This window comes from Rhinopithecus roxellana, chromosome 9, assembly GCF_007565055.1.
Source record: "Rhinopithecus roxellana isolate Shanxi Qingling chromosome 9, ASM756505v1, whole genome shotgun sequence".
In the NCBI taxonomy this organism is placed as follows: Eukaryota; Metazoa; Chordata; class Mammalia; order Primates; family Cercopithecidae; genus Rhinopithecus; species Rhinopithecus roxellana.
Genome location: NC_044557.1, coordinates 126,920,031 through 127,208,388, shown reverse-complemented (window position 1 = coordinate 127,208,388; position 288,358 = coordinate 126,920,031). Strand labels below are relative to the sequence as shown.

Below are 288,358 nucleotides of genomic sequence, written 5' to 3'. Positions count from 1 at the left end.
TGCTGAAATTCCTAGTTAATGTAACAAGAAAAGAAAAAGAAGAAAAAGGTATACGAATTAGGAAGGACGAACTAAAACTGTCTTTGTTCACAGATGACGTGATTGTCCATGGAGAAAATTCAAAAGAGTTGACAACAACAACAAACTTCCTGGAACTAATTAAAAAGTGACCACAGCGAGTTTTCAGGATGCAAGGTCAATATGCAAAAGTCCATTTCTTTTCTGTATACCAATAATAAAGTGGAATTTAAATGAAAACAATACCGCTTATGTTAGCGCTCCCCAAAATGAAATACTTTGGTATAAATCTAACAAAATATGTACAAGATCTATAGGAAGAAAGCTAGACAATTCTTTTGAAAATAAATGAAAGAAAAACTAAATAAATGAAGAGATATTCCATGCCCAGAGATAGGAAGAATCAATATTGTCAAAATGTCAGTTCTTCCAAACTTGATATATAGATTTAATACAATCCCAATAAAAACCCCAGCAAATTATTTTGCATGTATCCACAAACTAATTCTAATGTTTATATGGAAAGAGAAAGGACTCAGAATAACCAGTACAATATTTGAGGAAGAAAATAAAGTTGGAGGAGTGACACTACCCAAATACTGGCAAAAGTATAGACAAATATATCAATGGAACAGGGTAAAGAGCTCAGAAACAGACATACGTAAATAGAGTCAACTGATTTTTGACAAGCAACAAAAGGTGTTCAAACAACTATACAGCCACATGCATAAAAAAGAAAATAAAATTAATCTAGACACACTAGACACAGACCTTACGCCTTCAACAAAAACACTCCAAATGGATCACAGATATAAATGTAAAACACAGAACTATAAGATTCCTAAAAGATGACATGGAAGAAAATCTATATGACCTTAGGCTGATGATTTTAGATACAACACCAAAGGCGTGATTCATAAAAGAAAGAATTGCTAAGTTGAACTTCATTAAAATTGAAAATTTCTACTCTGAGAAAGACACTGTCAAGAAAATGAAAAGACATTGCTTCTCACCCTTTTGGCTAAGATCAAGCGAAAATGAAAAGATAAGCCACACACTGGGAGAAAATATTTGCCAAAGACATTCTGATAAAGGACTGTTATGCAAAATATGCAAAGAGGTCATAAAACTCAACAATAATAAAACAAACAACCCAATTTAAAAATAGGACAAAGGCCTTAACAATACTTCACCAAAAAAGATATACAGATGGGAAATAAACGTGAAAGGATATCATATTTCATCGGGGAAATGCAAATTAAAACAACAGTGTGATATACTTTACACCTATTAGAGTGACCAAAATCCAGAACACTGACAGCACAAAATACTAGCAAGGATACGGAGCAACAAGAACTCTCATTCTTTGATGGTGGAAATGCAAAATGGTTACAGCCACTTTGGAAGACTGTTTAGCGGTTTCTTACAAAACTAAACATGCCCTTACCATACAATCCATCAAACACACTCCTTGATATTTACTCAAAGAAGTTGAAAACTATGTCCACAAAAAAACTGCACATGGATGTTTATAGCAGCTTTATTCATTATTGCAAAACTTAGAAGGGATCAAGATATCCTTCAGTACGTAAACAGATAAACTGTGTTATGTCCAGGCAATTTAGCACTAAATAGAAACGAGCTATCAAGTCATCAAAAGACATGGAAGAAACTGAACTGTATGTTACTAAATGAGGGAAGCCAGTCTGAAATGGCTACATGCTGTATGATTTCCACAATAGGACATTCTGGAAAAGGAAAAACTACAGAGACAGTGAAAATACCAGTGGCTGCCAGGTTTAGGGGAGATAGAGGTGTGAATAAGCAGAACACAGAGGAAATACTCTGAATGATACTATCATTGGGGCTACATGTCACTACATATTTGTCCAAACCCATAGAATGTTCACCACTAAAAGTAAACCTTAATATTAACCATGAACTTGAGCGATGATGTTTTGATGTGGTTCATTGTAACAAATGTACCACTCTGAGGGGTTTCTTTTTTTAATGGCAAAGTCTGCAATTCTCAAATGTAAAATGAGGGATTTGGATTTGATCAGAGATTTCCCAACCTGTTTCATTCAATTGTAAGTCAAATATAAATTACATAAAACTTAGCATTTTAACCATTTTTAGGTGTTTAACTCAAGTACAGCACACTTAAAAGTCCTTGGACATTATTTGGCATTAAGTATATTCACATTGCTGTACTGTCGTCATCACTATCATCCATCTCTAGAACTTTTTTGTTATTTTCATTTTTTAAACTTTTTTTTAAGGATTTAGGGGTACAAGTGCAGTTGTGTTACATGGTTATATTGTGTAGTGGTAAAGTCTGGGCTTTCAGTGCAACCATCACCCAAATAATGTCCATTGTACCCAATAGGTATTATTTCATCCCTCATACCCCTCTCACCCTCCCACCTTTTGGAGTCTTCATTCTCTACGTTCACATGTGCCCATTGTTTATCTTTCACTTATAAGTGAGAACATGTGATTTTTTCTTTTTATTTCCCAGTCATTCCGCTAATGATAATGACCTCCAGAACTTTCTTCATCTTCCGAAACTGAAACTGTACTCCCTGAGCACTTACTCCCCATTCCCCCTTCCTCTCTAGCTTCTGGCAACCACCATTCTACTTTCTGTCTCTATGAATTTCACTGTTTTAGGGACCTCACATAAGTATTTGTTCTTTTATGTCTGGCTTATTTCACTTAGCATAAGGTCTTTAAGCTTCATTTATCTTGTTGCATGTATCAGTATTTCCTTTCTTAAGGCTGAATAATATTCCATTCTATGGATATACATTTTGTTTGTTCATTCGTCCATCATGGACATTTGGCTTGCTTCTACCACTTGACTATTGTGAATAATGCTGCTATGAACATAAGTGTATAAATATCTCAAGTCCTTACTTCCAGTTCTTATCCAGAAGGAGAAGTGCTGGATAATATGATAATTCTAGTTTTAATTTTTTTAAGAACGGCCATATTATTTTCCTTAGCACTGTTTTACATTCCCACTAACAGTACACAGGGTTCCAATTTTTCCACACTTTTACCAATATCTGTTACTTTCTGCTTTTTTAGTAGTAGCCATCCTAGTTGGTATGAGGTGGTATCTCACTGTGCTTTTGATTAGCACTTTCCTAATGATTAATCATGTTGAACATCTTTTCATGTGTTTATTGGTCATCTGTATGTCTTCTTTGGAAAAATGTCTATTCAGGTACTTTGCCCATATTTTAATTGGGTTGTTTCTTTTTTATTGTTGAGTTCCAACCTTTTAAAAAGCTGTGTAAACACTAACTTTCAGTGAAATTGTATATCAAAGCCCAATAAGCAAAATAGGAAAAGGCAGCCCTAGCCTGGTTGAATTGGATTCATGTAGAGGACTCAGAGCTCTGACCTACTTTCCCAAGAATTTCTCATCCCAGATCATTCCCCCTCTTCTCCTCCAACATCTCCCCCCAGCTAAGGGGGTCTCTGGGACGCCTCCACGAAAACTTTAGTGCGCACAGAAGTGAGCAGACTTGAAAAATCACTAGACTAAATAACCTCTAGGCTACTTCCCAGGTAACAAACAGTGTTTATGTGAAGAACAACCAGAGTTTAATTGTTCAAAGGAGAAACTACTTAAACGAAAGGGGTTCTCACCAATACTTATTTGCAGAAGGCATATCCTCAATGTTCTCTTACTTCTGTGAAGACTCTGGTTTAACACGTAAGTCAGATTTATGCCATATTCTTCTGAAACACTGAAGATGTTTATTTTCCACATATTAGTTACCGGATTCTTGTAGTGAATCTGAATGCTCAGTCATATCTTTTGGGGCACAGTGCTTGGATAAGTCTGTTTGCAAAGTTTCCAAAAATGCTTTAACTATTAGAGATATCCCTGTAGCATATCGACTGCAAAATTTTTCTTCATTTCTTCTCCTCTCCCTGTGTCCACGCCACCCTTTGCAATGTGACTTTGTGGCTCCTCCCATCAAGAAGTGGACTCTGATTTCCCATTCCCTGAGTCTGGGCTGGCCTTGTGGTTTGCTTTTTACAATGGAATAAAGTGGAAACGGTGTTGAGCCAGTTCTGAGCTGTCCAGCCTCACTTCTGCTCTCATTCTTGGAATCCTGTCCAGCCACAGTGAAAACAAGCCTGGGCTAGCCTGTCTGATAATGAGGAACAAAGGGTTTCTATCATCTTGTTGCCCCAACTGGCAGTCAGCCAACAGCCGTATATATCATAGTAGCTTTCCTAACCAATCCAGCACACAGCCACCTTACTCACTGACCACAGACATGTGTGCCAGTTCAATGCAAATCAGAAGAACTGTAGGTTGGCCTACAGACTCATAAGTAGTAATGAATTATTACTTTAGGTTGCTGAGATTTGGGGTGGTGTGCTAGATGGTGATACTTAAGTAATATTGTCACCAACTACTTCTTACAGCAGAACCAAAAGGTAATAAATGACAGTTAGCAATTCTGAGGACCTATTGCATCCTGCGCAATTGGTATCCTTCCCTCACTATCCTATTCTTCAACAGGTACTTGGACTCACTATCAAAAGGTAAACACTACACTTCGAATTTAAGGAAATTTTCACAAATCACAAAAGGTTCTGGAGATAATGTTTTATCTCAAACTACTCTGAGATGAATAGAAACATGTATTTGGGTATATGTTCTTTTGTGTTTCTGTTCCTTCTGGGTCTTTCCTTTGGGGGTTTTGTCCTCCCTACCCCATGTGCTTGCACTTGGTAAGCCACACTTCTGTAGGGTAGCCACATACTTCACCAGCAGTGTTTCAAGAAAACATCTTCTTAAGTTATTTCAGGGAGCAAATGCACCTGTTTCTATTTGGCTATAAAATATGGTTAAAAACAAAAAGAAAAAGCAATCAGAAATAGCATTATATCTAGTGCCTTTTCCAAATCAGAGAGCAGAGGTCTTTAGTTGGTTAAGCTTTCAGCATCCCCAGATATATGGTATCCCTGCAAAAGGAAGAGAAAATATCCCTCCTCTGTGGAGCAAGCAAGGGTTTAGCCTTCCCTGTGTCAAGAGTGCAGTACTCTCCCTGCAGTCATTACCATGGTTCATTGCAAGCCAGCACTCCACAATGTCAGATGGCCACCACAACTCAGCCTTCTGACTTCAATATTCTCAAAGGCCGGGCAGTCTTCCTTTTAAGAAAGTTAAGCAGGAAGAAGAAACGTGAGACTAATTTATGGAAATGTATGCAACATCCATCAGATGGTCTCTGCCAGATATAACCAAACACTGGGTGATTTAGTGCTTTCCTACTATGCACAAAAAGAGTTCCAGACACCAGCTCTTTAGTATGGTGGCAGTGTACCTGGGCCACCAGCTAGGCTTTGCCATGGTAATTCATTTCTTTATCTTTAAAAATAAACAGCACAATTCAATCCAACATCTCAGTTGAATAAGTAAAACCCAAAAGGCGAGCTTCTGTGTCTGGAATAAATTACCCAAGCCTACTGAAAGTTAGAATCAAGCCGACTTTAATCTAAGAGAAAGGAGAATAAGAAAAAAAAATTTTAAAGGAAGAGTTTCAAGGAGAATGAGAGCTCAATTGACACTGACAAATATCACAGAGAGACGGGAAAGGAGGGACTCTGAAAAGTTGATTGATTGATTGATTGAATTATTGATTGATTTTTTTCTGCATGTGAACTTTAAAAGCTCAATTCCAGTAGGATAGCGGTGACCAACACCAAATAATAGTGACTCTAGGAATGAAGAGGAATTGAATAGTTAAAGATATAAGTGTGTTCACAGGAAATTCAGGTGGGAGAGATAAGAAATGCAGTGGTAGTTTAAGGGGATCAAGGGGTCATGGAAAGGAATTTTTGGTGAGCATGGTAATGAATCACAGGAGCATGACTAGTCTGCAGCAGCCAGTGGACCGAAATTGAAGGCACCAGGGAGAAAGGGGACAAAACAGGTGTCGTGAGACAGGATTAAGAATGCGTTTAAGATGCAGCAGGTTTAAAACTTGCAACTCAGGTGTTTATACATGTAACTTGATCTTCTTGTCTGTGATAGAACCTAATTTCCCTCCTAAATCCCCATTTCAACTCAACATCTCTGTTGCTTTTGGTTTTAAGTCAGGTCAGTTTGGATTTAAACGCCGGCAAAATTGAATATTAAAGATTGTCCTCCTCCATCTTCTCCATCTCTCATCCCCAGAAGGGAGCTGAGTTTCCTGGGGGTTTGTTTGCTGTCCTGACTCTTGGCTCTCACAGCAAGGCATCTGGATCTTGGGCATCATGCTATGGTATATCCACCGATGTCCATGGTCCTATTACAGTTTCTGATCCCTCATTCTATGTGCTCTGCATTCTCCTCTACTGAACCCCACTGGGACTTCCACGCTCAACCGTATCCTGAATGACAGGGCACCCTCATTTGCCTATGTCATCCTGAGGGACTGCTTTCAGGTCCACCTGCCTACTCGCCACATCTCCAGCCATTGCCCAGCCATTGCCTACATGCATATGAAACTTTTTGGTGAGGTTTTTTGAGTCCCCAGTTAAATCCTGGTAAGCCAAGCAATGGTCTCTTCTGTCTGGAATCCCATAAACTTTTCTGGGCTTTCTGATGGTCCCTCATAAGCCAGCACATTATAGGAAACCCTTTCTCATGCAATCTCTACCTACCAAACTCTAGCCATTTTCCTTCTGCCCTCCCTGGTGAGTCAGTGGCAGGAAATTCCATGGCCATTCCCAGTGGGGGAGATGCTGCTTTCTGGATCTGAGGGATGGTTTACTCATAGGCTTAATGCCTTTATTATTTAAAAAATATTGAAAGTAACTATGATTCCACTAAAAAATCTGGAACAGACACAACTAAAGAAACTAAAAGCAGCCTAGAATTAGGCATTAGTAAAAATAATGGTCAATATCTTTTTTGGTCAAATCACTACTGATTTCCATGGACTTCTCTCAAATCCTATTCATTGGCTCACAGGAGTCTTCCTTTTCCAGAAAGCCGGGTCTCTGTTGGCATCCCATCCATGTCAGCAAAATTATCAAGCGTTATAAAGGGTCTAATTGCAAATTAACAGGTTAACCTACCAGTTTCAAGGATGTTGACAGAAGACATGAGGCTCTTGGGTCAGAGACAAAGAACTTTATTACAGCCATAGCAGTAGCTAGAGCATTTGCTTTATCTTATACTGATTCTCTGAGTCTCACATCTCACAGAGTGAGTGGAAGACACCCAGGTGTCTCCTTCACATACAGTGGGTTGAGTTACAGGAGAGGAACCCTGAGCTTAGGGTATCTGAGTCGTTTATAATGCCTGCCATTTGTTATGTACGGAGGCACCATCTCTGTCTTCCAAGAATGTTAGCTATACAAACATCCTTGAAAAAATAGTCCAGAACAAGCGTGGCCATTGCCTCTGCTTGTGAAATATACAGAAATATAAGAAACCCATAGAGACTTGCCTCCAAACAGAGTCAGTCCCTTCTCTAATCTTCAGTAATCTACAGAATTTTTTAATTACATTATTTTGTCATTTTTTTTGAAACTGAGAGAGAAAAAGAGCCGTGTGTGTGTTTAGAATGTCATCCTTGTCCCTGAAATCCTGAAATTTGCCTGAACAGAACAAACTAATTTATTTTCAAAAATTACTTTTCCTTGTATCTATGATAGAGTTTAACACGTAACACAGGTTTTACCATTTATTTTAATCTGTGTACTTACAGTTGCTTCTTACCTACGTGGCCCTAGTGAATATCGCCCATCATGTTATTACTGTTAATTGGGGGAGAGGTTGAAGGGAGCTGCTGAATTTAAGAATGTCTTATGGAAATATAATAGCCTTGTCTTGGCCATGCTACAGGGAGCTAATGTGTCAGATGTTCACATTTCAGCTGGAACTCAACAGGAGGAGAAAAGTATCTCTAATACGGCAGAAGAGAAACACTGATCTCTAGAAACAAAGTCCCCAGGGAAAGTCCAATCTCTGATCTGGTCAAGCTGCGCTTACAAAGTAGGAACTCTGCTTTTCATTTCTAGTATGCCAAAACCTTGGTTTGACTTGAAGAGAAAAAGTGGTTGCCTTTCTGTCATTCCTTCTAAATTGTCTTCAATGGCTTCTCCTCCAATGTCCCGGAATGTTGGGCTCTGTAAGTTCTCATATCCAATCCTCTTCCCTCTTCATTCTATCTGATTTTAGTTGGCTTTATCTGTTCCCAGGGAAGCAATTACCTGATACAGATCGATAATATAAGCCTGGAGCAGTGGCTCACGCCTGTAATCCCAGCAGTCTGGGAGGCCGAGGCGGGCAGATCACTTGAGGTCAGAAGTTTGAAACCAGCCTGGGCAACACAGTGAAACCCCATCCCACCAAAAAATATAAAAGTTTGCCAGGCATGGTGGTACGCATCTGTAGTTCCCAGCTACTTGGGAGGCTGAGGCAGGAGAATCACTTGAACCTGGGAGGCAGAGGTTGGAGCGATCCAAGAACATGCCACTGCACTCAAAACCTGGGCGAGAGTGAGACTCCTTCTCAAAAAAAAAAAAAAAAAAAAAAAAAATCTGGAGTTCGAGATTGCTAATATATCAATGTAGTTACTCCCAAGCAAGAGACCCAAGTCATTCTCAGTGTCAATGATCTACCAAGATTTTGGTTGGTTCTGTGGTGTGACTCTATCCTCCAAAATTCATGTTGAAAGCTCATCTTCAAGGTCATGGTATTAAGGTGTGCATCCTTTGGGGGTGAATGGGACTAGTGCTCTTATAAAAAAGCTCCAGGGAAGCTTGTTTAGCCCTTCCACAAGGCATACAGTAAAAAGATGACATTCACCAGATATCAAATCTGCCAGTGCCTTAATCTTGGACTTCCCAGCCTCTAGAACTGTGAGAATAAATTTCTGTTGATTATATACCACCCAGTTTATGATATTTTGCTATAGAAGCCCATATGGACTAAGAAAATTGGTTTTGTTGTTTGCTAAAGATTGTGTCACATAACACTCTCTAGATAAAGGGAATTAACCTTTCCTGCATAAACTTTGGCGCATGATAGGCCCTTCATAAATACTTATTGAATAAATGAGTGAATGCACTAGATAAGAAATACAGGGGTTGGACCGGGCACGGTGGCTCATACCTGTAATCCTAGCACTTTGGGAGGCCGAGGCAGGGAGATTACTTGAGGTCAGGAGTTAAAGACCAGTCTGGCCAACATGGTGAAACCCCGTCTACACTAAAAGTACAAAAATTAACCAGGTGTGGTGGTGCACACCTATAGTGCCAGCTACACGGGAGGCTGAGGCATGAGAATCGCTTGAGCCTGGGAAGCAGAGGTTGTAGTGAACCAAGACCTCGCCACTGTACTCCAGCCCAGGTGACAGAGCGGGAACCCATCTCAGAAAAAGAAAGAAATGCAGAGGTTAATGATGATATTATTTTATTTGTATGTACTATAATTTGAAATGAACTGTCCTTCATACACATAAACTCTCCTTCCACACTGGTGATGAATTTACAGTGAATAATTGATAATTCCTCTTTTACCTGGTCTTTCTTCTAAAAGTAATGGCATATACTAGGGGATCGATCAAAGGAGCTTCTATCCCCATGTTTCTTCCTTCCCAGGGCCTACCTCATGCTATCTCCTTACAAACAGCAATTCAGTGTAGGACAAGGTAACCTGGCTATGAAATAAAGTACTATTAACCGTGTTACGTGGGAATTGAAATCATGACCTCATGTGCGTAACACTTGCAATCAGCCAGTGAAGGCCTGATAAATCTTTGCATTTGTAAGAGTTAGCTAAACACTCAGCCTTTAGGAACATGCCTTGGGAAGGGTTCCAAGAGTTGGACAGGTAAATATTCTACCTCTTTACTCACTGCCAAATTTCTCAGCTTTATACTCAGTTGTCAGTTGTAAGGAAAATCTTGAAATCTCACCAAAGTCACCTAAATTTCTAAAATGTGTACTGTATGTCATTGATCAGTCAGAAGAGAGAGAGAATGTAATTTAACGGAAACATGCCTGCAATGTCTGTCTCTTCTACCTCAAAAGTCTGTGTTTCTTTCTTTTCTTTTTTTTAGGCAGAGTCTCCCTCTGTGCCCAGGTCAGAGTGCAGTGGCGGGATCTCAGCTCACTGTAAGCTCCGCCTCCCGGGTTCACGCCATTGTCCTGGCTCAGCCTCCCAAGTAGCTGTGACTATAGGCGCCCGCCACCTCGCCCGGCTAGTTTTTTGTATTTTTAGTAGAGACGGGGTTTCACCGTGGTCTCAATCTCCTGACCTCGTGATCCGCCCGCCCTGGCCTCCCAAAGTGCTGGAATTAGAGGCTTGAGCCACCGCACCCGCCCAAAAGTCTGTGTTTCTTTTGGACAAAATTACTTTCAGAAAGTATTAGCACCCTATAGTCAGCTTAAAGGATTCCTGGAATGACATGGCTAAACATGAATCAATTCCCTGGCTAATTTCCTTCAAGACAATACAAGATGATGTCACACTGCTTGCTTCAGCCTGGAGTTTTTCCTATCTAAAGATAAGAGTGTATATTTAACATGAAAGAAACCCTAAGCTTTGAAAGAAACCCTGGTTTCACTTGTTACGTGAAACTCCTGTGTGTGTACGATCTACTATATTTGTCCCAACTGTGTCATGGTTTTAGGTGCCTCTAAGCATACCAGAAAGACATCCCGCTTAAATTACCAAGGCTCTGTGCTTTTAGGAGACACTGGATTAGGAGCAAGGCGCCTCAAACAGACACTTCCTTCTCTCTCTGGGCACCATCAGAACCTCCAGATAAACTGGCAACTGCAAGTGAATTTCAAGCATTTGGCAAAGTGGGGTTGAACATCACCTCACGCTGGTTTGCCGCTGAAGCCTTAATATTAAGGTATACTTTTTTAAAATTGTATTTTTCTGTATTCTGTATATAGAAACATTTTCTGTCTGTTTCTACGTATGTTTCTTATATTTCTGTTTTTTCTAGATAAAGAATTTATTTCAACATTTCCAAAATACTGTATTACAATTATTTACCTTTCTTTGTTTTCTGTATTTCTATTTTCCCATTCAGTTAATTTGTACCCCATTTTGGAAAGCAAGTTGGTAAATCAAAAGTCTTAAAATGTTCATAGCTTTCCTTACAGTAAATCTATATCTGGGAATCTTTCCTAAACAAAGCGTCCTAACCATCTAAAACAATGCTGCAGTATTATAATACTGAAAAGCACCAAAATGATCAAGCATAGGATTAGTTTTTAAAAAGCATGATTATATTTACAAAGAGTTTTGAATAACATTGGCAAATGTCTGTTATTATATTTACTAAAAAATGGAATACAAAATTATATTATCTATGTAAACACAGTGTACACACTATAAGCACAGCCCTGACACATAAAAAACATAATGCAAATATTTGTTAAATTCACTCATTTGAATGAATCACAACTATGTTGAAAAAAAAGAATCCTGCCTAGAAAACAAAATGTACATATTCATACAGTTATCTCTGGATGACAAAACTAAGCATGATTTTGTTTATTTTAAGATTAGTATAATTACATTAACATTTTCATAACATGAAAATTAAAATCATCTTGAAAAAGAAATATGTTCATGAGCATATTCTAGGGATTTCAACATACAAGAGAAATTCTTCTGCATAATGAGGATTTCATTGTTTGATTAACTTTTTAAAAACATGGTCTAGAAGCCTAAACTTTTTCACCTAAAGCTGCATTTCAAATACTAGTTGAGATATGGAAATAATATGCCTCACAACTTAGTTATGAAATTATGTATCCTCATAATCATAGCTACCCTTTATTGAGTACCTGATTTATATCAGGTGCCAAGATAAATGATGTACCATTGAATTTAATTTTATCTTTATCTCATTCATTCATTTAATACATTTTAAAAGCACCTGCTAAGTACAAGACACTTAGTATAAAGGTAGCAAAAAGTTTTTGCCATGAAGGAAGTTATTAGATTGATGCAAAAGTAATTGTGGCCTTTGCCATTAAAGTAATTGCAAAAACTGCAATGACTTTTGTGCCAACCCAATATAAGGACACCTGACCTTAATTAAATGAGGACACTAGTGTTTTGGATGTTGACCCACCCAAAACACTACTGTTACTGGAGCATAAGAGAGGGACGATTACATCCAGGTGAGGGTCACAGGAAGGGCTAATGATTGAGCAGGAACTCTAGGATTAAAGCAAAGGCCCCTGGCCCTGGCCCACCAGGCTGGAGGCAGAACGTGCAAGACTGGGACCCGGCCAAGGTCACACACAAGGCCTGGCTCCTCTTCCAGAGACCACGGATGAGAAAATAATTTTCCTCAGGTTCCTGAAGTCTCCTAATGCAGACACTCTAGACATTTTCCATTTTCTGATTATATACACACACACACACACACACACACACAAATATTTAAAATGGGCATGTGAAAATATATGTTTGTGTATCTTCGCATACCCATTTCATATATAGATATACATATATGAAATATAGTTCATGTACACATATGTCTACATGAATATATATCATATATCATATGCCATATATACACATATATATGAAATGGGCATGTGAGGATACACAAACATATTTTCACATGCCCATTTTACTAAAAATATGGGGGGTTTTTTTTACAATGTTTGATTCTATTCTAGTAATCCTTAAATTTTGACATGTATTCTTGAATGGTTAAAAACATGACCTTTTAAAAATAAAAATCATCTGTAGAAACCTGTTTCCATAATGATGGAAACCTTGACTTTCCATCTTGCTGACAGATCCCAGTTAGATATTTAAACCAAATTGTTTCCTTCAATTAGTAGGCTAGGAGAGAAAGTGTGGAGGCAGGAGTTTCTACAAATTTATCAAAATTTTAGAGGAAAATGAACAGTTGTACCTTCCTGAGATGTGAGTTTATATTGACCACCAGATTTCTCTAGCACTGATCATAGATTCGAGCTTATTTATTTATTAACGATGATGATAAAACTACCTAACATTTTTGAGAACCATCTGTATGCCAGGCACTCCTCAAATTTCTTTGCACAGATTACCCCCATTAACCATGATGCCAACCTCATGGCTGGCAAGGCAGAAAAATCTCATCCTCACTTTACCAGTGGCTAATTGTGAAAACCCCATTCATGTTGGCCATTTTCACTAGTCATTTGATAATCCAGCAAACGAAATCAGACATTTTGTGGTGGATGAAGAAACTTTTTTTGTTTGTTTTATTTTTTTGAGACAGAGTCTCACTCTGTCACCCAGACTAGACTGCAGTGGCACGATCTCGGCTCACTGCAACCTCTGGCTCCTGGGTTCAGGTGATTTTCCCGCCTCAGCCTTCTGAGTAGCTGGGATTACAGGTGTCCACCACCATGCCCAGTTAATTTTTGTATTTTTAGTAGAAATGGGGTTTCACCATGTTGGCCAGGCTGGTCTCTGGACTCCTGACCTTGGGTGATTCGCCCACCTTGGCTTCCCAAAGTGCTGGGATTATAGGCGTGAGCCACCATGCCAGGCCTGAAATAATTTTAAGAAGTGATTTAGTTGCAAGTTGGCTCAGATCCTCTGTTTAAACATCATGAACTCTCCTCAAGTTATCAGAATTGACTAACTTTTAGTTAAGCCCCATTCCATGGCAAATAGAACATATCTTAGGCTAGGGACAAATTGATTGCATTTTTATGTATTTGTGATATTTAGCATTCTGCCTCTAAATTTCCTGTAATAAAAATACTCTTACAATGATCCTTCTTGAAAGGACTTGATTCTAAGGAAGTCACTGAACATAAATAACTAAGAAAAGAAGGTGGGGGTGCATTCCAGAGAGGTTTCTCATCACTGTTATTTGCATGGATTTTACCTGGGGGCAGCCAGTTACTAACTCTGAGATGTTTTCAGGAACTTCCAAGTACACGGAGTTCAGGGATCTCCTTTTTCCTATTAACTTGGTTATAATGGTTTCCAGGATTAATAAACAAACTCAAAGTTTGGCCCAGGAAGTAGCTCTCATCTTATAAATCATAGTACCCATAACTTTACCATCTAAATAGATAACGATATCCAAGTCAAGTATTTCCATGGGAGGGTTTTTCATTGTCCTAGCAGAATGAAAGTTTTAAGGAACTTTGTCTTTTGGGTATTATAAACTTTGGGGGCCTCTTCCAGTTTTTTCCTACAAGCAGGTGAAAAAATATTACAGCTCTAGGGATGCTTAAGTCTCACTCAATGACCTGCAAGTTCTTCAACAGACAGACGGGAAATTGAGAAGCAGGATTGTGGCGCTCAAACCCCTGTGGACTGAAAAACTGGCTAGTTTGACTCCTTCTGAGTTCTTTTCACAAAATAGTAAATGACAAATAAAAATCAGAATCTGTTACTCTAAGAGGAGTGTCTCTCTGTGATGTCGTATAATAAATGGTAGATACGGAGAAGATGGGAAGGAGTGCGGAGGCTTCTACCTTAGGTCTGAGAAAAGTTTCAAAACAATTACACCTCAGGAGCAGGAGTCATTGTTGATTGGCAAGTGGCAAAAAAAAAAAAAAAAAGATAGAAGATAGTTAGATAGATAGATAGATAGATAGATAGATAGATAGATAGATAGACAGATTTGTTTTCATTGGCTCTTACAGGGTATGAGTTCTTGAATAAGGGGTGGAAATTAATAAAACCTGTACGTATCCATAAGGGCTTTTCCTCTTTTACTTTCATAGGCTGGAGATTCTCTAGAAATGTGTCCACCATGGCTCTAATTAATGAGAACCAAAGATGTCCAGTGTAATCTGTTTGAGTAATCATAATAGAACTTTTAAAATATCTTTCCTTTTATGATTCCATCAGCAGCCCTTGCTTGAATACCAGACTGATGCGTTTGCTAGTCAGTAACTCATTAATAATGATAATGACCACAAAGACTTAAGCTGTCCCTTAAAGTAGGAGCTGGATGCCTGTGCGGAATCCTGAGGGCTTTGTTGATTGGTTAGGTAGGTAGGGGAAGAATTAGTGAAGAAAATTGTGATCAAATCCTTCCTCACACTTTTTACCAAGACCATAAAATGGAAGAAAAGTAAATTGAGATTAAAATAAGGCAGTTATTTTCTCATCTGCTCTCATTGAAAAGGAATGTTTGTCATCTGCATGCTCCTAATAACAAACATACATTGAGCACCTATGGGCAAGACACAGAGGGCCTTAGGATGGGTATGAGTCCACTGGTGGCTCCATGCAGGAGAGAGATGGCCATCCAAACCATGCTGAAAGAACAGAACGAAGACACCATCACGGAGGCAAATGGTAGAGACCAGTCTTGTACCACTGAACAATGGGCTACAGGGAGTCCAAACATGAGGATGCTACACTTCTTACCCTCAGAGAGCTTATGGGACTATGTGACCTAAGATAATTTAGGTCAGCTTTTTAGCATCACAGGAACAGAAAACTAGATTAAACTCACTGTCCCTACGATGGCTGTAACTTTTGTGGCATCTACAAGAGGTCAACTTGAAAAAGGAAATTGCCTCATCAAGAAGGGAAAAGGGCTGCTTGCTGATACAGGAGGTAGAAAGAAATTATTTAAACAGATAGTAGGGGCAACAGAGTCCCCAGTGAAATGTCCCTTTTAACAAAGAGCAGCCCCCAAATCATTTCCTTTCTAACAAATAGCAGCCTGAAAAATTAAGCTGCAGACAAATAGGCAAGCTGAAACCTTGCATGGGTGAATGCCAGCAGCTGTGCCAATAGAAAAGGGCTACCTGGGAGCCAGGTATGTCTAACATGGAGGCTCCATCTTCCGTTTTCTTTGTCACCACGTGTACAGTAAAGGAGCAGGCAATATGGCGCCAGCCAGGTAGAGAACCATCTGCAATGGCACACAGAGTCCTAATCAGTTTTTCGCGCCTTATGCAAATGGAACACCTAGTCTGACCAATCTTTCGTGCTCTATGTAAATCAGACACCACCTCCTAAAGTTCATCTATAAAAACCCTTGCATTCCACTGTGGAACCGGCAACCCACTTCTCCAGGATGCCTCTCTGCTACAGAGATCTCTCTTTCTTTTGCCTATTAAACTTCCACTCTGAACCTCACTGTGTGTGTGCCTGCGTTCTAGTTTTCCATGGCTGTGAGACAATGAATCCCGGGTATTTACCCCACATTATCACCCCAACAACACCACTTCATTGTTAGTATATATATATAAATATAGAGAGAGAGAAATAAAATAGCACTGACTGAGTACTTACCTTAAGCTGTATATCATACTACACTCTTTATTACATATTACATTTTATTAATGAAATAACTCATTATTACATTTAACCCCTATAGTAATCCTATGAGGTAGATATTATTGTCATTTCCAGTATATAAATGACACAACTGAGCCTCAGATATCGTACTTTATGTACCGAACGTGGCACAACTTCCTTCAAAATCTGCTCTCTTGACCCTTCTGCTGTTCTGAATATTATTAAGAATCACAAATATGTCATACAACTAATATAAAACCATCATAAAGCGGCTTATATAACCAAAGGCTTCTCAGCCTCCACGTACTAGCTGCTTTGTTTAAGCAATATAAATGAAAGAATGTTCTAATAAAATCAGAAATGTCATATAATCTTCTGATGCTCCTAAAAATGGAATTTGAATTATGGTCGAACTATTAATAATATATTAAACTATCCAGGGAAAGAAGGCAAAGATAGAGGCGTGACTTGCTTTTTCTCTGAATAGATAAGATTGTCAGACCAAATGAAACCATACAAACCACACATCAAGATGTTTGACAAGCTCTTCCTGGCTCCTCCAAAATGTAATTTTGGCAGCAACTTTGGACAGAATATCAATTCAAATACATAAATAAAAGGACATGGATTATCACAAAGAGGACAGCCCAGAACTCCAATATTTTCTATTGACATTGAAAATAACTTAAAAAGTGGTGATTACTCTGAGAATGTTTGCATTGTGGACCTTAATTTCTCTGTGTAATTCCCTCCATGAGGAAGCAACTAGCAAGGGACCTAACTGGGTGTAGAAATCAGGAAGCTGTGCTGAGGAGGTGACATTCAAGTTTCTCATTTTGAAGGAGGATTAGGAGTTGGTGAGTGAGGGTCTGGGAGAAGGAACAGTGTACACAAAAGGCTGAAGGTAGGAGAGTGCACACGAGATGAAACCTATAATCGTTTGGTGTAACTGGAGGTTAGTGTCTGAGAAAGGGTGAGCTGTGGAGGAATTTATCCCTAGGGTATTGAAGAGTTTTGGTAAATGTTAAGTGTATCTACTGTTTCCCAGGCTTTATTTAAGGATTCATGAAATCATGTTTGCAAAAATCCATTTGCAGCCCTTAAAAACGAGTACTAAAGAAATACCAGGGTGTTTACATGTCTTCTTGCAGATCACAAATGCAAAACACCATCTATAAAGTTTTTAGGAAAAAAACTCAAGGATCTCATTCTAATTGTGAAGAGACTCCCAGACATGTCCTCATGGCTAATCCCATGAAGCCCAAGTCATAGATCAAAAAACTACTACTTTAAAGGGCAAATATGCACTTATTTATAAACAGCTTTGATAGAGTCGCACTTCCAAACATGTATTTGCTCATTATTCCCCGTAAAATGACAAAACTGTCACCTGATTGTAAATTAATTCTTCTGGAACATTCCAAACCTACCCAGGTAACAACTACTAAGGATTCAAAGACATTTTCAGCTACTGATTTCCCAGGCACGCCACAAGCAATGAACAACAGCCATGATCTATGAAGCCCCTGCAATGAAGCAAAGCTATAGCAATTACTAAGTGCTTTAGTGAAGTATGGAAAAATTCACTGTTGGATAAAAAAATTAAATCCAGTTTCCGAACCCAGTGGGTCATGCTAAGTTACGTGTTACATGACTAAGTAACCATGACTTTGCCAAAAAGGTACACAATAGGCACAAATGACTCTCATCCCTCCTTATCCTCTTCTAGTCTGAGGACTATAATGAATGGTTCTGACCACCTCTCTCTGGAACTTATCACTGCTATGCTTTGTGAAAGCAAACTAAATATGACCCGAGAAGGACTCCATACTTCTGTGTTTGAAACCTTGTGGACGAACGGCAACCTACCTTAGTGGGCAGACAAGATTGAAACCCTAACTTAGGATGATGGCCTGTAATAATAGCTGAGTCTTGGCCAATCTCAGCAGCCAGACTTCAACCATTCATACACTGCTGAGTGTTCAAACTGTGTTCAAATAAGGCAAATGCCAAGCTGTAACCAATCCAGTTGTTTCTGCACCTCACCTCTGATTTCTGTATGTCACTTCCCTTTTTTGTTCTGACCATAAGGTATCCCTGGAGCCTCTCTGAATCTGCTGTATTTCTGGGGGCTGCCTGATTTGTGAATCATTCATTGCTCAATTTAACTCCTTTAAATTTAATTTGGCTAAAGTTTTTCTTTTAACAGCCCATTTATCTATTCAACACATTTTATTGAGCTCTATTCTGGTCACTATGCTGGGCAACAGAAGAGGGAAATTAATAAGACTTAATTCCTGCCTTTGAATTGGTCACAGTGAGATAGGACAGGCATGTAGATTAAAAAAAAAAAAAAAAAATTGCTGTATAGAGTCAGGACTAACAGAGTCATTGGAATATACAAGGCCTTATTTGTAACTTTGAGATATATGTTGTCCCCAGAACCAGGGTCATAATAAAAAATAAACAGGAATTCCCAGCTGCAAGGTCTCACTAAACAGTCTCTTACCCAGGACAACAGTTAATCTTTAATAGGAAAAACAGGAAGCATCCTATTGAAAATCCTGGTTGAAGGATGCAGGCTGAATATTCATTAGGGTGGGGTTGAAGGCTGAGGGGAGCAGGAGTGAGAAAATAGCAGGAAGCCAGGAACACCCATGGTATGAGAATTTCTTGAGTTGTTGAGATGTGTTTCCTAGACAGCTTCCACGGGTTAGGAGGGCTGTTGAAGATTTTTCTCTTGTTAGACGCACTGTAACAATGACAACTAGTTTAGATCATAAAATATTCTTTAGTTCTTGACAATTTTCAGTTGACAAACTCTATACACATTTTGCCATTAAGACAGATGAGAGTAAAAGCATCACTGGCCTTCTGTGCTGTCACCTAAAGTCAGATTTGTAAAAATACGGAGCCTGTAGGAAACCATAATTATGACGTAGTGCAGCCAGGAGAGCTAACAAAGAAGAATATGCTTTCTTCTTGCTCTTTTTGTGGCTGTTGTTATTAATCCAGTGCTTTTCTGCTGCTGATAAATCCTATCATTGGGCCTGGCTAAATCGTTGGTGGACAGGTGAACCTAGAGGCAAGCTTTCAGAGAGGGGATCATATTTATACAGTAGTGCTAAAACACAGGATAAGAAATAGTTCTAGAAAATGAGGGCTTGTCTTTTCCTCTCTATTTCGCTAAAAGAGGAAGGAAGAGCCGGATGTGGTGGCTTATGCCTGCAATCCCAACACTTTGGGAGGCCGAGGCGGGTGGATCACGAGGTCAGGAGATCGAGACCATCCTGGCTAACACGGTGAAACCCCGTCTCTACTAAAAACACAAAAAATTAACCAGGCGTGGTGGCGGGTGCCTGTAGTCCCAGCTAATCAGGAGGCTGAGGGAGGAGAATGGCATGAACCCGGGAGGCGGAGCTTGTAGTGAGCCGAGATCACGCCACTGTACTCCAGCCTGGGTGACAGAGCGAGACTCCATCTCAAAAAAAAAAAAGAAAAAGAAGGAAGAAATGCATACTAGCATTGTAATTAACAGTCAGATGTCTTGCTGAATTAAGACGTTATCCCTGAATGCAGCCCCTCTAAGGGACGGCCAGGAAATTTGAAAGGTGACCTAAAAAGAGGATTTCATTATAAGAACTGAAAAATACTTGCTGGCAATATTTTAAGTAGAAGTTAAATGCATTTGGCTGAGCTGCATAAAGGAAATCAATGTTCTCTATTAGTAAAATTTGAGGACATTCACGTCTGCTTTCCCAGCCCTTGAGAATGGATGAGGTCCAACAACCCAATTCTTTCAAAGTGAGTCACAGTTTCTCACTTTCCTTCTTCTCCTCCCTCCTCCTGCCCACTCCGCCTCCAGCCTTCATCCTCCTAACTCCCAGACAAATGCACAACCATCTGTGTTCAGGTTCCTTCCCTCACATCTTCCTGGGAGAATGGGAGCAGCAGTCTGACTGCCTCACAGTACCACTCTGACATCGGTCACTCCTTCAGAGTCTCTTATGGGTGTACAGAAGACATCCAACTCCCAGTAAGGGGGCCAGGGGGTACACACGAGGCCGATGACACTTCTTATTCTAGTATCACCTCCTCCTCCTCCACAGACAACACAGGTGAAGACTTGAGGGTGAAAATTAGTCATAGAAAGTGGGCAGGAGAGACATTGTAGGTGCTGAGCAAGGTGGAAAAAGTGAGAAGAGGGGGCTCGGCACGGTGGCTCATGCCTGTAATCTCAGCACTTTGGGAGGCTGAGGCAGGCTGATCACTTGAGGTCAGGAGTTCAAAACCAGCCTGGCCAACATGGCAAAACCCGGTCTCTACTAAAAATACAAAAATTAGGGCTGGGTGTGGTGGCTCATACCTGTAATCCCAGAGGTCGAGGCAGGTGGATCACCTGAGGTCAGGAGTTTGAGACCAGCCTGGCCATCACGGTGAAACCTTGTTGCTACTAAAAATACAAAAATTAGCCAGGCATGGTGGCGGGTGCCTATAATCCCAGCTATTTGGAGGCTGAGGCAGGAGAATTGCTTGAAACCAGGAGGCACAGGTTGTGGTGAGCTGAGATAGTGTCACTGCACTCCAGCCTGGGTGACAGAGTGAGACTCTATCTAAAAAAAAAAAAAATTAGCTGGATGTGGTGTAACACACCTGTAATCCCAGCTACTGGGGAGGCTGAGGCAGGAGAATCGCTTGAACCTGGGAGGCGGAGGTTGCAGTGAGCTGAGATCACACCACTGCACTGCACTCCAGCTTGAGTAACAGAGCAAGACTCGGTCTCAAACATAATAATAATAATAATAATCCGGGCATGGTGGCATGCCCCTGTAATTCCAGCTACTGAGGAGGCTGAGGCAGGAGAATTGCTTGAGCCTGGGAGGCGGAGGTTGCTGTGAGTCAAGATGGCAACACTGCACTCCAGACTGGGTGACAGAGCGAGACTCTATCTCGACAAACAAGAAAGTGGGAAGAGGGGATTATTGATTAGATTTGATGAATGCAGATCTCAATGTGTGTCGTGTGCACCTCTTTCAAGGTACCCCAGCTCATTGCCCCCTTACCATTCTATGTGAGCCCCCTCTGCACCTTTTCTAAAGAAGGGGCACCTAACTCTTTGGAGGGAGAATGGATTGATCAGAGACCCCTATGGCCATTAAAATAAACATCCATGACACATTTTGCAAAAAAAAAAAAAAAAAAAAATTCAGTGTAGGTCCCCATAAATGCTTTCCATTTTCATTATCCTCTCTGCCAAGGCAGAAATCCATCTCAGAGCTTCTGACCAAGCTACCGTCCAGCCCCTCTTCCACTGGAACTCAAGGGCTGACACTGGGGTGCTCCCTGTTGCCACAGGGAGCTTGAAATTCTGAACTATCCTCTTTTCACCCTTTAACCCAAACTCCTGTGCTGCTTAGTGACTTTGCCCTTTATACAGTACTTCCATAGACATTATTCCATTGGAACCCTCTGGAACTCGGTGTGATTGGTCATCCCATTTTGAGATAAGACCTAGAGACATTAATGCACCTTGCCCAGGGCCGTGCCCTTAGGGAGAGCAGAGCTGGAACCCCAAAGGCATCTCTTGACTCCAAAGCCCTGCTCTGTGCTCTGTTTTTTGCAACTTATTTTTTTGGAGTCTTGAACGTTTAACCTCTCGTGACTGGGCTCTAAAACTGTGATTCTGATCCAGGTATTTATATATGAATTTAAGAGCCCAGAGAGTTCCTTCTTCAGGGTGAAAACTATGTAAGAAAAAAAAAAAAATCAAAGCATTCTTTGGCATTTTGTGACATAAAAATAAACACTTTAGGTGTACACACCCTTCCCTTTCAGCAGGTTTTACATAAAAGGATTCTTCATGGATTCCTCAGCATTCTAGTGAGTCCTGGCTTGGTGCACAGTTCAACACTCCATGATGGGCTGCTCATCTGTGGCCACTCCATCTCTAAAAGCAGGGATCCCAAAGGCCTAATCTTAAAGTGGTCAGGAGCGTTGACTATGAGCTTAACAGTCGGCAGACAATTTGTATGTTGCCCTTGTTAACATTTATCTGTTTTTTTCTTTTAAAGAATTTTGTAAGAAAGTAATTTCAAATAAATCATTTCATTTATCTGGGATGCAGTTTCCCCATCTATAAAATGGGTATGACTCTGGCCTGCCTTTCTGTGTAAAACAGAGGTATTCAAAGATCTACCAAGTTTCTGAGCTATTGGTGTTATCAGGGTCTTAGGGCTGCCATCACAAGATACTGCAAACAGGAATGTATTCTCTCACAGTCTTGGAGGTCTGCTAGACATTTGAGATCAAGGTACAGGCAGAACCATGCTCCCTGTGAAGGCACTAGGGAAAGATCTCTTCCCCACCGCTCTCCTCACCTCTGGTCATTCCTTGACTTGAGGCACCCTAATTCCGGTCTTCACGTAGAGTCGTCCCTGGATACTATGCCCCTTCACCTGCCATTCCTTTTATAAGGACACCAGTCATAGTGAATTAGGGGCCCACCCTACTTCAGTGTGAACTCATCTTAACTAATTGTATCTGTGGTGACCCTATTTCCAAATAAGGTCACATTCTGACATACTGGGGATTAGGACTTTTTTTGAGACTGAGTCTCTTTGTCACCCAGGCTAGAGTACAGTGGTACAATCTCAGCTCACTGCAACCTCTTCCTCCAGGACTCAAGCGATTCTTGTGCCTCAGCCTCCCAAGTAACTGGGGCTACCAGCACGTGCCACCACACCCAGCTAATTTTTGTATTTTTAGTAGAGACAGGGTTTCGCCATGTTGGCAAGTCTGGTCTTGAACTCCTGACCTTGGGTGATCCACGTGCCTCAGCCTCCCAAAGTGTTGGGGTTAGAGGCATGAGCCACAATAACTGGCCGAGACTTTAATATGTAAATTTTAAAGGGGATAGAATTCTACAGTTCAGTATTTACATATACAGATGCTCCTGGACTTACTCTGGGGTTATGTCCGGATAAACCCACTATAAATGGAAAGTATTAAAAATTGAAAGCATGGACCGAGCATCTGACACCTGCAATTCCAGCACTTTGGAAACAAGAGGCAAGAGGATAGCTTGAGGCCAAGAGTTCAAGACCAGCCTGGGCAATATTGTAAGACCCCCCCCCCCGTCACCTCTACAAAATTAAAAATTAAAAAAAATACCCAGGTGTAGTGGCACACATCTGTAGTTCCAGCTACCTGAGAGGCTAAGGTGGGAGGATTGCTTGGGCCCAGGAGTGGAGGTTACAGTGAGCTATAATTGTGCCACCGCACTCCAGCCTGGGCAACAGAAAAAAAGAAAGAAAGAAACAGAAAATGTGTGTTCAACTCACAGTATTTTCAACTTTTGATAGGTTTATCCAGACATAACCCAATCATAAGTTGAGGGGTGAACTAAATGCATGTCATTTTCACACCATTGTAAATCAAAAAATTTTAAGTCAAAACTATTATAAGCCAGGGACTGTTTGTACCTATCTGAGGACAGAAGCAACTCTACAGCTGTCAGTAATTCAGGTTCATAGCAGGAGGAATAATGACAGCTTTCGTGTACATATAGCTGATGCGTATATGTGGACCAGCCAGTGTTAGAGCTGGAGTCAGAGGACTGTGACGTCAGTTCCAAATCACCAAAAAGAGGTGAGCCAATGCCTGTGTGGCCTGAAAAACACATGTCTCTGTGGGCCGGTAGCCAGCACGAGAGAAGCACAAGTTGTAACACCAAGAGGTTTAGAGAGTCCCCATGAGAGAGTGGAAGAGGCTCCTCAGGGCTCTCACAGGGGTCCCAGTGCCTCTACCACAATCAAAGCTGCCCCTAGCCCTGCAGTGTCCTCGGTGGACACAGACGCAGGGAGGCTGACTCACTCACACTCCAGTATACACATCCAAGTGCCAATGTATTCATTTCTACCAAGGAATGTTTCTTTCCAGCAATGAAAATGCCCCATTCCCTACCAAGGGCCAAAAGTCATTGCCTCCTGACATTAATCAGAAGGATGCCTCATGAGCATGGAGTAAAGCCAGATGCAGCATGACACAGTGGCCTGACCTACCCCACTGTGGTCAAGGCTTCTCACTGGGTCCCAACATGAGGGTGTTGCTCTCCCTTGGACATTGGTGAGGCACTGCCACCCTCTGCCTCCACCTTCTCTCACCCGGCACCCAAGCTGGACGCCCATTTATGCTCATAGAGCCTTTCCCACAGTGGCCATAGTGAGATCTAATGAGGTGTCATTCAAATGTGCCAAGGGAGCCAGGGGAGAAAGGGGTATAGTGGTCTCTGATAGTCCTCAGGGAACTAAGGAGAGGCCTCCCATCTGCCTGAGAAAATTAAGAAACCCTGGGCCTCCCCCTCTTCTGTATCCCACAGCAATCCCAGGCCATAACCCAAATCCATCCCTTGGGTCACATCTTGGGCATTCACACCACAGAGGTTCACACCTCAGGGGATCACACCTCAGGGGATCACACTGCAGGGGTTCACACCTCAGGGGTTCAGATCCCAGGGGAATCACACCACAGGGGTTGGCACCCCAGGAGATCACACTTCAAGGTTCACACCTCAGGTGATAACACTGCAGGAATTCACAACTGAGGAATTCACACCTCAAGGGATCACACCTCAGGGGATCACACCACAGGGGTTCAACCTCAGGGGATCAAACTTTAGGGGATCACACCACAGAGGTTCACACCTCATAGGATCACACCACAGGGGTTCAACCTCAGGGGATCAAAGTTTAGGGGATCACACCACAGGGGTTCACACCTCAGGGGATCACACCACAGGGGTTTGCACCTCAGGAGATCACACCTCAAGGATTTGCCCCTCAGGGGATCACACCACAGGGGTTCACACCTAAGGGTTCACACCTCAGGGGATCACACTTCAAAGGATTACACTGCAGGGGTTCGCACCTCAGGAGGTCACACCTCAGAGGATCACGCTGCAGGAGTTCACACCTCAAGGGATCACACTGCAGGGGTTCACATTTCAGGGAGGGTCACATCTCAGGGGTGGGGGTTACACCTCAGGGGAATCATCCACTCACTCTGAGGAGGAGCACAGCTGTAGGAGATTTGTTCCAGAATCCAGGCAAGCCAAAGGTCACAGAAATTCAAGGCACCACCTGATGCAAGGTTACAGCACCTTCTTCTGTCCTACCCAAACACACACAAGCACACACACAATAAACATACATATGCACCACATACACACACCAAACACACATATCACATGTACCACACGCAAACCACACACACCACACAAACCACACATAAATACACATATACCACACACACCACATAGCAACACAAATGCACACATACCACACACACCACACACCACACACACCATATACACACCACACACACATACGCACCACACACAGTACACACACACCACATACCACACATACCATGTACACACATTGCATACACACATCACACACACATAAACACACATACCACATACACTACATGCTACACACACTATATACACACACTACAAAAACACACCTTGCACACCACACAGACACACCAAATACACACACCACACACACACACAAACCACACACACCACACACACCACGCACACACATACACCACACATCACACACATCATATGCACATACCACAAACACACAGCACACACAAACACACAGCACACACACACACCTGCACTCAAGTGAGTCTGAGAAGCACGTGAGATGCCCTCTGTTCCAAAGCTGAGCTGTTAGAGCCCCTCTGGGTAACGCTAAGGCTGTTCTCCAAAACACTTCTGCGTGCTAGGATTTGGAAGAGCATCAAGAATTAGCTTAATAATTCTTCTAAGAACACACTTTCAAACAATAATTATGTATTTGCACACACACAGTATGTGTACAAAGGTGTACATTGGGGCTTTTCTTGTATAACGGGAAATAAAGCAGCCTTAGTGCCCAGCAATTGGAAATGCTTAAATAACTTATATTTTATCCATCAGTGAAGTACTAATCCACTCTTTTTAAAAAACATGATTTTGCAATGTCCTTGGAAGATTCCCACAAAATACTTATTAGGAGAAAAAAGAGCAGCATATAAAACTGTAATAAAATGATGAGATTCTCCAAAACGTTAAAAGTGTTTTTATTAGGCCATTATTGCATTGCTATAAAGAAATACCAGAGAATACTGGGTAATTTATAAAGCAAAGAGGTTCAATCAGCTCACGGTTCTGCAGACTGTACAAGCATGGTGCCAGCATCTCGTTGGCTTCTGGGGAGGCCTCAGGGAGGTTTTACTCATGGTGGAATGTGAAGTGGGAATGGGTACATCACACGGTTAGAGCAAGAGCAAGAGAGAGAGCAAGAGGAGGTGCCTCACACTCTTAAACAAACAGCTCTCGCGATAACTCACTCACTATCTCAAAGACAACAACCAGATCTCGTGAGAATTCACTCACAATCTCAAAGACAGCACCAAGCCATGAGAAATTTGCCTTCACAACCCAAACACCTGCTACTAGGCCCTCCTTCCAGAATTGGGGATTTCAGTTCAACACAAGATTTGGGCAGGGACAAACATCCAAACTATATCAGTGTTTAGGCTTTAACGTTGCTATTATGAGTGTCTTAAATTCCTTCCTTGGACTCTTGTATATTTTATAACTTCTCTATAATATTCTCTACATCTATAATCAGGAAAAAAATAACAATAATCGAAGCATAAGGAAGGATCCACTGCTTCCTCTTTTCTTTTCTTTTTTTTTTGAGACGGAGTCTCTCTCTGTCACCCAGGCTGGAGTGCAGTGGCCGGATCTCCGCTCACTGCAAGCTCTGCCTCCCGGGTTTATGCCATTCTCCTGCCTCAGCCTCCCAAGTAGCTGGGACCACAGGCGCCGCCACCTCGCCAGGCTAGTTTTTTGTATTTTTTTTTAGTAGAGACGGGGTTTCACCGTATTAGCCAGGATGGTCTCGATCTCCTGACCTCGTGATCCGCCCGTCTCGGCCTCCCAAAGTGCTGGGATTACAGGCTTGAGCCACCGCGCCCGGCCGCTTCCTCTTTTCTTTATCCTCCCCATCCCTACCCTAGTCCTCCAGTGGCAGAATTTTCCGACTTCTTTTTCCCATGCTTAAACAAAAAGTAAGGAATCCTGGATCTGAAATCAAGGCCAGGTCAAATGTATTTTTCTTCAGTAAAAGAAGATGCTCTGGCTAAATTTCTCTCTTTTCTTGTCCCACAATACTACTCATTCTTAACTCCAACACAGAGAATCTTGAGAGAAGCTGCAAACAGCAACCTGGTCTTTGCACAATAATCCTCTAAGGTTCAGATCGTCTCATCCAGAGTTAAATTCTAACAGAGACAGAGAGAGAGAGAGAACGAGAGAGAGAGAGAGAGAGAGAGAGAGAGAGAGAGAGAGATTGATCTGGATTCAGGCTTCCTAGATGGAGTCTATCCAACTCAGGCAGCAATGAACGAGGAATACAGGCTCCTTCCCACATGTTTGGAACCCTGGCCCTGAGCCCTGAGCTGTGCATTCCATTATTCTCTTTGTGGGCTGAAGAGATGAAATTGCTTTAGCTGAAGGAAGTGGCACGAATTTACTTATTTATTAGATATGCAGGATACATCTATCACACTGACCTCTGGATCAACTCAAATCAAGCACACACTGGAGCAGACAAAACAGCACAGACGTGTTCATGCACCCAGACCAACAGGATGGCAGGGTCACGCCCTGTAAGTGCACGTGGCAGAGGGGAATTCTGGCCAGTGCCGGGCAGCTCCCCATTCCTAGAGGTGTGATTGATTGTTTCACAACTTACAAGGGATCACACAACCAGAAAGAGGAAATGCTGGTTAGTAGGACTTCAGTTTCCGTCTTCCCAGTCCTTTCTTCCTACCACTCCAAGAATGTAACTGAGGCTACTGCTGAGAATTTAGCAGCCTCCTGGATCTAGCCAAGTACACAGTGTGAAATTCATCCAATACATCCTTCCTAGGACAGTTCTCTTTATTCTTCTTTCCCTTGGCCTCTCCCTGAAACCCTGCACTGCTCCCTGCCCCTCTTCTCACAGACAATAAACCATTTAACAAATAATGTGGCTTTGTTCCATCTCACCTTTTCTGATAAGTCTCAGGCTGCAATGCCAAGGGGCTCATCTCTGATGAATATTAACATTAAGCTTCTCTCTCTCCCAGCATCAATCTCTTCTTTCAGATCTCAGAAGTCAGCCTCCCCTCCCTGCCTCGCTGCTCCCCTCTTCCCCTTTCTCACACCCCCACAATAGTCTCTTTCCTCCCTTGCTCTCCTCCTTTCCCAGACAGAGGCAATGTGCTAACATGTCCCCACCTGAGACAAAGAAAGGAGGCTTTGTTATACCAGCAAGAGCCTAAATATTAGCATCATTTAATAACTGCCATTCTCCCAAGCCAACTTCTTGGCAGCAGCCTCCTCTTATTAAATAGGCTTTTAAGTTTTCCCAGGGAGGCTACATCGGAGATAATTTGTGAATGGAGATTGGGGTGCGGCTGCTGGTATAAAGAGGTGACTTGAAGGTAACTGGGTCTTCAAAGACAAACAGGGAGAAAAGTTATGCATTTCCGTCAGGCACAGATCATCTTTTGGAAATGGCCACTACTCTCAGATTCAACGTCTTGGGCACAGACCAGTGGACTGCATCAGTAACTGGCCCAGGTTCAATTCTTTTTTTTTTTTTTTTTTTTTTCCAGACACAAGGAGAGCCGTGTCACATTCATGATGCCAGGACTTGTTCTCTTGGTTGTGTGCTCAGGCGAAAGACAACTTGACTTTAGTCTACTGGAATGTGCCTCAGCCAGGGGTGCCTGGTTGACCCTAAAAAGCATCAGAACCTTTCAAGTCCTGAAAGATCACTTGATCTGTAGAAAAGAGCAAAGTGATGGCCGGGTGCGGTGGCTCACACCTGTAATCCCAGCACTTCGGGAGGCCAAGGCGGGTGGATCACCTGAGGTCAGGAGTTCGAGACCAGCCTGGCCCACATGGTGAAACCCTGTCTCTATTAAAAGTACAAAAATTAGCCAGCGTGGTGGTGGGTGTCTGTAATCCCAGCTGCTCGGGAGGCTGAGACAGGAGAATCATTTGAACCCAGGAAGCAGAGGTTGCAATGAGCAGAGATCACGCCACTGCACTCCAGCCTGGGTAACAGAGCGAGACTCTGTCTCAAAAAAAAAAAAAAAAAAAAAAAAGAGCACAATGTTCCCCACCTGATGTGACAGCATTTCTGGCAAAAGTGGTTAGTTCTCAGTCACTGCAGCAATTCTGTTGCTGCATTTGTTACTGCATCTCACACTGCATTTGAGGCATCTCATGATAACTCTACCTGGCCAGATCACAACCCTCTCATTTCCTTATGATGTTCTCATGAAAAGTGTCTGACTATGGATTTGTTTTTGTTTTTATTTCATTTATTTATTATACTATTCTTAATACAGTCAATTTATGACTGATAGCTGTATTATTTACACATGGTACAGAAATGCATCAAGAAGCTCAAATACAATAGCTGGTCCTGAAGCAAGAAATCCTGTCCTATATTAACAGTATATTTTCCCTGTCTTTAAAGTTGGCTTGCTGGCTTTAACACAGTGGCTCACACCTGTAATCCCAGCACTTTGGGAAGCTGAGGTGGGTGGAGCACTTGAGGCCAGGAGTTCAAGACCAGCCTAGCCAACATGGTGAAAGCCAACCCCTGCTGAAAATACAAAAATTAGCTTGGCATGGTGGTGTGTGCCTCTAATCCCAGCTACGCAGAAGGCTGAGGCAGGAGAATCACTTGAACTCAGGAGGCAGAGGTTTACGTGAACTGAGATTGTGCCACTGCACTCCAGCCTGGCCAGAGAACGAGACTACGTCTCAAAAACCAAACCAAAACAAAACAAAAAAATTACTAAGTTTATTTCACATTGTCAAAACTGTAAAGATCATACTATGAACATTAATTGCTTGCCTTGATTATGCAATTCTACCGTACTCCCAGCTCATTTTTGAGTTCTTCTGTCGTGCTCAATTTTTGGCCACTGGGATCGGGGGAAAAAAATCAACTCATTCCATTTGATTCCCAATATTATAGGACAGGAAAGAGTTAACACCTGCATGTCTGCCTTCTCTATATATATTCTAATTTTTATATGAAGTTAAGGGTAGTTGTATCTTACAAGTTCCAGCATCAGAAATCACTTTTAGAGCATCAGCTGGTTCTAAATTCTACAATAGCTAATGAAATCACAGCAACAACCAAAAAAACATATGGCAGGATCAGAGAGATGTGTTCAAATTTGCATTTAAGGTGAACTCTACAGGAAGAAATTAATGATCATGTGGCCAAAAGAGAGAGAGAGAGACAGAGTACATTTCACCACAATGACAAAACATTATCTTTTAAAAACATAAAACAGCTATTTGTTATCCTCCTTTTTTTTTTTTTTGAGATGGAGTTTCGCTCTTGTTTCCCAGGCTGGAGAGCAGTGGCGCGATCTCGGTTCACTGCAACCTCCGCCTCCCTGGTTCAAGCGATGCTCCTGCCTCAGTCTCCTGAGTAGCTGGGATTACAGGTGTGAGCCCAGCCTAAACTGTAAACTAAGTTTCTCCCAGAGTTAGTTCAGCCTACACCCAGGAATGAACAAGGACAGCTTGGAGGTTAGAAGCAAGATGGGGTCACTGAAGTTAAATCTCTTTCACTGTCTCAGTCATCATTTTGCAAAGGTGGTTTCAGTACCAAAGTTGAGTTTCTCCAGTCTTCTTCTCCCAGTTGGCTCTCAAACTGTTGGTAGTCAAGATTACGCCTTGGCTTAAAAGTTTTTTGTCCGAGTAGTATAATTAGCTCAAGAGGGGAGAAAAAATTAAAGAGACCAACACTAAGGATGTCTTCCAAGAAAATGATGTAGTCAGATCACCCTACAAATGAAGGCCACAGTTAGAAACCCACTCGTGAGCACAGAGCTCTAGCAATCAAATTTTAGAGCCTCAAGCATAAATAAAAGCAGAAAGCCGAGGATTACCAGACATTTGAGGAAAGCACAGAGTAGAATAGAAAGACTTAAACCAGTTTTTAGAAGTAACTTAGGAAACAAAGACTACACAGGGGATAAGAAAAAAATCATGTAATTTTTTTTTTTTCTTTTTTATGAGACAGGGTCTCATTCTGTCACCCAGGCTGGAAAGCAGTGGTGTTATCATAGCTTACTGTGGGCTCGAACCCCTTGGCTCAAGTGATCCTCCCACCTCAGGCCCTCTGAGTAGCTGGGACTACATTTATGTCCCACTATGCCTGGCTAATTTATTTTCATTTTTGTAGAGATGGAGTCTTGCTTTGTTGCCCAGGCTAGTCTTGAACTCCTGGCTCCAAACTATCCTGCTGCCTCGGCCTCCCAAAGTGTTGGGATTATAGGCATGAGCTATCATGCCTGGCTTAATTAATACTAATATTCTCAGAGAGACAAGCCAATATGTTGAATCCATAAAACAAAAATATGATACACACAATGGCCATTGGGAATGCAGACATTGTACTTTATTCTACAATTGCTTTTTTTTTTTTTTTTTTTTTTTTTTTTGAGATGGAGTCTTGCTCTGTCTGTCGCCCAGGCTGGAGTACAATGGCGTGATCTTGGTTCACTGCAAACTCTGCCTCCTGGGCTCAAGCAATTTTCCTGCCTCACCATCCTGAGTAGCTGGGATTACAGGCACCTGCCACCATGCCTGGCTAATTTTTGTATTTGGTAAAGATGGGGTTTCACCATGTTAGCCAGGCTGGTCTCAAACTCCTGACCTTGTGGTCCACCCACCTCAGCCTCCCAAAGTGCTGGGATTACAGGCGTGAGCCACCATGCCCAGCCTACAATAGATTTTCATACCACAATGAGACTGAGTAGTCACTGCTGTACATTGTGATGCATCTCACAGACAGGGTGATAAGTGAAGGAAGCCAGGCACAAAAGGGCACATACCCTGTGATTCCACCATAAAACATTCACCAAGGCCACAGAAACTGAGAGAGAAGGTCACATGCTGGTAGATGCCAGCCTCCACTGTAATAAGTCCTGCTAGACACCCCAAGGTGAGTCCTGGGAAGCTCAGGTCAGCGTCAAGTCCTGGAGCCTGGAGTTGGTGATCAGAAAATTATCAACTCCTGGAAAAAGCAAAGGCCCTCAAGACCATCTCAGTTACAGTTCTCCTTTAACCAATGAGAAAAAATTACACTTTAGAATCTTGCCTATTTCTTTATCCATTTAGCCTATCTGCTTTTGATGGACTCCCAGATAAATGTATGAAACGTAAATATAAAGAGACTATGTGTGTGTTTACTTTCCTGTCCTAATTGTCTTCCACTGCCTACACAGGCTGCCAAGTCTCTTATTTGCTGCCATTTGGGATGTTAGGTTTCTCCTCATCAATTCCTCTACAGTTCCTGTGAGAGCTCTGAGCCAGAGCTGGGCAGTTTCTTCGGAAAACATTCCCTGAAATATTTTTAAAGAACTTCACAGAGCCCTTGTTATCTAATAGATAGGCCGGAACATTGACTCCAGGCATATTTTCCTTTCTGTTTCATCAAAGGAAAATAAAGATGAAAAGCCTTTTTATAAGTACTTATGCCCTATTAGGAAATTGTTTAAGTAAATCACTTTAGTCAAAAATGTTAGAGGCAGTCTGCCTAAAACAGTAGCTTTCAGTGGCTAACTTTAATAAATGCTAACTTACAAATTGAGCTCATTGGTCATAATTGCTTGCAACAGTAGGCCCTAAACGCAGAGATTAGCATAATTGTGATTATAACTCCCATTAGCATTTGTAATGTAATTATCGCCAAGTAACGTGCCAGGATGGAAAGATTCTACTAAAACTTCTCTCGCAAAAACATAAAAAGTGCATGCCCTTCCTCCAGGAGGTAGCATCATGGGGAGAGGATGGGCTGGCTCTGTGGTAAGGCCTTTAACCTCCCGGCATCTCACTTTTGCACCAGCAAAATACTTTGTGATTATTCGATATACGTGGCAAGGATACACTAGTGGAAGAATGCTGTTTCTGCTTAAGATGGAGTCAGCTTTTGACTTAAGGTGGATACATTTTGCCATCTGCCTGAAGCCAGTATGAACGTACACAAGCAAAAACAGCAAACTATTAAATGACAGTTTGCAAGACATTGGTTATCAGGCAATGAAGGGCAGTGATCTCCAAGAGATGGGAAACAAAATAGGGGAGCCCTGTTCTTGCCCCAGTTCACTGTCTTGAGAGACTTTCCAGACTGTGGCACAGGAAGGGGGAACCCAGGTAGAAGCTGGTGGACTCCTTTAGGTAAGAAGATGGAAATGAGAGTCCAGGGATAGCAAGGCAGCTGGAGTTTACAGGACAGAGAACCAGCAGAGACAGCTGTACAGAGAGAGAACCTGGGATCTGGACGGGGTTCTGTCAAATATTCAGCACAGTATTGATCATGACAGCATGCAAAGATACTACTCAATGCCAGAGGGGCGAAAACATCTGAAAGGATTAGAGAATAGCGCCCAGCGTTCACCAACTGTCAAGACTTGTTCCCTCCCACCAGCCAGCCAGGGAGAAAAAAAAATTTTGAACACTGAGCAGAATACTCATGAACATTGTGTCTTAGTGGTGGGAAATAATTAGCCCCAGACCAAACAGTGCTCCAGATTCACCTCAAAAATTGTGAAATCTAAACCTGAAGGGCTCAAACTATACCCAAGCAACTTAATTGCATCCCAGAGAAAAGCTTAAGAAAAGCTAGAGGAAAGCAAAGTATCACGTATCCAAAAAGGGTAGCAACCACAACGGGTGGTATCTGATAAGGATTATGAAACATTGAAAGTATAAGGAAAATATAACCCACGATGGGGGAAATAATTCAAAACTGACTCGGAACTGACACAGATGTTTTCACTAGTAGACAAGGACATTGAGCAGTTATTATCACCATATTCCAGATGTTCAAAAAGTTAAGTAGAGAAAAATAATTTAACAAAAACACTCAAATTGAACTTCCGTGAATGAAAAACTACAATATCTAAAATAAAAAAATTAATTGATGGGATTAATAGTAGATTAGACATAGCAAAAAAATAGATCTGTAAATTTGAAAACATGGCAATGGAAACTATCCAAAATAAAACACTGAGAGGAAAAACAATTTTATTTTTTGAGATGGAATCTCACTCTGTTGCCAAGGCTGGAGTACAGTGGTGCAATCTCAGCTCACTGCAGCCTCCGGCTCCCAGGTTCAAGCAATTATCCTGCCTCAGCCTCCTGAGTAGCTGGGATTACAGGTGTGTGCCGTCACGCCTGGCTAATTTTTTTTTTTTTTTTTTTTTTTTTGTATTTTTTTAGTAGAGACAGGGTTTCACCATGTTGACCAGGCTGGTCTTGAACTCCTGAGCTCATGTGATCCACCTGCCTCGGCCTCCCAAAGTCTGGATTTACACATGTGAGCCACCATGCCCATCTGGAAAAAAAAAAATTTAATTAAAAGAGTATCAGTGAATTGTGAGACAACTTCAAGTGGCCTAATATACGTGCAGTAGAGTTGCCAAAGGAGAGGAGAGGCAACAGAACAAATATTTGAAGAAATAACACTTGAAAACATTGCAAACTTAATTGAAACTAAAAACCCACAGATCCAAGAAGTTCAACAAACCCCCAAGCAAAAGAAGCATGAAAAAAAAGACACCAAGACATATCATAATCAAATTGTTAAAGAAATCAATAATAAACACAAAACATTACAGCAGCCAGAGGAAAATAATAAGATGTTACATAAAGAGGAAACAAAAATTAAGATGAGAATAGATTTTTTTACAGGGAACAATGTAAGCAAAAAGACATCTTTAAAACATTGAAGGATAAAAACTATCAAGCTAGAATTTTACACCAAGCAAGAATATCTCTCAGAAACAAAGATGAAAAAAAGATGTTTCCAAACAGAAAAACTGAAAGATTTCACTAGCAAATCCACACTGCAAGACATTTTAGAGTCTTTTAGGCAAAAGGAAGTAAGAGGTTTCACAAATAAGGAACACCAGAAATTGTAACTATATGTGATTTTTCTTATTAAATCTATTTACAAGATAACTGAATATTTAAACAAAAATAAGAACAATGTAGTTAAACTTTATATGTATAAGTAAAATATATTACAGTGTTAGCAGAGCAACGGAGGGGGGCAGAAATAGAAATATTCTATTGTATGATTATTTTTATTTATTTTTATTTTATTTTTTTTTGAGATGGAGTCTCGCTCTATCGCCCAGGCTGGAGTGCAGTGGCGCCATCTTGGCTCACAGCAAGCTCCACCTCCCGGGTTCACACCATTCTCCTGCCTCAGCCTCCTGAGTATCTGGGACTATAGGCGCCCGCCACCACGCCCGGCTAATTTTTTGTATTTTTAGTGGAGACGGGGTTTCACCATGTTAGCCAGGATGGTCTCCTTCTCCTGACCTCAGCTCTGTCACTCAGGACGGAGTGCAATGGCACAATCTCGGCTCTGCAACCTCCACCTCCCGGGTTCAAGTGATTCTCCTGCCTCAGCCTCCCAAGTAGCAGGGATTACAGGTGCCCACCACCATGCCCAGCTAATTTTTTTTTTAGTATTTTTAGTAGAGATGGGGTTTCACTGTGTTGCCCAGGCTGGTCTCAAACTCCTGACTTCGTGATCCACCCACCTTGACCTCCTAAAGTGCTAGAATTACAAATGTGAGCCACCAAACCCAGCCTCTATTGTATGATTCTTACACATAAAGTGGTAGATCACATAAGACAGTGAAAAATTAGAATTATATGCTCTACACTATAAACTATGTACACTATATTTTACTACTAAAATGACAAAAAGATGTATAGCTAGTAAGCCAATAATAAAAATAAAATTATTTTAAAAATCAGTTAATTCAAAAGATGGCAAAAATAGAAAAAAGTGAATAAAGAACAGATAGGACAGCTAGAAAACAAACAGCAAGATGACAGATTTAAACCTAGTCATATCAATAATCACATTAAATGTAAATGAGCTAAACATTCTTGATTAACTGCAGAAGTGGTCAGATTGGATTAAAAATCTAGACCCAAATAAATACTGTCTATAAGACATGCTCTTCTTGCTCTCCTGGCCCCCACCCACACTGGCACTAGGGAAAGGCCATGTAAGCACATAATGAGAAGGTGGCTGTTGGCAAGCCAGGAAGAGAGCCCTCACCAGAACCCAAACATGCTGGCACCCTGATCTCAGACTTCTAACCTCCAGAACTGTGAAAAAATAAATTTCCGTTGTTAAGTCAAAAGAAGAATAAAAAGAAAAAGAAGAGGACATGTTCTTTATATATTAAAACATGGGTAAAGTAAAATAATTTAAAAATTATTTTTAATGATACTCCATCCTAATACTAATCAAAAGAAAATTGGAGTGGCAAATTAGTAACAGTGGCACATAATAACAGAGCTTCAAACTACATAAAGCAAAAATTGTTAGAACCACAAAGAGAACAAAATAAATCCAAAATTATACTTGGCGATTTCAATAATTAGCTCTCTGATTGACAGAAGTAAAAAGAAAGTCATCAAGCTTATCAAAGATTTGAAAGTCACTATTAAGCAACTTGACATAATTGACATTTATAAAACACTCCACCTAGCAACAGCAAAACACACATTATTTTCAAGGGCACACAGAGCATTTGCCAAGATAGACAATATTCTGGGCTATAAAACAAGTTACAATAAATTTGAAAGTGTTCATGTCATACAAAGTATGTTCTCTGACCACAATGGAAGTAAATTCAAAATCGATTATGAAAAGATCTCTGGAAAATCCCAATTATTTGGATGATGGAAACTAAATAATAGTAAATTATATACTTGTAAATACTAAACGGATTAAAGAAGAAATCAAAAGAGAAATTAGAAAGTATTTTCAGTTAAATGAAAATGAACATATCGACATTTTCAGAAGGCTGTTAAAGCAGTTCTTACGGTAAATATGTAACTCTATATGCCTACACTAGAAAGAAGAATGTCCTGAAATCAATTACCTCATCTTCAATCTTAAGAAACTAGGAAAAGGAAGACCAAATTAAATCCAAAGTTACAAGTGTTTCGACGTGCTCTTTAATAATAGCTTCTTTAACGTCCTTCTAGAATATTCTGTTATCTGTGTCATCTAATCGTTGGTGTCTGTTGATTTTCTTTTCCCATGCAAATGATACAGGAGCTAGAAATAAATTATTTAGGCAAATAGTGAGGGCAAAGGGTCTTCAGCAAGGCTTCCCTTCTAACAAAAAGTAGCCCAAGAAATTATTTTTTCTATCAAGGAGCAGCCTGAAAAATTAAGCTGCAAAGATAGATAAGCAAGCTGGAAGCTTGCATGCATGAATGCCAGCAGCGTACCAACAGAAAAGGGCTACCCGGGGGCCAGGCACATCCAACATGCAGGCTCCATCTTCATTTCTCTTTATTACCACGCGTACAGTAAAAAAACAGGCAACATGGCTGCGGCCCAGGTAGAGAACCCATCCATAATACAAGATTAGGGTGGGAGAAGCCAGCTAGCACCCTAATCAGTTTTTTGTGCCTTATGCAAATGGCACACCTGGTCCGACCAATCTTTCGTGCCCTGTGTAAATCAGACACCACCGCCTCAAGCTCTGCACTTCCCCGTGGACTGGCCACCCGTTCAGGACCCCTCTCTCTGCAGGGAGAGCTCTTCTCTTTCTCACTTGTTAAACTTCTGCTCTTAAGCTCACTCTTTATGTCTTCATGTCCTAGTTTTCTGTGGCTGTGAGACAATGAACCTCGGGTATTTACCCCAGACAACGATGCTGCTTCAGTTAGAGGTTTTTTATATCACAAGTAATTCTGGTTTTTATCCTGAACATTTTCAGTATTATGCTGGGTCTTTTTTCTATCTGCCGATTCTATGGCTGTTAGAATTCTGGTGTTGTTCCCTGATTTCCTACTGCTATTTATTTTGCAGAGTTTTCAAATAGCTGTCCTTGTACCCTGTCCAGGTTTCAGAGTTGGGCTTAGTGGGAGGTAAACGGAGGTGTATATTCATTTCACATGGCAGGCAGAATTCTAAGCCGGGTCCCAGGAGTCCTACCCCCTCGTTACATGCTCATTATGAGCCCCTTCCCTTGACTGTGAGAAGGATTTGTGGGTACAGTGGAATGCCACTCCCATCATTATTTTGCTTTATATGCAGAAGAGATCTTGCAGATGTAATTAAGATCCCTAATCAGTTAACTTTGAATTAATTTTTAAAAAAGAGATTATTCTAGATGAACCTGATCTAATCGGATGAGCCCTTAAAAGAAGTCAGAGAAATTCAAAGCCAGATAGATTTTCCAGTCAGCCTTGACGGTGCAGCCTCTGCGAGTTCTCCAGTTGCAAGGAAATGGCTTCTGCCAATAGCCACATGAGCTTGGAAGAGAACCCGGAGCCTCAAATGTGACCCCAATTGACACCTGATTGCAGACTTGTAAGAACTGGGGCAGAAAACCAAGCCATGTGCGGTGGCTCACGCCTCTAATCCCAGCACTTTGGGAGGCCGAGGCGGGTGGATCACTTGAGCTCAGGAGTTCTAGACCAGCCTGACCAGCATGGTGAAACCCCATCTCTACTAAAAACAAAAATTAGCCAGGCATGGTGGTGCATGCCTGTAATCCCAGCTACTTGGGAGGCTGAGGCCGGAGAATTGCTCAAACCTGGGAGGTGGAGGTTGCAGTGAGCCGGAATCGTGCCACTGCACTCCAGCCTGGGTGACAGAGCAAGACTCTGTATCAACAACAACAACAAAAAAGCAATACAAGAGAACTGAGGCATAAAAGCCCCCGAAGCCTGCCGGGACTTCTGACTTAAAGAAACTGTGGCTCAAGCAATGATGTTGCATTAAACTTCTTTTTTTTTTTTCTTTTTTAAAGACAAAGTCTCACTCTGTTTCACCCAGCCTGGAGTGCAGTGGTACAATCTCAGCTCACTGCAACCTTCCAGGTTCAAGCGATTCTCCCACCTTAGCCTCTGGAGTAGCTGGGACTACAGGTGCACCCCACCCCAACCAGCCATTTTTTGTATTTTTTTGATAGACACAGGGCTTCACTGTGTTGGCCAGGCTGGTCTCGAACTCCTGACCTCAAGTGATCCACCTGACTTGGCCTCCCAAAGTGCCGGGATTACAGGTGTGAGCCACCCTGCCCAGCCAATATTCTATTTTTATAGCAGTTTATTACACTGCAAAATTTAATAGACTTTATCCTACGTGAAACTGTCTTTAAAAAGAAATTCTATGTACTTTACGTCTGAGCAAACGTTACCCTCGAAGCGTTGATTAATACTCAACATGCTTTCTAACAAAGATCTTTCTTGATTTTCCTTCCTCTGTATTCCCAGTATAGAATTAGGGAAGTAACTCAGATTCAGATCTCCTCGGCGTCAGCTTTCCAGCAGTGTTGAATCTAGCCGCTCATCTCTGCAATTATAAGCTGCTTCATTACTTCTTTTCCTTTGCCCTCTTGGTTCATCAAGCTCACTGAGTTTTATGAAAGAAAAGCTAATCTTGCTATATAATTGCATTAATTATTGCCACATGAGCCACTCAGCAGGGACAAATAGCAAGCCTGGTGTAATTAGTCAACTACAAGAAGTAACCATTTATAGCCACTCATCAGATAGGCCAAGTCAAAGTCACCATGAACTGATAGGTTGTTTTCTCCGAAACATGACAGTTATCAAAAGAAAGTGTAACTTTCATTTAAGATATGCAAGGTGGCCAGGCGTGATGGCTTATGCCTATAATCCCAGCACTCTGGCAGGTCAAGGCAGGAGGATCACTTGAGCGCATCAGTTCAAGGCCAGCCTGGGCAACATAGTGAGACCCTTGTCTCTACAAAAAATACAAAAATCAGCCAGGCATGTTGGCAAATGCCTGTAGTCCCAGCTACTCGGGAGGCTGAGGTTGGAGAATTACCCGAGCCCAGGAAGCCGAAACTGTAGTCAGCTGTGATCACACCCCTGTACTCCAGCCTGGGCAACAGAGTGAGATTCTGTCTTAAAAACAATAACAAAAAATATGCAAAGTGTCATATCCATTAAATCTGCACGTGAGGACATACACAACATTGAAACAATGATGTAGCTTTTTTTTTTTTTTTTTTTTTTTTTTAGATGGAGTCTTGCTTTGTCGCCCAGGCTGGAATGCAGGGGCACGATCTCGGCTCGCTGCAATCCCTGCCTCCCAGGTTCGAGTGATTCTTCTGCCTCAGCCTCCCGAGTAGCAGGGATGACAGGCACCTGCTATCATGCCTGGCTAAGTTTTGTATTTTTGTAGAGATGGGGTTTCACCATGTTGGCCAGACTGGTCTTGAACTCCTGACCTAAGGTGTTCCATCAGCCTTGGCCTCCCAAAGTGCTGGGATTACAGGTGTGAGCCACCGTGCCTGGCCACGGTGCAGCATATCTCTTGTGATGCTTCTTGAGGGAAAAACAATCTGTAATGAAATTGTTTGAGAAATGTTAATTACAAATAAACCCCTTCTTAGAGATGCACACTTAATAAAGGTGACCCAGCTGTGTGCAGGAAAGAAAACTGTTTCACTTGCATTTCAATTTCATTCCAGAATTTCCCAACCTTATTTGATACATATTCTGTGCAGGTTTTAGAGTTGAGTTCATTGGAAGACAAGTGGAGATGTGTGCTTACTTCACACAGCAGGCAGAGTCATTTTGGAAGCACACCTATTGAAATCCCTGGAGACTCAAATGCTTCTTCCTGAAAAATATTTTGGGAAATGTGGAGCTAGAGATTTAAATTCCTTCCATGTTTGTTTATCCTGTCCCCTCTTTCGGGTGATATTTCACTCTAGGTCAAGGGTTGATAATATGGCAAGTGGTGAGAAAAATTCCAAGCATAACTAATGGCAATTGCCACCCCAACCTCACCCCCAGCTGATGTGAAGCACTCACGCAGTCTGTGGTCTCTGCAGATAAAAATGCATCCTCAGTGACTCAAGAATTCCAGGCATTCTGATCAGTTGAGTCCTATCTCTCCAAAGCATTCAACAGACATTCTCTAAGCACCTATCTTGCACTAGGCTCAGTGCATTACTAGCAAGCATCCCAGGCAGAGCACTCATTTTGCAAGCTCACAGAAATCGCGCTCATGCCAAGTAAGAGTCCAGGAGGGATTATCACTCATGGACTTCTGGGGAAGAGGATGTGCAGCCTGGCTGGAAGGTGACAGAGGGTCCCAGCACAAAAACCCTTCAACAAGGTCATGGGGTAAGAGCTGCCATCTCCCAGGCAGGGCTCTGGATGGGCCCGGATGGATGGGGTAGCAAACTCACTCCCTAAAAGCAAAGGAAATTTGTGACAGGCATCAGCCCCTGAAAAAAAAGTGCCTTCAAGTTGACAGCAGAGCAGGAAGTAGGAAAGGGAGAAATGGAAGAAACTGAAAGAATAAATTACTTTCCACTTTCCATTGATTCTAAGATGTGGATATTTTTCACCTTTTAACAGCTCTGAATTCTCTGACATTGGAATAGATCGAAAGCGTCTTACAATCGCAGCCCTCCAGGTGCCCACGTGACCTCGTTGTCATTGCCGCACGTGCAAACTTGTTCACAGCTGTGGCTGTTGTCATCACTTCAGCGGGATTATGTGCACTGTTGGCACTTCATGTGCCAGGTTTAATTGCCATGTAAAATGCCTTCGGAAAGATTACACTATGATTCAGCATTGAAAGGAAAACTTACAGTGTATTTAGAAAGGTGGGGAGACAGAATGGAGGGGAGGCATAGATTTGTTATTTGTGAAGTGAAGATTCGTGACGGGAGGAATGCTTGCAATTCCATATTCTCTTGAGGAACAAACCAAGTGCTTTACCACCTTGCTACTCAAAGTGTGGTCCACAGACCGGCAGCATCGCCTGGGAGATTGATGGAAATGCCGAATTTCAGGCTCTGCCCCAAACCTACTGAATCAGGATCTGCATTTCAACAAAGTCCCCTTGATTTGTACGCGCATTAAAGTCTGAGTGCACTGCTTTAGTGAACATAAAGTGAGGCGAAGTCACACCAAATTATCGAGCTATAAAAAGGGAATGCTCAGCAGAAGCCAAGCAGTGCAGCTGAAGGCAGGGAAAATTGTCAAGCCCTTTAGAAGCCAGGAAAGAGATTCCAGTGCAACAAGAGGTTGGTGTGGCCAATTCACTCATCAGGCAGGCCTGTCATTAAGACACCATGTCGTAGTCTCATTGACAACGATGTGTCCTCTCTTTGTGGTACACCAGCTAATGGTAAAGCTTAAAATGAAGGACATTTTAGATTCAATTAAATATGGCAAGTGGTATTTCTCCAGGGCACTATAAGAGATTAAAATAAAGCCATCTCCATCAGTGAGGTGGAGCTGGGGGGCAGCAGAAGAGGGACAATGGCACTGCAGTCTTGGTAGGCGCTTCTACGAAGCGGGAGAAGCAAGGACACTGGGAAAGTTCATGAGTCACCCAAGACCTGGCCAGGGCAAGGGAGGGACACATGGGGGCTGAAGTCCCTGTGACATTGCTGGTCATGAACCATCCTGCCTTCATACTGCAGGTTCTAGGGCTACCTAAGACCCCCAACTAAAAACAATAATGATAATACTCAATTCCTTATTCTTTTCAAATAATCGTTAAAATTATTATTATTATTTTGAGACACAGTCTCACTCTGTCGCCCAGGCTGGAGTGCAGTGGCACTATCTCGACTCACTGCAACCTCCACCTCCCACTCAGTGATTCTCAATTCTTGTGCCTCAGCCTCCCGAGGAGCTGGAACTACAGGTCTGCACCACCACGCTCGACTAATTTTTGCATTGTTAGTAGAGACGGGGTTTTACCATGCTGGCCAGGCTGCTCTCGAACTCCTGACCTCAAGTGATCTGCCCGCCTCAGCCTCCCAAAGTGCTGGGATTACTAGCCTGAGCCACTGCACCCACCCTCAAATAATTTTTATAGTCATTATCTTGTACTTCTTCCTTCAATAACTCTTCTTGTGTTTTAAGCCCTCATCATCTCACGGAGCCCACGACAACCCTAGGGAGAAGCAGCGTGGACTGAAGTCTGAAGTGTGGGCGATGCTGTCATTTTCCCTGTAGAGATGGGGAAATAAGTCTGGGATTATCCTGTTAGTAAATGGTGGAATTGGGATTAGAATCCCAGAATTCTGACAACACTTTCATTTTTTAATTAATTAATTAATTTTTTGAGATGGAGTCTCCCTCAGTCACCCAGGCTGGCATGCAGTGGCACAATCTCAGCTCCCTGCCTCCCGGTTTCAAGTAGTTCTCCTGCCTCACCCTCCCGAGTAGCTGGGACCACAGGAGTGAGCCACCACGCCCAGCCAATTTTTATATTTTTAGTAGAGATGGGGTTTCGCCATGTTGGCCAGGCTGGTCTTGAACTCCTGATCTCAGGTGATCCGCCCGCCTTAGTCTCTCAAAGTCCTAGGATTCAGGCATGAGCCACCACGCCCAGGCTCTGACTGTACTTTCGAAGTTCTAACTAGGAAGACATCTGGGGCAACTTCATCAGCACCAGGTAATGGCAGAAGCCCTGACTCTTCCCTGGACCTCCTCTGATACCATCCTAGCGAGGAAGTAGAGGGACATGTCATTTCTTCCCGTGGAGGCAGGAATCTGGGTTCCCCATGTGGCCTCTGCTGACACTGCAGGGATGGAGCTCATTACAGGAGGGAAGACAATGTCCTTGTTCCCTACTTAAACTTCTGTGACCCCACCTTGGCTGGGAAGTCAGGATGCCTCATTCCAGTGTCATGAGGATGGAAGCCCAGCCTCCCCATTCAGCCATGCAAGGAGGGAGTTTTTGGTGGGGTTTGTCTGGAAAAGAGCAATGATTTTCTAAAAGTTTTCCATCTTACTAGCTTGTCTCTTTCCTCGTCCTTTAGCTAGACAGAGCAGGTTTTTTTGATGCTTTCTTGCCTGTACAACTTGGGACTTCTGGGTTACCGGCCTCATCAGCTCCAAATCTGAGATATATGAGGTAGAGAGAGAGAGAGAGAAAGAAAGAGAAGAGAGAAACCAGGGCATCCTAATTAAGAGGGTGAAACCCCGTCTCTACTAAAAAATACAAAAAATTAGCTGGGTGTGCTGGCGGGTGCCTGTAGTCCCAGCTACTCGGGAGGCTGAGGCAGGAGAATGGCATGAATCCACTCGGAGCTTGCAGTGAACCGAGATCACGCCACTGCACTCCAGCCTGGGAGACAGCGAGACTCCGTCTCAAAAAAAAAAAAGAGAGAGAGAGAGAGAAACCAGGGCATTCACCACTGTGTTGTTCCTCGGATCCTGAGGTTTCAAGCTGGTCTGCCTTCTTCTCTTCACCTCTCAGAGTTTTACTATGTTTGGCATGCAATGCCCATGACAGCCAGTTGTATTTAGTGGGAGGTATAGGAAAGTGTGTCTACTCCGTCTGCCCAGAACAGAAATCCTGTTTTCGCAAAAGCTTAACTGGAGTGGAACCTTGGCCCTTTCTTTACGTGTCGTCTGCAGCCGTTTCCTTGCTACAACACAGAGGTGGGCAACTGAAGGAAATCTGTGTGGAGTCCTCCTCCACAGCCTACTTCTTTGCGAACTGCAGATTTTGGTTGCCTCCATGTAAAGCTATTCCATTACAGCAATTCTCCATACTTCTAACACTTCTGCTAATTTCTCATCTGCTGAACCAGAAAGTTTCTTGCAGCTCCTTGAGCATATCCTGTCTTGCAGCACAGGAGAGATTACAGCAGAATCTCTGCTTAAGTAACCTCATTTCCTGCCCCCTGGGTTCCATCCTTAGCAGCAAATGGCAGACTCTCTAAGCCCCTCTGCAGTGGGTAGAAAATGGTTGCCCAAAGACGTCAGGTCTGTGAAACCTGTAAATGATGCCTTACAAAGAAAAGTCTTTGCAGACACGAGTGAGTGAAGGATCTTAAAATGTGGAGATTGTCTTGGATTATCTGAGTGTGTTCTAAATGCCATCATTGTGGTGGTGGTGGTTGTTTTTGAGACGGAGTCTCGCTCTGTCGCCCAGGCTGGAGTGCAGTGGTGCCGTCTCAGCTCACGGCAACCTCCGCCTCCAGGGTTTAAGCAATTCTCCTACTTCAGCCTCAAGAGTACCTGGGTTTACAGGTGCCTGCCACCACGCCCAGCTAATTTTTGTATTTTTTGGTAGAGATGGGGGTTTGCCATGTTGGCCAGGCTGGTCTCGAACTCCTGACCTCAGGTAATCTGCCCACCTCGGCTTCCCAAAGTACAGGGCTACAGGCGTGAGCCACTGTGCTCTGCCGAGTTGTGTGGGTTTTTTAGTTTTTGTTTTTGTTTTGTTTGTTTGTTTTTTAGAGAGAGATACAACACACAGAAGAGGGAGAACAGCTCTACCAGATTTCGGACTTCCTCCCTCTAGAACTGTGAAATGTTTCTGTTGTTTTTAAGCCTCTGAATTTGTGTAAAATTACTAAGAAATTCACCACCAACCCTCTGTTCATTTCGACACCAATAGAGCAGACACCTTCCTAGAATTCCCTCATCCCACACAAGACGCAAGTCAGAAAAAACAAATCTCTACTCAGTTGTCCTGCTTCTGTCACCTGGAACAAGAGACTCTCTGAGGGATGAGCTGGGTCTCATGTAACTGCAACAAAGTGAATGTCCCGGATTCTCTAAAAGACCCATCTCAGAGGCCCCAGGAACCTTCCTGCAAACCAAGTCTTCCCTCTAGGCACCTTCTTTACCCCAATATGACCAATTCTATCTGTGCAGAAGCTGCCTATCCAGTTTTTAGTATAAGTTGGGCTGATGTCAGCTCAAGAAGAAGCAACGAGGGGAGGCACTCAAAGGCGACTCTCACCAAAAAGGATTTCTTAGTGTTCTGACTTCCAGAATACAGTCGCTACCTATAAAGAATAAGTTTGCATGTTTTATCATGCTTCACTCTAGGAGGTGGGTGCAGTATTGTTCTCAGTTTTGCAGATGAGGACACTGTGGCTTGGAGAGCTTAGGGTATTTAAGTAGCAAAAATGGCAGAGGCCCTGAAAGATGTGCCCTGATATTTAGATCACATCTTAAGGGATTTCTCAAAGCTGACACTGCCTTTCTAAAGGAAGCCTAGGCAAACTCTGTTGGAGGCATTGCTTGTGAATCACTGTCAATTTTCTTTATTCCCCTCTCCTGCCCATCTCTGCCACAATGCAGTGACAAAAGACCATGTCTTGGTACACTGCATTTCACTCCCTGAGATTTGCTGACACCTGCAGACAAATAAGAGGATTGCACTGAGTTTGCATTAAAAGGTATTAGAGTCCAAGCGCAGTGGCTCACACCTGTAATCCTAACACTTTGGGAGGCCAAGGTGAATGGGGATCACTTGAGCTCAGGAGTTTGAGACCAGCCTGGCCAACATGGTGAAACCTCGTCTCTACTAACAATACAAAAATTAGCCAGGCGTGGTGGTGCGTGCCTGTAGTCCCAGCTACTTGGGAGGCTGAGGCTGGAGAATTGCTTGAACCTGGGAGGTGGAGGTTGCAGTGAACCGCGATTGCGCCACTGCACTCCAGCTTGAGCGAGACTCTGTCTGAGAAAAAAAAAAAAGTATCAGAGTTGCTTGCAGGAACCCCCAGACCCAGGAAAGGCCACATCACCTCTGGAGAAGATGATGAAGACCAGGACAGAGAGCACTAGGAGTAGGTCTACCATAGATCCGAGCAGCTCCTCGGGCCAGGCCATGCGGTCAGGTGCACGGACTCCCACTGCATCTTATTACCCCGAGGATGGGCTGATGAGTGGCCTCAGGTGTTCTTTGTTCTGGGCAACGTGTAATCAGTGATTATTTCTAACAACCGGTCCAGGCCATGCGGTCAGGTGCACGGACTCCCACTGCATCTTATTACCCCGAGGATGGGCTGATGAGTGGCCTCAGGTGTTCTTTGTTCTGGGCAACGTGTAATCAGTGACTATTTCTAACAACTGGTCCAGGCCATGCGGTCAGGTGCACGGACTCCCACTGCATCTTATTACCCCGAGGATGGGCTGATGAGTGGCCTCAGGTGTTCTTTGTTCTGGGCAACGTGTAATCAGTGACTATTTCTAACAACTGGTCCAGGCCATGCGGTCAGGTGCACGGACTCCCACTGCATCTTATTACCCCGAGGATGGGCTGATGAGTGGCCTCAGGTGTTCTTTGTTCTGGGCAACGTGTAATCAGTGACTATTTCTAACAACTGGTCCAGGCCATGCGGTCAGGTGCACGGACTCCCACTGCATCTTATTACCCCGAGGATGGGCTGATGAGTGGCCTCAGGTGTTCTTTGTTCTGGGCAACGTGTAATCAGTGATTATTTCTAACAATGCAAATAGTAAAACTACCTTAGCCACTCACTGGGTTACCCTGAGCAACTCTTTTAGTTAGGAGTCAGTCTAACTAAATTCTTATTGATATAATGTACATTTATATTAATTTTTTTAAAACCATAAACCCACACACAAAACCAAAATCTCTTTGATAACAATTGGGACTGAAGCTGACTATGAGGTCTGGGCTTTTAAGAGAATGAAGTACCAACTCTTTCCGGCAGGTGGAGCCAAAAGATCAGACCTGAGGCGTATTTCAGCTAGGCCTTCCCAGGCTGGGGGTACCGGCATTTTCTAGCTCTTAATAAGCTTTACGTTGTGGGGGGATCAGTGAAGAAGGTTATAAAGAGCTTGTATTCATCCACCCTATTCATATGTCCCCCACATTAACAGTCCTTTTATTCATAACGTACAGCGCCTCGCCTTTCTTCCTGTAGCCATCACTGCTCCAATCTTTCTCCAATCTCAGGCCTATAATGGTCAAATCAGGGTATCCAAATGCCAAAATGTTCCCCCTCACAGATGCTACGTCTCTCTCAACCTTGTTTATGAAAAAGGGAAGAAACTAATGTCCATTGAGAATCGACTGTATTTCAGGCATTTCCACATGTCACTTGATCCCAATAATAGTGGTAATCATCGTAATAGTTGCTGTTTTGGGACATTTACTATGAACCAAGTGTCATGCTAAGTGCTTTTATATATTATCTCATTTAATTCTCTTAGGATGCCTGTAAAATGGCATTATCATACCCATTTCACAGTCCTGGAAACTGAAATTCAGAGAGCTTTGTAAGCACAGGATAGCATATGTTGGAAGGCACATCCGGATTAATTTACATTTTATGAGCATCACGCCCCTGCTGCTGTTGTGTTATAGTCTCTCACTTACACCAGGGCTTTCTCTCTGGGAACATAGGGGCAAGAGGGGGAGGACAGTTGTTGGGGAAGAGGAGAAAGGGAAGAGTACTGGCACTCCTTCCACTATGAAGGGGAGATATGATCGGGGTACCTTGTTCTAGACACTATCTAGATGAGACCACTGATCTGCAACACCTTATCTCCCTCCTCCTTACCAAAACAACCTAAAACTTTTCCCATAGAAACAATAGTTTTGTTTTTTTGCTATAAGCATATTAATATCATTATTCAACTACTTTATAGGTTAAATAGGATTTTTCAACTACACTGGGAATTGATCTTCACTAATAAAACTATTTTTACAGGAATGCCATTTAGGCTCCAAGTAAATGTCTTGCAATATTTTCGATTATTAAATTGCATGTACTTTGAATATTTGCATCCCAGAGTCAACAGACTTTGCAATTATTTTCTGTTAGAACTTAAATGGATGGTTATGTGAATGGATAGGTGGATGGATGGATAGATGGGTGGATGAATGGATGCATGGATGGATGAATAGATGGGTGGATGGGTAGATAGACGGGTGGGTGGATGGATGGATAGATGGGTGGATAGATGGATGAATGATGGATAGATGGGTGGATGAATGGATGGGTGGGAATCTGGGCAATAAATAGAGTGAGTTAAGATGTGGTGCTTATGAGACTAAGGATTTGTTCCCATGTAGACCAATCAATTTCATTCATTCCTGGAGCAATTTACATGTATTCCTATTCTACTAACCCATCTCAGAAATGTATACTATCAGTTGCAAAGGGAATTATGTGAGAGTACACAGATAGAGTAAAACAACTCATCTCTACTACTATAAAATGATATACTAGCTGAAAATGTACACCTTATTATGATGGATCAGTAGCATCCCTTTACATTCTAGTTTTCAGAACTTCCATAGCATCCAAGTCACTCCTCTGTTAGTTCATCTACAGCACAAAATGAATTGTAAACATCTACTTATCCACTGTACACCAACCTGAATGGCTATTATTTTTAAAAATGGGAAACAAGTGCTGGTGAGGAAGTGGAAGAATTGGAACCTTTGAACAGGGCTGGTAGAAATGTAAAATGGTGTTACTGCTCTGGAAAATAGTTTGGTTCTTCAAAAAGTTAAACATAGAATTGCCATATGACCTAGCAATTCCAATCCCTGATACATATCCAAAAGCATCAGAAGCGGGGTCTAAACAGACACCTGTATAACAATATTCACAGCAGCTTATTTACAGTAGCCAAAAGATAGAGGCAACTCAAGTGCCCATCGACACATAAATGGATAAACAAAATGTGGTATACACATACAATGAAATATTATACAGCCACAAAAATGGATGAAATTTCATATATGCCACAGGGATGACTCTTGAGAACATTATACTTAGTGAAATAAGTCAGACACAGAAGGATAGAAGGAACTGTATGATTCCACTTATATGAGGTACCAATAAAGAGTATACTTACAAATGGCTGAAATGATAAATTTTATAGTATGTACATTTCATAATACTACAATTTTAAAAAATCTATTTGTGTGCCTCACTTACTCATTGGATTGTAATTTCCCAAAGTATTGGATCTCATTCATTTTTGTATCCTCAATTTCAAACACAGAACCTAACACATAGGAACTAAAATAAATGACATCGGCCGGGCACGGTGGCTCAGGTCTGTAATCCCAGCACTTTGGGAGGCAGACGCAGGAAGATCACTTGAGGTCAGGAGTTCAAGACCAGCCTGGCCAACATAGTGAAACCCCATCTCTACTAAAAATACAAAAATTAGCCAGGCGTGGTGGCAGTTGCCTGTAATCCCAGCTACTCAGGAGGCTGAGACAGAGAATCGCTTGAACCCGGGAGGCAGAGGTTGCAGTGAGCAAGATCATGCCATTGCACTCCAGCCTAAGCAACAAGAGTGAAATTCCGTCTCAAATAAATAAATGACATCAAATTAAAAATACAAACATACACAGAGAAATCGTCGATTTTAAATTCCTTATAAACACATGCATATGTAAACGCAAACAAGACCAGGAGAAACGCAATCTATTGGATGTCTAACTGTCTGCATGTTTAAAATTTCATTCACTCCACACATACATAATGAGCATGCTTGCTCTGCCAGGCTCTGGGATATGTCATTGAAGAAAACAAAGCTTCTATCCTTACAGAGTACACACACATCGTACAGGTGGGAAACATGCTAAATGGCATAAATCATAAATATAGGCCAGGCACGGTGGCTCACGCTTACAATCCCTGTGAAACCGCCTTTGCAAAAATTATAACTGAGGAAGTTATGACAGTGAAAGTGATCAGACCTAACCGACTCCATCTCGCTTCTAACCTTTAAGCTGTGCTTGTTCATTCCTGGACGTAGGCTGAACTAACTTTGGGAAGGAATTCAGTTCGTGGGTTGACTCTGAAACAACATTAGTAACAGCCCTTTCCCGAAAAGACCCCCTTCTTGCCTGGGAACCAGTCTGCCTTTGCAGCGCTAACAAATTAGCTGCGAGATTAGAAATTATGGTTTATGGATCACGCAGCATCTGGCTTCAAGAGTCTGAACCTCCCCACATTGCTCCGGGGGTTAACATCACTACGGGGAAACCTAAGATCAGTGCTGGAGAGATTTGGCAGACCCCGCACTCCATCAAGACCGGTAATCTGGCTCCACCAGTCCTGCCATCCCACCCAGGAACAGAAGACAGCAAGAAACACTCACTTCGACCCCCTATGATTCTATCTCCCACCTGCCCAATCAGCACTCCCCACTTACCAAGCTCCTATCCACCAAATCATCTTTAAAAACTCTGACCTTTCAGTAATAATAAAACTGCTATCTCCCGCACAGCCTGCTCTGTGTGAATTACTCTTTCCTCATTGCAATTCCTATGTCTTTCTTTTTTTTCTTTGAGACGGAGTTTCACTCCTGTTGCCCAGGCTGGAGTGCAGTGGTGCGGTCTCAACTCACTGCAACCTCCATCTCCCGGGTTCAAGTGATTTTCCTGCCTCAATCTTCCAGGTAGCTGGGATTACAGGCACATGCCCCCGACCCGGCTAATTTTGTATTTTTAGTAGAGACAGGGTTTCACTATGTTGGCCAGGATGGTCTCAAACTCCTGACCTCAAGTGAACCACCTGCCTCAGCCACCCAAAGCGCTGGGGTTACAGGCATGAACCACCATGCCCAGCACCCTGGTCTTGACAAATTGGCTCTGTCTAGGCAGCAAGCAAGGTAAACCCATTGGGCTGCTACACCAGCACTTTGGAAGCCTGAGGCAGGCAGATGGCTTGAGCTCAGGCATTCAAGAGCAGCCTGGACAACATGGCAAAACCCCGTCTCTGTTAAAAATACAACAAAAAAGTAGCCAGGCTTGGTAGTGTGTGCCTGTGGTCCCAGCTACCCAGGAGGCTGTGGTGGGAGGATCACTTGAACTTGGGAGGTGGAAGTTGCAGTGAACTGCACTCCAGCCTGGGTGACAGAGCAAGACCCTGTCTCAAATGAAAAAAAGAGAAAAAAACAGTAAATATAACCCCAGGTTCTAGAGGGCCATAGGGAAGTGCTGGAATGGTGTGAGAGACTCCTTTTGCAAAGAACAATAGGGAAAGTCTCTGAGAAGATAATATCTGAGCTCTAAATGATGAGACAGGACCACAGTGTGACAACCTCAGGGAGCAAATTCTAGAAGAGGGATGAGCGTTTGCAAAGGCTCTAAGGGAGGAAGAAGAAGAAGCATAGCATGTGAAAGAGACAGAAAAACTGTCACTGAGGCCAGACCATGGTGGGTGAGGAGGAAAATGAGAAAGACGTATGTGCAGAACCAGTCGGGGGGCCAGGTCATGTTGGACCGCAGGCCAGACCAAAGAGTTGGTATTCTATTCTAAGAGTAATAAGAGCTTTCAGGCTTTTCAAGCCTGATCTGACTTATGCTTTCAGGAGATAACTATAGCTTCTGTATGGCTACTGGGCCATCAAGGTACAAGACACTGGCAGGAACCCAGATGAACAGTGATGGTGGCTTGGATTACAGCTTTAGTCATGGAGATGATAAAGAGTAGTTGGGTTCAAGATAGATTTTGGAAGCTGCCCAGATAGAACCTGTTGATGCATTGGACTTGAAAAGAAAAAGAAAGAAGTCAACGGTGACTTCTAGGCCTGGTGTGGTGGCTCACGCCTGTAATCCCAGCACTTTGGGAGGCCAAGGAGGGTGGATTACCTGAGGTCAGGAGTTCAAGACCAGCCTGGTCAACATGATGAAACTCCATCTCTACTAAAAATACAAAAATTAGCCAGGCGTGGTGGTGGGCGCCTGTAATCCCAGCTACTTGGGAAACTAAGCCAGGAGAATCACTTGAACCCAAGAGATGAAGGTTGCGGTGAGCCAAGATCACACCATTGCACTCCAGCCTGGGCAACAAGCGTGAAACTCCATCTCAAAAAAAAAAAAAAAAAAAAGGATGACTTCTAGTTTTTTTGCCTGAGCAGCTAAATAAAAGAGAGGTTCATGGCGTAAGAAAAGGAAGACTAGGCAAGAAGTGGGTGGGATGAAGACAGGGAAGAAGTTCAGATGGATAGTTTGCTTTGGATCATGTTAAGCTTGAGATGCCTCTTCGAAATCCAAGTGGACAATTCCATATGTAATTCTGGAGCTTAGATGAGAGGCTAAGGGTCTTCAACATATACATAAGACGACTTGATGGTCTTAGCAGCAGGGAGAGACAGAGGAGATGTCCCAGATCAAAATCCTGGAGCACCCCCAGATTTAGAAATCCACCAAGGAGAAGTGCGCTAGGGAGTAAGTAAAAGAGTTGCATCAGTGGAGGAATTCCAGGCAATGGTGCAGTCCTGGAAGCCTGGAGAAAACTGCATTTCCAGAAAAGCAGGGTGTTCAGCTGTGTCAAATACTGCTCTGAGGACAGGAAATTGACAGGAATTGACCAAGAGATTTAACAGTTATGGAGGTCATTGTGGAACTTGATGGGCTAGAGCCAAAGAACTAATTGTAGCAGGATGATGACAAGAGTCTGTGAGAATGGAGGCCTAATATCAAGTCTTTTGAGAGGACATGCTTTGTTCAGAAGCAGAGCCCTAGAGCAGTAGCAGAAAGGGGATGTGAGATCCACAGAAGAACTTTTAAAGATGGCACCATGCACAATACTGTATTATCTCAATTTTTACAATCTCACCATGCTACAGGTATTATTGTCCTCATTTTATGCATGAGAAACCTGAAACAGAAAAGTGAATTCCCCATGCATCAAAATTTTTAAAACCTAAAGAACAGCAAATGTTATTATTACGCGAGACCTGAATTGTTTCCACCTCATGTCTCCCAATAAAATACAAAAGCAAAGGTTAAGTAGTTTTGTTTTCATGTTTAACAGAATGATGCAGTCGTATGCCAAGCAGCATGAGTGGCCTTGTTTTTATCTTTGTTACTTGTTGACTTCGAATCTTTAATTAAACACAGGAAGCTTTCTGTCACTTTTGAGTCACTGGTCAGTGTCTGCGTTGATCGAGCCTGAATTTGGTTTCCAAGCTGGCAGTCTTTCCTCTAGCTCTACCTCTCAAATCTTTCATATGAAATGACGCAAGAAGTTTTTAGGTCATCAAAAGTTATTTTGCTGTTATTGTTGCTTTAACTCTTAAAATTGGTACCCTTAGTGGTACTGAAGATTTCAAGACTTATCAAGGCTGGCAGTCTCTAGAAAGTTCAATTTTGTCTTAAACCATGACAGATTACCCTTAAAAGGAATAAACTCAATCATTTATTTTACTGAGGTTAAAAGACATATATGTACTAAGTGTCTGCTCTATGCCAGGAATGGTGTTAGAGGGAGGATGGTAGAAAACACAAAATAGTCTGGGCACGGTGGCTCATGCCTGTAATCCCAGCACTTTGGGAGGCTGAGGCAGGTGGATCACCTGAGGTCAGGAGTTTGAGACCAGCCTGGCCAACATGGCAAAACCCCGTCTCTACTAAAAATTCAAAGATTAGCCAGGCGTGGTGGTGCACACCTGTAGTCCCAGCTACTCAGGAGGCTGAAGCAGGAGAATCACTCGAACCCGGGAGGCGGAAGTTGCAGTGACCTGAGATCACGCCACTACACTCCAGCCTGGATGACAGCCCAAGACTCTGTCAAAAAAAAAAAAAAGAAAAAGAAAAAACACAAAGTTGCTAGTGCCCTTTCAGTGGTGTGACAGAGTAACCACGGGAGACCCTGGGAAAATGAGCCCAGAGAAATCTGCCAAGGGGCGAATAGTAACCTATTTGGTATGAGCTGAGAAAACTCTATTCTTGAATTTATATGCAAAACAATCGATTCATTAAATGCACTGAAGGCAATAGCATTTTTATTCATTTGCAATTGTCCTAGAATTACAGGTTTTAAAAAGCGTGTTGAAAGTTCTTATATTTATAACTATTTTATATTAAATAATATATAGCTATTTAGAATAAAATATACACATATGCTGTGAATAGAACTAGTTATAGTACATCGTTTTAATTTTAGATAAAATTATTATGTAAATGATGTAACACAATAGCATACATAATCATACTACATGTAATATTCTATTTATATTCAAGTTTTAATTTTAGATAATAAACCTAATCTGTTATTCTTAGAAAAATACACTATGCCAAAAACTGTTCATGCTAGAATTGCAGCTGACCACGACTGCCAAATTCAGGTCCCTCTCAGTTGGTCGCTGGCTGAGGAGGGCAGTTCCTTTTTTGGGATGGAGTCTCGCTCTGTTTGCCCAGGCTAGAGTGCAATGGCACAAACTTGGCTCGCTTCAGCCTCCACCTCCCAGGCTCAAGCAATTCTCCTGCCTCAGCCTCTTGAGTAGCTGGGATTACAGGTGCCCACGACCACGCCTGACTAATTTTTGCATTTTTTTTTTAATAGAGACAGGGTTTCACCATGTTGGCCAGGCTGGTCTCAAACTCCTGACCTCAAGTGATCCACCTGCCTCCGTCTCTCAAAGTGCTGGGATTACAGATGCCCAGCTGAGAAGGGCAGTCCTTAATTGCTCTGCACAACTTACTGGTGTGCACTCAGAAATAGTCAACAGAGGTAGAGTATGACAGCCAGGAGGCGTTTCACACTCCTTGTGCTGCAGAGTGATTGCTGGTTCTGTAAGAAGCAGTGTACAGAAAGCTGAAGTCATTGGCTCCACGTTTCTGATTTGTTCTTATGGCATATTCATATCCAAGGAAGCTTCCTCAAGGTCAGCTTCTTTCTCCCTTTCTCTGTCTCTGCTTTAACCAGAATTTCTTTTCCTTCAGCTCAAATTACCAACATTTAAAAGGGAAAGATTCTAGGAGGAATAACCATAAAATAATTTAGGGCTAGCAATGTATGTATGTATTAGTCTGCTTTCATGCTGCTGATAAAGACATACCCGAGACTGAGTAATTTACAAAGAAAAAGAGGTTTAATGGACTCAGAGTTTCACGCAGCTGGGGAGGTCTCACAATCATGGTGCAAAGGGAAAGGCTCATCTTACATGGAAGCAAACAAGAGAGAAAGAGGACCAAGTGAAAGGGTTTCCCCTCATAAAACCAAAAGCTCTTGAGAGACTCACTACCACGAGAACAGTATGGGAGAAACTGCCTCCGTGATTCAATTCTCTCCCACCGGGTCCCTCCACAACACATGGGAATTATGGGAGCTACAATTCCAGATGAGATCTGAGTGGGGACACAGTCACACCAATGTACCTTGGATGCATGAATGTATAAAAGTCCTCGTGTCCCAAATGGAGGGCTTTGAGAATGCTAAGATGCTGAGTTGAGTGATGGAAGTTTTCCTCTCCCCTTGGAAGAGGAGGCAGGCTTCAAAGACAACCTTAGCTTTTTCACAAAAATGCCCTTTGTAGCTCCTGTTTCCATGGGGATGGAAATATATAACTGAGAGATGTGACGGGTAGCATTGTGTCCCCCTAGAAAGGTATGCTGAAGTTCTAACTCCCAGTACTGCTGCATGTGACCTTACTTGGAAATAGTGTCCTTGCAGATGTAATTAGCTAAATGAAGATGAAGTCAGACTGGAGTAGAGTGGGTCCTTAGTCAAATATCACTGGTGTTCTTCTAAGAGCAGGGAAATTTGGACCCAGACACAGAAGGCAAAGGCCACGTAATGAAGGAGGCAGAGATTGGAGTTATGCCACTGCAAACCAAAAATTGCCTGAGGCCAAAAGAAGCTGGAAGACACAAGGAAGGATCCTCTCTTTAGAGGCTCAGAGGAAGCGCAGCCCTGCTGACACCTTGATTTCAGACGTTAGCCTCCAGAACTGCAGGAGAATTCATTTCTGTTGTTCTAAGCCACTCTGTGTTACTCTGAGACAGCAGCCCTAGGAAACAAACACAGTGTTAACCAAAAAACAAACAAACTTTGAATGCCAACATTACACAAAAGCAATGTGAGAAGTAAAAGGGAAGCAAAAGTCCTAAGCTATTATACAATATCCTCGTGTGTCTTATTCTGGAGAGATGTTAAAAATGTTCTTATTTTCCACCACCTAAATGGACCCTACTTATCGGTTCAGATGGAAAAATGGACTTTGGAGATTGTGGGGTCAGTCTCCTGACTGTTTGTTCTAAACTCTGGGAACCAAAAAGGATTCACCTACAGTCAACATAGGCTCGGTTTTTATAAGAAACAAAATTTTAGCTAAACTCGGAACCACACGACAGATCGGTTGCAGTTGTTAAGCTGTCTTTTAGAGTATGGTTTTCCACTACATGAATAGCAGTAAAACTGCTGAGTAAGAAACTCAAGCCATGCTCTCCTAACCCCTATCCCGGGTTTTGTAAACACTCACTGGATTCTGGGAAATCACGAGACTGCAGTAAGCAGAATTCCATTTTACCATTTCTTAGTCATGTAAACTTGGGCAACTTATTTAACCTTTCTGAGTCTTAGTTTCAACATTTGTAAACTCCTAATCCACAGATTAAGTGTCAGCAGAGTTTGGACCAAGGACCCAAAACTGAAAACAAGAAGCGTCAAGCAGCCCCACGTTTTCAGGCAGGCTTTTGGCCATTTCCACAAGACTTGCAGAGTTATCCCCAATTGCTAACATTGCAGAATAAGCCAATTACTCCTCTCAAGATAGAAAAGAGAATATTAAAGATGTGCTAGAGAGGCTGCCAGGGACAGTGTCCTTGTGGAGGATTGCTGGGGTGCCATGCAGTTCACCCAAATGGGAGGAGGGAGGTAGAAAAGGGGTGCCCCTTCTGCAACTCACCTGCTTCAGATCAGAGAGAAACCAGAAAATATTAGAAAATGTTGGAAAACTTGAAGTGTGGAGAGTATGCATGGACTGGTGTCTCATTTGTGGTTTTTTGTTTTGCTTTGTTTTTTAGAGACAGGATCTCACTCTGTCGCCCAGGCTGGAGTACAGTGGCATGATCATAGCTCACTGCAGCCTTGAACTTCTGGGCTCAAGCTATATTGCTGCCTCAGTTTCCTGAGGAGCTAGGACCACAGGTGTGCACCACCGTGCCTGGCTAATTGAAAAAAAAAAAAAAATTTAGAGAGGGGGTCTTGCCATGTTGCCCAGGCTGGTCTCAAACTCCTGGCCTAAGTGATCCTCCCACCTCAGCCTTCCAAAGTGCTGGGATTACAGGTAAGCCACCATGCCCAGTTTCACTTGCATTTTATAAAAAGGCTGAAAGCCAGAGGCTGTGGCTGAGCTTCCCTGGAGGCAGGGGGAGGAGTGGGCTCTAGGGGGAGCTGGAAGCACCACACCAGGGGCATCACAGGGGCGATGACGTCCATGGGCCAGAGTCACCTTGATCTGGGCCAAAGAAAGAAAGAAGGAGACTCCATCTGAGAAGACCGTCTGGGGAGGAGGGGAGGTGGCAGCAGTAATCCCCACCTACAGGGAGTCAGAGTGGATAGAAGATGAAGGGGCCAACCCAGGAATGATCGTTGGTTGTGCCCAATGGGACTGTCCGAGATCCGCACAAGAGGGACCCAGGAGACACACAGTCCATATGTGGCCATGCGCCACACTTTCGTGGGCAGATTAGCACTGCCCCAGTCACAGACAGCCTTTTCAGCCCCTCAGCCCTTCTCCCCTCTTCCCTTGAATCCCAAAGGAGCACAGTAAGTTCGGGGAAAGGACTAGTGGAAGACAGATGAAGAGATAGGAAGGAAGTTAACTGTGGCCTGGCCACACTGCAGACCTCCTAGCTGGAGGCAGGATGCATCTAAGGAGAGGAAACACTGTGGTGAATTGGATGTGGGTTGAGGTTGGGCGCGGTGGCACACGCCCAGAATCCCAACAATTCGGGAGGCCAGAGCAAGAGGATCGCTCAGGGCTGAGAATTTGAGACCAGCCTGGCCAACATAGCAAGATCCTGTCTTTATGTATCTACTTTTAAAATATTTTTTTAAATAAAAATAAAAAATAAGTGTGTGTTGGCCTTTCAACTATGTTTTAGATTTTTTAGTATCTGAAAGTGATAGGTAAATCAATGAACTCAGAAATTCATCCAAGGACAGAGAAGAACAATTCTTGGAAAAATACATGACATGGTGGACATGGTGTTGAGGAAGAATCAGGTTGGTTTTTACCGTCTCTCTGCAGAGCCCACCTTGTACACAGGGCCCTGGGAGATAGTGGGAAAACGGGGAGGCCACACCATGGCAGAAGACTCTCTAGAGGGATATCTCTGCCCTGCTCTTCCTAGGGAATTTTTGCACTTTTTCTTATGGAGCCTGGAGGGGGCTGATGAGTGATGGTGGCCGAACTGGTTCTGCAGAGATAGTCTGGCACCTGCTGTTGTTGAGCTTTGAAGCCTCTGCCAAGTGCAAGGAGGGCACAGGAAAAGTCACATTTCATGCCCCATTGCAAAAGAATGGGATGAGTTGATGTGAGCTGAGTACTATGCACAATGCCTGGCACCCAAGAAATGGTGTATGGAAGGTACAGCATCGTCATTTTACTAGAGACAGAATGGATGCTAAAATTCATCCAAATCTTTAATTGTCTCTATAATCCGAAATTCCACTCTCTGATTAATAAGGTTGTCTTTAAGAAAGTGGTTTTTCATTATGGAAATGAAAATTGTGAATAACACACTCAAGTCCAGCCTCAGTCTCGGGAGGATCCATTATGCAAAGGGACCCTACCTTTTGCAACATACAACACACAAACCCACAGCGGGTTCCAGTCCCAGTGGTGCACTTGTCTGACAGGATCTTCGCTCAGAAAGAAACAGTTGTCAGGTTCATGTTGTGGCCTAGCAGGAGTTTGGAAAGTTCCGTAAGGGAAAATAATGTAGACAAACTTTGAACCTGCCCCAGGTGTGCTGACTTGATGCCAAACCATGGATAGGTAACTTAATTCAACTGAACCTCGTTAAAATAATGCTGGAAAACATTACGTTACTGCAACATTCTTTTTTTTTGTTTGTTTGTTTGTTTGTTTGTTTGTTTTTGAGAAGGAGTCTTGCCCTGTTGCCCAGGCTACAGTGCAGTGGTGTGGCACGATCTTGGTTCACTACAACTTCCGCCTCCTGGGTTCAAGCGATTCTCCCACTTCAGCCTCCTGAGTAGCTGAGATTACAGGTGTGCACCACTACGCCTGGCTAATTTTTGTATTTTTAGTAGAGATGGGGTTTCACCATGTTGGTCAGGCTGGTCTCAAACTCCTGACATCAAGTGATCCACCAGCCACGGCCTCCCAAAGTGCTGGGATTACAGGCGTGAGCCACCACGCTCGGCCCATTACTGCAACACTCTAAGAAATCACTAATAACCATGTCATTATGGAGAAGCCCAAATCTTCCTATTCTATTTAACATGTACTAATTAGAAAAAGGCACTTTGATTGCTGTAACATAAGCCTATCACCCACTGAATGTAGAGTCCATCGTTACTGGAATCTGTTTTGATGAGCACCTGCTTTGGGGGATGGAATCCTCTATGTGAGGCCTCTTTCTATCTAATACAGGGCTCTTTACCTTTTTATATGGTGATTTGGTGGCAGATGACAGTCAACATGTCTCTGAATCATCATGAATTTTTAGCATTATACAGAACTGGTTTGGAGATCAAAACTAACATCCTTTTGTTACGACAGTGGTGCTGTGTAATAAAAAGGAGGAGTCATTTGTAGAGCTGAGAAATCTTTTTTTAATAAGTTAGATTTTAGTCCAGGCATGGTGGCTCACTCCTGTAATCCCAGCACTTTGGGAGGCCAAGGCGGGCAGATCACCTGAGGTCAGGAGTTCGAGACCACCCTGTCCAACATGGTGAAACCCAGTCTCTACTAAAAATAAAGAATTAGCTGGGCGTGGTGGCCCGCTCCTGTAGCCCCAGCTGCTCGGGAGGCTGAAGCAGGAGAATTGCTTGAACCCAGGAGACGGAGGTTGCAATGAGATGATATCACAACCACCGCACTCCAATCTAGGAGGTTGCAATAAGCTGAGATTGTGCCACTGCACTCCAGCCTGGGCAACAGAGTGAGACTCCATCTCAAAAGCAGTAATAATAAAATAGTGAATAATTTAGATTTAAATTCATTCAACAAATATTCATCAAGGGCTATTACATGCCCATAGATAAGTGTTACAATCAAAAGCAGAAATTTTTACATTTCTATTTTTTAAGGAAGGCATTTTCTGACATTTACAGGTAAGGATATTCCAAGAATATTTTCATGTATCTTGTTGTTTCACAGCTCAAGCTATGGGAATGAAAATCTGAGTTTCTAAGTACTTCCCCAAGACAGCTTGAGAGAGGGGCATCTCCTAGGTAGGCAGTAGGTAACTAACCCTGCAGTGCAGAACCAATGCTCTGAAAATGATCAGGAAAAATACCCCAATATCTACTGCTTCCTTCTAAGTAGGAAGATGGGAAAAGAATATTAGAAGAAAAAATCAAAGTGGATAATTATGAGAAAATTATAACGGTAAAAATAAAACTTGAAAGATAGGAAAAGCAGCAGTTCTATATTATTAAGTCTTGTTACGGCAGTTGGTTCCTTTTATTTTCAAGTGGGTTGACCTGACATTCTATTAATTTTGACTTTAAATGCTAGAAGAGTACATTTCAGTCAAAAAAAAAAAAAAAAGCAATGTGAAATTTTCATTGTTATAATTGAAAAGTTGGCCAGGCGTGGTGGCTCATGCCTGTAATTCCAGAACTTTGGGAGGCCGAGGCAGGAGAATCACCTGAGTTCAGGAGTTCGAGACCAGCCTGGCCAACATGGTGAAACTCCGTCTCTACTAAAAATACAAAAATTAGCTGGCTGTGGTGGCGCGTGCCTATAATCCCAGCTACTCAGGAGGCTGAGGCAGAAGAATCATTTGAACCTGGGAGGTAGAGGTTGCAGTGAACCGAGATCATGCCACTGCACTCCAGCCTGGCCAACAAAGCAAGACTCTGTCTCTCTCTCTCTCCTCTCTCTCTCTATATATATATATATGAAATATGTGTATGAAATATACATATTTCATATACGTATATATTTCATATACATATATGTGTATATATATTCATATACTTATATATTTCATATATAAATATATATTTCATGTACATATATGTATGTGTGTGTATATATGTGAAAAGTAACCATAAACATCTAGGGAGGTGCAGGTGGAAAGATAGAACACCTAAACAGATAAACAAGTATCTAAAAATGTTGGCAATTGAGCAACCAAACAAAAGGCATCAAACCTCACCCTGATCCACATCAGATCTCAGAGTCATCTATGGAATCTTCCTCCCTGAACTTTTTAAACATCCAATGTCAAATTCCTCCCCTCCCACATCCCCGTCCCTGCCCTCCCCATTCACGCACACCCTCTTTTCCCTGTCTTGCTGTGAAACTTGGCTTTCACCATGCACCCAGTCGCCAGGCTAACCACCACCCCCAACACCGCATTACTTTTGCTCTTCTCTTCTGGAACACTGACGTCCAAGTCTGACATCTGTCACGTGAAACACTGCAATTAAATAGCCTCCTAACCAGTCCCCCTTTCTCTCTATTCTGCTACAGAGTGATGGCTCAAAACCAAATCAGGGCATGGCATTACCTGGCTTTAAAACCACTCACAGTTCTCTCACCTGCAGAATAAAGACCACACCCTCCTGCATGACATTCAAGTTTTTCTGAACCTGCCTCAGCAGCGTCACAGTGATGGCGATGGTGAGATCACACACACACATTTATACATTTATAATGGGACACACTTCATGATCCTCCGGAGTTACTCTTTCATGTTGTAGCTCCTACTGTTGCCTCTGCCTGGATCGCTTTTCTCCTTTATCGGCCTGGTGAAGTCTCATCCTTCAAGTACCAGCTCTCCAGCTCCATTACTTCCTGGAAGAGAGCTCACATTGAGCTAGAGTTAAGAGTGGTTCCTCCTGATGGCCCAACACAACAAGGCTGAGTAAGTGTGTGTGTCTATGGGCAGGAATGGCTTGTGCTACTCAAGAAAATCAAAGAAACAAGAGGAATATTCTTTAAATAACAGAAATGGAAACAAACTGAATGAAGTTTTTAAAAGTCGCTGGGATAAAAAGAATGAAATGTATCACAAAATAAAGAGACAAGATGATTTCAGGTCCTTTTTTATTTTCAAATGGCTTCACATGACATTCAATTTCACTTTAAGCACTGAAACAGCACAAGCCAACCTTTTATTAAAAAGAGAGAGAGAAAGCCACTTATTTCCATATTAACTAGAAACAAGTAATGAGTCAGGTGTTTAAAAAAGAACCTGATTGCCTTCATATCATCAACAGTGCAACCTCTGAATGAGGGTGCCGGCTAGTAAAAATAAAAACAATGATTGATACTTTTTTTCTATTTTCTTATCTACAGGGATTAAAAGGATTAGCTAGCTGATGGATCGGAATGTTAAAACTCTCAGAAAACGTATTTCCCTAGTTACAGATACAAACAATGAAGAACACTTGTCTTTGTGTCAAATTCTAGTAAATGATATTCAGGTATATTACAAGGAAGTTAAAAGTTTTATTTCAATGCCAAAGGGGGAGCTGGTGAAGGAAACTGGTTGTAAATTATTAGAATTCTCCTTTCCCATCTTCTGCAGGGAAGAAAACATATCAGTTCATTTTTCAAGTGCAGATCATCTCCAAATGTCATGTGCAAAATTATGCTTACCTGTCTATTAAGATAAAATGAATCAGCAGTGAAACTTACATTATGTTAAAGAGAGAACAGCAAAGATGAGACAAGGTATAAATTCTGAACCCTCTAGCTAAATATTACAGGAGGGTGTCCTTTTCACTTTGTAGGTCCTAGCTGAAACCTGTTGCAACAAGGGTGGTGGAGAGTTAGCTGAAATCAAGATTCCTTGGAAGTCAATCCAAAATGGATTTGCAGAATGAGGTCTGCAAGGACAAAAGTCAAATTGAATCATGTCCTTTTATTACCTGGCTGGAGACTGGTCCATACCCCTCACCATTCCCTTGATTCTGTTTACGCTAAGACATTTCTGGACCTTTGCTACTCCTGTCTCTGCCTGAAATGTCCTTCCCCAACCTTCTCTGACTCATAAAATCTTATAGATCCTTTATGACCCAGTCCAAATGTCACTTCAGTGACCCTCCCACCTTGGCCCCATGTCCCTGGAAACAGCCCTCTGCATATACTTTTATTACACTGTTTATCTCTTGATATCATGGCTATTTCTTCCTATGCCTGTCTCTCCCTCTGAACTCAGCCTGTTCCATCTTTCTGAGCACCAAGCTCAGCAAGCACTCAAAGAATGCTTGATGAAAGAATGAGTAAATTAATGCATAAATGGAGATGAAATTGCTGGCCTCAGACGTGCCCATGTCACCCCCGTCTTAAACTCTCTAGTCCCAGTTTCCAGTATCCCTTTGTTATAAGGCAAGGCCATTAGATGATTTCTAAAATAACTACAACTCCAGGATTCTAAAGCAGTTTTCTTCTGTATCAGTTAATTATTGCTGCATGACAGTCCCTCCCCGAAGTTAATGATTGACTATTTATTATTGTGCTATCATTTGATGTTCTGGGCTCATTCATGAGACTACATTCAGCTGGCTGCAAATCAGGGACCAAGATGGACTTGTCAGGAGCCTTGGATCGAGTTGGCAGCTGGGTGCCTTGGTCCTCTTCCAAGCATCCTTTCATCCTCCACACACTAGACCAGTTTTTTCACTTGGACAAGCTCCCATGCACAAGCGACTCTCAAGTCTCTGCTATGTCATGCTTACTGGTGTTCCATTGGCCAAGACAAGTCACACGGTCAAGCCTAGGCATTGAGGGGTGAATTAGATTCCACCTCTTTCTAAGCAAAGTGGCAAAGAATTTGTAGTCATTTTTAGTCTACCAGAACTTCATAGAAATCCTATTAATTTTCTTGTCACCACCATTGTAAATGGGATTTTTTTTTTTTTTTTTTTTTTTTTTTTTGCCTCTTCCTGTCAATATTTTTACCCTTACATTTAGGCCCTTATCTAATTTTATTGGTGAGCCCTTCCAGCTCAATGCTTAAAAAATAGTTCTGAACTTGCCGGGAATGCTTATGCTATTAAACTACTTACAATGTTGGCCACTGATTTAAGTAGATATTCTTTACCACTGAGGGAAATACCCCTCTATTTTATTTCACCATGGGTTTTTGTGGTGGTTGTTTAAATTAGTCATTCATGTTGAATGTTAACAAAATAGAATCTCAGAGGATCAAAAAACTGTCTGTTGGGTACTATGCCTACTACCTGGGCGATTAAATAACCTGTACACCAAACCCCCATGACATGCGATTTACACATATAATAACCTCCATATGTATCCCTGAACCTAAATAAAAGTTTAAAAATTGATTTTGGCCGGGCGCGGTGGCTCACGCCTGTAATCCAGCACTTTGGGAGACCAAGGCGGGCGGATCACGAGGTCAGGAGATCGAGACATCCTGGCTAACATGGTGAAAACTTGTCTCTTCTAAAAAATACAAAATATTAGCCAGGCGTGGTGGCGGCGCCTGCAGTCCCAGCTACTCGGCAGGCTGAGGCAGGAGAATGACGAGAACCCGGGAAGTGGAGCTTACAGTGAGCTGAGATCACGCCACTGCACTCCAGCCTGGTCAACAGAGCGAGACTCCATCTCAAAAAAAAAAAAATTTTAAATTTTACAGAAAGAATCTGTTAGTATTTTTAAATTTATTAATATAACAGGTATTATGAATAGATTTCTTACTACCTAGCATTCATCCTGTTTTTTATATAGATCCTTCCTCTCCTGCCTCCTACCCTTAGCTGTCAAGAAATGACTATTCTGCATACAGACTGTCAATGGATTTTAGCCTTCCAGTTCCACTTCTTCCTTTTCCCCTTAGCATCTAGTTCTGTGCTGTCCAGTCCAATGACAACATACCACCTGACGCTACTAACACTCCGAATATGGTGAGCCTGAATTGAGGTGTGACACAGTGTAAAAGACATAGACTTTGAAGGCTTAGCACCAAAAACAGAATATAGATCTCTCAGTAATAATTTTAATATGAGTATATGTTGAAATGAAATCATTTTAGATATACTGGATTAAATAAAATATAGTATGAAAATTAATTTTACATTTTTTACCTTTTTAATGTCACTACTAGAAAATTTTAAATTATATTACCTACATAACTATATATATCTCTATTGGACATCACTGATCTAGAGGAATTCTACTCTTTGGTTGTAGATATTCCTAAGATATTTTGATATTCCTATTTAAAGATAGTTGACCAGGGACGTTGGCTCAAACCTGTAATCCCAACACTTTGGGAGGCCAAGACGGGTAGATCGCTTGAGGCCAGGAGTTCAAGACCAGCCTGGCCAACATGATGAGACCCCGTCTCTACTAAAAATGCAAAAAAATGAGCTGAGCATGGTGGCGTGGTGGCATATGCCTGTAGTCCCAGCTACACGGGAGGCTGAGGCACAGAATTGCTTGAACTTCAGAGGCAGAGGTTGCAGTGAGCTGAGCCCCTGTACCCAGTCTGGGCAACAGAGCAAGACTCTGTCTCAAAAAAATAAAATAAAATAGAGATAGTTGAACACACTTGTGACCCATAGTCAGAGTTGCATCCTGGCTTTGTTCTCACCTCTTTCTATACATGCCCCAGATAATCCCCTCTCCTCTGGGTTTGACCACGTGACTTAGCAAATGCAAGCAGAGGGTTAAAAAGTGTTTGTGTATTAGAGTTGCCTTCTCTTGCTGTTGGAACCCTGAACCGCCAAGCGAAGAAGCCAGGCCAGCCTTTTAGAGGATGAAAGGCCATAAAGAAAGAGAGGCCATGCTGTCTCACACATCTATTCCAGCCAAGCCCAGATCCCAGCCCATAGCTGACATCAGCCCCATGACTAAGCCCAGGCAAGACCAGCAGAAGTGTTACCCAGCCCAGCCAGAGAATCGAAAGAAAAAACAAACCGTTGTTGCTTTGTCACAAAATTTGGATATAAGTTTTATGCAGCACAGGCCAACTGACTCAACGTTCTATGTCTTTGAGATGGAAATCAAGCTACATGTATGGTGAGCACTGGCCATCCTCAATTTAATTAGTGAAACTGATTGCCAACTTCTCTAGTCTCTTGCAATTTTATTTTAAACTAGTCAAACCTGTCACTGGTATGTCATTTCTTACCCATGTCCTCTCCCTTACTTTCTGTCTTCCTTATCATGCAGTTCAAAATTCACATATTTGTAGGTTTCTTTCAAGCAACTTCCTTCTCTGCCAATCAGTGATAGATAGGCACTCTTGCCTCCATGAGGTAACTTTTATTGCCTGCACAATAAATAACTTTTCACAGGTAATGTGACTAACAGGTGACACAGGTCATTATCTCTCCCATGTATCTTCCAGCTGATGAATCCTCCAAATACAGTCCACCTCCTCCCAATGGGATCAGCAAGTATTCCCCAGGCAAGAGAGGGAGCACATATCTTCCAATTAATTAAATCTGGTATTTAGAGCAGAGTCAGCAACCAAGCAACATCATCACTAGAATTTACTGTTCATGAATTACTCTCTAATAGAATCAATCGTCTAAGAGATTTAAAACCTATTTAAACCAAAACACAAATAACATGTGGCTGGGGGTGGATAACAGAATAGGGCGTTGACTGTCCACTCTAGGTTTCTTAAAGAAGGCTGCCAATTCCTAATGTGTTTGCTTTCTTTTGATTTTCTATCTTCCCCATTCTACCCACTGTAATTTGTATCCTTTTCACAGCTTCATTTTCTCATTCCAGTTTGAAATTTCACACTCAAATCGTCCAGTTACATATAAATATTCTGCTGGGTGCAGTAGCATGCACCTGCAGTCCTAGCTACTCGGGAAGTGGAGGTGGAAAAATCCTTTGAGCCCAGGAGTTTGAGGCTAGCCAGGGCAACATAGCAAGATCCCATCTCTAAAATAAATAAGTAAAATTAAAATTAAAAAATTAAAAAATATTCAGAAATATTCAATTACAATCTCAATGACTGAGAAAAATATTTTTGGCCTGGCGCAGTGTCTTATGCCTGTAATCCCAGCACTTTGGGAGGCTGAGGTGGGCAGGTCACTTGAGGCCGGGAGTTCAAGACCAGCCTGGCCAACATGGTAATACCCCATCTCTACTAAAAATGCAATAATTAGCCAGGTGTGGTCGTGTGAACCTGTCTTCCCAGCTACTCGGGAGGCTGAGTGACGAGAATCACTTGAACTTGGGAGGAGAAGGTTGCAGTGAGCTGAGATGGTGCCACTGCATTCCAGCCTAGGCAATAGAGAGAGACTCTGCCTCAAATAAAAATGTTGCATTGTATGTTGACTCTTTAGCTTATATTCCATAGGTACAGAAAACTAGATATACCTAAATATTGCCTTCTCAAGTCACTATAAACGTCATCAATACAAACGTACTGCTCTCTGCTATACTCTTGTAGTATATATACTCTCGTTCCCATTTTTATTATAAATTTTGGAAACACTAGATGGTGAGTATAAGGAGGTTGAAACTCAATATTACTCAAATATAGATTAATCCAGTTTTGCTAATATTAATAAAAAATATTATTTTTGGCTGGGTGTCGTGGCTCACACCTGTAATCCCAGCATTTTGGGAGGCCAAGGCAAGTGGATCACAAGGTCAGGAGATCGAGACCAACCTGGCCAACATGGTGAAACCCTGTCTCTAGTAAAATACAAAAAATTAGCCAGGCACAGTGGCACGATACCATAGTCCCAGCTACTTGGGAGGCTGAAGCAGGAGAATCGCTTGAACCCAGGAGGTGGAGGTTGCAGTGAGCCGAGATCACGCCACTGCACCCCCAGCCTGAGTGACAGAGCAAGACTCCATCCAAAAAAAAAAAATGATTTTTATGTGCTACGTATTTTATAAAGGTTTTCTCATTTATCCTTATAGAAATCTTACTGAATAGAAACTAATCATTTCACTTTACCTTTTTTTTTTTTTTTTTTTTTTGAGACAGGGTCTTGCTCTGTCACCCAGGCTGGCACGCAGCAGTGCCACCTTGGCTCACTGTAGCCTTGACCTTCTGGGCTGAAGCAATCCTCCTTTTTCAGCCTCACAAGTAGCTGAGACCACAGGCACCCAACATTAGACCCAGCTATTTTTTTTTTTTTATTTTTGGTAGAGACAGATTCTCACTTTGTTGCCCAGGCTGGTCTTGAACTCTTAGCCTGAAGGGATCCTCCTAATCTTGGCTTCCCAAAGTGCTGGGATGATAGGTGTGAGCTACCGCACCTGGCTTTCATTTTACTGTCGAAGAATAAAGGCTGCCAGAGTTGACGCTAATGACCTTCACGTCATCAGTTCGAAAGTCACTTCTGTCTGCACCAAGGTACTTACATTAGGAAAGTAAGATGTTAGAATACCTGCTCTCTAATGTCCTTCTGGCCTCAACATTGGTTTATTTGCACATACCATAGTAGGTGTGCCCAGTTCCCTATTGCTGGGCATTTTTCCCAGGTCTTTCTGACACGTAACAAGGTCAGGAACGAAAGGAGAACTGTCCAGTTGTTAACATTATATGTTGTTATTGATCCAAATGAACTGAAAACCTGATAAAATGCCTAACCCATGGCATCAAGTTTCGCAAACAAATGACAAGTTTGGCAAGTTTAACAGGTTCCGTTTTGAATGGCATCTATAAGGTGGAGGTGGCAGAGAAGGCTGAGCTGATGACAAAATGGTCTTTCTCAAAAGCTTATGCTTAGAAACGTCTCTATTTTACAACATTCACTTTATATTTACTAGACTAAACAACTCTTATGTCAACCATAAAGCAAGCAATATGCACATCTGCGTGTGTCTATATGATGTACTTTTGAACTCAGTATGTATTAATCAATCTTAATAATGAGTAACTCCTCTATTTCTCATATCGTAGCTGTTTCGGTGGAATTTGTCCTTTTCTGTCTGGGTAAAACATAACTGAGAGCAGCAGTGAGACAGGATAAAGAACTTTCCAGTGCAGGTTTACAGTGTGTTCCAGTCTTAGCAATGACTGGTGAAAAATCAGCTTGTCTGTCCTGCTACTCAGAGTATGACAATGTATTACTGTTCAGGGAAGGGGGGACTATTATGCCCTGAAAATATGGAAGGAGCCACTTACTTTTATACTCCTTTTTCTTTCCCAAGTCCAGGGGATTCATCAGTCAAAACAGCTTGTTAAATTAATTACTTTTTACTTCATCCAAAATAATAAGTCCTATGGGATGGGGCAATATTTCTTTTACAAACCACCAGTTTTATTTGACATCTTTTGGCTAAAATTTTCCCTTTTATATAAATTAAACTTTCTTTTATTTATTATTATTATTATTATTATTATTATTATTATTATTATTGTTTTGGAGACAGAATTTCGCTCTTGCCAGGCTGGAATGCAGTGGTGCGATCTCAGCTCACTGCAACCTCTGCCTCTTGGGTTCAAGTGATTCTCATGCCTCAGCCTCCCATGTAGCTGGGACTACAGGGATGCACCACCATGCCTGGCTAATTTTTTGTATTTTTAGTAGAGACAGGGTTTTGCCATGTTGGCCAGGCTAGTCTCGAACTCCTGACCTCAGGTGATCCACCCACCTTGGGACCCCAAAGTGCTGGGATTACAGGCGTGAGCCACCGTGCCCGGTCTAAACTTTGTCACTGAAGTTTATGAACTAGAAATATACAATGCTTCCCTGTGTTACTGGGTTCAACATATTTCTGCCGTAAGTTCAGAATTCCAATAGCATAATATTGTAAACATAAAATTAGACCATTCATAGAACTACCTTATTTGCTTAGTGACCACAGGAAACAAAGGGTATTCAGAGTTCCAGGGAAAAAATAAGAAAATATGTTTGTTAATACTTCTAAGTATGCTATGCTCACCAGTATTAATATGATACTATTTTAAATGACCTTTGGAAAGAAGAAATAATATAAAGATGAGAAATCAGGCTGTAAGGTTTTTCTCTTTACCAGTATACAACATATTTGCTGAATGTATTCTCGAATTTCAAAGTCAATGCCATATGTGAATTTTGTTACCACTGATTTTATGTTGAATTTCATCATTGCTATTTGCTTCCATGTAAAGACTGTTTCTATATTGTGTTTAAACATAAAAAATACTTACAAATATGGAAATCTACCTCTCCATTTTTTCCTGGAATATGTGCACATCATTCATTTTGTATGTATTTCTGTGAATGACTTGACTGTCATTGTATCAAAATAGAATTTAGCTCTGTTCACGTAAGTCTAGAGCTAGTTATGGCCATAAAAGACTAGAGCTAGTTATGGCACATTCACAGTTATGGGAGAAAAAATGCATGTCATAGGAATGTGAGATTTTACTTCAAAATTAGAAAAACGGAGACAGTTAACTGACTACGATTTTTTAAAATAATCTTTTTCATATGTTTAAAATTCTAGAGAAATAAAATGCATAAAATCTCAAACAAAATAAAAATCAATTGTACATCCCATTGTTCCTTCTAGTATTTTTGTATACACAGATATTCTTTTTAAGATTTGATTGGTTTCATACTGCCCTACTCCTTTATAATCAGCTGATTATAAAGGGTACTCTAGGCGGGGTGTGGTGGCTCACACCTGTGATCCCTGCACTTTGGGAGGCCAAGGTGGGTGGATCACAAGGTCAAGAGATCAAGACCATCCTGGTCAACATGGTGAAATCCTGTATCTACTAAAAATACAAAAGAATAGCTGGGTGTGGTGGCACACACCTGTAGTCCCAGCTACTGGGGAGGCTGAGACAGGAGAATTGCTTGAACCCTGGAGATGGAGGTTGCAGTGAGCCGAGATCACGCCACTGTACTCCAGCCTGGCAATAGAGCAAGACTACGTCTCAACAATGACAACAAATGTACTCTAGTGGATATCTTTATACTAAATATTTCTACATACTCTGTTTATTTCCTTGAAGCAAACACCTAGAAAGTTAATTGAGAAACCAAAGTGAAGGTTCATATTTAAGATTTTTAGAAACAAATTGCAACATCATGTCTGAAATAAATGTTTATTTACTTGACCTCTAGTAGTGATTTTTTTCCCCAACTCTGGCCAAAATTGGGTAGTATTTTTCCCCCTACACGATTCCAATTTAAGAAGAAAAAAATGGTTTCTCTTTGTTCTATTTGGCAGTTTTGTGAATAAAAGGGTCATTTAATTGATCATCTTGGAACTTGATTAGTTGATATCTATTTTGCTTTTCTCTGTGCATATTCTTTACCCAATTTTCACTGCAATACTAAGATTTCCTATTGATTTGCCAGACAGATGAAACATCAACTTCTTTTCCACCACATAAACTAATAAAGATTTGTCTTAATTTTGTGTGAGGTATGTTGAAATCAAAATATTTTAAACTCTCATGTAGCTAAATCTATCAACCTTTTTCTCTATCATTGCCATCTTGGATGTTTTGCTTAGGAAACCTTTTCATTCCTATAGCTGTATCTCCACCTCCACTTCCTTCTAATTCTTTTATTATTAGTTTTTGTTTTGTTGTGTTTTGTTTTGTTTGTGGGTTTTTTTTGTTTTGTTTTTGTTTTTTGAGATGGAGTTTCGCTCTTTTGCCCAGGCTGGAGTGAAGTGGCACTATCTCGGCTCACTGCAACCTCCACCCTCCAGGTTCAAGCAATTCTCCTGCCTCATCCTCCTGAGTAGCTGGGATTATAGGCACCCACCATCAAGCCCGGTTAATTTTTGTATTTTTAGTACAGATGGGGTTTCACCATGTTGGCCAGGCTAGTCTCGAACTCCTGACAGCAAGTGATCCACCCGCCTCGGCCTCCCAGAGCGCTGGATTACAGGCATGAGCCACCGCGCCCCGCCAGTACCAGTTTTTACATATAACGATGTAGTCCACCTAGACTTTGTTTTTATATATTTTGTGATGTATATGTATGAACTTAGGTTTTTTTTCTTCTTCCAAAGCTAACCAGTTGCCACAACACTATTGAGTTTTCGTGCCTTTCTCTATGATTTGAAATCCCACTTTTCTCGTATTGTAAATCTATAACTAGGGTCTACTTTTCAGCTTCAACTGATGATATTTTTATTGATCTACCTTCATATTCTAGTGCTAACATAGAATTTAAGTTATTATAACTTTAAATTACATTTAACAGCTGGAGTGTGCAGACCCTTTCATAACTGCTCTATTCAAAAATTTCTTGATGTGTTTCATTCATTTTTTTTTTTTCAAATGAAGTTTGAAATCACCTATCCAATTCCTGTCTGACATTTTATTGGGATTGCATTGGATCTTCACACTAATGTGGAAAGCGTTACCATCACTGTATACTTGTTTTTTACATTTAGGACTTTGCCCAGTGGCTGTGTGGTTTTCTCAAAAGATAAATTTTGCCAAAAACAAAACAAACCCCTTGGGAATAGAAATAAATACATAAATAATAACAGCACAAACTGAAAATTATCTGAAAGACCTCAATGAATTTAGTCCATTATGGTAAATGTGTTTGCCCTGAAGCAGACAGGAAGGGCCAGGGTTGAAGAGAAGCAAGTACGGCGAGACAGAGGCAGCTGCTGACTCCTAGAACAGCCCACTCCCACTCCCACTCCCACTCCCACTCCCACTCCCACCCCACCCCCACCCCCACACCCACCCCCACCCCCACCCCCCACATCCACCCCAACCCCCACCCCCACTCCCACCCCCACCCCCACCCCCACCCCCCATCCCCCACCCCCCACATCCACCCCAACCCCCACCCCCACTCCCACCCCCACCCCCACACCCACCCCCACCCCCACCCCCCACATCCACCCCAACCCCCACCCCCACTCCCACCCCCACCCCACCCCCACCCCCACCACCACCCCCACCACCACCCCCACCCCCCACCCCCCCACACCCACTCCCACCCCCACTCCCATCCCACCCCCCCACTCCCACTCCCACTCCACTCCCCACCCCACCCCCACCCCCACCCCCACCCCCCACGCCACCCCAACCCCCACCCCCACTCCCACCCCCCCCCACCCCCACCCCCACTCCCACCCCCACCCCACCCCTACCCCCACTCCCACCCCCACCCCACCCCCACCCCCCACCCCCCCACATCCACCCCCACCCCCACCCCACCCCCACTCCCACTCCCACCCCCCCCCACCCCCCCCCCCCCACCCCCACTCCCACCCCCCCTCCCACTCCCACCCCCACCCCCCACCCCCACCCCCCCACCCCCCACCCCCACATCCACCCCAACCCCACCCCCACTCCCACCCCCACCCCACCCCCACCCCCACTCCCCCCCCACCCACCCCCCCCCCCACCCCCACCCCCACCCCCCCCCCCCCCCCCACCCCACCCCACTCCCACCCCCACCCCCACCCCACCCCACCCCCACCCCCCACCCCCCCCCACCCCCACTCCCACCGAGCATTTCCCGCTTGTCAAGGGAGGCCACCGTGACTCTACGCTGAGAAGGATTTGAAGCCACTAGAAGATAAAGTTTAAGCATATTTTTTGAAACAGTGGCATAGTATCACAGGATGCCTTCTGATTTGTGTGAGAGGGTGGCAAGTTGATTCCTGTTTTAGTGGCCATCTAAAGTCACCACACAGAAAACAAAATAAGACAATTTCAAAATGTTGTATACTCTCACGCCTGTAATCCCAGCACTTTGGGAGGCTGAGGTGGGTGGATCACTTGAGATCAGGAGTTTGAGACCAGCCTGGCCAACATGGCAAAACCCTGTCTCTACTAAAAAATACAAAAATTAGCCATGCATGGTGGTGTGTGCCTGTAATCCCAGCTACTCAGGAGGCTGAGGCAGGAGAATCACTTGAACCCGGGAGGCGGAAGTTGTAATGAGCCAAGATTGCTCCACTGCACTTCAGCCTGGACAACAGAGCAAGATTCCATCTCAAAAACAAAACAAAACAAAAAAAGATATACGCATCACAGCAGCATTCACAATAGCCAAAAAAGGGAGAAGCATCCCAAGGGTTCATTGGTGGATGACTGGATAAACAAAATCTGGAATAGACTGACAATAGGGTATTATTTCTTGCCATAATAAGAAGGAAATTCTGACATATGCTACAACATGGATGAACCTTGAGCACATCACACTAAGTGAAGTCAGCCAGTCACAAGATAACAAATATTGTAAGAGTTCACTTATATAAGATATCTAGAGTAGTCAAATTCACAGGGACAGAAAGTAGAGAGATGATTGCTAGGGGCTTGGGGGATAGCAAGGATGGATAGTTGATGAATGGGTGTAGAATTCCAGTTGTGCAAATTGGAAAGAGTTCTGCAGATTGGTTGCACAACAAGGTGAATGAACCTAACAGTACTGACCTGTACCTAGGTAACCTGTACACGTAACATGGTTAAGATGGTAAGTTTTATGTGTATGTTACTATAATTTTTTAAAAAGCGATATATGCTATATTCTTCTATTGTGTTACTGTGTAGGAACTTTACAAAAATTCTTTCATTATGTGTCATGTGGACACATGTGTCAAGTACCCACTAAGGACATGTGTCAAGTACTCACTAAGAGCTAGGCACTATTCCAGCAGCTGAGATACAGCCACAAGCAACATCTCTAGTCTTTGAAACTTATAATGCAGGCTAGGAAACAATGTAGATAAGTCAGTACACAAATATTAGAAAACACCTGGCAGTGAGAAATTCTATAAAGAGAACAAATTAGAGTGAAATGATACCCAGCTAACAGGAGGGCCACTTTAAACTGGATGTGAAGAGTTACTGATTTATTTTCTACAACATTAGGCACTCTCAGTTGGTAAAACAGCCGTTGGACTACTGGCCAGCAAGAAAAACGAATACAATATTGAAGGGGCTTGGTTCCATTCAGGCGGTTTTAATGCTATTTAAAAATAAAGATCATAGTTTAAGTTTTTTCATAGTATAAATTTTATTCTATAACCCACTGTAGTGGATTTACCATAGGATGATTATCAGTGGAATTCATTTCTGACTCATATTCAGAATTCTCACGGCATAACATTGTAAACAAAATTGTCTTATCGCTTAGCAAACACAGGAAAGGTGTTCAGAGTTCCAGGAAGAAAAGAGAAAATAGCCTTTGGAGAAAGTAAGATAAAGACCTGGCAGAGGGACTCTGAGGACATCTTATCCTGGCACAATGATCTACTGCAGGGGTCCTCAACCCCTGGGCTACCAACCAGTACCAGTCTGTGGCCTGTTAGGAACTGGGCCGCACAGTGGACGGTGAGCCGCGGGCGAGCAAGTATTACGGCTTCAGCTCCACCTCCTGTCAGATGAGCGTTGGCGTTAGATTCTCATAGGAGTGCGAACCCCATTGTGACCTGCACATGCGAGGGATCTAGGCTGCCTGATGATCCGAGGTGGAACAGTGTCATCCCGAAGCCATCTTTCCCCCCACAACCCCATGGAAAAATTACCTTCCATGAAACCTGTCCCTGGTGCCAAAGAGTTTGGGGACCGATGATCTAGTGGACCTCTGTCCTGGCCAAAGTTGGTAATGTGACTTTCCAAGATGAAGCTGTTGCAGAAGGTTTCACCTTTGTGAGAGGTGGTAGCAGAGGCCTAGCTTGTGCAGGCAAACAGGGGACTCAGCATGACTCCCTTTAGAATTAATTCCTGGGGGCTCACGACTCATTTCAAAACCTGCAGCATAGTCAACAGATTCTTGCATTACCACTGGGCCCTTCTTCAGAAAAGAAATCTGTGGTAGAACCTGGGTATCCACTTACACAGCCCAGGTCTTAATCTCAGCAATCATTCATTCATTCCTGCCGCACAGTAACTCATGCTTTATTTCTCCCTCAGACTTCAGATGAACTCAGAAGGCCAGGGAACAGAGGTCAGCTCTATCCCCAGATGCTATGCTTAGCACAATCATTTCTTTCCTTATTGCCGCAGAAAGTGACTCCCCACAGGCCTACGCTTATTTGTCATAAATATCTGGAGTTATCCCATATCCATTTTTTCTATGCTGAGGAAAAAGAAACATTCAAACAAACCCACCTGCTTACTGACATGTATGTTACAATCTGTTTTGGCCAGATGGTCATTTGTTGGAAAATTCTGTTGGTACTGTGTGGAAGAACACAGGGCAGAAAGACATAAAATTGATTTGTTGAGTGGCTGCGGTGGCCCAGGCACAAAGATGTGTTTGGAGGACAGAACAGAACAAGATCTATGTGGTCCCTGCCCTCAGATAACTCCCAGACCAGCTAGAAAACAAGATGATTCAAGGACTGAGGAATTGTGGTGAGTGCTGTGATAGAAGGGGTCATGGAAGTACATGAAAGGAAAATTAACTTAATCTAGGGGATGAGGAAACCCTCCCAGAGAAAATGGCACTTGAGCAATGATCTAAGGATGCATTGGAGTAGGGAAGTGACAGGCAGGACACTAGGAAAAGAGGAGGGCATTTGCAAAGGTCTAGAAGCAAAAGAGCACACAATGCTTGGGGAAAATATGGGGGGAAATCCAGTTTCTTTGGGTCATAATGTGAGGAGATGAGGGGGAAAGGGGGGAGAGACAGGGCTGGAATGCAGGGCTGGGTGGGACTGGGAATGGTCGTGTAAAGGGTTAATGCAGACCAGCTGTGAGGATGGTGTGGCTAATAAAAAGGGAGCCACAAAGCCCAGTGTAGGAGACCAGGTAGCAGCTTAAGGAGAAAGATGGGAGAATGGCCTGTACTGAGAAGAGGCAGTAGAGAAGAAAGAGATGTGGAAGGACGAAAGACGGATTTAGGAGGTAGAACACCCAGGATTCCCTTCCTCCCCACAGGTAAATAACACCTGGGCTTCACTCATTCCACAGAGAACTAAGCAAAAAGGAAACTATTTTGGAAGAGGATTCAAATCACATGAAGTGTTTATGAAGTGGCAGTGTCGCACATGATACCTTCTCTATGAGAGGGATGGCAAATTGATTCCTGCTTTAGATAGTTCATCACCAAACAGATAATGAAACAAGACAAATTTTAAATGATGCATAGACCAGGCACGATGGCTCACACCTGTAATCCCAGCACTTTGGGAAGCCAAGGTGGGCAGATGACTTGAGGTCAGGAGTTCTAGACCAACCTGGGCAACAAGGTCAACTCCCGTCTCTACTAAAAATACAAAAATTATCCGGGTGTGGTGGTGGGTGCCTATAATCCTAGCTTCCAGGGAGACTGAGGCATAATTGCTTGCTTGAACCCAGGAACCGGAGGTTGCAGTGGGGCGAGATTTTGCCATCGCACTCTAGGCTGGGCAGCAGAGCAAGACTCCATCTCGAAAAACACTTTTTAATTAAAAAAATTTAAAATGATGTATATATCACTATTATATGAATGATGCAACAGCATTATTCACAATAGCCAAAAGGTAAAAGCAACCTAAGCGTCCATGGATGGATGACTGGATAAACAAAATGTGGTATTTATGTATAATGGAATATCATTCAACCTTCAAAAGGAAGGACATTCTGACACATGCTACAATACGGATCAACCTGGAGGCCATCCTGCTCAGTGAAATAAGCCAGTCACGGAAGGACAAATACTGTCCGATTCCAGTTATATGAGATACCTAAAGTCGTTAAAGTTATAGAGAGAAAAAGTAGAATGGTGATCACCAGGGCCTGTGGGAGGGAGGAAAGGGGAGTTAGTGTTTAATGGGTGCAGTGTCAGTTTGGGAAGAGAAAAAGCCCCAGGAGTGGATGATGGTGAGAGTATCAGCAACGTGAATGTACGTTGAGCTGTGCACTTAAAGATGGTTACAATGGTCAACTGTATGTTACATGTATGTTACCACAGGTTTTTTTTTTTTTAATTTAAAAATATTCTTTTTAAAAAGGCAGTCATTGCCATTCCTAGTGTTGTCCACTCTGGAATAGTCAAAATTATTTCAAACCAACGCTAAATTAACTTCAATTTTAAAAATAGTTTTAATTTTAAACAATTATAAAGGTAATACATTTTCATTGTAAAAATATAGAAAATACAAAAAAGTGTCGTTAAAGGATAATTTTTAGAAAAAATGTAAACATCGTGACTTTCACACAAATATAAAATGAATATGTGCGAAAGATATTATTTAACTCATTATTGAATAAGGAAACCAGTATGATGTTAAAACCAAAGAAGCTGGCCACTTGCCTGCAGTCCTAGCTACTCCAGAGGCTGAGGCGGGAGACTCACCTGAGCCCAGGAGTTTGCAACCTGCCTGGGCAACACAGCGAAACTCCCCAACCCTGTTTAAAATAAATAAATAAACAAAAGAAAAAGGAAAAAAAATGCAAAGAACAAAAGGACACACATACACAGGCAAACAGGAATGCTAAAATGAATTTACAAATCAATGCCATACTGGTCAGTATCCATTGGGCAATAATCATTCCGCTGGGACAAACTCATTACCTTTGATGTTGACAAAAGTCATTTGCAATACTACCGGCTTTCTATAACGTATAGAGTTGTAAAATAACCTGCAGAGGAGGAAAGGCCACAGGACCCTGTAAAATTAAATAAACCTGCAAAAAGTGCTAAGCAGGACACCCAGGAATACCCGTCCCTCTTTCTAGTCCCCTTGAAAGTCTTTCACAAGGCGGGAAAAGGAAAGGAAAATCCTCACGTAACCCTTCTGCCCAGAAATACACTGGCACGGATTCTTTAGAGACTAATTTAACCCAGAATGTGGAGCCTTTATTAAGGAAATCAATCAGGTGCAACGCTCTGGGACACGCTCCTGGACTGGGTGGGCTTCCGCACACTGACCCAGCGCACCTCCAACCCCCGGGCGCGCTCGGCACCGCCCACTTCTCTGCGAGTGGCTAAAAGTTGCTGAGCAAACCTGGGGGCCATCGGGAAGCTTCTGGGAGTGGAGGGCGAAGCTATACGCGCAGGGTCGAAGGGCAGGGAAGGGAAAAAAATTCTAGGAACCGAGATCCGCTGTGCGGCAGGGACGCTGTGCAGCCACCAGGTCCCGGCAGCGCCGCCCCTTTCCCTCCCCGCCCGCGGCCCCGCTGGGCGGCGCGAGGAGCCAGGGGCGGGGCGACCTTTGCTCCGGCCTGGAGCAGTCCAGGCCAGGCGTGGCCCAGCCGCCCGGCTGCAAGTTGGGGCGTCCCCGCCGCTTGGATCCCCATCCCGCCTGCCGCGCGCGAGGTGGCCTCGCTGCTTCCTGCGCTCACCTCGGGTCCCTCCCTCCCGGGCCGGGTTTGGCCGCTGCGGCCGCCACTGGGCGCCCGCGCCCGGACCCGCGGTTTCGGTCAGACCCGCCAGCGGGCTGGTTTCGATTAGGGCCCGCAGGAGGGCGGAGCGGCCGGGACGCCAGCAGGTAACTAGCCTGAGTGGGGACGGTCCCCGCGCAGGAGACAAAGAGCTTCCCTGGAGCGATCAGGGCGCAGGAACCCGACCCGGAGCCCGGGGCGTCCGCGCTGACTTCGTGTCCCCGGAGCCCGGGGCACGGCAGGGAGAAGAAGACGGCGGAGAAGGCGACAGCAGAGAAGGAAGGCAGGCTGCAGGGGCGCCGTCGGCGCGGCGGGCCGGGATGCGGACGCCGGTGGTGATGACGCTGGGCATGGTGTTCGCGCCCTGCGGGCTGCTGTTCAACCTGACCAGCACGCTGGCGCCCGGCTGGCGGCTGGTGAAGGGCTTCCTGGACCAGCCAGTGGACGTGGAGTTGTACCAGGGCCTGTGGGACATGTGTCGCGAGCAGAGCAGCAGCGAGCGCCAGTGCGGCCAGCGGGACCAGTGGGGCTACTTCGAGGCCCAGCCCGTGTTGGTGGCGCGGGCACTCATGGTCACCTCGCTGGCCGTCACGGTCCTGGGGCTGCTGCTGGCGTCGCTGGGCGTGCGCTGCTGGCAGGACGCGCCCAACTTCGTGCTGGCCGGACTCTCGGGCGTCGTCCTCTTCGTCGCCGGCCTCCTCAGCCTCATACCCGTGTCCTGGTACAACCACTTCTTGCGGGACCGCAACGTCCTGCCCGCCCCGGCCAGCGCGGTCACGGTGCAGGTCAGCTACAGCCTGGTGCTGGGCTACCTGGGCAGCTGCCTGCTGCTGCTGGGCGGCTTCTCGCTGGCGCTCAGCTTCGCGCCCTGGTGCGAGGAGCGTTGTCGCCGCCGCCGCAAGGCGCCCTCCGCGCGGCCTCGCCGCAGCAGCGTCAGCACCATCCGAGTGGAGTGGCCCGAGCCCGAGCTGACGCCCGCCATCAAGTACTACAGCGACGGCCGGCACCAACCGCCACCTGCGCAGCACCGCAAGCCCAAGCCCAAGGTCGGCTTCCCCATGCCCCGGCCGCCGCCCAAGGCCTACACCAACTCGGTGGACGTCCTCGCCGGGGAGGGGTGGGAGGCGGCCCAGTCCCAGGACGCTCCCTCGTGCAGCGCCCACCCCTGCGACAGCACGCTGCCCTGCGACTCCGACCTCTAGACGCCTGTAGAGCCTGGGGGGCGCCGGGTGGCAAAGGACTCACCCCCGCACAGGCGCGCCTGGCTCCGAATTGGAACCCGGACGCTTGCCCATCACTGGTGTGGATGGAAATCTTCCTTTCGTGGGACCAAACAGGACTCCTTGGACGATTAGTTGAGGGTGGGTTTGGTTTTCTTCTTAAAGAGTTTAGTTTTCCTCTCCAGAGGGATCAGGGACGTCTTAGGGAGTGACGGGCTTTTCACATTTTTTGTGCTGCACCATATATGGAAAGGGTGGCATTTGCGTCACGTGGACCAGAGACAGTAACACGTGTTGAAATCAGCAGTTCTCAAAACAATTTAACACCTTGAAACGACAATATTCTAAAATACTGATGAATCTTGCATCGATATAATTATTGGGTTTTTTTTTTTTTTCTTTTTCCTGCTGTATAACTCGTTGCCGTGCAAACTCTTAAGTGGCCAATATATTCCTGGCCATGTTTGAATGAGCCTCTTAAAATAAACTTAGAGCCATGCAAATGCCAGCAGTTTAATGGATTTCATGGAATGAAATAACGTGATTAACTCGTAGCTACATATCATTGCATAAATGGGATTTATCTTCTTTCTCACTTATTTTTGCTGTGAAAGTTGAGGGCATGCAAGAGTTTCTCTTCCAGAAGCCGGGAGGAGAATGAAGGTCCTAATGCTGTACTATTCCACCCTTTGGACGCCTCGTCCAGGACACAGAGGACTCTAGGTTTAACATTTTGTACAAAATGGAACCTGTTAATCACATTAAAGCACATATGTATATATCTTTTATTTATAAATTAAATTTTAAAACAATAGTTTCAGTATATCCACAAAAGCTCTCTTGTCTTCAGTACAACCTTTGGGAGTTTAAACATTCATTACTGACAATTTCCTGGCTGCCTCGGCACTTGTGTCTGAAATCTAGCACTCAAATCTTTGCACCTCTTAGCATAAGGTTACTAAAAAAAAAAAAAAAAAAAAAAAAAGCCAACGGGCCCCACTTAAGTCCCTGATTACTTTGTTTTCAGGTTCATGCTATTTCTGTGCAAAGCCAAGTCTATTGTTGAGAGAACAAGAAGCACCAGTTTCCACTTGAGGTGAGACTGGAAATCTTTTCCTTTGTAGCAGTGGTGCTTAGAATCACAGGAAAGCAGCTATGTGTTCCATGACGGGGACTGGGTCTCCAGCAGGGCTGGCTTCAATTCCAAGTGTTTAATTTAAGGGTGCCTTTAACTGAACTGAATCTCATCTTTAAAACCTGCGGGTCAGAGGTAGGAGCATTCAGTTCAGCAAGCCCTGATAATAGCTGTGATGGGGCTACCTTAATAGCACATGCTGCCTGTTAGAGTGGAAGGGATGATAGAGATTCACTTCCCTTGCCATTTGGTACTAGAATCACTTATTTCTCTCTTTCTGAAGCCAGGCGTTATGTGTAGGCTGTATCACTTTGGAACATCTTTCAAATGCAGATTCTGCTTGGGTAGATCTGGAGTGAGGCCCTGAAATGATTTCCTAACTAGCTCCCAGGAGATGCCAATGCTGCCAGCTCATGGGACACTAGGAGTTGCAAGGCTTTCGCTGGGACTGTCTCACTCGAATTTCAATCCCAACTGGTGGCTCGTATTCAGACCTTTGAGTGCCTGCCACCGAGATGAGCTTGGGAACTTGCTCGAGGGTACAGAGCCAGAATGGAGAAAGTCAACAGGGCCCTTTTCCACTAACACCTCCGAAGGCAGCAATTAGGGTCCTGAGAAGTCAGCACCTAGCAGACACCATACAGGTACTGGGCTCCTGGCAAATGCTAAGTCTAGGCTGCATGGTAATTCTGTCTCCAGGGAAGCTTTAGTAAAAACAAACAAAACTGATGTTTTGTGTGTTTTGCTTTTCTCCCCATCCCAATGATTCTCCACTGCCTTATATGCAAAACATTTCCTGCCTAAGGATTAGGATTCAGTTGCTGAGAGTTAAAACTCTACTTTTCCCCTATCAAGACAAAAAAGCTAAATCTCCCCTTTAAAAATACAAACTGCTTTTTGCTATAGAAATGTTCAAGACAGCCTGTAATCCCAGTGCTTTGGGAGGCCAAGTGGAAGGAATACTTTGAGGCCAGGAGTTCGAGACCAGCCTGGGCAACATAGCTAGGCCCCGTGTCTACAAAAAAAAATTTTTTTTTAATAAGGCATAGTGGCAACATGCCTAGAGTCCTAGATACTTAGGAGGCTGAGGCAGCAGGATCACTTAAGCCCAGGAGTTCAAGGCAGTAGTGAACTAAAGCACACCACTGCATTCCAGCCTGGGCAACAAAGTGAGACTGTCTCTTAAAAAAAAAAAAAAAAAAATCAGGACAGCATGGAAAGACTCCTGCATCACTCTGGGATCCACGTTTGGCCTGAGGGTCATTCTCTGCCACAGCAAGTCTCAGGAGTTGCTGCTGTGGGTAAGAATTTATCCTAAACTTGTCCTAAACTTACCACTGAGCAGCCCAGCAACTGCACAGCAGAGAACACACTGAAAGCATTTCTGTCTTGCATCAAGCCCTTCTGACCTGCCAGACTCGTGTTTAATCCTCCCAATCCCCATAGGAAGTAGGAGTCCCCATCGTAATGGATGAAGTCTTTTTCGAGATTACTGAAGTGATGCTGAGAGGACGGTGAGATCTGTGAAGGTAGGGCAGAAACTGCTTTAACGCGCCCCTGCTCTACCCGTTCACCCGTCTAGCTCTCATCTAGACACACGCCCTCACCAAGGAGGGGTGTGGCTTTGAGCACACAGCTGGTTCTCCACCGTGGAGGCTGCAGGAGGAGCTGTCAGGGTGCTTTGGCAACCATCCTCCCCTTCATTGTGTAGATCGTTCACTCAGTATGTTTTTGGGTGTCTGACATTTTGCCAGCACATTTGTAGGCACCGCAGAAAACAATACTATCCAGGCCCATTCTGTGTGGAACTTAAATACTCTCCAGGGATCGTGTACAAATGAAAAAGATTAAGCCAGGAATCAAGGAATGGAGGAAGGAAGGTGTTTTTTTTGTTTTTGTTTTGTTTTGTTTTTTGGAGACAGGGTCTCACTCTGTCACCCAGGCTAAAGTGCAGTGACATGATGAGGGCTCACTGCAGTCTCAACCTCCCAGCCTCAATGCATCCTCCAGCCTCAGCCTTCCAAGTAGCTGGGACCACAGATATGCATCACATCACCCAGCTAATGTTTTTTTGTTTTGTTTTGTTTTTTGCATAGACAGAATCTCACTATGTCACCTAGGCTGGTCTCAAACTCCTGAGCTCAAGTGATCCTCTCACCTTGGCCTCCCAAAGTGCTGGAATTAGAGGTGAAAGCTCCCACACCTGGCCACAGGTGGTATTTTAGGAAAAGTGATCAGGAAGAAGGAGGTAATTGGGCAGAGAACTGAAAGAAGTGAGAGAGGACACTTTTTGGCAGAAGGAACAACTTCAAGTTTCCACTAGAGAAAATGTGAAAACAGGTGGGCATCTCAGTCTCACTACCAGCTAGTTTTGCTTCTCCTTCATTCTAGAATCGGGCGGGAAGGCCAAGAAGCAGCTGGTGGTACAATGAAGTAACCCTGAGTCAACCTTGTCATCTACTCTTTGTCAGGCTAACAGAATCTTTCACGGGGAATACCAACTGGAACAAATTCACTCTGTCTTCTAGAATATTTCTGTAAGCAGACAGGGAGGGTCTGTGGGGATTCTAGGAATTTAATCAACTTGAGCAATCAGCCTGTTTTGCAGCCTCGTGCCCTGCAGTCTGTTTCTTCCTAGACCCTGTGTGGTCACCCAGTTGGTTAAAAGCAGCTCCTGACAGGTCCCAGCAACTTAGAGATGAACTGGGTGAACTTTCCTCATGGTCATTCTATCGTCTCCACCCAGGGGAGGAGCAGCTTCACGAGCAACCACATGCGACCTATGTGCTGGCATGAGGACTCACTGCATTGACATCACTGGGACCCCTCCTCTGCATGCAATGCATCCCCTCGCCTCTCCATCACCCCTTAAAACCCTCCTGTCACTTTCCCTCTGGGAGACACTGCTTCGGAGAGTAATCCCACTGCCCTTCTTACTTGTGCCAAGTAATAAAACTCCTATTGATAACACACCTGCGTTCTCAAGGAGCATGGTTTGTATCCATCGGACCAACACACCCTGATTTTTTGGGGGTAACATTTCCAGAATCAAAAATAAGCGATTTCTTTTTCTTTTCTTTTTCTTTCTTTTTTTTTTTTTTTTTTTTTTTTTTTTTTTTTTTTTTTTTTGAGACAGGGTCTCCCTCTGTCACCCAGGCTGGAGTGTAGTGGCATGATCTTGGCTCATTGCAGCTTTAATCTCCCGGGTTCAAGTGATTCTCCCACCTCAGCCTCCCAAGTAGTTGGGACCACAGGCACACACCACCATGCCTGGCTAATTTTTTGCATTTTTTTTGTAGAGAGGGGGTTTCTCCATGTTGCCCAGACTGGTCTCAAACTCCTGAGCTCAGGAGATCCACCTGCCTCAGCCTCCCAAAATGCTGGGATTATAGGCGTGAGCCACCGTGTAAGCAAAAAATAAGCAACTTCATGTGTGAATAGTCCTCCACTAAGTAGGACTGAACACGTGAAAACAAGGTTTCATTTGTTCAAATCAAGGAAAATATAGACAGAGCTTAGCAGGGGGAACAGTGCTGACAAGGGGACTTGATTCTTCAGTGGCATGTGGAGAGAATGGCTTAAGACTTGATTGAACCCATTTAACTCTTGTCCTACTGGTGGCCCAAGTTATACCGAGGCTCTGACAAGGTGAGCCAGCAGCACCTCTTGTAAAGCAATGTAACCAGTGGGTTGAGAGCCTGGGAGGGCAGGAGATGCCTTTCACAGGTACCAAATGCCTCTCTGTTGTTTTGCATAGAGAAAGTGACGTGGAGCCTGAGGCCACTGACACTTTTCCCCTACCACCATGTTTGCTATTCACAATGACTCCCAAAGAGCTGCCTCTCACCCCGGGGCTAAGGGAGACTAGACAAGATCACTGCAATTTTTCTAGAACTTTGATGATACCTGCCTCCAAAGAGGGTAAGCCTTGCCCTTGCTGGGCTTCTGTTTCCTCATCCGTAAACTTGGGGAGACTGAATTAGATATTTTCAAGGGCATCTCTAACTTTATTCTGAGGGTGACAGTTAAGAAAGGAGATTGAGAGGAGAGAAACAAAATTTGAACAGTGGAGCCTGAGGAAGCTGACTGATGTGTAAAATTTTTTTTATGATAATTAATTTTTTTAAGTTCCAGGGTACATGTACAGGATGTGTAGGTTTGTTACACAGGTAAGCATGAGCCATGGTGGTTTGCTCCACAGATCAACCCATCATCTAGGTATTAAGCCCAGGATGCATTAGCTCTTTTCCCTAATGCTCTCCTCCCACCATCCTCCCCCAACACACCCCAGGGAGTATTGTTCCCTCCCTGTGTCCAGGTGTTCTCCTTGTTCAGTTCCCACTTTGAGTGACAACATGTGGTGTTTGATTTTTCTGTTCCTGTGTTAGTTTGCTGAAAATAATGGTTTCCATCTCCATCCATGTCCCTGCAAAGGACGTGATCTCATTCCTTTTTATGGCTGCATAGTATTCCATGGTGTATATGTACCACATTTTCTTTACCCAGTCTATCATGGGCATTTGGGTTGATTCCATGTCTTTGCTATTGTGAATAGTGCTGCAATGAACATACATGTGCATGTATCTTTATAACAGAATGATTTCTATTCCTTTGGGTATATACCCAGTAATGGAATTCCTGGGTCAAATGGTATTTCTGGTTCTAAATTTTTGAGGAATCACCATACTGTCTTCCACAATGGTTGAACTAATTTACACTCCCACCAACAGTGTAAAGGTGTTTCTATTTCTATGCAACTTCACCATTCACCAGCATCTGTTGTTTCTTGACTTTTTTTTTTTTTTTTTTTTTTTTGAGACAGAGTCTCACTCTGTCACCCAGGCTGTAGTGCAGTGGTCCCATCTCAGCTCACTGCAACCTCTGCCTCCCAGGTTCAAGCAATTCTCCTGCCTCAGCCTCCTGAGTAGCTGGGATTATAGGCGCCCACTACCATACCTGGCTAATTTTTGTATTTTTAAGTAAAGACAGAGTTTTACCATGTTGGCCAGGCCAGTCTCAAACTCTTGACCTCAGGTGATCCACCCACCTCGGCCTCCCAAAGTGCTGGGATTACAGGCGTGAGCCACAGTGCCCCGCCTTGCTTCTTGACTTTTTAATAATCACCATTCTGACTGGCATGAGATGGTATCTCATTGTGGTTTTGATTTGCATTTCTCTAATGATCAGTGATGTTGAGCCATTTTTCATATGTTTGTTGACCACATATATGTCTTTTTTTTTTTTTTTTTTTTTTGAGAAGTGTCTGTTCATACCCTTTAAATTAGCTAGGTGTGGTGGCTCACACTTGTAGTCCCAACTACTCAGGAGGCTGAGGGGAGGATTGCCTGAGCCCAGGAGGTCAAAGCTGCAGACAGCCATGATTGCACCACTGCACTCCAGCCTGAGCTGGACCAAGTGAAACCTTGTCTCAAAAGCAAAACATAATAAAAACAAACAAAAGCTAATTATTAGTCTGAACCAAACAAACTCTATATTCTAGTTCCTGGTTTCTCTGAATTCCATCAGTATTCCTCAGTAGTTAACAGAGTAGAAACTTAGTACTGCCTTCTCACCGTCCATGACCGCCACCCATTTGCTTCCTAAAAAGAATGAATGTAAAGTGCTTAATCTAACTCTTAATTGCTAGAGATAGACACAAAAAGTCAAGCGTTGTGTAGAGCTCTTTAAGCTTAATGCACGAACCAATTAACTTTTCTAAAGCATCTTGTTTTTCCAGAAGAAAACCCAAACCTATTACTGTATTACAGAACTTGAGTTTCTAAAGGAAATTCAGATTTTACATCTGCCACAGGCTCATTGCTCCAACTACTGGGTGTAGAGAAATTGAGTAAGAAACTAACACGTAGTGTAGAGATGATCACAATAGAAGACTCTTAGAGTCGATAACAAAACATTTCTACAAATAGATACAGTTACAAAACTGATGTATGAAATCTATTTAGGGGACAGGGATGGCTAGGAATTGTTAAATATAAAATCTTGAGTATCTGTCTGTAAGATCAAGTATTTCTGATAAAACAGACATTTGGATGTGTTTTGTAAATTCTTGAATGGAGAAAGCATAACAGGATATATTAAACTAGATTCTGGTAGGGTAATACTTAGGCATATACTCCTAGGAGACCAAAGATAGGAAAAAAAAAGGTATAGTATAAATAAGCCAGGGACGGAGCAAGGGGAGGAGGGTACTTATCTGATATACAGGGATGTGGCTACCTATCGTCAGCAACCTTCCCAGGAAGAGGAAATGGCAGGTGTTTCTTGGATCCAAGTAGGAAATGAGACCTGCAGAGTACAAGAGTGGGGCTGAGGGTAACATTTCCACAGAGCCTGGGAAGTCAGCTGAGCGAGCTGGAACACAAGCCCTGAAAGGCTGGTGGAAGGCTTAAGGTCCAAAGGAGGTCAAGGCACTAACTTAAACCTGTCCACAGAAAGTGATCATCCTGTAGTACGTCATTTGTACATGTTTTTGAGCCTGATTCTTTCATGTCATTTTATGCATTTCGTGTATAGGGAGAGACTTGCCAAGAGCAAAATTATCAGTGAGCTTGGCTCTTGGGAGAAGATAGTAAGATTCATTCTGTGCATGACAGGTTGAGAGTTCTGTGAGGCTGACATGGTTTCTCTGACATACAGGGGAGCCTCTGGGGCAACTTAATGATGCTTGCTCTGTTCACCAGCCACAGAGACAGAGCCCAGCCTCCTCAGGGAAGGTGGAGCCCCAGTCTTTCTTCTTGAGGCCAAATTGATCTTGATTTGGAATTTTTAATACTTGATCGCAAAGCACAATTTATTTTATATACTATATCCATAGCAATAAGCCTAGGACTTCTAATTATGCTTAACAATTTACACAAATTCATCCTGCAAAAAAAAAAATATGAATAGTCTAGAAAAGATCTAGCAAGAAAAGTCTTCCAAGACCACTTAGATTTATTATAATTTGGACTCATGTTATCGAACTCAGGTACTGTGCTAAGCAGTGTACAAGCATTTTCATTCAGTGCTCAACTGGCCTGATGTAGGTTCTGTTAATCCTATTTTCATCACTTGGGAAACAGGATTAAGTGACTTGCACAAGGTCGTTACTACTGGATTTTAGAGCATACTCCAGCTTTGTTACCCTGTCTCCCATCAGAGATTGAATGCCCTTGATTCCCTATGTGGATGTGGATAAAGTAGTAATCTGGGAAGACAACCAGAGGTGTCACTAGTCCAAGCACCTGTATGTTCCCCCAGCGAGCAAGACCAGTTGAGAGAAATCCTGGTCCACACCTCTACTCTATGTTGCAGACTACAGGATACACATAATTTATTTTAAATAAGCCTTTGGCACATTATTTCTTTGAGCTTCTACATTGGTAAAGTATATTTATCGGTTCTATGAATTTTGGAATCAAATGAGAGCACAAAAAACACTTTTTATAAATTTGAAGCAAAAGGACTAGCTTAGCAGTGAAATATACCTAAGAGAAATATACCTAAGTAGGAAACTAACATTTGAACATTTTTCTGTGCTGCAGAAATTTGATCTTTATCCCAAAAGGCATAGAGATCATTACCTTTTGTAAAATGGGGGAATAGGTTCAGAACAAAACTAACTCAAAGTTAGCGTCAAAGCCAAGATTCAAATCCAGCACTTCTGACTGGTGTGGAACCTGGGATTCCCAGGGTTAGCTCTGGGATTGGAAAGCTTCTGTGGCTGACCCATAACCTAAACTTTCTGGAGATTGAACTGAAATCTGACTACACCTATGAATATTCAGCTTTTTTAAACCCTGTAAGAAAACCAGATGACCTCATTCAATTAAGAAAGTTGTTATTTTAATAAGCAATTTCACTTACCACAAACCGGGAAGGAAGCTAAAACAATACACCATGAAATGTCTAAACAATTTTTATTGAAATGTTTCAGCTCCTTTTTTTATAATATCAGTTTGTAAAGAAGTTAATAATTTCTGCGGGAGAAGAGACTTGAAGTTACAGAATGCATCTATATTAAAACAAGGTAAAAATACAGAGATGGTTTGGATTTCACAAAAGTTAGCAGAGATCACAGGCAGACATATGTTTTTGTTTTTTGTTTGTTGGTTGGTTGGTTTGTTTCATTTTGTTTTGTTTTTTGAGACACAGTCTCGCTCTGTTGCCCAGGCTGGAGTACAATGGCACCATCTCGGCTCACTGCAGTCTCTGCCTCCCTGGTTCAAGCGATTCTCCTGCCTCAGCCTCTCAAGTAGCTGGGACTACAGGTGCCAGCCACCACGCCCGGCTACTTTTTGTATTTTTAGTAGAGACGGGGTTTCACCATATTGACCAGGACGGTCTTGAACTCCTGATCTTGTGATCCACCCGCCTCAGCCTCCCAAAGTGCTGGGATTACAGGCATGAGCCACTGCACCTGGTTGGGGACATAAGTTTTAAGGGTAACTCCAACCAAAACCCTAACAACATCCAAGCCCACCCCACCATAGGATTGGACCCTTTGTGGAAGTCCACCAAAAGCAAAATTTGATCACTATTTCATGCATGTTTCACTTTGCTCAGTGCTTAATTGCTCATACTGGAGCCTAAAGACAGAGTGGTTAGTGTTTTCCAGACAGAATATCTCATCTCTTGTCAACCTACATATCCAGTCTTGGTGGATTTGGTAGCCTGGAGAGGCTGAAGTCAATCTTTTTCCAGGCTCTGGCTTTTTAGGTGTTAGTGTTAAATGAACAGGTACGTACAAACACAAGTAGTGAGGTATGCATATATATGCATACATATTTGTTAGTTAAGAACCATTTCAGGCCGAGTGCAGTGGCTCATGCCTATAATTCCAGCACTTTGGGTGACTGAGGCAGGTAGATCACTTGAGTCAGGAGTTTGAGACCAGCCTGGCCAACACAGTGAAACCCCATTTCTACTAAAAATACAAAAAAATTAGCCAGATGTGGTGGTGTGTGCCCGTAATCCCAGCTACTCAGGAGGCTGAGGCAGGAGAATTGCCTGAACCCAAGAGGCAGAGGTTGCAGTGAGCTGAGATTGCCCCACTGCACTCCAGTCTGGGTAACAGAGCAAGATACTGTCTAAAAAGAAAAAAAGAAAAAAAGAACCATTTCAGAACCAGAATTCTAGTAAGCTTAACTAGATAAGTTTGAATTTATGAAATCATTATCACTACCATTACTTTTGGTAAAACAGAAAAACAATAAAAAGTTTATATGTATTTTTAAAACTGTATAACTTAAGACACTTAAAATGTTTGGTTTCAGGATGACTGCAGTCTATTTATCATACCAATCTATTTTTAAATGACCATATGCATAGTTTTAACCAAAGTTATATTCTATAAGGATTTATGTTGTAGATCAAAGTGGTGAGTAAATGGACTAGAAATACTTTCCCCATGTAAGTAGGTGTATCTGGAATTATTTTAATATTTTGAGTCCAAGTAAATTGTAGGTTCAGCAAATCTACAAATGGCAGATAGGGAACTGGATCTGCTGGAAGTGATAGAAGGTACACACATAAGGCAGGAGGTAGCCAACAGGGTACTTCTAACAAAGAGAAATCCAAAAATTAAATTTGTGTTTAAGTTATTTCACCATATTCTTTATTATTGTTGGCACAAGAATTACTCCCCCTCATGAACGCTAAAGGCAAATGGACTGGGTAGGAAGACAGCAGTATTAGCAATAAAACCACATCTTGCCTCTGCCTTAAGCTGGTATCACAGGGCTATTTCCACTCCTGTGCAGCTGGGGGACCAGTGTGGCAGGGTATATCCAGAGGAAGCCAGCCTAACTTTATACACCCACTACCCTTCCCCTCTACCCACTCAAAGCTTTATGTAAAACTCAGGGTGACCTAATTATTAAGGAGCAGAGCCAACTCTTTGGCCTAGGCCATCAGGAATGAAAAAGCAAGTGGAAGTACATCAGATTTCTGGTTAGGTTTAAAACTAAGTGGTGAAGGTAACAAATTCCCCATTCAATGACCCTCCTCGGGAGACAGCAACACACGGTCTTCAACAAAAGCACCTTCATTTGCTAGCATCTAGATTCAACTCTGGGAGTCAAAATTCATTTTCTTTCCTATTTAAAATGAAGTGACTAGGGTCATAACTGCTTGGTCTTCCAGCTAGTGAAGTTTTAGGAATAAGAGAATTTAAATTGTGAACTCAATGAGAACTATTGACTATAAGATTCCCGTTCCAAATATTTTTCTTTACAAGTTATGACCAGATTCAATAATGAGCTCACTGTCTCTTCTATTCTACAGCTTATAAATCTTAGATACCACTGGAGCTGGAGCTGTAGAATTAGAGGATGGCGGTTACAGAAGAATTGGATATTACAGTTGCTCAACTGATTGCCCATTACAACACCTTTCCATGGAGATGCTATTTGGCAGCGTATTTCTTTTACGTTTGTTTGTTTTTGAGACGGAGGCTCGCTCTGTTGCCAGGCAGGCTGGAGTGCAGTGGCGCAATCTCAGCTCACTGAAACCTCCGACTCCCTGGTTCAAGTGATTCTCCTTGGCAGGGTATTTCTGTAACCATCTGCAGCTAGTATTCGAGTATGAACATGACAGTATCAAGTTGTAACAGGACAGCTTTCTCCACATTCTTTGTGTTCCTTGACAACCCTACAAGGCAGAAAGTACTGTTTCCACTTTTAACATGGGGAACACCAAGGCGGGTCAGTTTGTCCAGCCTCCTTCACCCCTGGCTGTCGTCATAATGTGATCTATTTCAATTGACTGAATCAAATCTAGATCAAAAGCATGTTCTCTGAGACAACATACACATAGTCTAGCCCTTTGGAACTCACTATCCTATTGCCTGTTCTAAAACAGAATCAAGGCCGGGCACAGTGTCTCATGCCTGTAATCCCAGAACTTTGGGAAGCCGAGGCAGGCAGATCACTTTTGAGATCAGGAGTTCAAGACCAGCCTGGCCAACGTGGTGAAACCCCATCACTACTAAAAATACAAAACTTAGCTGGGTGTGGTGGCACGTGTCTGTAATCCCAGCTGCTCTGGAGGCTGAGTAAGGAGAATCACTTGAACCCAGGAGGTGGAGGTTGTGGTGGGCAGAGATTGCACCACTACACTCCAGCCTGAGTCAGAGTGAGACTCTGTCTCAAAAAATTAATTAATTAATTAATTTAATTAAATGGAATCAGAGAGCACATGAATTTTCTAGAGTCCTCATAGTCTATATCTGTTGCTGATAGTTAGATATTTCATATTTTTCAGTTTAAAGAACTCACGGTGATAATGAGGTAATAATTTATAGGATGAAAACTTGAGGAATATTGCAGAATTAGATATTAGTAAAAATATGTCATGTGTGGTGATGAATAAATTACTCCAGCCCATGTTACCAGATGCCTCCAGACAGTCAGCAGAACCATCATAAACTTGCCCCATGGAAATGCATGTCTGAGCATCCTTACAGGATGTGATGGTGCCGAGCAGCCAACAGCTCCAGTGCGTGTGTTTGCCATAAGCCTAGTAGTACTCCCTGGGACATCTAAGAATCTGTCCTTCAGGGTTTGGGAAACAAATATGGCCACATCCTCCATGGTCTTTTGAGCAGCTGTTACTACCTACGGAATATCCCCACCACCCCCATGAAAAGCATATTGAGTTAGATTAGGTTTCTTAAAGGTCTTCTGCAAACTTTTTTTACAAATACATTATCAGAGTTATGGGACCCAAATGTTTTCCCCAAATTAGATGGCTCTTCAGTTTAATTCCTTTTACTCAACTAGATACTGAATGACTGGCGATTCTTCCTTCATGGATAAGGATGGTTTTAGAAGCCTAGGAGTTCAGATATTGGATGGCTTAAGAAAAACTGAGGGGTACCCTGACTCATTCAGGGCCACATTGTGAGTTCTCTTTGCCCCTCAAGTTACACCTGGTAAAACACTTGACTTAATTATGATAAAACAAACACTCACAGATTCAGTATTCTGACATGTGATGGCTTTCATCCACATTAATTTGTCTAGGGACAGTTGGTGTGATCATAGTAAACACTCAGGAAATTCGTACCATGCACTCAAAGCTGAGTCCGTGTGCCTGGATGGAAGCCTGAGAAGAGAAGACAGTGGCAGACCTGGTCTGTGGCAGGACTGGGAGGATCGCTCTTTATCTGAGCCATCCTGACAGGTGTATGTGCCATCATGGGGGTGCTCCCAAGAAACACGTTCCTCCCCATTCCCACAGGGAACAGAAGATGGATGCAAAGCAGATGTGGTGGTGGAGGATAAGTGGGAGGAGCGGGAGGGGTGGTTGGGGCTGCTCCTTCAACCCCGGGATCTAGAGCAAACAGCTGCTTCAGCAAGTCAGTCCAGTAGGTTCCAGCAATGGGCATGTGCCCCTACTGTCCCCCTCCTTCAGAAAATCACGTCACGGCTGTGTATGTACATTTTTCTATCTCACAGGAAGAAAGGGTGCAACTGACCCAAAGCCTGGATCCTTAGGTTAAGTGTGGTACATTAGCCTATCATCAACTCACAGTAATTTGGGCAAGGTGTTTTTTCCTTTCCATCCCACTAACTTTAGTCTTTGGGAAATTTCCAGAACATGGACAACTTAGAGAGAATCTCTGAAGAACTGTGGGTTGGGACCACTGCCAGTGCAAACATAAAGATACCCAGGATTTTATCCTAGAAAAACACACTGAAAAGAGTCAGGTAAAGTGGATCTCAAAGAATAACCCCACAGAGGAAGGCTAGCTGGCCACCTCTTGGTTCTCTGCCAAGATGATCATTTTCTTTATATATGGCCCTTTCAATACTGAGAAGGCTGCTGCCTCCTCTTGTTCCACAGCACAAGTGCGGCTTTGTCCATAGTCACCAGGTAGGCTGCTCTAATCCCATTGCTCCAGGATTTGTTTAAAGAGTATGTTCTATTTCTTAGAAGACTCAGACTACTCAAGCATGGTGGCTCACACCTGTAATCCCAGCACTTTGGGAGGCCGAGGCGGGCGGATCACCAGGTCAAAAGATCAAGACCATCCCGGCCAACGTGGTGAAACCCCATCTCTACTAAAAATACAAAAATTAACTGGGTGTGGTGGCGGGCGCCTGCAGTCCCAGCTACTTGGGAGGCTGAGACAGGAGAATCACTTGAACCCTGGAGGCAGAGGTTGCAGTGAGCCGATATCCTGCCACTGCACTCCAGTATGGGTGACAGAGTGAGACTCCATCTCCAAAAAAAAAAAAGAAGAAGATGACTCAGACTTTTCAACCTTAAGGAAGAGTCAAGTTCGTATGAACTGACACTGAACAAGTCACCGATGATACGGGAAAGCACGGGTCCCATGTAATTGTGTCTTTTGTGTCCATATGGTGGAAATACCATGTAAGGGTTTGCTACTGCACATCCCTTCCCAACTGTATGTTTAATGATGTTACATTGGTAGCTTGAAATCTGGCATTGTGGGAGATTTGCACACTGATAATTGGCAAACACTACAAATGGGGACTTCATTTGTTTTTTTCATTTTGTTTTCTAGACCAGGGACTGGCAAACAATGGCCCTTGAGCCAAACTCAGCCTGTTGCCTGTTTTTGTAAAAGTTTAGCAGAATGAAACTATGACCATTCATCCACATGTTATCAATCGCTAATTCTATGAAACAATGGCAGAGTATCCACCAAGCCTAAAATATGTACTATCTGGCCTTTTGGAGAAAAAGTTTGCCAATCTCTAGTCTAGACTTAAAGAAAGTAATGAAGCATTAATGAGGCAGACAAAATCTGCATGTATGGTGTCTATAACCATTAAAATTCAAATACCATAAAAATTGAGGAAATACCTCCATAGCATTTGAAATCTATTATCCAGTTCAGCAAAGAAGTCATTTATGTCACTGATGGACTAATTCCCACAAGTCTTCATTGCTTCACTTTCACCTCACTTGTTTATGGAAATAAAATCATCAAAAAACATTCATGTCAAGAATACTCGCTCACTGACTCCTTTCCCTAATCAGATAGTAATCAAACATTTATTCACAGTGTTTGTCAAATCTTGAATTGTAACCATAGATTGGCTTCTGATCTAAGAATTCCAAATAAAAAAGCAGTCTGTGAAAATCAGTTAGCTATATGAAATTCGTAATAAAAAATATCATGGCCAGGTGTAGTGGCTTGTACCTGTAAACCCAGTACTTTGGGAAGTTGAAGCAGGAGGACTGCTTGAGCCTAGGATTTGGAGATCAGACTGGAAATATAGTGAGGCTTCATCTCTACAAAAAAAAAAAAAAAAAAAAAAAAAAAAAAACAGAAAAATTAGCCAGGCATGGTGGCATGTGCCTGTGGTCCCAGCTACTCAGGAGACTAAGGCGGGAAGATTGCCTGAGCCCAGGAGGTCAAGGCTGCAGTGAGCCATGATTGTGCCACTGCACTCTAGCCTGGGCAACAGAGTCAGACCCTGTCTCAAAAAGAAAATAAAACAGGTCGGGCACGGTGGTTCATGCCTGTAATCCCAGCACTTTGGGAGGCCAAGGCGGGCAGATCACCTGGGGTCAGGAGTTCGAGACCAGCCTGGATAACATGGTGAAACTCCATCTCTACAAAAATACAAAAATTAACTGGGCGCGGTGGCATGTGTCTGTAATCCCAGCTACTCGGGAGGCTGAAGCAGGAGAATTGCTTGAATTCAGGAGATGAAGGGTGCAGTGAGCCGAGATTGCGCCATTGCATTCCAGTCTGGGTGATAGGAGTGAAACGCCATCTCAAAAAAAAAGAAAGAAAGAAAGAAGAAAACAAACCAAAAAGCAAAGAAAAGAATATCATGTATTTTATTATTTGTACACTGTGTTACATATCAGTAAGCTTAATTATAAACAGATGTAGGTATTTATGTGCACACATTTGTTTCCCAGAGGGCTGATTGTTAAACATTTTCCAGCACATCACTAGGTATTATAGTAAGAACTCAAATATTAACTACCAGGGATGTTGACAAATAGGCAAACCATGAAAGTGGGGCTGGAGTAGAAGAATGAGGAAGCTGGTACCCCCAGGGCTTGATGTGCTATAAAATTCTTCCTACATACTGGGTGTTAGAGTGGGAGAATTTCTTTACTCTTTTCTCACACTTGCATATGGAGGAACTTTCATAAAAAGACATTTCTGCATTCTCCCACATCCATGAAGTTACTCCTACCCAGGAAAGGAGAAGTGACTTACAAATTATGGGAAATTGTGAAGATGAGGCTGGCCATATTTGGTTTGACCCCTTTGTTGGGCTCTGCCACCTGCAGAGAACATGTGCCTTCCTCTGGAATTATAAATTTAACCTTGGCACTGCACAGATTCAAGGTTGAAAGCTCAGGGTCACAGAATGTTCCTTGAGCAATGCTACACTGGTTCTTAAAGGCATGCACTCTAATTCTAAAACAGAATTTTGGAAGCCTCCCATTTTTCACTAGAAATTTCATCTGTATTTTCTAGCCTCAATTTTCAATATGAAGACAAGATTAACATGCTCAGGCAAAAACAACACTGACACTGGCACACTCAATGTAAAGATGAGCTGAAAACTACATGCTGATGGCTTGTCAGAAACCCTGCCATCTACAAACAGGCCTGGATAGCAGAGAGCACAACTTTTCTACATTTTCTAATTTTACATACTACAGTGAGGGAAATAGGACACAAGGAATAATGGCCAGAGATGTGCTAAGGTGTTTCCAACATACAGAGGGCCATTAGGAAGGAGGAGGACCTCAGCAGAAACATAACCAAGGAATCCAAGAGAATGTGACCTCAGTTTTAGACAATATTTATTATAGAAGTCTCAAATCAAAATTATATATACATTTATGCTTCAGGACAGGTGAGTCACAGAAGAAGATTGTCCAGATAAATATATATGCTTCTTAGACTATGGTTATGGAGCTTGAAGAAGGTAAGGCTCTTCCTACCAAGAAATATACTTGGATAGAGGAGAATAGAGTTCAACTTCTCGAGGACAAACACATTTAAGACTTCATCCAGGCCAGGCACCATGGCTCACGCCTGTAATCCCAGCATTTTCGGAGGCCAAGGTGGGTGGATCATGAGGTTAACAGTTCAAGACCAGCCTGGCCAACATGGTGAAATCCCATCTCTACTAAAAATACAAAAATTAGCCAGGCGTGGTGGTGGGTGCCCGTAATTCCAGCTACTTGGGAGGCTGAGGCAGGAGAATTGCTTGAACCCAGGAGGCGGAGGTTGCAGTGAGCCAAGACCGCACCATTGTGCTCGAGCCTAGGCGACAGAGCAAGACTCCGTCACAAAGGAAAAAAAAAAATCATCCACCCAGAAGTACATACATGCTTCTATCAAGATCATATGCAATCAACCTTGGCCTTGAATTTAAAGATATGAGAATCTCACAGATGCCTGTTTGTTGATCCAAGACACTAAGCTTTCGATCTGCTGCTATAAGAATTTTAATATTATCAGCTATAATAGAAGTAGAAGAAAAGTAGTGACACATTACTTTGAAGCTTTACCTCACACTTTTTCCTTTAACTAAAGGTGTTTTCCCATCTCCTATGTCAAAATCTACCTAGCCCTGAAGTCTGGACTGTGTGTGCAGAAGAAAGATAGTTGATCACCTTAGTTCCCCCTCCTTCTGAACCCCAACACACTACAACTCGTCTTTGGAACTTTATTGCCTTACTTGATTTCAGAGTCAGCTATTGCCTCACTTGGTTTCAGAGTCAGCTCCTCTCCACCTCAATAGAAGTCCTCTCCATGCTTCATACACAGTACCTGAATGTAATTAAGTGCCCCAGTGGTAAAGAAACACAGACCAAGATGACATTATATTGATTGGGTCTCTGGAGCACCTAGTTCTATAGTTTATAGATTACATCATTTTAAAGACATTGAATAGCAACTGACACTCAAACAGGGCAAGGAATGTTATAATAGCAGCTTCCTATGGAAAGAATAAAGTCATTTCTATACTAGACTTTCACATGAATCATCTATATCACTTTTATCTAGTACTGCTAAGAACAGAGCAGGAGCTAGGCTTTGCCTCAGGTATTGAAACTTACTTTAACTTGACAGCTGGTACCACTGTAGAGCTGGTGACCTTGAATACAGTCACAGGAGTGACAGGCTGGGGTATTATGACATAGTTGGTTACTAGGACCACATGCCAGACAGCACTCGTCTACATCTGATGATAGAAAGCCCTAAGTTAGAGATGACCCAGGAACAATCTCTTCAATATGTTTGTTCTCTGGAGCCACTTCCCAGATGCTCACTGAATATGTACTATGTGGAAGTCACTGAGCCAGGGGCCGGAATAGATACTCTCTTTCTCTATAGAGTTCCCACTCACGTGAATATAATTTAACAGACACATCAGTATAGGGACCCCAGATGTTTCTGGTACAGAATATTGATTTATGTTACTTTAGCAACATTTCTTGGATGTGTCACATGTCAAGCTGGCCAGAGTCTAACTCAGAATGACAAATGTTATGGCCTGGACTTCACTACTGGTGCCATAGGACAATATGTCCAAGGTGATGGAAACAACTTAAGCTTCCCAGCTATAACTGGTGAAATTTAGATCAAGTGTTGTCATTTCTGAAAGCTCAGTGGCAGGGACCCTTTAGAATATGAGTCACAGGACCAGGAATGATTTATTTTGGTGTTTGTTGTTTGTTTGTTTGTTTGGCAGAAAGAAATGTGGTTCCTTGGGGCATTGCCAGAAAAAAATCATTTCTCCAAAACCATGGGGTTCTAAAATAGAATGATGCTTTCCCATCCCAGGAGAATAATCAATGTATGGCTACAAGTCAAGTTCAGTGGTCAGTCAAGTCCTGCAGTGGGCCAGGAGTGCTGCAGGGTGCCTGCACAAGGATGCCCCAGGAGCCCGGGCATATGTATAATACAAAACCCAGACCCCTCCAGGGTCAGGACCGGAAACCGACTTCAGACTCCTAATGAAGAATGAATAAATATGTTGTTTTATCCAAAATAGGCTTCAATAATTATTCATAATGTGATGAAAATTTATTGATGAATTCTCAATATAAAAATATCATTGAGTGTAACTCTCACGTTAATAAACCAAGGCCTTTTCTCTTGTATCCTTCTGATATGGTTTGGTTTTGTTCCCACCCAAATCTCACCTTGAATTGTAGCTCCCATAATTCCCACATGCCATGAGAGGGACCTTGTGGGAGGTAATTGAATCATGGGGCGAGTCTTTCCCATGCTGTTCTGGAGATAGTGAATAAGTCATGAGATCTGATGGTTTTAAAAAGGGAATTTCCCCTGCACACGCTCCCTTGCCGGCCACTGTGTAAAATGTGACTTTGCTCCTTGCCTTCTGCCATGATTGTGAGGCCTCCCCAGCCATGTGGAACTGTGAGCCCATTAAACCTCTTTTACTTTATAAATGACCCAGTCTCGAGTGTGTCTTTGTTAGCAGTGTGAGAACAGACTAATACACCTTCCCACCTAAATGGGTAAGGCTGCAGGTAGAGCCCTTGTAGACAGAGTGAACTATTGATTAAGGGTAACTGATATTAAGGCTCAGGGTGGCAAGACTGATCTACCCAACAGGCCAAAGCATCAAGACAACAAATCCTTTAACCTCCTAAACACATTTTAACCTAAAATACCATCCTGTATTTTTATGGACAAGTGCTACAATAGCAGCCATAACATTTACACATTATTAATGAATGGTGAAGATATATGAGATTTATTTCAACCATTCTGGCACAAGAATCCCATTATACAAAGAGGAGAAATGAGACTCGAAGATTTGGAGAAGCTCAGCCAGCAGAAACAAGCAAGGATAAACATACAATGGGTGCTAATTTCAGAATCTGTTCTGATGCCCAGGCATGGACCACAGACATGGCCATGAAGTAACAAACATCTATTTTTTCCGTGACAGAAACCCTTCAATTCCATAAGAGAAATATGCTAAATTTAATGTTTTCTCATTAGGCTACAGTTGAGCAGCAGTTCCCACAAAAGAGGATGATAACAGGCATTGGTGAGGATGTGGAGACGTTGGAACCCTTAAGTATTGCTGGTGAGACTGTCAATGGTACAAGCACTACAGAAAACAGTTTGGCGGTTCCTCAAAAAGTTAAACACAGAATTATCATATGACTTAGCAATTCCACTTCTGGTTTATATCTAGAGAACTGAAAGCAGAAAGCAAACAGATTCTTGAACACCAATGTTCAAGTATCTTGGTAAGGGATCATGTCTCAGTTGTACTTAGTTGTGCTTGTACTAAATACTTAGTGGTACTTAGTGTAGTATCACTAAGCACTTAGTACCTAGTACTTACTAAGTTGTACTTAGTAGAGTTACTCATTTAATTTTAAAAGTCTGGCTTATAAAAACCAGTACTTAATTCTTACTAAGTTGTACTTAGTATAGATACTCATTTGATTTTAAAAGTCGGGCTTATAAAAACCATTAAAAATAAAATACGTAGGCAATATTAGTTTTTAATGGATAGCTAACAACCTCGCTATCTACTCACATTCCATCCCTACCTCACATGACTTGAAGAAAACTATTAAATTGAGAGCACTAAATGTCAGTAACTAACACTGGAGCTCAGGCTCAGTCAACAGGCTATTTGGGTCGAAGTTTCAGTTGGATCACTTACTAGAAGCACGACCTTGGGAGAGTTCTCTGGACTTCAGTTTTCTTGTTTATAAAATGAGGCTGGTAAATAAGTGATGCTAAGAGGATTCAGGAGTTAAGTTAGCACAAAACCACTTGGCACAATACCCACCACATAAATGCTCATAAACTATTAACTCTTTTGCTCCCTCTTCCCACAGATTCTTCCAGAAGGATCACAAGGTTGCAGTCAGCCCTCAAAGACTCACATCAGGTGAGTGACAACTTGAACAATGATGATTCTCGGTCCAGGGACCAAAAGTGCATGTGGATTCTACACATCGTCTGCAGACAAGTCTCAAACCTTACTTTCCAAATTTAGGGAAATGCTTGCTGTGAATACATAAGCAATTTATTTATGAATGTATTTATTTTCATATTAAATTCCTGGTAGCTTTCTCATAGTCTGTCAACATACCAAGTACAATGACTATGTGCTGTTCTAAAACAGACATCATAAAGGTGTCTTCACACTAGAAGATGTTAGAAATCACTGCTTAGGAGAAGCAAGAAAGATGAGTAACTTTGACTCCTGTTTCAGAACTGGTGTGGGCAGATCAGCTTCAACAGAGAGGCTGGACCAGGTGAGGCAAAAATTCTGAAGCAAAATCGGAGGGTTCCAATCCTTCCTGAAAGAGATGCAACTCAGTTGCTAAGTGGCGCCCCTCCAAACTGGTTCACAGTGTCTTGACCAAGAAAGAGTCTGCATAAGTTAAAATGGCTTAATTAAAATCGGCTATCCAATCATAGGGGCTAACCAGGAGCACCTGCCTGGCCAGGTGGTTTAACAAGTGCTGGGCGCCTGGCTGTATCTCCAGGCGCTGCCTTCACCCTTCCGGAACTGTGGGTGTCTGGGTCACCCTGGAACCGGCACTCAGCTCACCCCTGCTTTGGGGTCTGCCTACACCTGAGTGGTGTCAACAAATGCCTCCAGAAAGTGGCTTCCTAAATGCACCTCAAGCCCCAACACCCTTTCCTCTGGGCTGTTGGGCACCTGTCTGCGAGGTCCGGTGTCTCCAAGAGGCTAAACCTGCTGCCTGTAAAACCCGGGGGGGCGGGGCCCGACCCGCCGCAATCAAGGCGAAAGCGAATCCCACTGGGCCTAGACGTTAGAAGGAAGAGCCCAGGTGAGAGGGTGCGCCCCGCTCTCAGGTTTAAAGAGGGCCTCTTCTCCCACCTGCTTGAGGATGCAAAAACGAAAAGACGCTGAATTTGTCCGCTGAGCCCACCTCCCCTCTCAGCCACTGGGAGTTCTGCAAAGGGCTGAGAGGCAGGTGATCCGAGCCCGGGGCATGGATGGCGGCCCCTGCAGAAGGCCCAGCCACGCCGTCCTAGATCCCGGACAACCCGACGCTGCAGAATGGGACAGGACACACCCCGCCAGGGAGCCCCCGCTGGCGGTCCCTGCCGCGTCCCTCGGCGACACGCCTGTGCCCTGCAGAGCGCGGTAAGGTCCTCTCCCTGGGCGCCCCTGGCAGCCCGACCCACGCACCTGCCCCGAACCCCGCGACGCTGGAGCGCAGCCAGCACAGGCGAAAGGAGGAGGACGGGTGTCCAGTGCCCCAGACCGGGGAGGGTTCGGGCCTCGGCGACCTGGCGCTGGATGCCGGCGCCTCCAGGCCGCAGCGGTGCTCGCAGGCAGGAGCAAAGAGGCGCGCGAGGTGCGGGCTCAGTTTCCCTAGGAGCTATGGGTAATCTGAAAGTAGTTACGAAAAGAAATTCAAAATGTTTAAAAGATCAATTAAGATGTTCTAACTCACAAGTGGCAGTTGAACAATGAGAACACATGGACACAGGGAGGGGAACATCACACATCCAGGCCTGTTAGGGGATGAAGGGGAACGGGAGAGAGAGCATTAGGACAAATACCTAATTCTCGCAGCGTTTAAAACTTAGATGACAGGTTGACAGGTGCAGCAAACCACCATGGCACATGTATACCTATGTAACAAACCTGCAAGTGCTGCACACATATCCCAGAACTTTAAAAAAAATGAGGAGCTGTTGTTATACAAGGCATAGGGTCACGGGTATAACAGGAACTGGCGGGGAACCAACCCTCTCCCTCTAAACAAACACCTAGAAAACTGGTCAACTTCCATGAAAAAATTGTTTTCAGGGATATTAATCCCCCAAAGAAAGAAAACAAAGTGAGACTTACAATCACCATGAGTTTCCAACTGGAGGCATTTACCAAACCTGGGAATAGAGGAGGAACACAGTGGTCTCATACATAAGGAGACAGATACACAGAGATCAGAATTCAGGCAGCCTGAAGCAGCTGGAACTTGAGAGGCAGAGGACTAAAGAGAAGAGAGCTGGCTGGGCTCGGTGGCTCACGCCTGTAATCCCAACACTTTGGGAGGCCAAGGCAGGCAGATCACCTGAGGGTGGGAGTTCGAGACCCCACCTACTAGAGACCCCGTCTCTACTAAAAATACAAAATTAACGGGGTGTGGTGGTACATGCCTGTAATCCCAGCTACTTGGGAGGCTGAGGCAGGAGAACCGCTTGAACCCAGGAGGCAGAGGTTGCGGTGAGCCGAGATCACACCATTGCACTCCAGCCTGGGCCAAAAGAGCAAAACTCCATCTAAAAAAAAAAATCTACATAAAAGAGTTTCCAAAATCTTTACAGGAGTTTGTTTGTGTCTTTGGTTAAATCCCAAGCTGTGCACGTATAGGGTGAGATTTCATGAGACCAGGCAAAGAAGGACTACTGAAGAGTTATAAACAACCATAGATTTTGACAGGTTTCAGACATTTGAGTTCTGAGCAGTTATTGAACACCTGGGATATTTCATAGGGGCCTGAAAAGCTACTGGCTCTAAAGTAAAGGCTTAAAAATTATTAAGGGCTAGGCTCATTGGTGTACACCTATAATCACAGCTTCTTGAGAGGCCAAGACAGGAAGATGGCTTGAACCCTGTCGTTCTAGGCTGTAGTGAGCTATGATCGTGCCTGTGAATAGTCACTGCACTCCAACCTGAGCAACGTAGACTCTGTCTCTTAAAAAAAAGAAAATAAAAAAGCCCCCTCCCCCACCAAGAAGTTTTGTCTATGAATATCTACCTATGTGTATCAATATTTACTATATCCTAAATTAAAGCTAAGAATTTTAAAGGATATTTGTTAATTCAATTAAAATAGCAATAATAAACTGATTACATGTTAACATATATAACACATTTTTATGAATAATCACATTTTCCAAAATAAACTAATGAAAATAGTATTGCCGGGCGTGGTAGCTCAAGCCTGTAATCCCAGCACTTTGGGAGGCTGAGATGGGCGGATCACGAGGTCAGGAGATCAAGACCATCCTGGCTAACACGGTGAAACCCTGTCTCTACTAAAAAATACAAAAAACTAGCCGGGCGAGGTGGCGGGCGCCTGTAGTCCCAGCTACTCAGGAGGCTGAGGCAGGAGAATGGCAAACTCAGGAGGCAGAGCTTGCAGTGAGTAGAGATCCGGCCACTGCACTCCAGCCTGGGCGACAGAGCGAGACTCTGTCTCCAAAAAAAAAAAAAAAAAAAAAAAGAAAGAAAGAAAATAGTAGTATTGTTTTACATTTTGAAAACCTCTTTAATGACATTAATAGAAGACAGCTGCACTCTCACGTGCTTTTGCATTCCATCTATTAGTGTGTTGTTTTGATTCCAGTATACAAAGAAAATCTGGCCTTACACAGATATGCAGTTGGCCGTGGAAAAAGCATTTCAATAGCCCTTTCAGATAATGGCTGATATTCTTCTTTGGTGCTGTTATGGGTTGATTTATGTCCCCTAAAAAGCATATGTTGAAATCCTAACTCCCAGTACTTCAATACATGACCTTATTTGGAAATAGGGTCTTTGCATATTTAACCAAACTCAAAGAATGTGGCCTAAACTGAGATGTCCAGTGTCCTTATGAAAAGGGGAAATTTGGGCCGGGCGCATTGGCTTACGCCTGTAATCCCAGCACTTTGGGAGGCCGAGGCGGGCGGATCACCTGAAGTCAGGATTTCGAGACCAGCCTGACCGACATGGAGAAACCCCGTCTCTACTAAAAATACAAAAATTAGTTGGGCGTGGTGGTGCATGCCTGTAATCCCAGCTACTTGGGAGACTCAGGCACAGAATCACTTGAACCTGGGAGGCGGTGGTTGTAGTAAGCCAAGATCGAGCCATTGCACTCCAGCCTGGGCAATAAGAATGAAACTCTGTCTCAAAAAAAAAGAAGAAAAGGGGAAATTTGGACACAAACACATACATATCTGTGAAGGAAACCAATGTGAGGAGACATAAAGAAAAGGCCATGGAAAGATGGAGCGAGGTCAAGGGCAGAGTTATCCAGAAGCCAAAGAAGGTGTGGGGCTACTGGGAGCTGCAGTGGCAAAAGGAACAGCCTTCCCTGGAGGCATCCCAGAGAGTCCAGTCCCATTGACACCTGGATTTCAAACGTCTAACCTCCAGAACTGTGAGCCAATACATTTCTGTTCTGCCAAGCCATCCAATTTGTGATAGCTTGTTATGTCAGCCTTAGGAAATTAACGTAGATACTAACACCAAAATCCAAGAAGTGATAAATTTCTAATGATTAGTTGCAATGCATGATCATAACTCACTATAGCCTAGAACTACAGGGCTCATGCTGTCTTCTGGCCTTAGCCTCTCAAGCAGCTGAGACTACAGGCATATGCTAATGGGCTCAGCCCTTAATAATTCTTAAGCCTTTTATTCTAGAGCCAGTAGCCTTCCAGGAACCTACAAAATATCCCCGGTGTTCAATAACAGCTCAGAACTCAAATGTCTCTGAAACGTGTCAAGATCCATGAGTTATTTATCTTATAACTCTTCAGTAGTCATTCTTTGCCTGACCTCATGAAATCCCACCCTATACATGTACAGCTTGGAATTTAGCCCATTTCACAAATGTTGCATGTTCTCATTCTATGTGGGATCTGAAAGATTTCTGTTTAGAAATCTTTTTTTGGTGACAAGATGTCAAGCACAGCAAATAAAAGTAGTCTGGCATCTTCTAGTTGTTGAAAGTAAAGTTTGAAATGACGCCACTGCTCATGGTTCAATGACTCTGAAAACCATAGGCCAGGAGAGCTGCAGTGGATCTCGTCTGGTATCATCTCCTCTTTTTATGAGAAGGAGACTGAGGTTCAGAGTGGTATATAAATTGACTGTTCCTCATAATTAAATGTTACATACCCTTTTACAACATAGATGCTGTTTTTCTTTCTTTCTTTCTTTCTTTTTTTTTTTTTTTTTTTTTTGTTGTTGTTGTTGTTTTAGATGGAGACTTGCCCTGTCGCCCAGGCTAGTGTGCAATGGTGCGATCTTGGCTCATTGCAACCTCTGCCTCCCAGGTTCAAGCAATTCTCCTGCCTCAGCCTCCCAAGTAGCTAGAAACACAGGTGCCCACCACCATGCCCAACTAATTTTTTTTTTTTTTTTTTTTTTTGGTATTTTTAGTAGAAACAGGGTTTCACTATGTTGGCCAGGTTGGTCTCAAACTGCTGACGTAGTGATCCACCCGCCTCGGCCTCCCAAAGTGCTGGGATTACAGGAATGAGCCACTGCTCCTGGCCAACCTAGATACTTTAAGTTGGACATCTCTGCAGCAATTACAGTGGGTCTTTTGTGTTTCTCAGATCAGGCTTAGATTGTATGGTGTAATGTTAGGAATGAGATATCTTTCCTTACATACTTGCTAAAACTTAGATTTCATTTGGTAGAAGACAGGGTTTTGCATTCCATGTTGGGAGATAAAGCTTCCAGAGCAAATTCCTGAGCTCTGGTCATCTCCTTTGTTGCCCGGCATTCCTCTAACAAAAGCCCCTCAACAGGCTCACTCACGGACTGCTAGGTAGAACCGGCTTCTTTGACTGGGTCTGCTAGCTAGCCCCCGCCTTGGGCAAATGGTCTAGAACCCGTTCCCACACCTGCTCCAGAGTTCATGTGAGCTTGCAGTGTCCCTAAGACCCTGGCTCTTAGCCAAGCACATCTAACGCCCTTTGATTCTCCAATGTGACTCCCTCACGGAAGCTGTCTGTGTCCTTCTGACACAGTGAGGACAGTAGGATGAGGCCCCTTGAAGAAGTTGAGTCCTCTGAGAAGAAGATAGCAAGACAGGATGAGATGTGCAGGAGATTTCCTGTGGGAATGTCTGTGAAGGCTGAAGGGGAGAAAGCAGAACCAGGCGAAGGAGTGTCAGACAGAGATGCAGGCTGACTTCTACAGGCGAGAGAAGGAAGGAGGGAGGGCGGGGGACGAGGAGTTCCAGGCAGCAGTGCAGCTCTGCGGGCATTGCAGCCAGGCTGGAAGGAAGCTCCTGAGCCCAGGGGCCCATAGAGGAGTTCCAGTCATGGAGGACTTGGCAGAGAGCAGCCCAGGGCCAGGAGCAGCGGCTGGGGACTGTCAGTCAACTTGCTCCCTGCAGCAGGAGGCTGGGGCTGTGCGTTTCCATGGCTGCTATGCTTCTGAGCCTTTCGCCATTTGCTACTTTCTCATCTTGCCTCGATGACTTGTTATTTAAGCTTGTGTGGGTAGTAATGATCATTATTAACGTTGATGGAGCATTTACTTCATACCCAGTGCTGTGCTAAGTGCTTATTTGCTTAGGAGATACAAATGTCTCAGGCCTCAAACTCAAGCTTTAGAAATTATTTTTTAATCCCTGATTTTACATTTTGGGCCCACTTTGCACTGGTGATAGGAATGCAATCTTAGCCACTTCAGGTATTCTCCAGTTAATCCAGGAGTTCTCACCTCCCTCCTTCCTCCTCTGGTTGCATCTGAGTTCCAAGGGGGTTTAGTGCCAAGGAGTGGGTGAAGGGCCTGGCCCCTGGGGCTTGTGTGCCCACCCTGGCATCTTTTGCTGAATCCTCATTCTCACTGGCATCCGATAGTCTGTGCCCGTTGGCACCTGGAAGATGTTCAAAGTTCATCTGCTTTCCCTAGTGAAAGGCCCTCAGATAACCCTGCTTTCTCCTCTCTCCAGCTTGAGGACTCTCTGGGCTGCTGGCCTCTGACCACATCTGTGCCCATCTTGAGCCCACCTGTGCCAGGCTGCATCTGGAGCTGTCTCCTTAATGACTCCACACTGCCATTTATGGGTTTTTTTCTTTTTCTTTTTCTTTTTCTTTTTTTTTTTTTTTTTTGAGACGGAGTTTCGCTCTGTCGCCCAGGCTGGAGTGCAGTGGCCAGATCTCAGCTCACTGCAAGCGCCGCCTCCCGGGTTTACACCATTCTCCTGCCTCAGCCTCCCGAGTAGCTGGGACTACAGCCGCCGCCACCTCGCCCGGCTAGTTTTTTGTATTTTTTTTAGTAGAGACGGGGTTTCACCGTGTTAACCAGGATGGTCTCGATCTTCTGACCTCGTGATCCGCCCGTCTCGGCCTCCCAAAGTGCTGGGATTACAGGCGTGAGCCACTGCGCCCGGCCTGCCATTTATGTTTGACCCTCATGACATCTCCTTCATTTAGGGGTGAGAGATGCTGGGTCCTGCTGCTTTCCCAGGGGGCCACCCAGGAAATAGGGCCCAGGCTCCTTCTATGTGCAGAGTCTCAGCCTTCTCTGAGTGCTGTGTCCTTGCTTTGCCCAAATACCCCAGTCTCTGGTTCACTCAGCAGCATTTGCATGTTTGCTTTCCTTCTGACACCAGTGGCTGTTACAAAGTCAAAAGGGCTGGGCGTGGTGGCTCATGCCTGTAATCCCAGCACTTTGGGAGGCTGAGGCGGGCAGATCATTTGAGAACAAAAATTTGGGACCAGCCTGGCCAACATGGTGAAACCCCGTCTCTACTAAAAATACAAAAATTAGCCACGCATGGTGGCGTGCGCCTGTAGTCCCAGCTACTCGGGAGGCTGAGGCAGGAGAATTGCTCCAGCCTGGGTGACAGAGCGAGACTCCCTCTCTAAATAAATAAATAAATAAATAAATAAATAGTAAAAAAAACAAAAAAAAACAAAAAAAAAAACTGATGTTGGTGAGGCTGCAGAGAAAAGGGAACTCTTCCACATTGTTGGTATGGATGGGGATGTAAATTAAATCAACCACTGTAGAAAGCAGTTTAGAGATTTCTCAAAGAACTTAAAATAGAACTACCATTTGACCCAGCAATCCCATTACTGGGTATATACCCCCAAAAATATAAATCATTCTATCAAAAAGACACATGTACTTGTATGTCCATCACTGCACTATTTACAATAGCAAAGACATGAAATCAACTTAGGTGCCCATCCATGGTGGACTGGATTTTTTTAAGCTTATAAGCAACAGAAATGTATTTTTAGTTCTTAAATAATTTCAACTTTTATTTTAGATTCAAGAGGTACATGTGCAGGTTTGTTACCTAGGTATATCATGTGACACTGAGGTTTGGGATATGAACGATTCCATCACCCAGGTAATGAGTATAGTACCTAAAAGGTAAACCCCTGAGGCTCTCCTGCCCTCTCTCCTCTAGTAGTTCATAGTGTCTATTGTTCCCGTATTTGTGTCCATGAGTACCCAATGCTTAGCTCCCACTTATAAGTGAGAACATGTGGTATTTGGTTTTCTGTTTCTGTGTTAATTTGCTTGGAATAATGGCCTCCAGCTGCATCCACATAGCTGCAAAGGACATAATTTCATTCTGTTTTTATGGCTGTGTAGTATTCCATGTGTGTATGTATCACATTTTCTTTATCCAATCCACTGTTGATGGGCAAATAGATTGATTCTATGTCATTGCTATTGTGAATGGTGCTTCAATGAACATATGTGTGCATGTGTCTTTTTGGAAGAATGATTTATTTTCCTTTGAAAATATACCCGGTAATGGGATTGCTGGGTTGAATGGTAGTTCTATTTCAAGTTTTTTGAGAAATCTCCAAACTGCTTTCCATAGTGGCTGAACTACTTTACATTCCCATCAACCGTGTATAAGCATTCCCTTTTCTTCTGCAGCCTTGCCAACATCTGTTATTTTTTTCACTTTTTAATAATTGCCATTCTAACTGGTATGAGATGGTATCTCATTGTGGTTTTGATTTGCATTTCTCTGATGATTAATGATGAGAATTTTTTCATGTTTGTCTTCTTTTGAGAAGTGTCTGTTCATGTCCTTTGCCCTTTGTTAATGAGGTTGGTTTTTGCTTGTTGAACTGTTTAAGTCCCTTGTAGATTCTAAATGTGAGATCTTTGTCAGATGCATCGTTTGCAAATATTTTCTCCCATTCTGTAGGTTGTCTGTGTACTCTGTTGATAGTTTCTTTTGCTGTGTAGCTCTTGTGTTTAATTAGGTCCCTCTTGTCAATTTTTTTGTTGCAATTGCTTTTGAAGACATATGGAGGATTGAGAAAACCAGAAGTTTTCTGAAATAAATTCTTCTCCAAGCTTGATGTCCAAAATGATGTTTCCTAGGTTTTCCCCTAGGAATTTTATAGTTTGAGGTCTTACATTTAAATCTTCAATCTGTCTTGAGTTAATTTTTTTGTATGGGGAAAGATAAGGGGTCCAGTTTCATTCTTCTTTATATGGCTAGCCAGTTATTCTGGCACCGTTTATTAAATAGGGAGTCCCTTCCGCATTGCTTATTTTTGTTGACTTTGTCAAAGATCAAATGGTTGTAGATGTGCAGCTTTATTTCTGGATTCTCTATTCTGTTTCATTGGTCTATATGTCTGTTTTTATACCAGCACCATACTGTTTTCGTTATTGTGGTCTTATAGTATAGTATGAATTTGGGTAATATGATGTCTCCACTTTTTTTGCTTACGCTTACTTTGGCTAATCAGGCTTTTTTTTTTTGGAGGGGGGCGCTATGAATTTTAAAATAGGTTTTTCTAATTTTATGAATAATAACATTGGTAATTTGGTAGGAATAGTATTGAATCTATAAATTGCTTTGGGCAGTATGGCCATTTTAATGATATTGATTCTTTCAATCCATGATCATAGAATGTTTTTCCATTTGTTTGTGTCATCTATGATTTCTTTCAGCAATATTTTGTAGTTGTCCTTGTAGAGATTTTTTACCTCGTTGGTTAGATGTATTCCTAGGTATTTTGGTTTTTTTTGGTGGCTACTATAAATGGGATTGTGTTCTTGATTTGGCTCTCAGCTTGAGTGTTACTGGTATATAGAAATGCTACTAAATTTTTGTACATTAATTTTTATCCTGAGACTTTAGTGAAGTTGTTTATTGGTTCTAGGAGCCTTTTGGTGGAGTCTTCAGGGTTTTCTAGGTATAGAATCATTAAATCTGTGAAGAGAGATCATTTGACTTCTTATTTGGATGCCTTTGATGTCTTTCTCTTGCCTGATTGGTCTGGGTAGAATTTCCAGTACTATGTTGAATAGGAGCAGTGAGAGTAGGCAACCCTGTCTTATACCTGTTCTTAAGAGGAATGCCTCCGGTTTTTGCCCATTCACTGTGATGCTGGCTCTGGGTTTGTCATAGATGGATGGCTCTTATTATTTTGAAGTATATTCCTTTGATACCCAGTTTGTGGAGGGTTTTTTTTTTTTTTTTTTAATCATGCCCTCTGCTTTTATCTGTCAAGCCAAGGGAATCATCTCTTCTGGGGTTGAAAACTGGGTCAGTAGCATTTTTCTAAAATCTATTACACATACCAGAGCCTTGGCTTTTGCTAAGTGCTTTGTGTTACCTCAATTCTTAGAAGTCTATAATACAGAAACAAAGGCACAGAAAGATTAACTGGCTTGCTAAATGCCACATAGCCTGTAAGTGTGAAGCTGGAATCTGAATGTACTTGATCACACTTCAGAAATGATACTTTTTTTTTTTTTTTGAGATGGATTCTGCTCTGCCACTGAGGCTGGAGTGCAGTGGCATGATCTTGGCTCACTGAAACGTCCACCTCCCAGGTTCAAGCGATTCTCCTGCCTTAGCCTCCCGAGTAGCTGAGATTACAGGCACCTGCCACCACCCCTGGCTAGTTTTTGTATTTTTAATAAAGACAGGGTTTAACTATGTGGGCCAGGCTGGTCACGAACACCTGACCTCAAGTGATCTGCCCACCTTGGCCTCCCAAAGTGCTGGGATTACAGGCGTGAGCTACTGCACCTGGCCTTAGAAATTACACTCTTATCCACTCCTTGGAATCATCATTGACTTTCTTTTTTAGGGTAGGCTTTGTTTCCTCAATTAACTTTTAATAATTTTAGGAACAGATGATCCAATAAGTATTTATTTACTCTGTAAAGTTTATGTAGAAGCTGGAGAGATATTATTTGGACTTAAGAAAACATCTTTTTACCTACCCTAGAAGACAAAACACAGAAATTTTTTTACCTGCCTAGAGTCATCACTACGTCTTTGGTCTGGAAGATCTTTAAGGGAGAATAATCTGACTTAGAGATTTATTCAATCACTTGCCATGAGGCAGAGGCTGAAGTAAGAGGGCTCTAATCTCTTTTGGCTGAGTCTATGGAGTCTGGGAGTTCACTCAAAGGAATATACCTCAAAATATTAAAAGCCATCCATCTGTGAGAAACTCAGACAACATCACAGTGAATGTGCAATGTTATGCTGCTCAGGCTGAGTGCAGCGGGTGTTCCCGGGCATGATCATGGCTCACTGGGCTCAAGCAATCCTCCTGCCTCAGCCGGTCAAGTAGCTGGGACTACAGGCGTGAACCACTGCACTTGGATTTCAGTCTATGGATTCTGAGTGGCCAAAGGGTTATCAAACAATAGCCTTGAAAATTGTATGGGTACACATATAAAGTGGATTTGGGGAGGGGCTTTCCTCTCCAAATGTGTACATATTTATACGACTCTACAGGGCTGTGTAAATGTGTAGTACAAAATATAATATTTATGATATGTTTTACTTTATAAGTGGGGTTACTGTGAAGGATGTGAAGAAAAAACAAAGATGGGGTGAAGACAAGCAAAGGAAAAGAAAAAAAAACTGCCTTGAACCTTCCCTCGATGATGTATGATACAATCAAATTAATGCATTTAAAGTTACATTATTTAAATGAAATTGGAAACATAAACTTGAAAGAAATAGAAACAGCAATGAAAAGAAAGGCTTTCATCGTCAGTGGATATATTCTTTGTAGTTTTTGTGAAAAAGGATTCCAAAGAAGAAAAAACAGAAACTGACTTTGGATTAGTGCTGTTAGGTGACATCAAACCCACTGCACACCCCGGGTTCCCCTTACATCGCTGTGGATGCAGCTACTCCATTGTATCGAGATATGGTTTGGGCGGCTTGCATAGTTGCAGGAGCATGTTGAAATAAATGAAATGAATGAACAAATGAAAGTATCTTTACCAGGAAGAAGAGCTCATTGAAGCTGTTGTGGCCATTTAGTATGGGCCCTTACTAATTTTTCTTCTGAAGAATTTAGTAGTTTCATGTGGTCAGTTGCTGTAGATTTTTTGGGAGTTGGACATTGATAGCAACAGGAAAGTACAGCATGAAAGTAACACATTTTACCCTTCTTCAAGGGAGGTTGTCCAAGTTGCTCGGCAATGGGGTTGATTTTTCCATGAATAAATCAAGGATGTCACACTCTAAAGAGCTGTTGAGTTTGAACTGCAAGATCTGGGTTTAAACCCAGGATCTATCATTTACTAGTTGTATTTTTTGGACAAGTTATTTGGTTTCTCTCAAACTTGGTTTGTTTCCTTGTCTGTAAAAAGCGATGATGAGAGTCATTATTTCATAGTATTGTTGTGACTAATAAATGAGACAATGCATGGGGAAGATGCTGGGCACATGGGATGCATGGAATCAAGGTGGGTGTTTGCAGTGATGGTCACTGCGATTTCCATGTGGAAATCATATCCTATCATCCAGTTCAGGCTGTGGGAGGGCGCATCTCAGGCCCTTGCTAACTCCGGAGGAAAAGCAGGATTGACTGAGTTGAAGTGATGAATTTCCAGGCTGGAAAGATGGCATGATTCTGGGATTCCATGCTCTGTGGTCATCTCAGGGTCTGGCAAGGGAAGGTATTCCTGGTGAGAATTAATTGCCTTACCGCTGTCCCTGGTATGTAGAAGATGTGTCCCTGTAGCTCCTGTCTGGGGATACTTGCTATATTCATGGAGGCTGGATACTCACTTTGGTTCCTTGTGCAAAATGCAACGTAGACACTATTTAAGGCACCTTTTGGTATGAGTCAAAAGTGGCATTAAGGGCAAAGTGTGCTGCCCAGATTGAGCCTGTAGGTGGCAGCAAAAACTCAGACTTGGAAAGCTAGCCCGCAAAGCTCCAGGTGTACCCTAGAGGGTTCTGCTTTCAGTGGTTTATGGAAAAGACCTGGAAGCTGTAAGCAGCTGAATTTTAGTGAATGCAACACACCATTCGCAGCTGTAGTCTTTTCTTCAGTGTGAGTAGAGATATCTCAGATCATTAGAACAAACTTCAAAAAATCACGTATGCACGTTTCTATACGTTAAAAAAAAAATCAGAACTGTCTTCTTGGCAATGGGAAATTACTAGGCTGTTAGTGAGATACCGTCCCCACATGATGACCAATGAAACCATCATTAATACCATTTATGCTGGAACAAAGAGGTGGACTGGGTTGCTAAGGAAACATGGCACACCCTCCTTGGGGTAGAAAGAAAATAGGGAGGTATCAAATGATTTCTCATCACCTGCAAACTCATGTAACTCTCCTACAGCTGACATCAAAGTCACTGCTTTTGAATTTCATTTTATTTAAATTATTTGGTTTGCCTGTGCTTGATTTATCTCTGCCTACGCCTTAAGTTTCTAATTTTCTGTGAAGTTTTAAGTGTGTACCTTGTAGGAAGCATATAGTTTGATATTATGTCTTAATCTGTTCTGAGAGTCCTTATCATCTAGTACTGGTGTTCAGTCCATTCACATTTCTCGCATACTTATCTCATGGGTTTGATTTCACATCTTCTTCTTACTTTGTATTTTACTATTTATTATATATATTGTTGTTCATGCTTTTCTCCTTTTCAGATTTCTTCCAGATTAATCAGGACATTAATTTAAAAAATCCTTGGTGTCCTCCTTCTAAAATATAAAGCAATACAAATTTTACTATATATCTTGTATATTTTAACTGATAGGGTTAGAAGTCTCTGTGAATATGCGACTATACTAAAATAGTCACTCTGACTCTCTAAAGATTCAGCATCATTCCTACTCCCCCACCAATTGAGACATTGAGAATTCAGTTTCCCATTGAGTCTCCCATTCCTAATCTCCACATTTTATTAATGAAGTTAAGAATTGAGTTATGGATAATTTTTATAACTTTTTTCTTTTTGGAGATGGAGTCTCACTCTGTCACTCAGGTTGGAGTGCAGTGGCATGATCTCGGCTCACTGCAGCTTCTACCTCCCGGGTTCAAGTAATTCTCCTGCCTCAGCCTCCTGAGTAGCTGGGATTACAGGTGCATGCCACCACACCTGGCTAACTTTTGTATTTTTAGTAGAGATGGGATTTCATCATGTTGGCCAGGCTGGTCTTGAACTCCTGGCCTCAAGTGATCCACCCGCCTTAGCCTCCCAAAGTGTTGGAATTACTGGTGTGAGCCACACCTGGTCAATTTTTATAACATTTTTCAAAACATTTTATAACTAGTAGAATAAAATAGTACAAAGAATATCGGTAATGCCCTTTACTCAGATTTACCTGTTATTAACATGTTATACCATTTTCTCTATTCATTTGCTTTCTCTCTGTGTACACACACACAATGCACACACACATGCAAATGTATGTGATTATTTTCAAAACCATTGGAGGGTAAGGTACATATATCATGGCCATTATCCCTAAACACTTAGTATGTACTTCCTAAGAAGAGTGACATTCTCTTACATATCCATAGTATAGTTGCAAATTTCATAAGTTTCTATTAATGTCATACTTATCTAATCTAAGGTCCATATTCATGTCTTGTTGGTTGACCTAATAATGTCTTTCACGGGACTCCCCACTCCTCTCCAGGGAGGATCCAGGCCAGGGTTAAGTATCACATTTAGTTGTCACGTCTCTTTAGCCTCCTTTGACCTGGAACTCCCCACAGTCTTTCTTAGTCTTTTATGACATCAATAGTTTTTAGGCATACATTCCCCTCTGACATTTTAAAAATAGAATGTTGTTTCTTTTGCATTTTTCTGATGATTCTATCGTGACTGGATTCAGGTTCCACATTCTCATGAAGGGATTTCGTGTCTTCGTCAGGACATTCTATCTGGAGACATGCAGTATCCGCTGCTCTTCATGAACCATGTTAATTTTGATCACCTACGCAGGTTGTGTCCCTGGTCATTTTAATTGTTTCTGATATTTATCTGAATGAATGTAGCCATTCTAGCTTTCTTTTAATTAGTATTTGCAAAATGTATGCTTTCCATACTTTTATTACATTTGTCATATTTTAACCTATCAATATCATTGTATTTAAAGTGGATTACTTACAGACAGTGTATAGTTGGGACTTTTTGTAAAATGCACATTTGTCAATTTCTGTCTTTTAATTAGTTTGTTTAGCTCACGTCTTAGTCTTCTGGGTTTTTATAACAAAATACCGTCAACTAGGTGGCTTATAAACAACGCAAATTTATTCTTCAGAGTTCTAGTGGCTGGGAAGTCCAAGATCCGGGTGCTAGCAGATCCAAAGTCTGGTGAGAACCCATTTTCCGGCTCACATGGTGGGAGGGGCAGGCAGCTGTCTGGGACCTCTTTTATAAGGGTATTAATCCCATTCATGAGGGCTCTGGTTTTCATGACCTAATCACCTTCCAAAGGCCCCACCTCCTAATATCATCACTTTGGTGATTGGAGCTCAACATATTAATTTTGGGGAGATGCAGACATTCAGACTATAGCAAATTAGTATAATTTAATGTAATTATTTATGTGGTTAAACTTAGGTCTACCATTTTATTATTTGTTTCCTGTTTGCTTTATCTGAAAAAAAGAAAAACAAACCCTGGCAGGGTGAAGGTTAATAAACGCGTAAACCACGATACATGTGCAGGGAAATTGAGCAATTAAGTAAATGCATGGCAGATGGTGGGAGCTAGTTTTCTCACTGTTGGAGTGAGATGTTACAGAAAAACAAGGAGAAAACGCTAGGATGATCCATATGGTAATGGATTAGAGTTGCAGACATGACATCAGTATGAACTCATTTAGCTTAATACAGATACAGATGGTTGTAGATGGAAACATTGATAGATACGTGTATATATAGGGGTTAGTATACACACATATGTTTCTTTGCTCTATCAGCTGAGAAGGCCTGTAAGCAATAACCTGCCAGTGGCAATGGGCATACGTTGCATCCAGATCTTAATTTCTAATCCCATTCTCCAATAAAAGGAACTAGGGCTTCTTGAGAAATGGCTGATTCTAAGGGCCTGAGCAGGAAATATATAAGATGAGCCTGGAGGTTGCGTGTGGTGGCTCATGCCTGTAACCCCAGCACTTTGAGAGGCCGAGGTGTGTGGATCACCTGAGGTCAGGAGTTCGAGACTAGCCTGGACGACATGGTGAAACCCAATCTCTACTAAAAATACAAAAAAAAAAAAAAAAAAAAAAGTGGGCTCTTGTAATCTCAGCTACTTGGGAGGCTGAGGCAGGAGAATTGCTTGAACCTGGGAGGCAGAGGTTGTAGTGAGCCAAGATCACGCCACTGCACTCCAGCCTGGGTGACAGAGTGAGACTCTGTCTAAAAGAAAAAGAAAAAAAGGAGATGAGCGTGGAGTATCCTATAGCATCAGAAAGTGAGGAAATGCTCAAAGAACAGCAATAACAATGACATTAATGGAGGTATGTCAAAAGAGTGCAGGAGTGCTCTCAGAGGTCAACTTGAGCAACAGGTTTTCTTCTCATATTCATTTTTTTATTTTCACATTTTTATCGTATTGCTTAAAAATATTACAAGATTAGAACATAACATTTTTTCAAGTGTCTTGGAGTATACAAAGATATTAGTCATCTCTCTACCTTCTAATACCACATAGCGAAGAATGGGTGTTAATAGCTGATGCATCTTTTTACATTTCTTTTAACTTTTATTTTAGATTCCGGGGTATATGTGCAGGTTTGTTTTATAGGTAAACTCATGTCACAGGGGTTTGGGGTACAGATTATTTTGTCACCCAGGTACTAAGCATAGTACCCAATGGTTATTTTTCCTGATCTTTTCCCTCTTCCCACCCTTCACCACCGACGTGCTTTCATGTCATAACCATAGCGAAAGGTGCACACCGAGAAAGTATTACTCCCTCCCAGGTTCCTCCTATCCATTTACTGCCCCCCTCTACTCCTTGTAGGCAATCCACTTCTTTGGTGTCTGGTTTATCTTGCTTGCATTTCCTTTTGTAAATAGAAAAATGTTTGTGTTCCTATTTTTCTTTCTTCTTACACGAAGGTAACATAAATATATGATTGTTTGCATTTCGATTTTTTTTCATTTAGAGTAATAATATCACCAATTCCAGATCGTTCAGTTTTTTTCCTTATATTTTTCTGTTTCAAAAGCATTTATTACCACTCGGAGTTCACAATTACATTATTTGGGATATAATGGTAGGAAAGTGTCAGACAGGAAAAGTGTTTCTTTTTTCTCTCTCTTTTTTTTTTGTTGTTTTGAGATATGGTCTCACTGTATTGCCAAGGCTGAAGTACAGTGGCACAACCCTGGCTCACTGCAACTTCCACCTCCCAAGCTCCAGCCTCATGCCTCAGCCTCCCGAGTAGCTGGAACCACAGGAGCACGCCACCACACCGGCTGATTTTTGTATTTTTTGTAGAGACGGGGTTTCACCATGTTGGCCAGGACTGATCTCAAACTCCCGGCCACAAGTAATCTGCCCGCCTCACTTCTGTGATGTGGTAGGACCCACAGGGAGAGTACAGATGCCTAGGTGTGCCACAGCACAGACCTCACTCCAGAGTGTGATGGAACAGAGTGTGGGAGAGGCTGCCATAATTGGGAAGGAGACAATAGTGGAGAGTGGGTTACTTTAAGAGGATCAGTGGCCTTCTTGAGAGGCACGTGGCCAGCCCAGGAGACTTTGCCAGATGGGGAATGAAGACTCTGACCTCACTCTTCCCTTCCTTGAGACTCTTAGTGGGGCTCCTCATGTCTGAACCCAATGGTAGCCAGAGGACACAGGGCCCCATTGAAGAGTCCATGCCTGTCAGTCTCCCCGGCAGGGTGGGAAAGACAGAAGGTGACCTTCACACACTTTTGCAGTATCTATTGAAATTGTACATTTTACAAGAATATATACAAGAATATATATTCTGTTCCCAGTATTCTGTATTCTTGTTTTGCTTCCCTGTCATTAAATCTTAGAATTGAATTAATCTTTACTTTCTTTTTGAGCATTTTGTGATTTTCTTTGTAGTGGTACAAGAATGATCAACTTCTGAATTCTTGAAAGTCTAAAAATATCCTTTTTTTTTTTTTTTTTTGAGACAGAGTCTTGCTCTGTTCCCAGGCTGGAATGCAGTGCCATGATCTCAGCTCACTGCAACCTTCAGCTCCCAGGGTCAAGCGATCCTCCCACCTCAGCCTTCAAAGGAGTTGGGATTATAAGCGTATGCCGCCACCCCCGGCTAATTTTTGTATTTTTAGTACAGATGGGTTTTCACCATGTAGCCCAGGCTGGTCTTGAACACCTGACCTCAAGTGATCCACCTGCCTTGGCCTTCTGAAGTGCTGGGATTACAGGTGTGAGCCACTGTGCCTGGCCTAAAAATATTCTTCTTTTGCACTTATATTTGAACACAATGCCTCTGTACAGGATTCCCAGCTCGTGGGAAATCAGACTATCAATAGAAACTTCCATGTTTCTTTCTATCGAAAGTCTGAAATGAGAAGTTTCGTGCTAGCCTGGATTCTCTTCCTACTCAAGAACTTGCTTTCTCTAACACGTCGGACGGCTTGAGTGTCCCTAATCTGAGTATGCAAAATCTGAAAGGCTCCAACATCTGAAACTTTTTGAGTACCAACATGACTCCACAAGTGAAAAATTCCACACCTGACCTCATGTACAGAAACTTTGTTTCATGCACAAAGTTGTTAAAATAATGTATAAAATTATCTTCAGGCTATGTGTATCAGGTGTATATGAAACATAAGTGAATTGCTTTAGACTTGGTACCATCTCCAGGATATCTCATTATGCATATGCAAACATTCCAAAATTAGAAAAGATCAGAGATCTGAAACATTTCTGGTCCCAGCATTTCGGATTAGACATACTCAGCCTGTATTTTCTCCATCCTCGGGGTTCAGAAATTTCAGTGATGTATGGCCGAGGATATCCAATCTCATTCATTTTGCCTGGGAATTCATGAACACTTTCTGACAGGAAACAAGTCTCTTTAGCTCAGGGAAGTTTTCTCCTTCCTTCCTCCTTCCCTCCTTCCCTCCTTCCCTCCTTCCCTCCCTTCCTCCCTCCCTCCCTCCCTCCCTCCCTCCCTCCCTCCCTCCCTCCCTTCCTCCCTTCCTCCCTTCCTCCCTCCCTCCCTTTCTCCCTCCCTTCCTCCCTCCTCCCTCCCTCCCTCCTCCCTCCCTCCCTCCCTCCCTCCCTCCTTCCTCCTTCCTTCCTTCCTTCCTTCCTTCCTTCCTTCCTTCCTTCCTTCCTTCCTTCCTTCCTTCCTTCCTCCCTTCCTTCCTGATGGAGTTTTGCTCTTGTCACCCAGGCTGGAGTGCAATGGTGTGATCTCAGCTCACTACAACCTCCACCTCCCTGGTTCAAGTAATTCTCCTGCCTCAGCCTCCTGAGTAGCTGGGATTACAGGCACCTGCCAGCATGCTGGGCTAATTTTTGTATTTTTAGTAAGATGGGTCTTCACCATGTTGCCCAGGCTGGTCTTGAACTCGTGACCTCAGGTGATCCATCCACCTCGGCCTCCCAAACTGCTGGGATTAGAGGCATGAGCCACTACGACTGGCTTTTTTTTTTTTTTTTTTGAGATGGAATCTCGCTCTGTCACCCAAGCTGGAGTGGAGTGGCACGATCTTGGCTCACTGCAACCTCTGCCTCCCGGGTTCAAGCGATTCTCATGCCTCAGCTTCCTGAGTAGCTGGGATTACAGGCGCCCGCCACCACACCCATCTAATTTTTGTATTTTTAGTAGAAACAGAGTTTTGTTATACTGGCCAGGCTTGTTTCAAACTCCTGACCTCAGGTGATCCACCCACCTCGTCCTCCCAAATTGCTGGGATTACAGGCGTGAGCCACCGCGCCAGGCTTCAGGGAAGTCTTCTTATGTATACATATGTGAACATTACCATTTCTTCATCTAGTGCTTTTTGTCCCTCCGAAACTCCTATTATTCACAAAATTAAACTCCAGGCTAGGTTCTCCATTCTTATCTATTCTTTCATATTTTCTTGTATTTTAGTTGGTGTTCTCAGCTCTTTCTTCCATTTCTCCTCCCCAAATCATAGTTATTTATCAGGATTTTTCGTGTCCTTTCCATTAAATGTGTAAATCTATAAATCATACTTTGAATTTCTGAACATCTTGTTTTTGCTCCCATTACATCCCCTAAGCTTTCTCTAATGGTTCTCTCCTGTCTTATCAGTGAGCTCTGCTTCAGTAGAAACCACCTGTCTACACTGACCAGGCTTCCTACCTGTGAACCACCTGTGTACCCTAGCCAGGCTTCCTACCTGTGAGGCAGGTACTTCTTCAGTGTCTGCCTGTTCATGAAGGTGGGGTCCCTCAGCCACCACAAAAGTCAGGATTTTGAAGAACCGTGGCAAATGGTGGACTGGCAGGAAAAGATGAATGAGATGGCAGATTGGTTTTATGGTGGGCGAGAGGAGGCCTTATTATTTTGAGGGTGAAGAGAGGTGAAAGTTGTGGAGAGAGGCTCAGGGGAGAGAAGAAAAGGCCCTTAGGACCACAGAGCCTTGCAGCAATTCATTTCTCAGCTGCAGCTCACCCCACGATCTTCAGTCTCCCGAAAGATCACATTCAGCAAACATGCAGAATACCAAAAAAGAGACCCAATAGAGTTTCTCAACTGGGCTTCAGCATTTGCAGCCTGTACCCTGGAGGCTTCCTGCTGCGGGGGCAAAAACCATCTCATTAGCCTAGGCTTTCTGCTTTCCACATAGCACATCAAGCAGTGAGTCTCTGCACCTGCCCATCCTCTGGAGAATTCAGTCCTCAGGTGCACTCAAGAATCCCTTTGGAGATCTGTGCTGCTCAAAGAGAAGACATGGGTCAATGGCATTAGCCTTATCTGGGAGTTTGTGAGAAATGCAGAAACTCATGCCTCACCCCAGATCTATTCAAAGGAATGTACATAATAACAAGATCTCCAGATAATTTGTGTGCACCTTAAAGCATAACAAATGCATGCCCTGGGCCACTGCCCACAGCCACAGGCACCTGCTGGCATGTCACCCTTATCTCAATTGTTGGGTAGTGCTTGCAAAAAGGTGGGAGGATGAAAGGTCAGAGTTAGATGAAATTGTATGCTTAACCTGGCATTTTCTCTGAATCCCTTCCACATAGATTCTCAAGCATGTTTTTAAATGTTTGTAACAATATGGTTTGGGATGTACACAATACTGATGTTTGAAAATATCTGAGATGACTGGGTGTGGTGGCTCACGCCTATAATTCCAGCACTTTGGGAGGCTGAGGTCAGGAGACCAGCCTGGCCAACATGGCAAAGCCCCATCTTTACTAAATGCAAAAATTAGCCGGGTATGGTGGGGGGGGCCTGTAATCCCAGCTACTCAGGAGGCTGAGGTAGAAGCATCCTTTGAATTTGGAAGGCGGAAGTTGCAGTGAGCCAGGATCGCACCACTGCACTCCAGCCTGGGTGACAGAGCAAGACTCTGTCCCAAAACAAAACAAACAACAACAACAAACTGACAGAGGGACAATTTCTACCAGTCTGATTTTACATATGAATCCCAGAGGGTCTAAGAAACTTAACAAAAATCATACAGCTAACAAGGAGCAGAGCAAGAAATAGAATTCCAGTCTCTTAATTTCTTTGCTGCTTCTTTCTTTTCCCATTTCATTGCCTAGATCTTATTGGGGAATAATTTCTGTTGTTCCATAAACAAATGAACATTAATCTTCAAATATTAGAAGGACAAACCTAAATAAGAACCAAACTGGAAAAAACAAAAACAACAGTCACGAAAAAAAAAAAAAAGAGAAAGAAGAGAGAGAATCTGTTAAATGAAGTAGCGAGTTACACTTTTTAAATTTAACTTTTATTTTCAATTCAGGGGTAGACGTGCAGGTTCTATAGGTGAACTCGTGTCATGGGGGTTTGTTGTACAGATTATTTCATCACCCAGGTATTAAGCTTAGCTCCCATTAGTTATTTTTCCTGATCCTCTCCCTCCTCCCACCCTCCACCCTCAACCAGGCTCCAGTGTCTGTCGTTCCCTACTCACGTCCATGTGTTCTCATCATTTGGTCCCCACTTATAAGTGAGAACATGCAGTATTTGGCTTTCTGTTTCTGCAAAAGATAATGGCAGTTTCTGATAATTTGCAAAGGATAATGGCCTCTAGCTCCATCCACGTTCCTGCAAAGGACATGATCTCGTTCTTTTTAATGGCTGCATAGTATTCCATGGTTTACATGTATAAAAAAGATGGATTCTTTCAAAGTGACTCAGTTTGCCATATTGCCAAACAAATAGCTGGGAAAATTCACACAGATTTGACTTACTTCATAAACAATCCTCTGTGGCATGTATCATTTTACTTTCAAATTGCTGCTTAAATTTCATCTTGTTTGTGAAATCTTTTCAGGCTAATATCTCCTGGCACATCATTGTTCGACATTTATTCTCTATAGTTGTTTGATGCACACAGACGTCCACACAGTTCTCTGCTATAGAGAATGAACGAGTATAAGGTACTGGTGAATCGACTCATAGATGGAGATTAATATACTTAACATACATAAATCAGCAAATTTCACAGTTAGAAAACAAAATATAACACCAAATAAAAAAATTTATATCTATAATTTGTTTAAAGCTTTATAGCAATTTGCCTCATCCATTTTATTATTTGATTTTTGTTTGCTATTTACATTTTTGTTTTGTTCTTGTTTCCCAGACTGGAGTGTAATGGCGCGATCTCAGCTCATCACAACCTCTGCCTCCCGGGTTCAAGCGATTCTCTTGCCTCAGGCTCCCTAGTAGCTAGGATTATAAAATGCATCACCACACCCAGCTAACTTTGTATTTTTAGTAGAGAAATCTACTAAATTCTAAATCTGTTTAGAAATCTTTTTTTTGGTGACAAGATGTCAAGCACAGCAAATAAAAGTAGTCTGGCATCTTCTAGTTGTTGAAAGTAAAGTCTGAAATGACGCCACTGCTCATGGTTCAATGACTCTGAAAACCATAGGCCAGGAGAGCTGCAGTGGATCTTCTAAACAGATTTATCTTTCTCATGCCATGAGACTTTTAATATCATCTGTTATAAATAATTTCTGTTGGCAGCTTATACTGACAGGTGTTTGAGCAGTTGTCAATAATATGTTCATTTTATTGATTCTTTTCTCCCTTATATATCATGACTGAAATTTAAGTAGCTCAGAGTATAAATATTAATTCAGCCATCAGTCTTATCTCCCTGACACATGATCACAGAACCAACAGCTGTGCCTCTGATGTCCACATGGACTAAAAGTCACAAGATCGTGAGAGAAAAGAAAAGGGCAACAATGCAGACAGGCTAAATTAGTATTAGGTTGGTGCAAACGTAATTGCGGGCCGGGCATGGTGGGTCACACCCGTAATCCCAGCACTTTGGGAGGACTAAGTGGGTGGATCACTTAAGGGTCAGGAATTCAAAACCAGCCTGGCCAACATGGCGAAACTCCATCTCTACTAAAAATACAAAAATTAGCCAGTCGTGGTGGTGGGCACCTGTAATCCTAGCTACTCGGAAGGCTGAGGCACAAACATCACTTGAACCCGGGCGGTGGAGTTTGCAGTGAGCTGAGATGGCGCCACTGCACTCCAGCCTGGATGACAGACTGAAACTCCATCTCAAAAAAAAAAGTAACTGCAGTTTTTGTCATTAAAATTGTGAAAACTGCAATTACTTTTGCACCAGCCTAATAACTCAGTGTCATTAAGAAACCCACAAGAACAGCCACAAGTTAATTCAGAGATGATTCTCAAGATTTCTCCAAAAGTAGAGTGAGATGCCAGATCTAAAAATACAAGGAGTACGTGAGAGTCTACCTACCTTTCTCCACCCAGCCTCTTCCTCTGCCCGGGTCCATCACACCTGCACCCAAGCTTACACTCTCCCGACAGGAAACAGGGGCATGCGTCCTTCTCTGGGGATATGAACACTTAGGGTCACCCAATAAAGCAGCACAGTCACTTCCCAACCCTGTTATAGTAAAGACCACTAGACACACACCTCATGAGATACACAACCTACCATCAGCTCAAAAGTATGCCTCGCTCATAAATGGCTGGGCCAAACTTGCCAGATTGGGGGAAACTTGGGGAAAATGAGGGCTAAAATAAAAGTAAAGTGAAAGAGGCTGGGCACGGTGCCTCACGCCTGTAATCCCAGCACTTTAGGAGGCCAGAGTGGGTGGATCCCTTGAGGTCAAGAGTTCAAGACCAGCCTAGAAAACATGGGGAAATCCCATCTCCACTAAAAATAAAAAATTAGCCAGCTGTGGTGCACACCTGTAGTCCCAGCTACTAGGGAGGCTGAGGCAGGAGAATTGCTTGAACCCGGGAGGTGAAGATTGCAGTGAGCTGAGATTATGCCACTGCACTCCAGCCTGGGCAACAGATCAAGACTCCAACTAAAAAAAAGAAAAAAAAAAAAAAGTAAAGTGAAAAAGACCAAAACAGACCAATGAAAATCAAATTCAGAGAAACAGAGACAATTCAGGGAGCAGAAGAGAGTTCCATAGAAACTATGACTGTTTGAGAAATAAGCAGACACAAGACATCTATAAAACAAGAACAGTATCACTTTAAAAAAAATCAAAGAACAAGAAAAGTTTTGACAATTAAAAATCTGACACAACTTTTCTTAAATCAATGAAAGTATTCAAAAATAGAGTTTAAAAAATCTTTTCAGATAGGTGTTTTTCAACTTTTATTTTAGATTCAGGGGGTACAAGTGCAGGTTTGTTACTTGAATGTATTGTGTGATGCTGAGGTTTGAGGTATGAATGATCCCATCAACCGGGTAGTGGACATAGTATCCAACGGGTCATTTTTCAGGCCTTGCCCCCTCCCTTCTTCCTCTCCTCTAGTAGTCCTCAGTGTCTGTTGTTCCCATATTTATGTTCATGAGCACTCAATGTTTAGCTTCCACTTTTAAGTGAAAACTGTGGTAATTGGTTTTCTGTTCTTGCATTAATTCGCTTAGGATAACGGCCTCCAGTTGCATCCGTATTTCTAAAAAGGATATGATTTCGTTCTTTTTTATGGCTGTGTAGTATTCCACAGTGTACATGTACCATATTTTCTTTATCCGATCTACCATTGTTGGGCACCTCTGTTGATTCCATGTCTTTGCTATTGTGAATAGCGCGGCGATGAACATGCACATGCCTGTGTCTCTTTGGTAGAATGATTTGCTTTCTTTTGAATATTTACCCAGTAATGGGATTGCTGGGTCAAATGGTCCAGATAGTTTTTGATAAGGACAATAGGAGGGGCCAGGTGCGGTGGCTCACACCTGTAATCCCAGCACTTTGGGAGGCCCAGGTGGGTGGATTACCTGAGGTCAGGAGTTCAAGACCAGCCTGGCCAATATGGCAAACCCCATCTCTACTAAAATACAAAAATTAGCGGGGCATGGTGGTGCACACCTGTAATCCCAGCTACTCAGGAGGCTGAGGCAGGAGAATTGTTTGAACCCGGGAGGTAGAGGTTGCAGTGAGTCAAGATCATGCCATTGTACTCAGCCTGTGCAAGAGTGAGACTCTGTCTCAAGAAGAAAAAAAAAAAAAGACAACAGGAGGGGAAAGGTAAGTAAATTAGAAGATCGTTGCAGGTGTGTGAAAGGTGTCAGAATCAAAATTCAGTCACATGTTGAAAATTCTAAAATATAGAGCCAGGGAAGGTCATAAAAGGAGAATTCTCACTAAAAACATATCATACTTTTTGGTATACTTTATATGCAGAATTATATATATTTGTTCGAATTTTTAACTCTTAATAACTTCAATTTCTAGTGAAAACCTAGGAAATAAGATGCTTTTTAGTGTCTGTGACATCTCAGTATTTTGTAGATGTGAACCATTTTATCATTTTAAAAACATTTCCCCAAAACATAATTTTTGTGTGTATTAATAAACCGAAATATATTTAGTCTTTATATAAAATTTAAAAATCCAAGAACAAACTTACATATTTATGTTCAGCAATTTATGTTTCAGTATTTTAACTTACTTATAAATGACTCAGACATTTTATGAATATCTATTACCCAATTTAACATAACTTTAAGATTTCACAAGTTTATAAATGTTTATCCCATTACATTTTCCTAATGTATTTATTTTTAACAATTTACCTAGATTACCATAGCCAAGCTATCAGTCAAGTGTGAGGCTAGGCTGAAGACTGTCTGTGACCTCAGGCAAGGGTCATAACATGTCTGCACTTCCTGTTCCTCCATACAAAAGCAGTAAAGATGGTAGCACTGCCTTGCCCATCTCACAGGATCCTTACCAAAATGAGATAAAGCATAACTTCCATCCATAGAGTACTAATTCCCTTGTAAGTCATAAGCTCCTCTGGGGCAGCATCTAATTATGATTTGTCTTTGGACTCTCTAAATTACCCAGACCAGTGACTTACACGTAGTAAATATCAATAAATACTCTTTGAATGAATAAATAAGATTTGTACAGCAACTTACTACATGTTGATAGAGCACTTTGTATATAACCATAAAAATTTAGAAACCTAATGTATATATATTTATATGTAGTTATATATATTCATATATATTTATATATATTCATATATATTCATATATATTTCTATATATTCATATATATTCATATATATTTATATATTCATATATATTCATATATATTTATATATATTCATATATATTCATATATATTTTCATATATATTCATATATTTCATATATTCATATATATCTCATATATTATTCATATATTTTCATATATATTTTCATATATATTTTCATATATATTTTCATATATATTTTCATATATATTCATATATATTTCATATATATTTTCATATATATTCATATATATTTATATATTCATATATATTCATATATATATTTATATTTATATATCTATTTATATATATTCATATATCTATTCATATATGTATTTATATATATTCATATATCTATTCATATATCTATTCATATATATTCATATATCTATTCATATATCTATCCATATATATTTATATCTATTTATATATCTATTCATATATATTTATATATATATAAAATACTGCATTCTAGAAGAATAAAGTATGACACGGCCATGTAGTAGAATCTGGTGTATTCATTAGACTGAGTTGTTGTTGTTGTTGTGTTTTGACCAAGGAAATTGTTCATGATGTAATGCTGCAGTGTTAAAGATGGGTTGTAGATCAGTGAGAAATGACACTCCCCCTCAGAAACACACATTCCCGTACACCTGCTATATTTCCCAATTAGGTGAAAAGAGGGAAATTAACAGAAACAGGGAGGCTCCCAGAGAGAGTGACTGAGAGACCTGGAGAGGTTTTTCCTGGCCCCTGACTTGCCTGTAGTATTCAAGGGGCTGGTGTCATTCTCTGTCCAGGTAAGGCCTCGTCAATGTTGAGAAAACAGCTAAACCCTTGTAGTGCAACAACCCTTTTAGACTCAGGCGGGCATTGCCAATCTGGAACAATATACACTGGTAATCTATGCGCTTCCATTTGAGGAAGTATTGGAAAGCATTGGCCTCTCCTTGTTCCTGGACCTGCCTCCCAATCTACAAGGCCACCTCCATTTCCAGGTAGAAAGCAGAGGCTGTGCCTAGATGGCCCTGAATGACAGCTCTGCCTGCCATTCTCCACTGTCCTAGAAAGCCTGCTTCCCCACTGTCTACCCCTCTCTGATTTCATCCTCTGTTTCCCAGATGAATCTCAAACTGTGTTAGTTTGAGACCTAATGTTACAAATCCATGTAGTCTATGATCTCAACTATTCAAAAATATGGAAGAATCACTGAGGTAGGAGCATCGCCTGAGCCCAGGAGCTTGAGGCTGAGAGTGGGAGGACAAAAGAGCAGGTGGGGAGAGAAGGCCCTCCCTGGCGGCCATCCTGTGGATGGATTTTATGAAATAGTACAAAGGGAAACTGGGGGTCATTAAACGAATGCCCTGAAAACCACCTAGCAAGAAACCCTCGTAAAGTTTCTCGGTAACCTCAGGGTGATATATGCCGCAGTTTAAAAACCACTCATTCAGAACTCCAGGACTGCAGGTTCTTGCTTAGCATCCAGGCTGCTGACAGAAGCACTGTTGAGGCAAGATGCCAGGGGGATCTGGGAGCAACCCACCTCTCTAGGTCGATGCTTCTCTAAATGGGTTTCCTAGACCACCCGCATCAAATATTATCTGGGTGTTTATTTAATATCTTTAATATGAAGATTCCTAGGCTCTGTCTCAAATCAGCTGAAAAGGAATCTTTAGGAAGAGGGACATGTGAAAATGTTTGTTGAAGCAATTTATAGCAACGAATGTGCTTTGTTGTTGTTTGTTTGTTTGTTTAGACAGGGTCTCACTCTGTCCCAGGCTGGAGTGCAGTAGCCCCTCATCATCACACCCACAGCATTCTGCTTTGTCTAAGGCTTCCAAATGTATTCCCTAGTTTCCACCACACCATGGTAGCCCCTCAAGCGCAGGGCCTGGATCTATGTCTAATTCATCATTGTGTCCACATCCTAGCCACGTGACTAGCACATAACTGTGCTCAATAGATACTTGTTATATGAATAAATTCATAGTAAGTAGAAGATACAAAAATGAAGAAGGTGGCCGGGTGCAGTGGCTCATGCCGTAATCCCAGCACTTTGGGAAGCCGAGGCAGGAGGATTGCTTGAGTTGAGGAGTTCAAGACCAGCCTGGGCAACATGGTGAAACCCTGGCTCTACAAAAAATAAAATAAAATAAAACAAGAAGGGAAGAATGTTTGAGGACCTCCCAAATATAGGATTAGTGCTCAGTCACTAATACACTAAGGAGCAGATTGGCAGTATGGATCACCACAACCAAAAGGTAACCTCCAAATCATTTCTCTCTGACCATCATCTATCTATCATCTCTCTCTATATATATATATGTAATCTATATATGTATATATAATCTATATATGTATATAATTTATATATCTATATACAATATTTAAATTATGCAGTGATAGAAAGGGCAGGATTATGCGATGGCAGATGGGATTATGCCTTCAGCTTTTGGAACTACGAAATATCAACGTGGAAGACTTGAAGACCTATTTGCTGAGGACCCTCTAAGCCTCCTAGAAAACAGTGACAAGAACTTTGGGACATCTGCTGGGACACCGGATGTTCTGGCATTTATGAACCAAGCCTGGGGGTGCTGTGGAGTTGTGGTGGTGTTTTCAGCGAGGACAACAAGGCTGCTGATGTGTCACTCAAGTGCCCTTTGGCCCGTTGCCTGGGAATTCGTCTTAAAGGTCTCAGTAAAGGAGACTGTCAATTAAAGAGCCTGATTACCCACCGGAAGCCTAATTAGTAACTGAACTTGCCCCTGGGCAAAGAAGAACCCTAAAGCCTGAATTCAAGACAGCGGCAGGGAAAACAGCAATGGTCAGTTACAGCCACCAGGTGGCAGAGGAGAAGGCCAAACTCCCAGGAGCGCAAGGCAAACCCACATCCTGGTTCTTCTCCCCTAAGAGACTTTGGTAACCTCAGAAATTTGTCTGGAGGAGGGCTTGGAGCCAGACACCATTGAAACGGTAACCCAAGACCTTAATTTCACCCTTGCCTCAGTTTTACCCTTAAAATTACACCCAGAAAATGAACTGTCTGATAGGGCTGGCTCTTGAGAGCCAATTGCTAAATTTTTAGTTCATCTTTTCTCAACCTCATGGTCAGTGACACCAAGTTGGTAACTTGAAATTGGCCATGGAGGAATATTTACACCATGGAAATCGGCAAATGCTATAAATTAGTTCTTCAGAGGGTTGGTTGGTAAACATTTACCCAACACTCCTGGGTGAGGAGAGACCGCCCATAAATTGTGCTGGGAGGCAAAAGAGGAAAGTTTGGTGCTACAATTTGCTTCTGATAATAACTCAGACAAAGTCAAATGTAGCAGCTAAAACCGTGGACTCTGTATTCAGGATTTAGGACTTAAATGTGTACTTTGCCATTTATTAGCTGTGTAGACTTGGGCAATCCATTCGTGGTGCCTGTCTCTTCATCTGTAAAAAAGATATAATTGTACCTACTTAGTAAGGCTACTGGAAGGGTTAGAGGAATCCCTATGTATAAGTCACCTTAAAGAACTATATGTGTTAGATATTACTGTTACGAAAAGGTGATGAAATTATTAATACCATTAATACAGAAATCATTACGATGTAAACAACAGAGACACACTTGAATTTTAAGACCTTAAAGCCATTCACCAATCTTGTTATATTTGTATATTTAATTTCACATCCTGAATTAAATTTATTTTCTGGAAAGTAACTAAACACATTGCCTGATTTTGATCCAGAACAGTAAGCTTTTTACTCTCATACATTCTCTGTTGAATATTTGGGAAGTAAATTATATATTTACAGGGTTTTGCTCTAAAGGCTTTTTATTCTCTTTCTTTAAATATTTTGTCAATATCAGAAAGTCAGGTGGGTGCCCGAAGAGCATGCCATTTAACATGAGTATATCTTAAATTGAGTCCAACAGAGGTTGCTCGGAAATAGGGTTAATAGTGACTCCAAGTCTCATTCCTCTAATGAGAGGCTAAGGGTTTTTCTCCATGTTTTGGATGGTGGCAGCCTTTGAGAATAAATAGAGGAAATGATCTCTCATAGCAACAGAAGGAAAGTAGAACAATCTAGAACAACTAGACGTGACTTTCTCTGAAACCACAAAGTAAATAAAAGACTCAGCTTTAAGATTTAAAGAGCTTCATCAATTAGGTCTGGATTTTGATTGATAAAAAATTCAGAAGGTCTGCTTACATAAAATTGTGAAAGACTTTTCTAGAAGTTTTGAAGAAAGTTGGGTTGCGACCTATCCTCTGACATCCTGACATTAAGAGTCACCTGGCCTGAGGTCAGAGGAATGAATACTCAGTGACCCACCTATGTCACTTCTAACTGGCAGAAATTAGAAAGCTGTGAAATAAATTGGTCAAAGAAGCTGTGAAATTCATCGCATCATCTATACTTTAAGGCCCAGAACTGCAGCGCTTTCTGCTCACTCCAGCCACTTACCTTTTTGACTCACTTATTATATTTTAATGAGCCAATCAGACTCGTATGTATTGATTTTCTGTTATTTCTACACAATACTATGAGATGTGCTGTTGAAAAATTTATTTTAAAAACTACAACTACAGGGAAAATAACACTTTTTCAAGACACAACAATTAACAGGGCATGCTCTATAAATCTGTAATAAATAATAATTTTCTACAAATCAGGCCAGGCATGGTGGCTCATGCCTGTAATCCCAGCACTTTGGGAGGCCGAGGCAGGTAGATCACCTGAGGTCAAGAGTTTGAGACCAGCCTTGCCAACATAGTGAAACCCTGTCTCTACTAAAAACACACAAAAAATTAGCTGGGCATGGTGGGGGGGCACCTGTAATCCCAACTACTCAGGAGGCTGAGGCAGAAGAATTGTTTGAACCCAGGAGGCGGAGGTTGCAGTGAACCGAGATTCAGCCACTGCACTCCACTGTACTCCAGCCTAGGTGACAAGAGTGAAACTGTCTCAAACAAACAAACAAAAAAAAAATCCAAGGACATTTTAACAATGCAAACACACTCCAAGTTTCTCACTCTGGAATGCTTGGGACACAAGAAAGTGACAGGGTGCTTCCGCAGCAAAAAGGATGCACATTGCTGTTTTTAGAATTCCTTCTGGTATACGGTCTACTCAGCACCTCAGGGGAAAAGCATGTGACACTCTCAGTCATATGAGACGACAGCTGTCTTGCTGTCATGGTCATACCCAGAACTATTCTGCCACCACCACAGCTGCTGGTGGAGCCCAGATGGATGTGTTCATGCATAGACAAGCAGCAACAAAGACAACCGTCATCACAAAGGTGCCTTTCGTGACAGACAGAGCCACAGGCCCTGCTAGAGCTTTTTAAAATTTAAATAAGTGGATATTTTAAAAATAAATACACATGACTGAGCATGTGTAGTATGTAAAAACATAAAGATTAATTTCAAATGTAATGTTTTTATTACTATGTCATCTCACCATCCAGATATAAATTTTATTAACACTTTGGCTCAATTTCCTTCAGTCATGTTTTTGCACATGTATGTCTCTGTGTGTGTTTGTGGAGAGACTTTTTAAAAAAATTCTCACTGTCTCTACCATTTACTTTGAAATAATTTCAGGCTTATAGAAAGATTGCAAAAATAGAACAAAGAATTCCAATACAGTCTTACCCAGATTCCCCAAATACAAACATTGTCATATTTGCTTCATATCTCTCTAGCTTTCTCTCTCTCTCCTACATATATATTACTTTTTTTTGAAGTATCTGATGGTAAATTGCCAACCTCATGCCCGCTTCCCTTTAAATTCTTCCGTGTGGCTGGGCACAGTGGCTCATGTCTACAATCCCAATACTCTGGGAGGCCAATGAAGGAGGATTGCTTGGGGCCAGGAATTTGCGAACAGCCTGGGCAACATAGCAAAACCCCATCTCTACAAAAAAAATTTTTTTAATTAGCTGAGGTGTGGTGGTGTACACCTGTAGTCCCAGATACTCAGGAGGCTGAAGTGGGAGGATCCCTTGAGCCAGGGAGTTTGAGGCTGCAGTGAGCCAAGATCACACATTGAGTTATGAGGTGCACTCCAGCCTGGAGACAGAGCAAGACCCTGACTCAAAATAAATAAATACTTCGGTGTGGATTCTCTAAAAACAAGACCAGTCTTATATATACTCCCAGATTCAATTTATCAAAATCAGAAAGTTAACATTGAGATTATAGTAGAATTTAATCTATACAGAATTTATTTAATTTCACTAATTGGCTCACCATTGCCCTTTTAGCAAAAGATTCTGGTCCAGGATCTAATCCAAGAACACTTATGACATTTGTACCCTTGGTATCCTTTAATCCGGGTAGTTCTTCAGTCTTTCTTGTCTGGCTTTGACACTTTTGAAGAGTAAGGGTCAATTATGTTAGAAAAGAGTTTCGAGTTTTTGGTGTTTCCTCTTGATTTGGTTCATGTTATGCATCTTGGCTGGAATATTGCAGAAGTGATGCAGTGTTTTTTTTAGTGCAGGAGGCACGTGCTGTGGTTCTGACACACTACTGATATTGTTAACTCTCATCATTTCATTAAGGTTGTTCCTACCAACATGTTCTACTGTAAAAGTTGCCATTTTACCTTTTGAAATTAAAAGCTATCTAACAGGGAGCAACTAGATACTATATAAGTATCCTGTTAAATCCTTAAAATTGTACTTGTGGCTGGGCATGGTGGCTCACACCTGTAATCTCAGTACTTTGGGAGGCCAAGGCAGGCGGATCTCTTGAGCCCAGGAGGTCAAGACCAGCCTGGGCACCATGGCAAAACCCTGTCTCTACAAAAAAAAAAATACAAAAATTAGCTGGTTGTGGTGGTGTGTGCCTGTAGTCCCAGCTACTCTGGAGGCTGAGGTGGGAGGATTGCTTGAGCCTAGGAGGTTGAGGCTGCAGTGAGCCGAGATTGCACCACTGCACTCTAGCTTGGGTGACAGGGCGAGACCTTGTCTCAAAAATAAAATAACATTTTACTTGCTGTTTTTACCATCCTTTGATGATTCTTGCTGCATCAGTTATTATGATGGTATCGAAAGGCAGTTCTCTCATTCCAACATTCCTCATTTATTAGTTTGAATCCTGCTCTAAGGAAGCACTTTTCATTCTCTCCATCCATTTATTTATGTATTCATTCATTCATTTATATCAGTGTAGATACTCATGGATTCCAGTTTTATTCGATGAATGATAATCTGTTGCACTTTTAGTTTGATGCTCAAATTGTTCCATAGTTGGTCAGTGGAAGCCTCTTCGACCTGGTTCCTATGTCTTTGTGACATGTCCCTATCTTTCTTTGAGCATTTCTTTACTTACTTGCACAGCAAAATGTTTCATTTTTGGAATCAGCCAACTCTCCAAGGAGCTCTGGTTCCTTTCAGTGGAGGGTGGTGTTTAAAAACCATGCCTGGGCACTAAATGTGCTCACTGCTACCAAATGTCATTGCTTTTAGACACTCTCAGCAAACAGAGCCAGGTATTTGTCTGTGTCCTGAGATTCGTATTGATTTCTATAACTACATATTTAAAGCTGTGTATTTATACTGATACCTCCAATTCCAGTCCAACACTACAAGATGCTTTGTAGCTTTCTCCCTTCGTGTATTTGTAATTCCATTCTTTGATAGTGCAAAACCCTGGATTCCATTATTTTGTCAATCCTAGAATATACATAGTTTCAGAACTGCTAACACATAACACTGTAAAAACAAACCTACAAACCTACTAACTACAATAATTACTTACAGTTTTTGTCTTTAACCTGATGATATAAAGTCAAATTCTTCTGTTCAAAAATACTTGGTTACTTCCCCATACTCCCTTTCTTGTGGTGATTGTTTAGTTTAATTTTTTTATTATTATTTTTTAATTTGAGACAGAGTATAGCTCTTATTGCCCAGGCTGGAGTGCAATGGCTCGACCTCGGCTCACTGCAACCTCCCCCTCCCCGGTTCAAGCTATTCTCGTGCCTCAGCCTCCCAAGTAGCTGGGGCTACAGGCATGCACCACAACACCAGGCTAATTTTTGTATTTTTAATAGAGACAGGATTTCACCAAGTTGGCCAGGCTGGCCTCTAACTCCTGACCTCAAATAATCCACCCACCTTGGCCTCCCAAAGTGCTGGGATTACAGGCGTGAACCACTGCATCCGGTCCTAATTTTTAAAATTTCTTTTTATAGTACACTATCTCTCTATTCATGTATGTTGCAAATATTTCTTTAAATTTATTTTCCACATTTATATTTTGTTTGCAGTACTGTTAAATGGAACTTTTAAAAGATGCATATTATCAAAAGAAGTAATTTTTTTCATGGCTTTTGTTAGAAAATTCTACTATATTTGAAATTAGGTAAATATTCAATCTACTCATCTAGTAGTTTTGTATTTTCAATGTTTACAGTTAATCTCCTTATTCTCTTCTGGAATTTACTTAGGTATGGATAAGAAGAAAAATCTAACTTTTTCCCCTCATGTAGTCAAGCATATTTCCCAGGACATTTTTGCTATTCAAAAACTAAATGGCCATTAAAAAAAAAAAACAAATATTTCTATTTTTATCATCTGTGTTTTCCTATCTGTAAACTGGGTATAATAGTTTCCACCTCATCATTGCATTGCACACAGAAAACATGAACTCAGCTGGGTGCGATGGCTCATGCCTGTAATCCTAGCACTTTGGGAGGCTGAGGCGGGTGGATCACTTGAGGTCAGGAGTTTGAGACCAGCCTCGCCAATATGGTGAAACCCAGGCTCTACTAAAAATACAAAAATTAGCTGGGCGTGGTGGTGCGCATTTGTACTCCCAGCTGCTTGGGAGGTTGAGGCAGGAGAATTGCTTGAGCCCAGGCGGTGGAGGTTGCAGTGAGCCAAGATCATGCCACTGCACTCCAGCCTGGGCAACAAAGCGAGACCCTGTCTCAAAAAAGGAAAGAAAACGTGAACTCAAGTCCTGCCAGACTAGTGTTTTTTTGTTTTTGTTTTTGTTTTTTAGAGATGGAGTCTCTCTCTGTTGCCCAGGCTGGAGTGCAGTGGCGCGATCTTGGCTCACTGCCAACCTCTGCCGCCCAGGTTCAAGCGATTCTCCTGCCTCAGTCTCCTGAGTAGCTGGGATTACAGGCACTCACCACCACACCCAGCTAATTTTTGTATTTTTAGTAGAGACAGGGTTTCACCATGTTGGCCAGGCTGTTCTCAAACTCCTGACCTCAGGTGATCTGCCTGTCTCGGCCTCTCAAAGTGCTGGGATTACAGGCATGAGCCACTGCGCCTGGCCTAGTGTGTTCTTATACAAGGAAAGCACTTTGAAATGTAGATTTTGACACCTGACGCCCTGAATTAATGTACCAAAGAGAGCTTCAGTTGATTATAACTTACCTGGAGCCGAAATGAAGCACTTTGGGGGAACTGTTCACACTGTGGTATTCTCGGTCTCATTCCTCTGCATCTTGTTTTTCTCCTTTTGCCAGTCCCTGGATAGGCCATTCCTCAGATACAGAGGAAGAAAAATGAGATCAGCTGCAAGACAAGAAAGGGAAGGAAGGAAGTGACGAGCAAAATGTACTAGATTAAAAGAGAAACCTGTGAAGAATTTTACCCCAAATTTCTTCTCTATATGCCTTTTTTTTTTTTTTTTAAACGGAGTTTTGCTCTTGTTCCCCAGGCTGGAGTGCAATGGCACTATCTCGGCTCACTGCAACCTCTGCTTCCCAGATTCAAGCAATTCTCCTGTCTCAGCTTCCTGAGTAGCTGGGATTACAGGTGCCCATCACCATGCCCGGCTAATTTTTTGTATTTTTAGTAGAGATGGGGTTTCACCATGTTGGCCAGGCTGGTCTTGAACTCCTGACCTCAGAGGGTGATCCACACGCCTCGGCCTCTCTAAGTGCTGGGATTATAGGTGTGAGCCACCGCACCTGGCCTCTCTATATGCTATTTTTATTCTCACATTTATTCCTTACACACATTTGTTCAAGAAAGAAATACAATATTGTGGTGTACTGACTCTCGCCTTTATAGACTTATTAAAAATCGCAGACATAACCCCTCGCATGCAATACATGAAACTCCAGGTTTATATTAAATACAAACTAGAGAATGAGTATACTACTGCAAGATTATCTATTCTGTGGGTCACTTTAAAGGAGTAGCTCTCCTGGTACATTGAAATCTACCCAGCTGACGAAATACAAGGTTCACAGTTGCAGAAATTAAAGCTCATGCCACTTCTGTTTGACAGCTGAAAGTCCACTCAGGGAACACTGTAATCATCTAGCTGACCTTCATCCAGAAAGTATTTTATATGTGGCCTTACTAAATAATATAGCAACGCTTTACAACATTTTATGATTACACAGACTTAGGAAAAACCACTGGTTACATTATGTACTCACAGTCACTAAATGGGGGTCACTGCAGCTATAGCAAAGGAGCTATCCCACACAGTCAACATTAGAGGCATTTTCAGCCGCGGGGACGTGGGTCCTTCTCTTCCCTCCCATCTCCACCTACACAAGCATTTGGAAGAGTCTCTGCCAGGGCCAATGATGCTATTATTAGTGAAGCCTCCTTCTTGGAGGGCCCTGTGGTTCGGTGCCTGACTCCAGAGTGGTGAGGTCATGTTCTTTGTATGTCTAATGGCATCAGAACTGTTTTAATGATTTGGGGTCCTTTTGGTTTTGAGGCCAGTTCCTAGCCACCTACAGCCTGGAGTCTAACCTCTTCAGAGGATGTAGAACCCCTTCTGATTTCTTTGGAGTTTAAAGAGATTCTTGAGAGGAGGCAGGAGAGAAATGGAGCTGGCGGAATTCTGTCCCAGAGAGTAGCAGGGAAGGAGGTAATAGCTGTTGCCAGGCCCTGAAAGAGGAGAAGAGCTACCTAGTAACTAAGGCTTCCAGGATTCTAAGGGGCTGATTGCAAATTCTGCCTTGTGGGCCCATGCTCACTGCCATCTCATTTCCACTTTCACAGCTTTCAACACTAATACACCATTGGAGGTGGTCGCACTGCACCCTATATACCTCTCTTTTAAGCACCGATATTGCAGTGGTTCTCCAAGTGTGAGCCGTAGGCCAGCCACAGCAGCATTTCCTGGGATTCCCAGACTGACTGAAGACTGAATCAGTAGCTCCGGGGTGTAGCCCCCCAATCTGTGATTTAAAAAGCCCTCCGGATGATTCTCATGCATACGTAAATATGTAATTTTTTTTTTTTTTTTTTTAGACAGAGCCTCCCTCTGTCACCCAGGCTGGAGTGCAGTGGCACAATCTTGGCTCACTGCAACCTCTGCCTCCCCAGTTCAAGCAATTCTCCTGCCTCAGCCTCCCAAGTAGCTGGGACTGCAGGCGCATGTCACCATGCCCGGCTAACTTTTGTATTTTTAGTAGAGGTGGGGTTTCGCCATATCGGCCAGGCTGGTCTCGAACTCCTGACCTCAAATGATCCACCCACCTCACTCTCTGAAAGTGCTGGGATTACAGACGTGAGCTGCTGCGCCTGGCCTGATGCATGCTTAATTTTAAGAACCACTGCTGAACTATAATTGTTGATTAATTCGTCTATATTCTCAGCAAGACAGAAAGTTCCTTCAGCATACAGACAAATGTATTTATCAATACACTTAAAGTAAAGAATATTATGGCTGAGTCCAGTGGCCCATACCTGTAATCCCAGCACTTTGGGAGGATGAAGTGGGAAGATCACTTGAAGCCTGGAGGTTGAGACCAGCCTGGGCAACATAGTGAGGCCCCCTTCTCTTCAGAGCATAAATAAATGAAATAAATAAAGTAAAATAAAAAATTAGCCAGGTGTGATGGTGCACACCTGTAGTCCCAGCTACTTGGGAGGTTGAGGCAGGAGCATGGCTTAAGCTCAGGAGTTTGACGCTGCAGTGAGCTATGATCATGCCACTGTATTGCAGCCTGTTTAACAGAGCAAGACTCCATCTCAATTTTTTTTTAAGCATAGAATATACAAAATGTATGTTGCATGAATAAATGAGTGAAACAAATAGACTAGTGCAGTCCTAAGTAAAATGCTCAGTAAATTCTTTTTTTTTTTTTTTTTTTTTTTTGAGACGGAGTCTCTCTCTGTCGCCCAGGCTGGAGTGCAGTGGCCGGATCTCAGCTCACTGCAAGCTCCGCCTCCCGGGTTCCCGCCATTCTCCTGCCTCAGCCTCCCGAGTAGCTGGGACTACAGGCGCCGCCACCTCGCCCGGCTAGATTTTTTGTATTTTTTAGTAGAGACGGGGTTTCACTGTATTAGCCAGGATGGTCTCCATCTCCTGACCCATGATCCGCCCGTCTCGGCCTCCCAAAGTGCTGGGATTACAGGCTTGAGCCACCGCGCCCGGCCTAGTAAATTCTTAAGACAGCATCCAGCTTGAGTTATGTGGCTGTCTAATGATCTGGAGCCAATGAATTCCTCCTCCTACCCCAGAAATAAAAGAATATCCATCAGTGAAAATAAACATTTCTCTAGAGTTCATTTAGAACTTTAGGACTCAGTTACATTTAAATAAATGTATATTTTTCTGATGGGAAATGGAATGTAGTTCCATTAAAAAGCAATTAGGAAATGCAAAGAAAGTATGATATATATAATTTATTATAAATATATATATATATAAAATCTTCACCACCTTCTGAGCCTTCTTTCCTATGCACCTTTTTTACATATCACCCTCAATTATGATGTTAAAAATAAAAATTATTTTTTCCTTACAAAAGCAACACAAACTCACTCGGAAAGATTAGAAAGTACAGAAAAGCATTAAAAGGAAAGTAACACTGCCAATAACTTCATTATTCAGAGATGTAACTACCCTGGGAAATATCACTTCAAAGCACACTCGCTGTTACCCCGCAAGACAAACCTGTGGAAAAAACTCCTATGCTGGATGTGGCCCAAAAATCCAAAGCTTAAAGTCTGCTCTCTGATTTTCCTTGGCCCCACCTTGACTATTTTAGGATGGGTTAATTTAGGGGGGAAACATTGGAATCTTCCAAGAGTTTGGAGCTCCCACAGAAAAGCCTGTTTCAAAAAAGTGTGAAACCATCCTTGCCTTCCTGTAGGATCAAGTTGTGCTGGCACTGGTCTGCTGTCTGTGGTCCTTGACTTTGCTCAGGGATTCAGAGCCAGAGTCATCCGTGAATGCCCATCTTGCAGTGTTTCTTTCTGTTATCCTTAAAATAATCATTTGAAAATAAATAGGCTGTTGTCCTCACCATCTTGGGATTTTCCATTAAACCTGGCTTTATGGGCTGTGAGATTTGCAATCATCACCAGCAGAAGTCAATTCTGTGGCTTTGATGTTCTGCAGGGAGAGAAGAAGCAGGTGATGAACTGGGAGACAAGGCAATCTCAAATAAGGAACAAGTAATTAAGGGACGAACGGCAGCTGTTTTTCTTAAATGACTTTTATAATTTTACAAATTTATAATTATATAGGCTTTAAGGTAAAGCTTATTGTGGGTGTTTGTGAAACAGAGTGAAGTATTAAGAAGGGAAAAACCACGCATCCTCCCAAATCTAAAGTAATCTCTTAGCTTTTCACCTTGTTTTATTTTATTTTTATTGAGGTGAAGTCTTGCTCTGTCACCCAGGCTGGGGTGCAGTGGCATGATCTCTACTCACTGCAACCTCCATTTCCCAAATTCAAGTGATTCTCTTGCCTCAGCCCCCTGACTAGCTGGGACTATGGCACATGCCACCAAAGCCCATCTAATTTTTGTATTTTAAGTAGAAATGGGGTATCACCATGTTGGCCAGGCTGGTCTCGAACTCCTGACCTCAAGTGATCTGCCCACCTCGGCCTCCCAAAATGCTGGGATTACAAGCATGAGCCACTGCACCCAGCCTTATTTTTCTGAGACAGGGTCTCACTCCATCACCCAGTCTGGAGTGCAGTGGCCCGATCCTAGCACTCTGCCTCCCGGGTTCAAGGGATCTTCCCACCACGGCCTCCAGAGTAGTTGGGACTACAGATGTGCACCAGTATACCTGGCTAACTTTTTTATTTTTTGTAGAGACAGGGTTTTGCCATGTTGCCCAAGGTGGTCTCGAACTCCTGGGCTCAAGCAATCCTCCCACCTTTGCCTCCCAAAGTGCTGGGATTACAGGTGTCAGCCACTGTGCCTGGCCCCTCTGTTAACTTTTTGTCTTGCATTTGTCTTCATGTGTGTTGAAAAATATTGTACATAAAACTCACAACCTCATTTCTTTACTAAGACTGCATACAAATTTCTGTATCTTATTAGAATAGTCTTCAGGAGCATCATTTTAGTGACATTTTCTATCACATACTGTACTGAATCATTTTCCTGTTGTTGCTTTTAATTTTCGTTGGAAACATCTCTTATACATACATTTTTGACCATCTCTTTATAATGTTGGGATAGATTTCTGAGAGTAGAATTACTTGATGAAGAGATTTGGATGCATTAATGACTTTCAATAGATATTGCTAATTGCTTTCCACAGTGCTCCACCTTCCACTGCTGTGACCTCAGTGTGCTGTGATCTGTGACTCCAAAAAAGGCAACCTTTAAAGGGATAGTGTTTGAAAGCATCTATAGCACTAGATGTCAAAAATAAAGTGGGTTTACTGACACAATCCCTCTTAGCATCTGTATTTTATAATCCTTTTTTTTCTTTTTTTTTAATGAGACAAGATCTTGCTATATTGCCCAGGCTGGTCTTGAACTCCTGGGCTCAAGTGATCCTCCTACCTCAGCCTCCCAAGTAGCTGAGGTTATAGGCATGCAGTGCCATTCCCAGCTACAGTCTTCCCAATGCATTACACATCTGTTTTGGATTCCATCTGGGCAGTTTGGTCTCAGGAATGCTGCACTTCATAGTCTCGTCGGTCCATGTTTCAAAGACATGGATTCCAAGAACATTTTAGAGATGCCCAAGGGGTAAACATTTCTGAAGGCAGATTTACCATTTTCCTATAATTGTGTCAAATCTCCTTATTTTTACAACTGATCACCCCTGCACAGAAAATGTATCCCTCAACCAACCTCTCAGCTTAAATATTTGAACATTTAGTTCTTTTGAGTTTAAAAATAATACTGTGATAAAATCCTTGAAGGCCGGTGATCACATGAATGAACTATGTATTTGAATATGCTGCTAGGGAGATAATAGCAATCCTGGAAGCTGTGCCCCTAATACCATGTATGGACACAGTGTCACAGTGCCAGCCAAATGGCATTACCCCAGGCCACCGTTTGAAAGATGCAGCGTTAGTCACAAAAAGAGCCAGATCAGAACATGTGTATGAATCGGTGTAATTAGAAGAATAACACTAATGTTGACAGGTCAGCTGCAGTAATTTTGTAGATGTGGGACAACAATCTAACGAACTGACATAGATTCAGCTCCAACTGTGGAAGGGACCTTAACCATTATTGAGCATACAGATGAACAATCTAAGATTTAAAGAAGTCCAGCAAGATGCCCAAGATCCCCTGACTGCTCAGTGCCTGAGTCTTTAATTAGGTCTTCCAATTGCAAGTTCAATGCTCTTTCTAGTACTGCATTAGCTCATCTCTGGCCCATGTCCATGAGGTCTTGGCAAGGTCCGTGGGGCTCCACAGAAGAAGTGGTTGAAAAAAATCCTGGACACACATACAAAAGGCACAGAAGGTATCTTTTATTATTCTCCACGTTGCTTCCACCTGCACATCAGTAGTGGAATTTTCTGGTGCATCCCAGAAACTAAATCCACTTATCATATTCACCTCTCAGGAAGAAATAAAATTCACTTAAGAATTTATTTCCCCAGCCCCTTATTTGTAGCAAGCCCCGTGCATGAAGGGCTAACTCCAAAGTGAGATTCTTTTCCGATGAGATGCAAACCACTGTGCAGTAAAACATAGAACCAGGGAACTGTAATTTCCTGACCCCAACATCATTAAATGTCCGCAGTGCCATCACATTAGCTTGTTTTCATGTAATTGTATAAACACAGTTTTGCCAGTTCAAAGCACTTGGAAGTGTTTTATTATGCTTGCTTCCTAGCTGTGCAATTCTGACCACATGCCAAGGCTGAAAAACAACTAGCTTATCCATGAGCTGGTGATAATTTAGATTTGTAGGAGGGCAGCTAGACTGAAGCCTTTCGTTATGCATCACCATTTCATTTTACTTTAGGAGACAGGGTGGGTCATATTCTTGGATATGGAAGCTGGGAATAAGGGATGAAGGTCAATGTCCTGCTCACTTTCTCCCTCACTGGCTCCTCATAGGTTGAACTTAATTTTAACCGATATTCATTGAATGGATCATGTGGGGAAAGTTCCATGAGAAGCCCTAGGAAGAGGGGGAATCAGGCTCATTTCTGGTTCTTTAGGAGTTTACATTGCTGAAGATGATTAGATATGTAAATAACTTGAACTCTAAGGCCAAGTGGCATAGAGCCACAATGGCCACAGAAGTGTTAAGTGGTGTAGGAAAGAGGGAAATTAACCTTGTCTGAGACATTCTAGAAAGCTATAAGGAAGAAGTAGCATTTCAGCTGGACTAGGAAATCGGGTAGGATTTTAGCTGGTGAAGGGAATTCTACGATGAGGAAATACTCTGAACAGTGTGAGTGAAAAGCTTGTGGCCAGGATGGGCCAGTGCGGGGCATGGAGCTGTAGTGAGTAATCCAATAGTGAGTATCGAACGTTACCGTCTACGACCACAAGCAAATCAGCTCTATGCAAGGGTCTTATCTAGTATTGAATCTTCATTGCCCCAAATAGCACCTAGCACATGAGTGCCTGTCTCAGTCCATTCAGGCTGCCATGGCCAAATACCTTAGACTGAGTCGTTTAATAAACAATAGAAAGTTATTTCTTACAGTACTAGATCGTGCAAAGTCTAAGATCAGTGAGCCAGCAGATACAGTGTCTGATGAGGGCTTGCTCTTTGCTTTATAGATGGCACTTTCCTGTTGTGATCTTATATGATGCAAGGGGCAAACAATTTCCTCAGGCCTCTTTTATAAGGGCACTAATCCTGTGCATGAGGGCTCCACCCTCATGACCTAATCACCTCCTAAAGGTCTCTCCTCTTAATACTATTGCGCTGGGGATTAGCTCTCCACATATGAATTTCGGGGGGACACAAGCATTGAGACCATGGCAGTGTCCAGTAACGGAATGAAGGAATCTTAGGAAAGGAGCATTGCTTCAACTGGGTATTGTCATTGCAAATACAAGGATCCATTCAAATTCTTGCAGTCAGTGGGTTTCTGGGGAAGATGGTTCCTTTTAAGAATATATTTGGACTGGGGAGATGGATGTGACTCTGGAGACCCCTGATCGTCTTCAGATCCACTCACAGAATCTATAGTCTCTGGCATGCTTTTCTGCAGTGTTCAGTTCTCTTTCAGCCAGCTTCTTCTGCCTTATCCAGGTCTGTTCCATCTTAGCTTTGACCTGGAAGTGGCCCTAGTGGTCACTCTGATCCCTCTCTCCGAATCACACTCCCCCTGCTCCTACTTTTTGTTGTCTTGCCCATTTCTAGTCCTAAAAATAGGAGTCTTGCTGGACTGGCCCAGTTTTGTCTGCCAGGCCAGCAGATGCCCGTGCCTACTTCAACCAGCAATGCTGGACTCAGGGAGAGGAGCAGGGGCTGTGGGCAAGGGTGTCCCCCTTGGAAGCAGAGGTATGCTTGTACTCACCATCTAAAGCACACCTGCACAGGGAATAGAGTTAAGTTAGATTTAAGCCAATCGACTAAGAAATTTGAGCTGTATTCAGTAGGCACAGTGTTGTGAAATGCTTTCATCAGACCATGGACTGCTGGCTCGACATTCCTTCATGACCTCAGACTCTACCAGGCCACCGGCCAGCAGCCTAACCACTTGTGACTCCAAATCTTTTCCTTTATTTCAGTCTTGTGTTTCACCTGAAAACATCATCACTCCATCCTCAATATGTCTCCATCACTCTCTGCCTGTGTTCCCCAGGACTTTCTCATAGAAACCTGTGCTCTTACCTCTCCTAACAGCAGGGAAGGGGATGTATAATAATAACGGTACCTGCCTGTTGTGAGCTGAATTATTTCTCTCCTAAAAAAAATTCTTATGTAGGTTGGGCATGGTGGTTCAGGCCTGTAATCCCAGCACTCTGAGGCCCAGGTGGGTGGATCACCTGAGGTCAGGATTTCGAGACCAGCCTGGCCAACATGACGAAACTCCGTCTCTACTAAAAATACAGAAAATTTAACTGGGTGTGGTGGCACACACCTGTAGTCCCAGCTACTTGGGAGGCTGAGGCAGGAGAATCGCTTGAACCTCGGAGGCAGAGGTTGCAGTGAACTGAGACCATGCCATTGCACAGCCAGCCTGGGTGACAGAGGAAGACTCCATCTAAAAAATAAAAATAAAAATCATATGTTGCACTTCTGACCCAAAGTACCTTAGAATTTGGCCTTATTTGAAGATAGGGTCTTTAAAGTAGTAATTAAGTTTAAATGAGATCATTAGGGTGGGCCCTAAACTTGATATGATTGGTGTTCTTATAAGATCAGGATATCTGGATACAGATGTACAGAGCGAAGACCGTGTGAAGACGTAGGAAGAAGACAGCCGTCTACAAGCCACGGAGAGAGTGACGCCTTCGCTCACAGTCCTCGGAAGGAATCAACCCTGACAACACTTTGATCTCAGATTTTGAGCCTCAAGAACTGCGAGAAAATACATTTCTGTTGGTTGGGTCACCCAGACTATGATACTTTGCTATGGCATTCCCAGCAGAATAACACACTACCTCATGCAGTTACTGGGAAGATAAAATTGATTAAGGCCCTTCAAACACTTGGACCACTACAAGAAGGATTAGCAATTAATTTCCAAACCTCTTAATCCTCCATCTTTCTCTTATTATTATTGCAGAACTCCTATTTGTGCTGCTATATGTGACCTGACATCAAGCTGACTTTTCCAAACCTCAATGTTCAAAACAAAGAAATGGAGAGCAGTGTTTACCTGCTACCTCTTTCCAGCAACATTCACACAGGAAAGAACTTCAGGAACTAAGTTCAAAGGAGTTGCCTAACAAAAGTTAAATATAAACTCTTAGAATAAATTCAAGGCAGTATTAACAATTAAAAGTAAAATTTACTATTTCTTCCCATGACCATGTAGGATGGAAACTCTTTTTAATTTTTTTATTTTTTTTTATTTTTTGAGACAGAGTTTCACTCTTGTCGCCCAGGTTGGAGTGCAATGGCACAATCTCAGCTCACTGCAACCTCTGCCTCCTGGGTTCAAGCAATTCTCCTGCCTCAGCCTCCCGAGTAGCTGGGATTACAGGCATGCACCACCATGTCTGGCTAACTGTATTTTTAGTAGAGACGGGGTTTTGCCACGTTGGTCAGGCTGGTCTCAAACTCCCAACCTCAGATGATCCACCCTCCTCAGCCTCCCAAAGTGCTGGGATTATAGGTGTGAGCCATCGCGCCCAACCAGGATAGAAATTCTTAAGCAAAGTGTTTATAACACACAGAAGTTCCCCAGTGAGTTTTCAGATATGTCCAGTAATCTGTTGTAACTAATAAACTAAAGACTATATACAGTTTACCTTCTCATATAGTGGCAATCTTGCTCATCTATCATTTTTAAAAATAATTGTACTGCTTTTACCGTATAATCTACCCTTTTAAAGTGTACAATTCAGTGATTCTTTCAGTATAATTACAGGATTGTCCACCTGTCATTACGTCATTACAATCTAATTTTAGAAAATTTTTTCCCCCCAAAGAAATTCTGAACCCATGCAGTCATTCTCTATTTCTTCCCCCTCTATCTGCAAGCAACCACTAATCTTTCTGTCTCTAGCTATTTGCCTATTCTAGATATGTATTTATTTACTTTTGAGACAGGGTCTTGCTCTGTCATTCAGGCTATAGTGTAGTGGTGTGATCATAGCTCACAGCTGACTGCACTGCAGCCTCAACCTCCTGGGCTCAAGTGATCCTCCCACCTAAGCCTCCCAAGTAGCTGGGACTACCAACACGTGCCACCATGCCCCACTAAGTTTTTAAAAAAAATTTTTTGTGGAGATGGAGTCTCCCTACGTTGCCTGGGCTGGTCTCTAACTCCTGGGCTCAAGAGATCCTCCTGCCTCAGCCTCCCAAAGTGCTACGATTACAGGCGTGAGTCACCATGCCTGGCCTATTCTGGATATTTTCTAGAAATGAAATCATACGGTGTGGTCTTCTATGACTGACTGGCTTTTTTTTTTTTTTTCTTTAACCTAGCATAATGTTTTCTGGATCATCCAAGGGAAAGCATGTCATTCCTTTTTATTGCCAAATAATATTCCATTGTGTGAATACACCACATTTTATTTATCCATTCATCGGTATATGTATGAGGGTTTCTACCTTTTAGCTAGTATAAATAATGATGCCATGAATGTTTGTTGACAAGTGTTTGGATGGATATGTATTTTCAGTTCTCTTGGAACTGGAGGAGTGGAATTGCCCAGTCGTAAGGTAACTCTATGTTTAACATTTTAAGGAACTGCCAAACTCTTTTCCAAGTGTCTATGGCATTTTACCAGTGACGTATCAGGATTCCAATTTCTCTACATTCTCATAAACAGTTGTAATATTTTACATTATAGTCATTATTATACCTTATTATGGGTGCAAAGTAGTATCTCATTGTGGTTTTGATTTGCATTACCTGAATGGCTAATGATTTTTAGTATCTCTCCATGTGCTCATTAGCCATTTGATATCTTCTTTGGAGAAATGTATATTCAAATCCTTTGCCCATTTTTCCACTGAATTATTTGTCTTTTATTGAATGATAAATGCTCTTTATATATTCTGGATTCCAGTTTCTTATCAGATATATGATGTGTAAATATTTTCTCCCATTCTGTGTGCTGTTTTCATTTTCTTGACAGCTTTGTTTGTAGCACAAGAGTTTTAACCTTTAGATACAACTCAGTTCAATTTATCTATTTTTCTTTTGTCACTTGTGCTTTTGGTTTTGAATCTTAAGAAAATATTATCTGACCTCAGGTCACAAAGATGGACTACTGTATGTTCTTCAAAGAGTTCGATCGTTTTTGGCTCTTACGTTTAGGTTTATAATCTATTTTGAGTTAAACATGTGTGGTATGAGGCAGGGGTCCAAATTCATTCTTTTCCATGTTGATTCCAGTTGTCCCAACACTATTTGTTGAAACTATTCTTTCTCATGTTGAGTTGTCTTGTCACCTTTGTCAAAAATCAATAAACATAATTAAACGTAAGGGTTAATTTTGGGAATCTCAATTCTATTCCATTGGTCTATATGTTTTTCTCCTTATACCAGTACTATAATACATTGTCTTGATTACTGTAGCTGTGTTACAAATTTTGAGTTTGGGAAGTGAGAATCCTCCATTTTTTTTTTTTTTTTTTTTTAAGATTTTTTGGATATTCTGGGTCTTTAGCATTTCCTAATGAACTTTAGGATCATCTTGTCAACTTCTACAGAAAAAGACACCTGGAATTTTGACAGGCATTGTGTTGAATCTGGAGATAAATTTAAAGAGTATTGCAGCCGGGCACAGTGGCTCACGCCTGTAATCCCAGCACTTTGGGAGTCCGAGGTAGGTGGATCACTTGAGGTCAAGTTTGAGACTCGCCTGGCCAACATGGTGAAACCCGTGTCTACTGAAAATACAAAAATTAGCCGGGCATGGTGGCATGTGCCTGTAGTCCCAGCTAATTTGTAGGCGGAGGCAGGCGAAACAGTTGAGCCTGGGAGGTGGTGGTTGCAGTGAGCCAAGATTGCACCACTGCACTCTAACCTGGGCAAGAGAGCAAGACTCCGTCTCGAAAAAAAAAAAAAGAGTATTGCCATCTTAGCATCTTGTGATCCATGAATATGGACTGTTTTTCCATTTATTTGACTTATTTCAACAATGCTTTGTAGTTTTCAGTATACAAGTCTTACACTCATTTTATTAACTTTGTTCCAAAGCATTTTATTCTTTTTGATACTATTGAAAATTGAATTGTTTTCTTAATTTTTGGAATGTTCATTGCTAGTGTGTAGAAACACAACTGATTTTTGTATGGTCTTGTATCCTGTAAACTTACTGAACTCATAGTTAGTTCTAATGCCTCTTTTTTTTGGTGGATTCTTTAGGATTTTTTATGTACAAGGTCATGGTATATGGAAATAGAGGTATTTTGTTTCTTTTTTCCAATCTGGATGCCTTTATTTCTTTTTCTTGACTGGCTGGAATCTCCAGTACTATGTGCCAGTCCATGAGAACAAACACGCTTATCTTATACCTGAACTTAGAAGAAAAGCTTTTAGTCTTTCTGAAATATTATCATGTTATTAAATATTATGTCAGCTGTGGGTTTTTAATAGATATTCTTTATCAGATTGATGAAGTTCCCTTCACTTCCTACTTTGTTGGATGGTTAGGTGTTTTTTTTTTTTTAATTATTACTGCGTTTTAAAATCATGAATGGGTTTTAACTTTTTTTTCTCTGAAATCTTTGGTTTTTGTCTTTTATTCCATTGATACAGTATATTACGTAAATTAATTTTCAAATGTTAAGCCAACATTGAATTTCTGTGATAAATCCCATTTGGTTATGGTGTATACTTCTTTTTATGTGTAGCTGGATTCAGTTTTCTAGCTTTTTTTTTTTTTTTTTCCAGAAATTTCGCCTCTATATTTGCCTCTATATTCTTTGGGGATATTGGTCTATAGATTTCTTGTAATGTCACTGTCTGGTTTTGATAATATTAGCCTCATATAACAAGTTAGGAAGTGTTCTAGTTTTTGGAAAAATTGAGAAGAACTGGTCTTAGTTCTTTTAATGTTTGGTAGATTTCACAAGTGAAGTGATCTGGTCCCAGTCTTTTTTTTTTGGTAAGAAGTTTTTAAATGACCAACTCAATCTCTTTGTTTCATACAGGTCTATTCAGATTTTCTGTTTCTTTTTGAGTCAGTTTTGGTAACATTTGTCTTTATAGAAATTTGCCTAGTTTCATCGAGGTTATCTAACTTTTTGGCATACAACGGTGTTTCCATAGAACCCTTTTTTTCCCTGTGAGGTCAGTAGAGATGTTCTCTCTTTCCTTCACGTTTCAGTCTTCTCTCCTTTTTTCCTGATCAGTCTTGTTAAAGGTTTTCCAAATTTTGTGGATCTTTTTGAGGAACCACCTTTTAATTTTGTTGCTTTTATCTGTTTTTCTATTCTCTGTTTCATTTATTTCTGTTCTTTATTCTTTCCTTCTACTTGTTTTGCATTTAGTTTGTTTTCTTCTTCAAGCATCTTAAGGTCAAGTTTAGATTATTGATTTGAGATCTTTCTTCTTTTTAATATAGGCATTTACAGCTCTAAATTTCCCCCTGTGCACTTTTTTAGCTAGATCCCATAGGTTTTAAACGGTATGTTGTGGTTTTAATTTGTATTTATCTCAAAATATTTTCTAGTTACCCTTGTGCTTTCTTCTTTGATTCAGTTATTTAGGAGTGTGTAGTTTAACTGATACCATCTTGTGTATTTCCTTACACCAATACAGCTTGGTTCCACCTGGCTCCTTTGTGCTCTTATTGTCAAATATATTACATTTCTGTATGTTATAGGACCAACACCACAATTAGATACCTATTGTTTTGTGCAATTGCTTTTTTAAATCAGTCAAGAGAAGAAAAATGAAGACATGTAATTATGCAGCTTTTATCATTACCTACATAATTTCCTTTATTGAAGCTCTTTGATGTCCCTGCTCATATATTTCCCCTTCTTGGGTCTGCTTAGGTCACTGGTTAGTCAAAGGTTGTGCTTAAACCCCTTAGTTAGATTTTCATCCTTTACTTTTGGATGTGTGTGTAGTTCAGAGGCTGCTATCACACACTGGGGAATTTACATTTTGTTTGGCTCTGCATTCAGCCAGGGACTAGTAACTTGGAGTCCCTCTTTAATCACTCCTGAGATGTCTCAGCCTCAGACATGCACACAGTCTTCCAGACAGTCAGGAATGAGAGCAATTTTAGTTTCAAGCCTGGCTTCCTAGGCCTCACCCCTGGGTTGGAGTAGCTTATTGTTCAGCCAGTGTTTGCTCAGAGGTTGTGTTCACACCTCTTGTGCCAGTGAGACTGTAAATGACTACCCCATTTTCCTAAAAATTATCTTTTTCTCTTTTTCCTGCGTGTTCACCTCTTACTTAGCTCTTTAGGAATGCAATTCTAACCTTTACCTTCTCTCCACCAGGCACTCCCTGCACTGAGAGGTTATCTAACTACATGTTTCCTTAGAAATTCTAAGGACCAAATGTTGAACCAAACCAGTCACTCTCTAGGATTCTCCCCCACCAGGAAATTACCTCAAGATGACAGTCAATTTACAACCCAGCTCTGCCCTCCATGGTGGCCCCGCGCCTCCTCCTCTCCATAGCACTCACTCCAAGTCCCTCTTAAAGGCTCTGCTTTCTGCCACCAAAGCTGAAGCGGTTCCCTTAAGCAGAAGCCTGTACCTCTTCCCCTCAGCTAAGCTCTGGAATAAAAGCCGCTTTCTTTCTATCAGCCCTCACTCTTAATGAACTGGACTGTGCAGGCAATGAGCAGCTGGACTTGCATTTGGTTACAAGCCTTCTGCCTTGTGTTGATTGGTCTGTGCACAGCTTGGGGAAAGCTTTCAGGTCTGCCCAACATCCTGCTCTGACTAGCCTTGAGTGGGTGAAACCTAGTGCACGTGCATAGCCTCCCCAACTCGCAGAATTGACTGTGATCCCGGAATTCACTGGGATCCCAGCAGCGCTGTTCTGGGCTCTTGACCTAGTTCTATGAAGCCGCTCTGCCGTTCCACTCAGATTCTGGAGCTCCAGCCTCCTTCGCTGCTCTCCACGCAGACGCCACCGTTTTGACAACACCCTTAGGCATGCAGTTCTCCAGGTACTGTTTCAAATAAAGTCAGTTCCCTCAGGCAGAGCTGCAAAGCTCTTTACGCTGACGGCATGCCCTCCCCCAATCCCACCACTACAGGGCCTTTTTCTAGGAATGACATCCCTGCTCTACAGGGCGGCACTGAGGGAGGATAATGTGGCAGCCCTGGTCTTCTTGGTTTGCCTTCCCTGGTATAGAATCTCTGCCCTGTGAGAGAGCTGGCAGGGGCAATCAGGCGTCTTATTCATGGCCTGCTGCAGAGCTTCTGTCCTTTAAGTGCAAGGAGGCCCTAGTCCTGTTCGCTCCCCTTGCTTGGAATAGATCTTCCGCAATAAGGAGCTGGGGAGGATGAGAAATGCCAGCAGCCCCTCCCTCCTGGTAAAAGAAAAACTCCAGCTGAATTAAATGTAAAGGAGTTTAATTGAGCAATAAACGATTCGCAAATCAGGCAGCCCCCAGAATCCCAGCGGGTTCACAGAGACTCCAGCACAGCCACGCGGTGGAAGATTTACAGACGAAACAAGGGAAGTGACGTACAGAAATCGGCAGTGAGGTACAGAACAGCTGGACTGGTTGCAGGTTGGTGTCTGCCTTATTTCAACAGTTTCAACACTTAGCAGTTTATGAGTGGTTGAAATATGGCCGCTGGGATTGGCTCAGCCTCCGAAAGTAATTTTTGTATTTTTAGTAGAGACGGGGGTTTCACCACGTTGGCTAGGCTGGTCTTGAACTCCTGACGTCAGATAATGCACCCACCTTGGCCTCCCAAAGTGCTGGGATTACAGGTATGACAACAGGGCATACTCCTAAATTAGGTTTTCAACCTTGTCTATTAAGCTAAGTTGCAGTTCATCCACAAGGACTCATACATAGAAGTACGGAGGCCTTCTCAGGCCATATTGAGTTTGCTTTTACACTCCCAAGGTGAAACTGCAGCCCCAGACAGGGTGTTAAGTGGAGCGGGAATCTCCATCTTCTTGATCGCATCTCTTGGTCACATCTGCCAGAGCATGGGGCCCAGAATAGAGCTTCTGGAGCTGTAGGGGAGGAGCTGTAGGTCGTGGCTCAAAGGCCACAGACTTTGGCTATTCCTCTTACCAGTGTTTAGTACATTTTTTTTTTCTTTCTTTTTTTTTTTTTTTTTTTTTGAGACAGGGTCTCACTCTGTTGCCCAGGCTGGTGATCTCCGCTGACTGCAATCTCCGCCTCCCAGGTTCAAGAGATTCTCCTGCCTTAGCCTCCCGAGTAGCTGTGATTACAGGTGCCTACCACCATGCCTGGCTAATTTTTGTATTTTTAGTAGAGACAGGGTTTCGTCATGTTGACCAGGCTGGTCTCAAACTCCTGACCTCAGGTGATCTGCCCACCTCAAGCTCCCAAAGTTCTGGGATTACAGGAGTGAGCCATCATGCCTGGCTGTTTATACATTTTCTCAAAGACTGTTTCTCCATCTGCTGTGTGTTTTAGGACAATTTCCGGAGACTTTATGACTTGTTTGTAGTTTGCTTTTTACAATACTTTTCAGCTGGGCGCAGTGGCTCACACCTGTAATCCCAGCACTTTGGGAGGCCCAGGTGGGCAGATCACTTGAGGCCAGGAGCTTGAGACCAGCCTGGCCAACTTGGCGAAACCACGTATCTACTAAAAATACAAAAATTAGCCAGGGTGTGGTGGTACACACCTGTAGTCTGAGCTAATCAGGAGACTGAGGCAGGAGAAACGCTTGAACCCGGGAGGCAGAGATTGCATGAGCTGATATCATGCCACTGCACTCCAGCCTGGATGACAGAATGAGACTCTGTCTCAAAAATAAAAATTAGTTAATTAATTAATTTAATTAAGTGTTTTTCCCCCAGTGAAATGGCTGTTTTGCTGGGGAGAATTTCAACTGAGCTTCATTCTGTGTCCTTTCCATTCTGAAAGTCCTGCTCATTTGCCAGCGAGGGATGTTTTGTGGAGTAGAAAAGAGGGGCTGCGTTTCTAGTTGGCAGGGCATTGCATAAACCCCTTGACACACACACTGGGTATGTGGCCTGTACCCAACTTCATTTCATGCCATGATTTCTCAAGCACTGAGCATAAAATAAACCCAAGCAATTTGTTCTGTTCTATGTGTACCGAATCGGTTAGCAAGATTTGGCTTTTATTTCTAATGAGGGAAACATGCGGGTTCTTTTTCAGTTTGGCTTCAGTAAAACATTCCAAGAGAAAGTATTCTACTCAAAAGGACCTCCTGAAAAACGTGAACGTTTTCACAAATCCAATACATTTTCCCAAGTTTCAGAGTTACACTGATGTGAAAAGGCTGTGCTGAAACAAATGTTAAGAATGCACAACTTCCTTTACTTTTCAAATTTTAAAAATACTAGTTTATAATATAATAATTGTTCTATAATCTCCCAATAAGTCTTTCTAGCAGAAATTTTAAAACTGAAGGAAGTATTGTTTTATTTATTATTTCATTTATTTATTTATTTTGAGACACGGTCTCACCCTGTTTCCCAGGCTGGACTGCAGTGGCCCAATCACAGCTCACTGCAGCCTTGACCTCCCAAGGCTCAGGTGATCCTCTTGCCTCAGCCTCCCAAGTAGCTGGGACTGTGCCACCGTGCCTGGCTAATTTTTGTATTTTTAGTAGATATGGGTTTTTGACATGTTGCCCAGGCTGTTAATTTTTGTATTTTTACTATGGGTTTTTGCCATGTTGCCTAGACTGGTTTCGAACTCCTGGGCTGAAATGATCCACCCACATCAGCCTCCCAAAGTTCTCCCGCAGGCATTAGCCACTGCACCTGGCCATCTTTAAAAGCTTCTGTGTTCCTTCAGACTTACTTAGGCAAATCACCTGGTTTCTCCCATGGGTTGCATTAATCAGTCGGATCACATTAGACCAGGAGTCCCGGACAGTCTAGTTTCATTATATTATGCAGACTTTCACATGCCACTTTCATAATTTTTACCAGTATCTTCACATTTTTTTGTATTGGTATCTAAAAGGTTCTCAAAGTCCTGCAGCAAAGACTCTCTTAAGCTTTCTTTTTCTTTTTGAGAGACAGGGTCTCATTCTGTTGTCCAGCCTGGAGTGCAGTGGTGTGATCATGGCTCACTGCAGCCTCGACCTACTGGACTCAAGTGATCCTCTTGCTTCAGGCTCCTGAGTAGCTGGGCATGTGCCACCACACCTGGCTTTTTTTTTTTTTTTTTTTTTTTTTTTTTTTGAGATGGAGTCTTGCTCTGTTGCTCAGGCTGGAGTACAGTGGCACGATCTCGGCTCACTGCAAGCTCCGCCTCCCAGGTTCACTGCCATTCTCCTGCCTCAGCCTCCCGAGTAGCTGGGACTACAGGCGCCCGCCTACCATGCCCGGCTAATTTTTTTGTATTTTTTTCAGTAGAGATGGGGTTTCACTGTGTTAGCCAGGATGGTCTCGATCTCCTGACCTGATCCTCCCACCTCGGCCTCCCAAAGTGCTGGGATTACAGGTGTGAGTCACCGTGCCCAGCCCCCCTCCTCTTTTTTTTTTTTTTTTTTTTTGTAGAAATGAGGTCTCACTGTGTTGCTCAGGCTGGCCTCAAACTCCTGAGGTCAAGCGATCCTCCCACCTCAGCTTCCTGAGTAGCTGGGACTACAAGCATGCCACCATGCCCAGCTGATTAAAAAAAAATTTTTTGGTAGAGATCGGGATCTCACCATGTTGCCCAGTTTGGTCCCAAACTCTTGACTTCAAGCAGTCCTCCCTCCTCGGCCTTTCAAAGTGGTGGAGTTACAGGCATGAGCCACTGTGCCGGCCTCTTTTAAGCTTTCTTTAATGCAGCATTTCTTTTTGGATCTCAGAATCATTTTAAAGACAGCATGTATTTGTACCTCAGGAGACACAAATGTTCCATGAAGCAGACGTCTCAGTTCCTCTCAGTATTTAGAATAACATTCGTTTCATTCAAAAATATTCCTAGTTTTTAAAGATGAAGAAGGTATTGCTTCCCTGAAAGAGGCTACAAATATTCAAATAGAGTTTCTGTTACCAGGTGAATTTTCTCATGCCGTCGAACACAGATCGCTTCAGAAGGTCATCATTTTCTAACCCCCCTTCCAGTCCTTCCACACTCCCTTCCGACCTGGCAGCAGCAGCAGCAGCATTTCCACCAGGTGACGGCCTTTGTCACTGCCAGTTCCACTGGGGGACACCGGCAGCCATGGACAAAGGAAGCCCTGGGCATTTGAATTTGGCACAGAAGCTGCCACCATGTGTCAGGCACTCTGTATTCAAAGAGTGAAAGGAAAATAGAATCTCGGAATCCCAAACTCAGGATGGCAAAGGGAAACTTCAGCGTGGGAACCGAGTCACACAAAAACTACTGTTCCTTCTGTTCCCAGACAGCTGTCATTTCACCATCTCATGTCACCGCCTTATTTCCTCTACTCCCTCTTTAAACGTTAACTTGATCTTGTGTAAAATGAAGATTTACTGAGCTGGAGACAATGCATAATTGCTTTTTTCCTCTACTCCCTCTTTTCACAGGTAAAATGTAAATTCACTGAAGCTAGTCAGAGCCTCACAAGAAGGTAATCATCTGCCTCATTGCCTACCCTCACTATTTTTCCCTCTTGCTTGCTCTTTCCCTTTTAAATACCAAAGTTCCCAAAACCCCTTTGGAAAAAGCACAGGCCACAGATGCTTCTGTGATCTGTGTTTTTTCCAGGAGTGTCCTTGACCTTGGCTAAATAAACCTCAAATCGATTGAGACCTGCCTCAGTCACCTTTTGGTTTACAAAAGTTCAATGAACCTGAAAGTTCTTTCAAAAAGCTCACAAAAGGGGGAAATTGCCTTGGAAGGGAACGACATATGTGATAAGTAATGCACTTCTAATTGTCACCACTGACACCTGCTTCTGTGTGGCCTGCTCAGAACTCGGTTTCTTGATGAAGAAAAACAAGGCCCAAATTGATGTGTGCTAATTGCACGACCTTCACCAGGAGGAGGGAGGCAGTGGCATAGAGGGAGTGCTTGGGGTTGCTGGATGCAGCCATAGGGCCAGCCACCCCTCTCCCACGTGGGATGCACCTCTTGTGACACTTGTCTTTCGGAAATTCTAACTGCCTCGTGGTTTCCTCTGTACTGTTGGCAGAAGTGGCTTTGAATTCTGGGCACCCCACGGCTCTACCTGCCTTGTCAGGAGTCTTACAGTGAGGACCCTCCCGGTCTGAGGCAATCCCTTCTTCCCTGTATTGCTCTGTCTTCAGGGCAGGGCTCCTCTTGTTACAGTAGGTAGCCAGGCAGACATGAGCAGGGCAGAAGAAACCCCCCCAGCAACCATCAGGTGAGATGGTCAGGTGGTTGTTACACTGTCTTTCTAAAATAATAATTGGTTACAGCCGGTGCCAGGGAAAGGCAGGCTCCCAATAGATACAAAACACCTAAAACTGGTGATCAGCCGCTTTCAGGTAAGTGCTCAGGAGCTGGGTGAGTGGGCTCAAGCATGCGCTTTAAGAGGCAAAATGGCGGCGCTTAACTGGTATAGGACCTTCTAGGTACGTTCAACTAGTAAGGGAAGAAAACCTCAGGTGAGCATGTGCACAGCTCCAGTAACACACTGCGCATGCGCCCCTTCCCAAGCGCTGGCAGGCCACTGCACATGTGGACAGCCCACCCCAGGGGAAGAATCAGGGGAGGCCTCCGAAAAATGCCAACGTATAAAACCCCAGGTCAAAGGTCAAACTGTGCACCTGATCTCTCAGGCCGCCTGCTTGGCCCTCTTTCAAGTGTACTTCCTTTCGTTCCTGTTGTAAAGCTTTTTGATAAACTCCCTCCTGCCCTAAAACTTGCCTCGGTCTCTCCCGCTGTCTTATGCCCCTCGGTTGAATTCTTTCTTCTGAGGAGTCAAGAATTGAGGTTGCTGCAGACCTGTTATGGATTCACCGCTGTTAACACTCTGGCCTCGGTCCTTCCTTCTCTTCTCTTTGCCTTTTAAACAATATGGAGGACTAAATCCTCTGATGGGTACCTGAGGGGCCTGCGCTTCCAGTTTGCAAATAGGGCACCCTGGGGCAATATGTAGCAGGTGATGGTAGGACTTCTGCTAAGAGCCTTTGAAAGAAAAATCGGGGGAACTTCCAAACCTACCATAAATTTAACAGCTGTGACTTAGGAATACAGTGGATCATTGAAAAAAAAAAAAAAAAAAAAAACTGATTTAAGAGAGCGGATATTCAAGAGTTACATCCTCAGCCTTAAAACAGAGGCAGTTTTAAAACAGGGACTCTTTCAGGGACCAATTACCAAACAGATGAGAGCTACCACCACCCACCTCCCACAGCTCCAACAGTACCACTAAGAACTAAAACAGTCATTCCTTAACTGACAGAATTAAAAGTAAAAACAAATGAACAAAATCAGAAATAATGAAGCTCTGGGAATACAACTGCTTAACCATTTCTTTGTATTTTTATTGATTTTTTTTTTTTTTAATTTCTGCCCAGTTACGACAACGAAATGGGAAACCACAATTACAATTCACAAATCATGGCATGAAAAACAACACACACCCCATCGGGAATTACACCAAACCCTTTCCTTCTTATTCATTCAAAAGAGATCCAATACACAGGTGTCAAATATGAGCACTGTCATTTTTTTTTTTTTTTCTTAGAAGGGGGAAAAACATTTATTTTGGCAGTGCTTTGACAATTCCTGGAAGTGGTTTTGATACCACAAGTTGCAGGAATAGAAACCCTAACAAACTTGGACGGCATTTGTTTGAGAGGCAAGGGACGCCTTGCTTAGAAAACATTCCTCTTGTGCTTAGTGAATCGCCTGTCGCCTCGGTGGGCCGCTGTGTCTTTCCAGGTGTTCAAAGAGAAAACAGAATTTCTTGCATAGACAGCTGAAGAGTCCTGTAGAGCACAGTGATTTTTCTGTCTCCAACCCTCCTCCCACCCTAAAACAAATTCTCAAGCTTCTCTGGAGCATCTTTTGGTCACATGACCCTCTATCATGGTAACCCTTTTGCTAAGACACATGTGACACCAAGGTTTCTTCTGACACTGCTTCTCTAGGGTTCAGATGACAGCACAAAACATCACTTGTCAAAAATATTAGATATTATGAATGTGGGCGTTTATGTTCATAACAGCAAATAATTTGCAGGGTGTGTCACCAAAAGGAGCATTTTCGTCATTTGATATGGTCCCTCGGGAGTTAGCCCAAAATCATACAAATAAGTCTTTTTCTAAAGACGGGTCAAAGTTGGTTAATTTGACAGTTGAGGAACTGTCTCATGCCAACTAAAAAACTCTTACTGCCCAACTATTCAATGGTCCAAAAAGCAAAGACATGTTACCATTCAGTTGTACACACATGCACACGCACACACAGACGCGCACACACACACGAGAACTGTGACAAAAGGATTCACCAGATTAATCGTGTGACTGTGTTCTAAAAGAAAACAAAATCTCAAACTTCAGGTGTCCTATTCAAGTACTAAAAAAAATGCAAACACAGTCTGATCCCATTTGATTTTTATGATCACAATAAATCATTCTCTGAACTGCAGGTTCTGGAGTCAGTGAAATTAACGCCTGGGGCACAAAATATTCTACAAAAATCGGTGTGTGATTTCTAGCAGGGCAGCCGCTTGCTCGTTATTTTAAAAAACATGTTGAGACTGTGGCCTTCCAAGAGTCAATACTTTACAAAAGAAGTAAAAGAGGAGTGAGTACCAGCAACTCACTCTTCTTGTCTGACGATGGCGAGAAGCAGTTTTATACATTTTCAATCAACCCACGGAGGAGGCAAATGTAAACAGAGTTTTTTACACTCTCCGAAAAACGTGTTACTACTGTAGCATATGCTGTTTGGCCCAATTAAAAGGAGAATGGAGAGCAATTTGTTTGGTTTGCTTTTTAAGTTTTACCTTGTGAAGATTTTAAAACAAGGATTTTACTAGTTCTTGGCAGGAGACTGTCCAATCAGAGGTTCTGTATTTATAAATATCCCATGTGGGATTATGCTCTCCAATGAGCATAACTGGAGTCGAAATTCACAACCTTAAGGTCTGACAGCCAGATGTGGAAGGTCTGCAAAGAGCTCTGCTAATAAGTAATATGTTTGCAAAGTGCTCTGCTAAGTAAGGTACTTATTAGGCAGAGCACTTTGTAAGATTCCGAACTGACTCCTGATTATCTTAAGCCATTAAAAGACTCAAGTTTTGCATGGACTTTTTGTCCTCTTTGGCCCCTGAGCATGCCCCATCTCTGCCCAGCACTAATAACGTGTGGAAAGCAAGGATTTCCCACCAGCGTGCCCCATCATTTATATAGGCAGGGACCTTTACTGAAAAGAAGGGAGGGGACACGGTCTTAAATGCACATTTAAGGTTCTTTCTGATTATTGGCAATCTCTATGAACCAACACTTAATCCATGGGCTAACAGAGACTTTTTTTTTTTTTTTAAGCTGAGGATTAAAGAATAAAGAAAAAACAAAAGTCTTATACTAAAATAAGAAATCAGCCCCATCTTGGCACAGTTCTCATGCAGAATATTGCACCCAGTGTGAACTAACGCTAGAAGCTTCAAACTGTATAAATTTAAATGTATTTGCATATTATAAAAATAAAGATAAACATATACATATTTTACACTAGTTATGGAACAGCAATGAACGTCAGTCGATCCCTCTTTCACATTTAACAGAACTGAAATCTGAGTGCTCTAAATACTGCCACCTGTACTGTAACTATGGCTTATATGTGCACGGAAAACAAAATCCCTGAGAAGCCATTCGACTTTTTTTTTTTTTCTTTTCTTCAAGTAGCGCGCTCCTTGGAGGATCACAGTTCTGAGGTTCAGGTTGTAAAACATTTGCTCCATCTTCTCGCCCATGCTTCCCCCACTACCCCCTCCCCACCTCTTCCCCAGTCTTCCAAAAAGCATCCCGCAAGCACGCGTTGTCACTCAAGTCCACAGAACACACTGGGGGGAGTGCATAGGGTCTGCCAGGTGCAAAAAATGGTCCAGGTGTCCAGATGCTCTCTTTTCTCCATGGAAATTCCACAGCCACAAACATCACTGGTTTCTGTGCTTTTCACCAACGTTCTTCCTGTATGGGTGGACAAGAAGAAAGCACAGAGATGACAAAAAGGTCCTGGACAATGCTACCCTCAATAAGAAAAGGAAGTGATGATAGAAATCTATTTTCTCACATATTTTTTCATTTCTACTTCTAGGACTCATTATAAATATGTAAATGTCAGGCAACTCATGTCCCCACAAAGGAGGAGTCATTTTAGCAGTCTATTTGCCAAACATTTCTGTTAGTGTGTTAAGCTCAGTTCAGCTATAAAGAGGGAACTGTACTAATTGGCTGTCACCACTTATTCCACTGTAATTTTATAGCTTAACTAGACCTCTAACAACCCAAAACTCTAAACATGGAACTGTTTCCTTTCAATAAACACACAGTCACACATAGACACACACCAAATAATCTTCTAGGAGAAGGAATACATACTAAAAAGTAAGATGTCTGTCCACCTAAAATGTACGATTTTACTTAAAATGTTATACATTAAGTTGTCCACGAAAATCTGGAGTCTGATCAATATAGAATGAAGAAACTACTGCAGCCTCAGCAAATACACAAAGCGGCATTCAGCTCCGATAAAATGGTTAGAGGAAAAATATCAAGTGTTTTTCTCATTTTTGCTTCCCTACAATGACATGTGATGGAATGTTTTGTAAAGTTTTTTTTTTTTTTTTTTAGCAACTTTTAATAAAATATACAAAGACATTGAAAGGAAAGGAAAAAGGAGCTATGATTCGTTTCCTCCAATCCCCCATCTCTCGTTAGGAGAGACACTGATTTCATGGACACTGATAATTCGGCATCTGCCTAAACACTTCTCCAGTCCATACAAAATTCAGTCATGGGCTCATTCAAGCATGATAATAATGACATCACCAAAACAAACAAAGAAAAACAAAAACCTCTCATTTACTAACTACATGCCAGGAATTAGGTTGTTCACTCTAGTGCATTATTTATCTTCAACTCCTAACAATCCCACCATGTAAGCTCCGTCTTATCAGCATCTTACTAAGAAGGGAACTAAGGTTCCAAAAGGTGAAATAACTTCCCCAAGGGTGCACACTAGCCAGTGGCAGAGCCAGGCCTTTCACTAGGGTGATCTGACTCCAAAGCTAAAAGAGAAGTTGGATATTTGGAGCCCTAGGGAAAAATTTCACATTTCTACGGCACTTTGCCATGATAATTTTTTTAATGCCTATTAATATAGTAAACTCCCAGAAGAGAGGGTTTTGAAAACTGCCTCAAATTCAATTAATAATATAATCAACCTAACTGTAAGGACAGCAGTGTAATAACACACGTTTCAACCCCGCAGCTAACTTTGGTGGTGTGAGTTTTGGGTTCACGTAGAGATGGGCTACATAAACATTTTCCCACTGAATCTAACAGACCTTCGGAAATGTAGACAGTCTGCTCCCCGGCCTACACGTAAGACTAAGAAACACAAGAATACCTAATCAAGTGCACCTAGAGGGAATATGCGACTGTTCAACCAGCTTGAAAACTGTTTCACATCTATGCCTTTTTCCACATTTGGGACCTACAGAAAATAACCATCAAAATCACCAGCCTTCTCTGTTTCTCCCTACCTCCCTATCTCCATAAACTTGTCCTCCTCCTCCAAGACCCACCTCAAATACGACTTCCTAGAACTTTTTCTGATTCTTCCTGGTAGAGTTCTTTCTTCCCTGTGCTTACGGGACTCTGTTCATACACCTATCATGGCAGGTACCATGTTTCAATTATAATTAGACTCTGACAAGTTTGTCTGGTTATGGCTTTGATTCCCATCTTCTCCAAAGAGGCTATTAGGTTCTGGAGGGCAGGATCTGATTTAGTGCTTTATGTATCCTCAACACCCGGCCCAATGCCTACTAGAGGATAATTACTCAACAAAGATCTGTTGAATGGATGGGTGTGATGAAAAAGCCACAGGTAAAAAGTAGCCAAGATACTATGAGATCATTACCAAAAGAGGAATATAAAAAGTACTGAGGAGAGCCAGGTGCAGCAGCTCATGCCTGTAATCCCAGTGCTTTGGAAGACTGAGGCAGACGGATCACCTGAGATCAAGAGTTTGAGATCAGCCTGGCCAATATGGCAAACCCTGTCTCTACTAAAAATGCAAAAATGAGCCGGGCGTGGTGGTGCATGCCTGTAGTCCCAGCTACTTGGGGAGCTGAGGCAGGAGAATCGCTTGAACCCGGGAGGCGGAGGTTGCAGTGAACCAAGATTGTGCCACTACACCACAGTCTGGGTGACAGACTGAGACTCTGTCTGAAACAAACAAGTAAGTATTGAGGAGACATGAAGAACAGAGTGACTGGTTACGTTGAGGGTGATTAGCGGCGGCTTCCCGGAGGAGCTGACCTATGACCTTGGCCTCAGCAACCAATGGGCCTTCACTGGTAGGAGAGAAGGGCAGCAGCCAGCCAGGGGACTGAGAGGTAGCCAGGGCCCACCATGGTTGACCTCCCACGGAAAGGGAGTGTCCTGTGTGTTGGCAGAGTGCCTGGGGTCTGATTGTGCAGGACCTTGTGAGCCATGGCCAGGAGTTTGAACTTGAGCCTGTAATCACCAGGAAGCCATCCAAGGCTCTTCAAGAGGGAGAGACGTGATGGGGTCTGATGTTAGAAGATAATTAATGTTGGTTTGAAGGACCAAAAGATAAGAGAGTAGGCAGCCAGCTGAGATTCAGTCACAGGAACCTTGGTAGAGATGGGGGAAGTGGTGGCTGGCAGGGGGTCAGGCCCTAGAAGGAAGCCCGAGGCTGGAGCTGAAGATATGGGTCAAATTCATTCATGTCAGGACACTGATGGGATGGGATAAAAGGTGTTGGAGAATTACTACACACAGGGAAGAAAGCAGAGGAAAGCATTGAGGCTCATGGACTCCTAGCTTGGGGCCGATGGTGCAAAGCTACGCCGTTGCCCAAGACAGGTCACAGACTGAGGAAGAACTTTGGGGAAGGAAGGCAATACATTCAGTTGTTCACCTGTGAAGCCTACAGGACATCCAGGGATGATGCCAGGTGAGACGTTGGAAACAGAGGTCTGGAGTTGAAGGGAGGAGCCAGCCCGGGGGGCGCCCAGCCCCCAAGTCCTCCCAGGTTAGGGAATTGAAATCTGCCCTTCCGGGATGCAACAAAGAAATTATGACTCAAGGTACTGAGACGCTTAGGCTGAAACTGAAGCCATGGCATGTTGTATTAACCATGTCTTTTATTTTCTGTATTCTGGTGCTTTCCTATCCTGGGCCTTGCAGACTCTGGAGGGACTGTCTCTCCCAGGATTAGCCAATTCCTAGAGATGGTAAAACAACTTGCCCGGAGTACACTCTTAAAATACAAACCAACTAATCCTGAACCCACACCCGGAACACCTCCTTTACTGGCTCTCACACTGTAGGCCACCATCCACCTGCCCCTGAGCCAGGTTCCAGACGACTAAGGCAACCCCTCTGCCCCAGGGCTACTGAGATTATTCAAATGAGCCCGTCCTAGACCTGCCTACCTGGTCTTGCCCATTCCTCCCCTCGTGCCCCCAGTCCCTTCCTCTCCCTCCATGTGACCATCCCGGTACTTCCCCGTGTAGTTCCTGAAGCTGTGGACCCACCTGATGTTTTATTTCTGCATAATACTAAAATTTTAAAAAAATGACTTCCTTTTTTGAACAAGGATCTAAGATCACTGTCTATGCAATATCATAGTAAATTAAGCAAAAGAATCAAGTAGTTCCCTTCTTCCTAATTCCCATAAGCAACTTGATTCTAGAGAAGTATAAGGTTTGTCTAGGATTCCTGTTCTCCAAAATCTCTTCATCCCAACACCCCCATATCCCCTCTAATCTCTCCAAGTCCTCAAGAGGGCCTTACCTATTTAAGAAATTCTCTCTGCTTCACGGAGACTTACCCTTAAAAATTGGTGCTCCTAAAGTCACAGTTTGGGTACAGTAAAAATGATGGCATAAGGAAAAGAAGCACTATCTTTTCCACTTAATTTTCCAAGAAAGTATGAAGATACCTAAGCAGAGAGGGAAAAATTCCAGTATCAATGTGGCTGACGGGAGACTAAATAATTAAAGAAACACAATTCCTCCCAGCTTGTTAAAACAGCAAGGCAAAGAGCTGTCTCACTCCTTACATAGAACAAAACAAATCAATGCAAATCAATGTGAACCGCCCCACAGGCAACGTCCACAAGCGGCCTTTTCTTATCAAACACCATCCCTTCCTCAGCCTCTGTATCTTAAAATTCTGGGGTCAGTGAAAAATTCTCCATTGTGACGAATTCATCTCACGCCATTGCTTTTTAAAAATATTTTATCAAGTTCATACTAATTTGTGTGCTATTAGACATACACGGCCTGTTTATTTGGTGATATAAAGGCTACAAACTTCATCCTTTTATAAAAGGCAAACTTCATGCCTTTTATAAAAGGCAACTGCAATTGGTCTTAAATGTCTTTATGTCAAAACGATGTTACTGCCGAAATTCCTGTGCAAAGTCATCACGGTACTTTTGAGAATAGTGACAAACAGCAAGTAACTGGAATTTAGTGGGGAACTTGCTTGAATGGGAACTCTACAGTATATAGGCAATAATCCAAGATTTTAAAAGGGAATTTTGAAATGCAATAACTCAGCCTTCCCTTCTATTATTATTAGTACTTCCTAAAAAAGGAGAAAGCTTAGCTCAACAATTTTCAAACCACCCCCACCTTTTTTTTTGGGTAATTCTGTAACACACGATCTGCCAAAAATCAGAATGAACTTCCTTCTTCAGTCTCAGAACTCCCACCACTCCCCACATATCAGAGCACAGACAGATACGGAATCGCGGCAGGAGAAATGTCAACCATCAGGAAATGAGAGTGATACATGCCTACTTCCTGTACATTCAAGGGTCAGTCCATTAAGAAACCACATATTAGAATGTGGGTCGCATTCCAGTAATGCCTCAAGGTAAAACATTTTCATACGATGACCTGTTGAATTTTCTTGGTCTTTTACACAAAAATCAGTAGATAAACTGGGTTATCTGGCAGGTTATCAAAGAGCCTTCAGTTTGGTGGAGGAGGGAGTTGCTCTAAAGCTCTTTGGAAGGAGAAAGAGAAGCATTCTGCAGGATCCCTACAAATGAAACGCAACCAGCAAGCTGTCATTTGTCCAGAGCTCACGTTCCCTGGGAATTGGAATATTCGGTCTCACCCTGAAGAGTAGCTGGACAGAGACAGGAATTCACAAATAAAAGCTTTAAAAGATTATGCGTTCTACTTGCTTCCTACCTTGCCCACCGGAAGTATATGTTTGCCCTGTGTTTTGACTCCTGATGTCAAGGCTCAGTACCCCTGAAATATCTATGGTCTAATTAAGCCGCCATGAAGAAGTTCTAGAGGAGGAGCTCTCCAAGCAGCTCCAGCTCCTCTCCACCATCCAGGAAATAGGGGGCTGGCAGTGGGAGGAGCAAGACAAGCCACTGTCTTTAGACTGAACTGTGCCAAGGATAACGTGTTTATGAGAACCTCTTTAAAACCAGAAATCGGCTGGGTACAGTGGCTCATGCCTGTAATCCCAGCACTTTGGGAGGCCGAGGCGGGCAGATCATGAGGTCAGGAGATCGAGACCATCCTGGCTAACACGGTGAAACCCCATCTCTACTAAAAATACAAAAATTAGTCGGGCATGGTGGCATGCGCCTGTAGTCCCAGCTACTCGGGGGCTAACAGGAGAATCACTTGAACCCATGGGGCAGAGGTTGCAGTGAGCCGAGATCACGCCACTGTACTCCAGCCTGGGTGAAGGAGTGACACTCTGTCCCAAAACAAAACAAAACAAAACAAAGCAAAAAGCAAACAAAAAACTGAGAAATCTGCTTCATACTAACACACCAGCCAGCAAAACCATTCCTGAAAGTGACACTAAAAATATTTATTGGCCGGGCATGTGGCTCACGCCTGTGATCCTAGCACTTTGGGAGGCCAAGGTGGGTGGATTACCTGAGGTCGGGAGTTCAAGACCAGCCTGGCCAACATGGTGAAATCCCGTCTCTACTAAGAATACAAAAAATAAAAAATTAGCCAGGTGCAGTGGCGCGTGCCTGTAATCCCAGCTACTCTGGAGGCTGAGGCAAGAGAACTGCTCGAACCCAGGAGGTGGAGGTTGTGGTGAGCCGAGATCACGCCACTGCACTCCAGCCTGGGCTACAGAGTGATACTTCATCTCAAAAAACAAAACAGAACAGAAAAACAACAACAAAAAAACTTACTGACTGCATGAACTAGGTGTTGGATAAGACACAAGTTAACTGAAAATAGGCAGGAGATTTCTTTTCGGGGTGAAGAAAACGTTCTAAAATTAGATTGTGGTGATGGTTGTATAAATACAACTCTGTAAATACATCAGTAATCACTGCATAGGCGAGTTTTCTGGTATGGAAATTATACATCAATAAAGCTTTTAAAAATGTATCTGTCACAATCGGTATCCTTGAGGAGGTCAGAATTTTTCAGAGCAACTCAGGCAAATCTGCTACTAGGTGAATGTTCACCTCATCTTAAATGCAGATATCCTTGAAAATCAACTCAAGATATTCAAAGCATGGAAATTACTCACATTTCTATCTGATAATCAGCAAAGGGGACAAGAAGCCACTCAGCTCCTCTTTCTCCCTGGAGGGGGAGGTGCAGAAGGCGAGGCATTTCATCCTGTTCCTGAAACCTCTTCCCAATGAAACGCTGGTGGAGACCTCAACCACCAATCCACTGAGACAAGTCATAAGAGTAAATCATGTTCTCAAAAAAAAAAAAAAAAAAAAAAATTACTACCTACTCCTTATTCTCTCTCTCTCTCCCCATGGGGGAATAAAACATCTAGAAATTTTTAAAAATTAGAAATAGAAAAGCTTGGAATTCATTTAAAAAGGCCAATCACATAACAGTCATCTATGGTTTCTTCTTTATGAAGAAAGCATTGCAGCACCTTTAGTCAAAGACAGTTAAATGACAAGTCTCTGATTTGACCAATAAAGGAGAGGGGTAAACCAGTCAAAGAAGAGCTTGGAATGTCTTTTTAAAAACCATCCTAAGATCTAGATCAGCCACCTAAGCCCCACACCGGCCAGCAATCACCTAGGGTGATGATTCTGGTGTACCCAGGAGCCTTCTGGTGGACACCATCATCCGGCATGATGACTGACAGCCGTCCCATCACTCTCAATCCTCTCGTGATTTGAACAGTAAGTGATATGTTCACCTTATCTGAGAGTGGCAGGGACTGTGCTGAGGCTGAGAGCAGACAGCATGGACAGTTTTGCCTTTGGGCTGCAGAGCAGGTATTGACCACAGAGCAGTCTTAAGGCCCCACTGGCCAGGGAGCCCACCCTTAGAGGCATGGACTGGAAAACTGAGCCATCAGAAAGTCGTGTACACATGTTAGACTCATCTGGGTGGCTTCTTTTGTTTTTTAATGACTCATGCCTGGTCCCTTCCCTGAGAAATTCTAACTTAACATGTCTGATTAAGAAAGTCTGACCTTGGCCAGGCATGGTGGCTCATGCCTGTAATCCCAGCATTTTGGGAGGCTGAGGCAGGTGGACCACTTGAGGTTAGGAGTTTGAGAGCAGCCCAGCCAACATGGTGAAACCCCGTCTCTACCAAAAAAATACAAAAAATTAGCCAGATGTGGTAGCGTGCGCCTGTAGTCCTAGTTACTCAGGAGGCTGAGGCAGAAGAATCACTTGAACGCTGGAGGTGGAGGTTGCAATGAGCTGAGATTGCACCACTGCACTCCAGCCTGGGTGACAGAATGAGACCCTTTGTCAAAAAAAAAAAAAAAAAGCCTGACCTCTATGGTGACCTGCTTAAGTTACTTTGGCTGGAGTTGAAAGCCAGTGCAATAGCCCCAGACTTCCAATGTCTAGTGCCTGCTGAGACCCCAAGTCTCAGGTTCAGGCCCAAGCTGTGTTGACTTAACTACCTTCTTTGCCAGCTACCCTCATGGCTCACCCCAAATCTCCCGCTTCCAATCCACTGTCATCCGCCCATGAATGGGACCTTCCCCGGAGGCTGGTCTGGCCTCCACATGGTTTTGTTTTTGTTTTGTGTTCATGGATGTAAACTGTGGGTGCTTAAGGCTGCGAAGGTGGGGGAACACTGGGCAGCTTGAGCAAAGGCTTCACATCTACGTGTGCTTTTCTATAAAGTCACACAAGAGATCATTTACCCCTTGCGGCTGCACTAAAATATGGTAATTTCCAAGAAACGTCTTGCCAGAAAAGTTTCAGGAATATGAAACTTTCCTATTTGGAGAACATTCCTTCATTTAGAGTTGAGAATTATATTGCAAAGCTGTCATCCATTTCATGAGACTTTTCTTTTTTAACCTATTTCAAAATAAAATGATTCTGATCGCTAGGTCAAAAGTGGTTGAATCCCTCAAGAGGCTCCCTCAGCATCTAGATGTCTGCCGCCACGTACCGCAGCCTATCCAAGCCTTTAAGGCTGCTTGTTCGTTCGGGTTCAATACGCTGTTGAGAGAGAAGCTGCTAACATTTTTTTCAGGTTGGTATAAAATATGGTCTTTCTGTGGCAGTACAAGAAGCCCACTGGAAAACACTGATAAAACTGGCTCGGTGCTGGGAAGGTTTCTCGTACAAATGGATATTTTAACTCCTACCTCTATTGCACCTATTTGACGGCATGTGGCTATGGCAAAGCAATAGGTTCATGTTTCTCTTGGCTCTGGAAAGTTTACGCCAATGCAAAGTATATTTAATTTTTGTTTCCTCTGTTTCATACCTTGCTGGTTCTGTAATATCCCCTTGAGCTTTAAGAACTTACAGAGTATTAAAAAAAGAGAGAGAGAGAAGAAAAAGAAAACACATAATATCCCCTTATCCATCCTCACCCAGGTGTATCTGAAAGAAAGGGACCAATGTGTACAATTTCAAAGAAATTAAAAAAAAAAAAAAACAAATTTCTGTTGTTTGATATGTTCAGGACAGGGGATCATTCTGGTTACTAGTAGGCTGGTGCAAAAGTAATTCCACAATTACTTTTTTCACAATTACTTTTGCACCAACCTAATAATAGTTATTAGTTAATAAAAGTAATTTCACAATTACTTTTGCACCAACCTAATAATGGTTACTCTGTAGTCCTATTTTAATATTTAAGAAGCACTTCAAGATTCCCAATGTCTTAGGGTCAGTGATAAATTAAGCTATGCACATGATAGTTAAATAGTGCTCTGAACACAAGAGCATTAGAGAAGAGTTTCCCTTGGGTGTTCAGTGATATTTTCCAGCAAAGACAGATTAAGGATGTTCTATGTAATGAGTTTCCCAGTTTGGAGAAACGGGGCACTGAGCCGGGTGCCCCCTACTTCTACTGCAGCAGCTAATGAATGAGAATGCCACTGGGAACCCTCGCTTTGCAAGGAGCACACCAAAGGCAGGGCAGCTGCCATGTGAGGGGCAAGTCACGAACACCTGTCACACTGCCTGGAATGCGGCCAGGCAGCAAGTTTCCCAAGAGGAGATGACAGGTCACAATTCCCAAAGGCACACTTTCCGACCTCCCTAAAAAAAAAAGGCTTAGATTCATATATAATGTTTTCATTAAAAAATTCCATGTGGCCAGCTAGGAAGAAAAAGTCAAGTTTGCTGCATGGATATGAATACTGTGCTGGAGAAATCATGGTGCTGACATCACGCAGATAATGAGACCTGACCCGAGAAGACTGTGGCTGCTGCTTCTCAGGCTCTGAGGTAAACAGGCATCTCACCTCAGCTTAAAAGTGGCCTGTTTCTTAATACAAGCAAAACAAAACAAAAAACAAAAAAACACATACACAAAACCCAAACAAATAGGATGAGTGTTATCTAGAATAGTAACCTAATGCTCCATCCAAAATATACTTTGCATGTGTACATTCTCTGTCTTCAAGTCCATTTGGGGGCAAGGTGGTGGCAAACTGCACAGCCCTTGATTTTCAAGGACTGACTCAAAAATCAGAACCATGCAACAAAAAACAATCTATTACTGACTTTCTGCAGGCTGTGCTCATGGAATGGGCCTGCACTGTTTTTGGATGTGAGAGCCAACTTAATTCTTCAATGACAGAGTTAAGACTGCCCATCAAAAAAATATGTTCTTTTGTAACCCCAGCACTTTGGGAGGCCAAGACGGATGGATCACGAGGTCAGGAGATCAAGATCATCCTGGCTAACATGGTGAAACCCTGTCTCCACTAAAAATACAAAAAAGTTAGCTGGGCGTGGTGGTGGGCGTCTGTAGTCCCAGCTACTCAGGAGACTGAGGCAGGAGAATGGCGTGAACTCGGGAGGCGGAGCTTGCAGTGAGCCGAGATCGCGCCACTGCACTCCAGCCTGGGCGACAGAGCGAGACTCCGTCTCAAAAAAAAAAAAAAAAAAAAAAAAAAAGTTCTTTTTCGTTGCATATACCTGCAAATAAACTAAAAACCAATGAACTGTACACTTAGGTAAGTGAACTGTGGTATGTGAATGACATCTCAAAAAGGCTGTTAAAAAAATGTTCTGACTTTATTAAAAAAAAAAAAAAATCACAAAAAAGAGGAAATAAAAGTTCCTGTTTTGCTGCATAAGTCATGATGCTGATATCACCCAGAAGAATTATGTCTGTTCAGGAGGACTTTGCAAGGTTTGTGCAAATGCAGTTTCACCTGGATTTTTGTTGTCGTATCTATGGGGCCGGGATCAGGAGCCACGTTGGGGGCCAGAGGGACTTTGGGAACTCACTTGGAACAGGGGCTGATCACAGTCGGCGTGGGTGGGTAAACCAAGGCAACATTCACTCGTTCGCTGCCGTTCTTGGGGCAAATGATCTCTGCCACTCCTTCTGGTCTGGGCTGACTCAGCAACTCCCCTGCAGGAGGAGAGAGAAAAATGTGTTACAGAGATGTGCCCTAAAAATGGGCTCACTTTACAAAGAAAGCACTGCTTGGGGATGGAAGCAGGGGGAGAAGGGCAGAGGTGAAGCAGCGAAGGGTCTGAGAACAAATGTGCAACCAAGAACAGCAGAATTGCCTGGGCGCCGGCTCCAACGCGAACATTCTCCTCTGCGTCCTCGTGGAGAAAATTCTCGTGGTCATGGCAGGAAGGCCCACACTAGACAAAGACAGCATCTGTCACTGCTCTGCTCACCTTCCTTCTAACAGACTGACTCCAGGGATCTTTATCTAGATGTCACCGACTGAGCCAGAGTCCCCAGAGCCCACTGAAGCAAGGGCTGCCAAGGAGGTGTTCATAATTAGGATTTGGGGCAGATGGGACTCAAGCAGACCACAGCAACCGTTCAACAAAGCCCTGTATAAATGATCTGGAAACACAGCAGACTAAAGGTGTTAAAAAGGCAAACAGCCTAAGATGAGCCCAGCCTCCTCGGGGCAAGGGGACTGCCCTGATAGGTATGTGTGAAGTGGACGCACCAGCACAACACTATCTAGACACATAATTCACCTAATGGATCACCACAGTACCTAGAGGAAGGCTATTACTCCGCATGCCCTGGATGTAATCTCTCTTCAACTAGATCACTAAGTCTCTAAAAGCAGTGATGACTTCCATTCTCTCATCCACATACCCGGGGCACCGTGCCCTTTCTCAGAGAGTACTCAAGAAACAGCTCCTGGCTGAAGATGGGACACATTATTGTTCAAACTGCCCTACTTAAACCCAGGAACTACATTTTTTGTTGTAGTTTTTGAGACAGGGTCTTGCTTTGTCACCCAGGCTGAAGTGCAGTGGACTAATCATAGCTCACTGCAGCCTCAATCTCCCAGGCTCAGTGATCCTCCCACCTCAGACTCCCGGGTAGCTGGGACCACAGGGGTGCAGCACTACATCTGGCTAAATGTTAACCTTTTCCTTTATTTTTGTAGACAGGGGAGTCTCCATATGTTTCCCAGGCTGGTCTCAAACTTCTGGCCTCAAGCAATCCTCCCACCTCAGCCTCCCAAAGTGCTGGGATGACAAGTGTGAGCCACCATGTCTGGCTTCTAGAAAGTCAATTAACCAAATCAAGGATGTGAAATGTGCGCCAACTGGGGAAAGACACTACTGCAATTAAAACTTCAACTCTATGCACCAACCACTTCTACTGCTGACTGGAAATTCTAGAGACTCTAGGCCGGGCGCAATGGCTCAAGCCTGTAATCCCAGGACTTTGGGAGGCGGAGGCGGGTGGATCACAAGGTCAGGAATTCGAGACCAGCCTGGCCAATATGGTGAAACCCCATCTCTACTAAAAATACAAAAATTAGCCAGGCGTTGGGGGCAGGTGCCTGTAGTCCCAGCTACTCAGGAGGCTGAGGCAGGTGAATCGCTTCAAACTGGGAGGCGGAGGTTGCAGTGAGCTGAGATTGTGCCACTGCACTCCAGCCTGGGTGACAGAGTGAGAATCTGTCTCAAAAAAAGAAAGAAAGAAAAGAAAAGAAAAAAAGAAATTCTAGAGACTCCAAAGAACAGCAGTCCCCTCATCCCTGGGAGATGTGTTCCAAGCCCCCAGTGGATGCCTGAAACTGAGGACAGTACCAAACACTATACAGGCTATGTTTTTGCCTATAAGTAGATACCTATGATAAAGTTTAATTTAAAAATTAAGCACTGTAAGAAATTAACAACAATAAATAGGACAATGATAATATACTGTATTAATAATTAAAGTTATATGAATCTGGTCTCTCAAAATATAATATTATGCTGCATTCACATGTATTTGGACCACAGTTGACTGCAGGTAACTGAAATCACAGAAAGTGAAACCATGGATAAGGGGACCACTGTACCTGCTGACATTTCATGATATGCAATTCCTTTGCCTCAAAGTACTGTATTTCCGGCTGGGCATGGTGGTTCACATCTCTAATCCCAGCACTTTGGGAGGCCGAGGTGAGTGGATGGCTTGAGCCCAGGAGTTTAAGACCAGCCTGGCCAACATGGTGAAACCCAGTCTCTACTAAAAATACAAAAATCAGCCAGGCATGGTGGCAGTTGCCTGTAATCCCAGCTATTCGGGAGTCTGAGGCATGAGAATCACTTGAACCCGGGAGGCAGAGGTTTCAGTGAACTGAGATGGGGCCACTGCACTCCAGCCTGGGTGACAGAATGAGACTCCGTCTCAAAAAGCAAAACAAAACAAAAATACCGTATTTCTAAATGTCTCATCCCCCGCAAAGCCCACACTGACAGCGCATGCCCATGTCAGCACCGGGCTGGCAGTTTTAAATGTACACCTCGTTTAGTCTTCACAATGTCCCTAGATGGGCTTATTCTCATTTTACAAATGAGGATGCTAATGCTCAGGGAGGTTACGCGACATACCCAGAGTCAGGAGCTAACCAGTGGCAGACTTGGGATGTGAACTTGGGAACCCACTTCTGGGGCCCTTACTCTTTGCCCCCAGGCCAATGCCTCCTCCCAAAGCAGGGACTGCTTCTTTATGCCAGAACTTATCTTTCCTAAATGAGCAATCTAAAAACACTATTTTTAATTAATAAACTAAGCAGCATACTTTTATGAAAGACATTAATTTCCTGATGTGAACATTTTTATATAGTGTCACGCAATATTAACTGAATGTAATTTGAGTTCCGTAACCAAACTCCCGTAAACAGCAAACTGCTACGAAAGTTAATTTAGCATCATTAGCTCGTAGCATGGATATGTGGATATCAGAACTGTACTTCAAACATCAGCTAGGAAAAGATCCCAAATATAAAAATGCAAGCTCAAAATGTAAACGTTAAATGCTTATCAAAGTAATAAAATGAACCCAAGTAACAGCATGTTCCAGCTAGACTGGAACCTGGAAGGCGTCCAGTCCAAACATCAATTAATAAGTCAGAAGCTCGCTGAGTTTAACAGATTTGCTCCAAGTCCCACAGAGAGCTGCACGTCTGTAAACCAACCCACCCACCGTGCACCACAGGAGCTAGGACTCCAACGAGAAGGTGCTGTGGGCACCTCAGTCTCTTAACACCCTTACTTCTGGGGCTGCCCTCACCTAGCTCCTTGCCTGGTATTTTCAAGTTCTACTGTTGTCCTAAAATCATCCCCAGGGCTTGAACACAGATGGGGCCTCTTTGGTTCCCTGGAAAACTCTCTCCTGGTTGGAATTCCACACAGGCCCCAGCTCCACCTGCTTTTATCTGCCTAGTCACTCAGAGTAACAACTGTGGATGGATGCCAAGTCCCTGTCCTCAGCACCCATCCCTGGCGCCAGCCTGGTGCAGCGGGCTTCTTGGCTAGTATATCATAGCTTGCGGTGGTCAGATCATTTTGCCAGAGAATTTGAAATAATAGGCTGGGGGCGGTGGCTCACGCCTGTAATCCCAGCACTTTGGGAGGCCAAGGTGGGCGGATCACAAGGTCAGGAGATCGAGACTATCCTGACCAACATGGTAAACGCCGTCTCTACTAAAAATACAAAAATTTAGTGGGGCGTGGGGGCCCATGCCTGTCGTCCCAGCTATTCAGGAGGCTAGGGCAGAAGAATCGCTTGAACCTGGGAGGTGGAGGTTGCAGTGACCCGAGATTGCGACACTGCACTCTAGCCTGGACAACAGAGTTAGACTCTGTCTCAGAAAAAAAAAAAAAAAAAAAGAAGAAGAAAGAATGTACAGCAGACTATTAAGCCTCAATTATCAACTCTAACTGTAGCCTAGACTCTCAGTGTCACACAGAGCCAGGTAACTGGTTTTGTTTGGGTCTTATCTCTAGCAGCACTGCCATCCATGGAAACAGAGCATGAAGGTGGAAGGCATTGAGAAGTTTCACACATGTGAAAAATTCACTTAATGTTAACAAATACTGAGCAACAAGAAGAACAGTCCATCATTTCCAGCACGTCTGTATACTCCAACAACCTACTACGCGGTGCCAGTATCCTTAGGATTTAAGAAATGTGCACAGTTCCTAGATTAAGAACATAAGAAAAACAGCTTTTTCCTTTCAAAATGATCTTAATTCAAATGTGAAGAATGGTTTATGTGTGTGCTATCTAGCAAAACAGAAGCTAATCATTCTCGCATTTAACACAAACTTGATCTTCAAAATAAAGTGATTACTTCACTGAGTAACTAACTACGGAGACCTTACTGTGTGTGAGGACTGAAGAAGATGCAGGGGTCTGAGAGTTTAGGGCACAGCCTCCACCATGGAGGATCCCAGGTGTGCAAAGAACTGCAATCCTGTACGATGAGGTCCCCAAGGAAATGTACATGAGATGCTGGAGGAGTCAGGAGAAAGAGAGATTCACACTGATTCACAGGATGGGGAAAGACTTCAGAGTGGGGAACACTCAGCCAAAGGACCCAGCAACTTTCGTTATCAGAATGGAGAACAATGCATGCATTGTACCTTACCATCATACTGTAATGTATGTCAAACTGCAAAATAAACCTAAGTTAACCCAGGAGGAAGAAAAGATGACCACAGCAGCAACTGACATTTAGCGAGCACTTTTTATCGGCTGATGGTGTATATGTACCATCCCAGTCTTCACGACAACACCAGAAGGTAGGGACAATTATTATACTCATTATAAACAGAAGAGGAAATTGAGGCTCAGATGCAAGAGGCAATTTGCAAGAGGCAATTTGCCAATGGTCACAGGAAGAAGTGGCTGTGCTGAACTTCGACAGCAGGACTGACTAAACTCATCACTACCAGATATCCTGTGTCAAGGATATCGTGATGTGTACATGCGGTAATACATATACATGAAACATACTAAACACTGTATCTGGCACCTAGTAAGTTCTTGACACTATTACTCTAGTTACGAGAAGATTCTCTAAAGGCTTACTCTTCTAAATATGCAAAGAGTTCGTACACGCACATGTGAGGACACAGCAAGAAGATGCCATATGTGAATCAGAAAGCCCTCACCAGATACCAGATCTGCTGGTGCCTTGATCTTGGACTTAACCAACCTCTCACACTATGAGAAACAGATTGGGGTTCCTTATAAGCTATCCAGTTATAAGTAATGAAGGGCAGGGTACGGAGCAGCTCCTTGGACGGTGGAGAAGCTTGCTGGGCTGCCCTAGGCCAAACTGTCCATGATCAGCTGGCCAAAGCTAGCAGGCAGGCAACTGTCATCTGGGTGCCAACAAAATTCCCTGGGAAGCTATCTTGGGGGGTGAGGGAGCAGGCTGTGCGGAAAGCACCCTATAGAACTTTTTGGGAAACATGATGAGGCACCAGCTGTGGTCCCTGGAAGGCCACCCACATGGGATGCTGAATTCATGGGGAAGGCAGCTGGAACGCCCTTAAAGGGACGGAGTTGCTGCTGAACCTGCGAGGGACCTACCCAAGGTATCCAGGCTATCGGTGGATTCGGCAACAATCCTCCTGCTGAGCCACTAACAAGTCAGCTGGGATACCCACAGGTATATTCCAGCACTAAGCCACATACACTCTTAGGCGGTTTTGGGGATTCAAAGAGTGGTTTCCCAAAATTGTAGGGATGCTGCATTCTTCCTGTGAACAACGTTTGCTCTTGGCTCAATTACAGAGTCAGCCCTCCTTATCAGTGAGTTTTGCATCCATGGATTCAACCAACTGCAGGTCAAAAAAAAAATGTTTTTAAATTGTATCTGGGCTGGATGTGCTGGCTCATGCCTGTAATACCAGCACTTTGGGAGGCTGAGGGGTGGGGGCAGATCATTTGAGGTCAGGAGTTCAAGACCAGCCTGGCCAACATGGTGAAACCCCATCTCTACTAAAAATATGAAAATTAGCCAGGCGTGGTGGTAGGCACCTGTAATCCCAGCTACTTGGGAGGCTGAGGCAGGAGAATTGCTTGAATCTGAAAGGCGGAGGTTGCAGTGAGCCGAAATCGCGCCACTGCACTCCAGCCTGGGCAATGAAGCAAGACCCTGTCTCAAAAAAAAAAAAAAAAAAAAAAAAAAGAAAAGAAAAGAAAAGAAATTCCATCTGTACTGAACATGTATAGACTTTTTTCTCATCATTACTCCCTAAACAATATAGTATAACAGCTATTTACAGAACATTTGTATTGTATTAGTTATTACAGGTAACCTAGAGATGATTTAAAGTATAAGGGAGAAGGCTGGGAGCAGTGGCTCATGCCTATAATCCCAGCACTTTGGGAGGCTGAGGCGGGCAAATCACCTGAAGTCACAAATTAGAGACCAGCCTAGCCAACCTGGTGGAACTCTGGCTCTACTAAAAATACAAAACTTAGCCGGGTAGCGTGGCACATGCCTGTAATCCCAGCTACTTGAGAGGCTGAGGCAGGAGAATCATTGGAACCCGGGAGGCAGAGGTTTCAGTAAGCTGAGATTATGCCGTTGCATTCCAGCCTGGGCGACAGAGTGAGACTCTGTCAAAAAAAAAAAAAAAAAAAAAAAAAAAAAAATATATATATATATATATATATATATATATATATATAAAATAAAGCATACGGGAGGATGTTTGTAGGTTATGTGCAAATACCATGTCACTGGCTATCAGGGACCTGACCAATCAAAGACTTTGGTACCCACGGGTGTCCTGGAACCAATGGCCCACAGATATCATTCCTTTTCAAAACGACTCAAACTGACAGGGTCACTTGATAATTGACTATATCCTAAGGTATGGTTCCAACGACAGCTACAAAAACTTACACAATCAAAAATTATGGCCCTCTCCTAGAACTGTGTTTTCATTTTCAGCACGTATCTCTGCAACTCTTCAAAATGTAGGAATCCACTGAGTTCTGCGCAATTTAACAATGTAAGGAAATTTCCATTTCCAGGCATTTGTGGAATTCTCAAGTACGGTTTTGATTCTGAATGCTGAGACTTCTTTAAAAATAAAAATTTAAAAAAAAAAAACCCAACACTCAGAAACACCTAGCTTCAGTGCCTTAAAGCTTTGGAAGCCATTTGTGAAGTCTTGTCAGTCACAGAGTACCATCGGCAGGGCAAACCAGACCAGGCCAGTTGGGGCCTCTCAGAGATGCCCTGAAGTCAGAATGCCCTCAGCACCTATCTTCAGCGAGTATTCATGGCCTGGTCACTAGGCAACACTAAACAAACTCAATGTCAGCACTTGGCTTCCACTTCTTCCAAACATCCTCCAAAGTGGTGACGGTTATAGGCAGAAGGGAGAAAAAAGGCCCCACTCTTGATTACTTCTGTGACTCACACAATGGTTCTCAGATTCTCCCAATGAATAACGCCAGGGAAGCCATGCCAGGCCCACACGCTGGGCATGGATGATGGGCGCCTTTCAGTTTTCCTTTCATGGCAGGTACTCCTTGTTTAGCGCAAGTCCTGGCAGAAGACAATCGTCCTGACAGTAATGTTTGCTTGCTAATTACATAAAGCTTTTTAAAAATTATTTTTTTTGGTTTGAAAGATAGGAGGGAGAAGGGGATGATTAAATGATCTCAGGTTTGCTAAACCAAGAAGAGCTGCATTTGGTCCAAGGGCCCCCTCAGGGATCATCAGTCAGGTCTCTTTGAGATCAAAAAGCTGTGGCCTCAGATCACAATGCCCCTTCCAATGCATCTGGCAAACGTTCAACCACAGAAAATCAAGGGGAAAAAACTGCTATTAAAATTACTTTTCAAATCTCTACCAGAGTTTAGTCTCTTTCCTCACATTACAAGCTTATACAGTTGACCCTTGAACAATCAACACCCCAAGCAGTCAAAAATCCATGTATCATTTCTGACTAACCCAAAACTCAACTACGAAAAGCCTACTGTTGACTGGAAGCCGTATCAATAATGTAATCAGTTGATTAGCAGATATTTTGTGTGTCACATATAGTATGTGCTGTATTCTCACAATAAAATAAGCTAGAAAAAAGAAAATACTATTAAGACAATCATGAGAAAGACAGAATATATTTACTATTCAGTAAGTGGAAGCGGACCATCATAAAGGTCTTCCTCATCAGTCTGTACATTGAGGAGGCTGGGGAGGAGGGGGAAGAGAAGGGGTTGGTCTCGTTGTCTCAGGGGTGGCAGAGGTGGAAGAAAATCTTTCTGTAATTGGAGCTGCATAGTTCACACTCGTGTGTGTTCAAGGGTCAACTGTACTTTCCTTTCCTAATAACCTTTTGTTCAGAGGGTTTTTTTTGTTCTGTTTTTTGAGACGGAGTCTCGCTCTGTTGCCCAGGCTGGAGTGCAGTGGTATGATCTTGGCTCACTGCAACCTCCACCTCCTGAGTTCAAGCAATTCTCCTGCCTCAGACTCCCAAATAGCTGGGACTACAGGCGTGCACCACCATGCCTGGCTAATTTTTGTATTTTCAGTAGAGACAGGGTTTCGCCATGTTGGCCAGGCTGGTCTCTAACTCCTGTGACCTCAGGTGACCCGCCCACCTTGGCCTCCCAAAGTGCTGGGATTACAGGCGTGAGCCACTGCACCGGCCTCTTTGGGGGTTTGTTTTGTTTAAAAACACTTCATACACATTCAATCCTCTGTAGCATTCTTCCCTACGTCTTCCTCATGCCTGCTTATTTGCAATTCCTCTTCCTCCTGCATTCTGTTTCTAACACCTGCGACAGAAGGAGAGGCCATCTCCCCTCCTCCAGGCCACTCCTCCTCCGGGACGCCCATCTGCTGCAAAAGCGTCAGGGTCTTGGCATCTCCAGAGTCCCTGGGGGGTTTCCTTCCCCAAGTGTCCATGACAACACTGAGATGACAGGCCAGGTGGAAACTTCAGGAGGATTCCACTTTGAAGTGTGAGGCTCTACCAGACACAAAATAAATATTCCTCAGGGCCAGAATAAACATCCAGGGCCAACAAGTGAACCTGGCTTACGTGGCAGGTATTAATATGTAGGAGAAATTTCCCCAGGGAGGTTGCAGGAAGCTGAGTCACCTACTAAGAAGGACTTTATTTTTGGTTCTAAAAGACAGAACAATAGCAAAGTAAAATATTGTTCTATATCAAAGTTCTTTAAACTTACTGTTCTCAGCATCTTCATCAGTCCCAGATGAACCCTGATACTATACAAATTGCAGTAACACAAGAACAATAGATGGTTTCTTTAGATTTTGTACGAGATTTCTCTGGAATTTCTGAAAATCCTAGAAAGGGGCCGGGTCCGGTGGCTCATGCTTGTAATCCCAGCACTTTGGGAGGCCAAGGCTGGCAGATCACTTGAGGTCAGGAGTTCAAGACCAGCCTGGCCAACATGTTGAAACCCCGTCTCTACTAAAAATACAAAAATTAGCCAGGTGAGGTGGTGCACAACTGTAATCCCAGCTACTTGGAAGGCTGAGGCAGAAGAATCTCTCTTGAACCCGGAGGCAAAGGTTGCAGAAAGCCGAGATGGTGCCACTGCACTCCAGCCTTGGGGACACAACCAGACTCTGTCTCAAAAAAAAAAAAAAAAAAAGAAAAGAAAACCTACAAAGGAACCATGGGCTATCACCTGAAGCTTAAATGAGGTGGTTTGATGATGTTGGGGGATACAGAAAAATCATTCCTCAAAATATGGCACCTGAGTGCACTGGGAGCTTTCGAAAGCTGAGCAGCCTCAGAAATAAGCCTCAGAATGAAGGTCCCTCTAACCTCGTCTTGTGCCTCCCCAAACCCCAAGGGCAGGGACTATTTCTCAAATGTCCTTATCTGACCAAGAAAGCTTACCAAAAGAAACATAAAAGCTTTCTAAGCCCTCCCTGGAATCTCATTATCTCAGGAAAAAAGCCTGACGAATGTGACCACACCTGACAGACTTTTTCCCAAGATAAGGTCTGCCTCTCAGGCCCATTCAGATTCCAAAGAGAATCACTTACAAGTTCATTTCGGTCTCTGTGGTCCGTTCATTCTCCCTAATCATCACTTACTGCCTCTCAAAAGAACTGTCTACATTCTCATCTCTTCCCCCCACTATGAAAAAGGGTATAGCTTCTGTATCCTACTGTGATTCCCCTCGAATGTTAATAAATTTATTTGCCTGAGTAACCTTCTTATTCTTATTAATTTGCCTTTCATCAGTTGATTTTCACTGAACCTTCTGAGAGCAAAGGGGAAGTTTTCCCTGCACCCCCTACAATGAAAAGAAAGCATCTGCGTGGATGGCACGCAAACTTAAAACCTCCCCATCCACAACAAGTGGCCAGGGCTGGTGTGAAAGGCTGAGACTAATCCATGGACGTGAATTAATAGTGGGACATACTGTGAGAAGCTGAAACTTCCGAGGTCAACGTTGCAAAGGAGAGCTAAGGAATTCTACAACATTATTCTCTTAGTAACAATAAAAAAAAAAAAGTAAAATGAACCTGAACTTGTCATTCATCTGTATGTATCACTATATATAGCGATCTATTTAGATATACAGTGGTCCCCATAATCTGTGGTTTTTGCTTTCAAAGGTTTCAGCTACCAGTCATCAATCTGGGTCTGAAAACATTAAATGAAAAACTCCAGAAATAAACAATCATCAGTTTTAAATCTAGCACTGTTCTGAGTAGCATGATGAAATTTCGAGCTGTCCAGCTCCACACCCCCCAGCACCGTGAACCCTCCTTCACCGAGGGTCCCCACACTGTAGCTGCTCCCCTGGGAACCCTGCTTCGCCCAGTGTCCCCACACTGTAGACACTCCCCTCCCCCACTTATCACTTAGGCACCTTCTCGGTTATCAGATCCACTGTCAAAGTGTTGCAGTGCTTAATATATCACCCTTATTTTACTTCATAATGGCCCCAAAGTGCAAGAGTAGTGACGCTGGTGATTTGCATCTGCCAAAGAGAAGCTGTTAAGTGCTTTAGTAAAAAGCTGAAAGGTCTTGACTTAATAAGGAAACAAAAAAAATTGCATGCTGAAATTACTACATCTACAGTGAGAATGAATCTTCTATCTGTGAAACTGTGAAAAAGGAAAAATAAATCCGTGCTAGTTTTGCTGCTGCACCTCAAACTACAAAAGGTGTGGTTATAGCACCTGCTAAGTGCTTAGTTAAAATGAAAAAGGTGTGACATTTGTGGGCGAAAGACATGACAGGAAACATTTTCCAACTGATGGCAACTGATACCATTCGTGGTTTCAGGTAACCGATGGGGGGCTTGGAAAGTATCCCTCGCAGATAAGGGTTGGGGGAACGACTCTATAGCAAGAGTCCCCAGCGCTGGGGCCATGGACTTGGTACAGGTCCATGGGCAGCACAGAAGGAAGTGAGTGGCAAGTGAGCAGGCAAAGCTTCATCTGTTTACAGCCACTCCCCATTGCTCAAATTACCGCCTGAGCTCCATCTCTTGTCAGATCAGGGCAGCATTAGATTCTCATAGGAGCGGGCAAACCCTATTGTGAACTGCGTATGTGAGGGATCTAGGTTGCGCGCTTCTTATAAGAATCTAACGCTTAATGATTGGTCACTCCCATCACCGCGAGATAGGACCAACTAGACGCAGGAAAACAAGCTCAGGGCTCCCACTGATTACACATTATAGTGAGCTGTATAATTATTTCATTATCTCTTACGATGTAATAATAATAGAAATAAAGTGCACTATAAATGTAACGCCCTTGAGTCATGGTGAAACCATCCCACCAACCCCAGTCTGTGGTGCCAAACAAGGTTGGAGACAGCTGCTCTATGGTGATATAGACATACAGTGAGATGTGCACACACCCTGTCGTTTGTTGCTCTATCATGGCCCTACATGTAAGTATGACCTTAAGAAAACGTGCACAAGGACTTACACTATCCTCTCCTCACTGACCCTTAAAAGGTCTGACACCACTGGACCCAAGTCAAAGCCGTCTCTTCCGGCCACTCACTCGACCCACCATGCCTCCTTGCAGATGCGTGTGCCACTTGGCTCCATTTTGCTCGCTAAGGGTTTATATAAATACAAATCCACCCAAGAAAGGAAAACTATTTCCCCTTTTCCTGCTCTGGATAAAGTTCCAGCAGACTTGGCTAAGGATGAGACAAGCTTCACAGATCAAAGAGAGCTGGGGAGAGGGAGACGGGGAGGAGCAGAGCCCAAACCTAGCTCAACCCTCTCCTCTCACGAAACGCATGTCAAGATTATAAAAAGCCCACAGTGCTGCACTGAAGTGCTTTCAAAAGGTTACTCTTCATTTTGATAGCCTGTCACCTACTTCTTACTGGAAAATGGTTCCAGGCTCAGAGAAGTTACTGCAGACGGCATAAAAGCATTCAGACGACAACGTTCTCCTCCCAATATTCATTTTCCTTTCAACAGAAAATAAGAGGAGAGGAATCTTTATGACCTGAAATTATAAACACTAGCCCCCAAGGACCTTATCAAAATCCACCTGACTTTGAAGTACTAAGGGGAACCATGTGAAGTCCTTACTACTGATCAGAGGCCAGGCTGGGCGTGGTGGCTCACGCCTGTAACCCCAGCACTTTGGGAGGCCGAGGCGGGCAGACTGCTTGAGAGCAGAAGTTTGAGACCAGCCTGGCCGACGTGGTAAAACCCCATCTCTACTAAAAACACAAAAAATCAGCCAGGCATGATGGCGGGCGCCTGTAATCTCAACTACTCAGGAGGCTGAGGCAGGAGAATTGCTTGAACCCAGGAGGTGGAGGTTGCGGTGAGCCTAGATCATGCCACCGAACTACAGCCTGGGTGACAAAGCAAGACTGTCTTGGGGAAGAAAAAAAAATGACGAGAAGCCATATAGTGTCAACTCTTGAACAACAAAGGTTTGAACCATGCAGGTTCATTTACAGGAGAATTTTCTTCCACCTTTGCCACCTCCTGAGAGAGCAGGTCCAACCCCTCCTCTTCCTCCTCCTCAGCCTACTCAATATGAAGACGATGAGGATGATGATCTTTATGAAGATCCACTTCCACTGAATGGTAAATACATTTTCTCTTCCTATGATTTTCTAAACAACATGTTCTCTCCCCTAGCTTCGTTTATTGTAAGAGCACAGTATATAATATATGTAACATACGAAATACGTGTTGATCGACTATCGATGTTATCCATTAAGGCTTCCAGTCAACAATAGGCTATCAGTAGTTAAGTCAAGGAGTCAAATGTTAAATGTGGATGTGATTCCATGGGAGTGGGGTGGTCAATGGCCCTGAACCCTGAGTTGTTCAAGGGTCAACTGTACTTGCTTCTTGTCTCCTAACATTTCTGCAAGTTCATTTTTCTCCAAGGAAGGGAGCAAGGAGGAGGAGTGAAGGTTGTGGCTGCGAGGTCTGATAGAGTTGAGTCCTCCCTGAAGGGTCCTAGGAGACAAGAGAAAACCCACAGGCTTGGAGCCGGACCTACAGGGCCTTGAGGCCAGAAGGAACCTTGAAATGGCTCAACTTTCTCCTTTTGCTCATGAATAATATCTCGCGCATGCGGAAACATCTCCCACAGCACTACAGGGAGAGGATTCCAGCTGGAATGCTCTCTTAACACCAGCTTTTCTTTATCTACTCCCCTACCCAAATGTCATCTGCAGAATAAAATCCAGCCGGGACTTGAGGCCATTTGAAACTCACAGCGTCTATGACGACAGGAAACGCACTAAATTGCATGACTATTTTAAACCCAGCACTCCTAAGCCTCTTCAACCTCTGAAAAATTGTAATTGCAAACCAGAATAATTTTTTTTTTTTCTTTGAGACAGGGTCTTGCTTTGTTGCCCAGGCTGGAGTGCAGTGGTGCAATCATAGCTCACTGCAGTCTCAGCCTCCCAAGTAACTGGGACCACAGGCACACACCACCATACCTAATTTTTTTATTTTTATTTTTTGTAGAGATGAGGTCTTGCCATGTTGCCCAGGCTGCTCTCAGACTCCTGATCTCAAGTGACTGTCCCACCACAGCCTCCTGAAGTGCTGGGATTGCCGGCATGAGCTGCCATGCCTGGCCAATGCCAGCGTTATTCTCCTTTGGGTAACTAATGTCCACCTGATGCATATTAGCTAATGCTGCGTCTCCTCTGCAGGGACATAAGCTCCACAAGGGCAGGATTTTCCTTGATCACTGCTGAATCCCAAGCATCCAGAACAGTGCCAGGCACACTGCAGGCCCTAGATATATGTTGAAGAACTAAATTCACCCATCCCTGAATCCATGCGTTGGTGTATAAACACAGAGGTCTCTCAAGTGCCCTCAGGTGTGTGGTTCAGAATCTGACACTGGTGTGGCGCAGGGTTAGGCTGTGGGGGCCAGAGTCCACACTCTCTTCTTCCACAGGGTACACAAGTGCCCGGCTAGGAAGCTTCCAGACTTCCCTGGGCAGTACCACCTTCTCCACATGCCATCCAAGGGCAAACAAAAAACCCCCAAGCCAGAAGCACTCCAGGATGTGGTCACCCTGCTCTGCTGTCTTACCAGATCCAGATTACTTGATCTTTTTAAAACTAAAGAGAAAACCAAAACAAAGTCAAGTTCCCTTTGAGGCGATTCTAATGCCAACCTCTTACAACATTTTCTCAATTGTGAGGATTACATGGCTCAGGGACGCTTTAGGGGAAGCCCGTGAGTGTAGTGCAAAATGTCCTCTTCTGAATCATAGTTGCAAATGGCTTCCTTTGAGAGGGGGAAGGCAGAGATACAAAGAATCATTTAGTGGTTTGGGGGTGTGGGGTAGGGGGAGACTGAAGCTGGAGTAAGATCTTAGCATCCCCCTTTTTGTCCCCCCGTCTCGGTTACTTAGATGGGCTGGTCAGTACCCTGCTGGGTCCCAGGGTGGTGGCACATCTCTGGACATCTTTCTTTCTGCAGTTCTCTCCTCTGGGTCGGCTATCTAGGCCACCCTCCTGGCACCACAGCCTGGAAACTCTCAAGACAGTAAGCTGGGGCAAAGACAGGGCTTGCCTCCTTCATTTCTCATAGCTCTGGATCACTGTCCTTTGCTGCCTGATGCTCATGGTCTTGGAAATCATTACTTCAAAAAAACATAGGGTTTTTGCCCTAGGTGTGTGAATATGGTTCCTGACACTGCCTTGGCGGGAAGGGGTAGTGTGGCTACAGTCATGTTTTGCTTTTGCTTTGTGCTTGTTTTTGTCATAGGTTTTGTAGTGCTTGATACGGTGAATAAAACATAGTCAGGCACTGTCTAATGACTTCTTTTTTGCTTTTTTGAGATAGAGTCTCGCTGTCACCCAGGCTGGAGTGCAATGGAGTGATCTCAGCACACTGCAACCTCCACCTCCCAGGTTCAAGCGATTCTCCGGCCTCAGCCTCCTGAGTAGCTGGGGTTACAGGTGTGGGCCCAGCTAATGGTTGTATTTTTAGTAGGGACGGGGTTTCACCATGTTGGCCAGGATGGTCTCAAACTCCTGACCTCAAGTGATCCGTCCACCTCAGCCTCCCAAAGTGTTGGGATTACAGGCATGAGCTACTGCACCTGGCCTTCATATAATGACTTTTTGATCAATGGTGGACCCCACATTTATACGGGTGGTCCCATAACATTATAAAAGAGCTGAAACATTCTTATCACCTAGTGATGTCGTAGAGCAATGCATTATTCTCATGTTCGCAGTGATGCTGGTGTAAACAACCTACTTCACTGCCAGTCATAAAATGCTAGCACATACAACTATGTACAGTATATAATAACAAACGACTATGTTACTGGATTATGTGCTTTCTATACTATACTTTTTATCATTCTTTTAGGGTATACTCCTACTTATTTAAAAAAAAAAAAAAAAAAAAAAACTACTGTAAAACGGCCTCAGGCAGGTCTTCCGGGAGGTGTTCCAGAAGAAGGCATTGTTATTACGGCCTATGACAGCTCCATCACCGTCACTGTCCCTGAAGATCTTCCAGGGGGACAAGATGTGGAAGTGGAAGACAGTGACACTGATGATCCTGACCCTGTGCAGTCTTAGACTAATGTGTGTGTGTCTTCATTTTAACAAAAACGTTTTAAAAGTTAAAAAACTGTAAAATTTAAATAGGAAAAACACATACGATAAGGATATAAAGAAACAAAGTATTTTTGTACAGCTGTACAATGTTTGTATTTTAAGCTAAGTGTTACGGTAAGAATCAAAAAGTTTAAAATATTAAAAGTTTTTAAAGAAAAAAGTAGTAGTAAGCTAAGGTTAATTTACTATTAAAAAATAAAGATTTAATAAATTGGATGTAGCCTAAATGTAGTGTTGAAGTCTACAGCAGTAGTAATGTCCTGGGCCTTCATATTTACTCACACTGACTCACCCACAGCAACTTCCATTCCTTCAAGCTCCATTTACAGCAAGTGCCCTACACAGGCGTATACCACATCTTTTAGTTTTTTTTTTTTTTTTGAGACAGAGTATTACTCTGTTGCCCATACTGGAGTCAGGGGCATGATCTCGGCTCACTGCAACTTTCACCTCCCAGGTTCAAGCAATTCTTGTGCCTCAGCTTCCCAAGTAGCTGGGATTACAGGTGTGTGCCACCACGCCCAGCTAATTTTTGTACTTTTAGTAGAGACAGGGTTTCACCATGTTGACCAGGCTGGTCTCAAACTCCTGACTTCAAGTGATCTGCCCATCTCGGCCTCCCACAGTGCTGGAATTACAGGCATGAGCCACCATTTTCTATCGTTATACTGTATTTTGACTGTACCATTTCTATGTTTAGATACAAAAATACTTATCATTCTGTTACAATGGTCTACAATATTCAGTATAGCCACATGCTGTACAGGTCTCTAGACCAAGAGCAACAGGCTAGACCCTACAGTCTGGGTGTGTAGTAGGCTAGACCCTACAGCCTGGGTGCGTAGCAGGCTAGACCCTACAGCCTGGGTATGTAGTAGACTAGACCATCTAGGTTTGTGTAAGTGCACTCTGTGATGTTCACACAATGACACAAGCGCCCAAGGGTGTGTTTCTCAGAACATATCCAAATTGTTAAGCAAGGAATGACTGTAGTTTCTTTTTAAATGGTAAGCCTGTCATCAAAGTTAAAAAAGTTAAGCTCTTCCAAAATGCTGAATGAAAAGACAAGTCACGGACTGGGAGAAAATATTTGCAAAGTATATATCTGCTAAAAAGACCCGTGTGCCAAGTATGTTAAGAACTCTCAAAACTTAAGAAAATAAATAAAAGAATTTTGTTTAATGGGTAAAGTTCTAACAGGCACCAAAGAAGGTAAACTGATGATAAACAAGAGCATGAAAAGACACTCAACGTGATGCATACTGGGGAGCTGTAAATTAAAACCACCTAACATACTACTTCATGCCTGCTAGAATTTCTTTTATTTTCTTTTTTTCTTATTTTAGGTTCCAGGATACACGTACAGGATGTGCAGGTTTGTTACATGGATAAACGTGTGCTATGGCAGTTTGCTGCACAGATCAACCCGTCATCTAGGTATTAAGTCCAGCATCCATTAGCTATTCTTCTCGATGCTCTCCCTCTCCCACCACCCCCTACACAGGCCCCAGTGCGTGCTGTCCTCCTCCCTGTGTCCATGTGTTCTCATTGTTCACCTCCCACATATAAATGAGAACATGCAGTGTTTGGCTTTCTGTTCCTGTGTTAGTTTGCCAAGGATAATGGCTTCCATCTCCATCCATGTCCCTGCAAAGGACATGATCTTGTTCCTTTTTATGGTTACGTAGTATTCCGTGGTGTATATGTACCACATTTTCTTTATCCAGTCTATCACTGATGGGCATTTGGGTTGATTCCACGTCTTTCCTTTTGTGAACAGTGATGCGATGAACATACACATGCATGTATCTTTATAACAGAATGATTTGTATTTCTTTAAGTATATACCCAGTAATGGAATTGCTGGGTCAAACGGTATTTCTGGTTCTAGGTCTTGGAGGAAGTGCCACACTGTTTTCCACAATGGTTGAACTAATTTACCTTCCCATCAACAGTGTAAAAGCATTCCTATTTCTCCACAACCTCGCCAGCGTCTGTTGTTTCTTAACTTTTTAATAATTGCCATTCCGACTGGTGTGAGACGGTATCTCATTGAAGTTTTGATTCGCATTTCTCTAATGATCAGTGATGTTGAGCTTTTTTTCATATGTTTCTTGCACGCCTACTAGAATTTCTAAAATGAAAAACACTCAGCATAATCAAGTGTTGGTGAGGATGTGGGGGAACTGGAACTGTCCTACACTGTGGGTGACATTTCCTGAAAAGTTGAAACATACACCTACCATGTTACCCAGCTATGCCACTCCTAGATATTTACCCAACAGACAAGAAACTATACATCCATACAAAGACTTGTAGCAGCTTCATCTGAAGTAGTCAAAAACTAGAAACTCCCTCATTTGAAGCAATACAAGTGTCCGTTAAAAGGTCGGCAGATAAACAAATTGTGGTGTATTCATACAACAGACTACTATCCAGGAAGAAAAAGGAATGAGCCATGGATCTAAAAGCCAACATCAATGACCTGGAAATAACTATGCTGAGTAAAAGAAGCCAGACCAAAAACAGAGTGCATACTGGATGAGTCCATTAAACAAAACTTTAGAAAATCTAAGCTAACCTGGAGTGACAGGGAGCAGATCAGTGGTTGCCGGGGGTGAGGATGGGAGCCAGGAAGGAATGGAAGTGAGCAAGGAGTGAGGGTGATGGATATGTTCATCATGGGGTCTGTGGTGACGATTTTATGGGTGTATGTATATCTGAAAATGTATCAAATTGGACACTTAACTATGCATTTTTCTGTGTGCCAGTTACATCTCAATTACAAACAAACAAAAACACAAAACCCTATGGTTAACCCAACACCTAAACTATCACTAAGAAATATCAATTGGGGTTATGGCATGACCATCCTCCCCAAGAAAACAAAATACTTGACAGGGTCTGAGAGGGACAAATTTCATTGACCATATCCCATGAGTTTCATGCTAAAGAATCAGGGAATCTCACAGATCGAATGCACACACAGGCAGAAATGCCATATAAGCATGCAACTTTTTGCGAAATATTTATGATTATTTCATTTGTGCCTCACTGTACTGTTTGTAAAAAAAGTCCCTATGAGATGAAATTCAAGCTGAAGCTATATGCAAACATGTAGAAAGTTCTAATATTAATAATACTAGATACTATCTAATAATAATGGTAGATGACACTACCTACCAATGGTTATTACATCAGTAGGTCAAAGTAGTTAAAGATAATTAATGGTTATAAGCTTTGAAGGAGTAGCAATAGCGTGGAAACACACCTGCTGAGTGAAGGACCCATATGTAAGAGCTGACATTTAGGGAAAGGTAAGTCAAGGTTAACATACTCTTACCCATCTCTAATCAACTAAAGACATATATAAGCTTGGCTTCTTTCTCCTTTTCTTCTTCAACCTCAGGAAATGACTCCCTACCTGTTTACAAGGTTCAGAGAACTATAACTTAAAAGTGAGACCCAAGCTTTCATTCATCCAACATATCCCCCTCCAAACGTCAAACAGACGCCAAGGCTAAGGGTAATTAGAGATCAGGATAGTGGCTGCTTTCAGTATAGAAGCACACAACAATCTAGTGGCAGACTCTGAAAATTAGCTCCAAAGAGCACCATCTTCTCTCCACCTAGACTGGATATTATAACACTTCAGATAAAATGAGTAACTACCATCATAATCTCTATCAGCTATGAGAAAATTTACCCTGGCTTTTATGAAAGAAAAAAAAAAAAAGCACTTGATTTCTTGAGCTGAGAAATTACATCCAAGCTCTTTGTTAATTTACGTCCATTTTTTCAGAGGTAATTCGTTTAATAAAGCCATTTGAAATAAAAAGTATGGGCAGTCGCCAACCTACACATACTTGACTTTCAAAAATAATAAATGGCCTCATTCCTCCTCGCAGTGCTCTCTCTCTCTGAGGCTTTCAACAACTCCACCTAAGAGGCTGCCTATTGCCCTGTATCCTTGGCCACAGCCACAGCCTTGCTGCAGCCTTGAGTGCTGCTGCAGTGCCCCTGGACTCCATCCCAGCCCACTGATGGGGGGCTCTCGCCCCTCCTGTTCTCCTTGCTTGTGGCTCTAACCCAGCAGTCCCCAACCTTTTTGGCACCAGGAATCAGTTTCATGGAAGATGATTTTTCCAGGGACAGTCGGGGAGGGGGGTGGTTTCTGGATGAAGCTCTTCCACCTCAGATCATCAGGCATTAGATTCTCACAAGGAGTGCATGGATCCCTAGCATGCAGAATTCACAATAGAGTTCATGCTCCTATGAGAATCTAATGCTGCTGCTGATCTGACAGGAGGCAGAGCTCAGGTGGTAATGCGAGCGATGGGGAGTGGCTATGAATACAGATGAAATTGCTCACTCCTGCCCTGCAGCCCAGTTCCTAACAGCCCATGAACTGGTACTGGTCTGTGGCCCAGGGATTGAGCACCCCCTTGAGCTAGACCTTTAGCTCTAGCCTGTACCTATCCATACATTCTCACCTATGCATCCCCTTACGGACTGAGAACACCAGGAAATCATGGCCACCCATACACCATACTCTTTCAGAATATTCTAGGTTATGTGGGCTTTGTGGGTCCACCTTGAAACCTAACCAGCTTTCAGAGCATCACACTTTGGGGCTGGCTCTTCTCATTTAAAATCAGTGGACTCCGAAGAGTTTCCGGAACACAGCCCTTTGTGGTTAAAGACAATCCACATAATCCAACAGTAAATTTTCTCTGCACACCCCACAAACTTATTAAAAGCGGCTTCTTAAGCACAAGCAAAGTCACACATCACAAGTCAACCTCAGGTGAAACTGGTCTTCCACCTAGTTCATGGTTCATGCATCCCCAGATCCTTCACAATGCAAGAGTTATAGAGATTTCTATTTGTCTACGAGGAAGAGAAGGAGAAGGACTGTAAAAAGCACGAGTACTTTCATGAAATCTGAAAGTTGACTCTGCCATTTATCCACTGGATAACCCTGCAGAACCGACTTAGCCTCTTGAGCCTCATTTTACTCATCTGTGAACTGCAGATAGTAAATGCTAAACATGGACCTTAGAGGAATGCTATAAGACTCCAACGATACTTGCAACTGACTTAACCCTAGGCCTGGCACATAAAGCGACTCACTCAATGTTGATTTCCTTCCTCACACCCTTGTTACCCTGAAATATAAAAACCAAAATTTGAGCAAAAATAACTTCTGGAAAGAGAGGTGTCTATGAGAGAAGCAACAGCAAGGGCCCTGACTTTCCTACTTCCTTCTCTAAAGTCTCTGTCGCTATCATTATATTTTATCCCATTTCCAACGCAGACCTTGTTCTATGAAGAATAGCTAGCACTTTCACATGTTTCTGAAGGAAAGTGTATTATTTGTAGCCCCTTTGTGGAGATAAAGTATTCCGCTTCAAGGTATTGATTCTATGGATATACCAACACGTGTCAAAGAATACAATCTCAAGTCTTTAGTGTTGTTTCTAGAGTAAAACACGGAAAACAATCAAAATGCTCATCAATAGAAGCTGGCTAAATAAAGTCGGCTTATACAATGGAATATCATGCGGCCAATAAAAAAGATCAAACAGCTCTCTATATACCAGTATTTCGCAGTGTATATATTTAACTTTTAAAAAGCATACAAAACACTGTTTCTATTCTACTACCATTTTTGGGTGGGAAACTTTCTTTCCCTAGTTATATACATGCAAATATATACATTATATATAAACAAATCTCTAGATTTTTTAAAACACAGAGCATTTCTTTAAGAATACCCAAGAATCTGGCCAAAGTGGCTGCCTCCAGGAAGGGAAATACATGGCTGTGGACAGAATAGACAACTTTCTTTTCCCCACAGAGTTTTCTGTACCTTTTGAGTCACCCTGGCTGGAGTGTGGTGGTGCGATCACAGCTCACTGCAGCCTCAGCCTCTCAGGCTCAAGCAATCCTTCTGCCTCCACCTCCCCAGTTTCTGGGACCACAGGTGCGCACCACCATGCCCAGCTGACTTTTTCTATTTTTGATAGAGATGGAGTCTTTACATTACCCAGGCTGGTCTCAAACTCCTGAGTTCAAACTATCCTCCCACCTCGGCCTCCCAAAGTGTTGGGACTGCAGGCATGAGCCACCACACCCAGTCTATATAGACTATCTACGAAACACACAACTTAAAATAATCTATCCCAGTGTAAATCTGGTTTTTGTTCTGATTTTTTCCCCCAGAACAGCTCTCTCACATTTAAAAAGTCTTTCTCTAGATTTATTTAATTATAAAAATTAATAGTGCTGGTTTGAATAAGTAAATAAATATAAAGATGTGTAAAGAAAAGGATATAATCCTTTCCCTTACTCCCCCTTCCCAAGTCCCCAGCGTTAGACTGCTGTGCTCCCCCTTCCCAAGTCCCCAGCGTTAGACTGCTGTGCTCCCCCTTCCCAAGTCCCCAGCGTTAGACTGCTGTGCTCCCCCTTCCCAAGTCCCCAGCGTTAGACTGCTGTGCTCCCCCTTCCCAAGTCCCCAGCGTTAGACTGCTGTGCGCCCCCTTCCCAAGTCCCCAGCGTTAGACTGCTGTGTGCCCTTCCCTACACCTTTTTCCAAAAGCGCATGCACACATCAGGAATTTTTTGTGTTGATTTCTTTTCTTCCAAGCAGAATCATGCCATAAGCGTAACTGCAACAATTCTCTTCTTTCATCTGACAGTATATTATCTGATGGTCAAGTTAGTGTGAGAACAGTATTTGGTTCCAATTCCTTTATTCACTTGATCTCAATGTCTTTATCTTCCCCACCCTGGCTCTCCGCCCGCGCTCACCCAAACAATTTTACTTAAGTGGACTAATATCATAAATTATTTTTTTCCATGGAATCCCCCATTTCCTAATCAATCTCCTCACATCCCCTTGAGGAAGTGAGTCTACACGTCCATGTTCCCATCCGGCGGTCTTTCAGAGGCCTTCCCACTTGGGGCTGGCTCCCGCTCTGAGATTGTCTCTAGTCAGGATGGGAAAAACTCCAGAGATGCCTCGGGAAAATCTCTAGCCGCCTGGCCAGGCAGTTAAAGGTGGCCTTGACCAAGTGCAAAGTGTGATTCCAGGACAAAGCTGTGGTGCCATTTGCACCGTGGAATTAAATGATCTAAGTGGAGAAGCCACTGGATGCTTTGAACAAACCCACATCATACATTTGATGAAGAAAAAATAGCAGCAGTGAGAGACAGAAGCTCTCAAGCAAGACCTGGCAAGGCTTCTAATTTCACTGTCCTTCCTACCCCTCTTCCTTTAAAAGCCAACAGCAATGAGAGCCTACGTGAGTCCGCACAGGGAAGTGGGGAGGTCTCTGGGTCTCAGTTCCACAAATATTACCCCCTGCCTGTCCCAGGGGTCTGCAGGCCCAGCCGCCACTCCCTGCGAGTCCTTGGGTGTGAGAGGGAGCAGCTGCCAGATGGAAACGGAATGAACTGCCTGCTGGGGGATTAGCAGCTTCTGTGCAAAGCTTACGGGATGCCTCTAAGGCCCCTGTGGCAGGAGGTCAAAGAATCTTAACAAGGAGGAGGGAAGTGGAAATACAAGGTCACTTACTACTAAGTCTTGGTTCTTGGATTTCATCACGCTGAATTTTATGGAATGCAAGTAAGTATGTATGAAGATCGGCACGGAGAATAACACAGAAGCAGTCACCTCCCTCCCAAATTTGCTTACAATTCTTATGTCCATACAAAGTTGTTACTAATGCCAGAGGTTATGAAAATACAAGTCAATCATCACTGATGAATCACACTCTGATTTATGCCAGAGCTTCACATTTTCTTAAAAGGCGGGGGTGCTTTTTACATATCGCACAAAAAAGCCAGCAATGTTTAAATCTTCCTTTGATGTTGCTACACAGACTTGATATATATTAAATCCTCCTCTGCCCCCAAGCACACAAAGATGTTAGCAGATCCTATACAGGTTTTCCATCAAGGTTTTGTTGGGTTTACTAAGCACAGGAACATAGGGACATCTGAGGAATTCATTGATTAACTTTGGATAAGCCCGCATCAAAAGGAGAACATCGCAGTGCTGGCTTTGGGGACTGGCTCCAGTTCTGCCACCTCCTAGCGGCGGGTCCCTCGGCAAACGGCTCTGACAGCTCTAGGCCTGAGTTTGCACATATCTAAGGGCGAGGTCACTGCATGCCTCATAAGACTGTGGTGAAACCTGCACGAGAAGCTAGGCTATACACAAGTGTGTAGCATGAGGCCTTGAGACCCTGGCCACACACAAGACAAGGACCGTCCACCCAGCCATGGGCAGCCAATTCCTCTGTGTGGCAGCACCAGGCAGGCTAAGAGGAGCTGAAGCAGGCGGATCAGACTGCTCCTCGGGGATTTGAAATTGGGGTGAGAGACAGAATTAGTCTGTGGTGGGGGACTGAAGCCAAGAGAGGCTGGAGCGGTTGTTTGGATTGTATGCAGCTGCAGAGGAAGCTGGTCTGAGGGGAGAGGAAAATGGAGCAAGTCCTCAGGGAGAGGGTGAGATGGCACTGAGACGTGACCATGCCTGAGACAGAGGCACAGAGATGGGGGCAGGGGATGGAGCAGGAGACAGGGGACCAAGTCGGGGGATTGAGATGGAGACAGGGACCCAAGTCATGGGGTCTGCCATGGGGACAGGGACCAAGTCAGGGGGACTGAGATGGGGACAGGGAACCAAGTCAGGGGATCTGAGATGGGGATAGGGACCAAGTCAGGGGGAATGAGACGGAGACAGGGACCAAGTTGGGGGAACTGAGAAGGGGACAGGGACCAATTCAGGGGAATGATGGGGACAGGGACCAAGTCAGGGGAACTGAAAACCAGAAAATCAGGACAGGAGGTACCGACAGGCTCGTGGCGGGGAGGGTGGGTAACAGAGCCAGGCGTGGGATCCCGCACAGAGGACACAGAGAGAAGACCAGGAAAGAGAGACAGAGGGACCCAGATCAGTCTTGAACTCCAGTCCACACAGAGATTCTCTTTCCCATCCTTGGAATCTGGGGATAGCCCTCCTCCTGACTGTCCTTTTCAATTAGCTCAAGAGCTCTGACTAGAACACAGTAACTACAAACCGTCTTCCTCGTGGGTATCCATTTTTCTCATTAACTGTAAATGTGTATTTGCCAGTTATTCTGTGGCTCTGACAAATTATTATAAAAACAGCTTCTGAAACTTTGGCTTTAAGATGAATAATGTTTTTCTCTGTATCCAGAGAAATGTACTGTGAAGGCCCAGTGGGCATCGCTGCCAGACCAGAAAGAGCAAGAAGCTGGACACGGAGCCCCGCGCTCCGATGTGGTGCTGCGCTAACTCCCTGCCAGTTCCCCAAACACCGAGAGTCCTCCGGGCCTCGCCCCTTCTACTGCGAAACGAAGAGACTGAACTGGTTTATCTCTAGGGTGTCTTCCTGCTTTAAATAGTCTGCTCCAGCTTAAAATACTGTAAAAACATATTTTCTACTTAATTTTCTAGGCTTCAAAAAACTCCTCACAAATTTAGCATGAAGTAGAACGATCTCCTAAATAGGGGACATAAACAAACACGTCCTTGGTTCTCCCAGGCTACCCTGCCACCAGTTCCCTAATTCTCCCGTCTTCAGCCTTTGACACAGGTCATGAACCCACAGGGCACCGAGAAAAGCATCATCTGTGAAATTTCAACAGACCCGCGGTGGCTGTCCTCCACCTCCGACGCGGCACAGAAGATAGTGAGGGCTGGAAAAAGAAAAAGACTCTCCACTAGAGATGTGCCTGTCTCCCCAGGCTTCAAAGATCTCAGCCGCGTCGTGCATAATGTATGAGTGAGCGCTCACATAAAAGGCCTGGCACTCAGTTCTCTATCACAGCAGATTTCCCTACAGGGAAGAAAACAACGGTACATTGTATAAAAATAGGAGAGATTTAATTTTGTGCATAAATGAACATGCTTTTCATTCCCTACTTAGCAAAAACAGTTCCCTCTAGGAGCTCAGGCTACCTGCCTGCGAGCCAGCACTAAATCTATGCATCTGTACAGCTCTCTGTTCTGACACCTGACCAGCGGGGTCCTCTATGCTCCCATGAGAAGCCAATAAACAGACAGGCAAACTCCATAATAAGGCCACCTTCTCAGGGGCTCTGCGGGGAGCGGGATGCCTGGAGGCCAACCTCTCCTTACCTTCCATCATCTAAGCATCTGTTAGAAATGCAGACCTGCCTCCCTCCCAGCACACAGGGTACCCCGGAGTCCTTACCCACTCCAGCACAAGAAAACCAGCCCTCACTTAGCCTCAGAAAAGATCCAGTCTCCCTTAAATGGCCTGGAACACTGCAGGCCATTTCAGAGTCTTCTGGCTCAGATGCAGTGCTGGGGTGAGGTTAATTAAAGGGCAATGAAAGTCTTTCTCTCACACACACACACACACAAACACACACACACACACACGGAGACACACACCCCTTTCTGCTCCATCAGAAGAAGAAAATGATTCTTGCCAATATCTATGATAAGGTCACTCATATAACATGAGATCCTGCTCTCCAATCTCACCAACTGAAGAGAGACAGATCATCTCTAAAAGATAAGCCATTTGTAGTCCAGATGGGTTTAGCAGTCAGAAGCCAGGCAAGGAATCAAGAGTAAGACAGGGTATCTATCAATTCTGAAGTTCTAGGAAAGAAAATAGATTAGAGAACAGGTAAGCAAGCTGGAGGCGAGGCCCTAAGGAACCCAGGAAGGAGGTGTGCACAGTGCTCAGACCCTGGAGGAAGGCTGCACTGGCCTCACGGGAACAGATTTGCTTCTTCCAGTCGGATGTGCTTCTCTGCCCCCAGCCCACACTGAGCATTTGCAAGTTCCCAGGCTAGACTCCTAGGGGACCTGCTTTCACCAGGGAAGGGAATAGAGGCAGTAGCTAAGTCAATGCAATCTCATGCTGTCCTAGAGATTCTGCAAAATGCAGAGCTCCCCTCACAAAAGTGTAAAGGGACAGAAGACTGTATCAGCTTGCTAAGGCTATCATAACACAGGGTTACAGGCTGGAGGACTTAAAGAAAAGGGTTTTTTTGTTTGTTTGTTTTGTTTTTTGAGATGGAGTCCCACTCTGTTGCCCAGGCTGGACTGCAGTGGCGCAATCTCGGCTCACTGCAACCTCCACCTCCCTGGTTCAAGCAATTCTCCTGCCTCAGCCTCCTGAGTAGCTGGGACTACAGGTGCCCGCCATCACACCCGGCTAATTTTTGTGTTTGTAGCAGAGACGAAGTTTCACCATGTTGGCCAGGCTGGTCTTGAACTCCTGATCTCAAGTGATCCACCTACCTCAGCCTCCCAAAGTGCTGGGATTACGGGTGTGAGCCACCGTGCCGGGCCTAAGAACGGGTATCTATTTTCTCACAATTCTGGAGGCTGGAAGTCCAAGATCAAGGTGCTGGCAGGGTTGATTTCTTCTGAGGCCTCTCTCCTCCCCTTCCAGGCGGCTGCCTTCTCCCTGTGTCTTCACATGGCCCTCCCTCTGTGGATGTCTGGGTTCAAATTTCCTCTTCTTGTAAGAACCCCAGTCATACTGGATTAGGGCCCAACCCAATGACCTCATTGAACCATAATTACCTCTTTAAAGACCCTAACTCCAAATACAGTCACCTTCTGGGAATTAAGATTTCCACATATAAATTTTAGAGGGAACACAATTCAGCCACAACAAAGGCTAAAAAAGAACCTGTTTAAAATGCTGGATGTCTTTTCTTGCTAAAGGAGGTAACTGTTAGTTCTCTCCTTCAGCTCCTGGAGATCGTGGAATTAACTGGAGGAGGCTCAGAGGTAAAAGCGGCCTAAGATATTATCTATTCTAGCCTCTCATTTTGTAGTTGAGGCTGAAGTCCACAGAGGTTAAGTGACCTGGTTCTGAGTAACTGGTTGGACAGCCGTACCCAAGAGGTTCTGATAATGGATTGTTGTCAGCTTCCTATCAACTTCCTTCCTTTAAAGTTAACACATATTCGTTGTTGTTTTTTGGTTGTTTGTTTGTTTGTTTTAATTGCAGGAAAGAACACTATAAAGTGAAAAATAAATGTCCACCTTCCTCCTGACAGTCTATTCCACAGAGGTAACTACTGTCACCCATTTCTCAGGCGCCTTCCAGAAATACTGCATGCAAACACAAAGTGTGTGGTGTGTGTGTGTTGCACACTGCTAGGTGCCTACCCAATATCCCTTCTCCTCTTCTTCCATATTCACAGAACTCTGGATTGTGTGTCAGGAAAGAACACGTGCCTAATCAAAATTTTTGCCTTGATAGATTCCCTGAAGGTCTGGGTAGCCATGGGATAGTTCTAGCCAGTAAATGTAAGCAGAAGTTGGGTCAGGCATGGTGGCTCACGCCTGTAATCCCAGCACTTTGAGAGGCCCAGGAGGGTAGATCACTCGAGGTCACGAGTTCAAGACCTGCCTGGCCAACACGGTGAAACCTCATCTCTACTAAAAATACAAAAATTAGCCAAGCGTGGTGGTGGGCACCTGTAGTCCCAGTTACTCGGGAGGCTGAGGCAGGAGAATCGCTTGAACCCAGAAGGTGGAGGCTGCAGTGGGCCAAGATCACGCCACTACACTCCAGCCTGGGTGACAGAGTGAGGCTCCGTCTAAAAAAAAAAAAAAAAGAAGTTGGTTGGACATTTCTGGAAATATTTTGGGCTTTCTGATTCCAGCTTCTTACTTTCCTCCTTACATCTTTTTTCCATCAGAAATGCAGATGTGAGGTCTAGTACAGTACAGCCATCTTGCGGCCATGAGGACAGAGGCCCACATGATTAGTACTGTAGAGCAGAAAGATGGCACCTAAGGCAGGGATGGCATAGTGAGACCCTGTCCCAACCCTGCGCCGCTGACATATGCAGATGTCTTGTTGTACATGGGAAAATGTCCCCTTCATTTTTGTTAATTTATAGCGAATATCTTCCTGATATCCTGTATATCTTTTTAATTTTTTAACATAATATCCTCCTATGCATAGTGATTTGCTTTTCCATTTAGTATCCTGAATCTTTCCTAGTTAGTACATAGAGAATTGTGCCATTTTTAACACTACACTATATTTTGTTGGACACCTACAGAAGGTCATATAGGCTGCCTCTATTTTTTGCTAGTATAAATGCTGTTATTACAAATATCTGTGTAATTATTTTTGTGTACTTGCTCGAAAACATTTACAGGGTCATTAGTGGAATTACTGAGTCTAAGAATATGAACCTTTTAAATTCTGGTCTAAGAATATTATAGAAATGCCCTTCAACAACACTGGTCAACTCAATACGTCTGTTTTCTCAGACTTTCACCAGCACAGGTGGGTACTATCAAACTGAATCACAGCCAATCTCACAGGTGAAAACAATGAGATCTCTTTATTTTCCTTTGTATTTTTAAACAAAGTGAGGTTTACTATGTTTTCACACGCTCACTTCTAGCAATGAACATTGGTTTAACTATTCCATTTTTCATTTTTCCTATTGATGGCTAAGACTTCTTTCCAGATGAAAGGAATTAGCTCTGACACATAGGCGGCAAATATTTTTCTCCAATATATTCCTTGTTTTTTGACCTTATTTATGGAATTTTTGCCCAACAGAACTTTACAATTTTCTCATGAAATTTTTCTTTTAGGAAAGCTAGTCTTTTTCTTTACAGCTTCTGTGTTTTGTGACACACTTGGGGGGGAAAAGTCTTCTGTCTCCATTCCAAGATATATTTAAAATCTACTCATGTTTCTTCTAATCATTTTTATGATTTCATTATTTAAGTCTAAATCTTTCAGCCAGTTTAATTTTTTTAAAGAGATTTTCTTTGCTACGTAGTTTACTTTTATCTAAGGAATGTTGGAGGGACCCCAGCTGCCTTTTTTTTCTAACAGCTCTTCAGCTGTCCTAAACCACATTTATTGATGAATTTACTTCCCCCAGTGATTAGGAATCCCACCTTCTCCTGATCTGGAGGCACCGTGTGAAGCAGCCTACACCTGCCAGGACTCTGACATATGCCCTGCCTTCATGAACATTTCAGTGAATGATGCGGATGTAAATATACAAGGGAACTCGTCAATCATCTGTCTGGCTTACAACCAAGAGAATAGAATTAACAGGATGAAACCAGAGATTAAAAAACATATCAAAAGCCTAGAGCAACAGGAACTGTTTAACAAGATAATGTCTAATAGGATATAGTTCGAGCTTACACTTAGGTGTGGTGAAATCAAAAGCTTCAGATACAGAAGAGAAATAGTGGGGAGGCAGAACACATGCCAAGGCCTCCTTGGGACGCTGCCAGTAGCTCTGACCTAGGGCTGTCTGAAGCTGCAGTGCTCTCATATGGCCTTCAAAGATGCAAGTCCATACTGCCTCTTAGGCCATTTTCACAGAAAGAAGGTAACAGCATGGGCCCTAGCCCACATTGCTTACACCACTACCTAGAGCCTGCAATTCAGTTTCAGACACGACCAGTTAAGGGGAATATCAACTAGACCACTCCAGAGAGGAAAACACAAAAGCTAAGGGCATTTAAAACAATATCACGTGAAGAAGGCATAACTGGAGATGCCCGCTGCCCACTAGGCATGACACTCTGTAATGCGGGCAAGGCCCATGCCACCTTTACCCGTGCACTCCTCATGGCGTGCATAGCCTGGAAAGAGCTGGCCCCTAGTAAATAAGCGTGGAGCAAAAGTAGAGAACTGAGGGGACAGGATTTGCTGCTTTAGATTTCTGAGGGAGATTCCTTACAGCCTGCGGCCGAGCTCTGATCCTGCCCCTAGCTCAGTCCTTCATGTCCTTCCTTTAGACTCTGTCAATCTGCTGAGAGCACCCCCTGCCTCCCTCTTCCAGGCCTTCAGTCCATCTTCCTCTACTGCAGCCAGCAGCCTTTTTCCTGCAATGCAAATCTATTCGCCCCACCCTCCCACATTCAAGCGAACTCCTTGGACATTGCAGAATGGGCCCTTTGTGATCCAGCCCCCGGCCGACTTTCCAGCTCCTTGCTACTTTAACATAAGGAAATCAGACTTTTCAGGGACCCCAACACGTCACCTCTCATGCCTCTGCAAAGCTCTTCTCTGGGTCTGGCGTGCCCTCCCAGAACCCCTTCCCCATCCTGAGTCTCACAGATTCCAACTCAGTATGGGTACCGGGCTGCACCCCCACCTGGAGGCCTTCTCCAGCACCCTTCTCTGTGCAGCTCAGCACCCTGGACATCATCTTCTTCACTGCATTTCTCACACTGTGCTCCAGTTCATTCATGGACATCTCTATATCAGATTTTGAGATCTGTCCAGCGCCATGGCCCATGCCTGTAATCAGAGTACGTTGGGAGGCCTAGGTGGGTAGATCACTTGAGGTTAGGAGTTCAAGACCAGCCTGGCCAACATGACGAAACCCCATCTCTACTAAAAATACAAAAATTAGCCAAGCAAGGTGGCAGGCACCTGTAATCCCAGCTACTCTGGAGGCTGAAGCAGGAGAATCGCTTGAACCCAGGAGGCAGAGGTTGCAGTGAGCCAAGATCGCGCCACTGCACTCCAGCCTGGGCGACAGAGTGAGACTCTGTCTCAAATAAACAAACAAAAGATTGTGAGATCTTTGAGAAAGGAGATTGCGTGGGGTATCCTCAATGCCTGACACACTGGCAGGACCAATGGATGACAGCAGGTTACACTAGAAGGTAGGGCAAGATACATTTCAGATGAATACAGAAAAGAGATGAACAGAACTATCCACAAATGGAACAGATTGCCTCACATGAGGTCACCTTCAGAGGTGTCCAGAGGTCAGATGGTCTGCTGGGAAGACCATACAGAAGAGTCTTCACTGTTCAACTAGAACAGTGCTTCTCAGCCTTGCCTTAGAGTGTACCTGCTTCGGCAGGTCTGGGGAGTGGCCTGGGATTCTGCATTCCTAGTATTCTCCCAGGAGACAGCAAAGCTGCTAGTCTAGGGACCACATTGGAAACACAGGGGGCTAGATGACCTCTAATTTCTCTCCAATCCTGAGATCTGTCCCAGGACACAGATATGAGAGGTGGCCCCACACCTCTGGCCCCACACCTCTGACCTGGGGAGCCATTAACTAAGGAGAAAGCATTGCTTCGAGTTCTGTATCAGGAAACGCCAAGCAAAAGGCCCAAGGAAGGAATGCCTGTTAAAAACTCCTAAAATAAACTAGAGTCTGGTTCTACATCAGGATGTTCCTGAAGCATTTTAACTAAACTGAGTTATTATTAAGTGCCAGCCACTGTTTTTATCAAATAATTTGGCTTTCAGTATTGTTTTTCTCAGCTATTTTAAAACCTGAATCAGGGCAGAGAGTACAAGTAAAAGAGAAAATCACTCCTAATCCATCTAAAATTACAGGTTATAAAATTTAAATAGGACACGAGTGGGGGCTATTCTAGAGTTCTCTGGACCAACCTTCTAATTTTACAGGAAAGGAAACACGTGCCCGAGGTCACCAAAGCTGGCCCTAAAGCAAGGAATCCTGTCCTACGCATTTCTTTTTGAGATGGAGTCTCGCTCTTTCTCCCAGGCTGCTGTGCAGTGGTGCGATCTCGGCTCACTGCCACCTCTGCCTCCAGGGTTCAAGTAATTCACATGCCTCAGCCTCCCGAGTAGCTGGGATGACAGCACCACCGTGCCTGGCTAACTATTGTATTTTTAGTAGAGGCAGAGTTTTGTCATGTTGGCAGGCTGGTCTCGAACTCCTGACCTCAGGTGATCTGCCCACCTCAGCCTCCCAAGTGCTGGGATTACAGGCATGAGCCACTGCACCCAGCCAATATTCTCAGTATACTTTTCCTTCCTTTAAAGTCAGCTTGCTCTTTGTCTTAGTCTGCTCAGGTTGCTATACCAAAATACTACAGATTGGGTAGTTTAAACTATAGGAAAGTAGTTTCTCACAGTCTAGAGGCTGGGAAGTTCGAGATCAGGGTGCCTGCACGGTTGGTTTCTAATGAGGGCCTCTTTCTGGCTTGTAGAATGCTGCCTTCCTGCTATGCCCTCACACGGCAGAGAGAGACAGTGGGCTCTTTGGGGTCTCTTCCCATAAGGACACTAATTCCCCTGAATCAGCATCCACCCTTATGATCTCATTTAACCTTAATACCCCCTTATAGACTCTATCTCCAATATACATTGGGGGTTGGGGCTTCACCATATAATCTGGGAGTCACAAATCAGTCCCAAGCAATGCCAACTTTGAAAAATGATACTCTTACTTCATTTTTCCATTATGGGTAGAATAATGCATTTGATAAAAAGTTTGATCAAATAAATCCAACTTAAAAATACACTTTCTTGTCTACAGCCATACTACCTGATCTTGAAAGCTAAGCAGCGTCGGGCCTGGTTAGTGCTTGGACGGGAAAAATACATCTCCATAACTACCTGATTTGAAAATTTACCACAAAGCTACAAGAATCAAGGTAATGTGAACAGACATACAGATCAATGGGACATTCAGAAATAGACAAACACATAAATGGTCAATTTTTTTTTTTTTTTTTTTTTTTTGCGACACTCTCACTGTGTCACCCAGGCTGGAGTGGTGCAATCGCAGCTCACTGCAACCTCCGCCTCCTGGGTTCAAGAGATTCTCGTGCCTCAGCCTCCTGAGTAGCTGGGATTACAGGCATGCGCCACCACGCCCATCTAACTTTTGTATTTTTAGTAGTGATGGGGTTTCACCATGTTAGCCAGGCTGGTCTCAAACTCCTGACCTCAAGTGATGCACCTGCCTGCCTCAGCCTCCCAAAGAGCTGGCATTATAGGTGTGAGCCACCACCCCGAGCCATCACTGATATTTGACAAAAGCCCAGGCAATTTAAAGGAGAAAGAATAGCTTTTTTTCAACAGATGGTGCTAAAACAACTGGGTATCTGTACGGAAAAGAAAATAAACCTCAACCCTTACTTCAAGGCATGCGCGCACACGCACACAGGCACACACACACACACGCACCAAAGTAACTTGAAATGAATCCTAGACCTAAATGCAAAAGCCAAGATTACAAACTTCTAGGTGAAGATCTTCTTCACCTTGAGAGCGAAAGAGAGAAAGAAAAAAAAGTACTAACCAGAAGACTCTGACAAATTGAAATGTTAAACTCTTGCTCTTCAAAAGACACTTGAAGAAAATGAAAAAGCAAGCCACCAACTGGGAGAACGTTTGTAACACATCCATGAGGCAAAGGGACTTGTTTCCTAGAACGATTTAAAAACTCATACAGCTCAATGGTAAGATGACAAGCAACCCAATTAAAAATGGGCAGAAATTAGAACAAGACGCTTCACACACTCACACACACAAACACACATACACACACAGCCAATAACCACACAAATGGCACAATGAGCAAAGATGCTCATCATTAGCTATCAGGGAAACGCAAACAGAAACCTTACTAAGATATACGACATAACCACTAGAATGCCTACAATGAAAATGACTGACAGTACTAAGTACCGATGAACACGTGGAGCAATCAGAATTTTCTTTTCTTTCTTTTCTTTATTCTATCTTTCTTTTTTGTTGTTGTTTTTTGTTTGTTTGTTTTTTTAAGACAGAGTCTGTCTCTCTCTTGCCCTGGCTGGAGAATGGTGGCTCAATCACAGCTCACCGTTGCTTTGAACCCCTAGGCTCAAGCGTTCCTCCCACTTCAGCCTCCTGAGTAGCCGGGACTACAGGCACACACCATTACTCCAGGTTAAGTTTTTACTTTTAATTTTTTGTTGAGGCAAGGTCTCTTTTTGTTGCTCGGGCTAAGAATTTTCACATACTCTTAGTCGAAGTGTGTATTAGCCCATTCTTACACTGCTATAAAGAAATATATGAGCCCAGGTAATTTATAAAGAAAAGAGGCTTCATTGGCTCACAGTTTTGCAGGCTTTACAAAAAGCATGGAAATATCTGCTTCTAGGGGGGCCTCAAGGAGCTTTTACTCATCACGGAGGGCAAAGGGCGAGCAGGTGTCTTACATGGCAGGAGCAGGAGGAAGAAAGAGAGACGGAGGTGCCACACACTTTTAAACAACCAGATCCCATGAGAATTCACTATTGTGACAACAGCACCAAAGGGGGATTGGTGCTACACAATTAAAGACCGCCCCCCAATCCAATCATCTCCCACCAGGCCCCGCCTTCAGCCCTGGGGATTGCATTTCAACATGAGATTTGTGTGGGGACACAGATCCAAACCATATTAGAATGTAATGGTACAAACACTCTGGAAAAGTCTGGCAGTTTCCTATAAAGCTAGACATGGGCTGAGTGCGGTGGCTCATGCTGTAATCCTAACATATGGAGAGGCTGAGGCGGGAGAATCGCTTGAGGCCAGGAGTTCACGACCAGCCTGGGCAACATAGGGAGACCCTATCTCTACAAAAAATTTAAAAATTAGCCAGACATGGTGGTGCATGCCTGAAGTCCCAGCTACTCAGGAGGCTGAGGTAGGAAGACTGCTTAAAGCCAGGAGTTCAAGGCTGCAGTGAGCCACGATTGCACGACCATACTCTAGCCTACATGACAGAACAAGACCCTGTCTCTAAGAATAAATAAATTAAATTAACAAATAAATAAAAAGCTAGACATGCACTTTCCACATGACCTAGCAATTCTAATCTTAGAGCAAGGACAACGCAAAGCCTTACATGTGTATGTTCACAGTGGTTATTCACACTGCCAAAAAAATGAAAAGAACCCAAATGTTCCATCAAATGAATGAACATATTGCAGTATTTCCTAAAATGGAATACTACTCAACAGGAAAAAGAAACAGGCTACACTTTGGGAAGCTGAGGTGGGCAGATCACTTGAGGTCAGGAGTTCAAGACCCACCTGGCCAACATGGTGAAACCCCGTCTCTACTAAAAATGCAAAAACTAGCTGGGCGTGGTGGTACATGTCTATAATCCCAGCTACTCAGGAGGTTGAGGCACGAGAATCGCTTGAACCCGCGAGGCAGAGGCTGCTGCAGTGAGCTGAGATTGTGACACTGTACTCCAGACTGGGCAATAGAGTGAAACTCTGTCTTTAAAAAAAAAAAGGAACAGACTACTGTCATGTGTACCATAATGACATTTTATACTATGGTGGTCCCATAAGATTATAATGGAGTAGAAAAATTTCTATCATGGGGTGACATCATAGCTGCCATAACTCAATTTTTTAAAAATTAATTTAGTGTTGCCTAAGTGTTCAATGTTTACAAAGCCTACAGTAGTGTGCAGTAATGTACTAGGCCTTCACATTCACTCATGACTCATTCACTGACTCACCCAGAGACACTTCTAGTACGCAGGCTCCATTCATGAGACGCGTCCTATACAAGTGCACTATTTTTTGTCTTGTAAACTGTATTTTGACAGTCCCTCTTCTACGTTCAGATTTGAGATACAAATACATTGTGTTATAATTGCCTGTTCATCACAGTAACATGCTGCACAGGTTTGGATTCTAGGAGCAACAGGCTTGACCATATAGCCTAGGTGCATAATAGGCTGTAACATCTAGGTTTGTGTGGGTCCACTCTATGATGTTCATACAACAATGAAATTGCCTAATGACACATTTCTCAGTATCCCCATCATTAAGGGACACATGCCCATTCATGCAACAACATAAGTAAATCTCCAAAACATTATGCTAAATAAAAGAAGCCAGACCTGTGGTTCCTCAACTGTGCACAAAATCACCCCAGGGCCCCCAGTGAACTCACAGACACGCCACTGAACATTTTAACTTTTTGAGGGAAACAGCCATAATTGTGGGACACCATGTAAGCCACTTTTAATGAGTTATCTGGATCTAATGGAACTGGTGGGTACCCCTTTTAACTTTCAACACCATGAAAAAATTATGGATTCTAAAGGTGCTATGAACCAAACAAGTTTGAAAACCTCTAAACCAGACATTAAAAAGTACATACTAAATGACTGAATGTATATGAAGTTATCCCAGAGGCAAGCCTGATTCACATGGGTAGAAAGCAGATGAGTGGCTGTTCGAGGGTGAGCATTACGGGAGCGAAGGTACATTTGGGATCATGGAAATGCTCCCTATCTTGATTGGGAGTGAATGCATGTCAAACCCATAGAATCTATCATACACTTAAAAAAATAGGTGCGTTTTTACTGTATATAAATTATACCTTAATAAAGTGTATTTAGAAATAAAATACTTCAAGAAAAGTTTAAAACACACATTCCTAAAAAATATCCTATCCCATGGGTCTTGAGCATCTTTCTAGATGGTGGGCATCCCAGAGCAGAATTATGAGATGCCTACCATGCAGCCGCCATCACGGTGACTACAAGATATCATAGCTCACACTCAGGAAACATATGTTCACTAATTCCCTGATTTTCCTCATGAGGAAGATGTTTCCACAAGGAAATGAAAATTGAAACTAAATTCCAAACTTGCTATATAATGATCTTTTATGAGAACAATTTTTTCAACAACTTAATTATCAGCACTTATTAATATTTATAAAGTTTTTCTCTCTCACTCTCTCAGGATTCTTGCCACTGAATATGGTTTCAAATTAAAATTTTAAAAGATCCTTTACTGGGTAGGAGTATTTGGGACCCCAATTATACCACATAGAAGACTCAATATTCAGACCCACTTCTCATGTATGGAAATGAAACTTTTCATGGCCTCTTGTGATTATTTAGAACAAAATTTGGCAAAAGAGGGCCTGCTGCCTGTTCTTGTAAATAAAGTTTTATTGGAACTTAATCACAGCCAGTCATTTACATATTATCTATGATTGCTTTCCAAGATGGTGCAATTCTGATAATCAGTGCTACTACAGTGGCACAGGTAGGTGGTTGCCAGACAGACTATGGCCTGCAAAGCAAGAAATAATAACCATCTAGCCCTTCACAGAAAAAGTTTGCTGAACTCCAATCTATAATATATCTGTTGACCTAAAACAACATGCTGAACCATGCAAGACAGAGAGGAAAGAAAAGGAGAAAACCAAACACCTCAATGATGTTATTTCTTTTTAAAACACAACTGAACAATTACGTAAAGGCTGTGTATGTGGGAAAAGTATACTGTTTCAAATGCAAATTTCAGGCAACGCTGTTGCTTCTGACAAAATAATAGTTTGAATAGCCTCAGGTTCTGGGTGGTGTCCCACTCAAAAAGTCTGCTTCCGTGAGTTGTAATTATCAATGGCTCTTGGCTTCTTAGAAAAAGCACCCAGCTTTCCTTTTTGTTTTGTTTTTTTTTTTAGAGACAGAGTCTTGTTCTGTTGCCCAGGCTGGAGTGCAATGGCATTATCAGAACTCACTGCAGCCTCGAACTTCTGGGCTCAAGTGATCCTCCTGCCTCAGCCTCCCAAGAAGCTGGGGACCAGAGGGGTCTACCACCACACTCAGCCAATTTTGTTTTTTCTGTGGAGGCAGGGTCTTGCTATGTTGCCCAGGTTAGTCTCAAACCCCTGGCCTGAAGCGATCTGCCTCAGTCTCCTCAAAGTGTTGGGATTAAATGCATGAGCCACCTCATCCAGCCACTCAGTTTTTCCTTTTAAACACTTCCTGGCATCTCAGTTCATCTCTATCCATGAACTCAAGGTTGGGGAGAACAGATGAAGTAGAGCTAAATAACTTTTTTAGTTTCCTTTCTACTCACAAGGGTCTCAAAATTCTGATTCCCTTTCCCATCTGAATTTTGCCATTTTTTCTCTAAGTTAACTAACCTTTCTTCTTTCCTTTTTGTTCCCCTGCAGTAATAGTCATCTTGCTGTTTACTTAAAACGACTCTTTAAAGACATATAAGCCTCATTCTGTCTCATGCATAATGTCATGACCAAAACACAGTTTCACACAAAAAAGATTTTAAGCATTTTTATAGAAGCTGAACTGGATCGGGACATGCAACGGGGGAACTTGTGACTTTGGCAAAACATAATAACTAGGCTCGGTGCCCACAAATATTTATTTAGCATTTTGAAATATGAACTATTCTAAATATGTAATTAGCAGCTAGCTGTTCATACCACTGCAGTTCTGAAATGATGATACAAATGTTTTGCTGAGTTGAGCAAGATCTTTATATATTCTTAGAGCAGAAGAACAAAATAGTTATCTTTGCTGGGCTTTCAAGTCCAAAGATTTTAAAAAGCAATGCAGCAAAGAAGTTGAACAGACATTACTCCAAAGAAGAACATCCAGTAAGTACATAAGAAGATGCTCGGCCGGGCGTGGTGGCTCACGCCTGTAATCCCAGCACTTTGGGAGGCCGAGGTGGGCGGATCACTTGAGATCAGGAGTTCGAAACCAGCCTGGCCAACACGGTGTAACCCCGTCTCTACTAAAAACACAAAAATTAGGTGGGCATGGTAGCGCACACCTGTATTCTCAGCTACTCGAGAAGCTGAGGCACAAAAATCATTTGAACCCAGAAGGCGGAGGTTGCAGTGAGCCAAGATCATGCTACTGCACTCCAGCCTAGGTGACAGAGTAAGACCTCATCTCGAGTAAAAAAAAAAAAAAAAAAAGATGCTCAACACCACCTATCGTTAGGGAAACGCAAATTTAAAACACAACGAGATGCCACTGCATACCCATTAGGATGGTTACTATGAAAAAAGTAAGTAAGTGTTGGCTAGGATGTAGAGAAACTGGAACTCTTGTGCACTGTGGCTGGAATGTAAAACGGCACAAGCTCTATGGAAAACGGTATTATGGCTGCTCAATAAAATCAGTGGAATGATTTAATACCATACGACCCACCAATTCCACCCCTACATGTTTACTCAGGAGAAACAATGACATGTCCAACACACAAAGACTTATATATGCATGTTCATAACAATTTTATTTACAATCACCCCAAATTGGAAGCAGCCTCTATGTCTATCAGCTGGTGAACGGATAAACAAACCTGGTATATTCGGCAATAAGAGGGATGAAGTACTGACCCGTGCAACAGCTCAAGAGTGAATGTCAACAACATTATACTAAGTGAAAAGGTGAGAAAAAGACTACCTGTTAGGATTCCTGTGAAGCTCTAGACAAGGCAAATCTAATCTATAGTGATAAAAAGCCCATCAGTGGTTGCCTGAGGCTGGCAGGAGGGAGGCCTGGCTGGGAAGAGGCAGGAAGGAACCCCAGGACGGAGGAGAAGGGTCTATATTGTTGATTGTGATGGTAACTATCTAAATCTGTCACAACTCACCCAAACGTACAGTTAAAATGGTACGTTTTATTGTATGTAAACTATACATCGTTAAAAAATTTTTACATTATCCTGCTGTGCTTTCATACTGAAAGATGAAAAGACACAAAGCTGCCCTTCTTCCCCCTATACCCCCCTACACGTCCTAATAAGCCTCACATAAAATTCCACATATCAGCTGGGCACAGTGGCTCATGCCTGTAATCCCAGCACTTTGAGAGGCCGAGGCAGGCAGATCACCTGAGGTCAGGAGTTCGAGACCAGCCTGGCCAACATGGCAAAACCCTGTCTCTACTAAAAATACAAAAATTATCTGGGCATGGAGGCGGGTGCCTGTAATTCCAGCTATTCGGGAGGCTGAGGCAGGAGAATCAGTTGAACCTGGGAGGCGGAGGTTGCAGTGAGTCGAGATGGCGCCACTGCACTCCAGCCTGGGCAACAGGGCAAGACCCTACCTAAAAAAAAAAAAAAAAAAAAATTTGCTGTATCTTCAACCTTCTCTTCTCCCTTCCCGAGGACCAGTTATTTTCATATTTTAAAGGACTTTCTCTGATCCGACACGGTGACAACTAAGCAAAGGGATGTACCATTTTATAATACACGCAGGGTCTCTTCGCTCCACTCTACACACGTGAAAGACTTTAATTCAAGTACAAGTTACTACTCAGAAAGACAAATGCTATTAAGAAATGAGAATAATATTGACAAACCAGACCACCAAAATTTATGAGAACAATAAACGCATTTCCTGCAGGAACTATCTATTCTGCACATTACTTAGTATTATAATTCTACCTCTTAAGAAAATTAAACCTGGGGAAGAGAGAATTAAAAACAAAAAGGGACTATGAAAGACTTGATGCAAAAACTGACTGAGAAAGAGAAAAATAAAGTTATTTTTCTTCTTAACAGTATGCAAAGGCTCTAATTTCTCCACATCTTAATCCAACATATGTAATGTAAAGACATTATTTGTCTTTTTGTGAAGAAAATGTGCTATCTATATAAAAACCTGTCAAACTGTAAAGTGTTCCATATTTGAAAGCTATCCTCATTAAAGAGCCAGACTGTCCCTTTAACCAGACGGTCCCTTTAACAAGTATCACAGAAAGAAAGAACACTGGGCTGGAAATGAGATATCCTACTTCTGGTCCCAAACCTACCAATTATGAATTTAGTGACTGTGGGTAAGTAACCACTTGCCTTAACCCTCCATTTCTTATGTCCACCAATCCATGCCCTCCTCATCTCATAAGCTTGCTCTGCAGATCTGATGATGGCATATAAACAAATGGAAAATCACCAAGCCGCTCTCAATAAAAGAGAGCAGTATTATTAATTCTCAGTATTATTTATTCCTGAGTCTGGCTGAAATAATGTAATATATTATTGATTACATATATCAATGGAACACCATCATGATATCCTTGTAACACAAGTCCAAAGAGTAACAATCACCTAGCTGAATCCAGCTGTTTCTAAGAAACAAAGAATATCTCATTTCATTTAGTATTACAGTGGAAGATCCAGAACCTACCATGCCTGGTGTGTCTCAGACGAGTATTTCCAGAGCTTTGATAACAAGTCAAGATAAACACAATAATTGGAGGAAAAAGAACAAAAAAATTGATACAGACTCACTAGTATTTGAATGCATTCTCTTAATTCTGGTAAATGAAGATATATACACACATATACACATACATACATATATATATAAAATACATATACACACACACGTATTTTTACAGTGTAACTCAGTGTTTTTAAAGAATTGTTATCCATCAAAAGATATATCCAAGCACCTACTGCTCCAGCCCCACTGCCATTACCTTATTATTTGGAAGACTCCAGGGACACAACAAAATGTTCATTACTGGCCAGGCGCAGTGGCTCACACCTGTAATCTCAGCACTTTGGGAGGCCGAGGCAGGTGGATCACTTGAGGTCAGGAATTTGAGACCAGCCTGGCCAACATGGCAGAACTCTGTGTCTACTAAAGATACAAAAATTAGCCAGGTATCGTAGCACACACCTGTGGTCCCAGCTACTCAGGAGGCTGAGGCATGAGAATCACTTGAACCCAGGAGACGGAGGTTGCAGTGAGCCCAAGATTGTGCCACAGCCCTCTAGCCTGAGCAACAGAGCAAGACTCCATCTCAACACACACACACACACAAAAAGATGGTTCATTACCATCTGGAACATCTTGTTCAAATCTCAAGGACTTGGCAGCCATGATGGTGCTGGTCATTCATGGACCCTACCCGGTGATGACGTATCATCAAACTCGGCACACTGTACACGAGAACAAAAGTATCCTTCAACTGTTCCGAAGCACAGTCTTTTAAGATGGATGATCACTTCTTCAACACTCCTTTAGGAACAAGTCCGCTAGTTCGATGCCGTTGGTTCTTAGAATCCCTGTCCCCCTAAATCTCACACCTCACTACACTTCTAGTCTAATTCTATGTACCTGGATGCCTAACTTAGTGATTTGCCTTGCCTAAAAAGATGGTGTAGAAGGTACCACTTTTTAAAGTACTACAGGATTCCTGCTTCTAAATATCTTATAAATCCTTTTGTAAAATGATACACTTCTTACACAAAAGTATATTCTCATATTGGATTTGTTTTAAACAAGGCACAAAAACTTTGACATTGTATGTAAAACTATAAGCCCCAGCACATGTAATATTTTAAATGTCTTCATTTAACGTTAAATAAGTAAAAAATAATAAAATGTAGGGCAATTACCAAGTGCCTTAATAAAGGTCAAGCTAAATATGTAACATCTTCTTCACATATTCTTTAAGATATCCTTAATGTGCTAAAAATACTGATGGCAGGCTGTACTTCAAGACTTCTTTTTGGATCGGGCATGGTAGCTCACACCTGTAATCCCAGCACTTTGGGAGGATCACCTGAGGTCAGGAGTTTAAGACCATCCTGGCCAACACAGTGAAACCCCATCTCTACTAAAAACACAAAAATGAGCTGGGCATGGTGGCACAGGCCTGTAATCCCAGCTACTTGGGAGGCTGAGGCAGGAGAATCGCTTGAACCCGGGAGGCAGAGTGAGCTGGGAATGAGCCACTGCACTCCAGCCTGGGCGACAGATCAAGCCTTCATCTCAAATTAAAAAAAAAAAAAAAAAGACTTCTTTTTGTTGTTTGCTGGGAACGGAGCCACCACATGCATAACACTCATTCCCCTCAAGCAAACATGCTGAATGTAAGAGGCCTTGGGAGCTGGCAATTGCTTGGTCAGACAGTCGAGTGGAGGACTTTTATTTCAAACATGGCAATGGTAAGGCCAAAAGGGAGTTAAGTAGCTCCTTCCAGGCTGCAGAGAGACTGAACAGGAATAAGAAGCCAGCCCCTGGTTCTACTCTTCACTGCTCCATGAAGCCTTCCTGACCCCACGTACACCACACCCCACTGGTACAAGAGTTTGGGTTGAACCAGACAAAAAGACTTGATCTTCCTGCTCGTATCCCAGAATAAACCACCCTTATGGTGCTTCATAATTTTAGGAAATATGCCATCCTACTTTGGCAACCCTATGTGAGATGTTCTGCATTTAAAGAAAGAGGGATGTGTGTTCTGCATTAGCTCCAGAAATAAAAACCCCTCCTCAGTCTCAGCAAGGCGTGCAGTTAAAAATAATCAGGGCCGGTTTCTCTACGGTGAAAGAATGAAACGGAGAGCCAAGCAATGTGGGAGGCTGAGTGCCAACAAGGCTGTGCCTTTAAAATAACCTAAGTAATCAGACTGCCTGCTGCAGGTTTCCAAGGGAAGTCCTGAAAGAAGCAGCACAACCCACCCTACCTTATTCCAGAGAGACTGTAACTTGACATGTCTGATTTTTTTTTTTTTTTTTTCCTTGAAATGGAATCTCGCTCTGTTGCTCAGGCTGGAGTACAGTGAAGCAATCTGGGCTCACTGCAACCTCCGCCTCCCGGGTTCAAGCGACTCTCCTGCCTCAGCCTCCCCAGTAGCTGGGATCACAGGTACCCACCACCACATCCAGCTAATTTTTGTATTTTTAGTAGAGATGGGGTTTCACCATGTTGGCCAGGCTGATCTTGAACTCCTGACTTCAAGTGATCCATCCACCTCAGGCTCCCAAAGTGCTGGGATTATAACAGGCGTGAGCCACCGTGCCTGACCCCACGTCTGATTTTGAATGCTAACACTTCCTCAGTACACAGTAACTCACAACATCAAAGTGACGCAGGAGGCACGTGTAAATCGCACTAGAAGCCTCGTCCATACAGCCTTGCTATCAAGTGTGGTCTGCACCAGCAGCACTGGCATCACCCAGGAGCTGGTAAGGAAAGGAGAGCCTCAGCCCCTGCCCCCATCTCTGGACTCAGCATCATTCATTTTGAGCGAGGTGCCCAGGTGATTGGACTAGCACGTTAAAGCTGGAGAAGCAATACCCTAATCCTGGTAACCCATGCACCATCACAGAGAAATCCCAGATACTGCCTCCTCTTCCTTCCCACCTGATGCTGCAGGACACATGGACGGATGCTCACAGAGCTCCCTGTGATCTCTTCAGTTTCTCAATTGGGCCTTGGCAATTTGCATTTACAAATCAGCATGGTTTGAACTAATAGGAAAACAAAAGGGTAGTATCTGGTTTAGCATCTAAGAAAGCAAAAGAGGGTCAGGCGCTGTGACTCACACCTGTAATCCCAACATTTTGGGAGGCTCAGGTGAGCAAATCACTTGAGGCCAGGAGTTCAAGACCAGCCTAGGCAACATAGCAAGACCCCCATCTCTACAAAAAATTCAAAGACTCGCAGATATGGTGTTGTGCACCTTCAATCCCAGCTACTCAGGAGGCTGAAGCAGGAGGATAGATTGAGCCCAGGAGGTCAAGGCCATAGTAAGTGGTGGTCACACCATTGTACTCCAGCCTGGGCGAAAGAGTGGGACTCCATCTCAAAAATAAACAAACAAATAAATAAAACGAAAGTGAGAGAGAAAGCAGGGTCTATCTGGGAGAGAGACAGAAGAAAGTGAAAGGGGAGCGGGTCCAGTGTAGAAGAAGCAGGTCAGAAGAGAGGGCAGAGGTTCATTTCTCCCCACACTTCACCCTGCACCTGCTCCCATAAACACCAGCAAACTCATCCCTATCTAACAGGCTGGAAAGGAAGGAGTCACATTTCTCTTAAACTTAACTTTTATGCTAAGGTCCAAAAAAGGAAAGGTAGAAATTGAAGAATTAATTGCCTCTGTTTTATCATTAACCAAAGCAGAATTACCTGCCTAAAGAGGACAAAATATAAAAGAAGTGGCAGAATCCTATTTTATAAGTGATTGTGGGATCAATTTAAGTAATTAACAATCCACTGTTCTCTGGGAGTCTACCTACATGGGTGCCATGCTGAAAGGCATGGAGACACAGATTCTAATCCTTTGGAAAAGAATGACAGGTGGAGAAGAAAGAACTCTGAAGTCAGCAAGCCCAGAATGTCCTGCAAGCCCTTCTACTACTAACCTAGCAGGGAAACTGTGGGCAGTTTTTCAGGCTCAACTTAGTCATCCAAAGAAACGGGAAAAAAATCAGTCAACGTTGTCTCCAAAGGTCCTTCCATACGAGCCCTAAAAACTGTATGATTCTAAGTCACAATTGTTGTCTCGATATTACTACTTCTCTTTAAAAAGGGATAAATGACCCACAGATAGTCTCACCAGACTGCAGGCTTCAAACGTGTCATTTGCTCATTTCAGGAAATAGTCCAGACTTCTTCCAAACATGACTCTATTCACACTTAGCCACTCTTGTTGACAAAAATACAAATATGCCTAGGCGTATACACAGCACACCTGTCATTGTCTAAAGTGAGCCTGACTCTTGCACCAGCTTCTTATCTGAAAAGATCTAAAAACGACACAACTGGCGTGCTCCAATTCTGCAGAGGCAGGGCTGGCTTCTTCCACCTTCTCTGGCATAAACGGGAGGCTCTTGCAAGGTAAGCTCTCCGCTTCAGACGCCTCCTTCTCAGACAATCTCCCATGCACCACCCATCACTCTCTGTCCCCTGATCCTTTCTTACATCTCCTCAAAGCTTAAATCATACATTGGCATATTGGATTACTGACGAAAGGTTCCTCTTCCCCAACTTGATTTGCAACTCCTAGAGAGAAGGGGTGTTACCTGGCACTACTACTACACCAAAACAGTGTCTGGCACAGAGGCCATAACCACTGGCCAAATAAGCAAATTTAAGTTCTAATACTGGTCAGTGAGGTTGTTGCTGTATTTTTAAAAAGAAGGCCCAAACTATCAGCATGACAAAGCAATCCTAGGATGAAGATATGAACAAGAGCAACAAAAAAAGAAGAAAAAAAGAACTCATTTTTGTTGGACTAAGAGGAAAACTAAGACAACCTATAAAATGGATTAAGATCTAACTATCCTCAGTATTCTGAATGCACATGTGTTTTTTCCCTTTAGAGTTAGGAACAGAAATTTAAACTGACCCTGTCATTCATATGCAAAGAGGGTAAAATCAAGTGGAATTTTACATTCTGCTTCAACTGCCATTTCTTTTCAGATTTAATCAGCTAAACAAATAATGGTAGTTTTCTAGGTTAGTTCATATAAAAGTCAGAAACAGTCCTATGAACACTTAAAAACTTTTTTTAAAAGGTGCTTTCATCATCAATACCAACATTGGCAAGATTACAACTGATGTATCTGTGAAGCAGCAGAAAATCATATTCCTTTTTAGTAATATTAGCATATCACAGAGCACATCAGGTAGTGAAAGCCAAGCCTGGGTGCACACTTATCTAGAGGCAGACCCAGGAACAGAAGATTGTGAGTGGCATCTGTGAGGCTGCCAAAACAGGTTTCTCAATGAGACACTTAAGAGTTTCATTAAATGGCCTTTGACAAGACCCTCCTGCTGGGGGGGCCCATGGCAGTCTCCTGGGAATGCTTCTTCCTCAGTGGTCTTTTCTAGTCTTTATCCTGAATTTTCCTTTCTTTGACTTAATATTTCCCTATCGTAAGCCTAGTGTTAATACTCTGAGATTTGTTAACAAAAACACACTTAACCCTATAGAAAAGCATAGCGAAGACTTAATGAGCCAATAATAGCTTTTCATAACAACCACAATAAAAAACTATACAGGTCCCACACCCAATTTTAATTTTCCCCACAAAATCTGCTCCTCTCCCTAGCTTTCCCAGTTCAATAAACAGTAACTCCATCTTTCTGGTTGCCAGGCCAAAAACCTTTCTCTTTACCTCTTTCTCACATAACCCAGAATAAATCCATAAACAACCCCTTCAGCTTGATCCTCCAAACAGATCTAGAAAATGGGCCGGGCGCAGAGGCTAATGCCTGTATTCCCAGCACTTTCGGAGGCCAAGGCAGGCGGATCACTTGAGGTCAGGAGGTTGAGACCAGATGGACAACATGGCAAAACCCTGTCTCTACTAAAAATACAAAAATTTGCTGGACATGGTGGCATGCATCTGTAATCCCAGCTACTCAGGAGGGTAAGGCAGGAGAATCGCTTGAACCTGGGAGGTGGAGGCTGCAGTGAGCCAAGATCAGGCTCAACTGACAGAGCCAGACTATGTCTCAAAAAAAGGGGTGGGGGGAGAAGGAGAATGAGAAGGAGGAGGAGGGGAAGGAGGAGGGGAAGGAGGAGGGGAAGGAGAAGGGGAAGGAGGGGGACGAGGATGAGTAAGAGGAGGAGGAGGAGGAGAAGAAAATGACTACTAGTCACCAGCTCCACTGCTACTATGCAAGTCCAAGGTACCAGTGTTCCTTGCCCGAACTATTGCTGAAGTCTCCTGCCTTACCTCCCTGCCTTCACCCTTACCTATTCACCACACACTCTCCAGGATCTTTTAAAACTAGTTCATTTAAAATGTTCTCAGCTCAAAGTTCCCAACCCTCACGGGATCTCTCTCTGCTGCTGGCACCTCTCTGATCTCTTTTCTCCTTCTCCCCCTGCTTGCAGCCTTCCTGTCGTGCCTCAAACAAACCAAGAACACAGCTGTCTCGGGGCCTCTGCACTTGTTCTCCCTTCCTCAAATGCTCTTCCCTCACACAACAAGACTGCTCTTTCCCTTATTTCATTCATGGTTCTGCTCAATTATCCCTCGCAGACAGGTTTTCCTTGGCTGCTTTATCTAAAATAGCACCCACCCACCCCTGCCCATCATTCTGTCTCTCATCACAAGTATGAAAAACCCATAAAAACAATGACTTTGTGCAGTGTCTATGATGACCTTTGATACACTGCACTCAACAAATGCTTGTAGAGTGAAGGAATAAACTTACTATGCATCTACTATATGCCAGACACAATAAATATTTGTTTAATGGATGAATAAATGAATGAGTGAATTCCAATATCCCTCCTCCAAACACACTCAGCAAAACAACTGTCTTAGATTTTTCAGAGGAATCACCAAAATAAGGCTAACATCAATGAGATTTTTTTTTAATTGGCAGGAAGAACGGAGACACAGCTACTTGTATATACTGACTAGTTAGAAATATCTTTTTTTTTCTTTTGAGAGACAGAGTTTCGCTCTTGTCACCCAGGCTGGAGTACAAAGGCTTGATCTCGGCTCACTGCAACCTCCACCTCCCAGGTTCAAGTGATTCTCCTGCCTCAGCCTCCTGAGTAGCTGGGATTACAGGCATGTGCCACCGCACCCAGCTAATTTTTGTATTTTTAGTAGAGATGGGGTTTCACCATGTTGGCCAGGCTGGTCTCGAACTCCTGACCTCAGGTGATCTACCTGCCTTGGCCTCTCAGAGTGTTAGAATTACAGGTGTGAGCCACCACACCCAGCCAGAAATATCTTAAGAAACAAAGAAGCAGGCAGGATCTACTCAGAAGCAGGTAGGATCTACTTGAAAAAAGACAGAATGGAAATTCATTATCGATAAGACAGCTGGTGGTTATACACTAATAAATAAAAGCAGCCTATGCTTAGAATTGTCAACTACCAACGACCTGATGAAGACATCTCATGACAGATGTACAAAACAATTTTGCAATAAACTCCCTGCACATTCTGGGCCTTCAAAAATGTGTATGGACTAAAATCCATTTTCTCATAAACAGTGATGGAAAGGTTTCTATTCCCAACCACTTCACACAGCAGGCGCTTAAAGTCCATTCATTCATTGAGGGACGCTCAGCTTAGTCTAATCAATACCTGGTATAGCCCATGTTGCTGAATAACCTCAATTTCACACCACAGTTATGCTTAAGAAAAAGATTTGTAAATACTGAAAGAGGCAGTATACTTGCTATGATGCACATAGGTAATATTAAAAGCACTATCCAAACATCCTTCCCTGTTAGGGGATATTTTCCCCATCCTAGGATAAAAGGTGAGAAAAAACAAAGCACAGCCTAGACACTGGGTTGCAGCTGAACTGCTGGGACAATAATGTGGGATGGTTGCTTTCCATCCGGCCCGCCCAGGGCTGCACTGGCTAATCCCTTTGCTCCTCTGTCCCTCGTAGCCAAGCTCCCAGGGTGTCCCACCTGACACCACAGGGTTTGCAGTCGCCACCTGCATCCTGCTGTTCTCATCTCTTTAATCATTTCTACAACATTTATCATAATAGCCTCCTCCGAGTCTTCAAAGAAGGGATTATGACTCCAATTTACACACCGCTGAACCCGTGATAGCCATTTGGAGGGACTGCCTCTACTTTCCATTTTATAAAGGGCCAGTCAGGCCTAAAGAGGAAGGGGGGGGGCGGGGAAGCCATGCCATCCCATTTCATTTTCTTCTCCATTGCAGGCAAAGGAATAAAAGTGAAAGCCATTAACATAAAGAAACACATGTATACGGCAAACAGCTCAGGCAGAACTCAAAAACCCCTGATCATTTAACTGGAAATTGAAGTAAAATACTTCATAAGATAAAGACAAGCCCTTTTACTACTAACGGAGCGGGCGATTATTAATGTTTTTTTAAACAACCAGATCTCGCAAGAGGGAGTTATTTTTAAACCATAAATCAAGCACTCAACGGAGAAAGGACAAAGGTTTTGGTCCTTACATCAGGACGCATTTTTTAAAGCAGACAAATGAAACACACAGCCTGCTATGGCAAGCCACTGGCCCGCAGACTGCGCAACACAGATGAATTTAATAGCCACAGAACCGCTTTTATCAAACAGTGGAAAGCCAGCTTCCGTTCTCAAAACTGGTGTTTTTAAAAAGTGATTAAGTCAAATTACCTTTTTTCTTCTGAAGGTAGGAAGGGGGATTTACTTCTGAATTCAAAACACTATTATACTTCCTTTCTCCTTAAATTGCTAAGTGATTGAATCGACCACTTCCTCCCAGTAGCAGGGTAAAGGTACACAATGCAAAGAAGAGCTCTGCAGCAATTAGTTCTTTTTTATTTTTTCTTGGAGACATAGAGTCTCGCTCTATTGCCCAGGCTGGAGTACAATGGCGCGATCTCAGCTCACTGCAACCTCTGCCTCCCAGGTTCAAGCGATTCTCCTGCCTCAGCCTCCCGAATAGCTGGGACTACAGGCGTGTGCCACCACACCCAGCTAATTTTTGTATTTTTAGTAGAGATGAGGTTTTGCCATGTTGGCCAGACTGCTCTTGAACCCCTGGCCTCAAGTGACCTGCCTGCCTCGGCCTCCTGAAGTGCTGAGATTACAGGTGTGAGCCACTGCACCCGGTCTTGCAGCAATTAACTCTGAAAGTTACCAGATCACTGATTTTCTGCCTTCACCAGCCCACATATGCATAATGTGTGTGCGCTTACACGTGTATGTATTCTGTGTAAGAAAAATGTGGGGTTATTATAAAGATATTTACCAGTTGCACATTAGACTTTCATAGCTACAGTCCTGTTCAGTCCAACTGTGGCCCCAAAGAGCCTCCTCTGGGCTGAAAATGCATTTTGTGTCTCCTGGTCAAGAAAAGAGCAGTCTAAGTGGATACTTCATTGTGGTCAAGGGAAACTATGCTTTTGTATAAATAAACTATTTCTTTGTCTAAACTGCAAACAGGTAAGGGTAGATAAGCTTTATTTTCTAGCAAGGGCAAAAGTTATCTCCTTTCCCTTTCTCTCAGAGGGAACCAAATCCTGAAGACGGTTCGTGGCTCAAAGCCCTAATTGCCTGGTATGACCCAGGGAAAATTCCATTTTGAGAAAATGTACTTTCCTTTAAATATTCTGAGACAGAAAGCAACCCTGGTCTCTGAAGAAGCTGACAGACTTTCTCAGGATGGTAGAAACTTTCAGGAAAGCAAAGGAATTTAATGAAGCCTCACAGAGAGTTTGAAATCTTTACCTTACATAGCACTGATGGCTAATACTATGCTTGTTCTAAAGAAGGTAATTTTGTATGATTCTTGACTAGGTTTGAGACTACGAAAACCAAAAATCAGTGTGTATACCTTTAAATCCAGAGGCAACTGACAGCTATTTAACTAGTTAACATTTACTCTCACCTATACCCCTTGTAAACTATTAGCTCTCAGCTACACCCCTTGGTAAATGTTAACAGTTAAAGTTCTCTTTCATTCATTAAAATCCAAACAGCTTAACATGTCTGTGATAATACACACTAATAATTTCCCACTTTTTATAAAATGTTTAATAGCAATATAAGTCTCACTGATACCCAATCTGAAAAAACTTTCCATGTTAGAGAGATAGATTGTTGTGCTGATAGTAGAATTTTAAAATTGGAATCGACTTTAGAGATCATTTAATCCATTTCCTCATTTTAAAGATTAGGAGACAGAACCAGAGACTCTGAAATGTCCAAAGTCACAGAGTTTATTAATAGAAATAAAATCAGAACACCCAGGGCCAGGTGCAGTGGCTCACGCCTGTAATCCCAGCACTTTGGGAGGCCGAGGCAAGTGGATCACTAAGGTCAGGAGTTTAGAGACCACCCTGGCCAACATGGCAAAACCCTGTCTCTACTAAAAACCCAAAAATTAGCTGGGTATGGTGGCGCATGCCTATAATCAGGAGGCTGAAGCAGAAGAATTGCTTGAACCCAGGAGGCGAAGGTTGCAGTGAGTGGAGATCACGTCATTACATTCCAGCCTGGGCAACAAGAGTGAAACTCCATTTCAAAAAAAAATCAGAACACCCAGAAAGATCAGGCCAGCACTGTTATACACCAGTTCAACTAACCCTTCAACACTCACGTAATCTCAGCGGTCTCTTCTCTTTCCTCATCTCCAGCCAGAAGGTTCCATACTAACCCGATAGCTCCATCCACGGTGCCACCCTGGACACTAATCACCTCCGCCTGCTCTGTTCTTCCTCAGTGGATCTCCTCGACTTTATCACCCAAAAGTCTTACATAGGGTCATGTATGTAAGTGTGCCTCAAGAGCTTAGGAGAAAATCCCAAGGCTAGATGAATTACAGAAGATGAAAAATACAAAGTTTTCTTTCTCTTAACTCTTGGTGGTTTTCGGATGCTGTATCTTACCAAAAAGAATGTGCACATTTCATTTGTCCTACAGTTAATTTAGTCTTGGGTGTCTTATAAATAGAAATTAGATTTTGTGGTTGATCCCAAATATTAACACTGAGCGTTCCTCCAGCATTTAATATGCACACAATTTCTGCCATTTCGATGAGTCCCTACAAGTCAGTAGGACACTAGGCTTTGCACAAACATAAAACGAACAGTCAGCAAAAAACTATCTCAGAAATGCATGGATAGGTTCAGAGAAATACTCTTGAAAGTGAGGTCTAGATACTGCAAAACAGCCTCTTCAAACTCTACGTGTGGAGTTGTATCTAAATCAACAAGTTTACTTGGGAGCTTAAATTCATCTTACCACGTAGTACAACAAAATGGAGTTTCCATATACTATTTAAAAACCAGGACTAGAAAGTTTATGGTTCTTATCTACCATTGCAAAACAAAACTGGAAACAAATCCTGTTCTTTCATATTATACCCCTTCCTCTTGCCTTTTGTCTTTCCATTCACTGAGTAACACTTTCAACTAAAGAATGTACTTAAAATAAGAACAAATACAGGAAGTTAATCCAACCAAAACACTTAAAGTAATAGTAAACTAAGGTACATGGAAAAAGAGGAAGCTTTGATGCCTCCCACAAAATAAAGACTTCCTGGCAGGTGAGACTTGAAAAGCAATCACAGTGTTTTCCATTCTCTTGGTGATAGAGAGAAAATGTTTTCTCTAGACAAAGTTGAAGCTTAAGTGTAAATTTCAGATCACCAGGCGGATCCCTAATAAGGACTGAGAGCTCCCTGAGGAACAGCAATGCCAAGCCCAGTTTTGGGACATAGGGAGTGGGTGGTGGAATTCCGGCTTCCATTCAAAGGAGACCCCTCTCCAGCACCATGGGAGTCGCACCCTTAGCAGATATTCTGTCCTCCAGAGAGCTGAGGTTTCAGGAGTCCAGGTAAGGTACAAATGTCATTAGCATGACTACTTAAAACACACCACAATAGCCGGGTGCAGTGACTCACACCTGTAATCCCATTTGGGAAGCCAAGGCGGGCAGATCACTTGAGGTCAGGAGTTCGAGACCAGCCTGTGCAACATGGTGAAACCGCATCTCTACTAAAAATACAAAAATTAGCTGGGTGTGGTGGCAGGCACCTGTAATCCCAGCTACTTGGGAGGCTTAGGCAAGAGAATCGCTTGAACCTGGGAGGAGGAGGCTGCAGTAAACTGAGATCACGCCACTCCAGCTTAGGCAACAAAGCGAAACTCTGTCTCAAATACACACACACACACACACACACACACACACACACACACCCGCAAGAGGGTTTATACCTGGTGCCTGCTGGTTTCAGCCACTCTTAAACCAATGGGAGCATTTTATTATTTTATTTCTTTGCAAAATAATGGGTCCTGGGGACACCATCGCCCTTCATTAACGCTGAGATTCTGACTTCCATGGCCATTTGCCGTTGATGCTTTTAATAACTATGCATTGATTCCATTCTGAAGTCCAGAGAAAAAGCTTTCTATTTTTGCCTTCCCTAATAGGGCACAGCCCACAGAAAGCTTCCCACCATGCAAAGCTCTAGCTTGGCTGACATAGAACAAAGTCCGGTAAACAGTTTCTTATATTAGGCTCTCATTGTTGTTAGCCCCGGTGAGTCAAATTTACATTCTGGGAGAAGGGTATGAGTCCTCACTTCTACGTATTTAAACTCAGAAGTGATTACATTTCACTTTTATACATTTTATACATTTATACCCAGATGTATTTCAGAGTCTTACTTTGTGGCTGGGAAGGTGGCCTAAAAATCCAATATAACCCAAAGGAAGCAGGAGGTCCTAATTCTGTTGTCAGCAGCAACTGTCTGACTCAGCTCATGTGTCTGCTCTCAAGGCCCTGACTCTGCCCCTACAGGCTCCATTTCTTCTACTATACAAACGAGGCTCCATTTCTCCTACTATACAGACGAGGCTCTTGCCATCCACTCAGGCTTATTTACTTGCACTGTGTACATATACACCAACTCACACACACACTCACACACCCCACAAAAAAAAAACGGGAGGCTTAAAAGACCCCATGTTGCCACAGTTTGCTCTGAAGCTACTCCCTCCAGCTCAACAGGCAACAAGCTCCTGTCCTACCTGCCCCTTTCTACCTTTCAGGAATAAAAACAAACAACCAGAAATAGCAGAGAAGGCAGAAGGGAACCAGGATCTGACACCTAATTACAGTTCCATAAACCCAGACAACTATTTTTGTTAGTTAACCTGGACAATAGCACAAGATGTCTGCTCATTCTTAAAAAAAAAACACGCACAACTTAGATTGCAAGTGCCTGGCACGTACAAGGCAAACAGTGTGGGCACACCCATTAGTTCAGGTCCTAGCTACATATTTACATTTGAGATGGAGTCTCGCTCTATCACCCAGGCTGGAGTGCAATAGTGCAATCTCACTGTAACCTCCACCTCCCAGGTTCGAGCGATTCTCCTGTCTCAGCCTCCTGAATAGCTGGGATTACAGGTGTGTGCCACCACTCCTGGCGAATTTTGTGTTTTTAGTAGAGACAGGGTTTCTCCCATGTTGGGTAGGCTAGTCTTGAACTCCTGACCTCAAGTGATCCACCTACCTCGGCCTCCCAAAGTGCTAGGAGCCACCGCTCCTGGCTTAGCTACATATTTCTATTGTCAAGGTTATCTAGTTGTTGTAGGTTAAATGGTCCGTATTCACTAACACACTGGTAAAGGAGGGTAATTACTATTTCCAATTTCCATTTTGCATTCCATAAAAGAGACCAACCAACTCCATGACCACCTTGATTTGTCTTAGTTGTGTTCTCATTATACTGATTTAGGAGCAAAAAATCGTTTCTAAGTCATGGGCATTGTATAGGGTTGCCCAATTTACAAAATAAAAATATAGGCTGGGTGCGGTAGCTCCCACCTGTAATCCTAGCATTTTGGGAGGCCAAGGTGGGAGGATCACTTGAGGTCAGGAGTTCAAGACCAGCCTGGCCAACGTGGCAAAACCCCATGTTTACTAAAAATATAAAAATTAGCCAGGTGTGGTAGTGCATGCCTCTAGTCCCAGCAACTTGGCAGGCCAAGGCATGAGAATCACTTGAACCTGGGAGGTGGAGGTTGCAGTGAGCCAAGATTGCACCACTGCACGCCAGCCTGGGTGACAGAGGGAGACTCTGTCTCAAAAAAAAAAAAAAAAAAAAAAGAGAAGAAAGAGAAAAATATGTATTATGACTAATTAAATCAGAATATCACATGGAACATATTTAGACTAAAAATTATTCATTCCTTATGTGAAATTCAGATGTAACAATAGATGTATGCATAAGACCCACCCATAATCAACACTTTATGTTTATCTGCAATTCAGATTTAACTGGCTATACTGTTTTTTTTGGTTTTGGGTTTTTTGTTTGTCTGTTTGTTTGATAGATACAGGATCTCACTCTGTGCCCCATGCTGGAGTGCAGTGGTACTCTCACAGCTCACTGCAGCCTCCATCTCCTGGGCTCAAGTAAGTCTCCCATCTCAGCCTGTCAAGAAGCTGGGACCACAGTCGTGTGTCCCCCCGCTAATTATTTTTTATTTCTTGTTGAGAGAGGTCTAGCCATGTCACCCAGGCTGGTCTCGAACTCCTGGGTTCAGGGTCAGGGGATCCACCCGCCTCAGCCTCCCAAAGTGCTGGGATCACAGGTGTGAGCCACCACACTCAGCCAATATCCTGTATTTTATCTGGCAATCTTAAACACTGTAGTAGGACAAGGGGGAAACAGATGAATTAAGACATGGTATCTTACCACAGGAGCTCATTGTCTGGTGAAAAAGCCAGATCTGAACTAGAATCATTCAATGGAGGATGAGAGGCATTTACCAAGCGCTTTCAAGAACACATGGAAGGAGCAATTAAATCCTAACTGAGATGCACACTAATGTCTCTATCCTGCACAATGAAAATGAACATTATAGAATTTTCTCTATCAGTCTCTATATCCCACAGATTCTTTAATCCTGATTCATGAACTTGCTAAAGCGTTTTCAGGCAGGCACGGTGGCTCACACCTGTAATCCTGGTACTTTGGGAGGCCGAGGCAGGGTGGATCACTTGAGGTCAGGAATTCAAGACCAGCCTGGCCAACACGGCAAAACCCCCTCTCTACTAAAAATACAAAAATTAGCCAGGCGTAGTGGCGGGAGCCTGTAGTCCCAGTTACTTGGGAGGCTGAGGCAGGAGAAGCACTTGAACCTGGGAGGCTGACGCTGCAGTGAGCCGAGATCACACCACTGCGCTCCAGCTTAGGCAACAGAGTGAGACTCCGTCTCAAAAAAAAAAAAAAAGAGAATTATGCTTTCTGCCGTTATTTGCACCTGAAGCAAGTTACGGACAAGATAATGTGAAGGGGGTTAGAAAACACTGGCCATAACAGATTCAAAAACACAGATGAGAAAAGACGCTGAGTTATTTCAATGCCAAATAAGCCTCCTCACTTTTGTGCTTTGAGAGCAAGTGGGGACTGAAAGTTTACCTGTTTCAGAACTCCAGTTTAGAAGACAGCCTTCCCCATTTCTGCTGAGATGAGGGATTCCCCATGAACTCCTCACATGCACAGTTCTGAAAGTAAGATCTGGGGCCCATATTTGGAAAACAAACTCTCTAGCTCTTTTTGCACCAGCAGCCAAAGGAGCTGGGCAAGGTACAAGAGTCACTGGTCAGGTGGGGTCAAGTCAGGACAGTGCTGGAGAGACGTTGCAAGCTCACTCGAGTGTCTTTCTCGCGGCACTGGGGCAAGCACTATCCGTACAGCCTGGCACAGAAACAGCACTTGTCCAGAAGACACTCCTGAAGCTACTGCATTTCCCCTTATTTCAAGATCAAAGGAAGTAGGAGACAGAAAAGAAAAGAAGCAAGGGAGGTAAGGGGTGGCGTGTACATATTTCCTGTTGGAATTCCTCCGGCGTATAAACAAGACAGCCTGACCACTGCCAAATGTATCCGGTGAGGCTTTGGGATCCACTGGTGGGAAACACTGAATATATTTAATATCCAAGACAATAATTCAAAGACTTTAAATTGGGAAATTAGCTTAACAGTATTTTACTTATAAGGTCCTACATTTCAATACTAAAAATACTGACACTTTAAAACGTAAAATTGGTCTTTTATTCCTGGACTGTTCATCTTTGCATTCCCAGCACAGAGCATCATCATGGCACTTAGCAGACCCCCATGATGTCTGATCAATTAATGAGTTAATGGATGGTTCAAGGCCATGAGCCAGACTCTCTGTCATCGGCGTTTACTGCTGCACACGGGAAACCTTGCAGTGTATAAACCTTGTTTATACACTGCCCTAAAAGCCACTAGGATTCTCTAGATTAGAAAGATAAATATATTCTAATTCTCATCTTTCAAACTTGCTCAAAACCTGACACTTTTACATCAGGAAAGTTAAAAAAGAAAAAAAAAAGATCCCAAAAAAGTCAGCCTGTTTATAATTTCGTTTTGGAGGCAGTGCAGAAGAAAACATCCTAGAGAGGCACTGCCAAATTCTAACAAGAGTCTTCGAACGCCAGAAACAGCTTCAGTCCCGTAAGCAAAGTGGGAGGGAAAAAATTCAAAGCAATAAATTCAAATAAATTCAAATTCAAAGCAATAAAGATTTAAACAGAAAGTTCATGAGAGATCAGTAAATTCCACATGTGGCCCTATTGTTTAATTATGAAACTGCCAATGCAACTTTCAATGGTTAACCAACACAGCACAAGTTCGCTCCTAATTTAATATCCCTTTCGGATTTCTGACTCCATAATGAGACATCTTCCAGGCCAAAACATGCCAAATTTTTCTACCCTGAAGCAAACCTGTGAATTTTCTGGGCTTAGGTCCTTTCTTTTTTCCTCCATTCGGCCACTGAAATAATAATTCTAATTAAAAATGAGTTCAGGCCCGGCGCAGTGGCTCACACCTGTAATCCCAGCACTATGGGAGGCCCACACAGGTGGATCACAAGGTCAGGAGTTCGAGACCAGCCTGACCAATAAGGTGAAACCCCCGTCTCTACCAAATAATATATATAAATTTGCCGGGTGTGGTGGCAGGCACCTGTAGTCTCAGCTACTCAGGAGGCTGAGGCAGGAGAATCGCTTGAACCTGGGAGGCAGAGGTTGCAGTGAGCCGAGATCGCGCCACTGCACTCCAGCCTGGGCGACAGAGCGAGACTCCGTCTCAAAAAAAAAAAAAAAAAAACACTTTTGTTTGTAAACTCAGTAGATATATAACTGTCCTACAGTGACATTGACAAGTTAACTTTTAAAATACCTAAAGCAAGTTTCCCCGTAGAGTTGGGCAAATTCCTTCTGCTGGCTGCCCACTTGTTGACACATTTTGCTATCAGGAACCCAACACCACCAATTTTGGGGAAACCTTTTTCTAAACACATGAGAAAATCCCAGATGATTCAAATAGCTGAGCTGAACAAAACAAAATGCTCTAAGACAATGACTGGTGTTCACTGATCTGGGTCATCTGCCTGCCTCCATGCCTGACAGCCTTTGACCTATCCCAAAGCAACAGCCATCTGTCTAGTATCTGAACACAAACTGGGGCAGAGCACTGGGGGTATGCAAGGCAGGGAGTAGTTAAGGAGCCAGGAAGGGAAGGAAGGAAATTGTTTAGTGAGTACCCACTACATGCCAAGCATTGTCTTAGGCACTTTTATATGCATTATTTTATTCAGTCCTTACAACAGCTCTATGACACAAATTTTGCTTTTTTAAAACTAAGCAAGTCCCAGATGTTTCCATGTCATCAAAATCTAAATATATAACATTATTACCCTTTGAAAATTTTAATAAATGAAAGAAAATTTAAATTTAGTATTTAAAATTCTATTAAATATAAAAAACTCTATTAAATGGCCCATCCAGTTTTGGCGGCTAGGAAGGTTCAATAAGAGTGATTTATTTTACTGAGACCTGGAGGAACAGATGAGACCTATGTTACTGAAAACGATTATGCAATGCTATGATTACAACTATATTAAAAATATGCCTTTTAGGTGATACTCTCTTGATTGTGGTGATGGCCTCACTGGTATACACATGTCAAAACTGACCAAACTGTATACTTGAAATGTGTGCAGTTCACTGTATGACAAATGCACCTCAATACAGCTATGTAAAAAATGAAAATAGACAGTCCTCCCTCAGTCTACACGGGGGGTTTGGTTCTAGGGCCCCCATCCCCAGCATACCAAAATCTATGCATACAGTCCTGAAGTTGGCCCTCGGAAGCTGCATACGAGATGAGTCAGCCCTCCGTATGCACAGGCGGCGCACAGGTGGACCCATGCAGTTCAAATCTATGTTGTTCAAGGATCAACAACACTCAAGATTCAGACCAAAATAGAAATGAAGAAAGTGAAACTATCCATAACAAGGATAAAGCATTCTCAGTCAAAAAAAGACTATATAGATGAACATAAGCTAGATATCTCTGTTTTATATTTCTCAACAAATTTTCTGCACAACACCAGCTCCAGGGGATGTTACTTCTTACACATGCACGCACACACACACACACATAAAGATTCTTCAGTCAGTAAGTTTGAAAAATGCTTGGTTAAACAAAGCTCACCGTGGCTGGGTGTGGTGGCTCATGCCTGTAATCCCAGCACTTTGGGAGGCTGAGATGGAAGGATCACTTGAGGTCAGGAGTTCGAGACCAGCCTGGCCAGCATGGTGAAACCCTGTCTCTACAAAAATTACATGGGCATAGTGGCACATGCCTGTAGTCCCAGCTACTCGGGAGGCTGAGGCAGGAGAATCACTGGAAGTAGTGAGCCAAGATCACACCACTGCACTCCAGCCTGGATGACAGAGTAAGACTCTGTGCCCCTCACACCAAAAAAAAGCTCAACGTGCTTCCTAACTGTGGAACTTCTCAGAGGCCTTCTCATACACTAAGATACTTGGTGCTGTTCAAAGACAGCTTAATAGAATACAGTTGATCCTTTAACAACACGGGTGTGAACTGTGCAGGTCTATTTATATAAGTTTTCTTCCACCTCTGCCATGCCTGAGACAGCAAGACCAGCCTCTCCTCTTCTTCCTCCTCCTCAGTCAACTCAATTTTAACACGACAAGGATGAAGACCTTTACTGATGATTTACTTCCATTTAAGGAATAGTAAATATATTTCCTCTTCCTTATGGTTTTCTTAATAACATTTTCTTCGCTCTAGTTTACTACATTGTAAGAATACAGCATATAATATATATAATATACAAAACATGTGTTATTGCCTGTTAATGCTATCAGTAAGGCTTCTAGTCAACAGTAGGCTATTAGTAGTTAAGTTTTGCAAAGTCAAAAATTATACTCAGACATTCAACTGCATGGGGGGTCGGTGGCCCCAATGCCTGCATTGTTCAAGGGTCAACTGTATTTTTTACTAATTTTAAGTGACATCTGGTATTAACCCCATTTTCAGGTAAGTGGCAGTTCAAACAAATTAAAATAACTTGCCCACCAGGACTGCATACCTTAGGTGGAGGATTAAGAATCTGAAACCACATTTGGCTGGTTCCAAAGCCTGTATTCTCTCCCACTGTCCCACAGTGCCACAAAAAAATGGAAATAATTAATTTGGGTCTGCCTGCTCCCTCTCAGGGCTGCAAATCCTTCATCAAGAGCAAAGGTATGGTCAGAGGGAGCACACGCAGGCCTGAGATTCCACAGAAAGAGCACAGAACAAAAGATGGAAATCCCTCCCACTCACACGACAGTCCTTCTTGGGTATACTCTCTTTGGTGGCAGATGCCCAAAGACAAGACTGTGCTACGTGTCAACAGTCTCATCTGATTGCTAGGGTAGGTCCATTCCACTGTAAAAATAACAACATCCCCTGCCTTCTCAGTCCCCTGTACTTAATTATCAGAAAAAGAGGAGGAGAAAATATGCCAGTTAGGAAACTTCAAGAACGCCCTCTGTTCCTTTCCATTTTGCTGGGATGCATCTCTACTAGAAGCCTGAGAAAATATGGCATCAAGGTGACCAACCTACATACACTTGTACCAGATTCTCTAGAATGTGTCTTCAGGAATTACCTAGGGCTCTTCCTGTGGTGCTGAGTGTGGCTCTGCCAACGTCACAGCAAATAGGAGGCTTAAGGATGAAGTGACAGCCGCTTTCTCAAATGAAACACCATAACATCATCCAGACCATCTCACTTAGGACTGAGGGCTCCATGCCTTCAACCAATAACTAAACGAGAGTCAGTGTGAGGTCATCCACTGAGTAACGCCAAACTACAAGACCTTTTCTTCTCTTGAAAAAGGGCTGAGAGAGATGTTTGCTCTTGGCAGATTGTTCTAATTTTCATGCAAATTAAATCACTGGTCTCATTTCCATTTCTTCTGGGCTCATATGCATACATATTTACGTATACATACATATACAAACCTACAACCACTTATTTCATCATTATAAAAGCCCAAATACCTTATTATAATCACTGCAATGGACATGACAAGAACTGGGAGTTCTATTTCACAGTCCCTATTAGCAATTATGACAAAGTCTACACACGCCTTTTAATTTCATCTCTTAACGTTTCTTGGGCTGAGGTAATATGAAACTCATCTTTACATTCACCCACTGTAGTTTGAAGTAGAATACCTGAAAAGTGGTAGAGATATATAAAACATCTACCGAACTGAATAAAAGCAAAACAAAACATGTAATTTAAAATAGAACACTGAGGTCTTCTGTCTTACAAAATCCTTGAAACTTAACAATCGAGATGTGACCATTGCCAAGTCTTTCCAATGAATTAAAAAGCAAACAAAATTTCTACTATACTTATGCCACGTGAAATTGCTGCTTTTGTAGGTCAAGAATGATTGGATATCAACAATTTCATGTGGTTCAGTCTAAGAGAATATAATCAATCACACAAACTAAGGTAGAAAATCTGGATGTATCTCCAACAATATTCCACTTACCAAAATATTCATATACAAAGGATATAATCACAAGGCACATACCAAATTAGTGTGAAAAGGACATGTTTCAGGACATCAAAGGAAATCGTTTAATCAAAACTTATTTTTTAAATTAATAAGATATAATAAAGATATTTTACATGTAATAAAATTCACCAATTTTAAATGTAGAACTTGATGTATTTTGACAGATATATGTAGTCTTGTAACCTCCACTACAATCATGAGGTAGAATACTCCCATCACCACAAAAAGGTTCTCTTGTACCCCTCTGCAGTAAATCCCTTCCCCATACCACCAGCCCCGGACCTGCTTTCTGACACTGTATCAGTTTTGCCTTTTCTAGAATTTCACATAAATGGACTCACACAATATGTACTCATGTCTGGCTTCTTTCACTCAGCATAAGGCTTTTGAGAGTCATCCATATCACTTTATCAGTAGTTCATCTCTTTTCCTTGCTACATTGCATACCACAATATGTTTATCCATGCACCAGACAAGTTGTTTCCAGTATGTGGCAATTGTGGAAAAAGCTGTTATGAACATTTGTGTGTCTTTTTAAAACTTATTTTCATTTCCCTTGGGTGAATTAACTGGCAATGAAATTGCTGAGTTAGCTAGTAAACATATGTTTAACTTTATATGAAACTAGCAAACTGTTTCCCCAGATGCTGTATCATTTTCCACTCCCAAGAACAGTGCAGGAAAGCTCCAGTTGTCACAGCTCCTCACCAACACTTGGTATGGTAAGTCTTTTCCATCTTAGCCATTCTAGAGAACAGGCAGTAGTATCTCCTAGTGGTTTAATTTACATTTCTCTAATGACTAATGATGCTTACATCTTATACTTACCTGCCATTCATATATCATATTTTGGAAAATCTCTATTCAAATATTTTACTCATGTGTAACCGAGTTGTCTCAACTATAAGAGTAGTTTTTTTTTTTAATCAGATATACATTTTTCAAATATTTTCTCTTAGACTATAGATTGCCTCTTCATTTTCTTCACAGATCTTTTGAAGACCCAAAGTTTTTAATTTAAATTAAGTAAAAAAAAAAAATCTTACACAGTTTCTACGCTAAAAAGAAAAAATATCTGATGTTAAGGGGTGGAGGTGATGAACAGGCAGAGCGCAGAGGATTTTCAGGGCAGTGAAACTTTTCTGTATGATACTATAATGGTGGATACATCTAATTACACATTTGTCCAAACTCATAGAACACCAAGCGGGAACCCTACCTCGTGTGAACTACTGGACTTCGGGTGACAACGTTGTGTCAATGCAGGTTCATTGATTATAATCAGTCCCACTCGGGCTGGGGATGCTACTAACGGCGGAGGCTGCGCATGTGCGGAGGCAGGGAACAGACGGGCAATCTCATGCCTTCCGTGCAATTTTGCTGCGAACCTAAAACTCCTCTAAAACATGCGGTCTATTTAACAATAAAAATCTGTGCCCCTCTGAAGGTCACTTAAGAGTTTCTCCGATGCTTCCTTGGTAAGACTGTGTAGTTTCAGCACTTACATTTAGATCTATTACCTATTTCAAGTTAATTTGTGTATCTGGTACAAGGAATGACTCAAGGTTCATTTTTATTAATACAATTATCTGATTGTTTTGGCACCACTTGAAAATATTCTTTTCCTCATTTAATTATATTTATACCTTTGTCCATAATCAATTGGCCATGTATGTGTGGGTCTATTCTGTTTCATCAATCTATCTGTCTATACTTACACCAATACTACACTGTCTTGATTACTATAGCCTGAAAGTAAGCACTGAAATCAGGCAGTGTACCTTAGAATACACTACTGATTTTTAAATAATTTAATAACTGTGAGACAATTCACCCCCAATGGATGCATCACAGGACCTCAAACTAATGCTGTTACTCCCTCCATTCCTTTTTTCTCTGTAAATTAACAGTGGCTCCTTGCACACATGCCAGTGGGACTTCAAAGGCCTCCATCTGTCTCCTGCTGAGATGGAGCATAAAGAATTCCTGCCCAGTTGGCCTCATCCAGAACGGACTCTTACCTATATTACTACCATGATCTATCTCCTGCTGAGATGGAGCATAAAGAATTCCTGCCCAGTTGACCTCATCCAGAATGGACTCTTACCTATATTACTACCATGTATGTTCTTCTCTTGTTCCACTAGCCACAACCCCTTGTACCCGTGGTCTCTAGTCTTTAGATTTTTCCAGACCGTATCATTACAAGGTTTCTAACCTCTATTTTGATCATCTGATTTCTACCTGTTTGGACTGCCTCAGAGAATCATTTCTCTAACATACTGGTCCTTAACCCAGACCATGGCCTGTTTCACTCAGAGTCTGGCCCTTACCTCTAACTGAAACCCACCCTATCATCTCACAGAACTAACATATTAATATAATATATTAATACTGTAAATTACTAACATATTAATAATGAGCTTAGAAATTGACCCTCCCTATCTTAAAACTTAAGAAAGTTACATTTGTTTTATCTGAATTCCTTTCTCAGAAAACCAACCATCAGGTCTCCCAGATATCAAGGAGCTGAAACTCACCACATCATTGCATTTGGACAAGGAGACGCCAGACCCTTCACCCATTATGGCTGCCTCAGTGACCACCAGCTTCCTGTTGACCAACTCCTCTTCCTTATACCTCCCTAATTCCTGTTTACCGGTATGTAGTTACATTGCCTTCCCACTATACAAGCCTCCAGTTTTAGTCGGTCAGGGAGATGGATTTGAGACTGAGTTCCCATCTCCATGGCTGCAGTACCCGATTAAAGCCTTCTTCCCCCGCAACACTCATCTCAGTGATTGGCTTTCTGTGAGGCAAGCAGCAGGACCTAAACCAAATCTCTGGTGTTTTGGTAACATAAACACAGAAGAGTAAATTAAAAAACAAAGCCATTTTCTACGCCTATGCTCAACCAAATCTGCTGCTACTGGCCATGAGGGCTGTCCACTGCACAACTCAAAGGTGCCTTCGCAACAAAATGGCCCTGCCCTGCTCCTCCTCCTCTTTGTCCACCCTCCCACATTAGTAGACACAATATCTTACTATCAGAATCACCAAGTAAAAATATTTTTAATGTTTCTTGGAGCAAATTCATATCCTAAATATTCTTACGTTAACCTTGATGTGTTTCAGACAAGTCAAAATGCAATCTACAAATAACTGTTTCAGTGAGATCACTTTTTAATTTATTTCTCCTAAAATCCTCATATATTTATATCATCTTATAGAACCAAAACGAGCATAAAATTAGTTACTCTCTTCCTATAATTTGTACCAGTTATCTACCAGACAGTTTTGAAATTTATCATGTAAACTGAATTTTCCAGTTGCATGCCAGGACAAAAGTCCTTGAACTTGGGGTCACTTGGCAGTCATTTTATCTTTAAACTCACACCTACAGGCACTAGGGAAAAAAGGAAAGGGAAGGGAGAGAGGGAGAGAGAGAGGACTCAGATAAGACGATATCATAAAGTTATATAACATGGTGCTGAAATTGTCTCATCCAAAAAATTACTTGAGATTTCTTTTGGCTTTAGGTATGAACCACATATTAGTTACTAGAAAGGATATCTAGTTTCCAACAAATCAATTAGGAATCCAACTAGATTAAAAAACAAATCAAAAACATGTTTCAGGCCAGGTGTGGTGGCTCACACCTGTAATCCCAGCACTTTGGGAGGGCAAGGTGGGTGGATCACTTGAGGTCAGGGTTTCAAGACCAGCCTGGCCAACATGGTGAAATCCCATCTCTACTAAAAATACAAAAAGTTACCCGGACATGGTGGCATGCACCTGTAATCCCAGTTACTCGGGAGGCTGAGGCAGGAGAATCGCTTGAACCCAGGAGCTGCAGGTTGCAGTGAGCCAAGATTGTGCTACTGTACTCAACCCTGGATGACAGAGTGAGACTCTGTCTCAAAAAAAAAAAAAAAAAAAAAAAAAGTTTAACTCTCAAGATGACAGGCTGAGAAATTATTTCCCCATAAAAACGTAGCTCCACTTAGTTTAAGAAACAAAACTCAAAAGGCAAAAATCAGAAACTCCTGGATACAATAATCAAAACTGGGAAGAGAGACACAAGGTACAGAGGATGGAGAGGAAGGAGACTAGGAGGTACTACCCTAATTCGATGAAAGCTAAACACAACCAGGGACTCCTCCCAGGACAGCCCTGGTGAAGTGGAATCACGTAGAAAAGCAACAGATGACACGTGACATGAATTACTCTCCAGAAAACTTCATTTTAGGAAGTGGCTGTGAAGTACAATTTTATATCACTCAGCTGTCCTATCCTAGTCTACTCAAGGTGAGGCTCCTATAACTTCTTTGAAATTTCTAGTAATGATGATCTGAATTGAGTTGCCACTATTAAATCAGGTAGCCACTTAGTCCAACTATTTCTGGTTCCCAAATTTGACATTTAGTGTCTTAGAAGAATTTAATTTTCATAGTCCAATAAGGTCAGAAGCCTGGTTTATGTAAAACAAGTGGTGTCTAGTATTTTTCTCAGGAAGGCAGAAAAACTAGGGCAAGGATTATTCCAGCTACAGAACGACTGTCCTCCGCACCCCTCCTTATTCAGGCGGCTTGGCTCTCCTGACAGTGAGAGCCACGGAAAAAGTGCCGAAGCATATGCCAACCTCAAACAGAGGTGATGACAGAGAAGCTGAAATCCTGCTTTCCCTGGGGACTTGGCTGGGCAGTTTTTGGAAAGCTTTCCTCCTAGCTGAAGTGGTTTTATTATTCTCTTTCTCTAAGCAGGAAGAATAAAGAAGAGGGCCTGGGAACCTAGGAGCACTTCCTTTTACCATTGGTCCAGTAAACTCAGTGTCATTTTGCCTGCTGAAAGCTCTCTAACTGATCCCTGTTTTACCAGACGATAAAACTCTGACACTGAATGGGAACCTAGAACAGGGATCTATGGTGACTTAGCAAGGATAACTTCTTTTTTTTTTGAGACAGGATCTCACTGTCCTCTAGGCTGGAGTACAGTGGAGTAATCTCAGCTCACTGAGGCCTCTGCCTCCCCGGCTCAAAGCATCCTTCCACCTCAGCCTCCCCAGTGGCTGGAACTACAGGCATCCACCACCATGCCCAGCTATTTTTTTTATTTTTTGTAGAAATGGGGTTTTGCCATGTTGCCCAGGCTGGTCTTGAATTCCTGGGCTCAAGCAATCCTCCCACCTCAATCTCCCAAAGTTTTGGGATTACAGGCATGAGCCACTGCAGCCAGCCAGTAAGGATCACTGTTATCCTTAGTAAAAAGGATCCATGACACAAAATGGCCACTGAGTCCCTTCTCTCTCCCCAGTCTCTTACACATTCTCATAAACAGTGATTGACTCACTTATTTTCTGCAGAAGAAAGAACGGCATGAATGGGATGGAAACTGTTCATGTGACTACTTGGATATCTCTCATCTTGTGAACCAGTCTAATAAGCAATTACCTCGAGGAATCTGAAAATAAAATCATATGAATTCATGAATCAAGAAAGAACAGTATACTTGCATAATTAGCTTTCTTTAGAGAAGGGGGAAATACATATCTGATACAAGACAATTTTTAAGGTATAATCCCATCATTTGCAAGTCACTAACAATAAATTTGAAGGTGACAGTGGGGAAAAAAAAGAAAGAGAAAGAGAGATGGGTTGGTATGATCTATTTTTAGCTTACAGTTCAGCTACACATAATATATTAACAAAATTTCTGATACTGCTAAGGTGAATTAATACAGATTAAAGGAAACAAGATAATAAAGCAGATGGATTGAGCTCTTCAAGTCTGTGCTAGTAGGAAATGCAATTAAACACAGGCTGTGGTTTTATTAAAATCACAACAGTCATTAGCATATGCAAATCCACTAAATTCTTCACCATATAAACTTTTTGCTACATTTTTACAACAAAAGTTAAAAATACACCCTCACATTCTTGAAAGTATGCTTCTTACGGTTCCTAAGATACCAAAAATAAAATAAAACATGCCTAAAATAGCTTAAAATTAAAAGGAGGCCCACAGCTACTTCCCTATAGTGTGTCGCATAGAAAATTATTTTTATAAAAACAATGTTTCCACTCTTTTATTATTAATCCAACCCCAGGATTCTAAAAGTATGCAAAGTATTATTACACATCAATAGGTTAATAATTCAAACATTATAAATTGCTATACTTTTTCAGTAACAGGTTAAAAACCCTGGGATTTGAGGGCAAGACCATTTGTTTAACCCCATCCTTTATTCTCAACATGCCTTTCCTACCACTGATAAATGGAACTCGAGTTTCTTCACAGCCCCACTCAGTTGGAAGGATCCTCTTTCTCATCTGAACTCCCATGGCACTCTGTCCAGATTTACTTTTTGCCATTTATTATAGTAAGTGGTATAGTGCACAAGCCTGATCCATTTTCTAGACCAAGTTCCCCACGCACAGACTCTGAGGGTGATTCAGCTGCATCTCCCAGGTGCTTATCCCTTGCGGCAAGGCCTCTGGAAATTCCTACCGAATGAATCTAGAATCAATGAATACATATCCTGACAAATAGCTACTTACACATAAATTCTAGATGTTATCTCATTTCTCTACATTGCATGAGCATTGTGTTGCATCTTTCAGCTATATTATAGACAAACGAAGTTAATGATTATTCTTGCAAAGATGCGAAGATTTTTTTTTTAATCTAGTATGAGCTAAAAGCCATAACTAATCACTGAGAAGGACAGCCTCAACATTTTTAAACTGACTGTAAACTGATTGCCTAGTGTCACTCTGCTAATACACTGGAACCAGCCCTTGGCAGACAGATGTGCCCTTCCAAACAGTAGGCCTGGGCTCATCTCAATTTGTAGCTACTCCCAACTACTCGGATCTTTGCCTTGGATCGGCCCAACAAATGATCACCTTATGGAAGATGAGGCCGCTCACAAACCCACAATGAAATACACAGGTTGGCCCTTTCTAATGAATTACTCATGAGTCAGTCATGACACCTGTGTCTGGGAGGCTCCTCTCATAAAGTTGGTAGTAACCTTCACATCGAAAAAAGTTATAAATGACAACGCAATGTTACAACTGGCTTCCACCCGTGGTCATCACCACTTCACATGTAAACAGTACCTCTGATATCTCACTCAGATTCTAAAGAAATCTTTGCCAGGGGAGGAGAAAAAGGGAGAGGAAAAAGAAGACATTCTCTGCTGTGTTTCATATTTCTTAATCCTCTCTAGTTTCATCTAGAGTCTAGAGAAAGTCAGTGAGAAAAAAAAGATCATGGGCATGTTCCTAACCATTTATTTCAATTTTTTTTTATTACTAGGTGGAAAAGTAGTTAAGAGCTCTGCAAAGCCGGTGCAGAGAGGAGGAGAAGGAAGGCAAAAAGAGAGCCGCTTTCGAGGTGCATGAACCAAGAAGAGTCGCTGCCTGCTCTGTACTATTACGCAGCTGTTAATGCCACAGGGCTGCTCCTCCCACCCTCCCCAAAGTTGGTAACGAAAAATCAAAGCACGAACAGAAGCAATGCACAGAACAGGACAGCAAAACCCGATCATCCTGCACCAACCACATCTCTTGAATGCATTTGCTTTGACCTCTTCTTTTACAAGCACTACCACTGAAAATATGCTAGAACAAAAGCTGATTCGTTATGCACATAAAGAACTCCAGGGCAGGCTACATACATAATTCATGAAGGCAAGCACGCGGCAATCAGCATCGTTTATCTTTGCGGTATTTTAAAACAGTGACAGGTTACTAGATATTTATGAACTATCTTATTTCTTTGAGACCCTTCCAAATTTAAGAAATAAAGAACCTTATTCCTCTGCAAATGGCATTACTGACAAACCTAAGACTATAAATCTCCTGGAATTCACTTGGTATCCATCGTAAGAGGGTGGCTACAAGACCCTAATAAACCAATTAAGCTAGCAGCCAACCCACATCAGTCCTGCTGAAATTAATCTTACCAAATCACTTCTGCTTCCTGTTTTCTAAAACATGGGGCAGTCTTCTTCCCACTGTGGTTAAAATTTTGCCTGAAACATACACTCAAATCAGTCATGCTTTCTGTCTGATGGATGAGAAAACTGAAACCTGGGAAGGTTCAAGATCTCAGAGCTAGGAGGAGGCCCAGGACTCTGCCTTACTAACATCCGGGACTCAATTGCCTTCATCCCCAAGGACCTAGCTGGGGGCCTCTATCGTTTATTATTGTCTGAATCACCTCTAAGTGGTCCCTCTGACTCCATTCTTACTCCATTGAAATCCATCTTCTTCCACACTGCTGCCCTGAGCATGCTGACAAAATGGAAATTTGACATTTCCCCATTTGACCCTTCAATATTTCCCTCTCACCCTCTGAAAAAAACCAACAGGCTTTCATTTAGCTTAACATCGAGCTGCCAAAAGTTCCTTCTGGTGAAAAAGTGTTAGCTAGTGAATAGGTAGGCTAAAAAGTAGTTACACAGGATATGTACAGTGGCTCAACCTGTAATCCCAGCACTCTGGGAGGACAAGGTGGGGCAGATCACTTAAGCACAGGAGTTCAAGACCAGCCTAGGCAACATAGTGAGACCCCGTCTCTACAAAAAAAAACAAAAACAAAAAATTGGCCAGGCACAGTGGCGCACGCCTACAGTCCCAGCTAACTTGGGAGGCCGGGGTGGGAGGATAGCTTGAGCCCAGGAACTTGAGGCTGTGGTAAGCTGAAATCGCGCCACCTCACTCCAGCCTGAATGACAGAGCAAGACTCTGTCTCCTAGCAAAAAAAAAAAAAAAAAAAAAAAAAAAAAACAGGTTTAAAAAGAAAACAAAAATATTTACAGATGTGCATTAATAAATGACTAGTTAGGCTCCCAGTGATTTGTACAGCCCATCGCACGTCAGAGGCCCTGGTTTTACAGAAAGTCCCTAAGCATCACCTCCGCTGGAGACCTGCCACCCGTCTACCCACCCCATCCACACACACCTGGATCAAGACGGATTCCATCCCACAGGCCCCTCCTAGCCCCGGGCAATCTTTTTCTTTTTCTCCTGGAATGTATTACACAGCCCTGCTAGTCTCTGCTTACTGTCCACACTACTTCCTTGGACTGTACCTTCCCAGGATCAGGGCCTTGCTCCCCCCCCATGGCTGGTCACTGCCAGTCCCCGGCAAATGTTTATAGTCCAGTACTGCAATGTTAAAAGCAAGCATGTGCATTTCACACAAGGAGTCCTTACTTTTTTTTGTGACAGGAGTGTTGCTCTGTTGCCCAGGCTGGAGTGCAATGGCGCGATCTCAGCTCATCACTGCAACCTCTGCCTCCCGGGGTTATTCTGTTTTTCATTCAAATAGCTACCCATTTTTAATGGGTGACAAGCTATTACCTTCCTGAGAAGCAGCACAGGGTGACAGCAAAGACCATAGGTTCCTGAGGACAGCCTCGACTCTGCTACATGCTGTGTTACCCTGGCCACATGACTTTGCCCTCCTCTGTGTCCCTGCTCCTCATCTGTAAACCAGGATGATGGTAATCAGAGCTAATTTACTGAGCCCTTATTATATGGTAAAAACTACTTGCAGCTGGGCATGGTGGCTCACACCTGTAATCCCAGCACTTTGGGAGGCCAAGGTGGATGGATCACTTGAGGTTACAAGTTTGAGACCACCCTCATCAACATGGTGAAACTCCGTTTCTACTAAAACTACAAAAATTAGCTGGGCGTGGTGGCACAAGCCTGTAATCCCAGCTACTCATGATGCTGAGGCACAAGAATCACTTGAACCAGGGAGGTGGAGGCTGTAGTGAGCCAAGATTACTCCACTGCACTCCAGCCTGGCGACAGAGTGATCACAAACAGACAAACACAAAACTACTTGGGGACCTGACCTCCATTCATTCCTTTCCCCCTCACAGCATCTAAGCAGACTCTGACAGCAGCAGCAAATGCTTAGGAATTGTTAGAATTATTTCTTCCTATTTATAGAAGAAATTGAGGCCCAGGGAGGTCAAAGGGCTTCCCAGAGGTCCAGGCCCCCGACTTCCTAATCCACTGCCTTTAATTTCATCCAAGGCTCAGATGCATGGGCTCAGATGGATGAATGGCATTCAAGAAGTGTCTGGGAGAGGTTAACATACTGCTGATCAAAGATGCAAGGCCTCTTTCCCTAATGCTGGTTTAACATAAAGCAAGGAAGCTGCATGGCAATATTCATCTCCAGCTAGAGCTAAGGTGACTCTTGTTCTGTCACCCTCCCTAGGAAACCATTATCAACTCCCTGAGATGAAAATCTGCCCCATTCCAGAAATGAGCTAAATCAAAGGAGGGAGAAGGAGGGAAGGAAGAGGAGATAAGGCAAAAAGTTACTCACACTTTGAATAACACATGCCTGGATGGCAAGCATTATAAAATGATCTGTGTAACATAAGCTTCTGCGTCCTTGGGAGGCAAGAGAGCATGTGATTGTGCACTGATGTGAACAAAGCCACCGACGCACCACCAGATTCTTCAAAAGCAAATATCTGTCTATGACCAAAGCATCGGGATTCTTTTCTAACAAAGAACAATGTACGCCATTCTAATTCCTGATTCTTTCTTCTGCTTTACAGTGGGTTATGCTCTCGATGGAAATCCCCCCATGAATAAATGTGTCTGCAATCACAAATGGCCCTATAAATCAGAAGATTTATGAACTGTAAAAGGGGACGGCAGGAGGATTCCAACCTTGTAGCTTCCTTCATGTGGACCACCTGGGGCCAGATGCAGGCAGTTTATCAGTTCCCGGAAACAGTCATCTGGCTTTTCTTTTTAGCTAAGCAAGAAAATGTTATCAGTCCTGGTAATCAACAAGATGCAATCATCCCTGCTATTTGGGTAAGCTTTTAATGCTGCACCACATTACACAGAGGAGGCTCAGATGCATAGGCTCGCTTGCAAGAACAGTGTTCAAGAAGTGTCTGGAAGAGGTTAACACACAGCTGATAAGCTCTGTCTGGGTGCAGTGAAGCCTGGCCCAACAGCCCCTAAGGCAAATTCCTGAAGGGACCAAATAGAAAATGAGTGGATTTTCCCTATCCCAAGGGAAAAAATAAAAATGAAAAAGCGATGGGAACAATACAGTAACCGGGGAAAAGCACAGAGCATGCACATGTGTGTTTTTCTTGGGGAGGGGGAAATGCATACACTTCAGAGGCTTAACAAATACATTCAAAAGAACACCTGCTCCATCCCAGACGGGCAGCAGAACATCGCGCAAGAGTGAGATGGAGACAACCACACAGTGCCGCTCACGAGCCATCTGGGGTGAGTGGTGTCAGGGAAGGGGACAGATGCACCCTACAGGGCTTTGCATCCCAGTTCTTATTACTGTACCTTCGGCACAAAACAGCCCAGCTCTAGGCAAGCCAGTGAGCCATTTTTGGTATCATAGCGTTCTTTTGGAAAATTCACATTTCTATTTTTAGTTCTTCCACATGCAATTCATAAGCAACAGCCCTCCTGAGTCAAAGGCACCTCAGCTATGCCACGAGTCAAAAGAATTCCAGCGAATATATTTTTTAACAGCATGTTCAGGGAAAATGTGACCAGCTCTGTTCGGCCATACTGTTTGCATGGACTTGGCAGTTAGCATGAGATGAAGGATTTTAAAGATCAAACACTTCAATGAGCCCTGTAAAAACACTCCCAAGAACCTGACTGGGGACTTTGTTAGCTTCAAGTAAATATATATGCCATTAAGTACGTTTTAAACACAGAAGCAACTATAACAGGATTTAATTGCTTACTGTTTTTTGTTTTGTTTTGTTTTGTTTTGTTTTACAGGTCAAACACATTTTAGTGTGCTGGGTTAGACCCACTCTTTCTTCATCACATGTACAGAAAAGCAAAGAGTGTGGGTAATCTCTTAAATTTTAAATTCTCACTTGGTATGAGGATAAAACATCCAAGAAACACTTCCTGTGCAAAACACACTAAGCTTAAGTGTAGAAAATACAACGGTGTGGAACTCAAGAGGCTGGTTATAGGATACAAATAATAACAACCACGCGGCACGGGCAGATTTTTGTTTAGAAAACAGATGGGACAGAAAGGCAGCGGCAATGTTTTGAGTCAGTGAGATACAGTTCATTCTTAATTATTCTTCATTGATTTCTTACATGGACAGAACATCATTCTTGCTGCCACTGTTTTGTTTTGATCAGAGGTATGTTTATCTGTAAACATGTACAATGTGTAATTATTGCTGTCTAAACACTGCATCACGTGTAATGGCTGAATTAAGCTGTGAAACGCATAATTATGCTGAAGACAATGGTGTTCTAATATGCATCACCAAAGTCAATTTAAAAAAAGTACCTTTTTTCAAATCACAAAGTGAAGCCTTCATAACCCTCGAGGCTTTTTGAAGGTCCCACCACTTTGATTTAGAGATTTGTGTTTTTCTAATTGCATCTCAAGAGTGTTCCAAGCATAGAGAGGGATTATTAACCCTGAAGGAAATAAAACTGAGTATTTCTTAAACCTCTGGAAGGTGGAGAACATACTTAGCTTAAGAATCTGGAAAGGGTCAAAGGTCTGTCAGTATAGGTGTGACTGAACAGTACATCCATCGGTAGAATACTATGCTATATTTGTAGAATATACTATAACATTCTACACATACACACACACACACACACACACATATAATCTTCTATAACAGGGTTATAACTGTTCATATGGAGGCATCTCAAAAATATATTTTGAAGTGATCGAATGCAAGTTGCAGAACAATGAGTACAGCATGATCTCGTTCCTGTTAAAATATATGCAAATACATGCTTTATTTTCCCTGGAAGAAATCAGCAAGAAACATTTTACAGAGGAGACAGTTTGGGGAGGGGTTATCAAAAAGGGGCCTTTGCTAATGAATCTACCATCCACATATGGATAGCACTTTATTTTCTTTATTTCTTTGTTCCTTATTTAGTTAAAGTCGTAAGGGTGAAGAATCACTATGTGATTCCTGCTGTCACCTTTGTATTTAGAAAACTGTTATAAGGTTTTTTTTTTTTAAGCTCTAGAAGAAATCACAGTGGAAGCTATTACTATACCGAATGAAATTTAAAACTTCAAAACATCAAAGGTTTTTAATGCAAAAAGGGAAACAAGCTAGAAAAAAAAATGCCTTTAAGTATGACAGACAAAAGGTTACTATCTTTCATATATGAAAAGTTAATATAAACAGATAAAACACTGTGATTGAAAAAAGAAAAGAAAAAGAAAAACCACCCAGATGATGCCAAAAGATCTTATCAGAGGATTCAGAGAAGAAGCAACGCAATTAGACCACATTTATACAAGAAAATGTTCACATCCACTAGTGAAAATCTTTAGTCACCAGTGACATATTGTTTTCCATTAAATGTTAGTGCATTTTATAGATGATACCCAATGTTGAGGAGGTACAGTGACAAAAATCTTGCATCCGACGTGCCCACCCTCATGGGAAGCAACATAAACGTGTATTGAGATTTAATGACATTCTTTATCTTTGACTCAATGACTCTACTTCAGGGATCACTGCCCAAATAAAAAAGAGTTTTTATAAAGAAATACAGTCATCAGAGAATCACTCACAAAAAAAACTGGGAACAAGAGCACAAATGGTTGGATAAACAAAAAGAACACAAGGTTAAAAAAACAAAGGCGAAAAATCACCTTGATGTACCATTATGCAAACATTTTTAATTACTGTATAAATACTAATCACAGGAAATTATATTCATGTTAGCCTAAGTTTAAAAATTGATATTGGAATTATTTATACAATTATAACTACATATTTTAAAAACCTAAGCTTAAGAGGAAACAAAGCTAAAAGACACAGAGTAAAATGTGTAGTGATTACTTTAGACACCCACCATAAGAAACCTTTTTTTTCTTCTACCCTCCAAATTTTTTATGTTTTTGTGAGTCAGTCTCGCTCTGTCACCCAGGCTAGAGTACAGTGGCACGATCTCAGCTCACTGCAACCTCTGCCTCCTGGGTTCAAGTGATTCTCCTGCCTCAGCCTACTGAGTAGTTGGGATTCCAGGTGCACGCCAACACGCTCAGCTAATTTTTGCATTTTTTTAGTAGAGACAGGATTTCACCACGTGAGGCTGGTCTCGAACTCCTGACCTCGTGATCCACCCACCTCGGCCTCCCAAAGTGCTGGGGGATTACAGGTGTGAGCCACCATGCCCGGCCTGTAAGTTTTTATAAAGGGGAAAAAGTATTTTTGAAAGAGTATAAGGTGTTCATATGAACAGAGATCATACTGTATTCCACCTCTTCTATGAAGAAAATAGTTTTTATCCACAAACTTATCACTCTTCTAAATGTATGTTTAGATTCTTGTACCTTCTGGAATGGTGGAAACAGCAGCAAACTTCTATTGAGCTCTTGCCAGGTGTCAAGCATTGTTCTAAGCATTTAACACATATAACTCAATCCTCAGGACCAACACAAACTATTATGATGCCTAAAGTCACACAACTAAGAAGCAGTGGCACAAGGTAGAGCCCAGCAGTCTACCGCAAGAGCTCTTGCAAGTAACCACCATATTATAATGCTTCAATTAGAAAACACCACCAAATCCCAACTGTTTCAAGTCAAACTATAAAGCAAATAGAAACAAAATATAAACTAACACTTAAAAATATCTTGTCCTTCCTAGGATTTGGTTAAATGTAATTGATGAAGCTTGATAAATTGGCAGGCAAGGGAAGACAAACTCAAATGACAATAAGATGCAAGAAACCACTGTCGGCCGGGTGTGTTGGCGCATGCCTGTAATCCCAGCACTTTGAGAGGCTGAGGCAGGCGGATTGCCTGAGGTCAGGAGTTCGAGACCAGCGTGGCCAACATGGTGAAACCCCATTTCTATTAAAAATACAAAAATTAGCCGGGCATAGTGGTGCATGCCTGTAGTCCCAGCTACTTGGGAGGCTGAGGTAGGAGAATCGCTTGAACCTGGGAGGTGGAGGTTGCAGTGAACCAAGATTCAGACACTGCACTCTAGCCTGCATGACAGAGTGAGATTCAGTCAAAAAAAAAAAAAGAAAAAGAAAAAAAAAGAAACCACTGCACTGTTACAGCATGGTAAGTAGTGTCCAACAAATGAAGTGCATAAGACATGGTGGTCCAGGGCTGGGCATAGTGGCAAACACCTGTAATCCCCACACTTTGAGAGGCCAAGGTGAGTGGATTGCTGGAGCCCAGGAGTTCGAGACCAGCCCAGGCAACGTGGCAAAATCCTGTCTCTATAAAAAATACAAAAACTAACTGGGCATGGTGGCATGTGCCTGTAGTCCCAACTACTGGGGAGGCTGAGGTGGGAGGATCACCAGAACCCAGAAGGTCAAGGCTGCAGTGAGCTGTGATTGTGCCACTGCACACTCCAGCCTGGGTGACAAGGTAAGACCCAGGCTCAAAAAACAAAAACAAAAACAAAAAAACTATGGTGTTCCATTAATGCAAATTTAATAAAAATGGCATTTTCAGTCAGTGAGTAGTGTCGCACACAGAAAAGCATAAAATACATATAGTGAAACTTAAACAGCCCACAATAAAATGGTCATTGTGTCAGATCCGAATTTGCCTTCATTGCAGGGTCTATTAGGGTAAGATTTAGAGCAAGGAAAATCGATGTTCTGGGATACATTCCTAGGGATTATAGAGGCCTGCGGCTCTCTGGCTAACATTAGAATGAATAACCAACGCTCCTCCTCTCCCTCTACTCTGACATAGTGAAAGTGACCAGTAGCATGCTTAGACATGGCTCTGCAGAGCAGGTGTTCTGTCAGCTTAACAATAACTTGATTATGAGTCTGAGCAAATCATGTGAAACTACCCTTCCGTTTTCCCAGCCATAAATCTCTTCCAAGGTCTCAAGAGAGCCCAGCCCGATGCCAAAGGGACAGGCTAGAACAATGCTTCCAAAACTCTAGTTGATGGGTCAGTAGGTTACTGGCAAGTGTCTACCAGTCCATGAATGTCATTTAAACAAAGAAACCTCTCCCTTATTATAATCCCTAAATGCAAAACACATCTGCGCACACACGCCCACCCCTAGGCCCACTGAAGTCTTTGTCTGCTCCCTGCCTTTTAAATGGCATTCTAACTTGAAATGCTCCACCTCCCTTCTTCAGGTGGTTAACTGGAAATCATCCTCTGACACTCAACTGCAGTGTGGCCTTTCCAGGAACCTTTTTCTGAGACCCCTGATGGCGCTCTCCCCACCTTACCTTTACCTGACCATGACCTCCGCTGAGCTATGCACGGGCAGCTGCCATGCAGTACCAGACCCTGTCTGCCCAGAACTTAGAATATGAAGTGAGAGGAGGTGAGCTGGTGTATTCTGGAAATCAATGGCAACCTGAGACCCACACGACGGTGGGTCAGAGCAGAGGTTCGGGGCTGATACCCCAGAGTTCTCTAACTCGGGGGGAATTCACTTAATTTCTAAATGTCAACTTCTCCTTCTGAAAACAAAGACAGTAATAACACCTACTTCCCAGGGTGCTGTGGGGATTAAATGAGATCACCGCGAGGAGGCACTTAGCACCCTCTGCGACATGAGAAAATGTCAACACTGTCACCTCTACTATTAATCTCCAAAAACAGGGAGACTGATACGATGATTAAAACAATAACCTTTATGACATGAAAAACAAGAATCATATGAAAACAAGAATAAAGTTGGTGAGTCAAACAACAGCACCCGGGGAAATATTTTTCTGATTTTATATTTTCCCTTTCCATTACCTTTTTAAAAATTCCTTCTTTAAAAAGAAAGAAAAGAAAGGAAAACAGAAGGCAAGGAAGGACAGAAAGAGTGAGGAGTAGGAGAGGAAGGCTTATTCTATAGGCCTAAAATTCACTACTACTATGACCTAGTACTAATACAATGTTAATAGCATAGACTTCATTTTAGGAATAAGGAGGATCTCAGAAAATTAAACTCTTTAATTTCCTCAACATTTAATATGCTAATAGTAGAAAAGTGCTTCATCAAAGCATCTCTCAGCAAAGAAATCCAGCAGTCATATATTTTTATGATGATGGTGTGCACTTTACTGGATGCTGTCTTTAGAGTCAGCGTTCATATAATCTCTGGTGTTTGGAAATGACTGATTATTTGAATCCTTCCCCAGATGGGAGCAAGTCTATAAATGACAAAAAAGGTAAGGACTACTGCCAGGCAAGGTGACTCGTGCCTGTAATTCCAGCACTTTGGGAGGCCAAGACAGGAGGATCACTTGAGGTCAGGAGTTTGAGACCAGCCTGGCCAACATGGTGAAACCCCGTCTCTATTAAAAATACAAAAAAAGTTAGCCGGGAACGGTGGCACGCGCTTATAGTCCCAGCTACTTGGGAGGCTGAGGCAGGAGAATCACTTGAACCAAGGAGGCAGAAGTTGCAGTGAGCCAAGATCGCACCACTGTACTCCAGCCTGGGCAACAGAGCAAGACTCCCGTCCCAAAAAAAAAAAATGCAAGGACTCCTGAAGAAGAGGCATTTCTTTTCCTCGGAAAGGCTGATCAGTTTGGGAAGTTTTTAGAAAGCCTGATGTACACTGAATTTTCCTTTTCCAGCATCCTTACAAGTTCTGCCTGAGATTTCTCGCAAACAAATAATCCAAACTGAAAGTCAACTCAAAAGAATGACTTGAGCATTACTTTCCACCTACTCATACACATGAGGGAAATTCAAAGCTGTAGCCTGCTTTGCTCAGTGGGATCACATTTTTTTTCTGGAAAAATCAAAAGCCACGTTTCCCCCCAAAATAATTTTCAAATATGCAAATAATTTTCAAATATGCAAATTTCAAAATTTTCAAATTTTCAAATTTTCTCCACATGAGGTCAGATTCCATATTTACAAGAATCAACGACATTAACCAAAATCCCAACACAGTTCCCCATGCCCTAGATCATGTATTTTATGTATTAGTTTGTACTGAACTAGAACTCCTAGTTCAGTACAAACTTCTGTCTAGAACAGGTATTCAACAGTGATTGATGACACTTATCTGTCTAATTTGGTAATCATCTAAATTTGTATTACTGCCGCCATCACCACCCGCTGCCATCCTACCTTCAATTGGGTCTTGCCAGTCATTCCAGGAGCTAAACTTAAAATTTATGTTTAAAAAAAAGCTCTAGGCAGAAGATAGGAATTACACAACATTTATTTGTACTTCTCTTCTATGTGTTCTTTACAGAGCCCATGTATATCAGCCCCTCATTAAATCACATAAACCCCAGAACAGACTAGGAGGCCTGGATGCCCTCCTTTCTGTCCTCTCATGCACACTAAGGATCCCCACAACCAAGTCAAAGATCTCCAATCAACACTGCATCTTCAGGCCTAGCCCCAAAACCCCTACTCTTCTTAAGTTATACCTTGGAAAGAAAGTTGCTACAAAGCCTGGCAAAAGAATTCCCAGTCAATTGGCCCCAGGAAGAATGCCACCAACATCTGCCCCACCCCTCCAAAGGTGCTTGGCTGACATGTGGCAGCTGCACAACACTGGGAATGTACTAAATTACATGGAATAGTTCACTTTAAAATGACTTTTTTGTATTACGTGACTTTCACTCAATAGGAGGAGGAGGAGGAAGATGAGGAAGAAGAGCAGCATCAGTCATCAGGGCTTGACTCATTAAGCCACATCACCCAAAAAGCAGAATGGCACACGCAAAACAGAAACCTCCAGACAGCAGTCTTAATACGACTCCAGTTTCCCCGCCTCCTCACCCTTCTCCCAAGTGTGTTTGCTCAGATTTGCAAAAGTGAAGGAAACCATTGCAATAGGCTGGGTGCCGGGGAATGCCGGTCTAGGGCAGGACATCCCTTCCTTTTTTTCCCCAGATGGAGTCTTGCTTTGTCGCTCAGGTTGGAGTATAGTGGCACGATCTCAGCTCACTGAAACCTCCGCTTCCTGTGTTCAAGTGATTCTCCTGCCTCAGCCTCTCGAGTAGCTGGGATTACAGGCACACGCCACCACACCTGGCTAATTTTTGTATTTTTAGTAGAGATGACGGTCCGTCACATTGGCCAGGTTGTTCTCGAACTCCTGACCTCAAGTGATCCACCCTCCTCGGCCTCCCAAAATGCTAGGATGATAGGTGTAAGCCACCACGCCCGACCCATCCCTTCCTAAAATGGGTGAAACAGGTGCCAAACTCACAATGTCCCTGCAGGCCCACCACCAGTAACCCAGTGCCTCCGTCTTCCTCTGCCCACAGTCTTCCCCTGCTCCAACATGAACTTTTTAGACTCTTTGCTTCTATAAATGTAGAGCAAAAGAAAATAACCTGTTGGTGATAGCTTTTCATTAAATTTACTCTTTTAATAAACAAAGCCCCAGTATTTTCAGCTAAGGGATTGAGGAAGGAAAAACGTTTTGAAACATTTAGTGCCAAAAACAAAAATAACTCAGAATGTTTCCTTCTTGCTCTCCACGAATAAGTCGGCCCTGCTGGCAGTGGAATCTGGGAATTGTTATCCATGCTGCCACCATCATATAGAGTACACATGTGATCATCTCTGCATTACGCCAGTCACTCTTCTATGGCCTTCCAGGAACTCACACCAGCAGGTGTAACCTGTCCACACTTCTGGGAACCACTGAAAACATCTTCCTTCCTGCACCTATTCCACCTCCACCACCAGACCTCATGCTCCTCACCATCTATGTGCTTCCCATATAGAGGCTAACGTCAAGGGAGGGTTGGGGCTCAGGTTAGAAGTAGTTGGGGACGGGCGCAGTGGCTCACACCTGTAATCCTAGCACTTTGGGAGGCTGAGGCAGGTGGATCACCTGCAGTCAGGAGTTTGAGACCAGCCTGGTCAGCATGGTGAAACCCCGTCTCTACTAAAAATACAAAAATTAGTCAGGCATAGTGACAGTTGCCTGTAATTCCAGCTACTCAAGAGGCTGAGGCAGGAGAATCACTTGAACTTAGGCAGGATAATTGAGCCACTGCACTCCGACCTGGTGACAGAGTGAGGTTCCGTCTCAAAATAAAAGAAAGAAAGCAGCAACCAGGGAACCATCAGCTTTGGGAGGTTGGAGTGTTCACTGCCTCAAGGTCAGGTGGTAGAAGGCATTCCATGGCCAGCTCCTACATTAAATGCACAATTGCATCCTGCTGCTAAGTGCCCCTTGCCCACTCTTCCCCCATTTCTGTAAGAATTAGTGGATAGATATGGAGGACAGGAATGTGTACACCAGAAAAACCATATGGGAAAATGACACTGGTTTCCTTTAAAATGCATACTTTAAGATAAAGAACATCATAGACCAGGCATGGTGGCTCACGCCTGTAATTTCAGCACTTTGGGAGGCCAAGGCGGGCAGGCCACCTCGAGTCAGGAGTTTGAGACCAGCCTTGCTAACACAGAGAAACCCCCATCTCTACTTAAAAAATATATAAAAATTACCTGGGGATAGTGATGCGTGCCTGTAATCCCAGCTACTCGGGAGGCTGGGGCAGGAGAATCACCTGAACGTGGGAGGTGGAGGTTACAGTGAGCTCAGATAGTGGCACTGCACTCCAGCCTGGGCGACAGAGCAAGACTCAGTCTCAAAACAAACAAAAACAAACAAAACCATAAACAACTGAAAAAGCACTTGCCAGGCATCAATTAAGAATTAGCCATGCATGGTGGTGCGCACCTGTAATCCCAGCTACTCAGGAGGCTGAGGCAGGAGAATCGCTTGAACCTGGGAGGTGGAGGTTGCAGTGAGCTGAGATGGCACCATCGCACCCCAGCCTGGGAGACAGAGTGAGACTGTCTCAAAAAAATAAATAAAATAAAATAAACACGAGAGTTTCCTGAGTTCTTTCAAAACAACCAACCAGCTCTGAGCCCCTTCTACCTGCTCAGCCCTGTGCCAGGCACTGCACAGAGTCCTGGATCATCACATGAAACGTGAGAACGCAGAGAGGACAGTAGGTACCCGTGCAGTGATGCTGCCACTCCTAACATATGAGAGGGTCTTTAGAGTTCAACAACGACACATCATCACAGGTGTTCTGTGGTTGTCTGAGATGCACGTCAGTCACTCTGGGTTCTACACACTGCACAGACTTCAAAAGCCAAACTGGGGGAGGGACAAGCTTCGTTCATGCTAGAGCAGCCTTGGAGAAGGCAGGCCAAACAGGGGTTCCTAATCCCTCCCTGCTGAAGTGAAGGCTGCCAGGCCCGAGAACAAGGTAAACCTGACAATCATCCCCCAGCAACTAATGTTGCAATCAGAAAAGCTGAACCAGGCTGGGTGCAGTGGCTCATGCCCGTAATCCCAGCACTTTGGGAGGCTGAGGAGGGAGGATCATCTGAGGTGAGGAGTTTGAGACCTGGCCAACATGGTGAAACCCTGTGTCTACTAAAAATACAGAAGTTAGCCAGGCATGGTGGTGCACACCTGTAGTCCCAGCTACTCAGGAAGCTGGGGCAGGAGGATCACTTGAACCCAGGAGGTGGAGGTTGCAGTGAGCTGTGACTGTGCTACTGCACTCCAGCCTGGACGACAGAGCAAGACTCCATCTCAAAACAAAAACAAAAGGAAAAGAAAAGCTGAACCAGAGAGGCCTGGGACCTGACTGGGTCTACCCCAAGCTGACCCTACCTGATGTGCTTTCCACAGAGACTGGAAACACAAAGCAGACCTCCATCCCCAGGGAACTGGGACGCCAAGCCTGTCAGGGACAAGACAGGGCAGTACTAGGCCTGCACCTGCCCGCTGGTTTTCAAAAAACAAAACAAAATCAAAAGGCGTTCTGATGCCCTAATGGATGGATGGTCAGGTGTCCTTAATCAAAAAGAGCTCCCATGGGCCGGGGGCGGTGGCTCACGCCCGCAATCCCAACACTCTGGGAGGCCAAGGCGGGTGGATCACGTGAGGTCAGGAGTTCAACACTAGCCTGGTCAACATGGTGAAACCTCATTTCTACTAAAAATACAAAAATTAGCTGGGTGTAGTGGTACATGCCTGTAATCCCAGCTACTCAGGAGGCTGAGGCAGGAGAATCACTTGAACCCAGGAGGTAGAGGTTACAGTGAGCCTAGACAGCACCACTATACTCCAGCCTGGGCAACAGAGCAAGACTCAGTCTCAAACAAAAAAAGGTGGGGGAGGGGCTCCCATGGTAGAACCAAGTTAATGAGTAGATGAGAAGACAACCAGAAATGTCCAATTCCAGCTTTCCCCACTCATTCCAATCCTACATTACAGAGCTAAAGCCCCTCACCTAAAGCCCCTCACCTCTTCACAGACAAAGGGGAATAACTTCAGAGTATGACATAAAATATCTATTAAATTAAAAATGCTGGTTGGGTATGGTGGCTCACATCTCTAATCCCAATACTCTGGGAGGCTGAGAAGGGAGGACCACTTGAGGCCAGGAGATCAAGAGCAGCTTGGGCAACATAGCAAGGCCCTATCCCTATTTCACAAAAAAAAAAATTTTAAAGAAAAAGTACTTTAGGAAATTCTAAACCACTTGTGCGGGGATGGACTTGAGAACCTATTCCAGGGTTTAAAGAAAAGGCACCCAACACTTAAAATAATTCAAATACTCCAAAGGCCTTTCTAGCCTTCTAGAATTCTATTCTGCACGATATTTGTTTATCCTAGTATCTGATTAAGGTTTTGATTTTTACATAAAACAAAGTCCCAGGGAGTTCAGAGGTCTGGTCATAAAAAGAAAAGCCAAGAAGCATCAGTATTAATAAAGCTTAACGAAAGAGATATTGAATAACCTTTGTGAAATTAAAAACAATGACTAATTCAGTCCAAACAACTAGGTCATGCTTGAATTCCAGTAATTCTAAAACTTAGATATAATAAGGCAAGAATTTTGCTCTGCTTCAGTGGTCAAAATGAAGGACCCATTCAAGGGTAAGACCAGTCATAGAGGCACAATGGGAATGCTGGAGGAACACTGTGAGGGGGAGGGAGTTGGGAAGCGAAACAAAGCCAGATAATCATTACAGTACTACCTGGGACTTTCACTGAGTGTGCAAATAACAAAGAAAAAGAGATAGTTCTCAAGCGGGACATGGTGGCTCATGCCTATAATCCCAGCACTTTGGGAGGCTGAGGCAGAAGACTTTGAGACCAGCCTGAGCAACACAGTGAAATCCCGTCTCTACCAAAAAAAAAAAAAAAAAAAAAAAAAAAAACATAAAAATTAGCCAGGCATTGTAGGGTGTTTCTGGAGTCCCAGCTACTCAGGAGACTGAGGTAGGAGGATCATCACCTGAGCCCAAGAAGTCGAGGCTGCAGTAAGCCATTATTGCCCTAGTGCACTCCAACCTCGGTGACAGAGTGAGATCCTGTCTCAAAAAAAAAAAAAAGATATTTCTCACAAAAGACCAAACTATCATTCAGCAAACATCTGAGAGGTTCTGAAGAGGCTATAAAGTCTGGGGTGTGTCTCTGGCTCTGAAGAAGCAAGTGAACAACCTAATCAAAGCGATATCATGACACACCCAAACACCAACAAAACAAGTCAAATATGCTGAGTGTTGTCGGAGAGGTACACTCCGTCTGTAAGAAACTGAAGGACAGAACACATTTGGCAGGAGATATAGAAAGGCATCAAGTTACTGAGTAAATGAAAGACAGTAAAGCTAAAGAAAGCCACAAAACTAATTCCATCTACTGATTTGGGCTGCTTCCTCATTATTTTTTTAAAATGACCTTAAATAATTTGGAGAGTAGGATATTTAGTGAAAATCTGCAGTCAATGCAAGTTCGACTCACTAAGACACACTCTTCCAATTCAACACCACACAGTATTCACTCATCTGCTTAAAAGGAATATCAAAGCACTCGAATCTTGCTGCAGGCCTATGTTCTAACCACCACATCCTAATATACCATCGCTCAACTTCAACGGTATCAACTTTTCCAGTTTAGAGGTCATATTGGTAGAACAAAATAAAAGCATAAGCAAATACCCCACAAAAAGAAACTTGCTCTAAGACAAGTACACAGGACCAAGTAATGAGAAGGAAAACAGCAAAAGGAAGGGAATCCTGGCTACCAGCTACAGGCAGCAAGTCTGCAAAAACGAAAGGGTACCTGCAGGAAGCAGGTAAAGACTTTCTTTTTGGAGACAGGGTCTTGCTCTGTCGCCCAGGCTGGAGCGCAGTGGCACAGTCTCAGCTCACTGCAACCTCTGCCTCCCAAGTTCAAGGGATTCTCATGCCTCATTCTTCCCAGTAGCCACCACGCCCAGCTAAGTTTTTTGTATTTTTTGTAGAGATGGGGTTTCACCAGGTTGATCAGGCTGGAATGCTGGCCAGGATGGAGAAAGCAAGTCAAGGCTTTCACGGTGACATTTAGGCTTCATCACAGGCCATCTCTGAGTTTCCAAAAGAATCTCCTGTCACTCAACCCATTTGTCTTAAGATGTCTTAAAAAGATAATCACGTTGTCAGATTACCTATTTAAAATAAGACAAATAGGTCATCTCTCTGAAAATGTGATTTATTTTTACAAAAAACTTTGAAACTAGTGATTGCTGGCTATGCATTTTCCAATCATTTCTTTTTTTTTTTTTTTTAAAAAGACATAGGGTCGGGCGCGGTGGCTCAAGCCTGTAATCCCAGCACTTTGGGAGGCCGAGACGGGCGGATCACGAGGTCAGGAGATCGAGACCATCCTGGCTAACACTGTGAAACCCTGTCTCTACTAAAAAATACAAAAAACTAGCCGGGCGAGGTAGTGGGCGCCTGTAGTCCCAGCTACTCGGGAGGCTGAGGCAGGAGAATGGCGTGAACCCGGGAGGTGGAGCTTGCAGTGAGCTGAGATCCGGCCACTGCACTCCAGCCGTGCGACAGAGTGAGACTCCGTCTCAAAAAAAAAAAAAAAAAAAAAAAAAAAAAAAAGACATAGGGTCAGAGTGCAAAGCTCACTGCAGCCTCAAACTCCCATGCTCAAGTGATTGTCCCACTTCAACCTCCAGACTAGCTGGGACCACAAGTGTGCACGCTCAGCTGATTTTTATTTTTTTTTTTTGTAGAGACGGAGTCTGGCTACATTGCCCAGGCTGGTCTCGAACCCCTGGACTCAAGTGATCCTCCTGCCTCAGCCTCCCAAAGCAAAGGGATTATAGCCATGAGTCACCGCACACTGCCCATTACTTTCTTGTATAAACCAAAATAAGAAAAGAGACATTTATCATTATACTTCCTATGGTCAACTATCGTAGGGCAGCTCAGACCAGAAAATCCAATAGGACAAGGCCAAAATAGACTTTTCACATAAAAATATTTTAAAAGATATTAGTGCAAATTTACTTTTTTCTGTATAAAAATCAAGGGAGACAGTAATTTACTATTTACTCTTACTTTAACATCCCAAGAAAATTCAAAGTCCAACTTTTTCAGCACTGCATATAAAATTGTTATAGTTTATAGGGCAACTTGACACTTTTATAAAACATAAAAGTAACCAATTTTTAATGTCCCCAAAAGCAAAATGACTTCTTAAAAAGACAAAGGTGGCCAAGCGTAGTGGCTCACGCCTGTAATCCAAGCACTTTGGAAGACTGAGGTGGGTGGATCACCTGAGGTCAGGAGTTCAAGACCAGCTGGGCAACCCGGCGAAATCCCCGTCTCTACTAAAAATACAAAAATTAGCTGGGTGTGGTGGCGCATGCCTCTAATCCTAGCTACCTGGGAGGCTGAGGCAGGAGAATCGCTTGAATCCCAAGAGGTGGAGGTTGCAGTGAGCCAAGATCACGCCACCGCACTGCAGCCTGGGCAAGAAAGCAAGACTCCATCTCAAAAAACAAACAAAAAAACACGAAAAGACAAAGGCTACCAATAGATTCAAAGGGTTTCTGCTGAATTAATATATATTTTAATAATCTAGGTATTCAATGAATCTATTTTTAATATATGCTCTACTTAAACACTCAACATAATTCTGTTCCTACATCTAGCTTTTATTTCTAACTCATTATTTTAACTCTTACCAAGTCTTTTGCAACTGTAACAATTACTAACAAATGATGGCAATCACAGAAAAATACAGAAGAGGAAAATGTTTTTTGCATCTTCTTAATGTAATGAAAAATGTACTATAATCATCTGTTCTACTATTCTATGCCCTTTGCTACTTTTGAAAAACAACGCAATTCAAAAAAAATCAGACTATAAATAAAACAAAAATATTTACCAATACTTATATGTATATATTCTATAATTGTGTTCTAAAAACAACTGCTGATTTATTCCTATTCAATATATAATTTTACACTTTTTCAATCATTTGTTTTCCACGATGAAAACAAATCTCTTCCTTAGAGCCTGGATTGCCAAACCAGGTGTGCCTCATTTGAAAGGCAGATAGACAAAACAACAAGACCAGGGGCCTGTTTCTGCATCTCAGTACAAGCTTGTCTGTGGAATTTATGACTGGTAAAAATCAAACATAAAGAGCTGAGGTTAGAAAACAAAAGACAAAAACCTCCAGTCTCATTCCTTACTCCTCAAAGTTCTTAGAAGACCTTCACTTGCTCACTAACCTATGTCTCTCCTTTTGTTGTTAATAACATTCGTTTTAATTACTTTGGTTTAAGAACGGCGTCAGGTAGCTCCTTCAGTAAACTACCCTGTGAATGTGTAACTCCCAGTCACTTTATTCAATTTGGTATCACAATAAAGAAGTATCTTGCTTCCATGAATAACACACATGGACAAATAGAAAACAAACTGAAGGGTCTACCAAGTCCTGGAGTGTGACAGGATTCCAGATAAACATACAGAATGGACGGCTCAGTTGACTGGGAACTGAATACAGTGGCTTTTTTCATGCTCAAGAATTAAATTCAACCTAGATCTAGGGCAATGGAAAGATGTCACCTTCGGAAATATTGGTATTCAATTCCTTCCTGATACTATTACCAGCTGCATTCTTGTTGTCCCCCTCTGACCAGGACAAAGATCAGAGTGGGAGCAGTCTTGCATTTCGTCACCCCTCCGTGTCCCCTGGGGGTGAGGACCCAGGTGAGAAATGTGTAAGGATGCTATTGTTCTGTCTGGTTTGTGCTGAGGACACTTGGAATGTTGTTAACCAAGCCTGCTCCACAAAAAACAAAACACAACAACAACAACAACAGTTGTTTAAAGAACCACAACGGATGAGGAAATGGACATGCTCCCAGCTAAAAACTAGTTTGATACCAATTAACCAGGCTCAAAAAAAAAAAAAAAAAAAAAAAAAAAAATCCCATACAAGTAAAAGGCAAAACTTATGGAGACAGTAAAAAGATCTGTGGTGGCCAGGGTCGAGGGGAATGAATTGGCAGAGGACAGAGGATTTTTAAGGCAGTAAAACTACTCTGTACGATACTATAATGGGGGATACAGGTCATTGGACATTTGTCCAAACCCACAGAATGCCCAACACAAAGAGTAAACCCTGTGTAAACTATGAACTTTGGCTGATACTGATGTGTCACTGCAGGTTTATCAACTGAAACAAATGTACCCCTCTGGCGGGAGATGCTGATGTTGGTGAAGCTACACATGTGGGAAGGGGATATATGGGAAATCTCTGTACCTTCTGTTCAGTTTTGCTATAAACTTAAAACTGCTCTAAGGAAAAAAAAAAAAAAAACTTCAAAAACAATACCAGACAACTAGTCCTGGAATTCTTCCACTTGCTTATGATGGTTTAAAAAAGAAAACAAAAAAAAAGCCTACTGGAAAACACTGCCCAGAAAACTCTCAGCTTTCTGTCCCTTCCATCTCAATTATTAAGCACCCAGAAAGCTTCATTTGCTTAACACTTACCAAAAAAACAAACCTTAAGACGTCTATAAAACTCGAAACTGCCAGGAAATTCCCGAGGAAACGCCCCTCAAAGATTTCAGTCATCTATCTTCCATGCCCCAGTGGGCGGAGGTGAGCAGCAGCCCCAGGATTTAGTCATGCACTACAGTCTGAAATTTTTGTCTTTAGTCATCCATCGTTCACTCCAATTACAAAAGATCTTCTCTGGAATTTCTTAAGAAAAGTGAGCAGTGATTTTTACTTTCTAATTACACACTCTGAATGTAAGCAGAGTGCTTAAATGCTTGAGGCAATGGATACCCCATTTTCCATGATGTGATTTCTATGCATTGCAAGCCTGGATCGAACATCTCACGGACCGCATAAATACACACACCTAGGTACCTACAAACATTTAAAGTTTTTTTAAAAATTGTGACACTGGATACTTGAAACTCAAACTCATCTATCCCTTCGAGATGTGTCTAATAAACACTTTAGCTAAGGCTCAGTAAGAAGCTAACATCAGACACTGCCCAGCATCTGTTTAATCACCTGAAATTTCCTTCTACCAAATGTGGGCTACATCGATAAGAGGGGAAAGGAGATGGCAAATGTTGTGGCTGAAACCCATTTGGGAAGTCCAAGTCTATTAGGAGAGGATGACACTTGTGCCTGCATTTCATAATGCTCAGGTACTTACTGCCTTTTGCTCGTCTCCAGTACTCCCTGTTTTCCTTAACGCAGCTTTCCTGGAGAACCCGTGAAGTTAAATAAACATTCTGCCAAATGAGAACTAAGTATCTCCAAGAACCCCGCCCCTCTCTCCCCTTACCTGGAAAAGCATGTGGGTTGGGCGATCCTCTCTTAAGGCACTTAGAACAGAGAATGTGCACGGTGTAGTGCAGGCCAGGCCATTCCTGAAGTAGGACATTCAGTTCCTCCACCAAGGGGGTTATGGCTTGCCATGCGGTCCATATATTTGGTAGTGATGCATGGCTAGCAATGGACAGGGTGTCTGGCTGCAGGACTCCCTTGGCAGGTCTGTAACTCACCACCACAGGAACTTTCCCTCTGTAGGCAAAGATCTGAAATTTACCATCCGACCTGTGCACCACGTGACTGTTGATCTGGACACTGTACCGTGCAAACAACCCCGGTGGAAAGGTAAAAGGAAAGCTATATTCAATCTGCAACTGCTCAGCCACAAAAGACTGCCCAGCTAGGTTGGTCCCATTAATCCAGGCTTCTGCATGGGGCACCTCGTTCTGCACATAGCATGGGAACTTGTACCAAGCTGTGGACCCATTCAAAGGCTTTCCCTTGGGTTTATTGAGGCAGTAACAGAGTCCCATCTTTTCCAGCAGCTCCAGCAACAGCTGCAAGTCCTGCTGGGCCTGGACATGAGGCTTAAGCAGCAACCGAATGACATGAGCTGGCAAGAGCCCATGCAACAGAAAGCCCTCCACATATTGATGGAGCTGGGTGGCCCGGAGCATTTCCTGGCTCCGGGTAGGCAGCGCCACAGGCGGGGAGCTTTCCCCCTCCGCCTTGCCCTCTCCACTGGTCCCTAGGAGCAGCTTATGCAGCAGCAAGGAGGGATCCCTCTGGAAGAAGACATTGAGGATGTCGATGAGGCGCGTGAGGTTGTGGAAGACGTGCTCCTTGAGGGCCGGACTGTCCTCAAAGTAAAGTAGCTTGCCGCTCTCATGCAGGTAGGAGAGGGCACTCTGCAGTCGGTCCTCGGTCAGACCCGCCTGCAGGCCCAGGCGCGCCGAGTCCCACCAGCTTAGCCACAGTCTCTGGGCCTGAGGTGGCTGGAAATGCAGTTCCTCCAGCACCTGCCAGGATCGAGGCAGTACTCTGTGTAAGTTGGGGAAGATTTCTCGGTGCTCAGCAACTGACAGCAACTTGTCCCGAAGGCGTTGTAAGTGGCGCGGGTCCCTGCAGCTAACAGGCAACACCGGGGAGAGGATCTGCAGCCGGTGGTTGAGCAGGTATTGAAAATGGGCCTTGCGCCGTCGAAGGTTCTTGTCCGAAACGCCGTAGTAGGCTGCGTGGGGGCTGGCAGAGCGTAGCTCGAAGTCCCGGGCCAGTGCCTCATCCACCACCTGGGCCAAGCGGCTCAGCCCCTCCGCGTCGTGCTTCTCCTGCAGGGCGATCTGGCGGTGAATGTCCAGACACTTCTCCTCCAGCTCGCGCTCTCCGCACAGGTCCGCGTGGGTGCCCACGATGCACACCACCGCGTGGGGCACTCTCGCCCCGACCCGATGCAAGAAGGAGCCCACGGTGGTGGGAAAGCGGCGAGGCTCATAGGTGGCCAAGTTGACCACCAGCACGTATAGGGCGCCTGGGGACAGGAAGAAGGGCTGGATCACCTCGTAACTTTCATCCCCAGCTAAGTCATACACGATGAACCGCAGTCCCCGGGAGGCATCGGCCGTCCAGCTGGTCACTTCGATGCCCTTGCTCACAGGGGGAGGTGATGGTGGGTAGCACTTCTCCTTGTCCCCTCCTCCTGGACATCCCTCCACTCTCTCCTCAGTGAGGCAGTGGCGCAGCAAAGTCTTTCCTGCAGCCTTATGCCCCATCAGGAGCAGCTTGAGCCGGGGCTGCACTGCCGGCTGGGAATGAGCCAGTTCCTTCTGGTAGGCTGCGATGTAGGGGATCCCCTTCATGCAGACCTCGTAGGGTGGCTGGATCAGTGGGTTGTCCTTGATCTTCCACAAGCCCACCCGGGAGAGCTGGCCAAAGTTGTCGGGCAGCACCGCGATCTGGTTCCCCTGCAGCACGAGCTCCTCCAGGCCCGTCAGCTCCACGATGGAGTCCGGCAGGTAGCGGATGCGGTTATTATCCAGCCACAGGGTGAGAAGCCGGCCCAGGCCCGAGATAAGGGATGGCACCGAGGTGAGCTGGTTGCGACTAAGATAGAGCTCCTCCAGACCAGCCAGGGGCAGCAGCGCGGCAGGGAACTCCTCCAAGAGGTTGGAAGAGAGGTTGAGCATTTTGAGCCGCTGCAGGCGGCTGAACTGGGCGGGCAGAGCCTGCAGTCCGTTGTTGTCTAGCATGAGGCTCTCCAAACTGGCCAGCTCGCAGAAGCCGGCGGGCAGCGTGCCAAGCTCAGCCCCACTCAGCCAGAGAATCTTGAGGGCACACAGGGCACTGATATCCTCAGGCAGGCCTCGCAGTCGGTTGCTGGACACGTCCAGCTCCTCCAGGGCCGCCAGCTGCAGCAGCTGTCGGGGGAAGGCAGTGAGCTGGTTGTGATCCACGTCCAGGGTGCGCAGGCGGGAGAGGCAGGAGAGGGAGTCGGGCAGGTGCGTCAGCCGGTTAAAGCTGACGTCCAGCTCCTCCAGGTGGGCGAGAGCGCCCAGCTGGGCGGGCAGGGCGGGCAGCTGGTTGTGGCTGAGGTTGAGCTTCCGCAGCTCCCTCAGAGCACTCACCACCTCCGCGCCCAGGGCGGTCAGCCGGTTGTGGCTCACGTCCAGCTCGGTGAGGTGGTGGCCGAGCTCGGCCACCGCCGGGGGCAGCCGGGCGAAGCGGTTCCTGCGCAGCACCAGGACGCGCAGGCTGCCCAGCGCCAACCCCAGCCCCTCGGGTACCTCCTCCAAGCCGTTGTTCCCCAGGTTCAGCGCCTCAATGTCTCCGAGGTTGGCCGGCAGCACGAGCTGGGGGGAGGCGGGGGACTCGAGCGCGTCGGCCCCGGCGGCGCTGAGCGTGAGCTGGCGCAGGTTGCTCCGCAGCTTCCTGGCACGCAGGGCGGCGTCCCGCCACAGCCTCGCCGTCTTCAGGTTGCCACTGTCCATCCCAGCCATGGCGGGGCCCCGGGCCGACAGCCTCACGCGGTCGCGGGAGCCCGCAGCTACATGCCGCGCCGCGCCCCGGGCCCTCCCGCTCTTGGCGGCCAGCGGCCGCGGGTCCTAGCGCAGCCAGTGGCCGAGCGCCCGCGGCTGGGGGGCGGCGGCGGCGGCTACGCGAGCGGCTCTGGGGGGCGCCGAGCGCGTGCAGGGCAGCTCGCATTCTCCCTGCGGCCGGGCCATGGGCGCGCCGGGCAGCAGGGCCGCCGCCCGCGCGCCGCGGAGGATGCCTGCTCCTCCTCCCTCTCCGCCTGCCGCGCGGCGCCTCGGGGTGCCCGGCTCCGGCCCCGCTACCCTCGCAGCCGCGGCCCCGCGGCCGGCAGCGGCGTCGCCTCCTCGAGCTCCTGGGGGAGGGCGGCGCTCGGCCCGGCGGCGGGCATGCTGCGGGCGCAGGGCCGGGGCGCAGCCGCGGGGAGGGGGCGGCGGCGCCTCCTTGTCTCCGTTTCCCCGGGCTCGGGCGGGAGCGCGGGCGCCGCGTCCCCGGCGCTGGGAGGGCGCGATTGGGAAGCGGCAGCGCCGCCCGCCTGAGCCGCCCCCACGTGACCGGCGGAGACGCCGCGTTTTCCCGGCACCGCCCCCGGGGCGGGAGCTGCGGAGGGCGCCGGGTGCGGGGTCGGGGGCGCCGGGCGGGGGACGGGACCGCGCCCGGGACCGCGCTGTGGGGGTGGTCGTCCCCGCAGCGGATGTGGAGCTTCGGGGTTCTCCTAGTGGTTTCGCCCGCGCCTGGCTCTTTGTTGGTCCCCAGTCTCTAAGAATTTCTTTTTCTTGTTCTCTAATGCGTCGGATTTGCCGGCTTCCCTTACTCATCCTTTACCTGCTCACCTGCCACTCGCCCTGCATCCATGCCGTAGTGGAACTGGCAGAACTCGGGGGCCCTGGGTATCATCATACGAGCTTAAGACAAGAGTGTGGTTAAACAAAAGCAGAATAGGCAACCATTCATTCATTTGGTAACTATTTCCTGAGGCCCTATTTCGTGTTGAACATGAGACAGGAGTAATGCAGGGTGGTCAGAGGAGTAAAAAAATTCCAGGCAGCAGTTTCATTTGACTAGAGTCTATGGGCTGATAAGACCCTGAAAACCAGGGTGTGTACCAGGCGGGCTAAGACTGGCTGGACGCAAGGTGGTCCTGGATTTGACAGGTTTCTCCTAAGACTTCATTATATGCTCTTTAACATCCTAAATCACACCAGTGCCATGACAGTTACAGAGACACCCATATTTGAAGTAAAAATGGGTGGCACCACAGTCCAAAAAATCTCCACACTTTTCCAGGAATTTTCATGAGTATTTCACCCCTTGATTAAATAGAAACCCATAGAGGTAGCAGCCCCAAGCCCCGTTTGCGTGACCCTCTCTTGAGTATACCCACAATCCTTTTTCCTGAGTGTGTACTTTTCCCTTTGCAATAAATCTTCATATTGTCACTATTTTCTGAGTTGTCTTTGAACTCATTCTCTGGATAGTGTCAAGAGCCTGGACATTGGCTGAGGTCAAGGTCACACTGGCGTTCGAGGATCTCTCTCAGCCCACCCGTATCAAACCTACTAAAACACAGGTTTTAACCCCCCTGAGGAAGGCTTTTGAGCAGGTGGCCCGCCAGCCTAAAGGAGGGTTGTTAAGATGGCGGGGACACAAGGTGTTTTATCTGGGGTATCCCATTTATCTTCACAACAACCCTGTGAAACAAATACTATATCCCCAGTAATGCAGTACATGTTGTTCTGTGGATTCAAGAAAACAGCTGTTTCAGGAAACACTCACAGTCCATTTTTCAGCTGTAATGCTTACTTTTCTTGCTGTTAGGAAATGTTTCTTTGAGCTCACATCTATGCTAAGTCAATAATTTCTCCCGAACTTATGAAAGCCTGGAAACCCACCAATACTCCAAATGTCACCCCCATCATTCCCTTCAGGTTGGTTGGTAAGGAAGCAAATAGTTTTCAGGGACCGAAAACTGCATTTAATTGATTAAAGGCACCACTTGACCCACTGCAGCTCTACCCGACATGCGCTGTGGCTATCATTTGGGTACCCATATTTGGTGCAGTAACGTGAGAAGTTTGTGTTTCCAAAGAGAGCACCTGAACATCTGAGGCTGGAAATCCACCCCAGTGATGGTTATCAGGCTGCAGGCACTACATGCTGTAACTGGAGGATGTTCCCCAGTTCTGGGTCCCAAGGCTCTGACACCACAGATGAAATGTGAGTAAGTGAACAGCAGAGCTGATCTGTGTTCACTCTGAAGGACTTCCCGAGAGTTCAAATGGCTCAGGGTAGCCCTACCCACACACTCCCTCCCAGAGACAGTCAGAAATGTACAAGCAATATTCTGTTTTATCTAGGCTGACCTTTTTTTTCCTCCACAGAGGAGGAAATGGGCTCAAAGTGACTTCTCAATCAGCCAGCAAGGTAGAGGCAGGACTGCTAACTCCCCATGTGGAAGGTATTCCCTGTGATTATCACCTCTACTCACACTGTTCTTGAGCCAGACCCCAAATTCTCCATCCTGCAGCTCCTTCTAACACGAATTTGAACTCAGCCCGGGTAAGGAGACGAGTAGGCATCACATCGCCATCCTACACCACCTTACATGATTATATCTCAGTAACTGCTAACTCTTCCTCTTTAGAAGCCATCAGAAAATTATACTTCCTTCTGCAGAAGCTGGAATCAATTGAAAAAATGAAAATTGTGCTTGCTTCAGCCGCACATATACTAAAATTGGAATAATATAGAAAGGATTAAGCATGGCCCCTGTGCAAAGATGACATGCAATTCATGGTGTTCATTTTTTAAATAATATTTTTATTTAAAAAATTATTTTAAAAAAGAAAAATGGCCAGACATGGTGGCTCATGCCTGTAATCTCAGCACTTTGGGAGCCTGAGGTGGTGGATCACTTGAGGTTGGGAGCTCGAGACCAGCCTGGCCAACATGTGAAAACCCTGTCTCTACTAAAAATACAAAAATTAACCAGGCGTGGTGGTGTGCACCTGTAGCTCCCCCAGCTACTCAGGAGGCTGAGGCACGAGAGTTGCTTGAAACCAGAAGGCGGAGGTTGCAGTGAGCCAAGATCACACCACTGCACTTCAGCCTGGGTGACAGAGTGAAACTTTGTCTCTAAAGAAAATTATACTTTACTTTCTTTCTTTTTTTTTTTTTTTTTTTTTTGGAGATGCGGTCTTGCCTTGTTGCCCAGACTGGACTCAAACTCCTGGGCTCAAGCAGTCCTCTTGCCTCTGCCTCCTGAGTAGCTGGGATTATAGGCATAAGCCACCCTGACCAGCTTATACTTCCATTTTAAATGTCCTTGGAAAACTGTACTCTTCCTTTGTCAGGAGATCATCTATAATTTGCTTTATCTGATAAAAAGAACTGGATAGGACCCTGTGCTAGGGCCTCAGCCCACACTGAAACCCCAAAGCCTGGTGTGAATAAGTCTGCTGAGGGGGACAATTCTTTGTGAGCCTGTCAGCTGCTGCAGTCAGTATGGTAGGAACCCTTGTAAGAATTCTTGTCTATGAGTTATTTGAAAGTCAGCATGTGGACGGGCACAGGGGCATATGCCTGTAATCCCAGCACTTCCAGAGGACTGAAGCGAGCAGATCATTTGAGCTCAGGAGTTCGAGACCAGCCTGTGCAACAAGGCAAGACGTCACCTCTACAAAAATTACAAAAATGAGTAGGGCATGGTGGCTCACACCTGTAGTCCCAGCTACTCAGGAGGCTGAGGTGGGAAGATCACTTGAGCCTGGGAAGTGGAGGCTGCAGTGAGCCAAGACTGTACCACTGCACTCCAGCCTGGGAAACAGAGTGAGACTGTCTCAAAATACAACACAACACAACAAAAGAAAGTCAGTATGCTAAAAACTAGAAAGTTAAATGATAAAAGATAATGATAAAAGAAAACTCTATGAAAAGATATTGTGTTCCATATAGCTTTAAAAATTTTTTTCTTTGTACTTTCCTCTTTCAAAGAAACTGCTTCGTAAAGAACTATAGAAATGATTCATGGTCTGGGTGCAGTGGCTCACACCTGTAATCCCAGCAGTTTGGGAGGCCAAGGTGGGTGGATCATGAGGTCGGGAGTTCGAGACCAGCCTGGCCAACATGGTGAAACCTCGTCTCTACTAAAAATACAAAAATTAGCTGGGCGTAGTGGTGGGCGCCTGCCTGTAGTCCCAGCTACGCAGGAGGCTGAGGCAGGAGAATCACTTGGACCCGGGAGGCAGAGGTCACAGTGAGCCAAGATCATGCCACTGCACTCCAGCCTGGGCAACAGAGCAAGACTCCATCTCGGAAAGAAAAAAAAAAAGAAAGAAATGATTCATGAAAGTATCATCTTTTTTGTTTTTTCACTGAGGCAGGGTCTGGTTATGTTACCCGGGCTGGTCTCAAACTCCTGTGCCCAAGTGATCCTCCCAAGTATCAACCCAGGCAAGGATTCCTGCCATGGGCACCTAACCTGGACCTCCTCTCACCATGCTGTACCCCTTGTGCTTAAGTTTCTGATGGGCCAACGGGGTATATCCCCTCCACCTTCTAGAACACACAGGACCCTGAATTCCCAATGCAAATAGCATCAAGCCTAGATGGGGACTATGGAGAGTCTCCCATAGTCATTCAGAAGAAGTTGTTGAGGTGGGCATTCCTGGGCCTGGGGGTTGTGCAGGAGCTTAACCTCAGCTGTGTGCCCACAAAGTTTCTCTCTGTGCTGGATGAAACCCAGGCTAGGGCGAGGAGTGTGAGTGTGCCACATCTGTCAGAGTGATGTGACACATTTAGATATGTAGGCATGTGGCATGTGGGCCTTCACGTGCACCCTTTCCCCAGGCCCTACAAAGGATAAGCGTGGCCCTGTGAATGGTAGGGTTTTTCTAAAAGCAAAAACAACAACAACATTGTTTGGAGAAGTGGAACTCTATTCTAAGTTTTCTTGCCTTAGAGGTCTATCCAGTGTCATGGAGCTAATCTGTAAACTTTCCAAAACCTTTTCAGGTTAAGCCTTTTAATGTATCGTTTTCTGACTCTTAGATTGTTTTCTCTTTCGTTGCTGCCTTATGATAGCCAGAACATTCCATGAACATTGACTTTCTCCCAGAATCTAGAGCCTCTCTGCAAGGGCAGAGTCATTTAGGAGAGTGGAGATTACATGAAAAGAGGTTGTGTATTGAGTGAGGCCTTAAAACATGGCTGTTTAGAGGGGAGAATCCCAGATGCTCCAGATAAGTGTCTTTTTGTCAAGAACAGTCTGGATTGACCATGTGTGCTGGCTCACGCCTGTAATTGCAACGCTTTGGGAGGTAGAGGTGGGCAGATCACTTGAGGTCAGGAGTTCAAGACCAGCCTGGCCAACATGGTGACACCCCCGTCTTTACTAAAAATACAAAAATAAATAAATAAATAAACAAACAAACTAGCCAGACGTGGTGGTACACTCCTGTAATACCAGCTACTCAGGAGGCTGAGGCAGGAGGATTGCTTGAACCCAGGAGGCGGAGGTCGCAGTGAGCCAAGATCATGCCACTGCACTCCAGCCTGGGCAACAGAGCGAGACTGTGTCTCAAAAAAAAAAAAAAAAAAAAAAAAAAAAAAAAATCTGAATGGAGGTGGGCAAGAGTACTTTGTTCCTGTCCTTTGCTCTATCAACAAGCCCCAAGTAAGCTTTCATCCTGGTTTCTTTTGCTCTGTCTTCAGCATATTCAATCAACCTTCTTCCATCTTGATGGATTTCTCTCGACCTTGCTAATGCCCTAGCTACTGTCTGACTACTTTACTTCCTTTCTCTGTCAAATATCTTCCATAATTGGTCTATGCTAGTTTGACTCCTCTCCCCTGGCTCCCTCCTTGGACCAATACAAGAAACTGGTTTCCATCCCCACCATGCCATCAGCCTTTCCGTCTAAAATGTCAATTCCCCCTTTCTCCTTTCTTGACCTCCCATCACTGAAAATGTTAAACAACTTCCTTTGGAAACTTTCTCCTTTCTTGGCCTATAGGATATTTGGTGTCACTTTAAGGTTTGAGTTTTCAAAAAGAGTCCCTGTAAAGGCTAATTATTTCCTTCTAGGGATCAAGTTTGCAGTTAGAATAAGTGCTGCCAAAGGAAGCACTGTAACCACATGGGCAGAGTGGCCAGGATTTGCCCAGATAACGATGGCTTCTTAGGAGGACATTTAGTCAGTGCTTTTTCCACTTATATTTATATTATTCTATTTCTATTAAAGATGCATTTTGAAAATCATATGAGTGCTCTTTTCCATTGAATTTTAATTTTATCTATCACAATTTAATCAAGTCTTGATTTTAAGGTGACAAAATGTTCTAATATGCACAAGACTGAGGGGTTTCTCAGGATAGGAGACGTTCTGTTCTTAAAATTGGGGTAATCCTAGGAAGCTAGTACAATTTGTTAACTGACTTGGTCTTTAAAACAAACCCTTTAACTTACTCTCCCTTTACCCTCAGGAGTTCAGAAAGCACAGCTTCCAGGAAATGTAACACTTTTTCAGCTGCTTTAGTTCTGATGTAGACTTTGGTTCTGATTTCATTTACCTAGCTGTTCACTACCTTAGAAGACAGGATATTCACAGGCTGGAGGTTCCAGCGGACTTTGGAGTATGAAAACTACCTGTCTAGTCTTGAAAGAAAAGTCGGCAATTGCTTAACCCTTCCACGCAAATGAGACCCAGGGCTGGGTTACAACATCTCATGAGAAAATGAACTGAGTTTTCGAAAATGAACTGAGTTTTCTCCTTGAAGTCTGGAGAAGCTGAGGATATGCTGCCTGTGTCATGAAAAGGGGCAAGGGCTTCCCACATTTCTCCTTTCTTGTAATTTTAGATCACATTTTGCTTTAAATAAATGACAGCAACAACAATGCTTCCTCCTATGTGGCTAAAGGTAACCAAGAAAATCTTACCTGTGTGATTTTAATTAGGCCACACCCTTCTTGGCTTGTCTTTGGAGGAGACAGAAATGGAAAAAGTCAAGGGAAAAACAGAAAGAGGAAAAGGAAGAGATATTTATTTATTTATGTATTTATTTATTTGAGACAGAATCTCGCTCTGTTGGCCAGGCTGGAGTGCAGTGCCGTGATCTAGGTTCATTGCAATATCTGCCTCCCCGGTTCAAGCGATTCTCCTGCCTCAGCCTACCTACTAGCTGGTACTACAAGCACACACCATCAAGCCTGGCTAATTTTGGTATTTTTAGTAGAGACGGGATTTCACCATGTTGGCCAAGCTGGTCTCGAACTCCTGACCTCAAGTGATCCACCCACCTCAGCCTCCCAACGTGCTGGGGATTACAGGTATGAGCCACTGCACCCGACCAGAAAGAGATATCCCTTTGAAATCCAAAGCAGGGAATTAGAAATAAAGTCTTAAAAATTGACATCAAACATTTTTGCCAGAGAAAGTCTTGGTGATCATGGCATTCTCTCCTGCCACTGGGCATTGCTCACTGAGAAATCTCAGAATAATCACCAGTCATAACAGCTAACATCTCTTAAAAGTTTTCTATGCACCCAGGCACTGCACTGTGTTCTTTTCATGCAATATTTCATTTAATCTTCACAACAGCCCTGAATAGTAGGTTCCGTTAGTCTCATTTACAGATGGAGAAAAATGAAAGCAGAGCTATTGAGTGGCAAAATTCACTCAAAACAAGGCAGACTGTAAAATGCATGTATTTAATCACTGTGCTAATTCTTGGGGGGTTGGGAGAGTGGAGAAAATCGGTTCTTAACTGACTGGAAGCAGACTGTGTATTTTAAGCTGTAGAGAAGAGGGAAAGAGGTACCAGCTGGAGACAGGGCTGCCACCCAGTCTTCAGTAGAAATTGAACTGAGCTCTTACAAAATTGAAGAATATTATATTGGGCAATCCAAAGCTCTAAACAAAGTGTCCCCAACTACAAAAACTGGGCTTAACAACTATTCTTAAATGTCACCGCAGGAAACCAACAGAATGTCTATGCTAGTTGTAGATCAGCTGTGTTTGTTCAATTTGCTAGTTTTACACAGAAACGGTTTAATACCAATGTCCGTAAATCTACACTCCAGTTAGAGGATGTTTCAGACTTCATATTTTGACTTCATTTTTTGAAAAAAGATGGAAGATGAATTTATTAAGCTCAGATTAGGTACAAAGAATCTGACCTCTTTTGTTTGGATTTTTTAAAATTTTATTTAAAAAATATTTAAAACATACCTCACCCCTCTTTCCCAAATTTAATAAATCTGCGTTGGACTCACCATCTGATTTGAAAGCAAGCCAGTTCCGATCAGCAATGGCTAAGAAGGCTGAGACTTGCCACTTAACTACAAGCATGGAGCATAAAGTATGTGTTCAAGACACTGACTCCTCCAGAGAGCAGAGGCAAAACTAGACCCAGACGACGGTTGTTTTTTCTTTCCCTTGCTCTCCAGAAAACTCATTTATCTTGGAATGAGCAACATTACATTTAACATTGGATCTCTTTGTGTTTCCAGGTCAAGTGGGAACACATATGCTCCCTACTGGGGAAAATAAACTGCAATGTATTTTTAGCATCCGTCGAAAGCACTTTCAGCTGAAGATATTCCACAGGACCCAGGCCATTTCATTGCAAGCCAAAGGATTTGCCTCGACGTCACCTAGAATTCCAGAACTTCTCCTGGGGGTCCTGAAGCAGCAGTGTCCCCTCCCAACCCCCAACTGCTCACCCAATTCTGGAGCAAACATGCTCTTTCTGAGAAAAACAAGGAAAATTAGTCCAGTGAAAGATAAATGGAAAACATCTGTGAAATAGTCATGACACATGAGGCTAACTGTAGCATACTTGGCATTTTGAAATGAAGCATGTCCAGGAGGAGGGAAGAAGGAGAATGGGTTGCAGAGAGGATGCCCTTATCATTCCCCGCTTCGTGTTTCTTGCAAGCATTGGACCGGGGGGGCAATCTATTGTGGGGCTTTTCAAAAGGGGCCTGCATTAGTCCGTTTTCATGCTGCTGGTAAAGACGTACCTGAGACTGGGAAGAAGAAGAGGTTTAATGAACTCACAGTTCCACGTGACTGGGGAGGCCTTCACCGTCATGGCAGAAGGCAAGGAGGAGCAAGTCACGTCTTACATGGATCGCAGTAGGCAAAAATAGAGAGCTTGTGCAGGGGAACTCCCCTTTATAAAACCATCAGATATCACGAGACTTATTCACTGTCACAAGAACAGTATGGGATTCAATTACCTCCCACCAGGTCCCTCCCATAGCATGTGGGAATTCAAGATGAGATTTGGGTGGGGACACAGTCAAACCCTATCAGGGCCTGTATGGTGCCTCAGTGAAAGGGAGAGCAAGGCATCGCTCTCCACAGACCCAACCATGCTCCTAGGCATGGTGAGTGAAGCTCAGGTGCTTTCGTCTTCCATGCTACCTTCCAACTGTGTGTGTGCAGAACAGAAGCTGTGTAGCCCTGGGAGTGGAGTTTCAGTTACCAGTCTGAACTATCATGAGATGCAGTCACAGTGAGACAAATGGTTTAAGACCTTGCTTCCACCCACAAGGTTTTGAAATATTTTCCATGTTTAAAAATAAATGTACTAGGCCGGGCGCGGTAGCTCAAGCCTGTAATCCCAGCACTTTGGGAGGCCGAGACGGGCGGATCACAAGGTCAGGAGATTGAGACCATCCTGGTCAACACGGTGAAACCCCGTCTCTACTAAAAATACAAAAAACTAGCCGGGCGCAGTGGCGGCGCATGTAGTCCCAGCTACTTGGGAGGCTGAGGCAGGAGAATGGCGTGAACCCGGGAGGCGGAGCTTGCAGTGAGCTGAGGCCCGGCCACTGCACTCCAGCCCGGGGGACAGAGTGAGACTCTGTCTCAAAAAAAATAAAAAATAAAAAAACTAAATGTACCAGTACCTACTTTTTACATAAAACAACCCAGGGATATTGCGCCCTCCTTTTTGAACATCATAGTTCCAAAATTTCAGAAAAATCGACAATGACATAACACATATTATAAAGTGTAGCATTGAAAACATAAAGTCTGGCCCAGCATGGTGGCTCATGCCTGTAATCTAAGCACTTTGGGAGGCCAAGGTGGGTAAGTCACTTCAGGTCAGGAGTTCGAGACCCGCCTGGCCAACATGGCGAAATCTCGTCTCTACAAAAAATACAAAAATTAGCTGGACGTGATGGCCAGAGCCTGTAATCCCAGCTACTCAGGAGGTTGAGGCATAAGAATTGCTTGAAACCGGGAGGTGGAGGTTGCAGTCAGCCAAGATCACGCCACTGCACTCCAGCCTAAGAAACACAGAGAGACTCTGTCTCAAAAAAAACTAAGAGGAAAAAAAAAAAAAAAAGAAAATGTAAAAGTCCTACTAAATGAGTATAATTATTATTAATATTATTATTATTATTATTAATATTATTATTGAAGACAGACTAAACTTTGACTTTTTTTCTTTTCTTGCCCAAATTCCTACCCTAAGCCTGGGGAGTCATGGCCTACAAACCATCAAGTCTCATCAGAGAGGTTATATTTAACCCTGTATAATGTGGCCTGCCTTCCAACCTGAGTCTGGCGTAACATCACATAACAAGGAAGTAAATCAAAATATTTTAACCCCAAATATATTTCCTTGCCATACCTTGAAATTGTCCTGCACAGTCGTCTCTTGTGGGGAAAAAATCTGCATTCTACAGAGAATCCCTTTTCCATTTTTCCAGACCTCTTTCTGGATCCAGGAGCGAATAAACTAAGAAAGAGTCTAGCACCCTTTAAAGTCCAGTGAGAAACATTTACAGTGTATTCCCTGTGAAGCCTGCTACCTGATGCCTTCCTCTGCACAGGGAAAACTTTGGTCACCATAATCCTTTATTTTAACCCAGACATTTCCTTTCTATTGATCCCAGGTCTTTAGATACACGCAACAAATTGTCAACCAGAAAAATTTAAAATCTACCTATAGCCTGGAAGCCCCAGCCCCACTTTGAGTTGTCCCACCTTTCTGACCCAAACCAACATACATCTTAAATGTATTTGATTGGCTGGGTGAGGTGGCTCATGCCTGTAATCCCAGCACTTCGGGAGGCTGAGGTGGGCTGATCATTTGAGGTTAGGAGTTTGAGACCAGCCTGGCCAACGTGATGAAACCTCATCTCTATTAAAACTACAAAAATTAGCCAGGCCTAGTAGCACGTGCCTGTAGTCCCAGTTACTCTGGAGGCTGAGGCAGGAGAATCGCTTGAATCCGGGAGGCAGAGGTTGCAGTGAGTCAAGATCGTACCACTGCACTCCAGTATGGGCGACAGAGTGAAACTCTGTCTCAAAAAAACAAACAAAAAAGAGTTTGATTGATGTCTTATGTCTCCCAAAAATGTATAAACCAAGCTGTGCCCCACACCGAGGGCACATGTTCTCAGGACCTCCTGAGGGCTGTGTCACTGACCATGGTCACTCATATTGGGATCCAATTAAAATATTTCTTCAAATATTTTAGAGTTGTTTTTTTTTTTTTTTTTTTTTTTTTTTTGAGACGGAGTCTCGCTCTGTCGCCCAGGCTGGAGTGCAGTGGCCAGATCTCAGCTCACTGCAAGCTCCGCCTCCCGGGTTCACGCCATTCTCCTGCCTCAGCCTCCCGAGTAGCTGGGACCACAAGCGCCCGCCACCTCGCCCGGCTAGTTTTTTGTATTTTTTAGTAGAGACGGGGTTTCACCGTGTTAGCCAGGATGGTCTCCATCTCCTGACCTCGTGATCCGCCCGTCTCGGCCTCCCAAAGTGCTGGGATTACAGGCTTGAGCCACCGCGCCCGGCCCAAATATTTTAGAGTTTGACTTTTTTCATCAACATTATGAGGCCATGTATTTACTAAAAGCCAGGAAAACCAAAGTTATCATTTATTTCTGCTACCAATGACTCTTATAGCAAAAACTTTTCTGCAAAACAAAACAAGAAAACCTAATTCTCTATCTACTCTCAATGTCATCCTATGAAATAGTGAGAGTCCTTGAAATAATGCCATAAGGGACTATGGTGTATAATACTGTAAGCATCACCATTGGTCATAAGTTCATTACTAACCCCACAAATATTTATGTAAGGCCCTGGCTAAACTGCCTGGACTGGAGACAACTTAATTAAGAAGACTTCTATCTTTGTTCTCTCCCTCAAAGCGTACCATAAAGCATGTATCCACTATTGATTAAGGTGCTCTTCCAAAGCTGTGGTCCTCTGATAAGTTCACAAGATACAGTCTATTTCAAAATTCTCTGATTTGATGCAAATAGCCAACAGACCCCTCTGTCTGGTTTCTTTGTCCCCTAACTACAGTGGCTGCTCTGGTATTAAAGAACAATTTTAGGAAGCCCTTCCCTTTCTCTGTAAGATAATATTGTTCCATTGTTCCATTGGCTTGGTGGATCTTGAATACAATGATGTTAACATTTAATTTATATTTTCAAAACAATACTTGGAATATTAAGTTTATGTACTAGAGGTTTGGTTTTGTTCTAGTCTGGAACACTGAATTCATTATTATTTTTCTTAGTTTGGCTTATTTTAATAAGTTCTTATTAGCAAGTTTAATATGTTGTGCCAATTAAATGAAAATATCCTCCAATATTATTTTGAAAAATTATAGAAGCCTTATCCTAGCAGCTTAGGACATAATCATATGTCCCTGCTGCTTATCGTGACTGTGTCACAGGCTGTGTCTCTGCAGAGCAACTGGATTTAACTGGAATCAAATTCAGGTTTCCTCTTCAATTTTAGTGTTCACTTTCTTTCAGATGATGTTCTTAAAATGGATAGTTTATTTTTAAATATCTTCATGTGTAACATTAAATCTGACAAAGGATTCTAGGACATGATTTTTAAAATACAGTTGGTGCCATGTAAAGCTTTTTTGTATCTGTGTAAATTCACAATGATTCTTGAACTGCTCCCTGTCTCCCCGAGTAGTGGGCTGTCAGGAGCCATTTGTGCAGGTGACCCCACATCCTTGCCTTCGAATACTTAGACCTGAGGTAGGTGCTTAATTGAAACGGGGCCAAAGTCTCTTTCTTAGGAATTTGGACTTGGTCACGCCTGTAATCCTAGCACTTTGGGAGGCCAAGGCGGGTGGATTGCCTGAGGTCAGGAGTTCAAGACCAGCCTGGGCAACACGGTGAAACCCCGTCTCTACTAAAATACAAAAAAATTAGCTGTGCATGGTAGCTGGCGCCTGTAGTAATCCCAGCTACTCAGGAGGTCGAGACAGGAGAATCACTTGAACTCAGGAGGCGGAGGTTGCAGTAAGCCGAGATTGCGCCACTGCACCCCAGCCTGGACAACCAAGAGAGACTCCATCTCAAAAAAAAAAAAAAGCATGAAATTTGGACTTGGGGTTGAGAGAAGGAAAGTCAGTCTTTCTCTGGGCCTAGATGGTAAATTTGGAAGCATGAGCAGCCAACTCCAGACTATTAAGGGGACTTAGGAGCAGAGAAAAGCCTGTCCACCAAGAAAGAAGATGGCAAATATGAGAGGCCACGTTTCTTGGGTTTCCAACAACATTTTGCTTTCTTGACTGGTATATTTGAATCCTAGCTCCTCTCCCTGCCTTCAAGACTTACAGTAAATCTCCCACTTTTGCTAGAGTGCCTTTGAATTGGTTTCTCTTCTTTAAAACCCAAAGAATCTTAACATAGAAATTTTTATCTGGAAGTGAGTTTACAAGTTACAGTCCATTAAAGAAAATTGTTATATCAAAGCAGACGGGGTGAGAAGTGGATAGTCCTCTAACCAAGAAACAGTATGTTTTCATGTGTGTGGTTCTTGCAGACTTTCAAGGAAGTACAGTAAGAGCAAGAAAGAGACTTCAGGCCAAGCTTGCCTCGCTGAAAGAAGACGAAGAAAAATAGAGTAAGAATACAGTTATGGGCCGGGCGCAGTGGCTCACGCCTGTAATCCCAGCACTTTGGGAGGCCGAGGTGGGCGGATCACAAGGTCAGGAGATCGAGACCATCCTGGCTAACACGGTGAAACCCTGTCTCTACTAAAAATACAAAAAATTAGCTGGGCGTAGTGGCGGACGCCTGTAGTCCCAGCTACTTGGGAAGCTGAGGCAGGAGAATGGTGTGAACCCGTGAAGCGGAGTTTGCAGTGAGCTGAGATGGCGCCACTGCACTCCAGCCTGGGCGACAGAGCAAGACTCCATCTCAAAAAAAAAAAAAAAAGAATACAGTTATGTACCAGAAGCCTTTCTGATAACAGCCAGCCATCTAATCTTGCTCAAAGTTAATCTAAAGAGCATCTGTAAGGGCCAGTCATGGTGGCCCATGCTTGTAATCCCAGCACTTTGAGAGGCCAAGGTGTGTAGATCTCGAGTTCAAGAGTTCAAGCCCAGACTAGGCAACATAGCGAAATCCCATCTGTACAAAAAATACAAAAGTTAGCTGGGTGTGGTGGCAGGCACCTGTAGCCCCAGCTACTCGGGAGGCTGAGACGTGAGAATTGCCTGAGCCTGGGAGGCAGAGGTTCACTACACTCCAACTTGGGTAACAGAGCGAGAGACTCTGTCTCAAAAGAAACACATCTATAAGGATACTAACCGTGCTAATTACGTATTGTGCTTAGTAGCAACCAGATCCTTTATTGGAACCACTTTTGAAACTAAAATTGGGGTATTTATAGGGAAAATGTATAACATTTATAATTCGAATGAGAATATCTGATAGAAACCAGAGGACCTAAGGACTCCAGCTTCAAAACTTCTGCTTTGATTCCTAAAACCCTGCATGTGTCTGTTTTATTCCATTCATCCCATCAGATAAACACGCTGAGACCTGTCCCCTTGTAAAGCAAATCAGCTTTACAACAGCTTTGCAACTTGGGGGCACAGGTGACATTTCATGATTTATTAGAAAAAAAAAGTGCCATCATAAGTTAAAGAAAATGATAGAGAAAATATTTTCAGTACATACGACATAGGGTTTATGGTAAAAATATATAAGGAGTTCCTACCAATCAATTTGCAAAAGATGAGTACCATAAAACAAAAATAGTCAAAACAATTTGCATTAGGAGAAATGCAAATAGCTAGTAAACGTATCTTTAGGAGTTTAACTTTCCAGAGTAATCAAACTAATGCAAATTAAAATAGGATACCATATTTAGTCTGTCAAGTTGGAATCAATTGTTAAACATCCAATATTAATCAGAGAATAGGCAAAAGGAACACTATCAAATACTGCAGCTAGAGGTGCAAATTGGTAGAACGGTATAGAGAACATTTAATAATATACAGCAAAAACCTAAGAAAATGTTCTACTCTTGGGAATTATTTTGCTTTTAGAAATTTCTGCTAGCCAAAAAGCTGAGATAAATTAAAAAGTTTTCTAAAAAGGCCAGGCATGGTGGCTCACACCTGTGATCCCAGCATTTTGGGAGGCTGAAGTGGGTGGATTACTTGAGGCCAGGGGTTCAAGACCAGCCTGGCCAACATGGAGAAACCCCATCTCTACTAAATTAAAAATTATGAAAATTTTTTTTTAAATCTAAAGAAATAGAGATGCACCCAAAATTCTACACACAAGGATATATAGGGAGAAACTGAAAACCCTCTGGATTTCCAAATGATTAAATAAATGTTGACATGGATATATGATGGAATCCATGTAGCTATTAAAAACTGTTTTCCAAGAAAATTTAATAACTTTTAAAAATACTTATGCTGTTATATTTGTGGAAAAGATCAAACTACAGTACTTCATATAAACATGACCGCACTTTGATAAATAAAATAAATCTATATGTAATTATATATGTGTGTGTAAATATGTATTCATAAGGAAAACCCTGAAAATGTATGCTTTAGATTATGAGTAGTTGTTACTTCTGCTTACTGAAATTACAGCAATTTTCTTTTCTTTCTTTTTTATTTTTCAAATTTCCTATAATACATATGATCTTTATCAGAATAACTTATATATCCAAAGAAATTCATGCAAAAATATACATATTATAATAGTTAATGTTATATTTCTATATCTCAATTTATGATTGAGAGCAAGTATGTTCACAAGGAAATCCCCCTCTTTCCTGGAATATCACTCGGTGCTTCCTTATTGGCCATAACACAATCCTTATCCAGCATGTGCAGTTTCTCCAAGTTAATTGCATGAGACTCATAAAATTGGGGATTTTTAAATACATTTCAACAATGTCAGGAATCTGGTTGCTTAGTATTTCAGTACAAAACATTTCCAGAACTCTCACTTCTAGCTGAAAAAAAAACAAAACACTGAAGCAGATGAAGTTCTGCAAATGCTGTTTTTGCTTAACTTTAATCCTGTTAAAGAGACTCTTCTGCCCCACCCCCCCTTTTTATAAACACCCTACTTCTCTACCCCTCGTCCCCTGTGTAGAGCTGATCATTGGACAATAGGCAAACGTGTGTAGGGGTCAAGCTTAACAGCAGGTAAAGAGACCAAGAGCACCACAGGGAATTCAGCCTGAGAGAAGAGTCTGGGCTAGTGGCCCGTATTATACTCTAGTTTGCCTTTACCTGGCATTTGCATGGAAGATGGTGCTTGATGTCTTGTCCAAGTGATACAAATACGCTACCAGAAGACCCCACATGTGAGAATTTGAGGTATCATCAAAGGCTGGGTAAGGAGGTACAGCGGGTGCAATGGTACCTCTCACATTGATCATCTGAGTTAGGTGAAGTTTCGTAATCAAGCGATAGAAAAAGCCGCATTGTAATTACAGTGAAATCTCTACCCTCCCTCACTCTGTGGCCATGGGCAAGTTGCATAGCCACCATGACTGTCAATTCCACCAACTATAAAAGGAAGCAGTTGAATTACATCAGACTCTTTTTTTTTTTTTTTGTAGATGGAGTCTCACTCTGTCGTCCAGGCTGGAGTGAAGTGGTGCGATCTTGGCTCAATGCAACCTCCGCCTCCGGGTTCAAGCAATTCTCCTGCCTCAGCCCCCCCGTGTAGCTGGGACTACAGGTACTCACCACCATGCCTGGCTAATTTTTGTATTTTTAGTACAGATGATGTTTCACCATGTTGGCCAGGCTGGTCTCAAACTCCTGACCTCAAGTGATCCACCTGCCTTGGTCTCCCACAGTGCTGGGATTACAGATGTACATCGGATTCTTAATTTGGAGTCTGATGATGGGCATCAGAAGGTCCATGAACAGGTAAAATTATCAGAAAATAATATGCATTTTTCTAGGAAAAAGATTCATAGCTTACATCAGATTCTCAATTCATGAACCCAAGAGAGACTATGACCCACTGAATTACAGAACCTTCAAATTCTATTCGAGATCAACATTCCAGGATTCTCCACTGGTGTATATTTTGGATAGAACTTTTACTTGATTAGAAAACTTTATTTGATTGTATCTCAGCTTTCTGGATAACAAAAACTTTTTAAATAAAATAAATAAATAAATAGAAAGCTTTATTTTATACCATGTTTAGGTTTACTCAGACTTCAAATAGGTGAGGCCAGACTCCAGGGTGAAGTGAAAATTATATTTCCTCTCTCATCTATAAGGAATTTTGCTACAAAAGGGGTTTGAAAATGTATGGGTACACAAGAGCTACAAAATACAGAAAATGTATTAAAAGAGTTAAACATCTGTTATATTTCATGTCAGTGAAGGATATTTTGCAATTGTGGGAAATTAGACACAGTTTACTGCTTTTGTTCATCCAATTAAAATATTCTCAATGTAATGTGCGTTAAGGATAGTTATACACAGCGTTATCAGTTCTTGCAGACGTTCAAGGAAGTACAGTAAGAGCAAGAAAGAGAGAGACTTCAGGCCAAGCTTGCCTCGCTGAAAGAAGATGAAGGAAAATAGAGTAAGAATACAGTTATGTACCAGAAGCCTTTCTGATCACAGTCAGCTATCTAATCTTGCTCAAAGTTAATCTAAAAAGCATCTATAAGGGCCAGTCGCGGTGGCCGATGCCTGTAATCCCAGCACTTTGAGAGGCCAAGGTGTGTGGATCACCTGAATTCAAGAGTTCAAGCCCAGACTGGGCAACATAGCGAAATCCCATCTGTACAAAAAATACAAAAGTTATATGATCCTGATGCCGACCTTAGCACAGTATTTTTGAAACAGAGTCTCACTCTGTTGCCCAGGCTGGAGTGCAGTGGCTCCATCAAAGCTCACTGCATCCTCAAGCTCCCCAGGCTCACATGATTTTCCTACTTCAGCCTCCTGGGTAGCTGGGACTACACATGCATGCCACCATGCCTGGCTACATTTTGTACTTTTTGTAGAGATGGGGTTTTACCGTGTTGACCAGGCTGGTCTCAAACAATCCACCTGCCTCAGCCTCCCAAATTGTTGGAATTACAATTGTGAGCCACCATACCTGGCCAGCATAGTATTTTTTATTTTTTTCTTTTTTGAGACAGTCTTGCTCTGTCATGCAGGCTGGAGTGCAGTGGCGTGATCTCAGCTCACTGCAACCTCCACCTCCCAGGTTCAAGCAATTCTCCTGCTTCCACCTCCCTAGTAGTTGGGACTACAGGTGTGTGCCACCATGCCTGGCTAATTTTTTTGTATTTTTAGTAAAGACGGGTTTTCACAATGTTGGCCATGCTGGTCTCGAACTCCTGACCTCATGATCTGCCTACCTCAGCCTCCCAAAGTGCTGGGATTACAAGCATGAGCCACCACGTCTGGCCTCAGCATGGTATTTTTACGGAGTAGGTTGTACTACAGAGAAGACCCTGTGTCAAGAAAAGAATAGGTTGGGAAGATGTGGGGGAATGTTACAGAACTATAATTCCAAGATTCCTAACCCCATCAATATGTAAATAATATAGCTATAATGAATTCAGAATCTCCGGATTTTCATTCCCTGCTTGACATTAATCATGTAACGCATCTATTCACATCGGTCTCTCTGACATTTACCTATTCTTTCAAGAGACCACATTAAAAGCAACTAAATGATGATACAGACGTTTAACATCTTGCAACTTTAGAAGCTAGCTAGAGATGTGCTGGGAAATTCTGTATGGAAGGAGCACTCTGGGAGTGTCTTTGACAGGGGCCACTGAAGCATGGTGCTAGATAACAACCCTGTTTTTTGACCAGCCTCGCTGAGCATGCAGAGCTGATCTCCCAGGTTTTGGGTGATCTGCAATGACGTCAGTATGCAACAGAAACACCATATCCACAGAACAAAACAATAGACCGGCCCTGCAACTGTGGACCACAGTCCATTTTTATTTTAAAGTGGTTAACCTTGGATTGTTAGAGCTCTTATAAAAGTCTTACAAAAGGTGAAATTTGGTCATTTAATCTTTACATTGCTCATCTCTTTAGCTTTTTGAAAAATATTGCTACCATGTATTTTTATGTAGTTTTGTCCCCCCCAAATTTAGTCAATTTGCAAATTAAGATGAAAATAAAACAAGTAAAAAGAATAAGACATTGCAAGGCCGCGGTTGGTGGATCACTTGAGGTCAGGAGCTCGAGACCCGCCTGTCCAACATGGTGTAACCCTGTCTCGACTAAAAATACAAAAATTAGCCAGGTGTGGGGGTGTGAGCCTGTAATCACAGATACTGGGGAGGCTGAGGCATGAGAATCTTTTGAACTTGGGAGGTGGAGGTTGCAGTGAGCCGAGATAGCACCACTACACTCCAGCGTGGG

At 43.2% G+C, this 288,358-nt stretch overlaps 2 protein-coding genes, 1 long non-coding RNA gene and 1 other non-coding gene across 7 annotated transcripts; 2 read left to right on the top strand and 2 right to left on the bottom strand.

The window, feature by feature from the left end:
- The first annotated feature begins 80,174 nt into the window (after positions 1-80,174).
- Positions 80,175-82,386, top strand: CLDN23 (claudin 23). The gene has a single exon (XM_010353442.2). The coding sequence runs from the start codon at positions 80,673-80,675 to the stop codon at positions 81,552-81,554; it is 882 nt and encodes a 293-aa protein (XP_010351744.1). The 5' UTR covers positions 80,175-80,672; the 3' UTR covers positions 81,555-82,386.
- Positions 82,387-124,599: 42,213 nt separating this feature from the next.
- On the bottom strand, positions 124,600-139,908 carry LOC115899668. The gene is made up of 4 exons (XR_004059288.1): positions 139,803-139,908; positions 138,787-138,927; positions 126,617-126,710; positions 124,600-125,243 (listed from the first exon to the last, which is right to left on the bottom strand). It is a non-coding gene; the product is annotated as an uncharacterized LOC115899668 (long non-coding RNA).
- Positions 139,909-160,738: 20,830 nt separating this feature from the next.
- Positions 160,739-269,211, bottom strand: MFHAS1 (malignant fibrous histiocytoma amplified sequence 1). 4 transcript variants are annotated; one of them, XM_030937786.1, is made up of 5 exons: positions 265,671-268,727; positions 174,180-174,306; positions 170,015-170,193; positions 167,313-167,423; positions 160,739-163,414 (listed from the first exon to the last, which is right to left on the bottom strand). In XM_030937786.1, the coding sequence occupies exons 1-3, from the start codon at positions 268,648-268,650 to the stop codon at positions 170,187-170,189; spliced, it is 3,114 nt and encodes a 1,037-aa protein (XP_030793646.1). In that variant the 5' UTR covers positions 268,651-268,727; the 3' UTR covers positions 160,739-163,414; positions 167,313-167,423; positions 170,015-170,186. The 4 variants fall into 4 exon arrangements, with proteins under 4 accessions (XP_030793646.1, XP_030793645.1, XP_030793644.1 ...); XM_030937785.1 differs by lacking the exon at positions 167,313-167,423; XM_030937784.1 differs by lacking the exon at positions 170,015-170,193.
- A 2,176-nt stretch (positions 269,212-271,387) lies between these two features.
- On the top strand, positions 271,388-271,490 carry LOC115899772. The gene has a single exon (XR_004059379.1). It is a non-coding gene; the product is annotated as a U6 spliceosomal RNA (small nuclear RNA).
- The last annotated feature ends 16,868 nt before the right edge of the window (positions 271,491-288,358 follow it).

Bases quoted from the DNA above. Each gene is read 5' to 3' on its own strand.
- CLDN23 (XM_010353442.2), top strand. From the start codon at position 80,673: ATGCGGACGCCGGTGGTGATGACGCTGGGCATGGTGTTCGCGCCCTGC.
- MFHAS1 (XM_010353444.2), bottom strand. From the start codon at position 268,650: ATGGCTGGGATGGACAGTGGCAACCTGAAGACGGCGAGGCTGTGGCGG. The intron at 174,307-265,670 runs GTAAGGGGAGAG...CTCCTCCTGCAG, and splicing joins CAACCCACATGCTTTTCCAG to GGGAGTTGCTGAGTCAGCCC. The intron at 163,415-174,179 runs GTGAGTTCCCAA...CCACCCATACAG, and splicing joins GTGATCAGCCCCTGTTCCAA to GAAGAACGTTGGTGAAAAGC.